Here is a 253022-nt window from a genome sequence, read left to right on the forward strand (position 1 = left end):
CTCCATCACACAAGATTTTCCAGTTGCATATTCTTTTATACATTCCTCACGGATAAAGAAACACTTCAAAAATGGATCTTGTAAGTAGCTTAAGAAAATAATCCAAACATTAGAAAATCACTATGCAGGGAAATCTGTCTGTGATGGTAAAAATCTGGAAACAACCTAAATGTCCCCAGATAGAAGAATGGTCCAACAAATTACTATATAGCCATTTGAAAGAATATTTTGAAGCTAATTTAAATGTTGATTATGAGGGATGATGACCCAGAAAATGCATATCAAATAACATTTTTAAAGAACAACATACAGGGGCGCCTGGGTGGCTCAGTCGGTGAAGCGTCTGCCTTCGGCTCAGGTCATGATCCCAGGGTCCTGGGATGGAGCCCACATGTGGCTCCCTGCTCAGCGGGGAGCCTGTTTCTCCCTTTCCCTCTCCCGCTCCCCCCACTCATGTTCTCTCTCTCTCAAATAAATAAAATCTTTAAAAAAAAAAAAAGGCAACTGGCAGACACACAGTAGGTCTGCACGAAATATTAGTCGAGCAGATATTTCTTGGGTTATATTCTGATCCCCTTCTCTCTCCTCCCTACACCCTCCCTCACAGTTTCATTGTGACCTACAACCTTGACTCTTCTGTAGTAATGATTCCCCAGTCTATTTACGGTGCAGAGCTCTTTGCTGAGTTTGACTCCTGTAGCTATCTACCTCTTACTAATAATAACTATAAAGTTTATTACTAAACTGTGTTCATTGGCATTAACCCTCTTCTCTTAAAATCAGCACTTGCAATAATACCTTTGACTTTTTTTTTTTTTTGACCCAATACAAGCTTGTTTATTTGGACACTCCACAACACTAGTGTCAAGCTAGTGGTAAGGTGGCAGAGGAACGTGAAAGGTGGTGGGGGGAAGGAATCTAACAGTCCTCTATAGGCTTGTCACCTCTGAATATCCACTTGGAGTCCAAAGCGGGTGCCTGTTTGAAGCAGCTCCACCCTGCAACCCCTTTTCCCTTCCTACCACCAAAGTATGAAATATTAATGCTGAGGTTGTCAAGAGTAGGGTCAAGCAAATGATCTCAAGGACCCTGACAAGAAGGCACGAATGCCTCAAAATAGAAAGAGACATATTTCAGGGATAATTAGCTACTTGGCATTATGTTAATGCTCCACCTGCATTAGCCCATTTAAACCTCATGTCAATTCCAAGGTGAGTGCTGGTAATGTTTACATTTTTAGATGGATTTGGGCAGGAATAATAAGGTGCTAAAGGTTTCACAGCTAGGCAGTGGAGGAACAAGAATTTGAATACAGGCAGTTGGACTCCAGAGCCTCACTCGGCAGATGAGGGTTCCTTTACCTCAGCACTAGAGACCTTGGGGGCCAGATAATACTGAGCCCTGAAGTCTGTCATTTACACTGGCCTCTACCCACTAGATGTCAGGAGCAGCCCCCTAGTTCTGACAATCAAAAATGTCTCCAACGTTGCCAAATGTCTCCTGGGGGGGTAAAATTACTGCCAGTTGAGAACCACTGCTATAGATGGTGGGGGGCTGAGGGCAGGGACTAGCTTAGAGATTGAATAGATTGCCAATATGGTAACTAGTAAATAGCCCAACCTGTATTCAAACCTAGGATGACCTGGCGCCAGATGCTATTTTGCTATATTGATCTATACAGCAGAAAAACCAAGAGCAGAGAAAAAGAGGAAGAAACGAAAACAAATACACTTATTCTTTTGGACTGATTCACCTTTGTTTAAAGCAAAATAAACAGAAACAGTCCCTAAAGGCTAATAAGAGACTGGTGAATGTTGGTAAAGAAAGAGTCTTTAATGTGCATAAGCTTTACCTAAGAGTAAACACAGATATTCTATAAACCAGTGTTTCCCAAACTACATATTAGAATCACCTACTGAGCTTAAAAAATACTGATGTCTGAGTTCCAGCCCCAAGAGATTCTAATTTAATTGGTCTGGGATGTGGCCTGGGTTTAGGGTTTCTAAAAGTTCTCCAAGTGCTGCTAGTATGAATCCAAAGCTAAGAACCACTGCTATAAATTATTCAACTAGTACTTTATTTCTATGCGTCTTATCAATTATGTATATTAAACTGATTGCATTTGTTTAGCTTAATAGAAAACCAAATGGTTACCTGATACATTGAGTACATATATTATTATCAACATTCAGTGATCATCAAAATTGTGGACGTTTATAGAGTTCCCTATAGCCAGAAGGGAAAATATTCTCTACCCTCTAATTTTTGGGCCCTCTTGTTTCCGATCATCATTTCCAGTAGAAAATGAACAAAAAAGATGGAAATGATATTAGTTATTTCATAGTTGTTCACAACATTGTAAAATTGTTATGGAAGAAATTTTTTAAATTATTGGATAAAATGTGGTTTGGAATGGTTTCAGGGCTCTAAACACTTTCTTTTGGATTATTCCAGTATTTTTGATTAGGTGATTTTTCTACAAGTTCACCTTGCCCCTACCATCAGTAACAATCCAGAATTCAATAGATGCATCAAATGCAACAAATACATTTCTAATATGGGATTTATTCAGATAACAACAGGACACTATAGATTTTCATAACGTAGCCTTCAAACTATGGAAAAGATGACCATTTTCTCAACTTGCTTCCTAATACAATGACCAACAAATCTTGTCTAATGGAGATACAGCACTGCTGTTCACTCCAAGCATCCTCCCTTTCACTCCCTGGACAGTCTACACCTTCTGATCATTTCTCTGGTATTGATGATCATTTCTAATCACACTGAACAAAAATGTGTCCAGCAATTTGCATCAATTCTTCGAAGGTGGTCACTTCTCATACATTGATCTAACTGTAGTTCACTCCCTACACATTGATCCATGGAATCCATCAGCTTCATCAGAATTAAGCAAAAGAAACCAAAAATTACGTTCAATTACAAGTTCTCTTCCAACCAGTACTCTGAAGATCAGGGAATGGGTTTGCTTATTTTGCTTTGTGGTTATTGCCAATTTTGTTGGGTATAAAAATAGATTAAATAATGGAATTAAATGGAATAAAGAGAAGGCTTAGGAGTGTCATGAGTTTTCCCAGGCCCTGGAAGTACATAACTACTTTTAAGAGCAGGGTGGAGTTGAATAAATTGTGGTCAAAACTCACTTCAAAAGAGTGTCTACGCATCCATTGTAGCTAACACTGAATTGGAGTCTTACTTTAGCTTCCAGAACCAAAAGAAAATAGCATTGACCCTGGAAAGCAGAAATATGTGAATTCATATGACTCAAACATTCCCAGAGAGTTATGTGTCATTTGATGTAATGTCATTTAATTCAATTTTAATCGCACAAATGGTCCACTCCTACAGTTAACTCTTTGCAAACCAACAAAGCATAGGGAGCATAAATGCCTACTTTTTTTGAGTCTTCATGGCACCTGGCAACCTGTCTTTTGCGTTAAAAATATGCCTTTTAAGGGGCACCTGGATGGCTCAGTCGGTTAAGCGTCTACCTTTGGCTCAGGTCATGATCCCAGTGTCCTGGGATCAAGTCCCATGTCAGGCTCCCTGATCAGCGGGGAGTCTGCTTCTTCCTCTCCCTCTGTGCCTCCCCTGCTTGTGCTCTCTCTCCTTCTGTCTCTCAAATAAATAAATATAATCTTTTTTAAAAATATGCCTTTTATGTTAAAAATGCATGCTATTTATTGGTTGGCTAGGGAAAAGATCCTTGAATCACATAAATTATTATTCTCCACGTTATTCTGTCTAACTTCTGCTTTTTCTCATTCCATTGCTCCTTTCTAAAATGTAGGTGAATATGGCCCAGGGTGAAGGCTGTGAATGGAAGGATGAAGAGACATGGAAGAAGTATAGAACAGATGCAAGTGTGGGGTTTGTGATGACTATTGATTGCTTGGCTCTGCTTTCAGTTTGCATCGATTTGTTGGTGTTGACTGGATCTACGACTGCGATGCTTTGTTTCTGAGGGCCAGTATTTTTTTTTTCTTCGAGAGCCAGTATTTTATTTTCCCTGCAGCAGCTTGTCCCTGGTGCATCGGTCATTTCCTAGAGACCTCGATGTAGCCAGGAAACAGCCAAGAGTTAAGAAATAAGCCAAAACACCAAAATAGATATGGCCATGTCTCCATTGTCCAAACACTTCAAAAATAGGAAAGCCCTTTGGAGCTCTCTGCACATAGTTCTAGTAAACTCTACTGTGTGATTTTCTAGCAAAGCACATTAAAAACAGCAAGTTTGTGTAGAGGTTAGGAAGGGAAGGTTGCCAAAGGCTGGGACACTGGCAACCATGAAAATGACACCTGATAGACTTTAAGAGAGAAAAACACCAAAGAACAAAACAAGAAAACCTGTAAAAACAAGAATCAAGGAGGAGGCGCCTGGGTGGCTCAGTGGGTTGTGTCTGCCTTTGGCTCAGGTCATGATCCCGGGGTCCTGGGATTGAGTCCCACATTGGGCTCCCTGCTCAGTGGGGAGTCTGCTTGTCCTCTGCCCCCTGCTCGTGCTCTCTCTCTCTCTCTCTCTCTCTCAAATAAATAAATAAAATCTTTAAGGAAAAAAAAAACAAGAATCAAGGAATCAAACAAAATTCAGAGGAGATGCTGTGTCAAGGCAAATAACCCCATACTTGACCTGCATGTGAGAACATCATTGTATTCCAGCGTGGGAGAGAAACTGACATTGATCATGGTAAGCCTGAGATAAGAAGACAAGAACAAAGTATGCTCAGGAAACTGTTGGAGAAGGCAGCAAGTACGCAATACATTTTAGAAAGACTTCTAGCCAAAATGGTTTTGCTGTTGTTGTTTTTGTGTTTAAATGAGTAAAGATCAAGGGCGGGGGGAGTCTTTTTTTTTTTAAGATTTATTTATTTATTTTAGAAAGAGGGAGAGAACGTGTGAGGGCAGAAGGGGAGTGAGGAGGAGAAAGAGAGGAAGTGAGAGAATCTTCAAGAAGACTCCGCACTGAGCTCAGAGCCCGACGCGGGGCTCCATCCCACGACTCTGAGATCATGACCTGAGCCAAAATCAAGAGCCGGCGCTTAACTGACTGAGCCACCCAGGCGCCCCCCGCCCCCAGAAAGAGCTTTTACTTTTTAATCCGTTAAAAAAAATGTAACAGAAAAAAAAATCAGATAAAAAAGTCATTTAAATATTCCACTTCTTCTGGAACATGCTGGATACATTAGGCATTACTGTATTTCAAACAAAGCATAAAAATCTCTTTAGAAGTGTCGTGTTCTGCAAATACCACTATAACGGCAATAATGTGATTCCCGAAGGAGAGAGAGACACAGAGACAGAGAGATACAGAAAGAGCAAGACTAGTAACTCTGACATGTCAGGGGTTATTCTGTCTTTCTTTCCTTTTGTTTCCCAGCCACATATGTTCTCAGTGTCACCCTAGTTATTAACATGACACATAATTCATTCTGCTTTCATTTTACTTATTCACCAGACTTACTTTCCATGCACCTAGATAATATTCCTAATTTTCATTCTGATGGCTGCCTAACATTCCATGTTCCTAAACTGCTTCCAATTTTACTAATTATCCGTAAACAATTGTTTTTAAAAAAAGAAGAAGAAGAAGAAGAGGAGGAGAAGCGCCTGGGTGGCTCAGTCGTTAAGCGTCTGCCTTCAGCTCAGGTCATGGTCCCAGGATTGAGCCCCGCATCGGGCTCCCTGCTCCGCGGGAAGCCTGCTTCTCCCTCTCCCACTCCCCCTGCTTGTGTTCCCTCTCTCTCTCTCTCTCTCTCTCTCTCTCTCTCTCTCTCTCTCTCGCGGTGTCTCTCTCTCTGTCAAATAAATAAATAAAATCTTAAAAAAAAAGAAGAAGAAGAAGAAGAAGAAAGAAAGAAAGAAACAAGAAGTTCTTTCGCCGTGTGGCCTCCAAGATGGCAAGATGGGTCACCAGCAGCTCTACTGGAGCCATCCAAGGAGATTTGGCCTTGGCAGGGGTTCTACCCAAACCGGCTGGTCTGATCCGGAAATATGGCCTCAATATGCATCACCAGGGTCAGGATGCGGAGGATATGAGTAAACTGGATTCAGAGAACTTTCTTGAATGGGTCATCCAGGATACCCACCTCAACCGCAAATATTCAAGATACTGACCCTAATGCTAACTCTTGGCGCATAAAATAAAAATACTTCAAGTATGAGTGTTTTAGAAAGGAAGGAAGGAAGGCAGGAAGGCAGGAAGGCAGGAAGGAAAAGAAAGGAAAGAAAGAAGAAAGAAAGAAAGAAAGAAGAAAGAAAGAAAGAAAGAAAGAAAGAAAGAAAGAAAGAAAGAAAGAAAGAAAGAAAGAAAGAAAGAAAGAAAGAAGAAAGAAAGAAAGAAAGAAAGAAAGAAAGAAAGAAAGAAAGAAAGAAAGAAAGAAAGAAAGAAAGAAAAAGAAAGAAACAAGAAGCTCCAAACGGAGTCATTTGCCACCCCACCCCCACCAAAAGCAAACACATACTTAGTTTCAACCTCTCCCAGGAATGAGATCTTTTAACAGTCTGAAATGTCCAGATTAGCACTAGTGAGGTTATCTGCATGATAAAAGCACTCCTGTTCCCTTCCCTCCAAAACAGGAAGTAAAAATCCTTTCTTTTCTTTTGCTAATAACTGTATGCCCCACTCTCCTTCCTATAGGAACCTTCCATTCTGTACAACTCCTCCAGTATCTCTCTACAAGTACTTGTTAGCTGGGGTACTGTTCCTTTCGTGAATCATTTAATAAAGCTAATTAGATTTTTTTTTTAAATGTAAACTCTATGCCCAACGTGGGGCTTGAATTCACAACCCAAGATCAAGAGTCTCATCCTCTACTGACCGAGTCGACCAGGCGCCCCAAGATCTTTAAATTTACTCAGTTTTATTTTTTTCAACACAATACTGCAATAAACATCTATACCTCTATAAGTATAGATACATAGCTATTATGTTCTTTTATAGTTCTCAATTACCAACACAGGATAAATTCCCCAAAATGGAATTAGCAATCTAAAGTGAGAAATGTATCTGAGCACGACTTGCTTTACAGGTGGTCTTAACACTGATCAAAGCCTTCCTCCCCGGATTAGCTTCAGCCTAACCCGGCGGTTGGATCCTGCTTCCTCCCACTGCTCTAAATGGCCCGAGAACCCGGAGATTTGTTCAAGTGCTTTGCAGAGAAAGCCAGAAACTTTTGCCGCCATCTGGTGGACACTCGGCGACGGCTGCGTATTACGGCGCAGTGACCCCCTGCGTGCGCCGAGCGCCTGTGCTCGGCTCCCACACCGTGAGCACACAACGTCCATCTGTGAAGAGGGCCCAGTGGGCATTCTTGTTCCTCCAGTAACAGATGAAGATAGGCTCTGACAAGTCGTCACTTGACCCAGGCCACACAACCAGGAAGGGACAAAGCCAGATCTTCCATCCCCTAGAGCAGTTCTGTCCATTTTGCCCCATGGGCTCATGGCGTACAATATCCAGGCCAAGCAAAATCGGAAAATACCGGGGGTGGGGAACTATGAACCTGATTTTTCCCCCCGTAATCTATAAAGAGAATACTGCACAGTACATGTAGGTGTGCTTTACTTCTGTGTCATAACCCGTAAAGTATCTGGTGAGAAGAGAAAACATGCCATAAGTGAAATTATGCTAAAAAAAAAAAAAAAACAACAACACACCTTACACGTTGCTGGGCTCAAATGCTCTTAGCCAGTTGAAATGAACAGTATTATTTAGAGATTGACCTAATCCTGAACTGGTGGATGATATAATTTTTTAAAAATGTGAAAGAGTGGAGGTGGGAATGCAGTCTACAAACAACGCATTGTTGGACTTTAGACGTTTAGTGCCACTCATTTACATGGGATGGCAGATGCCACTGAAGTGAATGGCTGTGAAATGAACGCACTTCCCCGGTACTTTTAAAGTGTTTCTCCATCGCTAACTCTATACAGCTGTGCCCTCTGCTGGATGAAGAGGGTACTGTTTTGCGGAGCTCTACATAGACCTAATACAGTGCTTTATAATCCTATCTAAGCAAAAATTTTCATCACTCGAATTCTGAGTAATATTTCACAATTAGTTGGCTCTATCCCACACCAATCCCCTAATCCTCTTTATAAATTACTATTAAGGAATCTCATCTACAGAAGATTCAAAACACTGTTAAAGATTAGCTCAGAACTGTTAATATTGTCAGCTGATACTGACTCTTGTTACTTCTCCAAAAACGTACACTTAATTAAACATCATAAGGTAAATATGAGTTAATCTTTTTGGAGTTCCCCACATCTCAAGAAAATGCATAATGAATCCTTTCATCATAGTTTATCAGTTTGCAAAGATCCACATAACCACAATTATTGTCCCATTTCATTTATTTCATTTAACCAGGATTTATTCCCATACTAGGTTTGGGTGACACAGAACCAAGTAAGGCATGGCCCCAGTTCTCAGGAGGTTTGTCATTGAGTGGAAGATGCCGAGAAGTAAACTGATAATTGTAGAGTAACACATGTCATGAACTCTGGGATGACCCTGCTCCCCCCTTCAGCAAAGGACTTGTTGCTCCAGCCACAGGAAGCCAAGTTACCCAATGCCAGGCCCCCTTCTAGGAGCCGTGGCCGGTGACTGCTCCAGATGGGAGAATAATGGCCGACCCATCTCTGCCCCGCTGGTGACAACTGAGAAGGGCCGTTCTAGCTCCTGAGATGCCTGGGGGTCCGTGAATATGGCTGTTAGGCTGCTTCCTAGTTCAACTCTTCTCTCTACCCCAGTGGCTCTCAACTGGGGGTGATTTTGCCCCCCCCTTCACCCCCACCAGGGGTGGCAATGTCTGGAGACACTTTTGGTCATCACAACTGGGGGAGAAGGAGGGAGGAGAGGTGTGTGTACACACACATGAGCACGGTACTGGCATCTAGAAGGTAGAGACCAGAGATGCTGCTAAACATCCCACAATGCACAGGACAGCCCCAACAACAAAATATCGCCTGGTCCGGAATACCAATATACTCTGCTGAGAAACCCTGTTCTACCCAATCCTACTGACTCCATTTTCCTTTCGTGGGTGTTCATGCCAAGCTCATTTCTTCATAAGCACCGTCCACCCTAAGCCCCGTCACAGAGCCAGCTTCCTGGGGAAGAGTTGCCCGATAGGAATCTACGACAGGAAGCCATCTGGCTTTATATGTGCATGTATAAAAAAAAAAAAAGAGTAGTATGTGTGTGTTTAAAAGTATTAGCCTAAAACAAAAGTGGGAGGATGTACAATAATTATAAGGAGTGGTTCTTTTAAAGTCATGGTGTCGGGAAGGATTCTTGTTGTTGTCCTTCGTGCTTAAGTACACGCGTCTTCCAAGACTCGTGGTTTTCTTCTTGCGTTTTGTTCTTTTTTTTTTTTTCCTTGTGTTTTGTTCTGTGCACTAACCACATATTACTTTGCAGTTTGGGGAGGGAGAACGTGGTGATTGCAAAAAGAAAAAAAGAGGACTTGGCTAAGAGTATCAGATACTGCAGAGGCCAAATAATGGCAGACAGGAGAGGCAGAAGTCGGCAGAGAGCCTCAGGGACACAAGGGTGATGTGCTGGAAGAGAAATGGCAGCGGGTCGAGTGGAAGGAAGGTGAGGACACTGAGGTAGCGCACTTTGTACAGAAGTGGGACCGCGAAGGGAAGGAGAAAGAACAGTAAGGAGCACGACATGAAAAGCCCGCCAAAACTACTGTAAGGATCGGAGAGCCCGAGCAAGGTGGGTGCTGAGGGGGAAGGGGCTGGGGAAGGAGGAGGCACGGATATGAGAAGAGGGACATAACTGAAGGAGCGAGGTGCCCCTGAGGACATGGGCCTGGCTCCAGAGAACATGAGGATGGATGGGCGTAGGCAGAAGCCAAGATACCTCTTCCTCTGAAACAAGACGCGCTGCCTTCCCAAGTGATGAGACCTGCACCTGGGCATTTTCATTTTTGTCAGGAGAAAGGTCTCCGTGGAGAGGGAGGGTCGGGATGGCGGGGCAAAGCTGACAAGGAGGTGACATCAGGTGGAGAGTGTAGGAGAGGCCCTCAGGGGGGCCAGAAGCTGCCACTAGGCAATGCCCCTGGGAAGCTCGATGTGGAGAACCAGGGCAAAAAAAAAAATGTAGAAAAAATTAAATGTCCTTACAACTTGCAGCCCATTGACAAGTACTCAAGACAGTCCGAGCGACCTTCCTCCAGGAACTCAGCTGCCTCAATGTGACTACTTGGCTAGAGGCGAAAGGCAACCTTAGCTTGACATTAGCCCAACCTCCAGGATCCTGTAAAAATCTCTCTGGAAACTTCCTTTATCTCTACCCACCCCCCCACCCTGCACCGCCACCCCCATGATATGTGTTAGCCATCATCCTCCAAACCTGTGGTCCACTGATATACATCTGAAAGGTCTCATGACTAACGTTTTACTACACAGTCATAAATGACCTTATCTTAATAGCAACTAGCCCCTCAAGGTCCTTAAAAAAACCCTGCTCCCAAATTCCTTAGAGACTGACTTACGCTCTCCCTAACCCCCTCCCAACTTAAGAGTATATAATCGGTCACTCCTCACAACCCTGGTGCAGCTCCTTCTGCCCACAGGTCCCGTCCCCAGGCTTTAATAAAACCACCTTTGTTTGCCAAGAATTCCTTCTTGACCATTCGCTCCTGGACCCCAACATTTCACATCAAAACTGACCTTCCTTCATAAAGCTCCCGGGTAAGAACTCAGGACCGTTTGCAGGGGCTTTAGCACCACTCGCTTGACCCAGGCAAGGGGACTGGCTCCTAACCAGCTCCTCGAGAACACTCGGGCAGCAGAGAGGTAACAGGCGTGGGGAGATCCAAAAAGCTCCCAGGAGATGAACCATGGCAGGACTTTGCCACCTCCCCCCCCCCCCAACACATACACACACACCACCACAGTCTGGGACTACTCTGTGCGCCTTCGTGCTTTAGGCAATGACCTCTATAGATTCCCTTGCCCCGGGGGATTTAAAGACATTTTACATCCGCCTTCCGGACCTTCGGGCAGCCCTCAGTCAATCTCATCTCCAGATGAGATTCCTGGGACAAGCAGGAACAGAGTTCTGCAGAGTATTACAAAGAGGACATGTCATGCTGCATCTGGACCCTGGTTTTCGCCCAGTCGCGTCTTCCCGTTTCTCCCAGACATGCCCCTCCCATTCCCAGGGTACACAGACACGAAGCGGTGTGGCAGATGGCCTTAATAGTCCGGGGACTCTTAGATACTCTGTTTGAAGGAATGGCCCTCAGCAGGGAGCAATTTGGCCCCCAAGGGAGATTTGGTAATTTGGGGTTGTCGCCAGCGGAGAGGGGAGGGATGGGGGGGTGCGACTGGCATCCAGTGGGTAGAGGCCAGGGAGGCTGCTCAACCTCCTCCGGTGCATAGGACAGCGCCCACAATGAAGAATTATCTGGCCCCAAACGTCAATAGTTCCAGGGGTGAGGAACCCTGTTTTAAAAAGTTCCTCATCTTAAAAAGGAGGACCTTCAAGGGTTTGCTAAAATCCACGTAAGGGTTATTTATAATTTGAGGTTTACACCTGACCCGAGTGAAAGCCCATCCCAGGCAAGCGGGTGAAGAACGGTAGGACTTATAAATTTCCACCAGATGGCGCTACAACACAAGAGAAAAAGCCAACATTCTGCCGCTTCCGTTTCTGAATCCAGTTTCTCTCCCTGGTCAGCCCTCTGGAGTAGCAACGCCCATCCTTTTCAAATGGGATCCTCACTTTTTAGGCACTTAGTGTTTCCCACCACCAATATTTTAATGCAAATGAATCGAAATGAATAATGACTAAAACTCATTCTGGAAGATGAACAGGGCCACCTCCTCAATCGGCTGCGTGGTTTCCATTCCCTGTGGCAACAAGGGGGCCAAAGAATCTGCTAGCGTCTTGCGGCCTCCTTTAGCGACCTTTTAGCTGGGCACCTGGACAGCAGACAATTCCAGGACTCCTTCGCCCTTAGGATGGCTGAATGATGAATTTCTGGCCATTCGTGGGATATGAGCAGAAGTGTGGTGAGTACCTTCTAGGTAGTAGTGCACTTAAAGCACTAGGATTCTCATCCAATGGTGCCTTCGCCCTCCAGAGGACATTTGGCAACTTCTGGAGACATTCTTGGTTGTCATACTGGGGGATGCTACTGTAACCTAGTCGGTAAGGGCCAAGGACGCTGCTGAAATCCTACAATGCTCAAGAGAGCCCCCCCCCCCCAAAAGAACACAGAATTATCCGTCCCGAATATGAATACTGCCCAGGCGGAAAACCCTGCCTTAGAGGGAAGGGGTATGCCCCAGCTTCCCCTCTCCCCCTTGCCACTGGCTGGAAGGAAGGTACAGTGGTGCATCATCTTTGGCCATGTCTTTGACCACGTGGGCCACGGCAACAAACTGGGGAGTGTGGAGCTCCGAGATAGGTGAAATTTGAGTCCCTGGCCCCATACATCTACCTTACTACTCTGGACACTTGACACCCAGAGAGATAGAAATACATTTTCAACAGTTTGAGCCACTCTCCTTCTGAGTCTCTGTGAGAGCAGTCAAAGTAATATGCTATCTAATACCATAGTATACTCGTTATGTATATATACGTACACCCACGGGACTACGACATACATATGCTATTACTCCAGTAACTGCTCTACCTGAAACTTACCCACTGCAAGCCTGCTTTGTTCTGTGTTTGCCAGAGGCTCCCTGAGCTCTTTCCCCCGGTATCTCTCCTTCCTCTCCTGATGGGGTTTCTTCCCTAAGGCAGAGATTCCACCAGGCCCAAATGATTTATCAGCCTCAGTCCATAGCTGACTGCCCAGAAGACACCACATTCCTACCATCCCCTTCCCATTCTACCCATAGAGATCTCATCCTTCCCACATCCATTTTCTGAACAGGGGAGGAAGAATCTCATCTAAAATAACCGCCCTCAATATATACACCTTTTCTGGCCCTTACCTTCGCTTTATGTTCTTCATATAACCAAGATATACAATGACATTATTTAGCTGTTCCTTGTCCATGCTATACTCAACAGAGTGTTACTTTTATGAGGACAAAAACGGTCTTGCTCACCACTGTGTATCTGGTAAATAGAATACCAATATCCGATAGAAATATATAATGATGCATGGGACCTATGCCATTTCAAATGTTCTAGCAGTCACATTAAGAAAGTAAAAAGAGAAAGGTGAAATTAATTTTAATCTCATCTTATTTAACCTAAACAGTCCTTCCCTAACATGTTATCACTAGCAAAATGAAGTATTTTACATTCTTTGTCTCATACTAATTCTTCAAAATCCACTGTGTGATCTACCCTTCCAGTACACCTCCGTTCAGACTCTGCAAGCTCTCAACAGCCTCATGCGTCTAGTGGCTGCAATGGACAGTGCAGACACCGAGTAATACCTGACACATAGTAGGCAGCCAGTACATCTTTGTTAATTTCCTATACAGTTTGATTTTTCTGTAATATAGGAATAGGTAGTAATATTCACGCCACGGGTAGAGCGTGAACTAATTGACTTAGCCACTTGCTCTTACTAAGCACTTGTTTTTTCGTTTTCACTTTAAAAATAATTCTGCAATGAACATCCGGTTTAACGTCTGTTTTTCCTCGGAATGAATTCCCTGAAGTGAAAATTCTAAGACAAAAGTATACCCTTTTTAGGGCTCTTGCCGCGGTTTGCCAAACTATTACCGCAGAAAGGATATGCCACTTAGACTTCGGTGGATTTTGCTTGGTTATTCACGAATCCTCTGTGATGCTAGCAATGCAAGTGGTGCTGATAATGCCTGCACTACAAATAACGTTAATAAGGTACTAACTTCGGTCGGCTATATCGCACCAGGCACTGCACGAGGGATTATTCACATCTTACGGGCCAGAACCCGAAGCATGCGAGGTTAATAAGCTAAACGCTATTTCCAGAGCCTGGGCGTGTCCTCCTGGGCCACGATCTCTAGCCTTGCCAGTTTAAAAAAAAAAAGAAAGAAAGAAAGCAAAGGCTAACCAAAGAAAAGAGGAGGAAGATAAGAGAGCTGAGATCAGGGTGAAAAGTCGACAGTCAAGGAACTGGCCCAGGGACGAGGGCGGTGCAGAAACAACCCTCGTCTTCCCGCCGCGCCAGACCCGTCACCCGAGCTACAGGTGCTAGACCCGGCGCCGCCAGGCCGGAGCCGCGCCCAGACCCTTGTCCCATCACCCTTCTCCGGACATTCCCTACGCTCCGCCCCGGAAGGCGGAGCTTCATCTCACGGCAGTTTCCACCCCCACACACACGTGGCGCAGAACGCGCAGCGGACGTGGCGTCAGCGGCGCCGTGCGCGGGCTTCCGGCGCGCGTGTCACGTGATCCTCGCCGGAAGTGCATTTCTGGTCTCCCGGGCAACAGCCCCTCCCTCCCGCGCCCCTTCTGTCTCCTCACAGGAAATAGGCCCCTGCTCGCCCACCGCCCGAGATCCGCCAGCAACGAGCCCACGAGGTGACTCCGGGGACGGCTGGGTTTCCTTTGGGGAGTGAGGGAGGAGCCTGGAGGCCCCGGAGCCTGGCTTCCGCAGATGCCGGGAGAGCAGAGGGCTTGCCTGTCACGTTGTCGTAATTAGCCTCATCTCGCGGAGCCCGTGAGATTCCTACATCATTGCTGGTTAATTGTGGTAGGGGACTGGTTCCAGAGACTCTCAGCCGCCGTGCTTCGGAATCACTGGATGACTTTTAAGAATTTTGATGCCCGGGGGCCCATCCCAGACCAATTAAATTCGAATTTCTAGAAGTGGGACCCAGGCATCGGTATTTTTTATTAAACTCCCCCCTCCCGCACGTGATTCTGAGGTGCTGAGTAACAGTGTGTTAAGCTAAGTCTGGATGAATTCTGACTTAGGCCATACAGCCCAGTACCTGAACCAGAACGTCGCCCAGAGCAGCCTCATCCTTGGAGGGATGTCTGGAATATTGGCCCGTCTACTCAAAACTTGGGGTTTTCATTATTTTCCCCTCACACTTTGACCTCTGTGGGAGGTCAAAAATTTGGGTGGAAATTATCTAGAGAACATTCGGCACCTGTGGTCTTTTATGCGCCTTACCTGTGGAGGTGGAGAAGGTCTTTGCCCACTTCCTCAATAATTAAGTGGGGTTGAACCAGGGACCAACGAAGTACCTTTTAGCTCTGAAATCTTGGGAGTTCCCTTAGTACAGATCAAATGGTTCTGAACAATCTTATCTTTTTCAAGAATGATTTTTAAGGTTGTGTCGTAGGCTAGGTTTTGTATTCAGCTGTTTTGCACCTTAAGTCAGAACATTACTAGAAAGTCCAGACCAAAGATTAGTAACACTTCTGGGCTTAGTTACTCTCAGGATTTCCATGAATTGTGGGGTGGAGATAACATTTGCAAATACAGTTTATAACAGCCCCTTTGGGATGGCAATGACAAGAGATAACCATGTATTTTCAAAGATCATTGGTTAGTGACTTGGGATAGTAACTTGGTTACTATCATTGTTTAGTGACTTGGGATAGTAACTGAAGACAGGTTCACAGTAAGGTATGCAGATCTCCTCTGTGTCCATTGCTGTGCTGGGAAAGTATATAAACTAAAGCTCCAGAGAGACATTTTCATTCTAAAACTGTTTTACAGATGGTGAAGGATTATTTTGGGTTTTAGGATCCAGCATTTAAGGGTGGGGTGAGATAAGGATGGGGGAACATTGAACAATTAAGGCCAGGGTGGAGGCTGGAGAGATTACAAACTAGGTACAGAACTCTTGGACCCCTTCTCTCCAATAGGAAATTAAAACAGTTGGACAAGTGAAAAAAGAGCTTAACTGTGGTTGACCAAAGAGCAGATGAATTAAAAATAGTTTTGAAAACATATTAATGTATTTAAACGTCTGCTTTCCAAAAAGATCTGGAGCTTTACCGTTACTTGAGTGACTAGCTACTCAGTTTATTTAGGGAGGGCGGAAGGAGGAGGAGGGACTATTATCAGGAAACAGCAATCTCACCAGCATCCAAAGGCAGGAAAATATAGCTATGGTTTTTATGCTGGAAGGAAAATAGGAAATTTAAAAGAAATAGATTGCAGAATCCATGCCTACAAGTAATTGATTAAATGAGTGGGATGTAGTGAGTGCCATATAAATTCAGAAAACAGCGATTAAATGGAATTACCATGTATGTGTTTACAGAGGTAAACTTGAAATAAAGCTCCTAAAATCTGGTGGCCTTAACCACTTTAAACTAGTCGTGGTTTTTGCTAATAGGCTCTGAGCTTGCATAACCTGCCTGTTTAACCCTTAGTCCTTTACAGTCACACTAGGTTTTGCTTTGTGAGAGAGTAACTTGCAGTGAATTGAACTTAACTGTTTCCTCGTTTGAGCTGGATTACTATTATGTCCTTCTTTGTCATCCCCGTTTTCAACTCTCCCATTGCCTGTTGTGTTCATGAGTCAGAGGGTCCACTTTGTTTTTGAGTGGCCTCATAATTCACTTAAGATTTTGACTTTAGCCACATGGGGATTTGGTGAACTTGCAAATAAATCCACGCACAAATCCATCACCCTGCTGACAAATTAAACAATGCCGTTCTGTGGGTGGAAAGTTATTTGTATTTAAAAAAAAAAAAAAAAAGGGAGGAACACTTAACTACGTCCTATCGGTCTTCCTCCTTCCCCATGCTGGGCCTTCCTTTGTGACACCCTAACTGCAACATCCAGAAGAGAGTTTGGGGTTGAAGGAATGAGAAGGAAATAAAACTTTTTTGGCTCCCTCGCCCATCAGTTTTAACGATGGTTGTTAGAGACGTGTGGGCTCTCTGAACTGGGTAGTATGTGCCCTTGGGGGAGGCCTGTGTCTGGCCATAAGACAAGAGCCCGGACTCCTGAGGGTGGGAGGACGGACGTTCAGGCTTGAGCCATCTTTGTCCGCATTACCCAGCAGGGGCCGTGCTAAGCCACGGGAGGGAGCCCATGAGGGCATCAAGCCAATTGAAACTGCCATCAGGCAGCTGGGGGTGGTGGGCAGGAAGCAATGCTGTCAGAAAACCTTTTATTATCTTAGTTGAGGAAATTCCTGTTGGTGTATGCATTATTGGAAGACATCTTCTCTGATAGGGTTCTTACTACATATTCAGAAATTCCTTAGAACCCCAAATGACTCAATTCTTGTCATTTCCATTTCTCATTGTACCTTCATTTATTTTGAGCAATTGCCAGCATACCCCCTTCTACCCTGAAATATGTACCGAAGGCCTAAATTAGATCCTCCAAATTATGTGTTTGGTTCAGAGAACTAAATCACTGGGAGCCTTATCAGAAAGGTTTGACTTCAGGGGCTTTAGCCAGCATAACTCAGTGACTGACCTCCAGTGTGTTTCTATGCAAAAATCAAAGCAGGTGAGTTTTTATGTATTTAATTTTCAGGATTCTGCTGGAAAAGGAGGATAGAGAGGGAAATCCAGTTGCGGAGCGTACACTATGGTTTGAGGGGAATTTGTGTTTTTATTTTATTTATTGGTTGCGATGACACATCCTAGATCCTATATTTACAGGAATAGAAATACGCAGTAAAAAGAATACGTACACCGTCACTACCTTTCAACAAAGCCACATTAGTTACTTGTGGAATTTTTTAATAACTTGATGGAAGTAGTTGGGTTTTTTCCATTGAAAATGACAAAGCTCTTGTCTGTTATTCCTCATGTATATTTATGCATTTAAAAATACATCTCCAGGATAAGCAGGTTCATTGAAGAATGCGTGTGTTTTTTAAAAAAGGCTACGTGGGAAACTCTATGGTTCAAGACCCAGAGCACTGTCTTGCCTCTGGGCCCCGGGCCTCGGCAGTGTTTCCTGAATGACCTCAGCGCTGTTTTTTTCCTTCCTTCTCTGGTGGTTGAGGACAGACAATGAATTCGGCCTCTGTGCCCGCCCGGGCTCAGCTGGGTAGTGACTATTATGCCATTGTGCTCGCTGGGGAGGGCTGCCGGTTTGGTGGCACTGCAGGTCCCAGCCTGCCCTGACATTGCCATCCTCTTTTCTTTCAGCTCTGCCATCCCGTTAGGAGGGAAGCTGCTGTTCAGTCCATGAAGACGTGTGCCGGAAGAGTAGGAGGCACTCCCAAAGAGGTGGCAAACGAAAGATAAAATTAAAGACCTTTGAAAGGCATCTAAATCTGCTGTAACCATAAGCTTGCTTCTCTTTGAACTGGTGGCTGAAAGTGTTGCTTTAATGTCTAGAATTAGTTTCCTGTTGGCTTTTCAGAAACCCAGGCATTTTTCTTAGGTCCTAAAGTTCTCTGTGTGGAAAGAGTAGCCAGTTTGAAAAAGTTCACAGGACCCATTCTTAGAGGAGGCTCTCACTTTCCCTTAGGAGCTAACTGATGCACTTAGCAGGAAGGGATTTGTATTCCTTCTTCCAGGGAAGAGACTCTAGGAGCTCTCTCCCGCTTCGCATCCTTGTTGGGTTGCTGTCCAGCCCATGGCAGCTAGTAGGGTCTCCGTCAGAAATCATGGCACTACGTGTGCATTCTAAGCCCAGTTGATTGCAGGAGTTTGGTTTTTTTCTAAATTAAGTCTTTAAATATCTATGTAGATCTTTAAGAAATGGTCCAATTTCCTTATTTAGTCATGGAGACAATTCTTTTGTCCCAGATACTAGGAACTGGTCACCCACATTGCTGGTGGTCATCACCACAGTTGTCTTGCTTCCACTAGGCTTACTCCGAGCCTAATCATTTATGAGACGAGTGAGAAGCACAGAGTTCCTCCACGGTTTGCCAAGTGGAGAGTGAGCAACAATGAGAACCCCCTGTGTACTGAAAGCAGAGTCAGTGCAGCTGAATAATGTATTCACACGAAATAGGGGCTGGCCAAGGATGGCCCACAGCTTGTTTTTGTTACTGCCTACTGGAGCTAAGAATGGTGTTTACATCATCAAAAGGTTGTTTTTAAATTTATTTCTTTGTAAAGATTTTATTTATTTATTTGAGAGAGAGCACGAGCCAGGGAGCGACAGGCAGAGGGAGAGGGAGAAGCAGACTCCCCACTGAGCAGGGAGCCCGATGCGGGGCTCGATCCAAGCACCCTGAGATCATGATCTGATCCAAATGCAGTCACTTAACCGACTAAGCCACCCACCAGCAAAAAATTTTGCTGGCATAAAATATGAAGAGTAATGCTGGAAAGAGAAGCCAGTAATTATAAAGCTGCGTGCAAGCTGCTACTCCTTTAGACATATTTTTCTAGGGCTTCTTTCATTTGATTTCTGAGAGCTTGCTTAATTTGTCGTTCATTCTCGGGAATTACTTTTAATTGAATCTGTAGGATTTTAGGAATCTTCCAGTACTTAAAATGTAAAAGAATATGATACATAGGTTTTGGAATTTGGGGAGGAAGGATAATAAAGCCAGGGGTGAATGAGCATATGTGGCACACAGCTCCGGGACTCTTAACTTGCCGGAGAATGGCAGCAGATTTGATCGTAACTGTCCCAGCGGCCAAAACAGGAAAGCACTATCAGAATAAAATCGATGTCAAAGATGCCCGTATTCCATCGTTAAGATAAATTCAGCTTTCCTTAATGGCCTGGGTCCTGAAAGAGTCCAGTGCCTTAGCTGACTAGTTGGTCTACTTCATAGGGCACTGGCGCACCAGGCTAAATCAGAGCTGGTTGTGCTGCAAACCCTAGAATTGGCTTTCTTCAGCCATCTCAGCCCACTGTCCTGGCTTCCTCTTGCAGAAGCGCTTAAGGCATTGCCTGGTGTGATCTCTGAGACAGTGTAACATGGCAGCCCTTCTAGCAAATTATTTGTCGAAATCAAAGGCATAAATAAGTAGCCTCTCCTCAAATTAACTCTCCATGCCCCCTTTTAATCACAGCCATTTATATTCGAGCAGCCTGGTGAACGTGATGAATTACGCTGGAGCCTCTTAAACAGTTACCTACTTGATCGCGCATGCCTACACTTCTAGCTCTGCAAAGTGGAACCTCTCATAAGCCATCTTGTACATTTTCACAATACTGGTACTATTACTTTTAAAGCCAGGCTGGATTTTCCCAGTTATAAATAAAAACGGGATTTCCGAAGGTCTGCAGTAGTGTTCAGTTACAATAGTGTTTATGGCATATTTGAGGCTGAATCCAGACTTCCCAGTTCAGGACACTTAATATTTACCTTGATCTGGTTCTAAGTACGTTTTATGAGGCATCAAAGTCTGGATTCAAAACTCTTAATTTCCAGAACACATGCAGATGCCTCCTAGACTTTTCAAATTTAATTCTTATGCTACTTGTTAATCTCTAAAACAAATTTGATTAATAAGACACACATGGTGTTCACTTTAATGGCATTACGTGCTGCAGGCTCTCAGAAAAATATTCAGATTTTGGTGATGCAAATACGAAACTGGGCTGGAATGAATTAGCCACTTACAGGCTGCACCTTACAGTTTGGCACTCAAGTATGTACTGATTTCTACTGTAATTTCATTTGTGTTAGTGTTACTTCTCTGGGTGGTTAACCCCTTAATTGTATTGACTTTTATATTTCTTCAGTAGCTTGTAAAGCACATAGGCAGTTAGCCAGGCTTTCAGATAATTGCTCACATTTTAAACCTTTAAATTATAGTTTTAAAGTAATGTGAACTTAATTTACACTTATATTTTCACTGTGTTGGTTGGCTTTTTTCCAGTTTATTCACTGCATGTGTGTGTATTCCTGAATTTAGAACAGGGAACAGGAAGTGTGGGCTGTGTTTAAAATAAATTTACAGAAGATCGGGTCAAACCTCTTAGAAATAGTCTATTGGAAAGCCTATTATATTTTAAAGAAAGTGAACGGTTCTCTTCAGGCTAAATCTTAAAAGATGTGGTCAGTTTAACATCTGAGTTTTCCACATTAACCATAGCAAAACATCTGATAGAGATTACAAAATAAGTTTATTTCTTAAGGCTTAGAGATTTTTAAATTCTGCCCTCTAATTAAGTGAAGGAGGAAAAATAGGCCTCCTTCAGTATCTGAGTCCCCAGAGTTTCAAAACCCAAGTAGCTGTTTGCTCAGTATCACATTGTGTTAGTGGTTTCATCTCACAGATGCTTCATTTCTCGTGCATTTTAGGATACTACTTTTGGTTTTTTGGTTTTTTGGGGGGTTTTTTTAGTTTCAATTTAATTTTTTTTTTTTTTTTTAAGTAATCTCTACACCGAGTGTGGAGTTTGAACCCATGACCCTGAGATCAAGAGTTGCATGCTCTACCGACTGAGCCAGCCAGATGCCTCAGGATATTTTGTTAAACTTTTTTTTTTTTTAAGTATATTCTGATGTATGCTGGCATTTTAGTAGCTCTGAAGTCCTGAACAGGAAGGAGAAAAAATCGTTTTAAATAGTTCATAGAAGGTACAGCTGCGGATGAAACTTTACCTTTAGGTATCTTCTGCCATATCAATACATCACAAGCAGGTAGATAGGGGAGAAAGGGGTAAATCCTGGCCGAGCAAGGCTCTTGAGCGAGGGCGTTCTATGCAGGCACTTGGTGGAGAGTCTCCATGAAAGTTTCTCCTGCAAAGACGCAGAGTGGTTAGGCAGGGAGAGTGTGGTGTCACACACTGGCTGAGAGATGCTTACTACAGTCCAAACCAAAACAAGGCTCATCTGGGGGCTTAAAGCCCAGAGCACAACCCAGGCTGGAGAGAAATCTCATTTGGAGAGGTTTCTCCAAGTCCCAGATCTGAGGCAAGACCCAACAATGATTTCCAGTGAGTCGGCAAGATGTATTCTGTTCAAGCCGTGGGGACATCTAGGGTTAATTTAAATAGGCATCAGCATGAGTTAAGGATTAATAAATTAAGTAATAGTTGTATGTTCTTAGTTCATGTTCTATATTAATATTTTTTATACAGGTACTAGCTGCTAACTGTGGTTCTTTCCAGTCTACTTTCAATAGGTAAACAAATATTTGAAAAATGCAGTGTCCTTTGAGCCACTTAATCATACCTAAGGGGATCCCTCCCCAGGTGCCAGGGCCCTATAGTGTATGTTGCGTGAAGATCAGGCATGGTACTCGGAAGAGGCAACCTCTGAGGAGCTGCTCTGTAAACCGTGAAGTAGCCACAAATATCACCCACGTGTACTGACCCAGATGTTTGAACTGTGGTTGTTCTTTCCTAGTTTCAGTGCCCATTTGGACATCCACAATCAGAGATGGCAGCAGAGGTAAGATTTTCTTTTTTAACTCATGAGAAAAGGGTAAATTTTAGCCTTTAGAGTCTTGGTATTCTCATTCCATGATGGAGAAGACCAAAGAAACAAATACATCCAAAAGCTAAAAGTAAAAGCACCATTGGGTAGGTTGCTAGACAGCTTTTGTCCAGGCACTGGGGAGTGGGCCAGACCAGCAGATGTTAAGGGGGTAGCAAGGGAGGGACCAGAAAACATTAGTTCATGTGGTTCGTGGAACTAGCCGTTTACTTACAGTGGGTAGAGAGGGCCAAGATGGTTGACGTCAGTATCTCTCCCTACATCTTATCTGAAAATGATAATTACTAGCCTCTGTCCCCACTTTACTGTGGCCATAACCTTAAACTAAGTCCTGTGCGTACCTCACGCACATGTACTTGGTGTCCGTTGTGGGCATGGACCTGTCCTGTGTCCTCTTTGGCCCAGTAGTAGCATCCTGATGTAGTCGGTGTTTAGAAGATACTCAGTAGATACCTGTTGTTTAGTCAAATATTTGAGGATTCTCTTGAGGAAGAACTGTGTGGTATCTAGCCTCCACCTCCCTTTATTCTGTAGGTGGCATCCTGGAAAGCTACAGAGCCTTGGTCTTTTCATCCAGTATATGCAAGATACTGGCGACATTATCATCAGGCGATGGCCTGGATGCGAAGCCACCACAGTGCCTACAGGAAGGCCGTGGAATCGTATTTCAGTTGCCCGTGGTCCTTCCCTCCTGCAGCTCTTCCCCAGAGCTCTTACGCTAACATGGCCAAATCTCCTCGGCCCTCTCGTGACCATCTCCCGGCTTCCACGGACTCGCACTGCGGTTCTGCGCATTCCAGAAGGTCTGGGCAGCATCCACCCGCCCGCCCAAGAGAACGGCGAGCTTGGCCCACCCCAGAGGAGGCGGAGTCCGAGTCAGATGGGGGCGTGGAGTGCGACCTGAGCAACATGGAGATCACGGAGGAGCTGCGCCAGTACTTTGCCGAGACCGAGAGGCACAGGGAAGAGCGCCGTAAGTGTGCCCCCGGCCCTGCGCGTTTCCTTTACTTGCCCTGCCTTGTGCATTGTCTTCTTCCCTCAAGTTACTTTATAACTTCCTCACATTCCACATCCGGTCCCACCTCAGCTCTGTCAGTTTCCGGAGGCATTTTAATACAGGACTTTTTTTTAGCTTTAGAACAAAGCTTGCGCCAGTGGTACCTCTGCCATCTACTGAGTATCAGACAGCAGGTGGGGGGTGGGGGGAGTGGGCACAGGGGTGCGCCTGTGTTCCCTAATCTATGCCCCCGCCCCTCAAGGGCATTCCACCCGTTTCACAAATGAGTCAGGCGACCCTTCAGAAGGTTGATTGACTTAATTCCATGGCACACGACTAGTAATTAGCTGGTGGGATTCAAATCAAGGTCTGTCTGACTCCCAGTTCCTGTGCTGCTTCCTCTAGCACAAACTTAGGGATTAGGTTTTGTCCCTGAGACTGCTAGGTTTTTAACACACTGCTGTCACCTCACTGGTACACGGCTCTGAGACTTCCCTGGTGCTGGTGAGCTACCAGGTCTTAATTATTCAGCACCATTCAGAGTAGAGGTCAGCGTGAACCTAAACAGTCAGAAAATGTCTAGGACTCGAACCTTTCTGGTTTGATCCCATGCCGAAGCAGTCTGCTCTTAGGGTTAGAGAAGCAAAGCAGGAATTTCCTTTTTTTGATTTCTTACCAAGTTGCTACAAAGAACTAGAACTGCTTGTTGTGCTCTCCTTACTATGAAAATTCACCAGACTGTTTACATTTGAAGTGTCTCGAATAGATACACAAATGCTTTTCTCCTTGTAACCCCTATGTAGTCTCAATATTGTTTTTATTGAGTTCTAATTATATGATATTTTACTTAGGATTTTTTTAATAGAAACAAACAAGATAAATAAAAAGAAACATAGAAGTCTGGGGATGGGCAAGTTTTGGTTTCATCTTTGATTGATCTGTGTTTTCCTGATGATGGGCTTATCGATCCCCACGGGGTACCAGGAACTGAGCGGTGGGCTGTGTATGAAGTATCGTGCCCTTTAGTGTCTTAAAAGTTTACAGCGATGAAGGAGAGGAGGTGTTCAAGCATGTCCACATTTGGTTGGAATGCCATTTTTTATAGCTTTTGAAAAAATCTGATGGATGTGGGGTTTCTTTCTTTTGTCCTTACCATAGGGTAGAATGACGTGTTTTTCCCACCAGAGAGTGATAACTTTTATGAGAGCAGCTCTAATTAGGGATGGAAGCAAACCCCCGTCATCCAAAAGGCCATTTTGAATTATCTGCTAATGTAAAATAACTTGATAGATAGTTACTCAAAAAGTAGATGTGATGATAATGAAAGTAAAGTAACAAAATGTGTCTTTCCAGCGTCAGCAATTCAGTTAGATATGGCTAAGAACCATCCCTGTTCCTCCTCTTGCTTTGGTCAGGTAGAATTCTAGGTAAGTTTAAAAAAAATATAATCATAAAAATTACCTGCTAAGTCATGCCTGGCACTTAATACTGTTTTGAATGAGTGAATGATTTCAGTATTAATTATGAGCCTTAAATCAGAGGTTTTCAAATATCCCAGAAAGTGCTAAATGTCCTTGTGTGGGGCATTTTACAAAGTGAGTTAGGTTTTGAAAGCTTTATAAACTTTATGAACTTCATATTTTGTTTTATATTATTCCCAAATCTGCTCAGTTGACTTCAGGGCTCCAGATTGCACTGTTATCATCACTGTTGTGGGTTGAATTTTCTTCCCTAAAAAAAAAAAAAAGATTTGTTGGAGTCCTAACCTTCCCCACCTCCAACCTCAGGATGTGACCTTATATGGACATAGATAGAGTCTTTACAGAGGTAATCAAGTTAAAATGAGGTCCTTAGGGTGGGCCCTGATCCAGTATGACTAGTGTCCTTATAAAAGGAAACATTTGCGCACAAAGGTAGACATGCACCCAAGGAGAAGGCCATGTGAAGACGGGAGTTCTGCCACGGGAAACCAGGAGAGAGGCCTGGACCTGATCTTCCCTAGGGCTTTGAGAGGGGGCACGGCCCTGCCCACACCTTGGTCTCAGACTTCTGGCCTCCAGACCTGTAAGACGAGAAATTTCTGTTATGCTAAGCCACCCAGTTTGTGGTGCTTTGTTACAGCAGCCCTAGGAAACTAATAACAATCCCCCTGTGAGAATTTTCTTTGTCCCAGATGCAGTCTGTGAGTGGGACATGAAGTGAACTCCACAGATCTTGCCATCCCTTTGAAGAAACTGGTGCATACTTGTTTTACCATGATCTAGACAGCAAACCAATAAAAAAGGGAGTTTTGTGAAAACCCATACAGCCTTCATCTTTAACCTCATTCTTTAATATACACATCATTATTTGTAACATTATACCAAGCAGGCTGTGGCAGAACGGCTCCCGTTACAGAGTCCCGCCTGCCTCCACCACTTATCAGCCAGAGGTTCTTAGCTTGTGGGTCCCCTACCCTAATCAGTCTGTGCCTCAGTCACCTCACCTGGGACTCACAAGGTCCGAATTAATGGAGTGGTAATTATGAAGACTCGATGAGATAATAAAAGATAAGTTAGAGAACCATGCTTGGTACGAAGTCAGTGCCCAAGAAATGTTAGTTGTTACGGTGAGTTGCTAATTATTCATCCTTTAGTGTGGATTATTAACCATATACTGATTTTACTCGGATGCTGTCAGTGTTCATTAGTGCTTGATTGAGATTCTGCACTATCTTTAATAAAGATGTTATGTGGCTTCAAAAAAAAAAGTCATCTCTGCTCTGCACTTTTCAAATTCTTAAATTAACTTAGAATATTTAAAAAGCAAAAGAATTAAAGTTTTGGTGTCGATCCAATTTAGTCGTTAACACAGTTTCATCAAAGTAGTCATTAACACAACTTTTAATCCATTTCAAGGACATTCTTGCCTGAGATGACAATATAGTAAAATACATGGAAAAATGAACCCACTTCCATATTACTAATAACAGCACTAAACACATTGAGCTTCTGCTTCTTTGTGCTTTGTAAATGTATAATTGTAGCATAGTTGAAAACTGCTTGTCACAGGGTCTCCGTGATGCTTTTGTGTCGTGCAGTCTGCCCTGAAAATATTATCAGGTCTTTGGGAGATGTGGACATTGTCTGGCAAGGGCGAGAACTTGCTGTGGTGTCAGAGTCTAATCTGACTGCTAAAGATTTAGAAGCTGCTGGGGCCTGACACTGCACCACCAAAAACAATTATTTTTTTCACCAGCACTTTTGGTGGTGGCCTATAGGATGAATACTGCTCCATACTGTTCCTTCGAGCAGTACTGAGGGATGGAACTCAGATGTAAGCAGTGGGAATGCCCATTGTGCTCTCCAACCCATTACCTTGACTAGTAATGTTCATGGAAGTTTAGCTACATACACAGTTGGGATATATTTTAGTAGTGATTAGGGACCTAAGTAATGTGAATACTTGGCTAAAGTTGTTTTGTTTTGCTCTTTGAACCACTAGAAGCTACTTATTCAATAAAGGCAAATTCAGCTTTGAGTATGGATCATCTAGAGAACACAGAATTTTATGAAATATCACTTAGCGGGGAAAAATATAGCTAAACTTGATTTTATTTTTTGGTATTATTCACTTCCACGGGAATATATATATATGTTACATAATTCATCATCTGAGTGTTATTTAATATTTTCTTAGAATAAAATCCTTCATACTGGACAGCATGTTCTTGTTTGTGATTACTGCTCTTCCAGATAATCTCTAACATATTTTAATGATAGCAAAAAAATTAAGTAGGATAAATAACCCCTGTGTGGTGGGAACAGACATGCTTTTGATTATGTTATATGTCATTTCCTAATGAGATATTTCCATTATTCAAAACTTCACTGGTAACATTACTTCTGGGAAAGTAGACAGTTATGGGGTTTTAAAGGTCAGCTGTGTTTTCAGTTATTTCTTAGGAAAAAATGTTTATTGTTAGGTTAAGAAAAGTATCATGTTTTAGTCATAAATGACAATCAATTGAGACTGCAAGGTTATAGTCCTAGTACTTAGAAGGGAAATGAGTGAAAGTTATCATTCCCAGTGGAGAAGAAGACCCTCCGAAATGAACGCCACCACTGTTGTTTCAGGCTTGAGCCAATCAGATTTTATCCCCTGTGTTTTGGGGGTAACCGTTGGGTCAAAAGAGAGACATATTCACAAAGAGCTTAAACCCAGTCGGGAAGAGGAAACAAAATCAAATTAAAACTGATACCTAGAAGAGCCGTCTATGGCCTGGTCCATGGGTACTTTTGCAGTGATGAGTAGAGCCAGTGAACTCAGCCATCAGAGAAGTTTCACGGGGTATTGGTGGAAAATGGAGTGTGCTCTAGGCTTTGAGGGAGGGGGTTAATTGGGATCAAGAGAGAAAGAAAGGGGATAAGTCCACTCCCCCACTTAGCACTCAAAGTGCTTATCACAGGGCCCGGATGTGCTTTTAAGAGTCTCATGCTCTACCGACTGAGCTAGCCGGGCGCCTCCGGATGTGCTTTTAGACATTTGATGGGAGACATCTGCTCCATCATGTTGTATCCACCGAAGCTGGAAGGTTTAGACCAGTTTTCATGACCGAACCTTCGGTCAGTCAGCTGCAACCCCATCCAGTTCGCCCTCAGTCCACCCTCTGTGGAAAACCTGGAGGATACAGTGCAACGCATGGCTCAGTATTGAGTGAGCCGCTGTGGTTTAGTGGGTGGGATTAAAGCGTGGCATCCTGTGACTGAGCACAGTTCCACCGTGTGTGTGTGTCTCGTTTAGTTCAGATGCTCGAAGTCCGGAAGACCAGTCGGTGGGAAGATGCATATAAAAGGCTGTGGAAAAGTGGAAGGGCAGGATGGAAATGCACTTTTATTCTAAAAGTAAAAACAGTAATTATCCACTGACTTCATTTGTCAGGGAGAGAGGGATGGGAGGTGAGGACGAAGGCCCAGCAGAAATGGCTCCAGGCCGGCTGGCGAGCACCTGTGTTCCGGGTGTGTTGCTGACAAGCCAGAAATGAGTCACTCGTGATATAAATCCAGACTCTGCTTGTGCTCGGTTGTGCTAAAATCATTAATTCTGGCAACATAGCAGAGAATACAATCAGAAAGACATGCTAATCCTAGAAAAATAATGTTCTTCAGCACTCATTTGTCTTAGTGCTTTGTCTTCCAAAATGTTCTGCCTTTGGGCTAATTATCTGTGGAATACTGAATGAATGTTTTCCTGCTATGTCAGGTCTTCTAAAAACCAAGTCACTCCTCATGATTTTGTTTTCCTTTGGAGAGCGTAAGTCCACAGTGGTAGTAGCATCATGTAAATTTATAGATTGCGGGGGAAAATATCAAGGTTATATGCCCTGAACCCAGACGGGATCCAGTAGCGTTTCTCCTTCATAGGATGTTACTGTTTTCTTGTTTTAGCCCTATATGCATATTAACCTTTATCTTAGTTTCCTAGGGCTGCTGTAGCAAATGACCATAAATTGGTGGCTCAAAACAACAGAAATTTATTCTCCCGGTTCTGGACGCCAGAAGTCTGAAATCAAGGTGTTAGCAGGACCCACTCCCTCCAAAGGTTCTGGGGCTTTGCCTCTTCCAGCCTCTGGTGGCTCCTGGCGTTCACTGGCTTGTGGGGACATAGTTCTAATTCTGCCTCCTTGTTTACACGGTTTCCCCCCTGTGTCTCCGTGTGTCCTTTTCTGTCTGTCATAAGAACACGCTCATTGGGTTTGGGGTCCACACTAATCCAGTGTGATCCCGTCTTGATCCTTAATTACATCTGCAAAGACCCTGTTTCTAAAAAGGTCTATTCTGAGGTTGCGTGTAGATGTGAATTGGTGGGGGGCGGCACACTGTTCAACCCGCTCCAGCCCTGTATTAAATCTGGAATCTAAAAATATATTCTGATTTGTATTAAAACAAGTTTCCATGACTGAATAGCCCATAAGAAAAAAAGCCCTGGGTAACATTGAGTCCCACAGCTGTTTCCAGTAAAAAACGATCGACTTCTCCATGACGTGGCACCTGTTCTGTCTGAAGTGCGATGTTCTCTTCTCCGTCTGGTTGAGCCCTCACCCTGTTTTGACAGGAAGAAAAACTGCTAGTGATTGAGAATCCTTTCCTTCATTGGGAGGAAGGAAACAATAAATAGAAAACAGTAAGTGATGCCTTCAAACGAGTATATTCTGTTCTAAGGTTTGCTTGGTCCCCTAAGTCAGTATAAGCTAAAGTACTTTCAGATGCTAGCTGTAGCTTCCAATGTCCAGCCAGTCTGAGGGCATTTGGTTTTAAGCTGACTGGTTTTCAAATTTGTAGTCTAGCCTTAGGTCTTTTTGTTTTTTTTTTAAGTGTTTAGGTAAGTAGAGGCACAGTGACTCAGATGTAAAGGAACAAGATCAGACCCCATCTCATTGGTGCCCCCATCTCCCGCAGCCTCTCTGCTATGGAGGCTCTGAGTAACCCATGGGAGGGGAGCTCTGCCCAGTACCTTTTGAGACTTGAACGTCTGTTTCTCTGTCCCTGAGTTGTCATCATTTTTCTTTAACAGCATCTGGAAGAAACAGCTGTTTACAAAAAATAAGGTATGGCCTCTGTCCAGGCTTTCTCTCAACAGTCCTTTCCTGAGCACCTGCTTAGCGCCAGGCATTGTGGCCTCCCGGGGCTGGGGACGGTGGGGGGTGATGGAGGCAACCGTGCCCTTTCCCCACGCATGACTTCCACAGGCAGGTTTTAGCACTAGCCGGTCAGTGCGGGGGACAGGCTTCCCGCCCCTTACGTCCGTGTTTTAGGGCAACTACCCACCATGCTGGAAACCAGGAAAGCTCCAAGCCTCTTGAGGGGCAGGGAGAGGACAAGGGTTGAGTCTTAAATTTTCATAAGGAAACCTGAACAGGAAGGAGAGACAAGAAGACGATTGAGAGCAGAGGCCTGTGCCTTTTATTCTGTTATTCTTACACAAAATGAGCTTCATTAGCTGAAACCCTGTGATGGTAACCCATGAGCATATGCCAAGTGTGAACTTGGAAAGTTGCGCTGGCTGTGTTGACCAGCGGCTACAGTTGGCTCGTATGAACAGTGTTTCGTTGACAGATGTCAACCGTAAGAGAAAACATCTCAGTGTAGGATTGTTATACTGATTTCCTACCTGTTAAGGTAGTTTTGGTCAGAAGAGTAGCAGAACCATGTTAAATTATCAGGAAAAGAAAGAGAAAGATGCAGAAGTAAGAAGGTTAAATTCACATATCCCAGTGGTAGAGAGCAACACTTGCTAAGATAGCACGGATCCGGTGTTTATTAAAACTTGTAAACGCAAGGACTCCAATTTAGACAGGAAGTTGAATATCCGCTGTGTCACTGGATCTGTCGGTGAGGCTGATTATAGTCTTGGGACAAATGTGAGAGGAAAAAGGACTGTGGTCTGGGAACCTCTGTCATCTGGATGCACAGGCTCTGCCCACCCACCCACCCCCACGGGATGGTTTCCTCCGGGCCTATGACGAAACGAGCCCAAGGACTGGTAACTGCCCAAGGCTCCCATAGGAGGCAGAGGGAACTGCTGTCCCTGGCTAATGTGGAAAGGCCACACTTTCAGAGGAGTGGTCTTTGGAGGGTGGGGGTACACAATCTAAACACCTGTGAGAACTGAACAACTTACATCCTGATGTTTCAGACTAGGCAAAAAGACCAAAACCGAGAAACGAATGCTTATTGACCTCCCGTTCATTTGCACATCATGCCAGTATTTTGGTTCAGTTCTGCCATTTCACGGGAAGTCAGCTACATCTCTCTTCTGTGCATAAGGGAACAGTTACATTGCACTTACTTGCTTGGCAGTCATTTGGCCTATCTGTAGGTGACCTCCCGGTGTAAGAAAGAAGCTGCAGATGTGCTAACTCAGAAATGGCCATCCACGTTTATCGTGTTCCCAAGTGTCCAAAACTCCTTCCTTCCATCTCCAAGGGGATATGTGCGAAGAACGAACTTAGGAGCGTGACCGCCTAGCCACAGACATATCTTGCTGCTCACTTTTGGGTTCCCTTCTACACTAAGCTATCATTCTGCTACTTTAACAAACAAACAAACAAGGAAAGAATGATGTATGTCATTGTTTCATCCCCTATAACCACCTTCGCTCCTTATTCAGCAGCATTTCTCTCAGTCGTAGTAGCAGCTACAGATGCGTGCATTCTGTTTCTCTGTTCCCGACAGAGTCACTTACAAAAATCTGTCAGTTGGCTAAATTTTACCTTATGCAGTGTTCTTTTATTGATAATGTTATTTCTATATGCATAAAAGTAGGACTTGTTTTAGTAAAAACTATACAGGGGAGAATATACTGAATTTCTTCCTTTACAAGAATCCATTTAAATTAGTAGGTTTAAAATCCGGTAACTATCACTTGAAATTTGGCCGAAGCTAAGCTGTGAAGGGGAAAGATAAATCCCATCGTGAGGAAGCCGGCGCACTGGCAGTTCTGTTAATACAGCAGGAAGCTTAGAAGTCAGGTCTTCCATTGGCAGAATTGCCCTGGCTTGGCCCCGTTTCCTCGGGCAGGTGTTGAATTACGTGACTCCATTTCCTGGCGTGCTCTGTGCTTTGGCTGTGTGGAAGGATTGGGGATCAGGGCTGCAATTATATAGACACCGGCACTTGCTCTTTTCCAGGTGACTATAAAATCGGCACCTCTAACACGGGGCCGACTCCCCCCCCGCCCCCAGCACCTCATTTGTGGGCGGAAGTACTACTTCTTGCAGCCCTGGACTTTGCAGGAAGCATTTCATGTCCCTGCTGGCCTGGTACAACGTGAAACCAGGCGGCCCTTCCAGCTGGGCGGCTTGTGGGCAGGCCGCATAGATGAAAGGGACAGAACTGTATTCGAGGCTCAGTGCGGAGGTTTGATGGTGCTGGGTGACATGTTTCCTGGCGGCTTTTCACCGTGTCTAGCGGGGCAGCCTTAGCCTCCCGGATAAGCGATTGGTGCATTTCCTAGGCATGCGGGTACTGGTGTGCGGCCGATGCCTTAGAACCTAGTGAGTGCCTCGGCGGGCGCAGCCGGGCCCAACAGCTAGCAGCCGCACCCCGGGCTCACCTCCCCACCCCCCATGTCGGTTCGTTCTCAGGGCGGCAGCAGCAGCTGGACGCCCAGCGCCTGGATGACTACGTGAACGCCGACCACGACCTGTACTACAGCACCCGCCGCTCGGTGGAGCCCCCGTCCGAGAGGCCTGGTGAGCGGCGCAAGGCCGAGATGAAGCGCTTGTATGGGGACAGTGCCGCAAAGATCCAGGCCATGGAGGCCGCCGTGCAGCTGAGCTTCGACAAGCACTGTGACAGGAAGCGGCCCAAGTACTGGCCGGTCATTCCGCTCAAGTTCTGAGCCCGCGGTGCAGGGTACCCAGCCATCACCCCCTTCCTCTCGGATTCACTCAATCTCTCCTTCTGTGCATTTTCTCAGGGAAATTTCTCTTATACTGAGAAACAAGCATGTCACCAAAGTCCCAGGGGGCCCATCTCAGGGCTGGGTATAATACGTTGGCCACTTGAAGTCAGCAAGACATGTACTGTTGCCAACATGAAAGATTTTCTTTTGACCTAAAATGATAATTTCATATATATTATGCTTGGTTTTGATGTCACTAAGAATGTTCAGTTCATTAAAGTCCTCACTTAGAGAAACTGCCTCGTTTTTTGCCTTTTTCTATTTTCTTCTGTCCTGTCCTTAACCCAACTGAACTTCAACGCACATGCCTTAAATGAGTCAGATGTCCTCTCCTGCTCGAACTCCTTTAGCCCCCACTGAAAATGACCCAGTGGGACAAACACCACTTCTCTCCGATGTAGCGGTCAGTGTGCATGTCCTGTAAAGGAGCAGAGAGTCAATATTTTTGGCTTTGCAGGCCACACAGTCTTTGTTGCAACTACTCTCTTCCGCCCTTGCAGCTGAAAGCAGCTGTAGATGGTGAGTAAACAAATGGGGGTGGGTGTGTTCCAACAAAACTTTATTTATAAAAACAGGCCTTGGGCCAGATTTGGCCTAAGGGCAGTAGCTTGCGAACCCGCTGCTCTAATGGAATGAGAATAACCGTCTTGACATTTTTCTTGTTATCTCATTATCTCTACAGAGCTTGAATGTCACACAGAATTGAGAGTGAAAAACAGTAATTCCCAAACCTGCTCACCTCTGCAGTATCCTCTGTTGTAGAAAAGGTATAATTGAGCTCTTACTATGTATAGCGAATGTTGCTTTGAGAAGGGAATACATTTCTGAGGATGAAAATCTAAAAATTGACAGAACAGTCCATTTATAAAAGCCAGCTGCCTTTTAAATAAGTTATCACAGTATGTTGCCAGGGTGAGCCCATGTTGACCTGAGAAGATTAGCACATCCATCAAAGGTTGGTGAAAAGATTGAGTATTGACATGTTTCTCCCGAAGAACACTTAGCTCCACATTTCAGCCCCTGCCCTGAGACAAATGCATTACTTTCACCAGCCCCAGGTGCTTCTTTCTCCAAGCTCTCATTGTATTCCTGGAGTTGTGATTTGTGCTTGGGTATTGCGGACAAAAATCAGAATTAACTTCCCTTGAGGTGACACATGACTAAAATTTCAAATCCTTGGTAGCTCTTTGTTTTTTTCTGTGAAACTCCTACACCGAAATAGAAAATAAGTATGGCTCAGGCACAGATACAAACCAGAGCCTGCAATTGCAGCAGCTTCTTAGCCATTTGAGAGTGAAACGTTCTCTTGACAAAGGACTCTCATACCTTCCCCCAGAGAAACCAGCATGCGGGCCCGGGCCTGCTGGCTTTGTTAGCGCAGGTGCGGGCCCGCTACTTCGCGCTCCTCATGCAGGTGGGGGTTCGTGATGCCCCCACGTGGGGTCCTTGTGAAGACCGCGCTGGAATTAGTGCCTGTGAATCACACAGTGCTGGCCACATGCTGAAGACTCAGGAAACGTTGACATGTAGTCCCTGCCTTTTAAAAATGGCCAGAGTGCCAGTGGAAGTCCTGGGTCTATATGAAACTTCTTCCAGATACGGAGAGGTGTTTTCCCCTGGCAGCTCTTCAAATGGATGCTTTGGCTTTTCGGCATCTGGGAGGGACCCATGATTTGATGGTGGATTTATTCAGCAAATTTTTGAGTCCTTTCTGTTGCAGTTAGCTAAGGCCTAGTCTCTTCCCTCGGGGGAACTTGTCTTCTAGGAGGAGAGGCATATGGGTGTGCAGTGCTGGTAATCGCGGTCTGTGCTCCGCTGGGGGCATGCGCAGGAGCTTCGGGAGCGGGGAAGCAAGGCGGGACAGGGCAGGGCTTCTCAGCCTCCGCGCTGCTGCCATTCGGGGCTGGATCATTCTTTGTTCTAAACAAAAATACGTGCTATGGATGCCTATGCATGTATGAAAATCAGGAGGCTTGCATGGACAAGGTTCACACCGGTTTCAGAATCGTGGTTACTTCTGAGCATTGGCATGAGGATTGGCGGGCCATTCAAAAGGGGTTTTCTTGTCTCTCTGGTATTTCATCCCTTTCTAACAGAAAAGCTATGATAGGAACCCCACTTTTATGGAGGCCCCCAAATTCATCAGACTCTATTCTGTTATAAACTAGTTTACCTTTCACTGCATTCATAGGGTTAACTGTTACCTGAAATGTTAAACGCTTCTGTAGGGCTTACTGTGGGCACACACTTTTGTAATTGCTTTAAGAATACTAATTTCTTCAGCAATCAGCCTGTGTGACAAACCTGTAAAGGAGCTGTTTCAGCTATACACCCTGTTTCCCAAAACCCTGCGGTCAAGTGTGTTGCAGAATACAGACATTGTTGTACTTTTGAAAAGTGCAACAGCGTATTCTAGAACTTGTCCCAATGCGCTGGGCCAGCAGCCTGTCATCAAAGACAGCTGTGCAGTACAATGGAAGGCTATCCTAACTGGGATAAGTAAAAACCATAAAGAGCCTCCGTTTCATTCAGGTCAGGTTTTGTCATCAAATCCTTACCGTCCAAGTCAGGTTTGGCTGCCAAACAAATTATTTAAAACACACACACATACCTTCCAGTGTCCCAGAGCTTTGGGGATTTCAGAGAAGTGGTGAAGGAATGTGATCCCTGTTTTGCAGATGAGGAAATAGTACAGACAAATTAACCAACTTAACCGAGTGCACTTTCAGTGGTGGAAGTGGATGTGGAACCCAGATAGAATCTGACTCCTGAACTCCTCACTTTGGGCTGCTTCACCCCGCTGAAGTCAACTTCTACAACCATATTCACAGTATGTGTAAAGCACAATATATCCAAAGCATAGCAAAGAATCTGGAGCCAATCACAGCCCTCAGCAAGATTCCAGTGGATCCTGTGCTGGAGCATGGAGTTAGGTACTAGTCCTAGCTCTGCTTGAGAATGTGCGACCTTGGGCAGTGCACTTGTACTCTTTGAATTGTAGAACTGAGGCTAGAGCAGCCCGAAGAAAAGGGGACACCCTTGAGATAGTGAGGATCTAAGTGTTCTGTGGCTCGGCGATTTGGACAGGTGAGGAAAAGGCTGGGATGGCTCGGGTTTCTGTCTCGGGTGGTGGTTCTAGTCATTGAGGTAAAGAAAACAATGAGGAACAGGTTTGGGACAAATTCCATATGGGACAGGGTTTGAAGAGCTCACGACATCCAGGGACGTCCTGCCAGTCACTGGATACTGGGCTTTGGAATTCAGTGGAGAGGGTCTGCATCAAAAATACAGACTTTTGAGTCCGCAGCCTTAGGAATATGGAAAAAGGGACCATATAGAGACCATATATATATAGGCCAGTGACAGTGGGGCCCTGAAGAACAATAACTTGAAAACATAGGAGTCTGTGAAGGGAACTGAGAAGAAATGGCAGATATAAAGAGGACAGCCGGGTGTCTCAAAGGGGAAAATTGTAAGCGGGACAACCAGATAATAGGGCTTTTACTGTGATGCACTGGGAAGCGGACTTCACCACCAATCAAGTATTTTTTGCAAAGATACAGATAGATATAAAGAGATGTCGGGTATATCGCGGATACATACAGGTACACATGCAGAATCTAAGACTCTAAGTACCAATTTACAGGAAGTTCAAAGAGTAGACTAACATGTTAAAAGACACTATGAAGATACAATCATGCAAATCCAGAATGTAGGAAATTTGATAGGACAAAAAAAACCTAGTTTCTTCAACAACTGGGTTTTTAAAAAGTCTGTTGCAGAAGGGGTAGTGGCAAGAGGGGGAGACTGTTACAAGATGTAACGTGTGCACTTTGTAGGGATACCGATTTGAACAAATTGAATTATTGAAATTTGGGGGAAATTTGAATATGGACTGTTAGAGGATATTAAAGAATTATTAATTTTGTTAGGTGCAATAGATTTTTGGTGGTTATGGTTTGTTTTGTTCGTTTGTTTAAAAGTTCTCACTTGTTAAAGACACTACTCTTTACAGCTGAATTCATAGAATGTCTGGGATTCTCGGATTTCCTTTTTTCTTTTTTTAAGATTTTATTTATTTATTTGAAAGAGAGAGAGTGAGAGAGAGAGAACAGGAGCAGGGGAAGGGAGAGAAGCAGACTCCCCCGCTGAGCAAGGAGCCCAGTGCAGGACTCGATCCCAAGACCCTGCGATCATGACCTGAGCTGAAGGCGATCGCTTAACTGACTGAGCCACTCAGGCGCCCCCCCCCTTTTTTTTTTTATTCATTTAATCTCTACACCCAGCATGGGGCTCAAACACATGACCCCAAGATCAAGAGTCACACACTCCTCCAACTAAGCCAGCCAGGTACCCCTGCCTAGGATTTCCTTTAAAGTATTCTAGTGGCGGGGCGCCTGGGTGGCTCAGTCGGTTGAGCGTCCAACTCTTGATTTCGGCTCAGGTCATGATCTCACGGTCGTGCGATTGAGCCCAGCGTCAGGCTCCACACCCAGGAGCCTGCTTACGATTCTCTCTCTCCCTCTCCCCTTCCTCCCCTCTCTAATAAAAATAAAGTATTCCAGTGGCAGAACATGTGAGAGGTGACCTGTGAAACAAGATGAGCAAAATGTTGAGAAGTGTTGAAGCTGGGAGATGGACACATGGAGATTTATTATGTTCTTTTCTCTATCTAGCTTGGTCTGTGTTTGAAAATGCCATAGTAAGTTTTTTGAAATGCAATTTGAAAGAAAGAGATGAATTGTATTGTCACAGAAAGGTCTGGTAAACTAAGAAAAGAAACTTAGACTTTGGCCTGACAATCTAGAAACCATTGTAATCTAAAGGACCTTAAAGCAATTTCAGTGCACAGCTGGGGAAGAAAACCAAATTTTACATCAAAAGCTAACATCCTGGGGTGGGGGCGGGGAAGGACTGCCCTGTGTCAAAGGGATACGGGGGCCAGTCTGAAAGGGCTCCCAGTGGGCAAACTGGAACAATTTGAGCAACAAATATATAACATAGTGCTGGACTATGAAGAAATGCACAAATGATTGAATAATAAATGAGAAGAGACAAGTCTTCTTACAGAAGTATTTCAAATATCTGTAGATACTGCCCCTTCAAGGAGGCAGACCTTATTCTCCCTCCCCTACTGAGTCAGGGCTACATGGTGACTGGCTTCCAAAGAACCAAGGATAGAAAGGGGAAAATGACAACTTGCAGTGGACGAACCTGACAGACACCACGTTCTCCTAGCGCTCAAGGTTAACATCACCAGTAATAAGTTCTGTGGATGCCTTGTGCTACCTGATGTGATTTGATGTGACAAGAGGGGCGCCTCCCCTCTATGGTCGGTCTCAAAACCCGTAAGCCCAGTCTCATCGTGAGGAACACATCAGATAAGCCCAAACTGATGGGACGCCTGGGGGGCTCAGTCAGTTAAGCATCTGCCCTCAGCTCAGGTCATGGTCCCGGGGTCCTGGGATCGAGCCCCGCATCGGGCTCCTTGCCCTGCAGGGAGCCTGCTTCTCCCTCTCCCTCTGCCCCTGCTTGTGCTCTTTCTCTCTCTCTCTCCCTCTCTCTGACAAATAAATAAAAAATATCTTTAAAAAATAATAAATAAACAAACCCAAATTGAGGGACATTCTGCAAAATGCCTAACTAGCTCTCCTCAAAACCCTCAGTTATGAAAAACAAGCAAGGACAGAAATTGTCACAGAAGAGAGTAAGGAGACGTGACAACTAATTGCCATGTGGGATCCTGGATTGGATCCTGGTACAGAAAAAGGGTATTAATGGGAAAACTGGTGAAATCCATGTAAGGTCGGTAGTTTTATTTAATAAGAATGTGCCAGTGTTGATTTTGTAGTTTTGACAAATGTACCAGAGTTGCATAAAATGTTAATACATTAACATTTAATAAATGTTAATACATTAACATTTATAATAACATTAACATTAATAACATTAACATACATAATACATTAACATTTATAAATGTTAATAAACTGGGCGAAGAAGTGTAGGAACTCTGTATGATCTTTACAACCTTTCTGTAAATCTAAAATCATTTCCAAAAAAGAGCTTTAAAATAAAAATAGAAATGTAATATTGGATTGTCGTCGTTGTATTTATACCAGTTACTTTAGTGCCACCTTTCAGAGGGGAAGATATATTTTTATTTCGCTAAGGGAAGAATTTACAAAGCTTTTTTCTTCTTTTGAGCGCTGTGGAATCTGACACCTTAAACACTAGAATGACAAGACTGGGGGCGCCCGGGAGGCTCAGTTGGTTAGGGGACTGCCTTCGGCTCAGGTCATGATCCCAGAGCCCTGGGATCGAGTCCCGCGTCAGGCTCCCTGCTCAGCGGGGAGGCTGCTTCTCCCTCTGACCCTCTCCCCTGTCATGCTGTTTCCCTCTCTCTCTCAAATAAATAAAATCTTTAAAAAAAAAAAAAAAAAAAGAATGACAAGACGGAAGGGAAAATGAAGTAAGGATCCAACCTTTGTTAGGTACCCAACGTGTATAGTGCTGGACAACTTAAACAAATTACCTGCCTCGTTTCTTCTAACAACCCGGTGACGGATGATCCCCAGTTTTCTGATGAGCAAATAGATTCAAAGTAAAAAAGAAAGAACATGCCTAATGACTGGAGGTGGGATAGAAATGGGGAGTGCCTGCGAGTGGGTGCGGGCTTTCCCTTCGACGTGATGAAAATCTAATTCTGGAACTGCATAGACAGAGGTGGCGACACAACACTGTGAACGTACTAAATGCCATGGAACTTGTTCACTTCAAAAATGGCTGTTCTCGTGTTATATGAATTCCAGCTCCATGAAAGAAAATGCAGTAACAAAGCAAAAAGAAACAGTAGTCTAGGGATGGGAGAAAAACCCAGAGTGATGTGCAGAAATCACGTGGTGTGCAATATTTCTCAGTTTTTATTTTTTTAAGTACTGGAGCCCAACGTAGGGCTTGAACTCACGACCCTGAGATCAAGACCTGAGCTGACATCAAGAGTCGGCCGCTTAACGGACTGAGCCACCCAGGCGCCCCTCAGTGTTTATGTTTTGACCAAAGAACAGTTGTTCCACAAAACGGGCATCAGTATATGACAGAACACGAATACTCCATAGGGCACAGTTTGAGAAACACTATTTCTTTGGATGAGGCTGCATTTTAACAGAACAATGTAGGAGTCTTACTTGGCTACAAGTGCCATAGAAGCCACCTGCGGGGCTTCAGGAAATTGAAAGAGGGTCAGAGACCAGTCTGAGGGGAAGCTTTATTTGGGTTCCGTCTGTTCCTAGAATGGATAGTTTGGGCAGTATGGAAATGGCACGGACACACAGTCCAGGTAGAGCGCCCAGCAAGAGGCAGAAAAGATGGCGGCTGTGTGTGGGAAACAATATAGGCCCGTCTGCCAAACTCCCAAGATTCTCAGTCCTGGCCGCACGTCGGAGATGAACCTGATGTGCAGCCAGGGTTGAGCCCAGTGGTCTAGATCAGCTCTCTCAGTACGGTGTAGGGACCTACTGATGTTCAATCTGAAGTACGGTGGTATTCACTAGTTCTTAAGCTCGAGCGTGTGTAAGAATCACCTGCGGAGCTCTCTATAACACGGATTCCTGGGCCCTGCTGTCCGATTCCAAATCAGTAGTCTGGGGTGAGGCCCATGAACTTGTTTTCCTATCAAGCTCCCAGGTGATGTTGATGCCGCTGGTCCCTGGACTCCATATTGAGTAGCACTGATAGAAGCAATGGCATACAACAATAAAGGAACGGTGGAGAACACGGGCTGAAAGTGTTTGAACGGGAGGCGACGGGGCGGTGTTAGGACTTGCGAGTATCCCGCAGCTGTCCCTCCTCCACGGCATGTGCTGGGGAGAGGGTCGTGAAGCCCCGGGCCAGAGTAATGGGTTCACGAAAGGGAGACCCACAAGTGTGGGAAAGGGCCAGTGTCCGAAGGCTCTTCCGGCTAGGCTGTGGACTCTCTAAGCAACTGCAAGGTCTTTACAAGGGCCTGGACTGAACCAAGCATTTCTCGAGAAGGTGTTTGCGGTATCTGTTCGCAGACAATTACAGTAATGAGAATTAATGGGGGAATTCACTGGAATTAACTAGAAGAGCGGCAGTGGAACAGGAGAGAAGATGGGTGTGAGGGCTGGGGCAGAAATGGCAACTCTGTTCCAAGCAACTCTCCTTCCCCTCCTGCGACCGATCCGTCACACATCCGCCCGCTGCTACCTCCTCTCCCATTCCAACGGCCGCCTCCAGCTCGGAAGGGCCGCCCTTGCTCATCCGGGTTCCTGCAGCGGCCGCCCAGCCGCCTTTGCCCTCCCGCCGTCGCTTCTCAGCACAGCCCCTACGGAGATGCTTCTAAAAGAGAAGCCAGATTGCATCTCTTCTCTGCTCCCATCTCGTTTACAACAGTAGCTCAACTTCTGACAGTGGCCCCCTAAGGCATGGCAAGATCTGGTCCCCTCTGGGCTTTGTGACATTGGTTCTGCCTACTGGCCCCTCTGTCAGTCCGCTCTAAGGTCCTCTCTAGGATCTTGCTACTCCAAGTGTGCTTCCTGGACCAGCGGCATCAGCACCTACTGTGAATTCTTTAGAAATGCCGTGTCTCGGGGTCCGCCCCAGACCTACTGAATGGGAATCTGCATTTTACCAAGCCCCCCGCACGCCTCCCCACCCCGGTACTCCTCCACACATCATCGTGGGAAGCGGTGATCCGGAACAGCCTGGCACACTCCTGCCCCCAGGATTTTGTGTTCATTTCTCTTCCCGGACAGCTTACCCTCTAAGTACCCCCTTAAATCCCTCCCTCCCTCCTTTATCCATATGTCACCTTCCGAATGTCCTCTTGAAAATTGCAGCCCCTCCCCCAGGAGGGCACCCCTCAACCCCCTCTCTTGCCTTGATCGCCTCCTCAGCACTTCTGACCACCTGCAGATGGTGGCCTCTGAGCAGTGCAGTCCGGAATGATGTGGATACGCGACTAGGGCTTTGCTGAGCAAGTGCTGCAGGATTATTTGACTTTCAAATTATGGGCATGTATCCCTTTCATTCACTTGTTTGTGGAGATTTAAAACTGGCAGAGGCTGGTTCCACAGGCCAGGAGCTTAGGGGTCACCACTCTGTCCTAATAACAAGTACGAAGCCGAACAGACTGAAAACTCAGAAGTCATCTAGGATCCGTAAGAGAGGGGAAGACAGTGCAAACTGCTGTGGCCAAGATTGGAGAGACCGGGGAACACAAGTTGTGGCCTTTACCACAGCAGAGACGCCCAGGCCGAAGGAAGCATCCGTGATCCAGCGTTAGGGAAGGGGAAACACGAACTGTCCTTGACAAATTGCTGGAGGCCTCGTGTGGACAACTCCCGGGGGGAGGGGGGTGTCCCATGGCGGGGAGCGCCACAGTATTGTGAGGTTGGTTTCCGGCAGCTTGACCAGATTCCAGCAGTAAATATTGGAGGAAAATCCCCTCAGGTTTCCAGCAGGGGACGAGGAAAAGGAACCATTTTGGAAATAAGCCAGAGCACGGTGTTTTTCTCACCCAGGGCCTGCCCTCAGGGGAAGCTGGCTAACCAGAGCCTAACCGGCTGGGCTTTTATCAAAACCCAAGGGACCTGAGGATGGAAGATAATCCCACCCCGGCCATCCTCTCCCGCCTCAGAGGGGAGAGCAAATACTGAGAAACACTTGTTAAGTTTACAGTCCGGAGGCCCGGGCCCACTGACAGACAGGGACCTAATCATGGGACGATCGCATGCTTTCCTCCACGCTCTCCTCACCACCACAGGCCTAAAGGCCTATTACGGCAGCTCCTTTCACCTGGTACATCAGCTCCAGCTAGCAAGAAAAGCTTACAAAATATCCAGGGACGGTGGAGCAACTACAAAAGGTGTAGATGGCAGATGCACATGATGGCAATACCAGAAGGAGAAGAAAGAAAGGAACGGAAGAAACACTTGAAACAATAATGACTGAGAATCTCTCCAAATTAACGTCAGACACCAAACCTCAGACCCAGAAAGCTCAGAGAACACCAAGCAGGATAAATGCCAAAAGCAAAGCAAAACTACACCTTGACATACCATTTTCAAATTACAGAAAATCAAAGATAAAGGGAAAACTCTGGAAAGAAGTCAGGGAAGGAACACCTAGAGAGTTCTATCCAACTTCTCCTCGGAAAGCGTGCCAGCAAGAAGAGAGTAGACTGAAATATTGAAAGTGTTGAGAGAAAAATCCCACCAACTGAGAATTCTGTACCTGGTGAAATTATATACTTCAAACACGGAGGAGGAATAAAGACTTGCTCAAACAAAAACAGGAAATTTGTTGCCTCGCAGGAAATGCTAACAGGAGTTCGGAAAGAAGGAACGTGATACAGGTCAGAAACTCGGATCCACACGGGGAAAGGAAGAGCATCAAAGAAGGAGTCAGTCAAGGTAAAATAAAAACATTTTTTGTATTCTTTTTTTATTTCAAAGTCCGCTTATTTATTTATTTTTAGTAATCTCTCCTCCCACTGTGGGGCTCAAACTCACAACCCCAAGATCAAGAGCCACACATGCTCTACCAACCGAGCCTGCCGGGGCCCCCCAAACTACCTACCTATCTACCTATTTTTTAAAGTAAAATTTGGTTATTTTAATGCAATTTCATTGTTCAAGTTAGTGTGGATATGTGAAATGGCTCATTTCCTTCCTGAAGAAAACACTAATAGCTTCTATCTTACATGATTTCGTCAAATTCAGACATGACCAGCAATGTGTTTGTTGTTGTTTTTAAATATTTTCTTTGCATATCTTGATAAGATTGTTTTATTCTGGAACTTTTTTTTTTTTTTTTAAACACTCAAGTAGTTGGGAAACATTGCCTCTTTGCTCATTCCTCTGGGCACAGCCTTTCAGAACATTTATCTCAGCTGAATTAGAAAATCTCTGTTCCCTCAGCTGGTGGTAGGGCTGCTTGACGGAGGCGATCACGGGAAAATGAGCGAGCAAGCTTTGCCAACTACTTCTAGTTCTCTTAATTAGCATGCTGCGATCCGCCCCAGGCTCTGCAAGGTCCCGACGTGCAAGGCAAGTGCTTGGCCAAAGAGCAGGATTCTGACTAGTGTAAAAATAGAGTTTAAATAAATAGAATCTCTCTAGGAAAGAGAATTAGGTTATGCTTTACGTTCCCACTCTTGCTTTAAAATATTTGTAATATATTAGTCCAAGAGGGACTTAGAAAGTTGGTCAGCCCCAAGGAAAAATTCAGAATGTCTGAGTACATTCATTTTGCCAAGTTAGAAGTCAGGTTCTTTGGGAAATGCTGCAGTCCCTCCGACCAAAATGGCTATGGGTGTGCTAATGAGTCACATGTGAGACATGGGTTAAGAAACAGTTCTGCAATGTGATCATTTGAAAACAAAGCCCAGCATTTCACAGGATATCTTTTTATTTCTTTTTTTTTTTAAGATTTTATTTATTTGACAGAGAGAGACGCAGCGAGAGAGGGAACACAAGCAGGGGGCGTGGGAGAGGGAGAAGCAGGCTTCCCGCCGAGAGCAGGGAGCCCGATGCGGGGCTCGATCCCAGGACCCCGGGACCGTGACCCGAGCCGAAGGCAGACGCTTAACGACTGAGCCACCAGGCGCCCTTTATTTCCAGTATAGTTAACATACAGTGCTATATTACTTCCAAGTGTACCATATAGTGATTCAACAGTATATATATAAAAGCTAACCTATCCAGCTACCTCTTTTGGAATCTAAATTCTAACAGGAGACTCTCTTTTTCTTTTTACTTTTACTTTTTTTTATTAAAAAAATTGTTGAGATATAATTGACATATAACACTGTATTCGTTTTAGGTGTACAGCACAGTAATTTGGTATATATGGAGGAAAATGATCACCACAGTTAGTTTACTGTAACATCCGTCCACCACACGTAGTTACAGTTTTTTTTCTTGTGATGAGAACTTTTAATATTTACTCGGCCACTTTTCAAATATAGCATACAGTGTCGTTGAGTGTCGTCAGCATGCTGTACATGAGATCCTCAGGACTCATTAGCTTATAACTAGCTCATTATCAATATCCTTTTAACCCCCTTCACCCATTTCACCCCCCACCCCCACCCCCTGCTTCCCGCAACCACCAGTCTGTTTTCTGGATCTGTGAGTTTATAGGGGTTTCGGGTTTTGTTTTGTTTTTTTTAAGTCCACGTATAAGTAAGATCATGTGGTATTTGTCTTTCTCTGTCTGACTTATTTCACTTAGCATACTGCCCTCAAGATTTATCCATGTTGTTGCAAATGGCAGGGTTTCCTTCTTTTTTGGACTGAATAATATTCCATTGTATATTCATCTGTCAATGGACCCGTAGGTTGTTTCTGTGTTCTGGCTATGATGAATAATGCTGCAGTGAACATTAGTGTACAGATCTCCAAAATAGTGATTTCATTTCCTTTGCATATATCCCCAGAAGTGAGGTTGCTGGATTATAGGGTAGTTCTATTTTTAATTTTTTGAGGTTTTCCATAGTAGATGTGCCAGTTTACATTCCCACCCCCACAGTGCCCTAGGGCTCCCTTTTCTCCACATCCTCGCCAACACGTGTTATTTATTTATTTATTTTTTTAAAGATTTTATTTATTTATTTGAGAGAGAGAGAATGAGAGATAGAGAGCACGAGAAGGAAGAGGGTCAGAGGGAGAAGCAGACTCCCCGCCGAGCAGGGAGCCCGATGCGGGACTCAATCCCGGGACTCCAGGATCATGACCTGAGCTGAAGGCAGTCGCTTAACCAACTGAGCCACCCAGGCGCCCTATTTATTTATTTTTGATACTAGCCATTCTAAACGATGTGAGATGATCTCTCACAATGATATCTTGTTGTGGCTTTGATTTGTATTTCCCTGATTGATGAGTGATGTCGAGCACTTTTTCCTGTACCTGTTGGCCACTTGTATGCCTTCTTTGGAAGAATGGCTATTCACATCTTCTGCCCATTTTTAATCAGATTGGGTTTTTTTCTCTTGAGCTGTATGAATTATTGATATATTTTGGATATTAACTCTTTATCAGATATATGACTTGTAAATATTTTCTCTTACCCCACAGGTTGTCTTTTCATTTTATTGATGGTTTCCTTTGCTGTAAGAAGCTTTTCAGTTTTATGTAGTCACATTTGTTGATTTTTACTCTTGTTACCTTTGCTTTTGGTGTCAAATCCAAAAAATCAATGCCAAGACTGATATCAAGGAGCATGCCCTTTATGTTTTCTTCTAGGAGTTTTGTGGTTTTAAGTCTTACATCCAGGCCTTTAATACACTCTCAGTTGATTTTTGTGTATGGTGTCAGATTATTTTACTTTTTTATGTTTTACGTTTACTTCTTCTTCATCTAACAGATGACAGTTTGCTCAAAATAACAGCGACAGCGTATTCAATTCTGTATACATGTGTATATATCTTGAGTGTACATGCCTATGTGTGCTTATGTGTGACAGTAGTAAAAGAAGAGATGAAAGGGAGGAATTAGGATTATTTTGTTATTTTAAGGTACTCATGCTACACGTGAAGTGGTATAGTGTTATTTGAACGTGGACTTGGATTCATTGTAAATATATCATTGTAAACTCTAGGACAACCACTAAAAAAAAAAAAAGTCTAACTGATATTCTAAGAAAGGAGAGGAAATGGACTCATATAAAATGCTTAGTTAAAACTACAAAAGGCAGAGAATGAGTAGATTAAAATGGAAGAAAAAATGCAACACAAATTACTACTATCAGAAATAATGTTCACTACAGATCCCATGGAAATTAAAAAGATAATAAAGGAATACTCTGAACAACTCTATGCCTACTACTTTGATAACCTAGATGCAATGGATCAATTCCTTAAAAGATACAATCTTCCAAAACTCACACAAGAAGAAATAGATTATCTGAATAGGCCTATATCGATTCAAGAAATTGAATCAATGATTATAATCTTCCAAAACAGAAAGCACCAGGCTCAGATGGGTTCACTGGTGTATTCTAGCAAACATTTAAGGAAGAAATCATACCAAGTCTTCACAATCTCTTTCAAAGGACAGAAGCGGTGGGAATATTTTCTAACTCAGCCTATGAGGCCAGCATTACTCTAATAACAAAACTAGACAAAGGCAGCACAAGAAAACTACAGACCAATATCTCTCATGAACATAGATGTGAAAATCTTCAACAAAGAAGATATACAAATGGCAAATAAGCATATGAAAAGATGCACCACATCACATACCACTAGGGAAATGCAAATTAAAACAATAATGCAATGGCACTACACATCTATTAGAGAATGGCCAAAATCCAGAACACCAACACCACCAAATGTTGGCAAGGACGTGGAGCAACAGGAACTCTCATACATTGCTGGTGGGACTGCAAAAATGCTCCAGCCACTTTGAAACACAGTTTGGCAGCTTCTCACTAAACTAAATATACTCTTACCATATAATACAATAATCATGCTTCTTGGTATTTACCCAAAGGAGTTGAAAACTTAGGTCCACACAAAAATCTATACATGGATGTTTATAGCAGCTTTATTCATAATTGTCAAAACTTGGAAGCAACTAAGGTGTCCTTCAGTAGGTGAGTGGATAAATAAACTGTGGTGCATCCAGACAACGGAATATTATTCAGTGCTGGAAAAAAAAAAAAAAGTGCTATCAAGCCATGAAAAGACACGGAGGAACCTTAAATGCATATTACCAAGTGAAAGAAGCCAATCTGAAAAGGTACATCCTGTACGATTCCAATTATCTGACACTCCGAAAAAGACAAAACTACGGAGACCATGGAAAGATCAGTGGTTGGGGTTAGGGTTGGGGGAGATGAATAGACTGAGCAGAGAGGATTTTAAGGGCAGTGAAAATATTCTGTAGGGCACGATAATGATGGATACATGTCATTATCCATTTGTCCAAAGCCACCGAATGTACACCACAGAGAGTGAAGCCTAAGGTAAACTGTGGACTCTGGGTGGTGATGATGTGTCCTCAGTATGGCCATAATGAGTGGCGTGGACAGTCGGGGAGGCTGTGCACATGTGGTAGCAGATCATGGGAAACTGTCTCTCAATTTTAATGTAAACCTAAAACGGCTCTAAAAACAAAAAGTCTGGGGAAAAAAGCTGCCAGGGAATGGACCCCAAGTGGAGGACCCCCGGTTCTAGCAGAAGCCGGAAGTGCCACCACTCTGGCGCTGCTCCGGCTAGCATGAGCTCAGGCGTCGAGTGCCATGGCAACGAAGAAGAAGAAACGTCCTGGAGACTCCATAAATGTCACCCTGGATGTTTACAAAACTGAGAAGAAAGAACTGAGCCAGATGAGGAATGGCCTTATCCAATAACCTGTAGAAATAGAAGAAGGGAATGCACACATTCGGCTGGATGTCTGAAGGGGCACGTGCGCATCAGTGCTGCACACAGATTGTTCCAGTTCTTCCTGACAGGACCAGGTCTAGCCGGGGAAACCCAAGCGGCAGCCTTCAGGAGCCCGGGCACAAGTTTCTGTTCCTTTTCCCAGCACCACCCCCCGTCAGTGTGGCCACTGTGAGGCCCTGGCCGGTGAGCCCCGTGAGGCTGCACGAGGAGGCTATGGAGTCAGCCTCCAGCTGTGCACATGCTAGTGTCGTGCCTCAAGGGACACGTAGAGGGACCAGGAAGTAAACCTTTGCTGTTTAAAGGCACTCACATTTTAGAGTCATTCCCACGCCCGACCTCGCTCCTCATGACTGGTGCAGTGAGGAACCGCCTAGTGGGAGGGGCAGTCACACCAGGGCCACCTCCTCTGGGCACAGACCACAACTCCAATGTGTAGGGTGTGCCCTCTCGCCGAGGGGCTGCACGCAGCCCACGGATAGGCTTTGTTTGGCCAAGATCAAGATTCGTTTAGATTTCAACCTTTGGGGCAGGGGGCAGCACCTGGGTGGCTCAGTCGTTAAGCGTCTGGCTTCGGCTCAGGTCATGATCCCAGGGTCCTGGGATCGAGCCCCACATCGGGCTCCCTGCTCCACGGGGAGCCTGCTTCTCCCTCTCCCACGCCCCCTGCTTGTGCTCCCTCTCTCGCTGTGTCTCTCTCTGTCAAAATAAATAAATAAAATCTTAAAAAAAAAAAAAAGATTTCAGCCTGGGAGATGGGCTGTGGGTGATTTATTCCCCTCTCAGCTATAGTCCCCACTCCTCCCTGTTGCTGGCAGCAGTCTCACGGGACTCCTGGGCTTGCCTGTGAGCCCCCGAAGGCATTTGAGTTTGCAACCCCTGGTGGTCCATGCCTCCAAGCCATCGAGAGAGGGTAACATAAGCATTACTGTTCTCACCGAACAGAAGAGAAAACAGAGGCCCTGGGAGGTCAGGAGGCCTCCACGGTGACAGAGCAGGACAGTGGCAGGGCTGGGGCAGGCTGCGGATGCTGTGTCCCAGAGACAGCTGCCTTTGGCTTGTGGCATCAGCGTAGGAGGTTCATCTATTGATCGCAAACTCTATTGTCTACTCAGCCCGCACGCCGCCAGAATTTATCACTGAGCAAATTCCCATTTGTTTTTAACAGGAAAATCACACCATCCTGAAATGCCGTGAACCAAACTCTGCAGTCTCAACAAACAGCTTCCTTTTAAATACATAAGCTGAACACAAATCTCTTTGCATTCTTTCAGCCAAGCCACTGCAGTTCTTTTTCTAAGTCTGACCTCTTTTGTGATAAAGACAGCCAAGCACCGGAAATTAAAGCAACAGCTACGAGGAAATAGCTCCAGGATATACCATTAAGTGCAAAAAGCAAAGTGCAGGAGAGGATGTATGGAATGATCCCATCCCATTTGTATAAATGGAAAGAACAAAATATTTACAGGTATTATGTGTATTCATATTTATATATGGAAAACTGTCTCTAAGGATATGCATGAAACATTATGATCCTATCTGGAGAGCAGGTGGGGGCCCTGCTGGTGCCCCAAGCCCTCAGGCCCTGACCCAACCACTGCCCTCTGTGACTTGGCCTGAAGGCTCCCTCTGCCCCCAGAGCCTTCTCGGGCCGTGCTCTGGACAGGTGAAAGTGCTCGAGAATTAACGCCCCCGAGGGCCACCCTCAATCAATGACTGATGGGACCTGGTGGAGAAATACATCGAGTCCTGCACCTCTCGAGGGGGATGATTCTGAGATCATTGGCCTGTGCTCCACACTGATTGCCCGAGTTCCCTGCATGCCCCCCGCTCTAGGTGCTCCCAGCACGGACGTGTCCTTTTCTGGCTGCCTTCCCTTCCTGCCTCGTCTCTCCCCTCCCTGACCCTTCCAGACAAATTCCAAACCCTGTCTCAGGGCTGGTCTCCGAAGGCTGTCTAACAGAAACGTCTTCAATGATGGAAATGTTCAATGTCTGCACCGTCTAGCACAGTAGCTACTAGCCCCATGTGGCACTTCAATTTGAATTACTTTAAAATGCACTTCCTCAGTCACCCTGGCCATGCATCAGGTGCTCAGCAGCCACGTGGGTGGCACAGCATGGAACATTTCCATCATCACGCGAAGTTCTCTCGGGCAGTCCTGGTTTTGCAGTGGGCATTGGAAGAAACGAGTATAGATTTGTACCATATGCATCAAGAAGCAAGCAGATGTTTTTAAAGGGGGAGAGGATATGACCTCACCTCTGTGAGTCCCTCTGACATCTGTGTGTGGGGTCTGTACGTGAAACCTGATTCTGACTCGGGTATTCTCCTACATCTGTGGCCAAATCTGAACGCCTTCTGTTCTCAGCTGAGGAGAAGGCTGCTGTTAGCCCATAGGGCATCTTGGCGCACGTTAAGACCAAAGCTCCCCTCCCTCCCCCCCGGGGGGAGAGGGCGGGACACAGCCCCTTTCCTGCACACCCTGGGTCTCAGCGGTGCCAGGGAACACGGCCCACCTGACAGCTCTGCACAAATCTGGCCCAAGGGCTAGGCTTTTGAAATTTCGAAGTCAAGAAAAGGTTCTTCATTACTCTACTTTCTGCCTTTCAACACTTCCCTTGAAAATGAGCAGATAGAATGGCAGGGCTCAGATTTGTAAGTTTGCAGGAGAGCCAAAGGGTAAAAGAAATACCAGGAACAACATGTTTTGTAAAAACAACACTCATAATACTCTAAGTCAAAAACATAGCCTTACCATGTTAGTATTAATTTTCAAATAGCACAGATATTTTAAGGGAATTAATGATCATCCCATCTCTTTTTTTATATATGACTGGACAATGGCCTGCTTATGCGATCATGCCCATTTAATGATAAATATGGGTTTCTTCAGTCTGTGGCAATACTGCTTATGAGGATGATGAAATTCATGGCCACATACAGTATCTGAATATTGGATAAATCCATCTATACGAAATCTCCACAATAGGCAAATCCATAGAGACAGAATTGTAGACTGGTGGTTGCCAGGGGCTGAGGAGATTGAGGGCAAGGGAATGTTAATGAGTATGGGATTTCTTTTCAGGGTGAGGAAAATGTTCAAAAATTGATTGTGGTGATGGTTGCACAACTCTGTGAATATACTAAAAGTCATTGAAGTGTACATTTTAGGTGGGTAAATTGTTCGGTATGTGGAATATATCTCAATAAAGCTGTTATCAAAAAGACTGAGAAATACAAAGAAGGTCTTACAAAATGGATGGGCCTAGAGGGCATTATGCTAAGTGAAATAAGTCAGAGAAAGACGGGTACCACACAGCTTTACTTATATGTGGAATCTAAAAAACAAAACAGGGCGCCTGGGTGGCTCAGTCAGTTAAGCGTCTGCCTTCGGCTCAGGTCATGGTCCCAGGGTCCTGGGATCGAGTCCCGCATCGGGCTCCCTGCTCAGCGGGGAGCCTGCTTCTCCCTCTGCCCCTTCCACTTGTGCTCACTCTTCTCTCCGTCTCTCTCTCCCCCTGCGAAATAAATAAAATCTTTAAAAACATAAAAATAAAACAAATGAATAAACAAACAAAAAGCAGAATCAGATCCATAAATACAGAGAATGAACTGATGGTTGCCAGAGGGGGGTGGGGTGAGGGGAGGGGCAAAATGGGTGAAGGGGAGAGGGAGACACAGGCTCCCAGTTACGGAATGAATAAGTCACAGGAATGAAAGGTACAACATGGAGAAAGTAGTCAATGGTACTGTAATCGCTTTGCATGGTGACAGATGGGAGGGACACTTGTGGTGAGCGCAGCGTAACGTACAGAGTCGTCGAATCACTATGTTGCACGCTTGAAATTAATGTAATGTGTTTCTCGGTTTCTACCGAATATAGACAATGGCTTCCTAATCCTCTGTGTTAAGAAAGCTCTTCCTAGGTAAGCTTTAACTCTCAAGCTGCTCTTCCTCAGAGCGGAACAATTTGCATGAATTCCAAGGATTCTGTAACCAAGTTCTACCATGTTTCTGTTGGCATCATAGCACTAGAGACAATCCCTCCTATCTTGAACACTTTCCACCCTTTACAGCCTCTATCCATGCCCTTTCTGTGAAACAGACATGATTGATCAGTCCTGTAGTGACTCAGATAAATTCTAATGAGCTCGGCTTCAGCTAGTGTGCCTCATCTTCCCGATCCGGATCCTCCCTTTCAGGAAAATCAGAAACTTTGGGGAGCTGAAATGTCATCTCTCTTGACTTGTGAGTGTTCGAACCCGCTGACTTATTTGACAGCTTCCTTTCTTGCCCCTGGCAGAGGTCTTTTCTCCTTTCCATCTGGACCGCTTGAGCGCTCGCTGTCAGGTGCTGGGGATACCAAAGCAAGCTTCTGCCCCCAAGGAGCTGCTGTCTACCTGGGGATACAGGTGAATGCGACAAGAAAGGATTCTCCCCTGTAACGGTCACTCATTAACTCTGGTCAGTCATTCATTAACTCTGGGAAGAGATGAGATCCAGAAATGGAGAAAATAAGAGTCATCTTTGGGCTTTTGAGTTCCGAACGCCTCACACTCAAGGGGGATAAGTGGAACTCATATGTGCAAATACCATAAGTATTGGAGAATATGAGAGCAGTTTCAACAATGCATTGTCACGCTCTCTTGGCTGTTCCTCCCGACCAGGTCGTGAGTCCCTGGGAGGAGCAGTTGTTGTCAGAGGGCCAGTTATATATGCAGATACACTGTGGCGTTTTATAACCCCTCCTGCAGAAAAGCCCGAGGCAAAAGAGAACAGAAAGAAGCTGCGGCAGACACCGTTGGTTGTCCTGAACGCTGACACTGTTCAGATATTGGATGACAAGGTGCTGAGCTCCAGGGAACGAATCGTGGTTGTTCGAAACCAGCCACGGTAATCCTGCCCTTTGCCAGTGGGTGGCTTAGGGGGTGCCATGTGACCCAGTTCTGCCCAAGGAGCTGTTGAGGAGAAGAGTTCCGGAAAGATTTTTCCTCCTTGAGAGAAAGCAAAGGACTACTCCTTCCTGCTTTGGATGTGGTCATGAGAGAATGTGATAGCGCCACGGCAAAGTATTTTATGACTAAGGGCGGGAAGCCAAGAGAATGGCAAAGAAGTAGCCTGTCTACTTCCAACCTTCTAGTCATATGAGATGATTCAGTCCATACTTTTAAGCCACTGGACTTGCAGCCAAAGGCTTTCTAATTAATGCAGACCCCACCCAGGGATCCTGGAGGAGGCTGTGTCTCGCCTCCTGGGTGGAATCCCATGGCAGGAGCAAGAACCTAGAAAAAATATGGCCCCCTGGTCTGTGGCAGAGGGGTCTCGGGCAGCCAGGCATGGGCATAAAAGGATGTTCCCCATGTGTCCTAGGGTGGCAGAAGTGGACAGTGTCTTAGGGAGCTCCACAGACATTCCCATGAACAATCCCTTAAAAAATAACTATTAAGAAATCAACCACATTGCACAAATTTGTTTACATTTCAACAGAGCCCAGTGAATACTTTTTTGGAGGTTGCCACTGGTCCTAAGGACCAGCACTTGGGAACAGCACATGGAGGACACATCCTGGTGATTGATTTCCAGCTCACTGTGGCAGAGACTGTCGATTGTCCCCCAGTATCCAAAGTCCCTTCTTCCGTAGTAATAGAACCCCTGATCTTGAACTGGACATATGGAAAGACTACATTTCCCAGCCTCCCTTGCAGTTAGGTGCGGCAATGTGACTACATTCTGGCTAATGAGGTGTGAACAAAATCCTTCCATGGCTGCAGCCAGGCACCTCCTTTAAAAGACAGCTGGCACATACCATAGTGAAGGTTTTCTTCTTCATGCCTGTCTCCTCCTGCGGCCCAGAATTCTCACGTGGTGGCTAGAGTCCTGATCATCTTGTACCACAGATTGAAGGCCACACCCTGGGCATTGGGGAGCAGTGAGATGAAAGGAGCCTGGGTCGTTGAGGACTTCATGAAGCACAACAGCCACACCAGCTCCAGGCCACCCTATCCTGACTATTACATGAGAGAAGTAAATTTCTATCTTCTCGAACTACTGTGATTTAGAGTCTTTTTTACCTACAGCTGTACCTAATCCTCTGCAATACATGTAACCAGCAGCCATACTGTAAGAAAACCCCACGTCAGGACAGTCGGGCTCTGGGCTATTCAAGATGGAGGACAGCCATGGCGGCTTCCTCCCATTATTGACTCACATCCTCCACCCACCATAAATCACATTTATAATAACTCACTTTGTCTGACTTTTCTCTTTCCCTGCATGTATCATTTTTCTTTCTATTTCCTGTTAGGACCCCATTTCATGAGATGTTTCCAGCTTTATTAAAAAATGTATCCTGGAAACAGAAGTTGTTACCAAATAGACACAGCACAAGTAGCAGAGACTCTCATTACAACCCTACACGAAGTGGAAAGCAAAGGGGTCTAAGAATCAAGTTTCTAAAAAGAACCCATAAAAGGCATTACTGTTCTTTCATCCGTGGCCCCTTCCGCTTTCTCTGGGGTAAATGGCCATCCCTGTGCAAGTCTCTCTCTGTGGTGGACATGCACATCTGCTATTTCTGTTCTAGAATATAGTGTGTCTCTTCAGGTCACAAAAGTCCATTGTTGCCCAAATTATGAGGAAGAGTGTGAAGCTATCATGAGCATTTTCCACTACACAGCACTTTTCTGTCATCTTTCCAGTAAAACAGTTTTGTGTACTAGTTCAGAAAGCAGATTTCTGATACAACATTCTATCCTCTGTACTTAGACCTGTTTCATATAAGGAAACAAATCCACCGAATAAATATAACTGCAAGACACCCGTTCCACAAATTGGGCATTGTTTGAGATTTTCACAGTAAATTCTTAGATTATGTTAAGAACCTAAGTATGTCAGTCCATAGAAATAATAATTATCTGTGGGGTTTAAGAGCGTAATAAATCGCAACCCTCCCCCCAGGGCACCTGGCTGGCTGTCCATAGAGCATGTGGCTCTTGATCTCAGGGTTGTAGGTTCGAGCCCCATGTTGGGTGTAGAGATTACTTATCTTTAAAAACAAATTGCAACCCTCCTTCCACCCAAGTTTAAGATCAACTGAGAAATAAATTCAGGAGTCCAACAAACGGAGATAGAAATATTCAAGTTTGTTACTGATGAGATGATTAAAGAATGTGGCCTTAAATCCAGGGGCCAATGGACTTTCCAGTACACTCTCACTGACTTGAACTTAACTGTGGGCTCTGCTATTTCTGGGGCAGTACCCACCCCACAAGCTTCTCTCATGGTAGAGAGCAAACCAAAATGGACCCACTGTGGGCAGACAAATCTGGAAGAGAAGCAACTAAAGAAACCCCGAGCCGAGCATGCGCACCTCCTTCTTCCAAGCTCACCAATGAGATGTGCCATTCCTCCCCCGGAGAGAGGTGATTAGTGGGGTGGGGGCATGGAGAGAAGCTGGACTCGTACACAGGTCCTTTTCCCTCTTGTAGCAGACCCTGTTCGTGCCCCGCCTCTACCTGCTGGGACTTCGCACTTAAGGCTGACTTCCAACTGCCTGTATTAACAACTTTTTGCCCAAGGGCTTTCTCCCAAGCTAGAGAAGCGACAGCCAGCAACCAATGACGGATGGGAGTTGGTAAACACCCCAGCTCCCTTGACTATCACCTGGATAACCGAGGTGCCTGTTCTGTGCCGCTTCCCAGAGCTTTCTGGTGGGATTAAGCCTCGGTCACCCACAGTGATAGCCGGCTCCATAACGCGCTCTTTAGTGGCTTCCTTCCTTCTGTGTCTCACCTCCCCCACTTCCCTGGTGCTTCCCAGGGATCAACACCCGAGCAAACCGCTGCTTCTCAAGTGGTTATCTCAAGATCTCCTTCGAGAGCGGGGCGGGGGGGTGGGGGGGGGTGGTCAGCACACCTTTTCCATAAAGAACCAGAGGGTAAATATCTTAGGCATGGCAACTACTCAACTCTAGCCCTGCGGCACAAAAGCAGACAGGGGTACAAAGACTCTACATCAAACAGTAGGCATGGCTGTGTGCCAGTAAAACCTTTCACTTACGAAATGCGGCAGTGGGCTGGACTTGGCTTGTGGGCCAGGCCATAGTTTGCTGACCCCCGATCTAGAGGAATCAAGCTCTACCATGCTCTGTATTAGTTCTCGAGAGCTGTGTAACAAACTGCTGCAAACTGATTTAGCGGCTTCAAGGCAAATTTGTTATCTCACCGTTTCCATGGAGTGCACAACTCGAATTACCTTTTGCCAGAGAGAACAAACACCTCTGTCTCTTTTAAGCCACTGTTGTTTGGGATTTGCTTTATATACAACTTAGTAACTGATGCAGAGGGATTCAATAACTCTTCCTGGGTCACCTTGTAGTCCGAGGTAGGGATTGCAAACCTGGCTCCCTCAGGCGACAGCATGCTTGGGGCGAGCCATCCGCGTGTTTGGATTGGAAAGTGGGACTGGTACTGTGATTGGGAGATGAAGATGCCCTCTGACCTCACGGACTTAAGTCACGGACTCTTCTGGTTTCAGCTTCCAGCCTCTGCAAAGCTTGTTATGGCTGACAGAGATCAGAGGAGTGAGGAGGAAGCTACCTTCCATAGGTGAACCTCAGTCCTTAGAATTAGACCATTTTTAGAGTAAAATTTAACGTTGTTGGGTTTTTTTACTGTTATAATACATGTAACACATGCACATTGCAAGAAATGAGGACCAGAAAGGGGCTACAAAATGAGAGGTAAAATTTTCTCTCCCCCAACATAAACCTAAGTCCCACTACCCGCTACTTTATGGATCTCTCCAGAATGCTTTTTATACAGACACAATAATATGGATACCCATTCTATCACAAATAAGAATACACTACACGTGTTGTTTGCATTTATTATATCTTGCATCACATAATCACATATAAAATCCCAAGTCATTTATTAAATGGATGCAGAATAGTTTATTTAACCGGTGTTTCAGGGGCTCCTGAAACAGTGCCTCAGTCCGCTAAGCACCCCACTCGATTTGGGCTCAGGTCATGATCTCAGGGTCATAAGATCCAGCCCCTCAAGATTCTCTCCCACTGTCCCGCCCCCTGCTCGCGCGCATGTGCGCTCTCTCTCTAAAATAAAAAACAAATTTATATATTGAACCAGTGTTTCCTTATTATTGGACAATCACGTTTTTATTTTTTAACTTTCTTTGCTTTTATTTCTTTTTTTTTTTGAGAGAGAGAGAGAGCACGTGCAGTGGGGGGAGCAGCAGGGGGAGAGGGAGAGGGAGAAAGAATCCCAAGCCGGCTCCATACCCAGCCCAGAGCCCAACGCAAGGCTCTCGATCTCACCCCCTGAGATCATGACCTGAGCTACAATCAAGAGTCGGAAGCTCAACTGACTAAGCCACCCGGGCACCTGGGGTTCTTATTTTTTAATGCAAACAATGCTACAGTGTACATCCTTGATCTTTTTTCAATTGTCTCTGTAGTACAGGTTCCTAGATGTGGACTTGCTGGGTCAGAGAGCACTGTCCAGCTTTCATTTTGAGAGATACTCTCAAAGTGCTCTGCAGAGAGATTACCCGAAACTGCCCTCCCCCAGCAGTAGGTGAGAATGCCTATTTCTCTTCTTTGCCAGTAGAGCTGTTAACAAATTGTTGGATCATTGCCAATCTGATATTGAAAAAAAAATGTATTTTCTTGATATTTTAATCTGCCTTTTTAAAGGGATAAATGAAAGTAAGCCCTTTGTCACTATTTATTGGCCACTGGGATTTCTTGTTCTGAGAACTACTTATTCATGTCGTCTTCCATTTTTCTGTCAGGTTCTTCATCTTTTTCTCATTGATTTATAAGAGCTTTTTGCAACTTTAGGAAATTAGTCATCAGTCATATATCTTGAAAAGCTTTCACTAGTATGTGTTATCTTTTAACACTGCTTGTGGTAATTTTCCCTGCAGGAGCTTTTTTGGTTTTTGTGAAATTTATTAATCTTTTCCTACATCTCTTCTTAGTTTTGTGTCCTGCATAGAAGGGTTGTCCCATGATTACAAATTAATTCCCCCAAATTTTAGTGTTGGACTCTTTTGTGATTTATTTTTTCCGTGTATATCTTTGATCCTCTGGTATGAAAGGAGACATAGAATTTTCATCTTATTTTCTCCGAGTGACTAGACAGGCATTCCAAACCCATTTATTGAATAATCCATCTTTTCTTGTTTTGATTTCATATGTGACTTTCTTCAAATTTCCAGTTCTCGTATGGATTTGGGTCTATTTTTGAACTCTCTGTTCTGTTCTTCTGTTCAATTTATTCTTGGTCCAGGAACCAAACTGTTTTAATTATTTCTGCTTTATAACAAATTTTACAATTTAGTAAAGCTAATAACTGCCCCTTACCCATTAATCATTTCCCCCCAGAGTTCTTGCTCTTCTCCCATGCTTATTTAAATCAATAAATGTTGACTGGGCAACTACTAAGCCCCAGACAGTGGTCTAGGCACTAGGGCGACAGCAGCGAACAGAACAGGGAAAATCTCTGCCCACGTGGTGCTTACGTCCTAGCTGCATGAGAAAGAAAGGCAAATCAAATCACTCCAATACATACAGTGTCAAGGGGTGATACGTGTGATGGAGAAAGACAAACTAGGGAAGGACGATAGGAGGTGGGGGAGTACTAAACCGGGTGATCAAGACAGGCCTCATTGAGAACATGGCAGGTGAGGTGAGAAAACCAACGGCGCAGACAAGCAGGAGCAACATGTTGCAAAGGCCCTGAGGTAGGAGGCCAGTGTGCTTGGAGCAAAGCGAGTGCAAGAGAGAGAGAAGCAAATGAGGTGAGAGAAGTAACAGGAGTAATCAGAGAGGGCCTTGTGGGCAAACGGAGATTCGGGCTCTTCCTCTGGGCAAGGTGGGGAGCCACTAGACCATACGGAGCAAAGGTGCGTCATAAGCTGACTGACCGTTCCAAAAACTGATTCTATACGTATTTTGATTAGAATGACATTGAAATCTCACATTACTTTCTAGAGGATGACATCTCTCTCTCTCTCTCTCTTTTTTTTTAAGTAATCTCCACACCCAACGTGGGGCTCGAACTCACAACCCCAAGATCAAGAGTCGCACGCTCTACCGACCAAGCCAGCCAGGTGCCCCAGAGGATGACATCTTGTTAATCCTGTGTCCTCATATCTAAAAATAAGATATGCAGTAATATTATAAAAGCACAAAGTGACACACTGATCTACTTCTAGATACAGATAAAGTTGTATATATGCAAAATTACTTATATGCAAGCATTGTTTACAATGCCAAAAGATTGGAAACGATGTAGGGATCCAGACATCCACCGGCATGGGACTGGTTAAGTGAATTTTGACACACGCAAGGGGTGCCTGGCTGGCTCAGCACGTGACTCTCAGTCTCGGAGTTGTAAGTTGGAGCCCCGTGTTGGGTACAGAGATGACTTAAAAATAAAATCTTTAAAAATAAGTAAATAATGATAAATAAAATCTTTACAGAACGTTTTGATGCTTGCACACAATGGAATAACGTGCCACTACAAAAGAATAAGGAGAATCTTTACTGATGCAGAATGATCTCCTAGATACAGCAAGAATAAAAGCAAAGTAGAGAATGGTGTGTATAGTGGGCTGCTATTGGGTAGTAAATGGAGCTATATATTAGGTATGAATTTACTTTGGTAGGGATAAAATATCTCTATAGGAATACACAAGAAACTGCTAACAGTTTCTAGCGAGCTGCACTGAAGAACTAGAAGACAGGGATACAAATGAAAGTTTTCACTGTCTACCTTTTTCTATCTTTGGACTGTTGAGCCATGTGCATATACTATCCTTTCAAAAAAACAAATACAGATAAATTTTCATGAAATCCAGTATGTCCTTAGATTAAGGCCATTTTGGAAACGTACTTGACAATGACTCAAAGAGACCTAACTCCTCTCCAATGGCCTACGTGATGTACCTTTGCATGTCCGGTTGGAATACACAAATAGAGAAAGGTAAGGCTAAACGGACAAGGTGCTGATTTCTCTGCCAAAACAAAACAAAACAAAACAAACCTTTTTTTGGAAGAGTTAAAGGAAGGCACAAAAGGCAAATTTGCACAGCATCACAGTGCAAGTGAGCTAGGAGGGCTCCACCTCTTGGCCTGCCTATTACAGATTAAAGCCTGTGATGAGTAAGTGAGCTGTGTAGTGTATTAAAAGATGATGTGTCGGGCGCCTGGGTGGCTCAGTTGGTTAAGCGTCTGCCTTCGGCTCAGGTCATGATCCCGGGGTCCTGGGATCGAGTCCCGCATCGGGCTCCCTGCTCGGCGGGGAGTCTGCTTCTCCCTCTGACCCTCCCCCCTCTCATGCTCTCTCTATCTCATTCTCTCTCTCAAATAAATAAAATCTTTAAAAATAAATAAATAGAAGATGGTGTGTCCTACAGACAAAAGAAAAATGAACCCGGTAAGAGGGATCAGGAGCGTAGGATGGCTATCTAGGATGCCAGTGGGGTGTGTCGATCTGAAATGAGTGATTAGGAAGGCTCACTGAGAAGGTGACATTTGAGGAAGGTGTGCAGACTGGGGGGCGGGAACGGGAGCAGCCATGCTGGTGTTTGAGAGAGGAGCCTTCCAGGCAGAGGGAACATTCCTGAGGCAGGAGTTTTCCTGGCCTCTTGAGAGGACAGACAGCAAGGAAGCCAGTGTGGTTGGAGTAGATGGAGGTGGGGAGCACGGGCGGTGGGGAGGAGGCAGCGGATGCCGCAGGGCTTTGTCAGCTCTGCTAAAGACACCGCCTTAATGAGATGGGAAACCACTAGAGAATACTGAGTGAAGGAGTGAAATTTGTTCTTACATTTTAAGAGCATCCCTCTGGCTGCTGTGTGGAGAAGGAAGATGCAGGGTAGAAGCAGGGAGGCCGGTGCCAGAATGATTCTGTTATTCCTCACTTGACTCCCTGGAGCATATTCTTAGACCTCTCCAAAGCACATGCATGTGAAGACCCTACACACAACGCAGGAGCACAGTCTTTAAAAGCTCATTATTCCCCCCTGATTATAAGAATAGCACACACTCACTGCAGAAAACTTGAGAAAAACAGAAAAATACACACGAGAGAGAAAATTTACCAATATGGTACCTCCCAGATACAACCATTGTTGACATTTTGGTGCACTTCTCTCTCATCCACGTGCTTTCATGCAGCTAGGTTCATAATCTGCACGTATACATATTCCAGTTGATCTCTTAACTAATATAATAAGCATTTTGCCACGAAAAGAATTGATTCTAATGAAAGTATAATATTCTATTTTATGACTGTATAAAATTGAACTCAACCAGTCCTCTAAATAATGCATCGATGACGATGTATATGCATCAATTTTGGTCTGCATTTTAGATTTGCTTTCCAAAGGACAGACTCCAGAGGTGGAAACTGACAAATCAAACAGAGGATGTATTTTAGGTTCTTGATCCTCCCAGACTGCTCCCCCAAAAGTTTGCACCTAGATAAATTCCCCTAAATTTACTGAAGTCATAAACCGCCTTGAAGGGGAAAAAATATCCTTCATTAGCATCATCCTCTTAAAGAAAATTTCTTTTTAAAATGGGAAAGTGTCAGAATTTCATCCATCATATGCATAGCAAAGAGGGTGAAAAATAAGATTCTGAGCATGAAAGAGTCACTGGGGTTTTTAGACCAAAGCTGTAGTTAAATTATGATCCAGCTCAAGGAATGCATATGAAACCAAGCGCACGTTGGCTATGCTTTATGGGCATGGAAGTAGTCACCACTAAATATAAGTGGTTGCTAAGAGACTAAACCGGAGACTAAGACAGTCTCCTCAAATTGAGTTATTCCAGGAGTAGCTTTCTCTGCTTTCTAAACGGTACGGCATGGAGACATTTGTGACAAATTGGCGTTCAGCCAGAAGGAAAGAAATACGTAGAAAGATGAAATAAGGAGTAGGAAGATGTGGGTTCTAGAGCAATTCATTACTTCCTCACTCCAGGTCAGTCACTTGACCCTTTGAATCAAGTAAAGTGGGAATAATATTGCCTGTCTTCTCTCGTCTACCTCACAAAGCTTTTATGAAGATCAACTACACTAATAAATGGCAAAGTGATCTACAGCCGTCGGATGTTATTGTCAGCTTGAAGTCTCAGGCGCGCTGCCCTGGTTACTCACATAGAATGAGATGCTTTCATTCCTCTCCCTGGGTTCGTCCTGTGTTCGGTTATAGCAGATTCAACAATCCGCTTTGGGAAAACTCCATTCAAAAAGGAAAGCATGGTAATGCAGGTCCATTCTGCGCCCCCAGTGAGACGGAAATTTCCTAAAGGGCCAGGCTTCTATCTCGTTCGCCTGTGTGAAGAAGTGCCTCAAACCCCCCGTGTTAGCAGGAAATAGGCCTATAACCCCCCGTTTTGTCGTGTTTCTCAGTGGCGTGTTACAGAGGAGGGCAAGATGGAGGCCCGTGTAGGAATTTCTTTCTTTCCTGCCTCTGAGCCTACCCTACCCCCATCCTGCTATTCCATCCCCACCCTGAGCTGCCAGGCAAGTCTCAGAAAAGTCATCTCTTCTAGCTCGTCCCCTAAAGCCACCCTCTGGTCCCAAACATCCGTTAGCACCCAGTACAACACCGCCTCGTTGGATGTGGCTTCACGCTTCCCGACCTCAGACTAGCCAGGCTCTGATCGCCTTTGTACCTGCTGTAGCTCGCAGCACAGGCTCAGCACATGTTCTTCGAATAAAGGAATGGATGAATTTTCAAGGGCCCAGGTTGCAAAAGGAGGTGAGTGCCTCCCTGATAAGAATAAAGCCGTTATGTACTCAGATTCCAGAAACACAGTGATGAACCAACCTCTGTATAGCTGCATCAGCGAATACTTACATGTGTTTATGCGTACATATAAGCAGTATTCTCTGGGTAACATTCTCAAAATGTTGGCAATAACAACAAGTCGAGGTCACTGAGGCCTGATCCTAATGACGCCGCAGTCTTCTATCGAAGGAGAATTGCAATGTACTCAGAAGAGCAGGGGCTTTTGAAAATCTGGTCCTCCTAAAGCCTCTACCAGGAATCTAATTCAGCGATCCTCAGTCGCCTGATGACTGTTTAGCAGTGGAAATGCTAATAAATACTGATGTCTGTGAACCACCCCCAGAGATTCGGATTTAATTTCTCTGCGGTGGGACTTGGGCATCTGCACGTTTTCCAAGCTGCCCAGGGGATTCTCGTGGGCAGCCGGGCTGAGAACCACTGCTCTAAGGAGTCTGGCGTTGAGATGACAGATCTCACTCGTTAAACCTCAAGGCTGAACACCCTGGACTCTCTGGACATCTGCTTAAGGGCTCTCGCTCACGCTCTTACTCCCTCGCTCCCTCGCTCTCTCACTCTTTCTTCTATGTATTCAAGAAATTGCTTTGCAATGACTCTGCTGTGTTCCAGCCAACCCGGTAAGAACACAGATCCCGATGGTTCAAATTGAGGCAAGCCAGGATCTTTCAACCCCGGGACACGGTGGTGGTGCAAACCATGGACGAAACAAAGCCATCGGGTTCCCTTTCCTACCTCAGCTTGTGTTCTGTGGGTGGCCCTATTAATGGGAGGGGACCGGAGAAGCCTAGAGCAAGCACTGACATACTGACATTTGCCAACCCGCGTGCACTTTCACTCCCGGCGGCGACGGGCAGGGACCAGGTGGGGTACCATCTGACTTTCATGGGGTGGCCACCACGGGGCCAAAAAGTATCCTGAGAGTCTCTGACCAGGCAGTTCCTGCCTTCTTACCACGAATCCCAGGATCCTAAGGAGCCGTGGCTCTTGGGGTAGGGCGACGTGTGGACCGAGGTGTCTCGGGGTCAGTGACACAAAAGTGCTCTTTACGATCACCCTTGAATGCAATGAGTCAGCTGTGGTACTTCTTCAAAAGCCAGCCTCTGCCTGTAACTTCCCGGAGGGCTGGGTTCCCATTTCCTGCCCCTCACAGCCTCTCACACAGAGCTGGTCGTCCAACAGATGCTCCGTGAGTACTTATAGAACAAATGCCCTCCAGCTCCTCAGTATCTCAATGAACCCCTGAAGCCCCACGATTTGCTTATTTGCAACATCAGAAATGGTTAACCTAGAGACACACAAGCCCTGTGGTTTCTACCATTGGTCTTCTTAGAGCTGCAAGATAGGAAAACCGCAGGAGACAGGATTGAATGGGTGCCCTGTCATTCTGGGGAGGGGCCGTGCCCTCCTGGAGTGTACTGATGAGCCAGGAGGTTCCAGAAGACTTTGGGCCGCAGGCCCCCAGGATCCCCACACTGGCCACCTCCCTGACAGCCGGCATGTCACATGATTCCAAAGAACATTCCTTCTAAAGCTCTGGGCTCGACGATTCTCCCAGAGTTGCACTGTCCTGGGAGCGGCTTCAGCTGGTACCCCTCTCGACTTTGATTGCTGCAATCAGGGCCTCGGCCAGCATGCGGATGAAAGAAGTAAAAATCTAGTCAGATCATGGTACTTCTCGGAACACATCAAACCGCAACATTGTGCTGTGCCTTTTAACTCCATGTCTTGGTTCCGTTTTTTTTTTTTTTTTCCTGTTATTTCTTCTAGCATTGCTGCATCACATAACCAGGATTTTTATGCTACAAGAAAGGGTTCTCAGAGAATGCTGTTTCCACTCTCTATGAAAGTGAAAGAAGCTAATCCTAGGGCTTCTGTTGGAAGGAAGCCCTATCTATGTCTGTTTTCATTGGAAGGTTCTCAAAGCAAGATGATGAGAATTTCTCAGGGCCACGATATTCCCCTTCCTCCCCTCCATAAAATCAGTGGATTCTCACACAGATACATTTCATGTAATCCCATGACATGGATCCATTTCATGGAGACTTTTTTTTTAAAGATTTTATTTATTTATTTATTTGAGAGAGAGAGAGAGAGCATGAGAGGAGGGAGGGTCAGAGGGAGAAGCAGACTCCCCGCCGAGCAGGGAGCCCGAGGCAGGACTCGATCCCGGGACTCCAGGATCATGACCTGAGCCGAAGGCAGTTGCTCAACCAACTGAGCCACCCAGGCGCCCTCATGGAGACTTTTCCTACAGCATCATTTCTTGCTAATTCTGGAACATGCCACTCTTCCGATGGAGAACGTGACTTTTAGTTGCCCTGGACAGCCTGACCCAGAGCATGAGGGTGCCAGGAGAAGCCTCTTGACATCCATGCATATTTCTGAATTTTCAGCTCCTAAGGTCTGGTTTTGCGTTGCATTGGGCGTTTAATCATCTGCCAGGAATAAGTCAACACTTTTACAGGCTGGGAGGCTATAGGGCTTTAGGAAACTCTGCCGTGATGAGTTTTAGGAAAACTGTCAGAGCAATGCATTACTTTCTTTCTGTCCGATGCTGAATTTGACTCCAAGATTTTTAGACTTCCAAATCGGCCCAAATTCAACAGAGACCTATGTAGGTTTGAAGATATTGCTAATTGTGGTAATGATAATGATATTTATCAAACATCCTTTCCTTATGAACCAGGCATCATATGCATAAAAATCCCAGCCCAGGGACAGGGGCAAGAGCCTGGACAAAGGAAGTCCAGAGATCCAGGTGCTAACCTTGACCCTGCCACTCACTAGCTGTGCTATTTGGGGCATTTTTTTGAACCTCCATTTCTTCATCGTACAGGTGTCTATTGAGCTGCATGATCTCTCTTGAGTTTCTTCCACCGTCTACAATTCTAAATAGACACAAATTTCCAAAACTCACGTGGCCACGTTGGACAAAAAGCAAACAAGAAAAGAAAGATGAAAACAAACCAAACAAATCATTCCAGGCTTCCCTCCTTCCCATTCCGGGACCATCATTTTTCTTCTTGTCATTTGGTGGGAAGGACAGAAAGTCCAAACAAATAAAAAAAAAAAATTAAAGGGCACAAGCAGAAAGCAGAGGCACAGGAAGGGGAGAGGCAAAGAGGGAGAGCCCAATAGCGCCTTGACAGAAGCAGCAGCCCCCAGGCCTGCTGGTCCCCTCTTAGGCCAGGAGCCCCGCGAACCGCGGAGAAGCCCAGCCACATGAGGTGGTGCGAGCTGGCCCAGCAGTATTTCCCACTCTTTCTAGGCCAGAGTGTCACAGTCTCAGGAGGTAGAGAAGCAAGTCCAAAGTTGGGGGGGGGGCAGGGAACAGAAGGCCCCAGGGGCAGTCAGAGAGCAAGGTGACCTGTGTGGGCTGCTGGGGTCTCAGGAGGATGCAGGAGAGAGGTGGGACTTGATTGAACTTGAGGGTTGGGTTGGGTGGTAGGCATGTGTGCGGTCAGGAAAGAAAGGGAACGATCTTCTAGATCCATCTTCTCCTGATATTACTCCATTACGTGGCAGGGGCCTCTGGAAGACAGGGTCCCCACTTTTCTTTTCTTTTTTTTTTTAAGATTTTATTTATTTATTTGACAGAGAGAGACACAGCGAGAGAGGGAACACAAGCAGGGGGAGTGGGAGGGGGAGAAGCAGGCTTCCCGCGGAGCGGGGAGCCCAATGTGGGGCCCGATCCCAGGACCCTGGGATCGTGACCTGAGCCAAAGGCAGACGTTTAACCACTGAGCCACCCAGGCGCCCCAGGGTCCCCACTTTTCTAAAGATGCTCAGCTATTGCTTTAAGTCAACCTGCCTCTGAGCGTCATTAGTGAAAGAATCAGCACTTTTCTTCAGAAAGGACCATTTGTCCAACACATGGAATAGTCCTATTTCCTGTCAACGTGGGGCTAATTTTCTGAAAATGGCTATTATTTTTTTCCATTAAGACATTCTGCGGTGGATTTCACAAGTTCAACCGATAGACTCAGCTTCTCAGTTGAAGTATTACATTGTTATTTGCAAGATGAGCCTGCCAAAATGTAGATAATTTATTGCCTCCTCTTTCCATTCCTCCATCTCTGGAGATCTCTGTTTAGGTAGGAAGGCTGGGGGCACAGGAGAGAGAAAAGAAACTGCCATTTTTGGTGTTGGTTCAATTTCACTTACTGTAAGAATCAGATCGGCAAACGAATGGTCTGCTTCTGCTCTGGCACTCCATGTTTGTTATAAGAATTTCTTTTCTTAAAAAAAAAATAAAAAATAAAATAAAATGCTGCTGAAGGACGCCTGGGTGGCTCAGTCAGTTAACCGGCTGACTTGGGCTCAGGTCATGATCTCAGGGTCCTGGGTTGAGCCCTGCATTAGGCTCCGTGCTCATTAGGGAGTCTGCATCTCTCTTTCTCTCTGCCCCTCCCCCCAGCTCGTGCTTGCTGGGTCTCTCTCTCTCTCTCAAATAAATAAGAAATCTTTTTTAAAAATGCTGCTGAATGTTTGGATTTAATGCGCACGCGCGCGCGCGCACGCACATGCACACACACACACACACACACACACACACACACACACACACACACCAGAAAACTATGGCTGGAAAAAGACCAAAGAAATTTTCCAAATGCTACAGCTTCTTTTATGTGGAGACTGAAAAAGGGGTACCGGTGAAGACAACCCACAAACTAGGCGGAGATATTTGTAAATCATTTATCTGTTAAGAGACTTTGAACCAGGATGTGCAAAGAATTCTTACAACTCACTAATAAGAAGACAAACAGACCAATTAAAAAAATGGGCAAAGGATTTGAGTAAGACATTTCTTCAAAGAAGATACACAGATGGCCAATAAACAACGAAAGATGTTCAACACCATTAAGAGTGAGAGAAATGCAAATGAAAACGACAGTGAGACACCACCCCACACCCACTAGGCTGGTTAGAATAAGGACAGACAAGTGTTGGTGAAGAGGTGGAAAAAAATGGAATCTTCATACACTGCAGGCGGGGATGTAAGATGGTGCAGCCTCTTTGGAAAACAGTCTGGCAGTTCCTCAAAAAATGAAAAACAGACTTCCCATACCACCCAGCAACTATACTCCTAGGTACTTGAGATATGCAAACGTTTCCACACATAAACTTGCACACAAATGTTCATAGCAGGATTTAGTCATAATAGCCAAAAACTGGAAACAACCCAAATGTCCATCAGCAGATGAATGAGTAAACGAAAGACGGTCTAGCCACACATCCACGCAACAGAATGCTGTTCCGCCGTAAAAGAATGAAATACGGACATGCCACAGCGCGGATGAACCTTGAAGACGTGATCCTGAGTGAAAGAGGCCAGTCGCAACAGGTCACACACCAAATGATTCCACTTATATAAAATGCCCAGGATGGGCAAATCTCTAGACGCTCATCTCTAGATTGGTGATCTGGGGGGCAGGGCAGAGGGAGAAGCTTGTGGACAATTGGAGGTGACTGCTCTTTGGTCTAGGGTTTTTTACAGGTGATGAAGATGTTATAAAATCGATTGTGGTGATAGTTGTGTTTAAAACCACTGAAATTGTACACTTAGGAAAAAAGTACACGGGGGGGGGGGGCGTGCCTGGCTGCCTCAGTCGCAAGAGCATGCGACTTTTTTTTTTTTAAGATTTATTTATTTTATTTGAGAGAGAGAGAGAGAGAGAGCGTGTGCACACACATGTGCAGAAGTGAGGGGAGGAGCAGAGGGAGAGGGAGGGAGAGAATCCTCAAGCAGACTCTGTGCTCAGCATGGAGCCTGACTCGGGGCTCGATCCAACCACCCCAACACCACTGACCTGAGCCAAAACCAAGAGTCCAACGCCCAACCGACTGAGCCACCCCAGTGCCCCTAGGGCATGCGACTCTTGGTCTTGGGGACATGACTTCGAGCCCCACACTGGGGGTAGAGATTACTTAAACAAATAAAACTTACCCAAAAAGGTGCACCTTGGGGTGTATGGGTGGCACAGTTGGTTGAGCTTCTGACTCTTGCTTCTGGCTCAGGTCGTGATCTGAGGGTCTTGAGATCAAGCCCTGCATTGGGCTCTGCGCTCAGTGCAGAGTCTGCTTAAGACTTTCTCTCCCTCTGCCCCTCCCACTCGTTCTCCCTCTCTAAAAATAAATAAATAAATAAATTTTTTAAAGAGGTGCACCAAAAAAAAAACACCCAAATCTTTGCCCCACTTTTGCTTTCTGACTGGTGTGAAGAATGAAGAGACAGAAATCAAATGACAGCGACTCAGTCACTGTTACTTTCTTACTGCACAACGTGGATATGTGGAGATGTTTGCATGTAATCTACCCCACTGAGAAACAGCTAAAATCGGCACCGTTCTATTTCCATAAACCAGCCCCATTGGCATAAATGACCACAGGGGTGAGCACGTGCCATGACCCACTTTGTCAGGGATGATGCTGATGACCAAGCCTTCTTAGAAGGACAGAAATCCCAGGTTGGGAGCGGGTGCTTCCTCACAGCAATGTCGCCAGGCATCTCCTAGAGCTAGACTCATTGTCACAGACTGAACCCAGGCCCAGTTGTTCAAGAGGCAGGAGTGAGACATTATCACTCTGTCGTGGAATCCAGATGCAAAAGGTTAGATTTATGTGCTCCCAAAACAAGTTCCCAGCTTACACCAAAACACACACACACACGCAGTGTGCCATTGATATCTTAAAATGTGCTTTTTTGAGTTTTTATTACCAAGGACTCAGTAATTCCACTCTTAGAAATCCAATTCTAAAGACATAGTCTTCAATGGAGACCAACTGCTATGTGCACCAAAGATGTTTATCACAAAATTGCTTAGATTAGGGAAAAATTGCCCCAAATTGGAGGATGGTGAAATAAACCATTCCACTGCCATAAAGCTATTGACATAATGGCGGTACAACTATGTTTAGACCAGGTTCAGTGAAAAAGCCTTCTAACAGAATGAAGAGTGTGATGTGGATGCACAGCGTAGATATGTGGAAATGTACACATATAAAAATAGTGCTTACATTAGGGTGTTGAGAGGGCAGGTGGTATTTTTCATTTCTTTTCAGCATTTTTCTATAATGAGCTTTATTACTTTTTTTTAAAGATTTTATTTATTTGTTAGAGAGACAAAGAGCATGAGCAGGGGGAGGGGCAGGCAGAGGGAGAAGCAGGCTCCCCACTGAGCAGGGAGCCCGATGCAGGACCCAATCCCAGGACCCCGGGATCGTGACCCGCGCCGAAGGCAGACGCTTCACTGACTGAGCCACCCAGGCATCCTGAGCTTCATTACTTTTAGGATAGAATAATTTGACACATTTTAACCATCGTAAGAATTAAGATGGTGCTTTTTCGTTATAGAAAAGAATTAAGACAATGTAGCACTGCTTGTGTTTGCTGATTGTCTGAAGTAGTAGTTCTTGTTAAAATGTGCGTTCTGAGTCAGCAGGTCTGGGGATGATCTAACCACCCTTACTGCTCACCGGATTGTCCTGAGAAATCATCAAGACAATCTCTGTGAAGTGTTCAGAACACCCAAGCACTCATTCCGAGAGACTCTCAGGGATTCCTTTCACTTACCTTTGAACTTTGGAACTGCAGACATTAATAAGATGGGCACAGTTCAGACCCTCGATAAACACTGGCCCATTGGCTTTCGGGTAACACAGTTACATATTGATGAGGACCCTTTGGGATACCGCCTGTGGAAGGCTGAAGAATGTCCCCCTTCCAAACATGTCCACGTCCCATCCCAGGAACCATGTGAATGGTACCTTATATGGCAAAAAGGACCCTGCAGATGTGATTAGGTGAAGGATCTTGAGATGGGAGATTATCCTGGTGGGTTCAGTGTCATCACAAACATCCTTCTAAGAGGGAGGCAGGAGAGTCAGAGTCAGAGAAGGAAATACAGGGTCAGAAGCGGAGACACGCTTGGAAGATGGAGGAATGAGCCCCAAGCCCAGAAATATACAAGCAGCCATGAAAAGTTGAAACAGGCTAAGAAACGGATCCTCTCCTGGAGCCTCTAGAAGGAACACAGCGCTGCTGAATCCATGACTTTATCTCAACGAAACTGATTTCAGACTTTTGGACTCCAGAACTGTAGGAGAATACATTTGTGTTGTCTTAAGCCACTAAGCTGGTGGTAATTTGTCACAGTAGCAAGAAGAAACTACCACACTGCTTTAACCCAGAACCTGGTGGGAGTGGGGGGGGGGTGCCTCTAGAGCAGCTGATTCAGGAGGTGGGATGAGGCTGTGGATTTGCATTTCTAACAAGCTCCCAAGAGAGGTTGATCCTGCAGGTACGGGTCCACACTTGGGGTAGCAGTGGCCCAAAAAAACTCATTACAATCCGTACTCCCTGACAGGTTAACCTCTGATTCAAGAGGTCAAGAGCCCGTCTTTTCACGACCGTCCCCAGCTGATTGTACCAAATGGCTTCCGGTCACATTCAGAGACACAAACAACCTGAGAGGCTCCCAGAGGAGGAGCTCCTTGTCGGGCAGGCCAGGGGCAGAGAGAGACTGAGACCCTCTCCCACCAAGGCATTCATCAGCTTATCGCACAGAGGGCTCACTCGCTGGGCTTGAGTCCATCAACCCGAGTGACCATGAAACAGGTGGTGGGGCCACCAGGGAGACACGCGCAGAGAGCACCGACTGCTGTTCCTCGGGACCAACAGGCACACGACATGGCTCAGCCTCATGCAGCGGAAAGGCTGGGAAGAGTCCACCCAAAGAAATGCTCCCTCCTGGCCCTGGGCCTGGGAAGAGCCTGGGAAGGATGCCCCGGCGCTCTCAGCTGCCGGGCCGGCGTGGAGAATGGCCTAAGAGGGGAAAACCTGCCACACCATGCGCGCTGTCAGCCTGAGGCTGCTGGGAATCCGAGGAGGAAATGGAAGCAACTCCCCCCCCCCAAAAAAAAACACATTGAGGAGGCAGGGGAATAAGAAGAAGGAGATCAGGAAGAGCCAGAATGAGAACAGTCCGTGATCATGAGTAAGATGCGGGAGCAGCGGGGGAGACAAGTCCGGGCGGCCACGCCAAGGCTGGGCAGGGATGCGAGTGGGAGAGCCGGGCCAAGCCACTCTGCACAGTGGCAGCTTGGAAGCCACCATCCAGTTGGAAGGTGTTTCTGGGCCACACACAAACTACAAGGAATCACTCAACAATGCCTTCTGAAGAAGCCAAGCACAAGGAGTGAAGATGAAGATGGTCGGCCACACCGGGTCCTCCCAGGAGGACCCTGCCCTGCCAGCAGGGTAACTGTCGTTCCCGATGACCGAGCTCTTTTGGAAAGCGAGGCCCTGCATGATGCTTTTTAAGTGTATTAACTCATGGACTCTTCAGAACAATTCCTTTAACAGGGGCTCACTCTCGGTCTTGGGGTCTGAGTTCAAGCCCCACATTGGGCACGGAGCCGACTTAAAAAAAAAATCAATCAATAAGACAGGCGTGATTCCTCTCCCATTCTGCAAGGGGAGGAAGGCTGCTCAAACAGATTCGGGTCCCCACAGCTTCTATGAAGCCAGGGCCGGAGTTGAATCCAGTCTGCTTGACTTCAAAGCCCATTCTTAGGGCAAATCACTGGGTTACACCTCTCTGCTGCACGTGTTTTGCTGGGGCAGACAGAGTGCCCCCCCAAGGGGCACCCCATCACCATTTGCCCTTCCTACTAGAATGTGACAGTTGTCCGAGGAGGGAGCCAGGCTCAAGTGGGCCCATGGAGAGGTGAGACACAATGCAACAGGCATCGGGAAGAGGTGGGGGGGCAGCACCTGGCCCTGAAGATGGACCCATGATGCCGAGTCATACCCAGAGCAGGCGAAAGGACCCCCTCCCCCCTCCCGCTGCGCACAGCTGCTGCGAGGGGGCCTCTGTTCCACAGAGAAAAGGAGCCTGGCTTTTTATGATGGCCAATCTGCTCCCACCACCCACACAAAACTCCGCAGGAAAATGGAAACCAAACCCAGAGAGGATTAACCGTACCTCCACCGCCGCATGCCCACGTGTTTTTTCCGGGCCCTGCGCTGTGATACAAAGACACACACTCAAAGGTCAGTTGACAAATCAGCTTCCCAAATGGCACTTTGCTTGATTAAGTTTAAATCACGAAAGCACTGTTTTCAAATGCCTACATGGCAGGGAAACAAGGAACCGTGAAGGATAATGGGCGTGCTATTCAGCGGTGAAAAATAATGCAGGGCTTTATAATTGCTTCAGAATCAGTCATTCGACAGTACAAAGAAAAAAATTAATGGAGATAAAATTCCCTTTTGGGGATGTAATTATGATTATTCTAAAGCAATCATTATTCATTTTACATATTGGGAAATTGCTCCCAAAACATGACCTGTTTGGAGATAGAAGGCGACTTCAATGTAATTCTCTTGAAGGATTTTGATTCTTCATCTCAAATTCAATTGCATTCTAAGAAATCAAAAGTGCCATTTCTTAGAATTAGAATTACGGTTTTTGATTGCCTTATGAAAAAAAAAAAGGACACCGTGTAGGCGGGCTGATTTGCCAGTATTTTATCCTTGTGTGTGTTGTGCTTTTATTTGTGACCCACAAAGCACAGAGGACATTTTCTAATTCATGACCAGACAAAGGAGGGACAAAGACTGGAGAGAAGTAAGGTTTGGGGCAGATGGGATGACAGGGAGAAGGCAGAACTATCCACTTCCTAGTCTGCTTCTGCCTTTCAAAGGGAGCAAAAATGGAAAAGAATAAAAGGTAAAGCAGATAACCATTATGAAAGGGGCACTGAGGGTAAATTTAACGTGGGAAAGAGAAAAATACTGAGTAGCTATTATTTAAATCTTCTTACCAACCCTGTGAGGAGTCTGTTGTCTTCGGTTTGTGGAGTGGGAAACTGAGGCTCAGCTAGTAAGGGCTCAAGCTGAGGTTTGATCCCAGGTCTGTCTGCTCTTTATATTCATTCATTCATTCATTCATTCATTCAACAAACATCAGTGAGGGACTGAGGACACAGAGGAGCACAGGGAGAAGAGTCCAGCTGGTCCTTAGTGTGTCTCCAGGTAAGCTGGGAATGAACACCTCCTGCTCCCCCTTTAACGTCAGTCCGGGATTTCAAGCCTATCACTTTCCATCCCTGGACTTGAGCCAGGGCTTTGCAGATACGATCACAGACCCTTCGTATCATGTCAAGATACACCAGGAAACTGGATTGAAGCAGGAATCTCCATCTTAAATAAAGGGAAGGAGAGAGAAAGAGACCTCGGTTTGACAGATCTTGGCAATAACAACAAAAAGAGTAAGCCTGAAGGCAGGGTTTTCCCTTAAACCACGTGTCTTCAAATACTCTGAAGAGCCTCCTCAGAAACTAACGAGGTAACACGGGCCAGTAGTATTCTCTGCCTCTCAAGCAGAAGGAAACAGGTTCAAAGGACTTAGGTCACTTGGCCAAAAATAAAAAATAAAAAAACAGCAGGTGGCCTTGTGAGAGAAACGCACTTCTAACTGGATGCTGATAATCAGGCAGGTGGGAAGGGAAATTGACAAGGAGTCACTGGGGTGCCAGTCAACAAGTTCTAGTTCTAATCATCCACGGGTCTCACAACCACGCTCCGGCACTACACCACTCCTGGTCTGAATGATCTCTTCTGCAAAAGTTTGATAATGCTAACCCTGCCTACCTCTATTTCATTAGTCCACTGGGGAAAAGATTCAGTATGTAGCTGCATCTACAGATGTAAGGTAGAGTGACAAGGAGGCTCTCTGAGCATTTTTTTTTTTTGCATTTTTATTTTTTTAAAAAAATTTTTTAAGATTTTATTTATTTGATATAGAGAGACATAGTGAGGGAGGGACTACAAGCAGGGGGAGCGGGAGAGGGAGAAGCAGGCTTCCCGCCAAACAGGATGCAGGGCTCGATCCCAGCACCCTGGGATCATGACCTGAGCCGAAGACAGACGCCCAACGACTGAGCCACCCAGGCGCCCCTCTGAGCGTTTTTAAAGGAAAGAGATGATCATAGGGAACAGCATATATTAAGGTATAGCAGTCCCCTGCCCTCCCTGCCCCTCCCCACACACCCCTCCAACTTCACTGCTTCCCTGGATAAAGTTTCTAGATGGAAGAACAGGGATGTGCTCAATATCTTCTCTGGACTTCTGGAAGAGTTGAAGCAGAGGGATAGCTGTTTATGGGCGAGGAGGGAAGGAGGGTCCTGAAACCATATCACATGGCCTCGTTATAGCAGCAGAAACTGGGGCACTGGGAGTGCTCCTTGACCTTGGTTTCAATCTGGTATGAGAACTGGTTCCTTCTCCATGAGGCAGTTTCTGGGCTTGGAAATATGCAGGCGCTGCATAATTGTTACATCTGTTCCTCATTCTGAGTTTTAAATGGACCTTGCTCACAGTGCATTTTGGAAATCACCCAGTTAACAGGTGCCTGTCCCAGCCGAACAGCTGAATCCACCTAGAGTTCTGTGTGTGCTAAACAGACAATGGCCTTTTTCCACAACAAAAGTTGTTATTTCCTTGTGGACACCGTAGAGAAATGTGTGCTGGGTGTCAACACAACCAGGGATTACCTAGCTGACTGAAAACAATCATGCTTGAAAAATGCTGATCAATACGTTGAGGTCAACCAGAAGGAAGAGAGATTGTCAGAATCAGTATTTTTATCCACAAGATGGATGAAAATTCAGAAGGCGTGTTCACCAAAAGTAGGAGGGGTAGCTAGTATTTTGGGTAGAAGAACCAAAGCTCAGAATGCTACTTATAAGATGTCATGATACTTTGTATACAAACAAGAATCGTAAAGAGTCTTAGTTTCAAAATTATGTAAGCTCAAATGGAGATACTCATTTATTTAATAAAAACATGAGCATCTGATACATTCTGGGCATGGAGGTTACAGCAATGAAGATAAACAGGGTTCCTGCCCACCTGGAGCATCCAATCTAGGGGTGAAGTTGACAATGAGAAAGAAACAGTCACGACAAGATAATTTTAAGTAGTAGCCGAGAAGACTCAGAAGTTGCATCCAGTGAAGTAAAAGGAAAACCAGAAATGTGTGGCTTCATAGAAGCTGAGATAAGAACGTGTTTCTAGAACACGTTTCTTCCACTGCAAGAGTCCCATCTTGCCACGTGGCAATCATTTGTGTCCCCGAAAGAGCAGTTTCGGCAGAATGATGATGCAGGAGAGACAGAAGACTAGTATCGTAGGACTAGAGTCCCGGGAAGGAGGAGGTGAGACGTGAATTGAGAAACTTTATGTTCAAAAGACATCCAGATTTTAGTTAGGCCCAAGTTCAGAATCTCACAAGGTTCCTCAAATATCAGTTCCTCCTTCATCAGCGCATTTTAAGCTACTCCCACTATAGTTATGGCTCAACAGAGGGGAAAAACATACATTATCTATTCACGTAATCCGAAGTAAAATTCCAACTGTGGCAGGTCCTAGGAAGGGGAGGTAGTTGGTGCCAGGAGACTGTCAGTTGGGGTATTCGACTTAGTAGGGAGGCCAGAGAAGGCTTCCCTGGGGAAATGATGCTCTGGTTTGGGGCCAAAGGACGTGTGGGCTCTAGCCAGGCAAAGAGGCAGCAGGAAGGGCATGTGCAAAGGCCCTGCACTGGGCGGGAGGGCCTGTGAGAGCAGTAAGGCAGGAACATGGAGAATGGGGACAGGCAGAGGGAGGTTAAGGAGGGTCTAGGCAGTGCCTCAGAGGCCATGTCAAGGGGGTCTTAAAAAAATAGATTAATGGGGGGGGGGCTCCTGGGTGGCTCAGTCAGTTAAGCGTCTGACTTCGGCTCAGGTCCTGATCCCTCCAGCCCGCGTGGGGCTCTGCACTCAGTGGGGAGTCTGCTTCTCCCTCTCCTTCTTTCCCTGTCCCCGCTTGTGCTCTTTCTCAAATAAATACAAAAATCTTTTAAAAAAATAGATTACAGGGCACCTGGGTGGCTCAGTCGGTTGAGCGTCCGACTCTTGATCTCAGCTCAGGTCTTGATCTCGGGGTCTTGGGTTCGAGCCCCACATTGGGCTCTGCACTGGGTGTGGAGCCTACTTAAAAAACAATATAGATTACCCCACACCCACTAGGACAATAAGTATTGGCGGGAATGTGGCGAAATTGGAACCCTCAGACACGGGTGTAGGAAATGTAAAATGGTGTAGCCTCTGTGGAAGACACTTCAGAAAGTTAAACAGAGACTTGCCACATGACCCACCAATTCCACTAGGTGTATACACCCAAGAGGATTAAAGCAAGGACTAGAACAGATACTTTTACACCAATGTTCATAGAAGTGTAATTCACAGTAGCCAAAAGGTGGAAACAACTCAGATGACCCATGGATGAATGGATAAACAAACTGTAGTCTAGCCACACAATGGAATAATTCCTTAGAAAAAGGGAACCAAGTGCTGGTACATGCTACGTTATGCTTAAGCAAAAGAAGCCAAGACACAAAGGTCACCTATTGTACGATTCCATTTATAACGAAACATCCAGAATGGGAAAATCCACAGAGACAGAAAGTAGCTGAGTGGTTGCCTGGGGCTGGGGGAGGGGAAATGGGGAGAGGCTCCTTAACGTGCTAGCTTCCCTGTGGGCTGGTGACAATGTTTTGGAACTAAACAGGGTTGATGTCTGCCCCACGCTGCCAATGTACTAAATGTCACTGAATTCTACACTTTAAAACGGTTAATTTTATGTTGTATGTATTCTACCTCAATAAAAACAAACAAAAACAATACTTACTACTTAGAGTGCTTCCAACTCAAGGGAAGAAAGAGTTCCAACCTAACCAGCTAGAGATTTACATCTTAATCAGAGCCCCCCTACTTGAAGAAGAACTTTGCAAAATGAGAGAATGTCAGCAATAGAACAACCAGGAGGCTGGGAGAATTTGAACACTTTCAGAATGAAGGCCAAAGGAGCTTGACCTAGCTTGTAATAAAGGGAGCCTCCCTCAGGGATTGGCAGTGGAGGTTGGGAGGCACACAGTAGTTTGGGATGGAAAACGTTTTAATAACATTTGTTGAGAAATGACAGTAGTGAGCTCCCTGTCCTGAGAGGTAGTCAAATATACCTGAATGGCGGACAGCCACAGGCAGGACAGGAGGGATTCCTGAATGTGGAGGGTTAGTCAGACTGAGTTACAAAATTCCCTTTAACTCAGAGATTCTGTGAAACATTTTCAAGTATCACTTGGGAGGGGACAGAGGAAAAATCTAGCCCGTAGTAAAGTAACACTATTTTTTTCTAAGAGGCTACCAAATTCACTGTTACCAGGCAGGTGGGAAGTGTGGGAGGAAGTAAGAGAAATCATTGTTAGCAAGTGTAAATTAAGGGCTAATGAAATAATTTTGAGCTCTGCACATGGTTCCATTTTAAATCTCATCTGCAAAACCAAGGACACACTGTCAGATAAGCTATATTCTTTGGTATTCTTGTGAGTTCCCGTGCCCCGCTGTGAACTCTGATCTAGATTCCCCGATGTGGCTAACTCAGCCACAGTCCGAAAGCAGAGTGTCCCGGGAAAGACACGAACATTAGAGGTGGACAGAACCCAGACTTACGGATTGAAATGCTCAGTACAAGCCAAGGGAAAATCACCTGCTGATTGCTCTGCCTCACAAAAAGGCAGCAAGAAGTGAGCTGTGTTTTCAAGGCAGGATGGGCTTTCAGCCAGCTTTCAAATCCCGGGCCCCCTGGGATGCTGCCGAGTCAGGGTTGTCTCTTACCTGTGTCCTCCTCACAGGCAGCCTGCCACCCTGGGGCATCCCCACGGCCGGATGTGGCCATTTCTCCTTTCTCGAAGCCACGGCTGAACTGGAGACAGACGCTGGAAGAGGCCCCAGGACTGGGCCCTGGGGTTTGCCCTTGTTCCTGGTGCCCAGACCCGCAATCTTATGATCCGGAAACACTTTCTATGGCTGGTGCCGTGGTGGAGTGGACAGAGCTTGGATTTGGATAGCGCTGGGCTCAAAGCTAAATCCGGATTTGCCATGTGCTCGGGGGTGCGACCTGGGCCACGTGACCTCACATCTCCAGACCCAGTTTCCTACAACAACTATATGAGGTGCGGACTGTGAGTGTGCCCATTTTACAGATGGGATATGCCTGGAAATAAGGTCTCAGGAGCCCCAGAAGGCATAGAGCTAACCACCCGACAGGCACGGGTGGTTTATTTAAATACATATCGCTGTCATAGCACACACATGTGAAAACAATTATGTAGAATAGTAGTGCTTGATGAAAAAGTCTCCTAGACCTCCTCTCCCAACTGGAGGCGATCTCTTCTAACTATTCCTTGCTTGCGTTTCTCTGGAAGTACTTTCACAATCCAGACTCCCGGAGGTGAGGCATTTTGGCTACTGGCACGGGCAGTTTGGGTTTTCACCGGGAGGGGGAGGGAGCGCCATTGCATTTAGTGGGCCCAGGACGGGGTGACGGGCCCCCTGCAGTGCACAGGAGAGTCTCGCACAATGAAGACACGTCCCCATTTCTTGGCCAATTTTTTAACGTCTTCTGGACATTTATATAGATGAAAAATCTGCTTCTAGGGCCTGGCACCTAAAAAAAATAAGTCCGTCTTACATATAAATTCACACAGTATATTTTGCAGTGGTTTTAAGCAATGTGGATTTTTTTTTTCAGGAGTGCAATTACTGTAGAAATCGAGGGAAGACTGCACTTTGTTTTGCTTGGAACTTTACCAAGTTGTTCACCATTTTGGTGACATCACGACACTGAAGGCAAGGCCACTCTTGGAATTCAAATGCCCAGTAGAACACATCTCAGTCAGTTGGCCTCTTAGTAGTTATATTGATCTGTTCTTTAATTTGGACTTCATTTGTGGCGAGCCAAAGGGGCATCCTAAAGGTTTGTTTATAAATGACTTAGATCTGATAAGTCGCAACCGTGGCTCTAGTCTTGGTAATATGCTTAATTCTCTCTTCACCAACTTCAGATAATGTCTACTGGCTCCTTGACATGTAAGATGAAGATTTATGTCCCTTACATCATCCCTCCTCTCAAAGCTTTATTTCTTCTTCCATCAAACTTTGACAGTATCTTCTGACCCCCGCTTGAGCACCTGGGAGCATTAGTGGTGGTGTTCTTTCATTCATATCTTTCATGTTCCACTTTGTGTCGGCTGTGCATTTATTGGTATAGTCAAACATGTCAAGGTTTGCTAACATTTTCATTTAGTTCTGCAAACAGAGCTCAGTGTCTTGTTTTGTCCGTAAGGTGACTGTAAAGTTGAAGACCAACTCGTGGACTTCCCACTGGTTCGAGAAAGCAGCCACCTTTCTGAGGAACAGGAGAGAGGGTGGTACAGTATAGAAATTGTGCCTGATGGGGCGCCTGGGTGGCTCAGTTGGTTACGCGTCTGCCTCTGGCTCAGGTCATGATCCCAGGGTCCTGGGATCCTCCCCACTCATGCTCTCCCTTTTTCTCAAATAAATAAATAAAATCTTTTTAAAAACTTAGAAATTGTGCCTGAAGTGTCAGGAAAGTAACTCCAGTAAGCAAGAAGCAGAGAGATTTTAAGAGTCAAACATCAAGCCAAGATTCTGCCCAAAAGGAGATTTTTGCCCTGGAGACAAGACTCATAAGTAATTATGAAACAGAAAGGAGTGTTTATAATTAAATACCCCCCTCCAAAAATTGGAGCAGACAAATTATGTCCTTACATTTTATAATGAATTTGTACTCCTTGATGAGGCATTGAGTGTAAGATCTCAAATTGTATAAAATCAGTTGGAAATATGATTTCATTTATAGTTTAAGTAATTAGGAGACCCTCTGTACTGTCGAGTAAGGTACAATTATGTATTTTGTCCTGATTATAAAAGTAATTCTTGGGGCGCCTGGGTGGCTCAGTCGTTAAGCCTCTGCCTTCAGCTCAGGTCATGATCCCAGGGTCCTGAGATCAAGCTCCACATCGGGCTCCCTGCTCAGCGGGGAGCCTGCTTCTCCCTCTCCCTCTCCCCCTGCTTGTGTTCCCTCTCTCACTGTGTCTCTCTCTGTCAAATAAATAAAATCTTAAAAAAAAAAAAGTAATTATTGCTCGCTGTAGAAGTTTGGGAAAACACAAAAGGGTATAAAAATAAAACTAAAAACTCCACTAATCCCAGGGATAAACCCTGTTAATATTTTGATATATGTTAATATATTGATACATTAATAAGGGTAGGACCTCGGCTATAACAAATAAGCCCCAAAATACATAATGGCTCAAACATAACAGCAGTTTATTTTTGGCTCCTGTGAGTGCCCAAGTCAGCTCCAGGCTGTCAGTGGGGCAGGGAGGAGGGAGCCTCTGCTCCACAAAGCCATTCAGTTACCCAGGCTGACAGAGGCAATTCCAGCTTCAACATGGGTTTTCCAAAGGCACTTGGGTGTCAACATCACATTCCAGCTGAGAGAAGAGGAGAGCAAGTACAAGCATTCATGTTGGAGGTTTTATGGGTAAGGCCTGGGAGTGGTGGACGTTACTTCTGACCTCATTGGCTAGAACTCAATCACGTAGCCCCACCTAATTGCTAAGAAGTCTGGGAAATGTAGTCCAGCTGTGTGGGCGGATAGATGATATGTTTGGTGAATAAGTAGTAGTCTCTACCAGTGCATTTTCTTTCCTATTTTATTTTTTAAAAGATTATTTACTGGGGCGCCTGGGTGGCTCAGATGGTTAAGCATCTGCCTTTGGCTCAGGTCATGATCTCGGGGTCCTGGGATCGAGCCGAATGGGGCTCCCTGCTCAGTGGAGAGTCGGCTTCTCCCTCTCCCCCTGCTCGTGCTCACTCTCTCTGTCTGTCTCAAATGAATAAATATATTTTTAAAGATTTTATTTATTTATTTGACAGAGAGACAGCGAGAGAGGGAACACAAGCAGGGGGAGTGGGAGAGGGAGAAGCAGACTTCCTACTGAGCAGGGAGCCAGATGCGAGGCTCGATCCCAGGACCCTGGGATCATGACCTGAGCCGAAGGCAGACGTTCAACGACTGAGCCACCCAGGCGCCCCAAATAAAATCTTTAAAAGAAAGATTTATTATTTTTTATTTTTTAAAAAGATTTTATTTATTTATTTGACACAGAGAGAGCGCACAAGCAAGAAGAGCAGCAGGCAGAGGGAGAGGGAGAAGCGGACTCCCCCTCTGAGCAGGGAGCCTGATGTGGAACTCTATCCTAGGACCCTGGGATCATGACCTGAACTGAAGGCAGTTGCTCAACTGACTGAGCCACCCAGGTGCCCCTATTTATTTATTTCTGAGAGAGAGAGAAGGGGCAGAGGGAGAGAATCATCAAGCGGACTCCGCACTGAGCTTGGAGCCCAGCACAGGGCTCAACCCCATGACTCACGAAATCACGACCTGAGCTGAAACCCAGTCGGTCGCTCAACCAACTGAGCCACCCAGGCGCCCCGTCTAATAGTGCATTTTCTTTCAGTCTTCTAAAATACATATATGTGCATATGAACACGACTAGGATTATATTGTACATGTAGCTTTTTATTCTGCTTAAAAACAACAACAACAACAAAATATCCGAGCTTTTTCCCACATAAGTCTTTGCAAACAAGGCTGTGTGATGTGTGATCATACAGATCAGGGTTTCTCAACCTCAGCACTATTGACATTTGGGGCTGGATGGTTCTTTATTTTTTTAATTGTATTTATTTATTTGACAGACAGAGACACAGCGAGAGAGGAAACACAAGCAGGGGGAGTGGGAGAGGGAGGTGCAGGCTTCCTGCGGAGCAGGGAGCCCGATGCGGGGCTCGATCCCAGGACCCTGGGATCATGATGGGAGCCGAAGGCAGACGCTTAACCGACTGAGCCACCCAGGTGTCCCTGGATGGTTCTTTATTGTGGTGGAGGTTGTCCTGTGCTTTGTACGATGTTCAGCAGCGTCCCTGACCTTCAGCAACCAGAAACCAGGGAGACCCCCTCCCCAGACGTGACAACTAAAACTGTCTCCAGGGATTGCCAGATGTCTCCTGAGGGAGGAAAATCATCCACGGCGGAGAGTCACTAGACTAGATCAACAATAATTTATGTAACTACTCCCCTTTTATTGAATAGGTGTTGCTCCCTTTCTTGGTTTATGTTTCCTCTCACATCTTGCTCTGAGATAAACATCTTTTTACATTAATTTTGACTGAAACAGTCATTATTTACTTAGGAGAAAGTCCCAGAAGCGGGATTATTAGGTCAGAGGCTATGAATATTTTTGTCTCTTGATAGATACTGCCAAATAGCTTTCCAGAAAGGCTCTACCAATTTACTTGCCCACCTGCAAAGTTGTCTTGTTTTTAAAATTTTTTTTAAAGATCTTATTTTTAACTCACCTCTACACCCAACGGGAGGCTTGAACTTACAACCCCCGAGATCGAGTCGCGTGCTTTACTGACTGAGCCAGCCAGGCGCCCCAAATCTTGCTTTATTTTTTTAAAGGTTTTAGTTACTTGAGAAAATTGATTTATTATTTTAAAATAGCATTTGAGTAATAATCAAATATGCTTATTAGCCATTTTCTGTACCCTGTCTGTAGTAGCCTTGCTAATTTCCCAACTGCTGGGTTTTTTTTTTTTTTCCTTCTTCTTCGTAAGGGTGTTAGGGACAATCACTTGTTGAAATAAGTCTGTGACATTTCCAAAGCGAGTAAAAATTTCTATTAAAATGTGGCTTTCCTTGGACATTGTGTACACAATTGCTATAACTTGGTTTTTATCATAGCATCCCAATGTGGCTCGCTCTAATATTTGGACAGCTGGTATTTCTTTTCTTTGGTTAAAAAAAAAAAAAAAAAAAACCCAAGACTTCTAGGGAATGACCGAAAGTGGACCAAAGGGTTTACTTTCATCTCAGTGCACAAAACCTTAGAATTTTTGGTCTCAGAGTGGTGGAGTAAGGTCATAGCTTGCCAAAATGATTTCAGAGTGTCATGCCCGAGTCTCATTCTGTTGCTTTCACTGTCTCCTAGGAGTCTCCCAAGACGCAGGAACCAACGAAACCCAAGGTTCTTCCCTAAACCAGGACTTAGAATGAATTCCTTTTTGCCCTCCTTCACTTCCACCTTTGTCTCGGGCCTTTGCAGGCCATCTCCGTCCCTGTCATCTGCAGTTGGATTCTTACATCTACGCGACGACTTTCCTGTCACAGGGGGACAAAAAGGTAGACCTATGAGCTCCCTGTTTTATTAGTGTGTAAAGATTGGTTAGGACTAACTCTTCCCCCCTGGGATTGTGAAAATGAGCCCTTGATCCGCTTGGCACAGATCTCTGCCTTTTTATGCAAAATATTATTAGGTTTTCTAGACCTCTGCCTTGATGAAATCTTTCCTAATCCAATAAATTTCAGTAGATGACATGTTTGCTCCCTCTACCCTTTCTCAATCCTAAAGGTTCTCTCTTTGCGGTTAAATGTCCCTTAAGTGTACTAGCTACAGTTACGGTTTATGTGACCCTTTGTTCAAGTAAATACGATGTATTTTTCAAAACGACGAAGCACAACATAAACTGTGTGTGTGTGGTGGGGGGAAATATCGGGTTCACAAGTGTCTCAAAAAGTATGCGCTGTAGAAAAATGGCTAAGGGTCTCAGAGCTTTTCTAACACCTTTGGAGACAGGAAAATTACTCGCTAAGGAGACAGAAGGAATTTAAGCCCCCGACACTGCTAAACCATTAATTCACTTCCAGGCTCCCGTGCAAGGCCTGAGCGGTGGGAGAAGCGGGGACTGGGTAGAATCTGCAAAGTCTCCCAGAGCCTGACAGGGGTGGCCTTCCAGGGATCAAGATGGCCGATTAAGGGCACCACGAAATCTCTCACCACCGCAGACTGGAGGGTGCCGCCGGTGCCTTTCCACATCATTGTTACCCGCCAAGTAGCTCAAGTCAGTGCTGGCCGCCTTGCATGCGCACTGGAATCACCTGGGGAGCTTTTGCGGCCGGATGCCTCGGTCCCGCCCGCAGAGGCCCAGATGCAATCAGGTTTTCAAAGCTCCCCAGCTGGTTCTAATGTGCAAACAGGGCTGAGCCCCACTGAATTAAATAATCACCCGCAGCTCATACATGAACATAAGGTTCCAGGAGTGTGGATGGGGGCAATTGCCGATCACCGGCTGTCCTTGGTTCGTTGTCCCGGGCCTCAGTTTCTTCATCTGCACAATGGGTGAAGACTGGGACCGCAAAGCCCCCTCCAGCTGTGTAACAGTTCGTTTCTGGGACGCGGATCCGCGCCCCCCCAGGCTCCCCCCCCGACTCCCCGGCTTCTCGAGTTCCCGCGCCCCTCGGCGCCCGCTTGGGGTGGGGGCAGTGTCCCAGAGGAAGCCGCGAGCAGTGCCGGCCACCCTGGCGCGCCCGCTGCCGGGGTCGGGCTCTCGCTGCGGGCGCACAAAGCCCCCGGCGCTGACGTCAGGGCCCCTCTCGGCGCGGCCGGCCCCCAGTGCAGGCGGAGCCGCGCCGCGCTCCCACCCCGGCCCCGGAGCCAGGAGCGAGCCGCCAGCCGCCAGCCGCCAGCCCAGCAGCGCAGCCCGCCCGGAGCCCGGCCGGCGCACGTGCCCGCCAGCCCTGCAAACTTGTACCACCGGCTCTGCCCGTCCCCGGGGAGCCCGAGCGCCCGGAGCCCGCGCCGCTCCCGCCCGTCTCCAGCCATGGGTAAGCGAGCGCGTTGGCCCCGCGCCCCCGCCCCACCCCCGCTCAGGTGGGGCTCCCCGGGCACCTTCGCGCCCGGAGGCCGGAGGTGGGAGGGGCGCGGCGCAGGTGTCCCGAACGCCCAGGTGCGCGTCCGGGCCCCGCGGCGGGGACGTCCCCGTCCCGGCTGCGCTCTGGCCGCCCCCCCACCCCCGGCGTGCGGCCCGCGGGAGGGCAAGAGCCGGTGTCCCGGGAGGGGGTGCGGAGCGAGCAGACGGGGCGTCCCGGGCGACCCTATTTTAAGGGTTGGTAGAGAGGAGTCTCTTGCTCATTTCCCGGAACGCTCTCCTGTCGCCCGAGCTCTCAGCTCCCAGTCCGGTCCTGTCCCACCCTGCCGTAGTCTTCTTGCCCTTCAACCCAACCCGAAACAATCGCCCGGTTCCCCAAGGCTGGGGTCTTCCGAGAGCTCATCTGGGAACCATGACCCTTGATACCAGGAAGGGGGGAGGGGAGAGGGACAGGCTGGGTCAGAGGGTGAGTCTCTTTTCTTTGTCCCCCGTTCCAACTATCAAAATGCGGACCTGGGCGCAGGTGGACACGGTTTGCCAAGCGGATTCGAGTGCAGCTGGGGGAATCGACTAGTGACGGTGAAAGCCCAGTTCTGGAGACTGAAAATCTCCAACCTGGCCCGGGGCGAATGTTAGGCGGCTGTGGGAGTCTTTCCGTCCCCTCCTAACACCCCGAAATGCTGCCGTCAGCAGCATGTCGTTAAATGGGGACTCCATCGGAAGGGAAACTCGGGAATGCTGTGGAAAACGACCTAATTCCGCCGCACCCCGGGAAATGTCTGAGGGCTGTGATTGGGAAAGGGCTTCTCTCCCTGCTCTGTTATCCTTCTCTGCAGCCAGACTGCGGCCACAAGCGCCACAAAAGCCACAGACTGAGGAGCCACGCTGAAGCATTCCTAATGAGGAGCGCCGTGGGTTTAACCGTTGCGGGTTAATGGTCGGGGCTTGGGAATCCCTGCCCGTCCCCCATCCCCACCCGTGTCCTCTTACCCAGTCTGCATCCCTCTGCTATTGAGAGAGCAAGCGAGAGCGAGCGCTAGAGAGAGCGCGCGCGCGCGCGCTCGCGCAAGTGTGTGTGTGTGTGTGTGTGTGTGTGTGTGTGTGTGTGTGTTTAAGTGAGGGGGTGTAATTTTGTGCCGATTGTAATTTTGGTCAGGGACCGTAGGGAGAGCTTATTATTTAGAATTTAAAGGGAAGAGCAAAGAATTGTATAGTTGAATCTTTTTTAATTGACTAGGTGGTCAAAATATGGAAGGAAACAAGGCTCCCGAATCCAACAAGAAAATTTCTTACCAAAAAGTTAGGGGAGAGCTAGGATAAAATTCTTCTAGAAAGGGCAGAATTGAGTGACCTGTAACTCTGGTTCCTACTTCTCTTAATGCCCCCACGTGAGTAGTCCCATCACTCAATGTTCCCTTTTATTTTAGTTATTTTTTTAAAAAAATATTTTAAAGTAATCTCTACACCCAAGGTGGGGCTCGAACTCACAACCCGGAGATCAAGAGTCCCCTGCTCCACCAACTGAGCCAGCCAGGTGACCCTCAGGCCTCCCCCCGCCCCTTTTAATGCTTCCCTTTAAATGAGGGTCATACACAAAAATCAGATGGCTGCTGCTGAGCCTGGAACTATTTTGGCAATGCTTGGCGCAGAGATGTTGAAGTTAGAGAAGTCCGGTGCTGAGGGAAGCATTAACTGGTTTTCCTGAAATAAAGTTACTTCTGGTTCATTAACGCTAGGTGTTAGAATTTGTACTAGTTCGAAATGGAGCATCCAGCTACCACCCGGGGAACCTTCTTGAGCATGCCTTTCACAGGACCCTGGGCTTCATTGGGGGCAGGCTTTAGTGTTTAAATAGGTGTGGAGGTTAGATGGCAGTTCTCATGAGGCAAATGCCCAAACCAGAGGCCTGGTCTCAAGGAAGTACTTTGTGTCTGGGACAATTGTTGGTTCTACACTTCAGTTGCCAATTTATGTTAATTTGTGCATACCTCACTGGTTCTGGCAGTATCCTTGGTTTCAGTTTTTAGTTTTTACATTAAAAAAAAAAGGGGCCCTTCATGCCAAAAGGAAACATAGTGATTTCCTTTGGTAGATTCTTAGTAAATACACCACAAGGCCATGAACTGGTTTTATTTTTCCAGATGTATTTAATTACCCAACATAACCTTATGAATGTTTTAATGGAAATGATTTAATGTTGGGAAAATTCTCGCCATTGGTGCATTGAGTTGGGACTTGAGTTCTTACGCAAATCACTTCCTTAACCCAGTATTAGTTCATTTACTGGTAAAATGGGTGAGGTTTATGGAAATAAAAGCCCCTTTGGACTCAAATTGTAAGGTATTCAACATCTTTAAGTTGAAAAAATACTGAGCAGGAGTGGTGCCTGAAGTTTTATCTCTCAGTGTATCTTAAAACCTGTTCTTGTTGAAGGAGTTGTGGGTTTTTTAGGGCTTTGTTGAGATATAATTTACAAACCACACAATTTGCACATTTGAGCGCACAGAGTTCGTGATTTTGTGTGTATTCCAAGTTGTGCGGCCACCACCATTAACGGTGTCATCACCCTAAAAGGAAACCCTGTGCCCCTTGGAAGTCACTCCCCATCCCACCCCCGTCTCCCCTGGCGACCGCTAATCTACTTTCTGTGTCTAGGGATTTGCCTATTCTGGACCGTTCATGTAAATGCAACGAGCCAATTGATGTTTGAAGTGTGTTTGACTAGTCAGTAACTTTGGTGGTTTTGCCCAATGGGAAGATGTTGATGTTTTGTTCGTACGCAGTACATCACCTAAGTGAACGCGTCGAAACGAATTACTTCACTGGCTGAAGGGTTCCACGTTTGGCCAGTGTCCACCTGTGTGCATGTGCACACACATTCCCGGTTTTACTCTGGTTTTCTCTGTTGGGAACTCATGTTGCCTAACAGAATTGTTTTTTTAAGTAATCTCTGTGCGCAAGGTGGGGCTCAAACTCCGGACCCTGAGATCAAGAGTTCCACGCTCTAGGGACTGAGCCAGCCAGGCGCCCCCAGAATCGTTACTGTGTTACCTGATTCACAGGCCTGAAGACCTTAGCAACTACTCGGATTCAGTGTAATAAGCTCTGATAAAGGCATTTGTGGAATATCCACCCTGCTTTGACATGCCTCATGTATCCAGAGAGAACCGCTGATTTTGTTTCATTAGTTGCCTATCGTTTTTAAGTGCAAATTCTGTGTGAAATGACCGGAGACCGCAAAATAACTAATTGTTTTCATCCACTCTGTGGCAAGGAAATTTTTTATGAGGATTATGAATTTAAACGGTCATTTCACAAAAGAGCAGTACAAACAACTGGCTCGGAGCAGTTTTTCTTTAACTGTAACGTGCATACGAACCCTCTTTGATTTTGTTTAAAAAAGCAGTTTTTCACTCAGTGGGCCTGGATGGGAGCGGGGTTTCTGCGGGTCTGGCAAGCTCCCTGGTGGTGCTGGTGCTGTGGGTCCCCAGGGTGAGGAAACTGAGGAAAAGCAGGGCAAGCCAGAGGCGGTGTGTCTGCCCCAGCAACCCCACCAGCTTGCTCTGTGGTCTTAGCTAAATCATTTTCTCTTCTTGATCTCCCTTTACTACAGAATACAAGGATTTGACGAAGTTATTTCTTTAGGCTCTTACAGATCTAAAGGGGTATAATTTAGAAAAAAGGAAAGGAGAGGGTAATGTGATGCTTGGAAAATATGAGAAAACCGCTCCCTAATTGTTTAAACACCATTGGTTTCCGTGAAGCCAGCGTTTGTAGTCGGGCTGAATGCTGGCATCTTGACGTGCCCGCCAGTGGGCATAGTGGCCCTGCTCCGGGGAACATGGTGGAGGAAGCTGTGCGCGGTGCTTCCAGCTTTGGCGTCCCCTGCCCTCTTCCTCCGAGAGCTGGCGGCTCCGGAGAACTTTTTGCTCTCCCCACACACCGGGCCCAGATCACCTTCCGAGGCAAGGCTCAGAAGGAAGCCCCCTGAGGAACCAGACAGGCACACCTACGTGTCTGGTTCGGGAGGTTTGCTCAGAAATTCAGATGCAACTGCAGACAAAGGAGTGGTCTGATGAATAGCTGGGCAGGAAGTATTTCCAGAATGCGCTAGCCTCCCTCGCTGTGAGCGTAAAGATCTTACATCGGGCCCACCCTCAGGTCTTGGAGAGAGCTCCCTTTAAGTCTCTGGAGGCAAACTGAAATTTTAAGTAACCCTCACAGTCCAGTAGCACAGAGTTATGTTTGTGACCAACAGGAAATAATTAATTAGTAGATTTTTGCTCCAGCAAAAGCTGTTGCCCAAACCACTTGACCCCTGCAAGGGTTTTAGAGCCGATCCTTAGCTGCTGCCCCCAGGGTCAGGCAGTTAGATGGTTTATTGAAAATGCCAAAGTGGTTAATCATCAAAAGTGCCACATGTGTGTCTTAAACATTCAATTAACTCTAAACATTAATTTGCCAGTATTTTGTTGTAGAGTTGAGGCCTTTGCTTTCAGTGTGAGCCCTGGCTGGGATTCCTTGAAGTCTCGCTCGGCATGTCACTCACAGCCCAAATTCATTGGCTTCTGATTTTCAGTTTCAGATTCTTCTAAAGTAAAATGAGAGCTTAAGGGCATCGGGAGCCAGTCTCTGTGCAGAATGCTCTTCTATCATCTACCCCACTCCCCTTAAACTTCTACAATTGTCCTGTCCATGGTTTTAGGCAACTATTTTTCCAAGTGACTCATTTTTAAGACTTGCCAAAGCAATGAGCTTGGGTTTCGAAGAAATAAAAGCTCTTTCTTTTGCACACGTTTTCTTAGTCTGTGTAGTATGGAATTAAATTTCATAATTACAGTAACAAATACAACTGACATAAATAGGTTGGGGAGCAAACACGACTGACTCTTAGGTACACAATTCAGCTCATGGCAGAAAGCGTATACAGATGTCCTGCAGAATAACCTCGAAGCCAAGTTCTGTGGACAGTGGTCAATATGGCTTACAAAAGGAGTAGAGAATAATGGAGTAATTGGGTGGGTCTGTGGAGTAGATGCTTTGTTAAGGTCTATCTACGTTATAAAAGTACAGATTACAAGGTATGTAAAATTATATTTATGTATTACAAAACTGTGATAAACCACCGTGAATGAAATAGGGCGAATGACTTTAAGTACTGTTCCTTAATAACATGAATACTTTCAGCACAGATTTGCACAGAATAACAGAATTCAGAGCTTGAAGATGCTTCAGAAGTAATTTGATGGCTGGAGGTAGACAGACACAAAAGCAATTTACAGAGCAGTTGTTTTGCCTTTAGCTTTTTTTTTTCTTTTGATGTATTAAAATATTTTCCTGTCCTTGGTGAAAAGTACTTCCCTCTTGTCGGATTTTTGAAGTTGAGGGCAGCTTGGAGTGAAACACCATTGCGGGGAAATTCCTCCTTGCGGCCAGGACTGTAAGGGTCACTTGGTCGGAGTGTTTCCCTGCTCCTCCGCGGTTGGGTTCAGCACGCGCCGCTGCGAGGCCCTGCGACTCTGGATCCCGGGGTCGTGAGTTCTAGTTCGAGCCTTGCCTTAGGTGTAGCGATAACTTAAAAAAAAAATAAATAAATAAATAAATAAAAAATAAAAAAAAAATTAAACGCCCAAACTGCGTTCTGTCCTCAGATCAGCACAGCTGCCTCAGAGAGACCAATGAAGAATTGTAATAGAAGTAATTATAGCTCCTGTAGAATAATTTCCTCTGTCCAAGGAAAATGAGGTGGGGGGGGCATTGGTGTTGGTATTTCAGAGTGGGGTTCCCTGGGGAGACAGTTACCCTTGATGCAAGACTTGAAGGATGAGCAGGAGGACAGGGGTGGCAGTGGCCAGGAGCGGCTGTACCCAGGCCCTGGATACAGATGTGCAGGAGTGGGCAGTGGGGGAGGCTGCGGGATGCGGGGCCGCGGAGGTGGGCATGGCCTGGATGTGGGGGTGCTGAGGCCTGCGGCGGGGCCGGGCCACAGGTAAGAGCTGCAAAGAACTTCATGTTACCCTCTTGCTTGGGGAGAATTGCCAAGGGATTTCAAGCAGGGAAGTGATGGATGGAACTGCCAATCGGAGGAGATAAAAGAAACCACCGAGACAGAGAATCGTTAGTGTCTAATTGTAAAATTCCAAATGGAAGTCTAGAAGGAGTTCTGAGAAGGGTGAGATCTTGTAGCTTATCTGAAGCTTCTGGTGGAGACTTGGATTTGAGGTGTTTTGAGAAGAGTGGAAAGGCTTAGTTAGGGTGCCGTGGAAGAGAGGTAGGAGTGAGCAGAGGTCCTGGTGGAATCCTGAAGAGACTGGTTGGGCCTGAGCAGAGAATGAGGGGTGGGGAACAGTAGGAAATAAGACGGGGGAGGGACGAGTTTTAATTACAAATAGACGTGAATCTTACAAAAAAAGTTTTTAATATTGTCTATTGCCTCCTCCCTTTCAAAGGATAAAGTGGAGAAGGAAGGAAGCGTGAGCCTTTCTGGGTTGGAAAAGGCCATGTTTGGTGTGACTCCAGAGGGGGTGGGCATTGAAATGGAACCTGGTCTTGTCTATTTGTTTATTTGATGAGTAATCTTAAAAGTGGCACTTTTCTTCCTTAAATATTTGAAACATTTTGCCAGTGAAGTGATCCGGGTCTGGAGTTTTCTTTGTAGAAATATTTAAAGTTCTATTTTTTTTTTTTCCACAGAGACAGTACTATTCAAATTTACTCTTTCTCTTTGTTTCATTTTTGCCGAGTTGTGTTTTTAAAGGACTTTCCATTTTGTCTAAGTTATCAACTTTATGGACGTAAAGTTGTTCATAATATTCTTGTATTAACTGTTTAATCCTGTCGTCTGCAGGCTCTGTAGTGATAAGTCCCCTATTAATTCCTTGTGATGTAGGCAATTTGTATTCTCTTGTTCTCGATCAATCTTGGGCAATTATTTTAAAATTTATCTTGATAGGTTAATGCTTACATTTGATGATTACATCTGCTGGATGAACTGACCACTTAATAAAAAAGGAGTACATTTTCTAGTAATCAGAAGATAGGATTTTAATGTCTAGGAATAAAAACTGCTTACTTTGTTAGAAAACAAAATCTGCCAAAGGAAAAGTTATTCAAACCCGATCTTTTGCATTTTACTCTTAATGGCTGTGTATAACTCAGTATATTTGAACTCGGTGTGACAAGATGTACTGTAAAGGATGTTGAGTTAGAGTTAGTGCGTAGTATTTGGTTGCCTGTTTGTTTTCTGTAGGACTGTTAAATTCTACTTTCTTCTCGGACAGCTGGAGACAGATACTGAAGTAAAAGAAGGTTGGTTTTTTTCCTTTCCTTTCCTTCCCTTTCTTTTTTTTAATTAAATATTTTATTTTTAAGTAATCTCTAGAACCAATGTGGGGCTCAAACTCACAACCCGGACATCAAGAGTCACATGCTGTACCATCTGAGCCTCCAGGCGCCCCTCCTTCCCTCTTGAGCGAGTTTTCTCAGCCTCAGCACTATTGACATTTTGGGCTGGATCATTCTTTGTCATGAGGGGCTGTTCTGTGCATTGGGGGGTATTTAGTAGCATCCCTGGTTTCCACCCACTACGTGCGAGTAACACTCTCCTAGTTGTGACAACCAGAAATGTCTCCAGACGGGGCCATCTAACAATCGTTGAGGGCCAAAAACCGCCCATGTTGAGAACCCCTGCTTTAGAGTAAGAGGGACTGAAAACCTTTTGTGCTTCACAGTATTCTAAAAATCTCAGTAGGGGCATCATTGAGGTCTTACTTGAGCACATTTGCTGAATAGGAAGATCTCTGGGTAAAAGGGTGTTTGCCTTCCAAAAGGGATGCTCGATATTTCTAGCTGAAGGAAGTTGGTTTTGTTTTTTTTTTTTTTTAACCTGTTTTTCAAGATCATCAGAGAATCTGTAGATACAATGGGGGCCCTTGCAGACCACCTAGTTCACTCTTTCTTTGGAGTAAAAGGGTAACTAAACAATCTCCTTAATGAGACCAGACCCCCTTGGGAATAGAGCGTGCCCGGCTTTCCTTGGTAACTTGTTCTGCTGTTCAGTGCACGTAGCTCTGAAAGGCCTGAAATCTATATGAAATTGGCCTTGCTTAACTAAAATCGCTTTCATCATCTTTTGTGCTCTTCATTAAGTAGAAAGACATCAAGGATCTAGTCCCATTTTTTTTTTAATATCCTTAATTACCTTGATGGCCTTTCCATATTTAGAATTCATCTCCTTAGCTTATCATCAAATCTACCCGGATTAAGCCTTTAAGGCAACCTTCCCGCACGTTCCATTCTGTTCTGTTCTGTCCTTGGGGACCTGTAGTCATGACTTCATTACATTTTTTCTTGGGTTTGAGAGATGCAGGAGTTGCAGGAGGAAGGACTGATGTCCCCCTTGTTGCTCACAGAGATCCTTTCCCACAGCCGGAGATCTCCCCGCACCCCCTCCGTGCCCCCCCTCCTTCTGTGTCCCCCCTCCCCGCCCCCAACCCCACCGGAGACCTTAAATTGGCCTGTTCAGAGAGGTTTGAGCACACTTGGAAACTAGTTCTGGTGTAAAAAGCACGAAAAGTTTGGAAGTGACGGTTAGAAGGAGCCTAGGAAATTGGCTGTTCTGTATGTGCGTCGGGTCCCTGTGTTAGGTTTGGGAATGTGATGTTTCACAACTCCCTGAAAAGAATGTTTAAACGGAGGGTTTTAAAATGGCAGCTTGAATTCAGGCATCTGTTCTTCACACAAGGAGCAAAGAATGGAGATGTAATTAGCAAAGAAATTCAAACCCTTAAGATAACTTTATTGGATGCAGCACTTTATTTTATATTTTCCTTTTAGTTTTCTCATGTGGCATATTCTGACAGTTTCCATGGTAAGTGAAACAGAATTCAGAACATTAAAGAGATGAATTTCCATTTCATGAGTTATTACCGTTTTGCCAAGCCAATGTCCTGGATTACCAAAAACTGGTTTGAACTCTATTATATAATGGTATCGTCACAAATACTTTTAGATGTTTTGTTAAGAGGCACGGATATTATAAAAATCACTTAAAAATTTGCTCTTGAAGTATAATATATACACAGAAAGTGGGCAAACCGTTTTAGCATACAGCTTAGTAAGTTTTTACCAACTTAGCCAGTACGTAGATTAAGAAGTGAAACATTACCAGCGCTGCAGAAATTCCCCACAAGCTCCCTTGGAGGCACCCTGACCAAGGGTAATCACTCCTAATTTCTGCCAACATAGTTTTGCCTGTTTTTCCACTTTATAGAGATGGAACCATACAGGATAAACCCTTAGGTCTGATCACCACTAATAACATTATTTTAAAATTTGGTGATGTTTTCTGTCTGAAAAATACACCTGCTTCTAAATCACTATGGTTAAAAGCACTTATTAAATGCCTTCATATGTAGAGGTGTTCTAGGGAGTCCATGAACCACTGATTCCTACCCTCTATTTCTTTTTTTAAGATTTTATTTATTTATATGACAGAGAGATAGCGCAAGTAGGCAGAGCGGCAGGCAGAGGGAGAGGGAGAAGCAGACTCCCCGCGGAGCCGGGAGCCCGACGCGGGCCTCGATCCCAGGACCCCGGGATCATGACCTGAGCCGAAGGCAGCCGCTCAACCATCTGAGCCACCCAGGCGCCCCTATAAGCATTTTTTTTTAAAGATTTTATTTATTTATTTGACAGACACAGCGAGAGCGGGAACACCAGCAGGGGGAGCGGGAGAGGGAGAAGCGGGCTCCTCCTCCCCGCGGAGCAGGGAGCCCGATGCGGGGCTCGATCCCAGGACCCCGGGCTCATGACCTGAGCCGAAGGCAGACGCCTCACCGACTGAGCCACCCAGGCGCCCCTCCTGCCCTCTATTTTAAGTGGAAAACATTGACACAGCAGGTGTGAGAAGGGCTTTTGAAAATAATCGATGAGCAATGAGACAGGTACTGGAAAAACATGCATATGGCTGAAGAGATTACAGAGCTAAGGTAGCCTTAGCCCCATTATGCCCCTGGGAAACGGAAAGTACGTGATGGCAGGGGTGTAAATAAAGGGGCGGTGGTAGACGTAGCACATTTATTCAGGATCTGAAAAAAGGATCAATAGAACTATTTTATGGCTTCCAGCTGTAAGGATATAACAGATGTTGAGACCCCCCTCCCAACTAGTTTCTGGAAGAAGATGGTGTTTTAAGAGTTCTGAATTAGGGGCACCTGGGTAGTGCAGTCGGTTGGCATCCAACTCCTGGTTTCGGCTCAGGTCATGATCTCGGGGATCGTGAGATTGTGAGATCAAACCCTGCGTCGGGCTCCACGCTCAGTGTGGAGTCTGCTGAAGATTCTCTCTCCCTCTCCCCCTCCCACTCATGCCCTCTTTCTCCCTCACTCTCTCTAAAATAAATAAATAAATCTTTAAAAGAAAATTGTCTGAATTAATAGTAGCTAGTGAACTGGCGGCTGGCTGTTCCCAGCACAAAGCAAGGTGGGCAAACGGCTGGAGGCCTGGGATGATTTCTGGTTTTCAACCTGACAAATTTTAGAAATAGATATAAAAATGTTTTTGCTTAAATGAACTTCCTGTGTTGTTTGGACTTAGACGAGTAATAAATAATCTGCCTTCATTCCTTCAGTGAGGAGCTTTGTCCCCTTTTTGACTGGGGTAATGGTGTCGTCAGCAGAATGAATGCCTTGTCACCACACAGAGCGTGGTGTTATTGCTGCTTCCTGGGTACTGGTATCGATTTGCCCTGACGCCAACCATGCATGGACTCACGTTTCTCTGTATCTTCACCAGCGTTTGGTATCGCCAACAGTGGGATTTTTCAAAAATCTGATAGGTATGAAGTGGTATTTCATTGTTTTTTATGTTGGAGGTCCCTAGACAGGTTGAAAGTTTTTGGCAGGTTATTGGCCACTTGAGTTTTCTCTTTCCATTCATATCCTTGTTTTTTCTTTTTTTTATTTTAAGTAGGCTCCATGCCCAACATGGGGCTTGAACTCATGACCCTGAGATCAAGAGTCGTATGCTCTCCTGACCCGGCCAGCCAGACACCCCTATATCCTTGTTTTTTCTTTTTTCTTTTTTCTTTCTTTCTTTTCTTTCTTGATTCTATTTATTTGAGAGAGGGAACACAAGCAGGGGGAGTGGGAGAGGGAGAAGCGGGCCTCCCGCCGAGCAGGGAACCCGATGCGGGGCTCGATCCCAGGACCCTGGGACCATGACCTGAGCCGAAGGCAGATGCTTAATGACTGAGCCACCCAGGCGCCCCATCCTTGTTTTTTCTTACTGGTTTGTAGTGATTCTTTATACATTATGGATATACTAGTCCTTGGTTAAACGTGTCCTCCATGTCTTCTTCCTCTCTGTGGGTTATCTTTTAACTTTGTGGAATGTATCTTTTGTTGTACTGAATTTTTTTTGTTGTCATAAACCCTAATGGATCTTTTCCTTTATTTTATGATTTGCGCTCCTAATTTTTGCCTTATTTTAAAATTGTTCCTAAAAAGGAGGGGTGGGGCGCCCGGGTGGCTCAGTCAGTTAGGCGTCAGCCTTCAGCTCAGGTCATGATCCCAGGGTCCTGGGATCGAGCCCCACATCAGAGTCTTTGCTCAGCAGGGAGCCTGCTTCTCCCTTTCCCTCTGTCTACCACTCTGCCTACTTGTGCTCTCTGTCAAATAAGTAAAATCTTAAAATGAAATAAAATAAAATTGTTCTTATCTCCAAAGTCGTGAAGATGTTCTTCTGTTCTTCTGTATTTTCTTGTAAAGTTTTTTTAAAGGTGTGCTTTTCATTTTTCAGTCTTTATTCCATTGGGATTTTAGTTTTTTGGTATGAGATAGAAATCTATTTTTATTTTCTATTTTCTATGCAGAAACCACCATGTACTTAATGGCTCGTCCTTTCTCCACTGGTTTTTATATAACTTCTCTCATGTTTTCAATTTCCCTACTGTAAGTGTGTGTACCTCTCTGGACTCTATTCTGTTTCTTGGCCCTGTGTTTGCCATCTGTGTGCTAAGAGTACACTGTCTTGATTGTTGTAGATGTATAATAAGCCTGGGTATCTCCTAGGAGAATTTTTCTCCTCTTGCTCTTCTTTAAAAGTGCCTGAGACAGACTCAGTTTTTTGTTTTTTGTTTTTGTTTTTTTCTTTTTGGTGTACTTTTGGAATCTGCTTCTCATGTTCCACAAACATCCCTGTTAGGATTCTGAGTGGGATTACAGTGAACTTACAGCATAATTTCTGTGATAGTGTATTTACCATGTCGAAACTTCCATTTGTATACATGACACAGCTCTTCATACAATTAGATCTTCTTTTATATCGGCAATAATGTTTTTGTGCACCCTTAAAAAAAGATCTAGGGGTGCCTGGGTGGCTCAGTCGGTTAAGCGTCTGCCTTCGGCTCAGGTCATGATCCCAGGGTCTTGGGATCGAGTCCCGCATTGGGCTCTCTGCTCAGCAGGGAGCCTGCTTCTCCCTCTCTCTCTGCCTGCCGCTCTGCCTACTTGTGCTCTCTCTCTATCTCTCTGTCAAATAAATAATAAAAATCTTTAAAAAAAAAAAGATCTATTAAAGGTCCCTCCTAATTTTTGTGGCTTTTTTTTTTTTTTTTAAGGGAGACAGTAAATCAGTTGGTGTCAAATCTAATTCCATGGGATGTCATGGTTTCCTTCCACTGACCTGTGGCTTCTGAAAGTACAAGTAATATATACACTTGTTCAGATGAACATAGAGGCTGTAGGGGAAAGCGGGTTCTCAGTTATCACGTACCAGCCTGGTCATAGGAACACAAGTGAAGTGAGGTATTTCTACTAAAATGGACCCTTGACATAATAAGATTAGATAAGAAAGCCCCTGATATGTTAAGATGTGGATTTCTTCTTCTTCTTTTTTTAAAGATTTTATTTATTTGAGAGAGAGAGTGAGTGAGAGAGAGAGAGAGAGAGAGAGCACACAAGCCAGGGAGAGAGGCAGAGGGAGAAGCAGGCTCCCCATTGAGCAGGGAGCCCAATGTGGGGCTCGATCCCAGGACCCTGGGACCACGACCTGAGCCAAAGGCGGACGTTTAACCCAACTGAGCCACCCAGGTGCCCCAGATGTGGATTTCTTCTTAAAGAAAAATATGACCCAGTTGGCTCCATTACAAAGACCAAGTTTATATTCAGGATGTAAATTCGTTGTTGAAAGAGAAGAAAAGCCAATTTTCCACTCATCTGTTACAGCGATGAAGCTCAGGTAATCCTAGAGTGGTTTAAACATTGCTTTTCTGGTAGAGTGTTACTTCCACATTTGGTGATCTTACTTGAGAAAAGGAACTTTTCATGGCCGACTCAAGATTACCTAGTTCCCCTAAGTAGTTTAATGGAAAACTTTTCCTGGAATATTTTCACATAGCTATTCACCCAGTGAAGAAGAGGCCAGCATTGGGTTGGCGCGCGAGCTTGATTTATTCCAGAAAGTGGTTTATTCAGCCGTCAAATGAGATTACATGTACGGCTGTTACCCATCACTTCACAGAAATATTCCTCCACAAGGCCTCAAACTTTTGTTTATTTATTTGGAGGCAACAGAAATCACAAATTTGAATTCTCCTAGGACGTTTTTGGAAATGCAATTTTTAATAGAGGGTTGTCACTCCCTTACTGTTGATGATAGCCAGAACCAAACTGGACTGTTGGACAGTTTCTACACACTGACTGCCATCCCTGGGCACCATCCCCCAGCAATCAATGCACACATATACCTGCATATATTTATTTTTATTTTATTTTATTATTAAAAAAATTTTTTTTAAGATTTTATTTATTTGACAGAGAGAGACACAGCGAGAGAGGGAACACAAGCAGGGGGAGTGGGAGAGGGAGAAGCAGGCTTCCCGCGGAGCGGGGAGCCCGATGCGGGCCTCGATCCCAGGACCCTGGGATGCGGAAACTCTAGAATTTAAAATTGAAATCTAAATTTGGATGTGAAATTGTTTGTTATCCTAGTTTAGCGTTTAGGGATTTGAAAAAAAATGGGGGTATTTCTACTTTGTGAATGCGTTCCGATTTCCTCAGCCTAACATGACAAATGACATACCATTAAAAGGAAGAATTGAACTTCTGATCCAAGTAACCATGACCTAGAGTGGGTTGCCGGTTAGAAAGCACTACTTGGCTGGTGGCTTGAAGATGTTTGACTTGCTGCCTGGGCAGGCTCTTTCCTCAGTGCTCAGAGGGAGTGTTTGGAAAGCAGAGCTTCCCTCATTCAGCGACTGGTGAGCAGTGGAGGCCTCGGGATCTTTAAGAAGCGACAAGTTATGTTTTGTTCGAAGAGTTTGTCGCTTAGTCGGATGGTTCTGCTCTAGGGTCAGTTTTGCCCCCCCAGGGGACAGTTGGCAATGTCTGGAGACGTTTTTGGTTACTACCCCCCAGGGGACGGAGGTGCTGCTGGCATCTGCTGGGTGGAGGCCAGAGATGCTGCGAAGCCTTCTGCCGGGCGCAGGGCCTGCCCCTCCCCAAACAGAGAATCATGTGGACCCCAGGGTGAAGGTGCCAAGGTGGGGACACAGACCCAGACTGAACTTTTGAAGTCCTGAAAGACACTCACTGCAAACCTTTAAAACGATAGTCTGTGGGAAGGTTTGGGTTTGGGGCTGAAATAGAGCAAGCAGGGACTGTAGACACCAAAGAAAGGGGCCCAGGCGCAGGAGTTGCCGGCTTCAGAAGGTGCCTTTCTGAAGGGGAGCCTGCAGGACAAGCCTCTGTGATGCAGACAGACCTAGGTCCTGGAAGTTACTAACTCCTGGTGCTGATGCGGACGTAGTTGTTTAATTCAGTTGATGTCCAGTGAATTCATACCACAATCAAGGCTTTCTTCATGATGACAATAATGAGACAAATGATGACATGTCTGATATGAAATGCATCATAATTAATTTGATTCAGAAAATTCTTTTTACCGAGAGGTTTTATTTATTTATTACACCGGCCTCTTCCTAGCAAAAAAAAAAAAAGCATAGAACATTGAAGTGAACCAGTTATTTTTTTCATTCACCATTTAATTTCAAGCAATAAGTTGAACCTTTTTATTTTGTTCTAAGAGCTGCGGATGACCAGTACAAGGGTTGATTTAAGTATCTCATTTCCCTGACTTCTCCAATTCCTGGTGAAGGTCTTGGGTTGAGGCGCATGAAAGAGACAATATTGGACCATTCTGGCATCCAGTATGGCATGTTTATATGGTTCAGTCTGCTACAGCCCAGCTGTCCAACAAGCTAGAAGGAAGGTAGTGGCCTGAATATTCCCTCCCGAGGCCCATTTCCTGCCTGGTGCTGTGGGGGAGACAAAAGAAATCCCCATTCATTTCTTCCCTTCTTTCTTCTTTCATTTGTGAAACTTTGCAGATGGTGGCCATGGCCTCCTTCTGATTAGTCTTCAGAGGAGTCTGGCTTTAGGTTTCTCTGTCCCCAAACCTAGGGTTTCCCTCATAGATACTTAAGAAGAAAAGACTACTGCCCTTTGGCAGCTCCTTTGGTGAAGCATTCAACCATAGGGATGAATCATGCCCCAATTTATCTGCTCAGTAAATGTGGGTTTGTGTGTGCTACATTCTCTTCAAGTGTGTGGTACCCCCTTGTGGGTAATAGGTAAGTATGACATGGGGGAAGCTGTGTCTAGTTGTCTGGCCGTGTTCAATGTGTTCGTTTGCTTAAATGTAATAAGTGCTTCTCAGTGGTTTAATATTGGCATTTAACAGTTACTGTAGTGAATCTTGGCAAGAAAAGTTTTTCCTCCATATTTCTAGTCGAACTTGGTAAAAACGGCCTTTCTAGGTAAGCGTCAAGTTTTTATGTCCATGCACTTTTTAATTATTCCTAAACGTATTTCTCTCTCTCTTCCTATGAATGTTCAATTGGTGCATCTTTACCATCTTTGTGAGAAAAAGCCAATATAATTTCACTTACTGAGGCTTCTACACAGCTTATTTGAAAGTCTTGTTCTTTTGTGTTATTTCTATAAAGCTGCTAAACATTCATGAACATTACTTGAACTGAATAAATTGCTCTTTGAGGATGACATTAAGAATGGTGAGACCCATCTTGGTTTCCTAGAATTGAGAGTTCATCCTCTTGTGAAACAGCAAGTAATCAGAACGCTGTTTATGATAGCACTTATCCTTATATTTGAAAGCAGGTGTTTATTCACAAAAGTCTTATCACACGGAAATCCTAGAGCCGGATGTTGGCCAGGCAAGAAAACGCTCCCTGGGCCACCACCCCCACCCGCAGTCCACTTGCCCCCATCCTCTCCGGGACGTCCGCCGTCCTGGCATACTGATATTGGAAATCTCGGCGATGAAAGGTTTGGCCTCTTGACCCCTCCGTGAGATTGAAGAGTGTGGATGGCTTCTCCAAGGAAGTAAATAAAGGGAGTGGAGAAGTTCAGGAAGGAAGAGACTGTGAAGGAAAGAAAGATTTATCCCTCTGTAGATCGTCTGCCCAGGCAATCAAGAGTGGTGTGCGCTTCCTTTCCCCTGATGAGAGGTCTCTCTCATGCTACAAGGGAGGGCTAACGTTTTGTCATTGTCCCAGAGGCTAAGCGCTGCCTGGGCAGAAAGCAGAGCTACGGCTGATGCCCACGCTCTGAATGTCCGCTGTAGATCTTTGCATCCTCTTGCTGCTTTCATTGATTTCATCAGCGGCATCGAGACCTAGCTCGTTTCACCAGCCTGCTTCTGAATTTTCATGGTGCACACTCCTGGCCCAAGGGCGGTTGTGAGTACGAGAACTACAGTGGTGAGTGAGAGAGTCCTTGGCCTCGAGGAAGAGCCCACAGACCGGTGGGTCAGATACACCTGTGAGCAGAGAAATTCTGATAGGGATGAAAATCAGAACAACAGAAATGTGTTTTTCAAAAAGGCCTTTTTTTTTTTTTTTTTAAGATTTTATTTATTTGACAGAGAGAGACACAGCGAGAGAGGGAACACAAGCCGGGGGAGCGGGAGAGGGAGAAGCGGGCTCCCCACCGAGCAGGGAGCCCGATGTAGGGCTCCATCCCAGGACCCTGGGATCATGACCTGAGCCGAAGGCAGACGCTTAACGCACTGAGCCACCCAGGCGCCCCAAGGCCTTTTCTTCTAGTGATAGAATGGTACCGAAGCTGGTCTGCATTTCTGTGACCTACGTTACCGCCAGGAGTGGTTTCTCTCCTTGGCCCAGTAGTTGGGTATTTTAAGGATGGTATTAACAAGGTTCAGATTTTGTTACATCTGACTGTTGTTACTTTCGCCAGCGAACATCGCCCTGGAACATGCCCAGCTGGGGAGGATCAGACCTTTGCAAAAGGGCATTTTCGGAATGTGGCAAATTATCATTCATAGTTTAATGCAATTAGGAAAATAGAGATGGTTGGTAATAAAACTGATCAGAACCACAAGTTAGGTCACAGAATAAACCACAAATGATGCCAGTAACTGTCACAACATAATGAAACGACATCATTATGGGCTGCTTCTTTCCTTAGAAGGCTGGCGACACCCTCCTGGGAAACCGAACATTAAGATGTTGCTTGAATGCCTGACAAATTCTAGTCGTAGTTGAGTCTTAAATGGAAAGCTTTAATTATTTCTGTGATTGTACTACCTATGAATACTTATCTTTAGGGTGCAGGAGATAAGGTGTATATTATTGTTGCCATGGTAACTTTGTACTTAAAATGGCAGGCTGTTGCTTACTTGATTTAAAAATAAGTACAGTTGTATTGCCATAAAAAATCCCTACACATAATTTTCTCAGGTCCGGTGAGTCACTCCTCCTGTAACTGGCATTTCAGCAAATGACTTGATCACATAGTTTTTTTGAGAAATACCAGAGGTTATTACTATGAAGCACTGGAGTTCTTTTAAATGTCTATCATTTAAAAATGGCGATATTTACACATAGCGTGTTTGTGTCCTTGCCATTGTTTAAGTGAGTGAAACAACCTTAACGGACTGTTTCTAGATCCCTGAGGGACCCGGGGATAAATCGTACCTGAGCACATGATGGGGTAGCTTCAGTCCACAGCTCTTGAAGCAGATGTGCACACTTTCCACCAGAGGCCCCCCCCCCACCCCCAACACTGACCTTGAATGTTTCAGTATGTTTCCATCTCTCCTCTGCTGTCCTGGAGGTCCCATTATAGCCAGCCTGCCACCTAATTCATTTATTTTTTGAAGGTGGAAACTCCTTAAAGCTGCCCCCACACACAAGTGAATACATGAATACATGTTCTTTGTAAACAAACTTAAGCAGTGCCCAACTGGGCCTTCCTTCCGTGCAGTAGCCTGGAGTGGGTGCCCAAGGGCTTTGTTTCCTCCTTTGTGGAGCAAGCTTTGGAGCATCTGTTGGCCACTCGGTCTTTTTATACTTGACTATTTTGCAAATGATTGAGGCTTCCAAAACATTTCAAATGCTGCCTAAGTGGGGAATAGCAATTTGTGTAGATCTGTGCATGCACAAATTGCATGCTGTATCCACATCGGTGTTACAAACATGTCCCGTTTTGGAGACAAAGGCAGTGACCGTGCTGCCCCCTTTTTATATCCATTCCAAAAACTTGGGGTGCCGTGTGAGCTTCAGTTGTGAGCTGCTCTTTTATCCATTTCTGCCTTTCTGGAAATCTCTCATTAGCAGAGTGTTTGTATTTCTATGTTAGCATCCTTTTTGGCTGGCTCAAATAAGCTCCCTTGGTCATTGAGAAGATAAAATTATAGTTCAGAGCCTCATGAGGCAGGTCCAGAGACTGCTGCCTTAGGTACCCTTCCTGCTCTGTCCCCGCTTGTCACATCCCTCTCTCGGGGTTGCGCCAGAGCAGCTGAAAATCCCACTGGGCCTCTCAGAGCCTCTTAGGGGGTGTTTAAGCAGCAGAAGCCCTTAATCATTAGGTATATTACACATGCAGGAGAATACGCTTTAACAACGTTTTGAACTTGGGACAGAGGGGCACTTTATTTTTAGGAGTCAACTTGGTTTTCACAGAAATCTGAATATATGTGTGTGTAGTCAAGAAATGGAGACCCCCCCCGCACAGTACATATATACATACATCACCACTATATATACAAATGGGTATGTTCTATATAACATAGGTGTGTGCGGACAGACATGCACACCTGTCTGTGTTGTGTGTATAACCTACACATCTGTTGTACACATATGTACATATGTGGTATACACTCATATGATACACCTATAAGCGTATTGCACTTTGGGGGAGGAAAAATTTCCTACCCTTCAAGGTTCTTCAGGCTGCTTTAAGAATTAAATTGACACGAAGCAGATTAACAGAACATCAAACAAAAATTTAATATCATGTACACCTCCTGTATACAAGAGAGAGACCTGGGAAAACGGAGTAACTCCCCCAGATGGCTGAAGCCACCACCTTAAATACCATCTTCAGCCAAAGACAAAAGAGCTGGGGGTGGAGGACCAGTTAGGGGGGGTCACCAGGCAAAGCAGCATAAGTTTCTAGAGATTTGTTAGAGTCCTCCCCCTCTTCTGGGTACACTGAGGGAGACACTCTTACCGATGGAGAGTTCCCTAATACGTGTAAATGTCCCTTACAAAAGGGCAAATCCTTGCTTTTTCAGAGCTTCTTCAGTGTTGACCGTTTCTTAACAATAAGCCGCCTGAAACGACAAGTCGAAGGGGCGTATCTTGGGTGGGCAGAGTTTACTCCCCTACAGCATACACACACACAGGGAGCCTTGCTGTGTGTAGGCACCATTCGAAGTGCTTTACCTGCATCAACCAGTGTAACCCCCACCATTTCACAGATCCCAACCACTGAGGTCACAGAGCCAGGAAGTAGCAAGGCCCGTGTTTGAACCTAAGCACTCTGGCTCCATCTCTGTATTCCTCACCTCTTCTTGGTGCGGGCGGTGCAGTCAATGTCGGTTAATGGTATGGTTGATTTTGTTTGTTGGGTGTCGGAGCTTATAACCACAGGGGACCTTCAGCTGGGGTGGAGGGGGGGTTGGATCTAGAGAATGCCATTTCTCCTACTTATTTTCTTCTGCCAGTCCAGGAGAGGGAATAGGGAAACCTGTTGCTCATTTGTTATAATGATCTCAATGGGGACACACCTTCGATGATGGGTTAGGTTTTTGAAAAGTGGTCACAGTTGATTGGGCCATTTCCAATTGGTAGGGTGAGTGACCATTCAGAGGACTGCCATTTTGGGGACCCCATAAAAATAATGTAAATCTCTGATCCTCTCTGAAGATACTTTGGGAGCACCATTGGATGCCAGATGACTTGGAAGAACAATTCTTTGTATACTTCTGTAATTATTTTTTTACTAGAGCAAAACATAATTTCATTACTTTATCATACTACTTAGCTGGGATATAGGTTTATCTACTATAATGAACCCCCCCCCCCCAAATGTGAATAATAACTTCTGCATGCCAGAAGTTTTCATCCTTCTGATGTAAAAGTGCCAGCTGGTATGGTCGCTCTCCTCCAAAAAGGATTCAGAGGTCTAGGCCCTGTGTGTTTGTTCTGTCTTACTTAAGAACTGGCTTCCTTTTCCTGGTCCAAGATGGCTGCTGCAGCTCCTGCCGTCACCTTCAGATTCCTGCTAATAGGAGGAGCAAAAGGTTGGGCAGACTTTCTAAGGCCATTCTGTGGAAGGTGTATGTGTCACTTCTGTTCATATCCCAATGACTGGAATTTGGTCATATGACCACACCTCACTGCAAGTGATTCTGGGAAAGGTAATCTTTTGCTGGGCAGCCAGCTAAAAATACTATTACTGTAGAAGAGGAGGGCAATAGATATTGGGGAAACAGGAAATAGTGTCTGCCATACTTATATATTGAAAAGAGAAGTAAAATTGGTGAGAAACATGTAATATAAACTTACAGATTTTTAAAAATCTCAAGTGTAATAATTTGATTTTTTTTTCCAGATTAATGACACACTTGCAATCCAGGTTTCATATTAACATTATAAATATAAAATTTAGGGGCACCCGGGTGGCTCAGTCATTAAGCGTCGGCCTTCGGCTCGGGTCATGGTCCCGGGGTCCTGGGATCGAGCCCAGCATCGGGCTCCCTGCTCGGCGGGAAGCCTGCTTCTCCCTCTCCCACTCCCCCTGCTTGTGTTCCCTCTCTCGCTGTGTCTCTCTCTGTGAAATAAATAAAATCTTTTAAAAAAAAAAAAAAACAACAGAACATTATAAATAAAAAATTCAAAAACTCCATGTAGCTGATGTTATCACTGTTATTACATCCATACTGGAGAAAAGGAAGAGCTTTTTGAGTGCTTGATAGGGTTAACACATTTTGAATAGAAATTCTCTTGTTTTGTGAAATGCTCCAACGTTTAAGACTGTAAACAAGATAGAACAAGAAGAGACTGAAATGTTTGTTACCATTTGAACAATATGGTAGAGGGTTGGCTCGCCCCCTGCCTTTGGTTCACATTCTGGCCAGTGTAAATTGAGGAAGAACACCCTTCATAATGTAAAATTATGCTATTTTGAAGTTTCATGCCACATTGAGTCGACCCTACCACAAGATCAGGTGTGGTGGTCTAGAGAGAACGGAAGGACTGGCCTGTCCTGGGACTATTTAGCATCTCCCTAATATTATAAGCATCTAGCTTTCAGTGCTTCAGCTTTGGATTATAAATATTTAATATCTTCCATCTAAAAAATAACTAAGATACTATATTTCCCCTCACACTAGTGGAATAGGATGGATTCAGTAATTTTGCTGATCCCATATGGAGTTTTCTTCAGGCCAAGATGTAGCATCAAAATAAATAGATGAAAGTGGGAAGTTTCCATCGTTAGGGTAACCATATAGGGAGCCATTTTTAAATCACCCAAGCAGGACCAAGCATCGAAAGCAATGGCTGTGTCAGAGGCGCACATGAGGTGAAATGACCATGCTCCCTCCTTCTTGTGACCACAGAATTCTTTCTTTGATCGTTTGTCTTCAGTCTTCTCTTTTGCCTTCACGTTATTGGCTTCCCCATTTAGATGATCGTTCTAATTAATTTTTTTTTCCGAATATGAAAGAATACTGACCTCCTTCCAGTTGGGTCTATCAAAAGGATTTGCTTCAGAGGCATCTTATTTAATCGTTCATATAAACTTCCTATAAGCATCCATCATAAGGAACGCAAGTAATGGAGGAGGTCAGGCGATTTGGGGGGCTAAAGTCAGTCTCTGCAATTGGATTTTAGATGCTAATAAAGCATTCTGTGTAAAAACTGTTTTAAAACACTGACAACAGTGAAATCTTTTGTTGATTCAGTATTACTTTGCTGTTTGAACAAACTGCAGAGGAATTGGCCTGTTTTCTTTAATGGAAGCAGTGCATTCCAGAATTCAATTTTAGAAGTAGGGAGCCAAAATTTTGGATTTTATTCTTGGATTTAATATTGATTAAGCCTATGACTCTCTGGTAAGTTTGTTCACCTTTGTCTCGGCCTCAGCCTTCACAGCTAGGGAAGGAAAATGGTGGAAGACAAAGGAAGTCCTGAGGACCCAATGTGGTTGGCTCCTGGCAAAGGGCCTGGGGTGATAATGTCTTCAGTTTCACAATTTGGGGCGGTGTTACAGGCAGGCCAGGTGACTGGCTACTGGTCAGCGAGTTCACGTTCACCTTATCTGGAAACCTTTTCCAGCTCTTGCAAACAAGCTACGTCCTCAACGTGCAAAGAAATGGGTAATGGCTTCTCTTCAGCAAATATTTTCCTTGACTTTACTCCATTTTGTGAGTCACACATTCCAATTTATAGCCAAGCCTGCTGTGGTGATTTTGCCAGGCAAATACCCGGTGAGATCACGGAGCTCATGCTTGTATAAATCCCTTGGTGGCCTTTTATTTCACTAGAGCTTGAGCCGGGCTGATGAGCTGTTAAATGAGCGTGGAAGCAGAGCCTGGAAGTGAATTTGGTTTGCAAAGTAATTGTAAAAGGCGAAAATGAGAGACCTTTCATGGCCCCTCTTGCAGTGTTTCCAATATGATAGTCACTAGCTATTTCAATTTGAATTAGTTTAAATTAAATTAAATTCAGTTCTTTAGACACATTAGCCACATTTAAAATGCTCAGCAGTCACACGTGGCGAGAGGCTACTTACATTGGACAACACAAATCTAGTATGTTCCCATCATTGCAGAAAACTCTATTGGACAGACCTAGTAGTCTACAGAGAGGCACCTAAGAAAGACTAAATATGGTATAGCAAGCAGGAAGCTTGGAACAGAAGTCAAGAGAAGATTCTGTTCTGATTTGAGCCCTTAGAAGCTGTGTGATCTCGTCTCTGGACCATGCCGATCTGATGTCATAGCATCATTTTATGGTTTAGAGAGTGGACTTCGGAATCCAACTGCTGGATTTAAATGCCAGTTACCTACCGGAGCACTTCTCTGGGCCTTGATGTTCTACTCTGAAACACAGGGACAATGACGTTTCTGTACGATTGAGTGGCAATTACAATTGAGTTTGTGTGTGTGTGTGTGTGTGTGTATAAATTGCGTAGAACAATGCTCGGCCCACAGAAAATACTCAGTGTTTAAACTATTATTATTATTTTTAAAGATTTTATTTATTTAAGAGAGTGCGAGAGAACATGAGCAGGGGAAGGGGCAGAGTGAAGAGGGAGAAGCAGGCTCCTGCTAAGCAGGGAGCCCAGCGTGGGGCTTGATCCCAGGACCCTGAGATCATGACCTCAGCCGAAGGCAGATGCTTAACAAACTGAGCCACCCAGGCGCCCCTGTTGTTGTTGTTATTTATTATTATTATCACCACCAATAACATAAACAGTCGATTAACACATATTTTGTATATGTATTATATACTTAAAGTCAGCTAGAGAAAAGAACATGTTACTAAGAAAATCATAAGAGAATACATTTATAGTACTGTATTTATACAAATAAAATCTGCATATAAGTGGGCTCCTGCAGTTCAAACTCATGTTGTTCAAGGATCCACTATATTACTGTTTCATATACGAAGAGTATAAGGTGCCATCACATGTTTTTTGTTACAAATGATGTTTTCAGTTTGCTGGTATTTTCTTTGTTTTTTTAACCTCTTTGCAACACCTTGCTGTACCCGAATATAAATATTCCACATTGTCGCTTCTTAATGCTTCTGTTGTCCTGCATAAATTAAGCCCATTTGGAGAATAAATTACTTAGCATTGCATTCTCAAGGTTGGTTCTTTGATATTTTAGCTGTATAATTGGTTCTTCCTAAAAGAAATTAATGAGCTTGATGTCAATACTGAGAAATTCTAAGAGCAGCCTCTCTTTCAGTGATAGCTACGTTCGAATCCCTCCGGTTCTGTAGATTGTGAAGTAAATCACAGGCACCAGTATTCTGTTCATAACGGTTTTGTCCTACCCCACAGGTGGTTAGTATCCTTTGTCAGTGGGCAGTTTGACTGAGGGAGGAGGGTAATGTCAAGAACCAGAGCTCAGAGTGCCACGCTGTGTCGGGCCAGGGTTGAATCCCTGGTTTCCTTGTGGATGAAGGGAAATGTACACTAGCTCAGTGGTGCTCAAACCCAGCCGCACCCTGGAACCACCTAGGGAGCTTTAAAAATGCGGATGCCTACGTCCTACCCCCAGAGATTCTGATGTAATGGACTTTTTAAAGCTCCATCGGTGATTCTGACGAGCAGCCAGGGTTGAAAACCACTGGGCCAGCCTCTACCTGGTGAGATGCAGTGGACGCTTTGTGAAGTGTGGCCCAAATGTTGCTGGTTCATGAACCACACCACCCTGGATGGAGGTAACTGCTGGATTTTCACGGGGTCCTGTCTAGGTCCTCATTTTTATCAGTGATCTGGGTCAGATGCGTGGACGATGCAGTTAGGCTGGAAGGAGAGGGTAAATGTTACGTGACAGATGCCAAAGACATTACTGACAAGTTAGAGGGAAGGATGGGTGAATCTAAGGCGAAGTCAAAGAGGAAGGCATTTGAAGCTTTTTAGTTACTGTAAATCAAGCCACGTGAACAGGTATAGGACATGGGAAGCTTAGACTAACAGCTGGGCATAGGTTTCGGTTGGCTGACAGCTGCAGTGATTGGAGGTATGTACTTGGAAACCCTTCCCATGTCTGAATCCTGCTCCACATGTGATCTGGAACATGTCCCTTAGCTTCGCCGGGCTTCAGTCTTCACCATGTCAAAGGACAGATAAAAGGCACCTACCTAATTCCATTATCGTGACAATTAACTGCATTGATCTATGTGTACTATGAGCGCAGCTCCTCGCCCATAGTAAGTGCTCAGTAAGTACACGATGGGCACCAAATTGATCTTCGTTGTCATCCGCATGATGAGTCTGCCCAAAGAGCCAGCAGGGTTGGCCGCTAAGTACCTGGACATAAGTATCTGGGCTGGGACTTGTTATTAATCTTGACAAATACACCATACTAATATAAGACATTAATTAATACCAGTGGAAACTGGGTGTGGGGTATATGGGAGCTCTGTACTATTTTCACGATAGCTCTGTATATTTAAAACTGTTCTAAAGTAAAAAGTTGGTTTAAAAAAGGTATTGCCACAGTGGTATTGCCTTGTTAAATGGGAATGAGATTTGTTTATTTTTCAACACACATTTGTGTACCAGCTCTGTGCTCACTAAATCGGAAGTTTATCCCTTTCATAAAGAACCAGGATGTTTTTGTTTTAAATATTTCTGGAGCAGAGATTTCGAAGATCTCTTTTCTATATGTATGGGGAACCAAATTTGGTCCATTTAAAATTTTTGTTTGTTTTGAAATAATTTTGGAGAAACGTAAAAATAGCACAGAGATCCTGTATATCATTCCCCAAGCTTCCCCCTGCATTAGTAGCCTGCACAGCCCGAGGACGATGATCAAAACCAGGAAATGAACATTGGCACGCTGCTGTTAACTTAAACCACGGCGTCCGTTTGGGCTCCACGAGTTTCTCCTCTGATGCCATTTTTCTGTTGCAGATCCGGTTCGGGGTCCGATGTGGCAGTGAGTCATGACATCTCCTTGGTCTCCTCTAATTGGTGCCAGTGCCATCTCCCCACTTCACAGAGTTGTTGAAAGGATAAATTCTTCTTCTTTTATTTTTTTTAAGATTTTATTTATTTATTTGACAGAGAGCGACACCCCGAGAGAGGGAACACAAGCAGGGGGAGTGGGAGAGGGAGAAGCAGGCTTCCCACCGAGCGGGGAGCCCGATGCGGGGCTCGATCCCAGGACCCTGGGATCATGACCCGAGCCAAAGGCAGACGCTTAACGACTGAGCCACCCAGGCGCCCCATCAACTCGGGTTTGTCTGATGTTCTCTCCCGATTAGCTTGAGGTTGCACACTTGGGGAAAAATAGCACGGATGTCTGAGGCCGTTGCCCTTTTGGTGTGTTCGGTCCGAGGACGTGTGTTATCAGTATGGCTCATTGTTGCTGATAGTAACTCTCATCATTTGGTTAAAGGGGCTTCTGTGGATCATGATCGATTTTTATAAGCATCTTTGATAATGGCCACCACTCATGTGCCATGTTACAATATAAGAATGAGCCAGGAGGATTTATGCCCGAGCATGAAAGTGGTTTCAAATAGCTGGGCTTTCTCGGTGTGATTTTCATAATTTTCTCTCTTTAATCTCATTTGTACTCTCAATGATGCCTTCTCACCATTTTCAGAGTTCTGCTACTAATCATGGTTGATAAAGCAGATAATCAAGTTGTTAAAATTGTATGTAAAGTAAAAATGAATAGGGTATACATCGAAACTTGAGAGGGTTCCCTGAAAATGAAGTACACGAAAGTTGATAGGTATTCTTTGAAGCCATCCCCCCGCCCCCGCTAGCTTTAAAAAAAGGAAGCACAGTGTTTAAATAGTCCATTTTAAAGTTAGACAAACCTGGACTTGAATCTAACTTTCCATGGTTCGGAGTCATTTTGAAAGTCCGGCAAACCTGGGTTTAAATCCTGGTATTGCCCTTCACTAACGAGCTATTCAGCTTCTCCAGGCCACAGTCCCCATACCCAAAAACGTCCCCTGGGTTGTCGTGAAGCGTCAAATGAGAAGATGTAAGGCACGTGCCAAGCACTGTGTCTGGACATGGCAGGTGCCCAGTAAACACCAGCTGCCACTTTGATATTATCAGGGCTCTTGTGACCTCTCAAGAGTTGACAGAACATGGAAAGGTAAACAGCTAGCTTTATGTCCTAATTAATCAGCAAGTGGGTTGTAGAACTAAAGGAGACATAGAAGCAGACCGGAAAAAAAAAAAAAAAAAAACAAACAAAAACAGCTCTTTGGTACATTTGTGCCCTCCAATTTAAGTGCAGTTAGATTATTTTCAAGTTAGCAGTCTTACTGTTATGACCATTGTTCCAGAATCTTCCCGGGAATGACTATAAAACCCAAAAGAGCATCATGTCCAGAACTACCACCGAACTTACTAATAAAAGGTTGACCTATTGAGATTAGCTTATTAAAATTGTTCTGTGGCATCAGTTTGGGGACTAAGGTGGTCATAGAAAAAAAATTTTTTTTTAAAGATTTTACTTATTCATTTGAGAGAGACAGAAAGAGCACAAGCAGGGGGGAGCTGCAGGCAGAGGGAGAGGGAGAAGCAGGCTCCCCGCTGAGCAGGGAGCCCGACGTGGGGCTCAATCCCAGGACTCCAGGATCATGACCCCAGCTGAAGGCAGATGCTCAACCATCTGAGCCACCGAGATGCCCCCAGAGAAAATAATTTATGAACTTGGGTGGTGATTTTCTGTCCCAACAGCTGCTCTGTTCTTAGAAGTACTAGATATTTCTAATGGATTTAATCCTAAAATGTGAACAACAGTAGGTTGCACGTTGCTTCAAAGAAAAAAAAAAATCCCATAAAAATGCTGGATTTGCTCTATTTCTAAGAAGGTGAGGTCTAGTTAGTTGGAAAATATAAGAATTCTATAACGGTGCGGTACAGCCATTGAGTTTAAAATTTCCTGTAATCATAAAGCGTTATTTCAAACAAAAAATCTTTAGCTTAGCTCTATGAAAAATGGTTTATTTTTTAATACTTATCAAATCTTCAAAACATGGTGGCCCACAGAATCAAATTAAGCTCTTGCCCCGCTCTCCTACCCCCCCCCCCCGCCCCCGCAATAGGGACATGGTGTCCTAGAAACGGCCAGGCCTCTACTAGGTTCCATTTTAGGCCTGAGCCTCCAAAATGGGCCTTTAGAATTAAATTTGGCTATTAGCCCAGATTTACTCAAATTTTTAACAAGCGCTGCTTTGTCTTTCAGCACCCCCCCCACCAAGTCCCCAACTTCGTAACAAGTTAGGAGGCCCTCAAACAAAAAACAAAAGCAGCTGCTAGAGAGAAAACCCAGTGAAAGGGGGGTGAGGAAAAATAGTTCTGCCGCAGCAGCTGCTTGAATGCTCCAAAGAGGAAGCCCTCGCTTTGCATGTGCTCGCTCTAAAGGTTTTGAGGGTTGGTAGATGTTCTGTATCGGGGGAGCGGTGAAGTGAAGGGTGCGCGTACGAAGCTGGTGGAAGAACGCAGCAGGGAGCCCATGCGCGCGCGGGGAGACTCGTGACTCTCAAATCAACCCGGCCCTTGCTTCCCTTCAGAATTTCCACCTGTTGTGTGGGGAGTCCGCGTCAGGATGAATTCAGAGGTTTGCTTTGTTCTCTCTGGTCCTGTCTCCTGGCCTCCCGAATGGAGGACAGAGCTGGCTCAGGCCTGGTCTTCTTCCATCCAAGATTTATTAGAGGTCTTTAAGCTGAGAACAGCGGAGCAACGCAGACACGTGGTACAGAGCCGGGCAAACTGGGAGGGGGGCCCCGCAGGCTAGAACCTTGATCGGCTTCGTAGGACACTCTTGGCGTAGCAAGTTGCACATAGGGCAGGGCTGAAAAATCCGAATTCCCTGGGGCTGGGGCAGCACGGAAGAGGCAGAGCGGATAGCTGGCCTAGACCACTCTTTCTAGGAGAGGCTTGTTTCCATGCTGCACGGGTGGTGTCTGTGTGTGCGCTCTTTATACCATGGCATTTCTTAGCCCCGTGAATGGGTTCGGCATTTCACGAGAGAGCCCGGCCTGACAGGTAATTTTATCATAGTATTTAGGAAGTATTCCACTGGCAGCCACCGAGTCTAAAAAGCTCGAAAGAGCCAAGACAGATTCTTAGTAGAGCCACATTTGAGTCCAGGGTGATGTGGTCTTCTAAAGGCCATCGCACGCCCTTGCAGCAACACACAGTTGGACTTTTCTTGAAGGCAGAAGCGAGCCCGGCCTGCACGAAGCCGATTCCGGCCTCAGGCTCTCTCAGGCCCAGAGGCAAGCTTCTTGTGCAGGGAGCTCCTGCTGTCTTAAGTCGCAGGGAGATCCGCAGGCCTTGAGGATGGATGAGGCATTAGGTGCTTGCCTGGTCAAGCCTGAAGGATCTGCTTGGAATCTTCGGTCCCCTCTGCCACCCCCAGAAACTCAAGCCTGAGTGGTGGCTGGTCCCAGACAGAGAATTCCCGGCTCACTGAGTCTGTCTAACACAGGGATCAGCCAACTGTTTCTGCAAAGAGCCGGATAGTAAATGACTGTCACAACTACTCAACTGTGCCATCGTGGTGCAAAAGCAGCACCAGCCAATATGGAAACGAATGGGTGTGGCCGTGTGCCAATAAAACTTTATTTACAAGAACAGGCGGCAGGCGGGATGTGGCCTTCCTGCTAGAGCTTGCTGACTCCCCCCCCCCCCCCCGGCCCCCGCCCCGGTCCAAAGCAGGGGCTTCTAAAGGGCTCCACGTGCCTCCAAGGGGTCCCTGGGGACGGAACTCAGAAGGAATTGGAATGGGAAGAAAAATACATCCTTATTTTCACTAACCTCCAGTGAAAACTTAGCATTTGTGTTCTTAACGAGTGTGGGCAACAAATCGTGGTGACTTTAGCAGTTCCTGTGACTTGGTCATTAATAGAAACCCCGGATCTATTCCTATTTCATTATAGTTGTGGCAGAGACCACAAAATACTGTTACAGCCATCACGCCTTTGAAGTCGTATATTCTGCCCTCCCCAGCATTAATAAAAGACATGCTTACTACAGAAGACCACATCACCCTGGACTCAAGCATAATTGTCATAACAGTTATGTTATGTGAATGAGTATATTTTATATGTATTTCAAAATTTTAAATTTTGATAGATGCACTTCAGTTCGTTTTCTTCCAAATCCTCTGTGTTTTATTTCATGCAGTCAGCACATTATTCTGCGAAGGGTGTCCAGAGGGTCGAGTCGAGGGCCAAGGGGACAGCGGCTGGGTCCCGCTGCTGTGCTGTCTCAGAACCCCGCTTGTCAGCTGACGTCGTCCCTCTGCTCCCAGCCACTGCGGGGCGCTCGTCTCCTGCTCTGCCCCGGGTGCTCCGTTCTTCCCACTTCCGTGGCCCGCCCAGCCTTCAGACGCAGGCACAGGCACTCACGTCCGGCTCCGCCTCGTGGTTGGGCTGTATTCATTTGTTTGTTTATGGCCTGGCCCTAGCGAGACAGTCCCCTCGGAGATCCAATGGGTCCATGATGCGCTTTGGGAGGGAACCACTTCTCCCAGCCCTTGGAGAACCCTACACAGAGTAACGTGCAGTTAAATGATGGTGACCTTGTTCCTTCCTGACCACGCCAGAGACTCCCTGCCCGGAGCCTGGCCCTGTGCTGGGGAAGACCCAAGGGCCTGCATGGCAAAATGATAATGCACACAAGCCTAGGGGTCAGAGGCTCACATTTCTCTTCTGCTAACTGCCTGCTTTGGGCAAATGCTTGTATTTGGTCTCACTGAGCTTCGATTTCCTCATCGTAATTGGGCAGTGTACCTTCCTGACTCTAAGAAAAGTGCCTGGCAGGGTGTCTGGTGCCTGGTAAATGTTCAGTAACCGGCAGGTAGGATTTGCCTTGGCTGGTTGGTAGCTGGGTACTTGGAGTTAGTCTGGCCCTATGAACCACAGAGATGCCTTGCAATCCTAGGTGGAAGACCAAGGGATGGAGTTGTCTGGGGCCTGGGTTCAAGGGGCTTTCACCTTGCAGAGTACCATGGGCAGTGATGGTCCAGAAGAGGACTCCTTGGACAGAGTGGCCATGACAAAGAACATGAAAGCAAATCTGTCCCATCCATGATTCCTTAATGAGGTCCCCTTTGGTGACCTTTGACCCTGACACCCATAACAGGTTGTCGGTTGTCATTTCTGGGAAATACCGTCCAGCCCCAGAGAGCCCTGGGATGGTTCTAGCATCATCATCTGATGTGGAGCCAAACTATGGGCATAACCAGTAGCACCCAACTGGGTGCCCTCACTTGAGCCTCCTTCCATCTCCGTGCAGCCTGATCCTTCGTATTTTGTCCATGTGACTGGGTCATGTGAGCCTTCTGTACGTCACCGTGTTGTGCTGCAGCTCATTTGCTTAGGGTGGGGAGGGGGGCACCAGTAACTGTCTTTGGGATCGTCAAGCCTGTCTGGATAAAGAGATTGGCTTGGCATTTGGGTGTGAGTGTGGATCATGAACCCTGACTAGGGTGGGTGACAGAAGCCTGAGGTTCCTTACGAGTTTCAGCTAGCTTTTGGGCAGCTCTTTCAGGTGGGAGCTTTTGGGGCCGAGCGGAAGGAGTGCTGGACTAAGGGTCGAAGACCTAGGTTGTAGCCCCATGACTTCTCCTGAGTACCTCATGATCTTGGGCAAGCCATTTACCTCTGTGTGCGTAAGTGACCTCATCAAAAGTGGAGTCGTACCCTCCCTGAGGAGGGAATGAAGCAATGCTTAGATGTCATTCTGTGGGCAAGCCTTTGTATTACAATGGGGGAGGCGTTCTGTCTCTAGCTTAGAGTGGCTGAAACAGTGGAGCGAGATAATCATCGTAAATGCTAAAATTAATTAAATGCACATTGATGGAATCGCATGTAGTCATCAACTGAGGGGAAATATTTATGTATTTAGACGTGGAGTATTTCTGACTTGTTTTCTGAGGGTACCTGTTGTCAGAAAGGAATAATTATTAGACAGGATCCTATTCCTATTTCTACGATGAAGGGTACGCATTACGGAAGACTCTGCTGCAGTTTGGTGGACCAGGGAAAACACGCCCTTGGATGCCTGTCCCATAGTCAACTAGTTTTCTGTCCCCACTCATAGCCTAATGATCGTAGAGGAACTGTGAACTCAGACCAACAAATGGTAAGTCTTGATACTAGAAGTTTATACTTTGTCACCTTTTGCTTCTATGTGACACTTAGCAATTCTTTTTTAAATAATAAAACTTAAAATCAGAGGTCACTTAATTTTTAATGGGAAATAAAATCAGTAGGCAGACTTTGGCCTTCAAAGCATCTCTTCATTAGTTGGGAAAGCTTTCTGGGGTCTGAAGTTCAGTAATCAGTTGAATGGAGGGTAGTGGTAAGGAGAATTTGTTGAGGTCACAGCCGAGTTCTTGTGCTCTGTGTCCATTTTCAGGAACAAGTGCATGTTCTCTGCTCCAGAGACAGATTTGAATGTGGAATCCCCAAAACGAGCAAGCCAAATTCTTTGGATTTTGCAGCGCTGACCCTGTGTGTCTGGCAGGACGTCGGGAACAAGAGGTCCCTATTCCTGGCAGGACTAGGGCAGAGTGAAGCCATGTCAGATGCTCTGAAACTCCCTCAAACGCCAAAAACGCCATGGCAGGAGGAATGATTGAGCAAGAAGAATTTTTATGGACTCAGGAAGTGGGACATTCTAGACTGTAACCCAAGAAACAAGGGAGAGACGAACACTAGTAAAATCTTGAGGGAGGAAATGAAATTCTCTCCGGGTCGCTAGAAGCTGCCGCTTTCCCCCACGCCTTACTGTGTCTATAAACCACCTTAGTGTTTGGGGTGTTTATTTTCTGTTTCCTCTTTATGTTTTTTAAAAGACTTTATTTATTTGAGAGAGAGAGAGAGACAGAGAGCAGGGGGAGGGGCGGAGGGAGAGGGACAATTGCACTCCCTGCTGAGTGTGGAGCTTGATGCGGGCCTCCATCCCACTCGATCCCACCACCCTGAGATCACAACCCGAGCCAAAACCAAGAGTTGGATGCTCAACTGACTGAGCCACCCAGGTGCCCCTCCCCTGCATTTTTATAGCCATCTCAATGACCACTGTATGCCAAGTCAGTAGAATAAAGGATGTTTTCCATATGGTGCCCCTTAACCCTTGGAAAGATGAGGATTATGCTTCCTTCATGATTGCGTGTCAGTCTGTAACCAGATTTACATCCAACTGATATTTTTCAAGCACTGGCATAGGTAATTTCCAGATCTGTTGATCTCATCTGCTCCTCAAAGCAACCTTAGCTTCGAGGTAGGATAATGGGGCCCAGAGCGGTGAAGGGTCACGGAAGGGTTTGCATACAGACTCCTCTCTGTGAATCTAGAGCCGTCTTCACAGCTGCCTCCCATGTTCAGCACATGGTGTTACTCTTGTGAGTTCTTGAACTCTGGAAACTCCAGAATGATATGAAACGCTATTACTTGGAAGCATTGTCAGACCAAAAACGGGCTAGACATCTCTGGAGGCTTCCGACTGTAATTGACGGGTCTGAATTAAAATCTTTCAGAAGAAGGATCCCTTATTTTTCACACATCGAAGATTAAGGAGTTAAGCAGCCTCAAATATGGTCCGATCAGCTGTCTCCTGTTGGAAACCGCAAATGTGTTCCCATGAGATTGATCTGTTAGGGAACAACAATGATCGGAATTGCATATTTGCTTATGTGCCACTTTCTCCTGGTGAAACACGAGGTAAAAGCAGAAAACCATCCCTTTCTGACCCGAGCAGAGTTAAAATGCACGGAACACGCACAAGCGCACAGCTCCTTGTTCGAGCTCCCTTGGCTCACTCTGCCCGTTAGGAGCCACACCCACCCACACCCACCCATCCCTGAGGTTACAACCCCCCCCCCCTCCCATTTCAGGTCCCCTCCCTCCACCCCTGTACTGCAACCCTCGGAGGCCTGCTCCATCAGCAAACTTCAGGTTTTTATTCAAAGTGAAGTAAAATACTCATGGTTGTATTTCTTTTTTTTTTTCTTTCTTTTTTTGGGGGGTGGGGTGGGGGGTGGAGAGAGGGAGGCAGGGAGGGGCAGAGAGAAAATCCCCGGCAGGCTCCATGTGGAGCCTGAGGTGGGGATTGATCTCACGACCCTGAGATCACAACCTGAGCTGAAATCAAGGGTCAGCCACTTAGCTGACTGAGCCACCCAGGTGCCCCATACTTAGAGTTGTATTTCTTAATCCTTCAATGTGTGTAACATGATACTACCATTTTTTTTTTAAAGATTTTATTTATTTATTTGACAGAGACACAACGAGAGAGGGAACACAAGCAGGGGGAGCGGGAGAAGGAGAGGCAGGCTCACCGCCGAGCAGGGAGCCCGATGCGGGGCTCGACCCCAGGACCCTGGGACCATGACCTGAGCTGAAGGCAGACGCTTAACTGAGCCACCCGGACGCCCCGATACTACCATTTTTATTAGGTTTCTATCTTTTTTTAATATGTGTCACTGATGATGTTTTTGAGTGTTGCATCCCTAACCACATTTGCCCCATAAGCTCTGTGTCACTTAGGAAAAACGTGATGTTTTTTTGGCCTGCCTCTGTGGTACTGTAGCACCAGGGATGCACGAACCTTTTGTATTTAACCTTCTATGTGACTTGACCCTTTCGAATAAGTTGTTTTGGAGCTGAAAATATAATACTATATCCTAAAGTTCTATTATTATTTGGAATCCAGATAAGGGATAGGTTTCTTTGCCCCAAACACCCAAATTAACAACATTTAAAAATCTTACAGCTGGAGAGGAGGATTAAACAGGAAAATGTTTATTAATGCCAGGTCACGTTGGACATCTGACGATAATCTCTGCATGTCGTCCTCATGGCAACCTGCTCAGGTGGTCAGGAACTGAGGCTTGGAGGCAGAGAGATTGCCCAAGGTCCCTACAGCCTGGCAGTCACCGCTGAGGGCAGGCCGTGTGGTCCCCACGCTGTTCCCTGTCCCTGAGCCTCATGCTTCCCGCCAGGTCTCATGCTTCTCCGGCTTCTGCCACAGGAAGTACTAGCAAGTTCCTGCGTGTTTTCCGACAGTCTCTTTACCCAAGACAACTACATTGGGGTCTTAGAAAACTTTGACTTTTAAGAGATCATTTTTTTTTTTAAAGATTTTATTTATTTATTTGACAGAGAGAGAGCGCGAGAGAGGGAACACAAGCAGGGGGAGGGGCAGAGGGGGAGGGAGAAGCAGACCCCCCGTGGAGCAGGGAGCCCGATGCGGGGCTCGATCCCAGGACCCTGGGATCATGACCTGAGCCAAAGGCAGACACTTAACGACTGAGCCACCCAGGCGCCCCAAGAGATCATTTTTTTAATCAGTGTTTCTCAGTCTTTTTATTTATCTCCTCCCTCCCCCCCACCCCTGCAAGAAGACATTTGAGACTTCTTTTCCTAATGGTCTACCCATGAAATCTTTGTACCACGGGTACACTGTATAAGTACGGTGCGTGTATTTGTACTTTATACAGAAAAAGAGTGAGGTTGTATTTTGCCCCTCGACCCATTTTCATCTATATTGGAGGTGATAGTGATCTTGCCCCAGTTGAAAATGCACATTCTGTATCTTCAATTATTTTCAATAAAGAGATCTGCTTTTGAAATTAATAACAGACTACCTTAGAACAACATACTTGAGTTTGTGGGGAATGAGTACTGTTACTGTTGTTGGGTTGTGTTTCCTTTTATCTTGTGAGTAAGCCTGGTGGGGAAGTATACCGTTAGTGACCAAGACACCAAGCTAATCCCCATGCAAGAGCGGGGCCGAAGGGCCAGGGCATGATTCCCACCTGCTCGGTTTCTTCCCCCCCGCCCTTTCTCCCTCTCTCTCTTTCTCCCTCTCTCACATCTAGCCAAAAACAAATGGAAAGAAATCAACCATTGAGTAATAAGTGACTCTGGTATGTCAGCCATATTTGGCACCTTTAGTTATACGTCGTTGTCTTTATAAGATCCTGCACGATAGAGTTCAAGCTAGGGTAATAAATGAGTGCTCTTGAGACTTGAATGTGCATCAGCATCAGCCATGGATCTTGTTAAAATACAGATTCTGAATCAGCAGAGCAGAGGCAGGGCCTGGGAATCTGCATTTCTGACACTCCCAGGTGCTACTGGTCCTGGGGCCATGCTTTGAGCAGCACTATCCTAAGGGAACACAAAGGCAGTTATAACGGGTCTTCAAACTATTCTCAGAATTCCAGAAAGTCTAAATCCGTGGTTCTCAGCTGGGGATGATTTGTTCCGCAGGGGCCATTTGGGAGTGTCACATCTCGGGGTGGTGGGTAGAACCCAGGGAGATCTGCTAAACCCCTTGCAGCGCACAGGACCACCCCCACCACGAAGAATGATCTGGCCCCAGGGGTCCGCAGTGCCTAAATAGGAAACCCTTGCCTAAAGGAAACTACACACTCCCCTCCAGTAAGGTAGCACAGTCTCCTACAAATCCCCCCTCTCCTTCCTGACAAGAGTGAGATGAACGTGGCATGGTAGCACCAAATAGTTTGTGGTGGTCAAGCGCTGCAGTTGGCATTAATAGATACGTCTCATAGGTTAACATGGGGAAGGACATTCCAACGGTGGTCGGATCTGAAGAAATGCAGTTAAGTAGATTAAAGAAAGCCACTTGGAACGATGAGCTCTCCAGGTCCGTGTGGCAGGAGACCCCGCCGGTGGAAGGATGTGATGATGGTCTGCACCTGGTGAAGTGTGACTGTGGTGGGCTGCCGCCACTGTTTATTGGAGTATGATGCGAGGCAGCCCATCTGGACGTTTTTGGGACAGACTTGGGACATTCCTTTGGATTCTTGAATATGACTTGCAGCTGGGTAGGAAAGTGGTGCAGTGTTATGATCCACAGAAAGACGACTCTTTAACAGTAGACATAATTCACGGTGGAAGATTTTCCTCTTGAGAGAGAAGCAAGTACATATTGATGCCTGGATGGGATGTGCATGTGGCAGCATCTGGACTTTTATTTTGTTGAAGATTTATTTATTCATTTGAGAGAGAGCACACATGAGCAGGGGGAGAGGGAGAGAGAATCTCGAGCAGACTCCATGCTGAGCGTGGAGCCTGACGCGGGGCTCAGTCTCAGGACCCTGAGCCCACGACCAGAGCCGAAACGAAGAGTAGGATGCTTCAGTGACTGTGCCAACCAGGTGCCCCTGGATTTTTAAATGGAGTAATATAATCAGGTTGTATTTGAGTCATTTAAAACAACAGGAGCAAGAGATAAAGGTAGCTCATGTGAGAATGGATTATCTGAAAGTTCTTTTCTGTCACGTGTAATTTTCCATTTGGGTTCAAAGAATTTTAATATATGCAGTTTCCTCCTGCAAGGTGTTCGTAAGTTTACTCTAGCTAGAGTCTTTCTTGGACGATGACATGCTAGTCAGCTCATGTGAACTGAATAATGCCGATCCACTCCGAGGAGGGAGGCAAGGTTTGTTGGGTCATTTAAGATGATTTTAAAACTTGTTGACCCTGAAGAAGGGAATCATGTCTGAAAAATACAATGTGTACAAATCCTAAAGCCCGTGGAATTTTATAGACTGAGCTCAGCTGTTGGGCAAGAATGGTTGAGCCTCCGTGTTGTATATACTTAAGAAAATGCAGACATTTCCCTGCAAGTAAAAACATGTCTGCTGAACAGTTGACTTTGTCATCTGGAATGAATGTTCCTTATTTTTTGTTCCCACTCGTAGAATCAAGTTAATCAGCTGAACCATCACAATTTCTCTTGTTTAATTTTTAAAATGCTAGACTACCCTACTGTCTGCCTGTCTCTGTATAATTCCTTTGTTAGACTGAACCATATGAAATTGCCAACACGTAATCACTTTTTTTTTGCGTGCAGAATCGGCAGTCGCGTATGGTTCAGTCTAATATTTAGTAATGTATTTTAAGTCTGGTGTTAAAAATAGCTTATAGAAGCACAAGGAGCACTAATATGTAGGTATAATGTGTGTTATTCTGAATAGCTGGCTCAGCCTGTTGTGTGTTTCATCTCTCTTTGGGGTACGGTTTCACACTAGTAACACCTTTTGCTTTGGGGTGGCACTTGAAACTTCACGATCCGTGAGTCACCGTGCTTCATTCTGTTATTTTCCGGGCATATAGAGGTCTCATTTCTCTTAACTTTTAAAGTGATGGACTCCTTATCTTCTAGCTATAGATGCATTTTTTTTTAATTCTTGTTCATAAGCACTATGTTTAAGATTAAAAAAAAAAAAACCACCCTAATTGTATCTCAGCATTGCTGTTCCATCAACTGGACACTAATATCTCAAGATATTGACAGCTATTCCTGAAGGGAAAATGGGGATTTTTGAGGTCACAGAACTTTCTGGAACACTGAGATTTAAAAAAACAGTTAGTTTGCTGCTAGTCTTCTAAAGTCCATTACTAATTTCCATGATAGGGATATAAATTGTATCATTTTTTGAAGATAATTGTGGAATACCTATTACCAGCTCTTGGAACTTGCAGTCCTCAATATACAGTCTGGAAAATCCTGTGCCATGCTAGTCACTTTCCAGAAAAGTTTGTTACTAAGTGGCTACAATTTTGTCCCCCCAGATGATATGTTTTTTTTTTTTTTGGTTTTATTTTTTTCCTGCTTTTGCTCTGTTCCAAAATACACATGGGCTTGACCTAAGAATTTTGCTAAAGGAGTATTATTCTCCTCTTGGGAAATGAAAGCAGCATGTTTCAACACAAGTTTAGAAATCTTAAAACAACTAAAAATGAAAAAAAAAAGTACCAGATTATATGAGGTTCTGCAGAAATTCGATTTGCAAGTTCGACAGTGGCCATTGTCCGTGCTTTTACTGCGGGGCGGGGTCAGAGCAGCAGGGAGATGCTAAGGAGCTTACCGGCCCCTCCGGGCTGTTGCGATTATGTGGTATATTTAGAAGCTCAAAGAAAGCAGAGAGCATCAGCCAAGATACCCCAAGTGCGCACTCTCAAATTAAGATCTCCCATTACGAGAAAAATCCCCCAAAAGAAAATATTTGCATGGCAAGTAACAATGAGCTCTTTTCTCACCCAAATGATGTTGTAACATTTCAGGGAAAGCAGTGACTGCAACTTTCTCACTGTTACCCTTTATGTCTCCGAGGGCTGAGAGGTTGTCAGAGAGGATGGGGTGGGCGGGGGGTGGGGGGTGTATGGGAGGCCGGCTTTGGCTCTCTGCTTATATAAACCTCCACATTTTAGCAAATTTGTATGTTATTTCTTTCAAAGAGGTTAAAAGCAGCAGACTTCTTTCGCTGCAGAAGCTATAAAATATAAAATGGTCCCATAGCAAATCACCTTCCAGAAAAGAACCCAACATTGTATTTCTGACCAGCTGTTTGATCTGCTGTTATTTATTCTCATGAGGTTTTATGAATTTTTTTGTTGGACGTAAATAATTGGTGGCAAATGGATGTACGAAGCTATGATTTAGTTTGTAGCAGAAAGTTACGGTAAGATAGCTCAGTCTATGTTTCAGCTATTTCGGACGAGTATGCTAAATTAGGAATATTAATTCTAACCATAAGACAAACGAAATAGGCGCTTAAGATCCGTGGATGAAAAGAACCACCTTCTACAAACTCACATAGATCACGTTTGGGTGGCAATTGCATGAAACCACCTTTCGCCATCTAGGTTGTCTGATACGCCAGATTTCACAGTATTTTGTCTAAATTTACCACAGTAGCACAGCATAGTTTTTTTCCCCCCAAGTCTTTTGGTGCTGGAGTTGGGGGTTAGCTTGGAGAGGAAGGGTTCTGTGTCATTCATGCAGTGACTGTGATGCACACTCATTTAATCTGTGGGCTTGCGTAAAGGCTTAGTGGGCAGAGATGTTTTTGGGTCACCTGGAGGGGATCAGAGTGGCCAGGCTTTGCTTCTTTGTCTCCACTAGGCACTGTGGAAACGGTGTCCCCTGAGATGTCCCAGAGTGAGAACCCTTCCCCAAGCGACAGTGAGTTTCAGTCTTGGAACCAGCTTTGCTTACCCCTGGGGAGGATCCAGGCCCTGCGCCAGCAAATTCTCCCCTGAGGACTGGAGAGACGGAATGCCCTGCAGGGTAGCAGCCCGTTACTCTAGATCTCCGGGCGTGTTTAAGACCCCAGGGAGAGGAGGAGAGAGACCTCCGGCAGAGTACCGCCTCCCCGCTCGGAAGGCAAACGTCCCTCTTGTGCAGCGTCCTAATGACAGAGGCATGTGTGCGCTGTGCTCCGTCACCCTCGGCAGGGGCAGTAAAGCAGCTTTGGGCAACATGGCCGTGTGCAGACTTGGGGGATTCCGGTTCGTGGGTGAAAGTAAAGACACCAGCTAGTAGGTGGCTTCTGGGGTCTAAGCCTTTACTTGCAGAGTATTAAAAACCTTTGGCTCTCCAGGGACCACTAACCAAAGCGCACAGCGCTTGGTGGTCCTGGGTTTCCTTCTGTCTGCCTGCCTCTTTGGCCATTAGGTCAAATGTGACCATTGCTTTTCATTTGGATCGGCCCTCAGATACAGAGCAGAGCAAAGAAGGGAAATTGAGGCTAGTATACTCTGTAAATCGTGATTAACTCCAGTTATGTGTTGGTCAGAGAGAAGGGGGAAGACAGTATTTGGCAAAAAGAATGTTATTTTGTTGTAGATTCAGTCCTTGTGGCCACCATGGGGTCCCACACTAGCTGGTAACTCAGTTTCAGCTAGGAGGGAAATCTGGTTATTTGAGAAACTCAGATAATGATAAATAAGCCTTTCAGATGGAATTCTTAGGTACGAGATCCCAAGGATCTTTGAGACCATGTTTAAGAAATGCTACATTTAGAGTGAAAATCTGTAACTTGGTAGAAGTTATGATACACACACCTGCCAACTCAGGTATGTAATTTGGGGATCAAATCTGGTTAGAAAATGGCCATCTGGATCAGCAGTTGGCAAACTCCGGCCCGTGGACCAAATCCGGCCTGCCACCTGGTTTTGAATGGCTCGCAGGTTGAGAATGGTTTTTATATTTTTAGGTGGTTGAAAGAAAAAAAGAATACTATTTCATGATCTGTGCAAACTGTATGAAATTCACATTTTAGTAACCAAAGTTTCATTGTTGCAATGGGTTGCGGGGGCCCATTCGTTTTCATAACGTCTGTGGCTGTTTTGTGCTCCGGTTGGGGCAAGCCGCATGTGGCCTGCGAAACCTCGAGGATTTACTGTCTGGCTCTTTACCAAAGGAGTTCACTGACCCCTGATTTAAGCGATCCAGATTACGCTTGCGTGAAGTTTGGTTAGATAACCTTCCGAATGAAATCTCGGTAGTTCCAGTTGTTTGTGGATAAGTCTACTAAACACCTGCTCAGGACAAGACTTCGTGAAGGCACGAGTGTTGCGTCAGCGTCGCGTTGTTCAGGGCCCCTGTCCTCCACAATGAAACCCTCAGGGGACCCCACATTGGCCATCATGCATCAGCTGCACTTGCGCTCCCCCCGCCCCCACCCCCCCCTGCAAAACCTTCCCGGGCCTCTGAATAAGTAGAAAGAGTGACTCAGTAAAACTGGGCTTCTGCTTTTGAAACCTCACCGGCGAGGCCCTCTACCTGCAAGTGTCTGTCAGGAGTTTGGACACAGGAGGTAATGGGGACCTCCAGGCAAAAACTCCCACAGAGGTTCGGTTCTGGCCGCCAAAGGGAAAAGTCCTCTCTTCATCCTTCCCTCGGCCCACGAGGCCTTTCATTCTCCTCTTGGGCAGTGTTCAGCCTTAAAGTGGTGATTGGAGGCATGATTTCATGTTCCTCCGCATGCTGGGAATTTTGTTAAAGATCTCAGAAATCGATTTGATCATTGATGAAAGGGACATAGATACATTTTTTTACAAGTCTTCGTTGGCTTATCCCTGTATTTCCAGCCTAGCTACCTCCCACCGTTCCTGTCTCCTTTGCCATGATCTTTCATCATGCTACGCCTTCGCGTAATCTGTTCGTGTTCCCTTCCTCACCTTGTCTGCCTAACTAACCCCTACACTCTTCTTCAGTATTCATCTGAGTTCCCCGCCCATAGGCAATTTCATATTCTCTTCTTTGTGGCACCATTCTGCTGAGGATGTGCCTCGCCTACCCGTCGGATCACGTGGTTTTACAATTGCTCCGGTCCATGTCTAGTTCCTTCATGAGCCGGGAAGCACTTTGAGGGCAGTGGTTGCAACCTGTTAAATTTGGCACCAAGCCTGACCCATGATAAGGTGCTTAATTAACTTGGGTCTAATGGACAAATGGTCACACGTGCATTAAACTGGTTGTTTCGTTCAGTACTTAGGATGGAAGAAGAAACATGTTTCGTATTTGTAGAAAATCATTCTTGGAACTCCTGTCTCTGGAATAGGAAAAGTTAGTATTCTTTTGAGCTCCTAAGTTGTTGTTGTTGTTGTTGTTTTAAAGATTTATTTATTTGACAGAGAGAGACACAGCGAGAGAGGGAACACAAGCAGGGGGAGTGGGAGAGGGAGAAGCAGGCTTCCCGCCGAGCAGGGAGTCCGAGGTGGGGCTCGATCCCAGGACCCTGGGCTCATGACCTGAGCCGAAGGCAGACGTTTAATGACTGAGCCACCCAGGTGCCCCTTGAGCTCCTAAGTTTTATCCTTAAGCCTATCCTTGCCTTTCTGCCTTAGTGGTAAGGACCAGACTTTGGAGTGATGTGTTGAGAGCATGAACATCTTCTCCTCTTGGTAATTTTTTTTAAAGATTTTATTTATTTATTTGAGAGAGAGAGAGAGAGAGAGAGAGCATGAGTGAGGGGGAGGGGCAGAGGCAGACGCAGAGGGAGAAGCTGGCGCCCCCCTGAGCAGGACCCTGGGATCATGACCTGAGCTGAAGGCAGCGCCTAACCGACTGAGCCACCCAGGTGCCCCTCTTACCCTCTTGTTAATGAGTTACCACAGTGCACAGCAAAGTGCTGTAAGGAAAATGGAATTGGAATTCTGAAAATGGAATTGGAATTCTACACCAGAACATTCTGTAAAGGAAAGGAAACGCCCCAAAATGCATTTAAGGTTAAAACTAAATTTTCATGACACAAATCAGAGAAGAGATTCGTATTTTATTTGTCTTTCATTGCCTCAAATTATCTTCACCCAGGGGGACACACACTTGAGTAGAATGTGGGAGAATAGAGTCATGGTCACCAAAGTGGGGTACACAAGGCGGTTCATGGGGCACAAGAAGGACATACTGACACCCCTGTATTTATTTAAAAATAAATGAAACGTTACTTATATTTAATATACATTTTTCTGGTACTTTACATATATGATATATACCTCAATTTACAGGTTTTTGGAATATATGAACTTTTATTCTCAAGTAATAGAGGCATAGAAATAAAAAAATCGGGGGGTGGCACCTGGCTGGCTCAGTCAGTAGAGTATATGACTCTTGATCTTGGGGTCATGAGTTTGAGCCCCACATTGGGAATAGAGATTACTTTAAAAATTAAAAAAAATTGGGGAGACTGTTGGAAAAAAGGGTGAAAATGTATACTTCCTGACCCTTGTGCACTGCATATAAGACCATTTATTTTGGACAGAAGCCTCAGGAAGGAGTCCCCAAGTTCTTTGTGGAACAAACTGGTACCACATGGAACTTGCTGGAGCCTCAAAGGGAGGGAGGGAGGGAGGAGGGAGACAGGTTACCATAGATGATTTTAAGAAAATTGAATGGACGGGCGCCTGGGTGGCTCAGTCGTTAAGCGTCTGCCTTCGGCTCAGGTCATGAGCCCGGGGTCCTGGGATCGAGCCCCGCCTCGGACTCCCTGCTCAGCGGGAGGCCTGCTTCTCCCTCTCCCACTCCCTCTGCTTGTGTTCCCTCTCTCGCTGTGTCTCTCTCTGTCAAATAAATAAAATCTTTAAAAAAGAAAAGAATGGTGGGTGCCTGCTCAGCGGGGAGTCTGCCTCTCCCTCTGCTCCTCCCCCTGCTCATGCTCTCTCTCTTTCTCTCAAATAAATAAATAAAATCTTAAAAAAAAAAAAAAAAAAAAAAACCTGAATGGAGCAAAGCTCTTCTGTATTTGACCTGGGAAAGGAAAGGGTACAGGAGGGTATATAAATGTTGCCGTTGTGTGTTTTCCCGAGGACTTCCCTCATCGCAGCCGAGCATCACAGGTATCTGTCGAGCTTGTCTCCTCAGAAATCACATCATGTTCGTCACCATCCAGCAACCCAACCTGCACAAGAGGAAACTGAACTGAGGATAGGCAAAGTAATATGGCCAGTCTTCGACTCAGGCATGTGTGAGTCTGTAATTGAAGAAGGAACGATTTTGTTGTTTGGAAGGAGCTCTACAGAGGAGACACTAAAATGAAAATTCCTCATGTGTTCACCTGGTCGGTATTAATCAAGACCCCAGTTTTCGTGTGAAGGCGTGAGTACTCGCAGACTTCTCAACATGCTAGTTGGGGGACAATTTGGGTAGGCCACCTGCTGCCTCATCGTACACAGAAACTGATAGTGTGGGTTGTCTTATCACCATCTAGTTTGTGGTTTGTCAGAGCTTATTCATGGAAGGTACCGACGGCTTGTCAAATTAGTTGAGAAATAATGGCCGAGTCCTCGAAGGCAGCGCTCGATGACGCATCGGCTCTGCCTAGGAGATGCTTTAGTTGACAAGGAGAGTCTTGAAGTCCTTCTCATATGTCAGAATTGAGCTCGCTAGCAGTGGTCGCTGCCGTTGGGAACGCTTGCTTTTACTGACGCAAATGTGTCCAGAAAAATCCTGTCTCCTACCCGGGGACTCTGCTGGACAGGAGGTTCAAAGGTTCATTTTCCTAGCTCCGTAATGAATTGTCTCTTAGGTACACAATTTGCTGCCTAGGTCTAGAGCACAGCCCAGAAAGAAAAATGCCCAGTGCATGGTAGGCACAATTTTCTGCCTGTGGACATTCACAAGGCTGCATTGTGGAAACAGAAGCTGCTCAAATTGTTCATTGTTCCGTGGCTCCTACTTTGGCAGCCAGAAGCGAATTCATTATGCAGTGATTGGCATGCTTTTCTTCTGTGCGTTTCATGCCACGAGTACTGTAATGCATTCCGCGCTCTCTGCAGCCTCTTGCTTTGCGTCTGGCTCTTCTGGTCTTCCCCTCAACGTCCGCTCCTCCAGCCCCGCTGCCTTCCACAACCTAGGGACCAGGGGACGCGGGACTGCTCGCCTCCAACCACAGCACGTGGTTAGGTGGACAAATTTGCCCCGACTCCGAGACAGACACACTTCATTCTCACCTCTGGGCTGGTCAGTCAGCCAACAAGTATTTGTTAGGCGCCCACGGAGCGCATAGCAGTGTGCCCGCCCCCTTTGGGGGACCGCAAGCTCAGACAAATGTCCACAATGGCAAACACGACACATTTCTCCCTTGCTGTTCCCATCCCCGAAAGTATGGCCTCTTGGGCTTAGAGGGGGGAACTTGAGAAGCAGCTCTTTAAAAATGACCCTTTGCAAGGTTGGTTTTGGTTTTTGTTTTAATTTGAATTGCTTTGTGCGGCGGGAAAACAAGACCGGCATGACTACTCACGGGCGAAGGTACTACTTTTTATGCATTCCGGAGCAGTGTTTCTCCCACTTGCACGTGTGCCCCAGTCACCTGGGGATCTAGCTGAACCGCAGATTCTGAGTCCGTAGGTCCGCAGGGGGCCCCGAGGTGACCTTCCAGGTGATGCCCATGCTGCTGCGCCGTGGACCACCCACGCGTGAGTAGTACGTGCTAGGTCGCTGGTTCTGATCGCCTGCAGAGCTTGGAAAACCACTGATGCCCAAGCCCCGTTCCCCAGAGCGTCCGGTTTGACTGGTCTGGGGGTACGCGCCCCCCCCTCCCTCCCGGGCAGAGAGATTTTTTTTTATAATCACCCCAGGTGGTTTTAATATGCACCGTGGTGGAGACACGGCAGCTTTGCACGTGTAAGTGAACTTGTCCTCTTGGAAGGGAGGATAGGGCTTCCTTTCGGGCCCTGAGTCAGACTGAGCTGTGTTCTTCAGCCCTTGAATTGAAGAAAGCATCCTTCTAACTGACAGGTTCTCGACCGGGGTGATTGTGCCCGTCAGGCTCAGGAGACTTGGGGCAGTGTCTGGAGGTGCGTTTGCTTGTCACCCCTGGAGAGGGGGCCTACTGGCGCCGAGTGAGCAGAGGCCAGGGCTGCGGCCTTGCCTCACTGAACTGTCAGCCTTATGAGGGTAGGGGACCATCTCCTTTGTTGCCCGTGGTATCCCCAACGCAGAGCACGGTTTGCCTGGGATTTTGTAGGCGTTCCACAAGTATTCGTTGGATGGATGGATAGATCTGCGACTAGCATAAATGTTAACCTCGCTGGGGAAGGGAAATGGTTGTTAACCACACATTCAGATTTAAGAAGATAGAGAGGAGAGTTTGCGGCCAGGCACTGTTTTTCTGATGTGATTCTGCGGGAATTGGCTTCACTTAGAATCACCTGCAGTAGTTGAACTATTAAGGCCTGGGCCACACCCCACGGATTCAGGTTCCATTGCTCTGCGGTGGGGCTGGGCGTCAGTATTTAAAGCTCTCCGGGTAACTCCACGGTGCCCCGAGGTCGAGAACCACCGTCTGGGTCCTCGCGTCTCAAACTGCGGTCCTGAGACTAGCAGCGTCACCGAACCCTGGGAGTTTGTTGGAAATCTGTGGTCTCAGGCCCCCACCCCAGACCTGCGGAATCAGGATCTGCCTTTTAACAAAGCCTCCAGGTAATGTGTTTGCATATCCAGGTCTGAGAAGGCAGTTAAGTTCCTTTCTGGTTAATGTCCCGGTCTAGTTGGCCGGGAGAGCTGTGGACCGCCCCATGAAGGAAAGTGTTGTATATATCTGGAGGCTGGAGGGCGGTCTGCCATGCGAAAATATTTTACAGAGAAAGAGGTATTGATACCATCAGAATCAGTTGTGATTCTGTTGTAGATAACTGGCTTGGGAGACAGAAGGCAAAAAAAAAAAAAAAAAAAAAAAAACCACTCCTTCTCGACTTGGTTTCTATTCTTGGTCTCTTAAAACCATCACCAGGCAAAACGGGGTGGGGGGAGGCGCGGGGGGAGTTGTAGGAACCTAATGGATGGAATGAAATAATCTGGCCCTGTGTAGTAGAAAAATAGAAGGCAGAAAGCTACATCTTTCTCTTGCAGAAAAAAGAATGTGTTTCCTGTTTGCTCTTGCTGAGAGCCAGAGCATAATGCCTCAGTGTGTGCAGGGCCGCTGAACAAAGGACATAGACGTGGCTGACGGGGCAGAGTGGGAACTGCCAAATATTGGCCCGGTTGGAAACCATGTGACAGTCGCAACTCCTGATTGCATTGACCGGGGTGAGAGGGAGAGAAATGTGCATTGCTCTATATCCTTTGCGGCTTCCCCTGAAAGACCGTCGAAGGTAATTAATGTTACTGTCCAGAGTTTTGTGGGAGCATCGGAAGATCCCCTATGATTGAAAGCTTTTTTTTTTTCCCCAGTACCGAGTTTATAACCAAATGGCTTTCTGCAAGAAAGTGGACTCTCCAGTAATCCCATGGCTGCCTGCAGAAAGGTTCCAAAACTGGGACATTTTCCATTCATGTTTATCACGTTCCATATGTCCTGTGAGACGCCCCTGGAATCATAGAAAAATGGACCCTGAGTGCTGAACAGGGGGCCCTGGGGATTCTCTAACTCAGTGGTTCTCAGTCTTTTTCTGGAGTCAAGTTCACCCATACATAGAGTATCAAACTCTGCGGTTAGGAGCATCGGTTCTATAAAGCGTGAATTTCGAGGGGAGAGGGGTGTTCACGTTGAAATAAAAAAATCCTTACTGCTGATATGCCCTGTACACTGCGGGTTCTCAAACTCTGCTGTCCATTGGAATCAGCTGAGGAGCTTCACAATCTTCTGCTCTCTGGTTTCCACCCCCCAGGCAGGGATTCGGATTTAATTGTTCTGGGGTGCAACCTGGCTGGGGATGGTGGACGCCTCCCCACCCCAGGTGATTCTCAGGCGCAGCCAACATGAAGACTCACTGCCTCACCACACCACCCTTCTCTCCCAGCATTGCGAATCACGGTTTCCGCCCTTGGCTTCAACAAGGAGGGGAGTAAGGCTGAGGGGTCATGTTGATGGCAGGTCTGATGGAAAGGGACCAGTGGACTCCTAGGAGGACTTCGCTGCGGAGAGAAGGGCTGTCCTCTCGCTGCCCTTGTTTCTGGTGTAGTCAGGCCAGTATGAGGAAGTTCGTGCTGTTCACCCTTCCCCGTATCTTCCCCCAAGGTGGCTCCAGAGCCCTCCCCGAACCAGGAAACCCAAGGTAATGAACTGAACTAACTCCACTTTGCTCATCGTCATTTGAGCTTGACTTACCTGTTTGTTACCAGCAGTAGAAACACTCCGCATTCATCGGTAGACACACTAGACACGGACCGGACTGCAGTTAATGTAGTTGGAAGACCAAGGCCACTGTTAGAGGGGGCATCTGCAGCTTAGTACCGTACTTCGTGCGCCAACCATTGAGAATAAGGGCTTCTATATTTCACTGTCATTATCTTGGATTCAGCAGTGACTCACGGTGGAGAGAAATGGGACCCAGAGGAAGTCATTCTCTAGTTCTATGTTAGTCAGTCATGTTGAGAGCTGGGGAAGTGACAATGTCAGCAGAAGGGTGAGTGCTTAAGGTTTGATGGCCTCCCTTCATGGAGGCCGAGAGGCGAAAGGTCTTGAAATTTGAGTACAGAGGGCTGGCTCATATAGGGATTCTTCCAGGCCCTGTAATGTCAACAGTGCTGGGAACTTATAAATACTGTGGATGTATAATAGAAGCATTTTTCACATGCTCAAGTAAAGCAGCTGTATCCTGATACATACAGTACTATAAACATACAGATGAAGGAATGTGGTATTTATGGGGAATGTTCTAAGATTTTGCCAGAGAAAAATGTGGTAGCCTACAAAGAGATCAGTTGAGTTCCTAAAGGCATTGGGTTAAATTAATCATTGATTAAATATGAAAATTCAGGATGAGATTTTGTTTTCTAATTCATTAGTTTAAATTTGAATAAATTTGCATTGATGCATACGAAGAATGCTAATCTTTGCAGCACTTAATGGGAAAAACAATAAGCATTTTATGCCTGTGAGTTGTAGAATCAGGAGAAGGGGGTAGATAGCAAGGTCAACATTGCATTTCTGTTGCTCATTTAACCAGTTACAAGTATATCACCGAAGTGTGCAGTGTTAAGTTTTTATGCTTTTCAGATGTGTTTTTCCTGTGTGTTTTAGCCTAAAAAAAAAAAAAAAAAGTGTCCGTTTTTCACTAGGGCCCATTATGGTAACAGTTGGAAGCAATGGGGGTGAAAAACTAAAACTTCTCAAAATCCAGCATTTTATGAAATGCTGTATGGTTTTCCCATATAAGGCGAGCCTTGTATTCCTGCCATGCGTACTTTCCTTCTCTGCTCATTCCCTGCTGTTGAACATCTGCCTGCACTTCCTCGCTCTGTCGCTCTTCCTCACTCTCGTCTGTGGCAGTGACGCAAGGTGGAAGGACCTGGCACCAGAGGAGGTCGTCCCCGCACGGCAGTTTGTTTTCACACGCAGAGGGTGATGAGCACCTTTGTGTCCTTAGGAGGGTGACCACGCCCCACTCCCGTTCACGCAAGCCCTCCCCCTGCCTCTGGAGATTGTGCAGCGGAGGAGGCAGAAATAGCCGAGGGCAGGATGGGGAGTAGGTTCACTTCTGGAGGTCCTTGCCTTCTCCCTTCCTGAACAAACCTTCGTGATGTCTCGACCATTGCGAAACTCTAACCGATATTTTGGGAGGTTGCCTCTGTTCGTCCCAGGGGTAACTTACTGGAGGAGAAAGAAAGGTATTGAGCTTACACTTCCTGGACATGTATTTGAATAGCAAAGAATTCTCCTTTTTCAGGTGGGAAGCAAGATGATTAATGGAGTATTTAGTCGCTCGTGTTAGCTAATAGGTTTGGGATGAAATAAAGTCCCAGAAACTTTTTTCTATAGTGTCTGTATACTTTATAATAACCCAGTTCTCCATGTATAATTATAGCTTACTTATGCACAGTTTATATAGCCTTTGTTAGAAAAAAATGGCACAGAATGGTTAAAAAAAGATGCCCTCTTCTGGGAATGCAGAGTGGGGAACAAGACTCCCACGCTAACACGTTACTTGACTTTTCCTTAAGTAAGGTTATAAGCACGCAGGTTCATGAGCACCTTTGTGCCTTTAGGAGGGGGTGAGGCCCCGATCAAGTGCTCAGGGGCAGCATACGCAAACTAGATGTAGATGCTCAACAAATGTTAGTTTCCAGTCCCTTCCTCTGAGTCTCCGTCTCCCCTCAGAATTTCGGGGTGGGCCAAACCCTCTATGGGGTCGCGTCCTCCGGGCCCATCACTCCATGGATCCTCTCAGTATTTGGAATACTTCTGCAGGCTGGAGATTGTATATTTCCTTCTGTCTTTTATTTATGTCTTTGTCTCTTTGATCTGGAGTCCTTGGTCAGGAACTCGGGCTCAATTACCCTAATGTCTGTGGGAAAGCTCAGCCCACTTAATGACATGCTGCATTATTTTGTAGCTCTCAAGGGAAAAAATGTGGCAAGAAAACGTAGATTGCTTGTTATTTCTTCTTACACCAGGGTCCCAGCATCTTTTAATAGAAGTAAATAAAAACGAGGTAAGAGCTGCAGAATCTGTAGATTAGGGAGTTTGCGTTATCAGTTGATATGTCCTTAAAACCATTCTTTCTTTGTTTCAGGACAATGTAGAATTGCTTTATGGCCACTGAATGTACTACTCTTGAAACAGATAAAGTGTAGGGGCCCCTGGGTGGCTCAGTCATTAAGCGTCTGCCTTCGGCCCAGGTCATGAGCCCAGGGTCCTGGGATCGAGCCCCGCATCGGGCTCCCTGCTCGGCAGGAAGCCTGCTTCTCCCTCTCCCACTCCCCTGCTTGTGTTCCCTCTCTCACTGTCTATGAAGTAAATAAAAATTTTTCTTAAAAAAAGAAAGTGTAGAACATGAGTCAGCCCCGTGCATTTGGCTAGGTTGAAGGAGGCTTGATGAATTTACTTGACGTGCAGACTCTAGACGAATCAGATACTTGTTTCTAGATTAAAAACCTGATTAAGAGGGGTGCCTGGCTGGCTCCGTCAGTAGAGCATGTGACTCTTGATCTCAGGGTCATGGTGTTCAAGCCCCGTGTTGGGTGTGGAGCCTACTTAAAAAAAAAAAAACTATTAAGAAAATATGCATTACCAACATGGAAAACTATTTCAGATATTTTATTCACTATGAACTATTCTAGAATATTCGGGATCCACACTGTCTAGTAGAAATACAGCATGAGCCACATAGTAATTTTTAAAAGGTTATTAAAATTATTTAAATGATTAAAGAGCAGGTAGGATTAATGATATAACTTAACCCAATATATCTAAAACGTTTCAACATGTAACCTGAAAATTGAGATATTTCACACTGTTTTTCTTTTTTTTTTTTTTTTAAGCTTTTATTTATTTGTCAGAGAGTGAGAAAGAGCACAAGCAGGGGGAGCGGCAGGCAGAGGGAGAAGCAGGCTGAGCAGGGAGCCCGACGTGGGGCTCCATCCCAGGACCCCGGGATCATGACCCAAGCCAAAGGCAGATGCTTAACTGGCTGAGCCACCCCAGGCACCCCTCACACTGTTTTTCATATGAGATCTTTTTTTTTTATTAAAGATTGCTTTATTTTTAGAGTGTGTGCATGTGTGTGAGTGGGGGAGGGGTAGAAGGAGAGGAGGGGAGTCTCAAAGAGACTCCCTGCTAAGGATGGTGCCCCTATATGAGATCTTTTTGAGGTCCAGTGTGAATTTTACCCTTAAAATACTTCTCTGTGGGCCTAGCCCCATTCAAGTGCTCAATGATGATATGGGGCTAGTAGTTGCCATATTGGATAACAAAGCTCTAGATCTTTATTCTCTTAAACCCAGGTAGTGAGAAATTAATCAAGACTCTTGCCATGATTTAGAAAGAGGACGTGAACATTGAGAAAAGGAGTTCTTTGAGAAGACATGCGCTAGAAACCTCCAACAGTTGGTAGTAGGAACTAAACCACTTTGCATATAAAATCTTTGTTTTTCATCCAAGGGCCACAGTGGAAGACCACAGACTAAAGTGTTGGCATGTGAATTGGAAGGGCACCCTCTTTCATGTGCGCTTGTGAAAAACCAGATCCCAGTGATACTGGGAGCAGATGTACTGTACTCTAGTACATAAGTTTTGTAGCTATAGTGCCTGGGTTCAAATCCTGGCTCGACTACTATCTAGCTTTACCGTCTTGGGCAGATTACTCCTCATGCCTAAGTTTCTTCACCCACATGCTTGGGCTACAGATAGTAACCGTGTCCTAGGCTGTGAATGTTAAATGAGCTAATAGACAAAAAAAGGACTTAAATTAGCACTGAGCAGTGAGTGACTGCATGATAGCATTAGCTCTTAAATGATCATTCTCATTGAAAATTCAGTCAGTTGCCTTATGTCTACACTGTTTTTTTTTTTTTTGAAGATTTCATTTATTTATTTGACACACAGAGAGGTAGTGACAACAGGAACACAAGCAGGGGGAGCGGGAGAGGGAGAAGAATGCTTCCTGCGGAGCAGGGAACCCGATGCGGGGCTCAATCCCAGGACCCTGGGATCGTGACCTGAGCCGGAGGCAGACACCCAATGACTGAGCCACCCAGGTGTCCCCTGTTTTGTTTCTTTTTAAAGATTTATTCATTTATTTTAGAGCAGAGTGGGAGGGGCAGAGGGAGAGGGAGAGAGAATCTCAAGCAATGGGGCTTGATCCCACCACACTGAGATACGACCTGAGCCGAAACCAAGAGTTGGGCACCCAACTGACTGCACCACCGAGGCACCCCTATGTCTCACTTTTGACTGGCTTACTTATTCACTCAATAACAGTTTGCGTAGTTGCTACATTGCAGTTGGTGTTTTGGTTGCTGGGGCCGGAGTGGGGAATGCGATGAACGAGATTCCTGCTCTCACGTCTTAAATTTTAGTGAAGGGAAATGGGCAATAAGCAAGCAAGTGGGTAAATGAACTCATCTCTAGAACAGGTTAGCGTGACTGTGAGGAGCTGGGGTGGAGGTTCAATAAGCAATCAAGGCAGACCTCACAGCAGAGGTGACAAGGTGCTGAGCCGGAGCAGCAGGCCCAGGTGTGGCAGGTTATAAAGGCCCTGGGTAGAAACTGATGCATTTGAAGACTCGAAAGCTGACTTGTGTGTTTGGGATGTAGACCAAGTGTAGGTTGGAGACAAAGTCAAGTGGTGGACAGGGGCTGGATCTCAAAGACCTCACAGAGCTTGGTAGAAAGTTTGGAATCTTATTCTAAGAGCAAAGAGGGATGTGGGACAGGGAAGTGGCGGGATCCAGTTTGCCTTTGAAAATGGCGCTCTGGCTTCCTTGCATTTTATGGGAATGGGAAAGGGGGGCCTCCACTGTCGGTTTTCCACAAGAACGGGAGATGAGGCACGACTCCGCATTCTCTGCAGCCCCCTCATCCGCCTACGCTCGGTTCCACGAGCCATCATTTTCTGCTTGTACCGGTGTGTAGTGAGGCCTCGACCCTAATCTGGTCTGCTATTTCAGACGATGCCATAAGCATGCATGTGCTTGCGCATTTCTAGGACTGTCGGTGGGTGTGTAAGCAAAGGGTCTTTTGTGTTCTTTGCAAAAAAAAAAAAAGGGAAAAGAGATCCTCCCAGAAGCCAAAAGTCGTAACGATCCACATGGCCAGGCTCCACTCTTCATACACGAAAAACTGGTTCTGACACCCCCCCCCCCAGCTTGGTTTTCAGGTAAGGATAATAGATTCATACGGGTGGTTCTCAAAAAGCGAGAGGTAACACCAGCATCATGTGGGAATCTGCTAGAAATGCAAATTCTTGGGCCCCTTCTCGGCAGATGTACTGAATCGGAAACTCTGGAGGTGGGCTCAGCACTGTTTTTAACGAGCCCTCCAGGTGATGCACTGCGGAATTTGGGGAACCCTTGGTTTCGGCTGGTAGAGATGGTTGCTCGGAGTACAAAGTGCTTCAGTGGCCAAGGAGCAGGGCAGCGACCCTTTCCCTGCAGCCCGTTCAAGCCAGTGCTGAACATTTGGGTCGCTTGCAGAATTAAGCGTTTGAATCCAGCGCTTTGTGACTGAGGCTATTCATGCTTTATTTTGGTTTTTCCTCTCAGATGCTACTGTATGATGTCATGTTTACAAGGTTCCTGGGCTGGTTGCTTATCAGAATTTTCAGAGTTGTAGGACTAAAGTAATTATGTCCTTCCTGAGTGGAATTTTATGGTCTAAATTGGAAGAAGCCTCTGGTTGTCCTGATTAAAAAAAAAAAAAAAAGTTCTCCCTGAGAACGACCAGCAGCATTGCCTTTGACTTTTTAAAACCCATGTTTTCAGTTGCCCATGGGTGACGGTCTGCGGCTGCCCTCTCGTCAGGTTGTAACCCCCTGGGTGGCTCATGCCGCCCGCCAACCCTTTTAGTCGGGCTTTTCCTTGGTTCTAAATGATCTGCTTGTCTTAGGCCTTTCCGGGACTCTGACGAAACCCCACAGACTGGGTGGCTTATAGATCACAGAAATGGATTTCTTACGGTTCTGGAGGCCGGGAGGACCCAGATCAGGGTGCCAGCAGATTCTCTGTCTAGGGAGAGGCCTCTCCCTGGCACATAAGCAGCGCCTTCAGGCTCAGTCCTCACACGGTGGAAGGGGCTAGGGAGTTTTCTGGAACCTTTTTGCTAAGGGCACTAATTCCACTCACGAGGGTCCAGCCTCATGACCTAAGCACCTCCCAAAGGCCCCACCTCCTAATACTTATCACAATGGGGCTTAGGATTTCGGCATCTAAATTTGGGGGGGGGGACCACAAACATTCAGACCCTAGCACCGCTTGAGGAAAGCAGGCTGGAAAAAAAATTTTTTTTTTTAAGCTTAAAATACATTGTAAAAAGTACATCTACTGGCGGGGGAGAGTGGCAGATAAACATTCCAAATAATACTGTGAAAGCAAAGGTGGTTCTATTCCTGCTCTGAGTTTTCTGTGGCTGCTCCAAGAAATTACCACAAACAGTGGCTTAAAACACAAATTCGTTAGTTTATGTTCTGGGGGGTCGGAGTCTGACCAGGGTCTCGCGGGGCTAGAAATGAGGTGTTAGCAAGGCCGCGTTCCCTTCTACAGGCTCTAGGGAAGAAGCCCTTTCCTTGCTCTTCCCGGCTTCTAGAAGCCGCCCCCATTCCTTGGCTTGCAGCCATCTTCCTCCAGTTTCCAAGGCAGGGCGAGAGTTTTCCTCCAGCGCCATCACCCTGCCTCTTCGGCCTCCCTCTTCCACATTTAAGGACCTCGTGACTACAGTGGGCCCCCGGGATGATCCAGGTTGATCTCCCTATTTTAAGGTCAGCTGATAAGCCACCTTAATTCCACCCGAACCCTAGCAACCCTAATCCCCCTTCGCTGTATAATGTAAAGTATTTACAGGTTTCCGGGATTAGGATGGGGACATCTTTGGAGGGGGAGGGGCCCGTGCTTCTGCCCACACAGCAGGCCCCCGAACTTCCTGCCAGTCTGTTTCTTTGCCTGTATAATGGGGTAGTAAGTGGTCATGAAGGAGCTCTTTGAGGATGAAATGAGATGCATATGGAACTAGCTGGCACGGGGCTCTTCCTCTGTAAATGCTGGTGGCCTCTGTGAGGGTCTCAGTTTGCCAACGTTTTTGTGTTCCCAAATCTCAGCAGCGGTTCCTTCTTGTCCCTCCCCTCCTCTGCTCTGTTCCTGGGCACCCCCACGGGCGGGTGGTCCCCTGCCCCAGCCGGATGGGGAGGTGGAGAGAGAACCAGCGCATCGGCACGTGGGAGGGGAGGGAAACACCCTTCTTGCCCCAAATCATCTGTTCCTATTTTCCCCTCTACACCCTAAATAGGAAAAAAAAAAAAAAATCCACAGAAGTTTGGGTGCTTCAATGTTTCTTTAAATCCGCTTTATTAAGTTGCAATTTTTGATGTTTATTTCTCTGCTTTCTAGATTTGCCTCTATCTCCTGTCCAGGCCCTTGTGAAGTCCTGGTTCAATCAACCAACTGTCACTGACATTTTAGGGGGATAATGAGTAAAATTTGAATACAGATGGGTGTTGGATGATATTAAGAAGTTGTTAACTCTTGTAGGAGTGATGAGAATAGTATTGTGGTTACACTGGAAAATGTGCCTTGTGCTTTTGTGTTTTTTAGATGCGTGCTGAAATACTTAGCTGTGAAATGTCTTTAGAAAAAAGAGATGTAGCAAATATGGTGAAATGAAAATGAAAATATATACCATCAAGTGAATAAAGCACCCAGATAACCAGAGATATTATTTGAGACATTTTTAAAAGATTTTATTTATTTGAGAGAGAGTGAGAGGGAGAGCGTGCCCGAAACTAAGCTATCCGGGTGCCCCTCTATTTTTAACGTTTTGGGGACCCTCCATACTGTGTTGCACACTGGCTGCACCAGTTTGCATTCCCCCCAGTGCATGAAGGTTCCTTTTTTCTTCACGTCCTCACCAGCACTTGTTTCTTGTGCTGTTGATTTTAGCCATTCTGACAGGTGTGCGGTGATACACCTCATTATGGTTTTGATTTGCATCTCTCTGATGAGTGGTGTCGAGCGTCTTGTCATGTGTTGAGATTTTTTTTTTTTTTTTTTTTTTTTTTTTTTTTTTTTTTTACTATGGCTGGGGAAAGAACTCTCACGCTTGATCGGGTGCCCCACGGAAACCCTCTACCTCCGCATCCCTGTCAAGTTTACATGCTCCCAGTGCTCTTTGGTGGGCCGTAATTTTACAGTTTAGAGACTGTTGAGATCTTGTTACGTTGTTTTTGTCCCATATCACAATCCCCTCCTCAACTTCCGAAGGCCCCGTCTCCCTTCCAGATGGCGAGCATTCCTTATTTGGAAGGAAGGCGATATAATCCTCTATAGTTCTCACTGCTATGCATTTGCCACTTGATCTGCAGCCGTGTGGGTGCGGCAAGGAGCTCCTTTGTGGGAGTGTACGGTCAGGGAAGTGTCCTCGCCTGCCCCATGACCCAGGCCTTGCAGTGACACTGCAACACAGCTGGAAATTGTGTCACCCCCAAAATCGTCTTGCCTACGTACTCCTATGAACCCCAGGCTCGCCACCCCCCAGCTTGGGAGTTGAGATGGTGCTCCCAAATTACCCCAGTGGTTTGTCCATTATTCCGGGGACTAGACAGGGGGGTGACACAGCATCATGGTATGTGCATGATGCCACCTCAGACGTTGTCAGACAACGGGCCCGCTCAAGTCGCGCCTATGGAACTCTATAACGGAGGCCGGGTCCCACTGGGAAACGGCCGCTCTCTTGTCCACTGTCCCCAGGGATCATAGGTTAGATGTGCTGTGCCTGAGTTTGCACAGGCTTGCAGAAGGTTCGTTATGCCTTCAGAGTCAGCAGCAGGCCATCTTCACAACGGTAGATTGTTCCAGACCACCTAGGACCATCTGGCTGGATCCATCCCACCATCTGCCTTGCCCACTGGCATCTTGTTCTCTGATACTTCTCATAAACAGCTTGAAGTTCCACATGACATTATCTCCTCAGGGCTTTGGGTGTACCGCGCCTGGGTGACCAGTGGGCGTTCATTAGAGAACATTGGCATGTAGAAATTTTTAACAAGCGAGACTTAAAATTTTTGAAGGCGAAGATGTAGATACCTTGCGTGTCCACCTGTGTGTCTCCCTTGATGGATTACCAATGAACAGCTTATCAGTGACCTTCTAAAGATCTATGAAGACTTGTGAGTGACCCAAAGGTAGCGTAGGACCCAGTCTGTAGTCTGAGGCTGTGTAGAGGCTGGAGGACGGCCATCATTTGTTGTGTATGGATCTGCCCTTGATCTTTTATTCAAAAAGGATTGCCTTAGGTGCTATATCAAGTTAATCTCATCTCTGTGACAAATGAATTGCCATTAGTTCCTTTCCACATAACATATCACTCTGTCTCACTCACTGTGGCTTGTGTTCTTGTGGAATTTTCCCTTGCTTGTATTCCCTTCATTTAGTGTATTTTATAGTAAAATACTTAGAAAGCTTACCAACTAACCATTTTAAAGCATACAATTCGGTGGCATTTAGTGCATCCACGATGTCGTACACACATCACCACCATCTGGTTCTAGAATATTTTTATCACCCCAGAACGAAGCCCCATAACTGTGCCTCATCGTCCCCTCCCCACAGCCCCTAGCAACCACTAATCTGATTTCTGTGTCTATGAATTTGCCTAGTTTGGATATTTCATATAAGTGGAACCATATAACACGTGGCCTTCTGTGTCTGGCTCTTTTCACTTAGCATCACGTTTTCAACGTTCGTCTGCATTGTAGCATATCGGTACTTCATTGCTTTCTGTGGCTGAATGCCTGTCCATTGTAAGACTAGACCATATTGTTTATCTGTACATTGGTGGTGAACGATACAGATACTGTCATGGACACTATCCACGTCGCGAACATGTGAGTACAAGTTTTTGTTTACACACCTGTTTTAAATTCTGGGTATATCCTAGGAGTGAAATTGCCGGGTCATAGGGTAATTCGGTGTTTAGCTCACTGAGCAACCACCTCCGGTGGTTCTTTTGCTCCTGCCCTTCCTCCTTTACCACATTATGTCCATTCTATTTCAAACCCATGTTAGGACTCACTCTGTCATGCTGCTTTTCCTGATCATTCCCTGTGGCTTCCCATGACTTGTGTGTCCTTGACCGTCCTATGTGAGTGAATGCCTCTTGTTCAGCTCAGCCTAGAGAAACTTGACTTTTGCCTTCTCACATCTTCAGCTGCGTCTGCCCTGTTTCTTTTGGTTTTGAGGATGTTTGTCCCTCTACCTGCACCCAACTGCAGCCTCTCAAGGATGGAGGTGGATAGGTGTTCTTTGTGCTCAGGGGTACTTGGTACTATTCTTGCCTTTCTATTGTTGGGCTATTCTAGTAACAATCGGAGCTTACAAAAATAGATTTTGATTCTGTTGCTCACGAAACTCAGGTTTTCATGGAAATTTAGGCATCATAGATAGGTTCTACCATATTTGAAATGCTAAAACGTCAGAGAGTTAAAAGTAGGCCAAAGAGGGAAAGGGAGTTTGAGGGGAGGGATTGTGATGCGTATTAGGGCAAAAACAAAGATTGGCAGAATGATGATAATAGCATTAATGCTACCTTCTTGACTTCGGTCTCACTGAATCTCCATGACAACCAGGTGAGGTGGGTTCTATTATTCCCACTTAACAAGGAAACTGAGGCACGGGGAGATGTAGCACCTGGCTCGAGGCCACACAGCTCTTGGATGGCAAGGTCAAACTGACTTCACAGCATCTGCCTTTGACCCCTTTTCTCTTCAACCACTCGGGGTCCTTGAAGAGGGTATGCCCAAGATGGCGTGTGTATCCATTTCCCAGGGCTGCCCTAACAAAGTCCCACCAACAGGGTGGCTTAAACAGCAGAAATTTATTCTCTCACAGTTCCAGAGGCTAGAAGTCCAAAACAAGGTACCAGCAGGGTTAGCTCCTTCTGAAGCTTCTGAGGGACAATCAATCCGTTCCATGCCTCTCTCCTGGCTTCTCATGTTGTCTACAATCCTTGGCGTTTCGTGTGGCCCGTAGAAGCATTTCTGACCCAAGTTCTGCCTCTACCTTCACATTTTCCCCTGTGTCTCTTCTCTAGGTCTGAATTTCCCTCTTCTTGTAAAGACTTCAGTCACGGGGTTAGGGTCCACTCTAACCAAGTATGACCTCCTCTTGACTGGATTTCATCTGCGAAGTCCCTATTTCCAAATAAGGCCACATTCACAGGTCCTGGAGGTTAGGATCTGAACATAGATTTTTGTTGGGACGCAACCCAGCCTGCAGCAGTCTGGAAGTGTTCCAGCATCGCAGGCCTAACTGATGAGCCTCCAGCCCTTTTGTCCTCCAGCACCTTGCGGAATCATCGAGTATACTCATGCCTTAGAGCATATTTGTTGAATCTAATGACTGAAGAATATGCCATCGATGGTATTAATTTTCCCCCACATACTTTTTGTCAGTTTTTCTCCTTAAGCCTCAGAAAAGTGTAGGCTTTTCTTTATGAAATTGTTCCGATTTATTCGTAGATAAGAGCGTCAATCTTCACTTGCATGTGTTTACAAACTGTTGAAACAAAGCCTTTGACTGCCTCATAATGTCTTCCTTAATCCCATTCTTTTTGGATAAAAATAGTATTAATATATCCATTGTAAATCGCTGGCAGCTCGATTTGAAATGTGTCTTTTTGCACAATATGTACTATTAAGTATTCTCCTGTGTTGTTGCTCAGGGTAAGAAAAGATGACACAGTGGTTTTTGTCATTTAAAGAAGCCCAGTTTTTTTTTTTTTTAATGCTCTATTTAATTTTTAAAAGACAAAGTACAGCTTAATGAAATGGGAACTTGCCATTTCAATGATGGAAAATGTGGAGGACAGGATCCTTAGATACATTTTAAAAGGAAATGCGTATTTAAATATAAATGCTTGTTTTAAAATCATCCATTAGGCAAAAATGGAGACACTTGAATGGTCTAGATTCCTTGAGCACATTTTCATGGCACTTAAATGGAATGAGGCAGCTGGACTGCGTTATAATCACAGTCGGTATCATCAGAGGGCTTACTGTGCATCCGACTTTGTTCTAATTGCTTAATGTGGGTTGCCCCATTTAATCTCAAGACCACCCAATGAAGCACATAGTCACCCCTCTTTTTTTAAAAGATTTCTTTGAGAGGAGAGAGAGAGAGAGAGAGAGAGAGAAAGAAACAGGCTCCCTGCTGAGCAGGGAGCTCCATGTGGGGCTCGATCCCAGAACTCTGGGATCATGACCCGAGTCAAAGGCAGGTGCCCAAGTGACTGAGCCACCCAGGCATCCCAGTGAATTTTAATTTAAATAACCACGTGTCCCTGGTGGCCACTGTGTAGGTTGAGAGCAGCACTACCTTAAGACATCTCGAACTGAAACATGCCTACAGCTTACCTGGGAATCTTGTCAAAAGGCAGAGTCTGCTTCAGTAGGTCCGTGATAAGACCTCAGAGTCTGCGTTTCTAACAGCCTCTCAGGTGAGCCCCACGGGGCTGATCCGAGGACCGCACTTGGGCGAGCGAGGCCCTGGCTCACGTTCGCCACACCTGGGAAGATTTAAAAACCTGCCAGATGCCCAGGCCTTGCCCCAAACCAGTTAAATCAGGAGCTCAGGGAGTAATCTGGTCATGTGTATGTTTTTGAAACTCCTCAGGTGGTTGGAACGTAACTAACATGAGCCCAGACAGAGCTGCTCAAACAAGACTTCGCCGAAGGTTTCACGTTAACGAAATGGAACGAGCCAGTGAGGACAAGTCGGGGAGCCGCTGGGGTTTCTGTGTGGTACCTACTCCTCTTCAGCCCGAAGTCCCTGTTGGGGACCCCTCCCTGCCTTTTCCCCCAAATCTCCTGCCACTGCCAGAGGCTGGACCAGCTCTGACTTCTTTAAACAGCTTTCAAAGCTGCCGAGCAGACTTGGCCTTGCGGTGGTAAAGGATTTCCCTTGTTGCTGGGACTGTTCTAGGCAATGTGGCTCTTCGGACAAAATGCATGCAAACACCGTGCGTTACTCTTTGCTTTGCACACGTAGATTCATCATAGAGTTGGAAGGATGGAAGTACAGAGAGCAGGGCTGTTGAAGAGTTGGGTGCCCCCCGAGGCCGGGCCTGGGGTGCCAGCCACCCCCCCGTAGCAGCGTCGGGGCTCTGCTGCTCCTACAGCTCTGAGTTCGTACCTCACTAGAAAGGTTATCATCGGGGCGCCTGGGGGCTCAGTCGGTGAAGCGTCTGCCTACGGCTCGGGTCATGATCTCAGGGTCCTGGGATCGAGGCCTGCATCGGGCTCTCTGCTCGGCAGGGAGTCTGCCTCTCCCTCTCACTCTCCCTCTGTGCTTTCCCTCTCCCTCTCTCCAATAAATAAAATATATAAAAAAAGGTTATCACTTGGGACTTGTCTCTGTGCCCGTCTTCCTTCTAGACGGGGTGCTCCTCCAGAGGAGGGCCACCATCCTCTTTCTGTCTGCCACTCCATCTGGGCCACTATCAGAATCTCCTGGGAAGCCTCCCTCCAACCTACGTGTTCAGAATCCCCAGAGGCTGAGCCAGGAATGTGTGTGTTTAAGAGGCTTCGCAGACCACCTTGACTTGTAGACAGGAATGAGCATCATTGCCCTAGAGCCTCATGTTCTCTCTGGCACGTGGCAAACCATGAATATGTATTTTTTTAGTGTATGGAAATACGGTTTAAATGTTAACTCCGTGGAGAGTCTTGGCAGAGTCCACCCTAGCCAAGGGAGATCGAGGGTGACATCTCAACACCGTTTGCCCCCCGATGCAATGCATTGCCCCGGACACGGCCTCGCTTCTCCACTTTCCTTCCCTGTAATGCACAACCTGAAGCAAATCGCGAGGAATCATCAGACAAATTCGCACCAAAGGACATTGCACAAAACACGTGACAGGTGGTCTTCGGAAGACTCAAGGTCGTGAAAATCAAAGACTGAGGCGCTGTCACAGATGGAAGGAAGCTAAGGAGATGAGACAACAGAATGCAGTGTCAGGCCTTGGATCGGATCCTGGAATAGAAGGCAAACGTTAGCGGGAAAAACTAGCAAAATGCAAAGAAGTTCCATGCTTTAGTTAATAACACTGTATCGAGGTTAATTGTTCAGCCTTGATAAATGGTCTGTAGTTACGTAAGATGTTAACCTAAGGAGAAGCTGCGTGAAGGATACTTGGAAACTCTCTAATATTTTTGTCACACTTCTGGGGTAGCCTGAAGTTCTGTTATAACCCCTCTCTCCCCAAAGTGTGGTCAAAAACAAATTCTGTATAAAGGAGTGGGAAGTAATTGAAATGTCACTGAGCAGGGGGTCCTGGAAGGAGAAGAAAGAGGTCCGAGAAGAGACCATTGGTTCAACAGAGAAACTACACTGGATAACTTGATGACAATTGGAGGGCCCCACATGGTCATCACAAATCCCTAATGATTTTTTAAAATCCCTCATGTTCTTTAACAGCTTGTTTGATCTGTAATTCATATGGCATACCATTCACCCGTCTAAAGTGTACAACTCACCGGTTTAGAACATTTGTAGGGCTGTGCACCCCATCACCATCATCTAACTTTAGAACATAATCCTACCTCCCTCAAAAACACCTATACCCGTTCCGTCACTTGACCTTTCCCCCAACTCGCTCCCCTGGCTCTAAGCCACCGCTCATCTACTTCCTGTCTCTCGAGGTCATCTTCTGTTCATGTTCTATTCTGGACATTTATTTTAAATGGACTCCCCTGTGATCTTTTGGGTCTGACGTCTTTCACATAGCATGATGTTTTTGAGATTCGTCCATGTTGTAGCTTCTGTCGCTATTTCTTTCCTTTTTATGGCCCCGTAGGAATCCGTTGTATGGATATGTGCCACATCTAGTGGATCCGTGCATCAGCTGATGGACACCTAGCGTCTTTTGGACGTTACTCTGATGGCTTTTGGTCACATCCTAGGGTAGAATACTCCCCCAGCCTCCCATGGTCTACGCATGTGTTGTTCCAGAAGATAGACTTGGCATAAAGTGGATAAAGTACACCATCTCCAGGCATCCCACGCAGTGCCTTTTACTTATGTACACCATCAGCCGCTTCGGAACATCTTTAGAATTGAGGCAAGGAATAACCCCAGGGTCCCAGAAAGGGACAGAAAAATGTGGGTTATGTTAGGTCCAAATCAATAATCACCACTTCAGGGAGCTGCCCAGTGAATTACTTTATTGAATAAGTGTGAGAAAGGAAGGATATTAGTTGTCCAAGAATGCTATTGCCAAACTTGGTGGAAACAGAATCTGTTCTGTGGGAACAGCATACATTTTATTCTGTGCCATGGAATTTCCCCTCATTTGACCCAAGGGGTAAAGGGAAACTCTTATGCAACCATCTCATTTCAGAAGTTATTCTTTCTTATGTAGGCTGGTTAATAACCAACAGTAGACAATTTTATCTAAGAAAAGATGACTAAGATCCTGTATTCCATTTTTAGTGAGAGCTGATTTACATATCTAATTCATGTTCTATTAGCAAAAGTTATGGGAAATAAGGAAATGTGAGAAAAATCCAACACTGGTTTTAGGTCTGAATTTAAAATCCTGTAGTTACAGTCAGTTGTGAAGATTACCTTCAAAACTCAGAAACCAAGTAAGCTGTCAACTTACTTTGCTGAGGTGTTGACCTTTTTTGAAACCTAGCGGTTGTCAGTTAATGCTCTGTAAAAGTTATTTTTAATACAAAGCATTTTTTCCATCATTTAAAGAACTCTTTTTCCAGGAGTACCTTTATACACACGCGTGTGTACGCGTACACACACATTCTATTTTATTTATTTTTTTAAAAAGATTTCTATTTTTAAGTAATCTTCTACACCCAACATGGGGCTCGAACTCACGACCCCAATATCAAGAGTCACATGTTCTTCTGACTGAACCAGCTAGATGCCTCCACACGCTCTATTTTTTTTATCTTTAGATTTTTTTATTGTTATGTTAATCACCATACATTACACCATTAGTTTTTGATGTAGTGTTCCGTGATTCATTGTTTTCCACACTATTTTAACGTCTATGAAGAGCTTTTCACTTTCTGGAAAATCCTTTGCCCGACTTGAATCTTCCTCAGGATTCGGCTGTCCTACAGATGTGAAATGGAGACCTCCCACCAAATCTAAGTGTACCTGGCTGTGTGAGGTATGTGGGCACATAATTTCTAATCTTGCCTCCAGCCCTTCCGCCCAGTAACTGGACTCCTTCTAGTTACGCTAGAAGTGTGGCATCCAGAACTGAACACCGAACAAAAGATGTCTTGGTTCCATGTTTTTGTTCAGTCAGTGTAAAACTTGAATTGACCTTTTGGGGCCAACATATTTTTGGGCTCAAGTTGGTGTTCCTGTCAACTCGGCCCCTCAGACTTTTTCTGTGTGTTGCTCATGAGCCCGTCCTACTACTGCCTTCTCCCACCCCCGCTCTGGAAAGCCTGCATTTGGTTTCTAATAGCTAAATTAGGATATGACCTTTGTTCTCGTGACTTTTAACCTTTCCGGGTAGAGTTTCCTCATTTTATCAAGTTCCTTTTGGCCTCTGATGATTTTGTCATCAAGGGGTTGGCCTTACTGCCTAGTTCCATGTCACCTGTAGATGTAAAGTGTCAGTACCTTTGTGTGAGCCACCGATGAGCATGGTTCAGTAGGGAAAGGGCCAGCCCGAGGCTGCCTGGCAGCTTCAGACTTGCTCACCACTCCTGGCACAGCCTGGACATCTGTTGGGGATCGACATCACTAAAGGTTGGTTCTTCCACGCTCTCTTGTAAACAAGGGCCGTTTGAAAGACCTTTACAGGTACCTTGCCATATCCAGATAATCTGTGTCTGGAAAATTCCCTCAGCCTTGTAGTTGAATTACCTTCTTTGGAAGAAAAGCAAGAGAGGCTAATCTCCTTACATCTAATAATCACCGCATCTTCTCCTAAGTGCTCGCAAGATATTCTTTAATAATCTATCGTAGACTCTTGACTAGGATGTATATCAAGTTCAGTACTCCATAGTTTTTGAGGCATAGATCTTCTTTTTCACATTTGAAAATTGCAAATGCATTTCCCAGACTCCACTGGTATCACAGGGGAGGATTTAAGTATTTTCTCTTCCAGTTCTGCAAGTACCTGGAGTGTGATCGGTCTTAACTGCAATGCCTAAGTCCCTTTAGAATACCTTCTAATCAATTTGGGGCCTTAGTGCTCTGAGTATTTTTTTTTTCCTACTCTTTCTTGGCTGAAGGTCCTTATTCTTGTCCACGTGTCAGAAGCAAAACGAAGTTGAAGAGATTGACGGGTTGCCTTTTACCTGTTCGAATTAAAACAGCCCACAGATTTAGCCCATGACCTCTTGGCCATTTTTGATCATGATGCCCTGAACTACTTTAGCGTTTACAAAGTGCTCTCAAGTACATGTGATCTTGACAACCACCGGTAAGCCGGTGACTTTACTACCTGATTTTAGAAATGAGGAAGCAGAATGGAACTTACAGTAAGTGACACGTAGGGGTGAGTGATTTTTCTTTTTTTTTTTCTCTGAAGTCTCCATGACACCAGCCCATAATAGAGCTGTGCGCCTCCCGGTCTTCTCACTGCACAGCCTTTGTCCCGCTCTGCAGGCTCCTCGTTCTGCCTTTATCCCCTGGGATTCTTGTTTGTCCTTCGACACGTGCCTGTCCCTGCCTTTTACATGCGCTTCATGGGAAGGGCGGTTTCCATAAACCGTTCCGTCTTCCCTCCCCTTCACCACTTCTGGGGCTCGTTGATGAGTAGATTATCTGCCAGAATATCCTTTCGGAGATCATCCCAGTCCTCTAAAGCGGTCGTCGTCGTTGTCTTTTTTTGGTGGTGGTGTTTTAAGATTTATTTATTTGAGAGGGAGAGAGCGTGAGCGAGCACGGGCAGCAAGGAGGAGCAGAGGGAGAGGGAGAAGCAAGCTCTCCGCCGAGCAGGGAGCCCGATGCGGGGCTCGATCCCAGGACCCCGGGATCACGACCTGAGCCGAAGGCACACATTTCACCGACTGAGCCCCCCCCCCCCCCCGGCACCCGTCTTTTAAAAACGCTGACCCTGGACTCAAGTTTGCCATTTTTCGGAAGCTCCGGAAGCCCCAAGGCCGGCAGCCCTCGCCGCGCTGTGCCCCCGCGAGCCGGGGGCCGGACGACCCAGCTGCTTCCTCCCGGGGCTCCCTTCACTTCCCCAGCCTCGTCCCCGGGGGTCGGCGTTTGGTCTGGGAGAGCAGGGGGGCCCCCCTTGGCTGCTTTCTGTAGGAGGCAACCGGCTGCAGGGCCAGGCCAGGCGATTCAGAATTTACCAGCTCTTCTTCTTTTGCTGAATTAAGGTGCTCGGCGGATTTGCTTCGGTGATTTATTTACGTGGCCACGTGTGTCCTTGGAGAGCTGGGTAGGAGGTTAAGGGTCCGATCATCGATTTCTTTCAGATGTGTCAAGAGTCCCTGGCTGATTTCCAGTCCTTTGTACCACAAGGTGGAGCAGCAGAGAACAGATGCCCTTTTTAATATAACTTTATTGATACAACGTATGGCAACCTTTTCTCTTGCCTTCCCTGACCTGTTGATGCTTCCCCGAAGCAAATGGGCCACATCCTGCTGTCGTTTGTTATCCGTTCGGGCCGCAATAAAGCGAGGTCCCATCAAGAGTTGCTTTCCGAAAAATACCAATTTGGTGATCACACGCCATACGAATAGGAAAGCGTGCCGGGCGCATTTCTGGTGCCTTTCACAGCTTGGCCACGAGCTAAAGAAAACGGACAAGGATGGACCAAAGGGAAAGTCTTTCTCTGTTGTTTTGCCAAAGACTTCATCTCTTTCCTTTCAGACTGCCACAGATCCTGGAGTTTTGGAAACGGCTAGCATTATCACAAGGCCACTGTTTCTCTCTCAAAAGAGAGTGAGTTGCCCATTAGGAGATGATGTTTAAAATAATCCATCGGCGCTGGGACCAAATGTTACTAGATAGACAAGGGTTCAAAAGCTGCATTCATTCAGGGGAGAGAGAGAAAGAACAACTTTTCTCATAATGAGCCCTGGGAGGTGGCCAGCATGGAAAGAGGTGGCCCCAATTGACAGTTTGACCGCTGAGTAACTACTACCAGCTTATTTTCGCCTGTGGTGTTTTAGCTTTTGTGGTTTTCTCTGAGGCTGAATCCCTGGTGTCTTCAAACAACATGTCCACTGAGTCTGTCTTCTTTTAAACCCCTCTGCATCGTGAAATTGTAATCCTCCGTTTCCATAGGAAACAGCCACTGTGACATCAATGAACAAAATGGGGTTCAGTGAATTTTTATCTCGAATGGATGTAGCACGTGGGTAGGGCGTTCGTTCCTATCCAGAAATAAGATGTACTGAGACTGTGCTGTTCATTTCTCAGATTGCCCGTGGAGGATGGTTTAGTTGAAATTATTTATATAATATGTAAAAATGTGCAGAATCTCTTATCTGAGCAGAACTGGGAAGGATAGTGTTCCTGAAGGTTCTGCTTGCTGCCTATCCAAGATGCAAAACTGGTGGGTGCGATGGGGGGGGGGGGGGTGTTACTTTACTTGAAGGCTATATGGCTTCTATGGTTATACCAGTTTTTAAACTATTTTTCTACAAATGAAGTCAGAAGTGAAAGAGCTCTTTGGGGGGTAGTATTCACAATACTTTTTCTCATGAGTATTTTCCAAAAGCTCTAAAATGTGCTTTTATTTATTACTGTTGCTTCCTATCCTCTAAAATGTACCTACCTGCCATGTTGCACAGTTAACTCACAAACTCAGGCACGTGACCTCGGCAGGACAGCGAGACCCGCCAGGCTCCCCGCCCCCCCCCCCCCCCCGTCTCTCCCCTATTTCCACGTGGATCTTGACTACTCTGTCCCTGGAAGGAGAGGCCACAGCTGAAGGCAAACAAATGTTTCCTTTTGGTTTTGAGCTTCCAAGGACCTAAATCCACTTGATAGACTCTGTGGTTTTAACTTGGTGACATTTTTGCCGTATCTACGGACTCGAGAACTTAATCCATGACTGCCATTCTGCCTATCACACACACACACACACACACACACACACACACACTCTCACACACGCATACATGCGTGTGCGCACACACACACACCACACCCCTTTGCCCTAAAACTTGACCCACTGAGCTGTACTAAGAACCAGACTATTGGTTCTCACCATTTTGGGGTCATAGACCACTTGAAGAATGTGCTGGAGACTTCTAAACTGCCCACCCTGAAAAGTGGCAATATAAATGTGTGTAGATTTTGCCTGTAGTTCTGTAAGGGTTCATAGCTTCCATGAAGCCCATGCTGAGGGACTTACTTTTACTATATGTTCTTTCTTTCCATTTTGTTTCCATCTACATATATTTTGTTAATTGAATCTGTCTAGGTTACTTTTTCAATTAACAAATTAATTAGAAGACTAAGAGCCTAAAATGGATTTTTCTTATTTGATTAAGTACAATATCGAGTGCTGAGAGTCCATTTGAAAGCAGAGTGTTCATTATTAACCTTTTCAGTACCAAAATCTATCCTTGGGGTTGCCAGAAAGCCAGTGTTGAGAGTCAAAATTGCATTAGAGGAAAATGATCGACAGTCGAATTCTTACCTGAATTATTTTTAACAAAGAAGATGAAAGAAATCCCTTATTTAAAGGCAGTTAGAAATATGTTCAGGGTTTGACTGTGTTAATGTTCTCACTCACATGGGGAGAATCTTACAGTTGCCAAAATGTCTACTTGAAAGCCTCAAAAGGGTAACAGTAGATAATTACCACGTCAGGAGCAGAGCTACTCAGACACCTCACTACAGGGTTTTCACCAGAGCTTATCTTATGTGACTATCTTTTTTATTTAAAAAGCATCTTCTGGAATCGTAGTGTGGGCTTTGCCTGGGTTGGGCTCCACGTGGGAGCCATCTTTTATACTAAACCTCTCACTATACCAGAGTGTCGTACGGTTGCCTGTATATTTTAAATGGCAGTCATGTTTTACTCTTCCCAACAGGGTATATGTGACGTTGTGGCGCTCTATTCTTACGGCCCTTAAGACGGAAATAACTAGAGGGAGGAAAGAGGCTGATGGCAAAACGACCTCGTGAGGGTTCTCTTGCCGTCTAACGTTCCTTCCTGTGCGCAAACCACGTGGGCAACTAATAGACTTTTTCTTTCAGCTCACCAAAGTATTTGTCTTCGCATGTGTGTCAGCACGGAGTGATGTTTCGGTCGTTGCTGTGATGTGGTATCAGTTGCCGAGGTGACGAAACACTGATTTCTTTTTCAACCTGAGCCTGGTGTGGAGGCTGGGTAAGAAGAGAGGGGAGCCAGGAACAAGGCACGAATGCAACGGACAGGCCTACGTGAAGGGCCTCGGTCAGCTCCTTCGGGAGCCGTCCGGCCTCTGTTTCAGATGTGAAAACTCTGTGGGTGGTAGGAGGGTGTGTGGGGCGGGGGAAAGCGTAGTCACTAGAACTAACCTCTGTTGAACCTTATTGTCCCAAGCACTTCATATGTATGAACTGCTCTGATCTCCATGACAACCACACGGGAGAGCGGGCTTCCAACCTGACTCTTCCACTTCCTAGCTGTGTAAACATGGGCTAACTTCACTTTTTTTTTTTTTTTTTAAACGATGAACTGAAAGTACGCATCCCTGGGAGATGATGTTAACATTAGAGGAGACGATAGGGATAATCCATTCGTAACTGTGCCTGAAACATAAAAAGATCAATAAAGATGTAAAAAAAAAAACGCAATAAAAATACAGTCCGTGTACACAAAGACTTACAAGCATTATTCACAGTGAGCCCCAAACTGGAAACAACTCCAATGTCTTTTAACGGATTTGAAAAACAGATTTAAAAAACTGGGGTCTCGGGGCACCTGGGGTGGCTCAGCGGGTTAAGCGACTGCCTTCGGCTCAGGTCATGATCCTGGAGTCCCGGGATCGAGTCCCGCATCGGGCTCCCTGCTCGGCAGAGAGTCTGCTTCTCCTCCTCACCCTCCTCCCTCTCATGCTCTCTGTCTCTCATTCTCTCTCTCAAATAAATAAGTAAAATCTTTAAAAAACATAAAAATAAAAAACTGGGGTCTCTCCCTACTGTGGAATACTACTCAGCAGTGGAAAGGAAGACCTAGGGGTACACACAGCAACATGGAAGAATCAGAAACATTATGCAAAGTGCAAAAGGGTAAATGCAAATACACTGTATGATTTCATTTATATGATAGTCTGGAAAAGCCAGACTCTAGCAACAAAAAAGACATAAGTAGTTGCCATGGTCCGAGCAGAAGATCAGCTGCAGAAAGTTGCTAAGATACATTGCCAAGTAGGGGAACTGTTCTGGGCCTCCACTGTGGTGGTTACACAGCTGTATACAGTTGCTAAATTTCCTCACACTGTGCACTTAAAAAAAATAGGAGAAGTTGAGGGCGCCCAGGTGCTCAATTAAGCATCTGCCTTTGGCTCAGGTCGTGATCGCAGGGTCCCGGGATCGAGCCCCGCATCAGGCTCCCTGCTCAGCAAGGAGTCTACTTCTCCCTCTCCCTCTGCCCCTCCCTACGCTCGTGCTCTGTCTCTCTCTCTCTCTCTCTCTCTCTCTCTCTCTCTCTCTCAAAATAAATAAAATCTTTTTAAAAAGTGGCAAAGTTTAATGTATATAAATTGTACCCCAAAGCTAAAAAAGCACCCTTGCTGCAAAGTGTAAGGCTGTATGATTCTAGGTTCTTTTGTATTTTAGAACAGAGTTTTTACACAGATCAGTTCTTGGGACTATTTAGATTATTTCAAAGGAGAAATTAAGCAGGCGCTACTGAGCGCGCCCCGTCCGCCTGTCCGCTGTGGAAGATCCAAAGGGTGATAGCAAAGGGACGTACGCTGCGAGTCTCTTCTTTATCCTTAGAGAAGTTGTCGGGACGTTGCAGACCGTTCACTTACACTAAGCCATCGAGAAATCCCATGAGCGAGTCGAATTCCAGGTGGGTGCCGCTGAGTACTGGATGGATCAAAAAGAAGGGAGAGAATTCAGTGGGGTTGGGAGTAGCCAGGGAAGGGCCCTGACAGAGAAGACTGGGGAAGGAAGGGCTGGCTGGGTTAGCCTGGAAATCACACGAACAGTGGCATAGGGGTCACAGTGACGCGGGCCACCTGGAGCCTGTTGGGAAGGCCTCTCCTTCCGACTCTGACTTCGGGGATGTCACATGGGTAGCCCTTCAATGTCAAGATTTCGCCAGAGTCTAAGATGCTAGGATTCTAAGAAGGGAGGAAAGCTCAAACTCTGGGCTGAAAACCACGGGTCCTTTATTGCTGCACATCACAGTGCCAAGCGATAACACCTTATAGAAATCTTCTATACTTTTGTTTGATTTCTTTGCATCAGATTCTTCTGCCTATTGAAGTGATCATTGATAAGGGGTGCTGGCTAATCATTATTGCCTTATCATCTCCTATTTCTGGTCCTCTTCATCTGGGGTCAGCGGAATAGTGCCTCCCCTCGCCCGCCCCTTGCCCAGCCCCCATGCCCCAGGGTCCGGGCCGTCATCCCTGGCACAAGAGGCTTGGCAGACCAAAGTGAGGAGCTCGAGATGCGGAGCTTCTCCGGGTGAACCCAGTGTAATCACAGTGGTCCTTGTAAGAGGAGGCAGAAGAGTCCAAAGGAGGTGTGCAGGGATGGAAGCCGAGAGGGCTGGGACAGAAGGTGACGGGCTCGGGAGGTGCAGGAAGGGGCCACAACCTACAGAATACAGGCGGCCACTGGAAGCCGATAAAGGTCCGGAAATTCCCTCCTAGGGCCTCCAGAAGGAAGCAGCCCTCCTGACCCCTTGATGTTAGCCCATAAAAATGATTCTGGATTTTGGGCCCCCAGAACTGTCAGAGAGTCCACGTGCATTGTCTTAAGCCATTATGAAGTCTGTGGTCATTTGTTACAGCAGCGGTTGAAACCATCTCTTTTCAGGGGTCACTTTTAAATGTACATCCTTTGCTTTCCCCAGTTCAGTGTGCATAGGACCTGGGTGTACGTGAATGCAGACTCGGATTCGGGGGCTCTGGGGAGGAGCGTGAGCATCTGCAGTTGTCCCCAGAGCCGCTCCCACTTTGAGCAGGAAGGTTCTGGAGGCGGCGTTCATTGCCTGGCCTTCTCTCTCTCCATCCGCCTTTGGTCAGCTTTATGAAAACACTGTATCCTGTTGAGGCTCCTTAGTTACTAGAGGCATGTAGAGAATTAGAGAACGTTCTGGAGTGAGCCACAAAGACTTGGAGCAGAGCCAACGTGGGAAGCATGAAAGACCTGCAGTTATTCAACCCGAGGAAAAGAAAGGCTGAGGGATGATTTAATAATGACACATAAGAAACTCGAGAGTTCGCAAGTGGGAAGTGGTGGTTAACTGCTCCTCGTCTTTACTGAGCCAACCGCGGTGTAAAACAGCAGAAAGAATTTGGGATTGGGAACTACGGACTGGCCCGGAAGGGCCATGGTGTTGACGCGTGTGCTCGGCAGCTGCAGGGGGCCCCAGGACCTGGCTAGCCCCACCTCCTCGTTCCCAGGTGGGAAATGGGCCGAGTGAGACCTTTGTGGGGTCCTAAGCAGGTGGCAGAGCCTGGAGTAGCACTCGTGGCCTGACCCGATTCACCGTGCTGCCCAAATGGAAGATGTGCCGTGGGTCTAAAGATGGGTCGTTGCTTTTCTCTTTTTTTTTTTAAGATTTTATTTATTTATTTATTTGACAGAGAGAGAGAGAGAGAGAGAGAGAGAGCACAAGCAAGGGGAGCAGCAGGCAGAGGGAGAGGGAGAAGCAGGCTTCCCGCCAAGCAGGGAGTTCCGTGTGGGGCTCGATCCCAGGACCCTGGGATCGTGACCTGAGCTGAAGGCAGACGCTTAACGACTGGGCCACCCAGGCGCCCCTGTTGCTTTTCTCTTTGAAGTGATATAAAATTGAGTCCATCTCTGGGGTGACGGAAGTATTCTGTATCTTGCTCCTGCATTTGGTTCCACACAGGTGTGTGCCCGTGTGTGTAAAATTCATCCCCTCGTAGGCTTCGGGTTTGTGTACTCGGCTCTATGTCTGTTGTTGGTCAATTAAAAAAATTTTTATTAGCCTTTTGAAAATGACCATGCAAACCCTTCATAATAGCCCCAAACTGGCAGCAATTCAAGTTTACTTCAACAGTAAACTGAATAAAGAAACTGGGCCATATTCATCGAGTGGATTTCTATGCAGCGGCGAGAGTAAATCAACCACTGTCACACACAGCAACGTAGACGAGTCTCACAAGCAAGTTGTTGATGAAAGAAACCAGGCACAAAAGCGACCTATGCCACGTGATCTGTTTATATAAAAGTCAGAACTGAGTAAGCCTATCAGTGGTATTTAAAAGTCAGAGTAGTGGCTAGGGTTGAGGGGGTGGTGGGGCACAGGGAGACGGGGTCCTGGGTGACGGGGACATTTTTTTTTTTTTTAAATCTGGGCTCTGGTTACACGGGTATATCTGTTTTGTGAAAATGAAGTGCGGTGTGCACTTGTTTGTGCATTTATGTATATGTCAGTTAAAAATTAACTTGACAGTGGGAGGCCCTCTCACAAGCCTTCCTACTCTTAAGCTCTGAAGAATTCAGTGTTCCGGTTTATTTTAAAGGTACAAGGGTAGATTGCGTGAGAAAAATGTGTACTTTCACAGAACCCTTAGAAAACGCACTGCTGGAGAGAGAAGTCTCCCGTTTGGGAATTTGGGTATTTGTTTATTTAAATAAAGTTTTAAAACCTTTAAGAAATCATCTCTCCACCCAACACAGGGACTTGAACTTGTAACCCCGAGATGGAGAGTCGCACGCTCCTCTGAGCCAGCCAGGCGCCCTGGAACGTGGATATTTAAATCCCAGTTGTAACCCAAAAGCCATCTGTTCGATAGTCGGCTTTCTCCCTGAGTCTTTCTTGCGGGGAAATCTATGAAATCTGTGAAGCTGGCCCCAGCCCTCAATGCCTCTTTGGCTCTTTGTAGTTCTATAGAATGAAAGAATGGGGTCATTCCCCACCCCACCCCCCGAAGCAGCAGCTTGAAATCACTAGTAATGCTGTTGGGAGACAGTTCCGTCCCACCGGGCATGGATGCCGACGAGAGTCATCGGGGCAGGCCTGAGGCTGTTCTCACTAAAGGGGCCCGCTCCCACCCAGATCTGGAACTTTCCCTTGCTGATAAGGCTGGTTCGGGGTTGGGGGGGGGGGGGCGCTCGACTATGCAAATGGTATGGTCGGATCACCTGCTTTCCCTCCTGGAGGCTGGGATTTGGATCTGTGGAGGCAGAGGGCGCCTACGTGACCAGCCAGAGCCTTTTTGATGGCTTCCCTGGGCAGAAACCTCTCGTACGTGTTGCCGAGAGCAGAGCGCGCTCTGAGTGATCCTTCCTGGGAGGGAGAGAGCATGGGGCAGCTGCACGTGGATTCCTGCAGGCTCCACGTGTGCCTTCTTCCCCCCCCGAGGTCCAGCTGTGTGGCTGTCATAAATCTTAGCCGTGAGCGCAGCTGTGTGCGGAGCCCCAGCCGCCCCTCTAGCGGATCTCTGCGCCTAGGTGGGGTCTTGGGGACGCAGATACATCAGTGGATATTTAAAGGAGGGTTTTTTTTTCTGCTTTTCTTCCAATGAAAATAAGGTTAGAGGATACTCTTGTGTGCGGCTGTTGGCCCTGCAGACGTGAACAGCCCTTGTTGCAGACAGGTGGTCAGTCTCGAGACCAGAAAGCAGTGTCTGTCCGTGGGTCCTAGCTCAGTCTGCACGGGTACCCTCAGAGGGTACATTCGCGCTAGGAATTCCTATGCAGCTGGGAAAAAAAAAAAATGGATGAGGAAGTTGTGCATTGCTATATAGAAAGATTTCCTGTGTCTATTAAATAAAGTGCAGTAGTGTTTTTTGTTTTTTGTATAGGAAAGGTGGGAAGGATACTTTAACTATTAAAAGTGGTGACCTTTGGTGGGGGGGGCAAGTAAGACAGAGGCCAGAGAAGTGAGAATTTTCAAAGGACAGTTCCTTATATTGTTTTGCTTTTCTAATCATGTCCTTGGACTAGCTATTAATTTTTTTTAAATTAATTAAAAATGAAAAGGGCTGAGAAGAGGCAGTATCAGTTGAGGTGTATCAAAGTCATGCTATTACAAGTGAAAATAAGAAAAATTGTATTTGTTTTTTTTTTTTTTTTTTATAGAGGGGGATGAAGGGGCAGGGGGAGAGGGAGAGAGAAGCTTAAGCAGGCTCGATGCCCAGCGCATCAACCTGAGATCATGACCTGAGCTGAAAGCAAGAGTTGGATGCATAACCCACTGAGCCACCTAGGCGCCCCCCAAATTTCACAATCTTTGAACTCACTTTTCCCTTTCCTTACAAAAACTATGGCCTACGAGCTAGCCACCTGTTTTTGTAAATACCTATGGCTGTGTAGGTGGGACGGAGACCATATGGCTGACAAAGCCTAGACTATGTATTCTCTGGCCCTCTACAAAACAAGTTTGTTGACCCTGAACCCATAGTGTTGTTTAGTTGTGGCTCAGATCATAATATACTTGATAAAAAGCAAATAAGAAAATACTGCATTTATATGAAAAGCACTAGATGACCAGATAAAAAATCTGATCCCTACTCTGTAGATTCATATCAGAGTCATTTTCCGTAGTCTAGCTCACTTTTGAGCAGGGACTGGCATTCTAGCCCTTATCTTGGTGTATGTTGTGGGATTTCCTTTTACCTAGCCTAAGTAACGTATCTGTAGCAGATGCCGTGGGGTCCTGCCCCTCTCCCCTTCCCTTACCACTTCAGTGACCAATGGTCTGAATGCCACGTGCCAGCACCCACATTTCCTTGACCGAGGGTTTTGGCCACCAGATTCTGCCTTGCTCATCTGTTGGCAGGTCAGAAGTGTCAAGAAAATGAACGCCCTGCAGGAGCAGCCCCCAACCGGTGATTGGTGGTGGGAGTTGTGTATAAATACCCCAGCTCCCCCGCCCCCTGGTGGGATAACTCTGAAGCCCATCTTCTTCACTGTCTCTCAGAGTTCTGTGGTGGGACGAAGACTCAGGCACCCATAGCAATAACTTCCTTGTTAACGAATCTTTATTGCCTACCTTCCCTTCCCTTCTCTCACTACCCCTGCCCACATTTCCTGGGATCAGCTCCCCAGTGAACTACTTGCAAGCAGGCTCTGTTTCAGGCTCAGTTCCTGGAGGAACTCAAACTAAGACGGGCTCCTTATGAACCATCTTTCTGTTATCTTTAGGCCCACATATGGAATATTTAGAGTGCTCCTATTCTTTCTGTATTTTATTAATGAATACGCAGAGGATTTTTCAATGTACTTGGTTATCTTTCCAAAAAACTAGATATTCTTTCTATAGACCAAAATACATAGGCTGGATAAAGGGAATGCTCTTATTCTCATTGACCATATCCTAGACTGGGTTCACAATAACTTTAAAAAAGTGGTTTCCATTTCTTGATGGAAGTTGTTGCCCTAAAGACATCAGGATGCATCTTTATTTGATTTGGTCACTCATTTGTAATAGGTAAAGCCAATGGCAATCTTTTCGAAGAGGCCATTTTTGGTAAACTTTGAACATGTCTCTCTGGAATTTGGTATGTGCTGTGTTGGGCATGTGACTGCTTAGGGTTAGGTTGGTGACACCTGTCACAAGAAATTTTAAGAAGCAAAGTAACAAGTGATCTCTCTTCTAAAAATACGTGTGCCTCTAAGACAAGGAATAGTGGGAACTGTGCTTCTCCAGGGGAACTGAAGTCTGGGATGGGATGATCATTTTCCGTCGTCTAGTCCACATTCCTGGCAGTGGTGCCCTGGCTGGATGCTGTCTTCGAAGCTTCATGTCCTGCCCTGCCCCTCTCGCCTTCCCTTCCCACTTCAGTGAACAGGGCTTCTAATGATGGTGATTTTATGTGACTAGCCCTTATCTCGGTGTATGTTGTGGGATTTCCTCTTACTAACCTAAGTAATGTATCTGTAGCAGATGCCGTGGGGTCCTAATAATGACGTTAGCTACTGGTCCTCCAGGACCTGCTGTGTCGCAGGCAGCGGATGAGGTGCTCTGTATGTCCTAGATCTGTTTAACCTCCCATCGACCTGACGGGCCTGTTCCCATCCTCGCTTTACAGGTGAGGAAGTCGAGGCTGAGAGGGTTTAAGTTACTGCCCGAGGTCATGCAGCCAGTAAGTGGCAGAGCTGAAATTAGAACCCAGCTCAGACTCAAAAATCTCTCTTCCGTTCCCTGTACCTCAGGGACATGGGACAGAAATTAGTTACTAGGTAGAACTCTCCTCAAATAAACCTTGAAGTTTTGTCCAAGAAGTGAGTACAGTATAGCTTTAGTTCATTTGTAAAATGGATCACTGCTAATGTTTGAAATAATCATTGCAAGAGAAGCAGTAAGACTTTTCTTGGGTGGGGGGGGAATACATTATCTTGTTTTTTTCAAATACGAGTCTAATCACACATGGTCCAAGAACACTCAGATAAGGAGCCAAATATAAACCGATGTCAGAGATCGGTCTCCAACCATCCTAGCCAGTGATGGCTTGCCTGCCTCTGATCTCGCAGACCTAAATCCACCCCTCAGGGGCCACCAGACCGTTCAGCGGAGCTTCCTTCACTGTGTGCTGTTGGAAGCTACCAGTTTGAGCCCTCTTGGCTATTGTTTTTCGAGCTCTGAGTCGAAGGAACCAGCACCACCTTGGCATAGGTGCCAAAATGTGGCCAATCGAGGCTGCGGTCGCCAGTGCTGGGGCCTTCTCTGGACAAACTGGGCCGTGGTTCCGGGAAGGTCCGTCACCCCGGATGGCCACTGAATGTCACCACCGCAATAAAAGCGGTGATACTTTTATTCACTGCCTGTCCTAAGGGCTGCACATAATTTCACTGATGTCTTCATGGACCTTGTGAACGATGTCTTTAGTGTTCTCCCTGGTTTTAAGGAAGCTGGCTGTTACAGAGCTTAAGCCTGTTTTTCGTCCACGCTCACATGCGTGCTACACCCAAGATCCAGACTCTTATCCGCTGGACCCTCTTCTCTCTCCTGCTCTCCATGGGCTTAAGACTTGAATCAGTAAAGGGACCGACTCTCAGGAAGACAAACCTGTCCTTCAAAGTATTCCGGTGTTTTAAATTTTCCCTCGGGATCCATATATTGCCAATGTTGTTTTTGGCCGACTCCCTGATTGTGTTTTCTTTTTCCTTTTTTGCTCTCAATTATGGTGGTTATTCTCTGACAAATTGATTTTGACTCTGTTATTGTGGTGACAACTTTAGCAAACTCGTCTGTGAAGGTAATTGCTAGTTTTATTGTCTTCGCATTATGATGACTGTTAATATAATCCAGAATAATCAATGATACTCAGCCTGGGGCTGATTATGTTCCATTGTTCCACCAGTCATGTGTTCGTGCATGTTTATGGTGCACCCACGGACACATCCGGCCTCCAGGCAAAGACAGTGTTGCACAACGCAGTCGACCGATAATGGAAGGCAGGGTGTGATTATGTCAAAATGAATGGGACTCAGTGTCGGCGCCCTGAGAGTTCACGCGATGCTAAAGCGGGTAAGGAAAGACGTTATGGAAATCCCAACAGTTCTGTCTTCTCAGCTTCTCTGAATGAGTTCCCCTTTCTCTGACTTCATTCCTCCCTGGCCCAGGCCATCCCCATCTCTGACCCAAATGACTGTACCTGCTTCCTGACGATTTCTCTGACATACATTTTTTTCCAAGCTATTGTATTGAGGTATAACTTACATACCAGAACGTTCACCGGTTTTAAAGTCAATTAAATGACTTTCAGTAAGTTTGCCAAGTTGTACAGCCACCAGCACCACAATCCCAGTTTAGAACATTTCCGTCACCCAGTAAGATGCCTTGCGTTTATTTACCGTTCAGCCCGGTTCCCATCCCCAGTCCCAGGTTCCCTGGGGAACCACGAATCAACTTTCCACTGTTTGCCTTTTCTGAACATGTCATATTTTTTTAAATTTATTTTTAAAAGATTTATTTATTTATTTATTTATTTGAGAGAGCAGGGGGGACGGGCAGAGGCAGAGGGAGGAGCAGGCTCCCCGCTGAGCAAGGAGCCCGATGCAGGACTCGATGCCAGGACCCCGGGATCATGACCTGAGCTGAAGGCACACGCTTAACCGACTGAGCCACCCAGGTGCCCCGTGAGCATTTTATATAAACGGACTTCTGTATGTTCTTTTATGTGCGGCTGTTTTCACAGAACATAATGTTTCAGAGGTTCATATGTGTCGAAGCGTGTATCAGCATTTTGTTTTTATTGCCAGATAGTATTCCACTGTGTGGATGGACCACATTTTGTTTATCCATTTACCAGCTGACGGGCTCTTGGGTTGTTTGTACTCTCTGGCTATCACAATTAACGCTGCTCTAAACTTTCACATTTAAGTTTTTGTGTAGACCTGTGTTTTCATTTCCTTTGGGTACATACCTCGGAGTGGAGTTGCCATGTGGTAACTCTCTTTAACTTTCTGAGGCACTTCCATATTGTTTCCCAAAGTGACGGCCCTATTTTATGTTCTTGCCAACAGGCAGGGTCTGAGGGGTCTAAGTTTCTCCATGTCCTCACCAACACTTGTTACTATCTTTTTGATGATGGCCATTCTAGTTTGTGTGAAGTAGTATCTCATCCTCACATTTAGTTTTGCCAGGGGAAGGGCATTTGTGATGTGGGGCAGTGGCCTGACTAAACAGGAAAAGTGTTTGAAGTTCTTAGGTTATTTTTTTGGTGGGTAGCTCTCCTAATATCTTGGCCATTGAAGGTTCATGTAGTTCTAGGCTGAGACTATAGAAAGAAAATTTGGTGTTTACTCTGTACTTTACCTTTTATATCTTGAAACAAAATTAAAGAAATAACAGAATTTTCAAAAATCAGTTAATATTTAAATCACAGTCTTCATAAAGTTGCTTGAAAAAGAAGGCTGCTACTAAGCAAGTGTTAAAGCTATAATTTGGAGGGCCTTTTGGGCTTGATTATAAAGTCCAAAATTGAAATTATTCATTTGACGTGATCTATAGGAGCCATTTTCTAGTTTGCCAGCATTAATCCACTTAGAGCTGAGTGACTAATGGATTAGCAAGCCCTTCCATTTTCCATAAAGAAATGGATGTCGTGAGGGCCAGAGTGGCAAAAAGAAGGCCGAATAGAATCATAATTCATGTATTCAAACTATGCAAAAATATAGGTGGAATTAATGTTGCAGTAGAGTTTAGATGGGGTGTTTATGCATTGCATCTAGAAATAATATTCTGAAATCCATAAAGAACAGGAATCCTTACGTGTTTAAAGTCGACTCTGAGAGAGAAGCTTATCGGTAAATGTTAAATTTTGGTCTTGGAATACTTAATTACATTAAAAATTGTTCGGACTTTTGCAAAAATTGCCTTATTGCTCTCTCCACTGATTTTCTGCCAAATTTTTCTGTTCAGCATGCAGAACTTTGGCAGCAACTCGTGTATAAGGATGTTTGCAGACACACAAGGTGATATTTTTGCTTATCTTAAATAGTTTCGTCAGGTTTCATCTTTATGTTATTACTGATTTGAGGATTTGGGATTTATAGGACCTTGTCGATAAATTTGACAGACCAAAACATGACAAGTGCTGGGGGATAGATCTCAGACAAATAGACATATTGACAGACCATCCAAGCCATCTACTTGTCTTGTCCACTAGTAGTTGTCTTGTTGGTGTAGTTGAGAAAATACACTCACCCTTACTATACGTGCCTGTGATGGGAGCAGAAAGTGAGCAACGGTTGTGTGTGTTGGCGGCCCACTACAGAATTGGTGTTTGCTATAAAAGTATGAGTCAGTTCTTGGAATGATGATTAGTCAAAGAAGAAGAAAAATGAGTGTACCAAAAAAAAAAAAAAAAAAAGTGTTGGGGAGAGAGAAGTCCATATTTGTTCCAGTTGATCAGTGTCAGTTTCTTTATGCTTGACTATATGGAACAAGAAAACAGAAATATGAGCCTCCAGTGAGTATAAGGCAGCCTTTTTGTAAGTAGTGGGTGTCGAAAGAGTCTTTTTTTGGTTCAAGGAAGGCTTGGGATAATAGTGCCCAGGAATGCAGAGCAGAACTAGACAGATGAGTCTAGAAATTCTGGGGGGGATGGGGAGCTGCAGTAGATAGGTGTGTGGAAATTCTGAATCCCATAGAGGAAATGCAAGTATGGAAAAGGAACAGCGCTCAGGTGGAAAAACCAGAGATTTAGATGTTGCAGGGAGGCAGCCAAATGGCAGAGGGAGGGACAGACAGAAGATGAGGAAGGAAGAAAGGAATGGAGGGTGGAGAGCAGGGGTTTTGGCATTCTTTCCTGTGCCGTAGGACTCCCCACTCAAAGAACCCACCAGCTGGGACACAGTGCCCCTTCTTGGCTTGGGGAGAATCCTCAGAAGGACACCACTTCCTGTACGGAGAGGGGGAAGTTTCTGAGAAAAGGTATGATAAGGGTCCTTGATTTGGAGGTTGCGCTGGGTTCTCTGTGACTATGTACCCCTTACGGAACCCGGCACTGAAAATTTAACACCTGCCTTCCAAAGTTGCTGGCTGTCCTTGTGGACAGGCAAAGCATTCCATGGAAGTGGTAGAATGCTGAAGATTTAAACAAAACCCTAAAAACTGATTTGTAAATATATAACTAGCGGTAAGCTGAAAGCTAAAGAACTTTTTAGTTGAACAGAAACACCAAAGTGCATATGAGAGGAGAGAGAATTGTCGCTTTTAACTTACTCCTGCATGGAAAAAAATAGAATCTATCTTCTTTGTAATAAGAAACCTTTTGTTTTGGGAATGGTTGCTGGAATGGGTTGGAAAGAAGGCCATTTCATACAAATGAACACAAATTCTGTGAGATGGAAAATGGCAGTCTATCCTAAGCAAATACTGAAAGAGCTGGAAGCCCTTCAGGTGCTTAAATTTCTGCTGTAGAAAAGAAAAACATTCTGGCAACGGTTAGCAGATCCCCAAGTAAGCGAGGCAAGGTCTCTCCCAGCTTTCTTGGTCTCACTCCCCTTAAAGACAATGAGTTGTCTCTTTTGTTTTCTTACTTTTGGTCAGTATAGTCAGTGGTAGAGAACAGCTCGAGAACTCCAAGCCCCAGACAGCTCCGACACTAGGAAATGCGTGGGTAGGTTCCGAGGGGAGAACCACCTGTAGCAGTAGACAACTGGAAAATGCTGTGGACCACACCATGAAATTATTTTGTCTTGCTTCAGTCTCAAGATCCTTCTAGATCTCAACACTGACCTGTAGAATGACATTCTCCAGTTCCTTGGGCTCCGAGTCTATCTGTCCGAGGCTTGGCAATCATCTTACTGTATCCAGCTGAAAACATAATTTTGATGTTATTTGCTCCAATAATTTTGAATATACTAGGGTGGGGGAATTGTCAAATGGGATGCTTGATTTTCATAGGATATGTATGTGATTAAAACACCTTTTAACAATCGGAAGATGAAGGCACTAAAAGGTTTTGCCATCTAATAGTCAGATGTGAGATTAAGTTTTTCCAGTCAGTTCTAATATAACCAATGTTTGAGGTAAAATAGGATTCTACCAAAATGGAATTTGGGAGCCCCCAAACAGCCTAATAACCCCCAACCTACAAAGCTACAGTAATCGAGGCATTTTGGAACTGGCATAAAAATAGACCTATAGATCAAGAGAATAAAATTGAAAGTCAGGAAATAATCCTTACGTTTCTGTGGTCAGTTGCTTTGCAACAAGGGTACTGCTCTAGAATAAATGCGTGCCTGCCCCCCCCCCCCCACTGCCGCCATTCATATGTTGAAACCTAATTCCCAATGTGACAGTATTAGGAGGTGGGCCTTTGGATGGGGATTAGGTCATAAGGGTAGAGCCCTTATGAATGGAATTAGTGTCCTTATCAAAGAGGCTCCAGAGAGCTCCCTCACCCCTTTGGCCATATGAGTATGCAGGGAGAAGGACCATCTGTGAACCAAGAAGTGGAACTCACCAGATAGGGAATCTGCTGGCATCTTGATGTTGGACTTCCCATTGTCCAGAACTGTGAAAAATAAATGTGTGTTGTTTAAGCCCCGCTAGTCTATGATAGTTGTTAAAGCAGCCCTAATAGACCAACAGATACCAAGACAATTAAAAATGGGGTAAGAATACTCTTTTCAACAAATGATACTGGGACAGCTTGATATCCACATGCAAAAAAAAAAAAGTTGGACCCCTACCTCACACCATTCACAAAAAATAACTCCTAATGGATCACAGATCTAAATGTAAAAGCTAAAACCAAAACCGTTGGAAGAAAACAAGGAAGTAAATCTTCATGACTTCAGGATAGACAGTGGTTTCTTAGATGTAACACTGGAAGTATAAGTAACAACAACAACAAAAATAGATAAATTGGACTTTATCAAAACTAAAAAGTTTTGTACTGCAAAGGACACCATCAAGAAAGTAAAAAAACACCTGGCAGACTGGGAAAAATTATTTGAAAATCCTACATCTAAGAGACTTGTATCCAGTGTGTGTGTGTGTGTGTGTGTGTGTGTGTGTGTGTGTGTGTGTGTGTGTGTGTGTGTATATGTATTTTCCAAGTCTTACAACTCAATAATAAAAAGACAACCTCAAAAGAAAAATAGAAAAGGATTTAATAATCATTTCTTTTAAAAAGATATGGGTACCTGGGTGGCTCAGTCGGTTAAGCGTCTGCCTTCGGCTCAGGTCATGATCCCAGGGTCCTGGGATCGAGCTCCACATCGGGCTCTCTGCTCGGTGGGAAGCCTGCTTCTTAATTTCCCACCCCCTCTGCTTGTTTCTGCTCTCGCTAACTCTCTCTGTCAAATAAATAAATAAAATCTTTAAAAAAAAAAGATATGCAAATAGATACCACATGAAAAGATGTCTTTGGGGAAATGCCAATTAAAGCCACAATGAAATTACCACTTCGCACACACACACTAGGATGGCTAGAATCAGAAAGACACAATAGCAAGTATTAGTCAGGATATGGAAAACGTGAAACCCTCACACACTGCAGGTGGAAATATAAAATGGTGCAGCTCCTTTGGAAAACAGTCTGGCAGTTCCTCAGGTGGTTAAATACAGAGTTACCACATGACCCAGCCATCCCGCCCTTGTGTATAGACCCAAGAGAAAGGAAAACTTATGTCCACACACAAATTTGTACGTGAATGTTCATAGCAGCATGATTCATAATAGCCAAAAGGTGGGAACAGCCCACATGCCCACACGCTGAAGAATGGATAAGCAAAATGTGGTCTATTGTCCCATAGGATATTATTTATCAGTTGAAAAAAGGAATTTCGGATACTTGCTACAGCATGACTGACCCCTGAAAACATTGTGCTAAGGGAAAGAAGCCACTTAAAAGGACGACATAGTCTAAGTCCAGAACAGGCAAGTTTTATAGAGAGAGTAGATTAGTGGTTGTGCAGGACCAGCGTTGGGGGATGGGGTAGGGTAGGGAGGAAGGGTGAGCGACTGCTAATAGAATCAGAGTTTCTTTTAGGGGCAACCAAAATGTTCGCAATTAGATTGCTGCACAAGTGGAAAGGAAGAAAAAAACTAAAAACTATTGAATTGTACACGTTAAATGGCTGAATTATATGGTGTGTCAATAATCGCTCAAAGCTTTTTAAAAATGGTTTTTGGCTTAATCATACACCGTAACCAGTGAGAGAAATATGCTGAGTAAATGTTAATACATTATTTTGTGTTCTGCCCACTGACTCATATTTTAATTAGGGAAATATGCATTTCTAATTACTGCCATTGTGTGCCTAAGGCTGATGTGTTTGGATAGATCTTTTTGACCATGGAAATAGTTGTTCTTTAATCAGGTCAATAAAATAATTACTGCTGGCAGATGGATGTGCCTCCTGTTCAACATTGAGGTCATTCAGGGCCCATGGGCTTCACAAACTGTAGGTGGAAAATTAAAACCACTTAGTGTTTCTACACATTGAGCCCTACCAACGTAATATAGTCAATATGTAAGTTTGCACTCCATAATATACTTTGCCAAATTTTCCCTCTCTGGTAACAGAGTACTGTTGACTTAACCAGTTTCTTAAAAGAGATGGTACCGTGTGGTCCATTTTTATGTTTTTAAGATAGAAAAATTATGCTCCGATTTTAGAGGCCAGGGGACCGAAGCATTTACAAATATTCTAGTAACTGTTATTTGAAAAATCAGTGAGTTCTCATTGAATGTGAGCACATTCTTCTAAACCTAAGCTAGGTGTTTTGGTATAGCACCGGCGAAGTACCCTGTATGGTCCCTGTGCCACCAGAGGTCAAAGTCATATTGGAATGGAAGACTTAAACACAAGGCTGCTTTGTATGGAAAGCTAGGATGTCATCATGCGGTGAATTGGCAGGGTATAGACCTAAGATGGGCTGAGAACCGAATCCTTGGGAGGGTTTCCCACAAGCTGTAGCCTTGGAGTTATGCCACGAAAATGAATAGAATTAGGACAAGTGAAAGAGAGGGAAGAGGGAGGAGGAAACTGGTCCAAGAAGTAGAGGCGAGCGGCTCCGTGCGGGTAACCAAGAGGAGCCCTACAGGTGAGTGTGGACGACTTGCTTCGGGGGAGGGTGACCCCCGTGGGTCTGTTGAGAGCCAACTTGCGCTAGTAGGGCAGGGATTCCACTGGAGGCAGAGCGAACAACTCCATGGGAGTGTGAAGATTGGACAGATGAGCTTTGGTTTGGGCTTTGAGATAGGGAAGACCACAGGGGTTAGTAACCAGCTACACAGCCCTTGCCGCCATCCAAGCCTCAGGCCAGGAGAGGTTGGAGAAAGGAGCAAGGATGGATTTGAACTCCTGAAACACACACAAGCCAGTAACCAATCCAGTGTGCAGCAGTCCTAGCCAACTGCTAGGTGTTTTAGAAAGAGAGCATGTATGGTGCATAGAGAGATTTTGTAGAATTTGAAGGACTCTTCCAAACAACACGTTGATGTGGGGATTTATTATAAGCACTGTACAGATGTGGACGTGGATGGCCAGAGAGGTAGAAGTTAAATGCCTTCCTAAAGGGCCTTAGCAGGGAAATGCAGACCTGGAACTCTGAATGTCTAAAAACTGGAAGTTGTTCAGATGATGGTGATGCTTTTGACAGCAAGGGAGAGCTCTGGGAAGGATGAGGGAGGCATCAGGTGGGGGTGGAGAAGAGGAATTAGCACACTCTGAGTTTAGAAGGATGTGAAATGCTTAGCAGAAAGTACGTGTATATATGAATATGATTATGTGCAAGTGTGCATATGTGCACGTGTGTGAATGGGTCCATTTGCACACGCACGTGTTTATATGCACATACACAGGCACACATCCCTGTGTGTGTATGTCTTTGAGGGGTTTGTGCGTGTACATATATGTACGTTCAAATATGTGTACACATGTGTTGTGGTATGACACACATGTACACACAGGCATATGTACATCCACATACTTTTTTTAGATTTTATTTATTTGAAAGAGAGAGTGTGAGAGCATTAGCAGGGGGAGGGGCAGAGGGAGAGGGAGAAGCAGGCTCCCTGCTGAGCAGAGAGTTGGATGCAAGGCTGGCTCGATCCCAGGACCCCAGGACAGTGACCTGAGCCGAAGGCAGACGCTTAGCCCACTGAGCCGCCCAGGCGCCGCCATCCACATACTTTCACTTAAATATTTTACATCCTTCAGAATTCAAATTATTCTAAGCCAAATTCATTTTCCTCGTCCCCATCAAAACCTCCTTCATCCTTCCCTTCATGTATGTATATATGTACACATGTGTGGACGTGTGTCGAAGCGCACATGCGTGTGTGTTGTAAATGAGCCACGGGAGCTTGGAAAAGGAATCATTGCCTCCAATTTCGTATGGAGGGGTTTTGAGGAGCCATCTTACTCTATTAGAAGTGGAGACTTCATGAGGGAGACTGGACCCTTACCTGAGCCTCTTACACGGTCACAGATGGGTCATGAGGAGAATAGGGGGGTCGCCAAAACAGTGGAAGACTGGGGAGAAGGAATTCCTTCTGGTGTGGACAAGTGTTCTAGGCGGCGCTTGAGTGGAAATGGGAGCCCGACAAAGGTCTGAATGTCGGTTAGTGTTTTGGCTTGCAATATTTACTGCACACCCGTGCGCCGGGCCCTGGGGGAGTGCAGGCCCTGTGGACCCTAGGAGTCTCAGACACAGAGCCAGGCCTCACAGAGTCCTCAGGCAGCCGGGGAGGTCCTGCTGAAACCACTAGCAGAACGCGGGTGGTGAGCGAGAGGACACGCGTGGCTTGAGAGAGTGGACCGGCTCATGTGGCTGTGGCGGTCCCCAAGGAAGAACATCAGCCCTGAGTCTGGGGGGTGGGGGTGGGGGCGATGCGCAACCAGCTGTTTGTCCTGGACACAGGGCTCCGACCCTGCTGTGGCGGTGTGCAGAAGGAGGTATTTCACATAAATTCATCCGCTGGGTGAAGCAGATGTCATTAAAAACATTGAAACCAATTATTACATGCCTCCTTAAGCTATCATTTTGATAGAAGTGTACCTTGGCAAGTTTTTTGTTTGTCGATCTTGCTTCCAGTGTTGTATGTAAATACCTGTCATCCAAGCCCAAGATCCTGAAGATTTCCCCATGTATTTTCCTCCGGGAGTTTGATAGGTTAACATTGTGGTCTCTGAGCCGTTTTGAGTTAATTTTTGTGTGAGGTGTATGTGTCTAACTTCATATTTTGCATATGGACGTCCAAATGTTCCAGCGCCATTTGTTGAAAAGAATATTCTTTCCCCATAAAATTACCCTCTTCAGAAGTGAGTTTATTTGTGTGCATCTATTTCTAGGCTCTCTCTTCTGTTCCACTCATCTATGTGTCTGGCCTCTCATCAAAACCACACTGCCTCGGTTGATGTACCTTTGTAGTAAGTCTTGAAATTGGGTAATGTGAGTCCTCTGACTTTGTTCTTTTTCAGAATGATTTGGGCTGTTCTAGTTCCTTTACCTTTCTAGAAGAACTTGAGAAGTAGCTTGTTGGTAGCCACCAAAAGTCTTGTCAGGATTTTGACTTGATTGCATTCGATCTATAGATCAGATTGGAGAGAATTAAGCTATGGTTCTGAGCATCAGTTGTTTTTTTTTTCTTTTCTTTTTAAAAATACTGTACTTTTTTCCTTCTAAGGTTTTAAGCTTTTATTTTAATTCCAGTTAGTTAACATGCAGTATTATATTAGTTCCAGGTGTACAATCTAGTGATTCCTGAACATCAGTTTTTTTGTTTTTGGGTTTTTTTTTTTTTTTTGAGATTTTATTTATTTATTTGACAGAGACAGACACAGCGAGACAGGGAACACAAGCAGGGGGAGTGGGAGAGGGAGAAGCAGGCTTCCCGCGGAGCAGGGAGCCCGATGCGGGGCTTGATCCCAGGACCCTGGGATCATGACCTGAGCCGAAGGCAGACGCTTAACGACTGAGCCACCCAGGCGCCCCAATGTCAGTTTTTAAATTGGGCTCTCATCCTTAGGAGAGCTGGATTTGGGGGAGGCCCCCACTGACAGGCGATGCAGGCCAGTGAGACAGCAGTAAATAGAGACAAGGGGGCGTGTGTGTGCTGTAGAGGAGACTGAGATGGAGGTGGGAGCCAAGGGTTTGGGGGTCCATTGGAGAAAATGGAGAGGCTGAGGCAGGATCGGCAACCGGAGTCCGGACCACACACACAGGTGCACTTTGGGTTCCATGTGGGGACGCGGGCCTGGGGGAAGGGGCAGTGTGTAGGCATCTATTAAAGGCAAGAGGCTATGCCAGCACTGCGGGGGCATGGTTGGGAGGCAGAGCAGATGGCCCCACCATCGTTTTCAGTCGCCTCCTTCTCCCTTCCAGAATGGAGAGAAGGCAGGAGCGCATGGGCCGCCTTCCGGAGCCAAGCTTAGCCTGAGCCGGCGCCTGGCTCCATCTTAGCCCTTGCGGGAGCTCTAACTCACCCAGCCTCCCGGGCCTTCCTTCCCCGAGGGCCTTGAAGGTAGGCCTGAGCCATGACGATGGAACTGGAGCTTGTGTGAAGTAGGGCATCATTTTAATTATCTCTGATGGTTCAGAGTTCTTGTTAAGGCGCAGAGCCCTTTCAAAGCATTCATTCTGAGCCAGAGAAATCTTCATTCCTTCCCCTCGAGTTGAGATTCCATCTTTTGGAGAATTAATATCTGGTGGAGTGAAACACAGATCATTTCTTTGGCTGGCCTCTTAGAGGTTTACTGGGTTGATACAGTTTTTATGACCTTTCAGCCGTTCCGGTCTGCTCTGCCAGGGGCCTCAACAGGGGCCTGTTGCAGCTTTAGGGCTCCCCTTTAGCAAAGACGAAGGTGACGTCTTTGGCCAACACAGGGACACAGCCTGTGAGGCAAGGTACCGTGAAGTCATTGCTTCCAGCCCACGGTCCTGGCTCAGGGTAATCAGAGCGTTCCTGGTGCCTTTCAGCACCGCCCTACCCACCCCCCACCCCACCCCCACCCCCCGCCCCGCCACCGCCTTTTTATTACTGAAGATCAAAAACGTATAAATAAGCATGGCAAGGGCGTCCCCTCCCGAGCCTCCCCCCTGAGTAAGTATTACAATAACTGGATTTCTTCATTTTGTCAATTTCTCCAGGAGCAAGGGAGATGCCCTGCTCCATACCGGAATTGGAGGAAGAGTTTAGGGTTTATAATTAATTTTTTTAAATCAGTTTAATTGCAATTTAATAACGAGAGGGAGGATGTTTCTTACCTAGTGGCCCAATAAATATTTTCTACTAAGTTTGGGGGTCATTTGAGAGGCCTGCTTTAAGAAAATTGCAAAACTCCCAAGTCCCTTGGAGGGAGGCAAATCATTACATGCAGACACTGTTGCTAAGAGCAGCCCAGCTTTATCCCCTCCTCCTCTCTCTCTCCCCTGGTTTTAAAAAACAGAAGCTTAAAAGCCTCCTTTGTGTGGAGGGGAGCAATATGCTAATTTGAGGCCCATTTCCCCTCCCGAGTCTTCCCTCGGCCTGTCATCGCTGCGATATGAATGATGATCAGGGGAGGCCCCGGCTCCGTATTGTGCAGGGACAAAGGGGATGAATAGGGCGGCAACTCCTCTCACCCGTGACACCCCCCCGGGGCTGCGGGCTGCCCGGAATTGAGTGGGTTCTCAGGGGTTTGCTCTGTCCTTCCCCCCCGCCCCCACCCCCAGGCACAGCCTCTTGTCGTTGCCAGACAGCCCCCTTCCCTAGGGCACTGGAGGCCGCCGCCTTGCAGGAAGGCCGTGTGCTTCGCACTCAGGGCGGGGCGGCGGGTGGGGAAGTTATGGAAGGCCCTCGGGGGCCTTCCACCTCCTAGACAAGGCAGAGCCAAGAAAAAAAGAAATCCGCGATTTGAAATGGCAAAAACTTGAATAAGCCAAGTCGGTGATTGAAGGGTTATCTGGATCCCTGTGCTCGCAAAGGCAGCCTTATCGCGGTTTGATACCGTTTGGAGTTGTGTTTTGTCATGTCTTCAGCTTATTCATTTGGCGCTCTCCTTGGATGTGTAGCCAGATTTTTCCGTGTTAAACTTTGATTTTTATGTGGCAGAGTTAGCCAGGATTTCTGTACAATGAGATGACAGTATCGGATGTGGAATCCCACGTTCAACAATAGGAAAAATATGTTTTCCTTCCTGCTCTGACTGGCTGATTTTTATGCAGGGAAGTGCATTGATTTAATTCCTGTGGGCACGTTTTAGCTCAGTTAGTTCTTTAAATGTGCGAATTTTATAACTGAAGAATAATGCATGCGTTGCCAAATAGCCATTAAGACCAACAAAAGTGCTTCCAAATTGAAATTTCACATGACTCATTGGAGGCAATTTGTATATTTGTCATGTATACTTGCGGCGGAGTCTATATGGTGCATGATCGTTTTATACCAGCGTTTGAAGCTAGAAAATGAACGTTAATTGAATTCTAGGTTTGTGCTGAGTGCTTAGTAGATACTGATAGGAGTATGCTTTCAGTGTGAAACAAAATTACAGGATGTCTTTATTTCGGTGTTATTTAATGTGCTTTCTAAAAAAGTTAAACATTGCATCTTGGTTTCTCTTGACCATAAATTCTGAAAAGCTGGTTAATCTTCGCACTATAACAAGGGGATGTTATTTACACCCACGGAACTTCATTGGATAGAAACTGCAGTTAGGGCTCATTCGTTCACCTCTACAGGGAAGTAGCTCACATACTGGGTGCAAGCGGGTATTAAATGACAGACTCTGTGGATTTGTTTCTTTAAGTTAAGGTCCAGGTTTTGTTCATTGGTTTGGTAAGCACGGTTTAGCATTAAATCACAGCCATGGGCGCCTGGGTGGCTCAGATGGTTAAGCGTCTTCCCTCGGCTCAGGTCATGATCCCCGGGTCCTGGGATCGAGTCCCGCATCGGGCTCCCTGCTCCTTGGGAGCCTGCTTCTCCCTCTGCCTCTCTCTCTCTCATGAATAAATAAATAAAATCTTTAAAAAAAATAAAAAAAATAAAATCACAGCCGCTCAGCAGCTACCATTAATCTCTTTTTCTGATTAAAATCAACAGGTCAAGGAAGTCATAGTGAAGAAGCCGACCGCCACCTAGTTTTAGTGACTTAAAGTACCAACTGGTAATGGTGGCAAGCCCAAGACTTGTCTTACTCATACTCACATCACAAAGCAGTGGTTTAACACGTGTTTTGTTTGTTCATTTGTTTAACCTCTACAGGTAGCATAAGATCAGCATTCAAGAGCCGCCTTCTTCTGAGTAGCATCTTGTGTGTGTGTGACTTAATACAGAATCTTGTTGAGTGTTTTTTTTTTTTAAGATATTGTTTATTGTAGAGAGGGAGGGGAGGGGCAGAGAGAGTCTTAAGCAGACTCTGTGCTGAGTGCAGAGCCCGATGTGGGGCTCGATCTCATGACCCTGAGATCACAACCTGAGCGGAAACCAAGAGTTGGATGCTCAACCGAATGAGCCACCCACATGCCCCGTGTTGAGCATTCTTTTACATCTAGCAGTGATCGTCCACTTACACGTTTCACCATAAAAATGCAAAAGTTGAGGGGCACCTGGGTGGCTCAGTCAGAGCATCTGACTCTTGGTTTTGGCTCACGTCATGATCTAATGGGTTGTGAGATCGGGCCCCACTTTAGGTTCCACATTTAGCATGGAGTCTACTTCGGATTCTTTCTTCCTCTCCCTCCCCCTCTGCGCCCCGCCTCCCCAGGCTCATGAACTCTTTCTCTAAAAATAAATAAATAAATCTTTTTTAAAAATGTAAAAGTTGAATGAAACTGGGAGTTAAGCCAACCCCTGCAAGGAAGACTTCTTGCCCCTGTTTTGAAACTCAGAGTTGCACAAAACCCTCGTAGAGTTCTTAATGGTTCAGGTAGGCGCTGGTAATAGTGGCAACTTGGAAAAAGTCTTACATAATGATGGCTTTGAGAAAGGCACATGTAAATGACTGATTTTTATCTACGCTAACCTATAGTTTTAGTAGCCAGGCGCTGTTCTCCCCACTTTGCTATGTTCTTATTTATTCTTTTCGGCCACTTTAAGGTGTGAGGACTGAATATTACCGGGCTCTGCAGGTGAGGATCTGAGACCTAATTAGAGGTGTGGAGGAACTTGCTTCCCAGGTGGATTTGGGGAAAATGGTGATCTCCCAGTTTCTGCAGTAGGGTCTGGGACTCGTGAAGACAGTGTGAAATCCCTAAAAGCACCACTGGGTGAGGACTGCTGCTCCATATCCCTCAGATACCCATCCAGGTAGTCTTTCCCCCAGAAGGCCTCCTTGGCACTCACGCCTCCCTGCCTCTATCTGCCATTCTCCCGTGAGCTGAGCTTTGCTCCATCACTGCCCTGTGCCCACCCGCCCCCCAATTCCTCCCGTCCTCCCGTGGTGGGTTGTGTGTGTTCTAGGATGCTGAGAACCAAGTCCCGCTGGTTGGCCCGTCAGCGACACCCATAGCAGTTGCCCTGGGCCAGATGCTGGGCCTCTGCTGGGGAACGAGTTGGACGTGGCGCCCGGGCTTGTGGACTGCCCATTCTGGTGAGGGAGATCCCCTGTGATTGCAGCCGCCGCGACGGTGCCCCCACACGAGGGGGTAGGCTGATATTTGCTAATCATAAGGGAATGTTTGTGTCCCTCTGCACCCGAGATCCCCTTAGCTGCTCGAAGGGCAAACCACCCACACTCTCTTCTTCTTCGCTTCGTGGGGCCTGGCACAATCCCTGGCACGTGGCTGGAGCTTGAGAAATGTGTGTCAAGCAAACCAATGAGTTATGAAGAGTTAAAAGGCTTAGAACTGATTTTCCGTGTTGCTAGCAGTAAATTACAAGTATTTAAAAAGGGACGAATTGGCTTTCGTCACCTGTGCACTTCCGACTGTAAGCCTTAGTACACTTGTAACTGAGAAATAATGAGGTATCTGGATTTTTGTCTCAGTGAGAAACAAAGAGAAAGAAATGCAAATGTTCTGGCTGAGAAGTTCGGAAGGTAAAATTTTAGGCAGAGGTTTCAGAGCGAGAACTATTAGGGCAGCCCAAGTGAGACAGAGTAAAGCAAATACATGAACTGACCGCTTTTTATTCGTGGTAATAGTTTAAACTGTGAAAAAATTTTTCTCTTTACCCCGCTGAATGTATTAAAACAAGTATGGGGTTAACAGGTTTGAAATTGAGATCTCCTTTCTTTTTGAATATTACCAAATTAGCAGTCATTAGTGAAAAATAAATAACTTTTTTTAAAAGGAATAAATCCACCAGGTGATTAACATATTGACTGATCAGCTATTGGGTGTGAATGTGACAAATTGCCTGTCACTTTCACCCATAAAGCTGTTCTGTGAGCAGCAGAAAAGGTTACACAGCAAATCCCTCGAATAGGATTTGTGACATTTTAAACAAGCTAATTATCAGGGTGGCCAATTAGAAATAAAAATGTCCATGGGCCACCTGGGTGGTTCATTCGGTTAAGCCTCTGACTCTTGGTCTGTGGTCAGGTCGTGCTCTCAAGGGTGGTGGGATCGAGCCCTGCATGGGCTCCAAGCTCAGCAGGAAGTCAGCTTGAGGTTCTCTTCCTCTGCCTGCCCGCGCTCCCCCCGCTGCCCCGCCATGTGTGCGTTCTCTCTCAAATCTTAAAAAAAAATTAGATTTTCTAAATATGCATGAGTTTCACAGTACTGTGTTCAATTTATCCTTTCTCTGCCAACCCTCAGAAGCAGGCACTTAAAAAAAAAGGCTACAAACTCATTGAGTTTTGGGACTTGAGGAATTGGCCTAAATCAAGAATTCGCTTATTTTTCTCTGTTATCGCAAACATCAGGGAGCATTTCTTCTTCGGTGATACAACAACAGTGGCAGCTTGGATTCTTTTACAACTTGCTCATTTTAAGTGCTGAGAGGCATTCCGTGTCCCCCCAAAGCAGCCATTCTCAGCTGTGGAACGTATCACCCTCATGCCACAGTCCTTGGTGAGAAGTTCCAATTTGTTGCTAATAAGAAAGCATGGAGGTGCGCGTGGATTTCCTTTTTACTTGGATAAGTGTGTGCATCTATTCTTACCACACGCTGCCGTCACTCCCTTGCTTTTTTTTTTATATTTTCATTTATTTATTTATTTATATAACTTTTATTGTTATGTTAATCACCATACATTACATCATTAGTTTTTGATCTCCCTTGCGCTTTGACCTACTTTCCTGAGTGGGCAAGAATGAGTGAGATCTCAGTTTGGGAGCTGGGAATTTCCCACAATCCTTGGTTCTCCCCTGAGAGCGGGTGGAGCAGGTGACCGTTATCCATCCATTATCCTGTGGCTGGGGCTGGTTGACAAGCTCCATCCTGGAGCTTTATTGCCTTCGTGAAAAAAGCATTTTCAACCCCACTCTGGTCTTGCCTATTAATCATAACAGCTACTTTATATTGAGTGTTTCCAGCTCTTGTGCAAAGCCCGTGGCATGCATTAGCTCACTTAATCCAATGGCATGGTTTATCAGGGGCTTTTCATTAAGGAGATAAATTGATGTTAACAAGCATTGATTTCCAAGGATTTATGTTTTCTTTTCCGTTACACCGTCTTGGCCCAATACGATTTTACTTTTAGAAGGTATTTTGTAAAATTCATGCATGTGTTTTTGCAAAGATGTAATGTGTATTTCGGGAAGGATTATCTCTGTCGAGTGCGTGCATTGCAGATTTGGTGTTTGGGCTTTATCCTAACAGAATATTTACTTTGATAATTATGCATCAGGCAGAAACAAGAGCATGTTTGGCTGTGAGTCAAGAGACCTGAATCTTTAGTCCTGTCTTTCCCAATTACAGACTAGAAAAGGAGAGAAGAACTAGACGGTTTTAAAATTTTCCTCCTGCTTTAGAATTCTTTGTGTGCGTGACATTTATTTTAAGCTGGACCAGAAAATCGAGGAAGAACTGAACAAAACTCCTCTCGTGGTAGCTTCTGTGAAGAAATTCTAGATTGACTCCAGTGACTTCATCTTAAATGCCTAGGTGGTAAGATGAAGGTAAATGGCTTGCGCTCTCAGGGCCCTAGGTAACATTGCCACCTTCGTGGCACAGATGGAGGGCAAAGCCCAGTGGCATAGTACTTGGTTTCCTTCCTCTGAATTGACCCCATCATTTAGCGGCCACTTTGAAATCACATTAGTCCGTTCTGATTCCACTTGAGTATATGATTAAGTGACCTCAAATTGTTTGTTGGTTGAGAACATAAAATGAACATTTTTTTTTTTTTTAAGATGTATTTATTTATTTGAGAGAGAGAGCATGAGCTGGAGGGGCAGAGGCGGGGGGAAAAGGCGGAAAGGAAGAGAGAAACTCAAGCAGATGCCGTGCTCAGTGCGAAGCCCGACGCGGGGCTCGATCCCACCACCCTGAGATCAGGACCTGAGCCGAAACCAAGAGTTGGTCACTTGACCAACTGCGCCACCCAGGTGCCCCTAGAATGGATGCATTTTAAAGTATACTGGCATGTTGCCAACATTACACACTCTCTTACTCCCCCAAACAGGGGAAGGGTTTTCTCCATTGGCTTGTGGGGTCAGTGTGGAAGTTGGCATTCGCCTGATCTGCTAATCAGCGAGGTTGAGCACATTGACTCTCTATTGGTGGCCCTTCCTACACACTTGGATGGCTTCTGTCTGACCTGGTAGGGATGGTTATTTCAAGTTGTCTCAGTGGTTTCCAACTTTGAGGGCCCACTATGTTAGTGGAGTGAAGGACCTACCTGAGTTCCTCCTGCTTCTAATTCCATCCCAGAAAATAAACAGAAGAGGCAGTTTAATAAAATATTGCATCTGAAAAAAATGTGACTGTATTTGAAAAGTATGTGGTTGGGAGGTCTTTATTTTTTTATTTCTTAATTTGGGGGTGTCTTTTTTAGTGTAGATTCTCAGCAGCAGTAGACTAAATGGAACAGCTCACGTTTTTGTGCAATTCCTATGTTATACAAACTCCGGACCAGCCAGTGGCTGACCCACCAGGGCACTGGTTTTCTGTGGACGTCGATCTGAGGGCTCTTGAATGACGTATCTACAGGTCCGGGGTGTTTCCCTGAACTAGCAAGAGCAGGCATTCTAATAGCAGAAAGTAAATTTCAAAGATTCCGTCAAGCTACGTACTGGCAAATCTCAAAGATGTTGTCAGGTTCTATGTTGGATAATCATGCTCTGCTGTACACGAGTGGTTTTCAGACTTTGGTGTGTTGATCAGCATCACTTGGGGTGAGAATGCTTGTCTGGGTCGTTCATCGTCCATCCGAGTAGGCAGTCTCAGGAAGGTCACGTCTAGGGGAGAAGAGGGGAAGGTGATAGCCATGTGCTCACCCGGACCCCCTCAGTCTCTCTCGCTGTTAGTTCCAGGGCTGACAAATAGCATAGTCTTCCTAGCCTAGCCTACCAGTAGCCTATTTTTTTGTTGTTAAAAAGTACATAGATTGTTTTGGTTGTACAAGAAATTACAATCCCTGATCCATGAAAAGATCTTAACCAATTTTAAACTAAAACCACCAGATTTGTGTTTGGGGGGAAAAAAACAAAACCTATTAGAATGTCAAGTTCGGTTTTTGTGTTAGTCTACTGAATAGCACTAAGTTTTATCCATTTTGTTTCTAAAATATATTTTTAAGTGGGTGATAAGGGTCTAAATTTTATCAGAAAAATGTCTTTGTGTAATCGTTTGACTGGTTTCTGTTTTCTTTTTGCTCTTAGCATATGAAGAAAATCCTTTCGAGCCGGTGAAAGATCATTTGCCCTGAACGCTTCCATGACTTAGGTGGACAGGAACAGTGATGGAGAACGGGGCGGGGGGTGGGGGGCTGCAGGATTCCTTATGTGATCCTTTATTTCTTACAACTGTCCTGCTGAACTGGTTGGTCACTTAAGGCCCAGTGGACCTTAGAGCCGGGATAGGCTTCACGAAGCATCTTGTCCTGCCTCTGCCCGGCGAGAAAGCAGAGGCTCAGGTGTGAGCAGCCCAAGTCCTCAGGATGGCAAGTGACAGAGCCGGTGCTTACTCAGTGGTAAACACGGCACACCTCCCTTGTCCTGCCTTGGAATCTCACAGAACTTTCCGTGCCTTGTGGGCCCACTGGCATTCTGTGCTCAAGGGCCATCGCGCATGTCATGTGCAAGGAAGATGGCGAGGAGCTCGGAGCTCCTCTGCTCACGCACCTGCTCCAGTAGCCGATCAGGCTTCACTTGCAAAATACAGATTTAAAGATGAAATTATTAGGAATTCTGAGACTGTGACCTCAGAGCATTAAACCAAGCTGGAGGCCCTTCTTGAGGGCGGGGCTCTCTGTGCCTTTTTTTTCTTTTTTTAAATAAAAATCAGAGGCGAATCTAATTTGGTTCTGAGTACCCAGGTGTTAACAACATCCTCCAGATTCCAGAAACCAATTTTGACAATTTGTTGAAGAGTGCCCTCAGAGACACATCTTTTTTAATCTCATTGCCTTATTCTTCTTAGCTCCGTTTATTTATTTGCAGCCTAATCACAGACATTGCATCCCAGCTGAACCTCCTCAGGGAGGTCTGGGGGAGATATGGGAGTCAGGGGTGCCCTGAAAAATCCAGTCAAGCCAGACAAGGGCTCAGAAGTGACCCCCCATTCTGGGACAGGGAAAGATCTGGAAGGATGTAGCCTCACCAGCGATTCCTTGCTCTCCCTGCCTCCTCCTTGGACCTGTATGGTGGTGGTGGTGGGAGCATAGAACTTACAAGATAGAAATAATAGCCCTTCCGAAGCACCACGTAGGAGGCGTTGTGTGGAGGCTTTATGTGCCGCAGTTCGCTCATGACGAAGGGGGTTCTCTGGGAGCCTGTTGAATGGGCGGCAGAGCTGAGGCTCAGGAAGGCCACGTGGCCTCGGGAGGTTGGTAAATGGTAGAGCTGGGCTGCAGGGGATGGTGGGCCACTCCCTGGGGAGGGATGCCGCCGCCCTGCGTATTACCAGAGGCTTGTTGACTTGGGCCTCCGGTGGCCTGAGCCCAGGTTCAACTCAGCCCCTGACCTGCCGTGTGACCGTGGCCAAGACCCTCTGGCTCGCTTTGGTCTCGGTTTCTCCTTCCGTACGAGGGGGATGGTCAGGCCCACCGCTCGCCACCGTCGTGAAGGCCAAGGTGAGAAAAGGTGGGTTTAAGCTCGGGCAGCAGCGTTGGTACAAGGGTGTTGGCCTCACGCAGCAACCCCCGAACCGTGGTCACGGCTCGTGGGGGTGCAGCCGTCCCTCTGGAGGCTGCGCTGAGCCCGCTCGCTGGGCTCCACGTCCAGCCAGCTCTGGTACCTGTGGCAAGTGGAAACAGCTCTTGAGGGACCTGGCCGAGTGTCCCTCGTGGCTGGCCCTGCCAGTTTTGTGTGAGGACTCGGACACAGCCACGGGAGAAGAGAGGCGGGCCCCAGGGCTCTCCATGCTCCTGTTGCTCGGATCAGTAGGAAGTGAGCACTGTTGAGGATTGGGGTTGGAGGGGTCCACTTCCCCAAGAGGTACGTGGGGGTGTGCGTGCCTGCCTTTACCCAGCAGCCCGACGGATGGAAACCCATTAATCCGCACGCTGACCCCGTTTTAGGGGAAGGGGATCGTGAGTCCAGCATCTGGACCAGAATAAGGCCTCCTTAACTCACCTGGATTTCTCAGAGTTTAAAGGGGTCCCATCATCTTTATCCCCACCCTGCCAGGCCCGTCCCAGAACTTTCCAGCTTCTGGTGTGCCAGTTTTCACAGCCGACGTGTCTTGTGAGTTCACCTTGAGTTGGAAAATGTCTGGCTTCCTGCAGCAAAACGGGCCAAAGATTGTGAGCCCTGCCTTCCGTGGGGGTACAACAGTGGGGTGGGGGGTAGGCTTGGTCCGGGTTGGCATGAGTCTCTGTCTCCCAGTGTCTTTCCAGTATAATTAGCTGCCTTTCCGAGAGGCTTGTATTCCGAACTGGGACAGGGGTAGGCAGACGGCAAAGAGGAAAGTGAGCGGGGGGACCCAAGGAGGCCTCCTGAAGGAGCCGGGTTTTGGGGCTGTGCCTTTCAGGAAGGGAAGAGGAGCTGGGGAGGCGGTGTGGGCCAGGGTTTTGGCAGATGATGTCAGGAAACTCCCCCGCAGAGCTCCCCGGGTTCACCCAGCTTTGAGGTTGAGCCACCAACTCTCTCTGGGTAAGAGAATACTCCAGCCCCCGTGGTTTCCGGCAAGCCGAGCAGGAGCCGTCCTGGAGACGTGACTAGGATCGCAGTAGCTGCCGTGGGACGGTTCAAGGGGCTTGGGAGCCCTGTCCCTGGTCCACGGTGGCTGCTACACGCGGGGTGGGTGCGTTAATTGGGAGCCGTGGCGGGGAGCGCTCGGGGACGGTGCGCCACTCCCAGGAAGGAATCGGGGCTCCCCAGGGATGTGATAATTAGTCAGGAAGCACATCCTCAGTAGATCAGCTGTCTGTCTCCGGATGTGTGCCTTGTGTGCCCAAGAAGAAGTAGAAACTTTGCTTTTTTAATCAAAACCACCTCCTCATATCGGCTCCTTGTTGCTGTTTGGGCTTTAGGTGTGGTTCCATCGCGATGGGGTCCACTTCCCTCCAGTGTGAGGAGGCACACAGCGGTGTCGCTTAACCCCCACCTCCTCTCTCTGATCCCCTGGGGTTTCCTGGGGTCCCTGATCCCCTAAGGACTCAGCCCCGCTCAAGTTTCCAAGCAATCTGGACTCGGGGCAAGCTGCCTGAGACCAACCAATGGGGCTGGTGGGCCCTCCCTCTTCGGGCTCCGACGTGGGTTGAATCCAGGAACAAATGCACCCTTCACAGCTCCGCCTGATCCCTTCTAACCTCCCCGTCACCACCACCACCACCACCACCACCACCGCCGCCGCCGCCGCCGCCGCCTCTTCCAAGATGGAATTCCTCACATCTTGGACGGGCTTTTTCTTTTCATTCCCTTTCATGCTTCCTCACTCCCACTTCAGAGGGGAAGTGTTCCAGCCTCCCACAGCTGGCCCCCGCCTCTCCTGGGATCTCGAGTCCTCATTTATCCACCTCCACTGGCACCTTAAATCTCTTTCCCCCGCCGCTGCTGCCTTTTCAGCACGAAACATTTGGGGACTCTCTTCCTGTGTTCCCCCTTCATCTGCCTGCGTTTTTCTCTTGCTTTCCTGTCACTACCCAATTTCCTTTAGAAAGCCGGCTGCCCTTGCTTCTCCTCTCCGCTTCCCAGTCCTTCAGTAGCCCCTCTGTAAGCTGGGTTCCATTCTAATCTTTCTCTTGACGCTGGTAAGGAAATTGGAATTTTCTGCGTCTGTGGCCTTTGCCGAGTTGGCCCCTTCTGGCTACCTTGACTGTGGACCACCTCTTCCTTCTCAAACTCCCCTGCTCTGGGACAGGTCCCTGCCCGGGACCACCTCCGACCTCTGCATCCTTTGAATGTACTTCCACTAGATTCCGTCCACGCACCACCCCCCGACACTGGTTGCCCCTCCCCCCACCCCCCCCCCCCCCGTAGGCTCTCCCCTCTGGACCATCTCCCGGCTGTGTCCCTTAGAAAAAAATGTTGAAGCCCTAACTTCTGGTACCTGTGAATATGCCCTTATTTGGAAATAGGGTCTTTGTGGATGCTGTCCCGTTAAGACGAGGCCATCCTCGATTAGGGAGGGCCTGGTCCAACGTGACTGGTGTCCTTAGAAGAAGAGATGCAGACACACATGCAACGTGATGTTGAAGGCCAAGGTCCACATGCTGAATCTACAAGCCAGGGATTGCGGGGAGCCACCAGAAGTGACAAGAGGCAAGGAAGGATGCTCCCCTAGAGCCTTCAGAGGAAGTGTGGCCCTACCGACTCCTTGATTTGGGCGCCTCCAGAACTGTGAGGGAATAACTTCCGTTGTTTCAAGCCCCCCCAGTCGGCAGTACTTTGTTAGGGCAGCCCTAGGAAGCGAATACAGACCCTCTTCTCTCCGTCCCGGAGGGATCCAAGCCGAGCCTCCGAATCAACCCTGAATCCCTCTCCCTCGTCGTGATGCCTGCCCAGTTTCTCATTTCTGCCTCACCTGGGTGTACGCTCTCCACCTGTTCCCCAGTTGAGTGTGGCCACCCTGACCACATCCCAGCTGTCTGTCCAGCTGCCTTCTGTAGAATATTCCCGACGTGGCTCTGATGGGCCACCTTCCCTGTAGTGCACATTTAGTGCGTCCCCGTGGCCTACAGCGGTTGGCTGCCTAGTGGCATCACCTGGAAAGATGCTGAAGCTCCTCTGCCCACCGCACACGTGGGGCTATCGGAGCAGGATCCGTGGGCGTGGGGCCTTGGCCTGCGGATTTCAGAGCCCCCCTCCGCCCCTCCGTGACCGTGGTAGGAACCCACTGGCCGACAGTGTACCCCCACAGCCAGGGAAGAAAAGATCGATGTGAGGCCATGGTTCTCAACCGGGGGTGACTTTACCCTCCAGGAACTACACGGCCCCGTCCGGAGACCTTCGTGGCTGTCGGAATTAGGGCGGAGCTGTGGGCCTCTCGTGACTGGAGCCCAGGGATGCCGTCGAATAGCCCGCAGTGCCCAGGGCAGCCCCAATTGAGAAGCAGCAGTGCCGACCTTGACTTTGGGACGAACATGCGGTCCACAGCAGCACTGCCTGTGCTGGGGGCCTGCCGTCCAGCCCCCCCCGTTGCAGCTCCTCGTGCCACACCTGTTTCCACCATGGGAAGCCTCAGCCCGCTCCTGCCAAACTCCCTCTCTTGCTCGCCTTTTGAAAATGACGTTCAGGGTTTTTGCCAGAAGAGCGAGAGAGGGGTTCATCAGCCCTCCAGTTGCTTCTGCTAAACTCAGCCATCGCTGTGCGGGCGCCTCTTGCAGCTTTATGAGGACACTCCTGTCGTTAAACCGCTGATGAGACTGGGAAGGGATTGGGCTGGCGGGGGGCGCTCCCGTGGGCTTGCTCCTCGTGACCGGTATTAGCCAGTTTGGGAGGTAGTGGCCGGCCTGGGAGCCACCTCCACCATTAAGGAGCAACACCAAGCGTGCTGGCCTGCGCTTATGGAGCTTTGTAAGGGTTTTTATCTCCATCATCCAAGTTGACTTGTCATCCTGGCTCTCAGCTTTATGTGGCATCGTTCCCTGTAAAGGAGAGTACACCAAATATTGAAGAGGGACAGGAGGGACTGAGGAAATCAGGAAAGAGCACAAGAAATCAAAAGGCATTATAAACCTACACCGGATGTGAAATTAGAAACTTCATTCTGGTAGAGCAAGGCAAAAGCTTTGCCAAATCGATAAAGCTTTGGGAAGGTCCAGTTGCGGAAAAGACCCAGTTCTACACAATCCTATTTCACATTTCTGGCTCTCTGTTTCTAGTTCTTGTGGTTTTTAATTTATGCAACATTTTGAACACAGCACAGAAGCTTTCATATTTTGAATATTATTGCTACGTTATACTAAAAGCATCTTTTCTGCTTTAAAGGTAAGCTTTCAGAATTCTTGTGCTAGGGGAGCCTGGGTGGCTCAGTCGGTTGGGCCACTGCCTTCGGCTCGGGTCATGATCCCGGGGTCCCGGGATCGAGCCCCGCATCGGGCTCCCTGCTCGGCGGGGGCCGTGCTTCTCCCTCTGCCTCTGCAGCTCCCAGTGCTTGTGCTCTCTTGTTCTCTCTGCCAAATAAATAAATAAAATCTTAAAGAAAGAAAGAAAGAAAGAAACCTTACAACCTACATAAAAAAAAAAAAAAAAAATTCTTGTGCTACTTGTAATTCTTTTCCCTCCAAGGCTCAGATACTTGCTACTGGAACACATCTGTCATTTTCTCATGGGCAATAATGTGAAATAGGAGTCACTTCACCAAAATTTCTTTTAAAACACAGTTGATTTAAAATCCATCCATTCAAGCACACTAGAATGTGAAGTGAGGCTGTCTTTGGATCTCACGTTGCTGCTCTGGGGATCGATTTCCTTTGGGGGGCACAGGAAGGCTTATGCCCGGGCATGTGAATTATGTGAGGCATGTGGAGGCCTTCTAGGCCCCCAGAAACTATGTGGAAAGAATAGGTCTTAGAGAAACTCACGGGCTGTGAGTTGCTTGTCTTGGTTTGGCGCTGGTCAGCATGATGTCTTCCACAAATGCAGTCTTCTTAGCTCCTTACTCAGGAGTGAAAAGAAGGGGCTTGGGGAATCGGGAGGGTGTGCTGGCTCCTTAGAAAGGAGGGAGCATCCGTCCACCGGGAGAAGAGAGATGATCTGTAAAGAAAACTGTCCTTGGGGCGCCTGAGTGGCACAGTTGGTTAAGTGACTGACTCTTAGTTTTGGCTCAGGTCGTGATCTCAGGGCTGTGAAGTTGAGCCCCACGTCGGGGCTCCGTGCTCAGTGGGGGTCCTACTTGAGATTTTCTCTCTCTCCCTTTCCCTCTCCCCCCTCCACCGCGCCCACCCCCACCCCCCGCTCGCTCTCTCTGTGTCTCAAAAAAAAAAAAAAAAACCCAGTGACAAGAATAGGAAGGAGAGGAGGGAGGCTCTTCCCTCTGGAGCTGCGGGGCCACCAGGAGGCTGCGTCTCAGGTACTAAGGGGCCAGACTTTGGGGGAAAAACCATTGATTGAAATGTGCAAATTTCAGAGGAATTAGTAGTGTGAATAAATACGGAAATATTCCTCTTGGTGATTGAATGACTCCCCACCAAGGAGTCATTCTGAGGCCAGAAGAAACCTATAATATAATTTCAGGAAAGTGGAAGTGATGTAGAAATGTTGGGGTCCAGGAAGGAATGGTCAAGAAAGAGTTCTTGACCATCTTTGGTGCAACAAGGTGGTTTTATTAAAGCCTGGGGACGGGCCCCGGGGGCAGAAGGAGCTGCAGTGGGGTGGTGATGGGTGGACTGATTATGTACTTTCAAGTTGGGAGGGGGTTAGGGAGAGCGTAAGGCTCCAAGGTATTTTGGAAACAAGGTTTTCAGGACCTTGACAGGGCTAGCTGTTGTTAGGAGGTATTTTATTACTGTTTGGTATAAAAACTCAGTCACGAGACCCTTCAGATGTGTGTCAGTGGGCCGTATGCTTGGAGGATGATTGCTAACACGTATGGGGGTGGTAGAGATAAAGGCAGTTTCCAAAGGAATTTCTGTATGTTAAAGTAGACTCACAGGATCCTGGTGGTCAGGCTAAGATTGCCTTTGCCCTTAGCAAAGTGTCAATATTGAGGCAGCAGAGTCCCTATAGGAAGGTCCCTCTGCCTGTTTCAAGGACTTGTCAATGGGCTGTAGGCAGTAAGGAAACTTTTTTTTTTTTTTATTTGCCAGAGAGAGAGAAAGCGCGCGCGCAAGCAGCAGGCACGGCAGGGAGGGGGAGAAGCAGGCTCCCCGCCGAGCAGGGAGCCTGATGCGGGACTCGATCCCAGGACCCTGGGACCATGACCTGAGCCGAAGGCAGATGCTTAACCGACTGAGCCACCCAGGCATCCCTATTTTTTCTCTTGCCTCTGTTTTCCACATCAGAAGGAGTAGACGTTTGACAAACTTGATTGATAGCCTCGTGACCTTGATAAGGATATGTATGTAGATTATCATGCATGCTCATGTGTTCATCCCATTCTTGATGAATTCCCAGTTGACTGAACAATCACAGCCATGTAACATAGAGTAGTGACTTAATTTCTGGCATGTGGTAGGTGCTTAATGAACCTTGGTTGAATGGATGAATGAATGAACGAATGAATGAACAAACCAGTCAGCTGACGAGGATGATGTCCATAGTGGCCTACACAAGAATCTCTCACCGTGGTCTTGTTATGTTTAACACTTCCATCAATTATTTGGATCACAGGCATATGAGAAACGTAAGGCGAATTTACTAGAAGCCTGTGAAATTGTGATTTATTATAAGAAATATATATTTGGTCTTCACTTCTGGCACAGAGCTCCGGAAGCCCTTGGAATTTCCTGTAATGGAGAGCCACGCAGGTGTCTTGTTTTATGTTAATGAGGTGACTGACTGCTCCAAGCTGAGGTTGGGCGTTTGCTACCAGTAGAGCGAACTTGAACTTTCAGTCCCAGTCCCACTGCCTGCCCCCCATCTCCACCTCTGCCCAATGATTCAATCAGTTGTGCCCCTGTCATGAAGCTTCCATAAAACCCCAAAAGGACAGGGTTCAGTGAACACATGGAGATTTGGGGACAGTCCCGTGCTGGGAGAGGGCTTGGAAGCTTTGCGCCTTTCCCCATACCTTGTCCTGTGCATCTCTTCATTTAGCTTTTGATTCGTGTCCTTTTGTATTGTTTAAAATAAACCCATAATCTAGTAGGTAAAATGTCCCTCTAAGTTCCAGAAGCTGGTCTAGCAAATTAATTGAATCCAAGAAGGAAGCGGGTCGTTGGAGCCTCTGATCTATAGCTGGTCAGTGGGAAGCACAGGTGACAACCAGACTTGGAATTGGCATCTGAATTTTCCGGGGGGGAGGGGGGCGGACGGCGGGGCGGGGGGGGGGCAGTCTCTGGGACCGAGCCCTTAACATGTGGGACCCGATGCTGCCCCTGGGTAGCGAGTGTCGGAATTGAGCTGAATTGTAGGACGTCCCGCTGGTGGGGGAGAGCTGCTTCCTGGTGCGGGAACCCCACACCCGAGTGCGCACGTGGTGGAACTGCCGGCCGGAACTGTTCGTAACAGAATAAACCTGGGAAGATAGTCACGGACTGGATCGTAGGAGAAAAATGAAAATTCTCTCGACTGGTTGGAAACCGGACCAAGAGGGGTAAGCACAGGCCTGAGCCCCAGGTATGAGACGGCAGTGTCCCCCGGGCCCCCGGAGCATCCTATTCGGAGAGCAAGGACGGTGGAGAAGCCGCAGGTGCCTTGCTCCTCCCCTGCCATCACTCGACCCAGACTCTTCTGGGAGTTCCAGTGACTGTTCGGTGGTAAAGATACTTTCTGCTGGTCGGCCCTCAGCCTCTTTGCCCCTTGTGCGGTACTGGATGACATCTGACACCCTGTGCCCTTCGTGGGCTCTCTTCTACTTCTCTCCTTCCACTTGGGCCTCGTTCCTCTGCTTCTCTCATTTTTCCTCCGTAGCCTCTTTGACCCTCCCTCTCACGGTTTCCCTTTCCCTTTATATTTAAGAGACCGTGTTCCTCAAATTCTAATCTGTGTGTTTTGAGTCCGTGTCTCTCCCCAGTCATTTAAAATGTACTCGTGGAGGACCGGCGGGGGCGGGGGGGGGGGGGGGGCATGACCATGTCCTCACCCATCCACGCCGGAAAGCCCAGACTGCCTTTCGTGCCTCTCCTTTTCCAGCCCCAGGTGCACGTACCCAGTGGGAGGCCACCGGGGATGCCCCCCCCCCCCCCCCCCCCCCCCCGCCACCGCCCGGGGCCAGAGCTCAGCCCTCACGGTGGCTTGTCTGCCAGCCTCATGACCAACACAATGACCTTTGTAAAGCACAGACCAGATCCGTTCTAGTGCCTTCCCTCTGCCGCTCCCCTGCCTCTGGGATCCGCAAGGCGTTCACCCGACCTGATTCCCAGCCTACGGCCCCCGGCCACCTGCCTTCCTTTCCCTCCCCAACTCCCCTCCCCCAACACACACACACCCTGTGCTCTGGGCCCTCTGTCGGAAAAATCGCCTCCCCAACACCCTGACAGTACCGTTTTCCTGTCCGTGTGCTTTCTGATGTTGCCAGGGATGCTCTCTCCCTTCCCTGTTCTACCTTTCCCTTGTCTTCCGTTCCCTGCGCTGATCCACCCTGCTCTGCCCCGTCCCTTCCTACTCTTGTCCTTCTCCCCCGTTCTCTACCCTCTCCTCCCGGGCGGGTCCCAACCAAACAGCAGCAGCCCGCTCAGCTCAGCTCTGAGCTGTCCGCACATTCTCTTTCTCTCCTCTCACCTTCTTTGTCGTGATACTAGAGGGCTTGCAGCCGGTAGGGTCGCCCTGGTTTAGGAGGGTTCTCTGGGGCCCATCAGTCTACGGGTGACTCGGAGACGGGCACCGTCTCTCGTGAAGTCTTGTGCCTCTTGTCGATGTTAGCACTTGGAAGGTGATTCCATGCATGCTTATGGAACTGGCTGGAATTCTGCAGAAGACTTGCAAATGGTGAACCCTGTGAAACTACTGTTCTTCTTAGTCAGTGTTAGCAGTTTTGTGTGGTTTGATCTAATATGCCCATTTTGTGTGTTTGCTATTCCTGTTTTGGCTTGCAGAAGTATTCTTCAGTCAGACTGACTTAACTCAGGGGGCTCAAAGAATATTTTTCACCTTTATGAGCCATCTCCCATCCTGCTCATTATACGTATCTGATTGTTCTGGTCAAACATGGAGGCATACCCCAGAAATGTTATAAATGTATACTCTTCTTTCTCGCTGTTAACAATTTTTCCATCATGCTTTTTCCAACTCAGATGGTTTTTCATAAACATCAGTGAGATTTTGAGGCTGTTGGTAAAGGTAACTTTAAGAATTGTCCTATGTTATCAGCCTCATGAAAAGAACATGGTGAAGTTATGAACAAGGCAGAAATGGTGACTTGCTCATTTGCATACAGTTCTTCAAGGGGAACGTAGGTCAAGGTATCACCTGGAGAATTTGTGAATATTTTGTCCAATGGTTTTGATTTCTAAGACTGTGATACAGAACCAGAGTTGTCCTTAAATTGAAAATGTCTTCCATATTAAATGTAGAACCTGTTCCGTATTCTGCCTTCCCACTTTAACATCTAACAGTCATATTAGGTAAAAGCCAAAAAAGTGTTCTGCCGGGTGTATAATTGAGTGGTTTTGCTAGACACTTTTAAAACAAAACCAATAGCATAGCTAGTCATGATTGTCCCTTTTGGTGCTGGATTGAATTTTTTTTTTAATTTTGTTCTGGACACATCATCAGGTTTTCCCATGGATGTAGTTAGATCACAAATGAATCTCTTTCTGACTGTCTGAAGTTTTAAGCTGCCATGCTCCTCACTGATCTCGCCAGGAGACAGTAAAATTGGCCAGGACCATCAGTTAAAGGAATAGTTGATTGTGGGTGTGGACTTCTAGGAGGCTGGCTCCAGTGAAAAATGAGAAGCAAAATCAGAAGAAAATGTTGGACAGGCTAAACGAGTTTTCAAAGTCTTTTCTGGCTTACCAGGAGCCAGAGGTATTGAATGTAGAAGGTTTGGGGGATTATCTCAAACTAAGGCATTAAAAGATCAGGTTGTTGGAGGATTTTGATTCAAGGTCTTGCACTTTTTTTTTTTGGAAGGCTTGAGCAACAAAGCGTCAGATTTTTTGGAAGAGATTTTGTAGGAGAGGGTGGTCTCTAACTTGTCTTAATTAATGTTTGCTTCTGAGGTGGGTGCTCAACCCAACCAACTGGAAGGCTGTTACCTGTCAGAGAACCCTTCACCCTGTGGTTTTCAGTATTCATCCCTGTAGTTGACTTGAATTTCTATAAATATCTTTAGTAGAGACAGTGAAGGTAAGTGGGTCAACCAAATGCTTAAACCATGGTACAGAAACCAGTGATGCTTGGAAACATATGGCTCATGACCAAGATAAAGGCTTTTCTATGCTTGGATGTGTTGAGAACTGTGGTCCCATAGTCTCTGGGTATGCACGAAGGCTCGTGAAACCAGCAGTCAGTCATTATCGGTACAATAATAGCCTTTATGCTGAACATTTAGACTGCTCTTGAAAACACCCTTTTGACTTTGAGGGAGAGGTTCTAATGAATAAAAGCTCTATATAGAAATAATCATGTCCAGTAAGAAAAACCATTCTATTTTCATTTTCATTCCAAGAAGTCACCAAAATGTCAGCTAGATATACTTGCCGCATGTTATGCTTACTTTTAAATATGGAGGGATACCTTTTTATGAATTGGGCTTGAGCTCAAGAGTTTCTCTTTCTGTCACATGTGTTAGTTGTAGACAGGGAATGGGTTATAATTCTACTGCCAAATTTCATACAGCTATTGTTAAATCTGTGCTGTGGGTTTTCTTCCCTCTTAGGTATTTTTTTCTCCCCTCTTTAATATATATCTTATGATACATATATAATATATAATTATATGCCAATATTATATATATATTTTATATATATATTTTAAATCTAGCTAGCTACTAGAGATTGCGTGAAAGTCAAATACTAAAGAAAGTGAACAAAGCAGAGACCATGGGCTGGTCCTCTGCCTATATTCTGCCAGGGTCAGGTAAATGAACTTCAGTCAGCCTGTGATGCCCCATGAGAAGGGGTCCCCCGTGGAAGGAAGGAGTTTGCAGGGGTGGAAGCCCAGCGTTCAGCGGAGAGAACCGACATCCTGACCAGCTGAGTCACGTGGTGGGAGGGGGCTCTCTGTCTCTGTCTCTTTCTCTCTCTCTCTCTCTCTCTCTCTCTCTTCTCCCCCCCCCCCCCCCCCGCCTTCTCCTCCACATCCCGTCCTCTGATGTCACAAGTCTGTTCTTCCCTGGGAGAGCTGATTAGCATTCAGTGGGTGCTGTTGGCCGGGAGTGAGCGGCGCGGGGGCTGGCGGGCGGGGGCGCGGCTGTCCCCCGGGAGCCGCAGTGGGACGGGGCGCAGGATGGCCGTGTTCTAACTGGGATCCTCGCTGACGTGTGGCCGCCGGCTCCTTGGCAGCTGTCTTTTTGGACCAGTAGGCAGAGGGGAAACTGACGCTGACGAGCCTTTTGCATCTTGGAAGGGACTGCAATCTACTGTAGTGAAGAACAGAACCTCTCAATCACACGGTGTAAATAAGAGACGGAGGGGAGTCCAAAAGAAAAGGAAGAGGAGGGGAAAAGTGTGTGTTGGGGGAGCGGGGAAAAGCATTTTTGGTGGATGGTATGAAGCCAGCCATGGAAACTGCAGCCGAGGAACATACTGAACAAAGCCAAGAGAGAAAAGGTACCCGGCACTCTGACAATAGCCTGTTTCAAGCTTTTCACTGGGGGGTGCTTTCAAAGGGGGAGCCCGGTTTTGTGTCTCTCGTAAAATAGCTCTGAAACAATCCCTCTGGCATGGTCTTGCTTTCAGGGTGGTTTTTGCCTGTAGGCTGATGTTCGATTAATAGAGCAGCCTTTCTTCAGCCCATTCCTGTTCCAAATCTTCCCACCGAACGTGGGATTTCCCAGGATGTCCACAGTTTGTCACCTTGGGTAGCTGAATTGGGGAAACGGTCTTTTTTTTTTTTTCTTGTTAATATAATGAGTCATAACTTGGGTCCCCACGTTCTGCATGTTATACTCCAGGGGCATGGAATGCATTGTTTTCTGCTAATGCTGGGGAGGATCTGGAGGGGGCCGCAAACTAAATATGCTTTGGTTCCGCTAATGCCGTAGTGATGTTGGATGTTTTCTAGTTCTCTTATTGAATACGATAGTAGTCTTTCCCTGTATAAAGCCCTGACTGTGACATGTAATAACCATTTACAGCAGGAGCTTCAGAGAGGGGACGTCAGCTCTGTCACCCTGGTGCTGATGGAGAGGGGTGGAGGGTCCCCTGCCATTTATGACTTGGAGATTTGGAGGAGGAGAATTGGTAAAGGTCCTGTCCCTAAAGGGGAATCTTACCACAATGTTGACATAAGGAATGGCCTTTTTAGAGAAATACGTGTTTAGCAGGAAGAAGATGACCGAAAGTAGAAGCTAAAATTCATCTGTCTTTTCCTAGATAAAAACCGGTCTCGAGTGCGATAGCGCGTAGAATCCGCTCAGCCACTGTTAAATTACAATGTGAGACGCCGCTCACCTGTCTCCCGCGCCCAAAGCTACAGACTGTCCTAAAGGCGCAGGAACGCAGTCTAACACCTGCAGTGGTTCTAAGACCACTGGCCTCCATGCAGAGGGTGTCTCCCCGGCCCCGGGACCGGCTGACAGGCACTAAGCAACAGTGATTTTTCCAGGGCGGGAGCACAACTCCGTTTTACTTAGGAAGATGTGGGTTGAACGGTCTGAAATTGCTGAAGTAGTCAACCATTTTACACCTACAAACATGGCAATTTCATGTATTTGAGCCTAGCAGGCTTGGGTAGAAGCTGCTTGTTTTTTATACGGAATTTCTTCTGTACACAGCGCTTTAATAACATTGTATCCTAAGCAGCGCAATCTCGTTTTTCCAGTTAATTAAATTTCAAAGTCTGATAAAATCTGCGTAACAAATTTGCCATTTTAACCATTTTGCCATTTTGAAGTGTGTATTTCGGTGGCCTTAAGTATTGGAATTTTAAAATTGGCAGTTTAATTCAATCCCCGCATGAAACCTACCTCGCCCCCCCAAACAAAACAAAACAGAAACCTTGCCTTTTCTTGTATGTATATATTTTTAATTTTACTTTATTTTTATTTTATTTTTTTAAGATTTTATTTATTTATTTGACACAGAGAGAGAGAGACAGCGAGAGAGGGAACACAAGCAGGGCGGGCAGCAGAGGGAGAGGGAGAAGCAGGCTTCCTGAGGAGCAGGGAGCCCGACGCGGGGCTCGATCTCAGGACCCTTGGACCATGACCTGAGCACAAGGCAGACACTTAATGACTGAGCCACCCAGTCACCCCTATATTTTTAATTTGATATGAGTGACCAGATAGCAATAAGAGAAGCTCTGGGGGAGTATTTATGAAGCCGAGGATTGGAGATAAAAGTAAAGATTGATTTCTGCAATGATTAGAGATCAAGTTTGTGGGGCGTAATCATGTAATAGCATTGTTGGGGGGATGCCTCTCACAGTTCACCGCAATGTTTTCCCAAAACAGATGATTTCATTTAGTGCCCACTTTAATACCATATTAATACCAAACATGTTAATGGTATTATGGCAAATACCATATTAATAAACCAGAGTAACCATTGATAAACCATTAATAAAACCATCTTGGTCTCTGCAAAAAACATACCTTTTTTTTTTTTTCCCCTCTCCAAAAGCAAGTGAGGGGCATAAAGCCAATATGAAATCCTTAGTGCACAGCTCTGTATCTCATCCTCGTTTAGTCTTATGGACTGCTATGATTTTACATCAACTAAATACTCTTTAACACCGAATCCACAGGCGGTATGTACTACATCTATTGACCATCTGTAGGCAAAAACTCATTAGTGAGTTAGCCATGGTTTCAGAGACAAAATTAGAAGCAAGAGATGATGCCTGGAGGAACTTTAAAAATTGCCAACATTGATAGACACTAGCTGTTGAGGTAATTCAGACATGCCAGGTGAACGCAAGCTGTTGTCAGGTGTAGAGTTCAGGCGTGAGTCAGCATCCGGGCCTGGGCGTATGTGTCCGCCACCGCCCCGGCGGCTGTGGTCACTATGGGACCCGTCACCAATGCTGATTTGGAGGATGACTTATCTGCTAATCTTCGTGTAGCCGAACAAGTTCACGGGCCGGCTGCACCCAAGTCAAAACCCACACAAGTATCACCTTTGTCATTTCCCCCGGTTTGCTTGCCCATTGTCATTCTAGGTGCGCGCACGCGCGTGCGCGCACACACACACACACACACACACACACACACACACACTCTCACACACACACGTTTCTGCCTGCTTGTCACTCCAGTATTCCTTCCAATTTCATTTGAAATTTATAAGTGTTGATTTCCTTGAAATGTACGTTTAAAATTTTGACATCATTGGAGAAGGCATGATATAATTCTAGAGCTGGTGGATGTGTGTGTGTGTGTGTGTGTGTGTGTGTGTGTGTGTGTGTGTGTGTGTTTCTTTTAAGCCTTTCAGCAAGGGATTTAATTTCCGAAATTTAATCCTATACATTTTGTCACTTCCCAAAGAGTTTTTCATGCACGTCTATTTTTTCCCCCTTTCCCATTAGTTTTTAGTACTTGGTGCTAGGGGCCATACCTGCCTCTTAATTTGGGGTATTATTGCCCAATGGGAATTCTAGCTTTGGATAATTACTACTTTGGAGAATTGTTTGGATTAATATTAAGAATAGAAATTACACTTAGCTGTATAAATTGACTTCAACTCTTTTAGTTGGCCTCACTTCCTTCGGCAGGACAAAGAGAGCTATTTCTTTAAATCAGGAGGACTTTGTTCCTAATCTAAACAAAAATAATCCAAATCCTAAAAATATATATATATATATATGTATATGTGCGTGTGTGTGTTTGAAACTGCCTCATGGCTTTTGCCCCAGAACACTACTAGATGATCAAAATTCCCCAGAAGTATTCAGTTGCTACCCAGAAATGTTTAAGGAAAGCAAGCTGGTCTACTCAGATGGCTGTAAGAAATGTCAGGTTATTACAAATAACGGTTTTTACGTTAGAAGCATTAAATTGAATCAAAGTGTAAGGATTGAGGAAACAGATTCACTGAAATGGAATAAGTGGAAGGAATGAATAAGACAGAGTCAAAGGACCATGGGCCTCACTAATCAAGAGACGGAGAGCTAGGCTTCTGCTCATCTCTGTGGAGTCTCACTTGATGTCAATTCATTTGTGAAAACCAGTGCATCGGGAAGTGCTGGGAGTGCTCAGTCAAGGGGGAGAAAACAACTGAATCAATTGCTGTATTGTGTGAAAAAAATCTGTGATGCAAATTGTTTTTATTACATGTAGGAAATTGGAATCTACTGAAACAATTATTGCGGAGCTAGTTAAGTGCCTAGAGTTACTGCTGAAATAATTTTGAGAGTTCCAGGCATCAAACCACATAGGAAGAAAAATGTAGTAAACTGGAAATAATGTGTAATTGGAAATAAATTCTAGGACGTAAGCACCGTAAGAAATGAATTCAGATTGTTGACTTGTGTAAAAAAATTAACACATTCATTTAAATTTTTTGATCAAATATAATGTCTTACATGTTTAGGTTTGGTTTGGTTTGTTTGTTTTAATTTAAATGCGTGCACCTTGGGCCCTATCTGATTTTCTTTTTAGGAAGAAAACTCTTCTAGAATATATGGCCTGTGAGCTAAGAACCCTGAGGGACACATTTAACATGTTATGCTCTTCCTGGTGATGTAGAAATGATTTGATTTTGAGATTTTTATTGACAATTTCTAACTTGATTATGTGAATATGGTACAGAGAAAGTTTTAGATGCAGTTTTTCCCTCTAAGAGTCTGCCAAGGAGGACATTTGGAGAGAGGGTGTCTGGGGAATAGGCTGTAGAGAAAGGCATGGCGGACCAGATGGTGCTGGACGTATGTGGTAGGTCTGATACAGCTTGTTTTTACCTTGTTTTATTTTATTTTTTAGAAAGTTAAGGGTGGAGAAGATCTCAATGAGTCATTTAGTGCATCTCCTACTTTTATATTGTTTCCGTTAGCGTATTTTTCAAGACTTGGCCTGGCTGTTTCATTAGACAAAGAATTCCGACCCATTTCTGGAAATTTAGAATTGCCTTCCATGAAACTGGGTGGAAACCTCGAGTTCAGATTGTCATGTTACAAATCGCATTTTTCTGTGACTTGCAACTACAAGTCGATTTAGAGTAAGTCATCTTAATGACATGACTTGGGAGCCTTGTTGTATCTGATAACGTGTGAAATAGCCAGTGAGTGTCCCCCCCCGAAGTAAATTTCCCCTCACTGGGACTTGGTGATGAATTGGATTGTTCCAGAGACATGCTCTTGCTTTTTTCTCCTTGGGGCCAAATGTACAGCCCTGTGAGAATGGCCGACCAGGAATAGGGGTGGCCGTGGGACGGAGGAACATGGCGACACACGCTCGCTTGTGAGAAAGGGAGGCTCCGGTCTCAGCTGCACGAATGGACCTGGTTGTTCATTCATTCGTTCCTTTAATAATCCTCTCCTTTGAAACATCGTCCATCCTCTCTCCTCCCAGCACACGGGAGAGGAGTACAGGGGCACTTAACTCATCTTAGGGACCACTATGTATATAGCAGGATCTTGGTTTTAAGCGTAATTTTGCTGTCTCGGTGGCAGATTAAATAGCAGGACGACAGTAGCAGAGGGGAGAACTTTCCTCCTCAGCCAGTCCGGGGACCTGTCTCTTCCAGACACGTGTAAAAAGAGAAAATAAACTAGCTTTCTCTTTTGGAGGCTGATTTGATTAATTGCGTTGACTTCTTTCTGTATCCAAGCCTTCCTCGCCACGCTCGGTAGCCAGGGTCAGCCCGCTTCATCCAGGAAGGGCCAGAGAGTAAATATTTTAGGCTTTGTAGGCCACGCAGTCTCTGTTGTAACTACTCAAATCTACGGTTGTAGCATGAAACAGCCGTGGCTAGTACATAAACCAATAAAATGTGGCCAAGTGCCGATAAAACTTTATTGACAAAAACAGGTGGCCATCGCTTGCTGACCTCTGCCTGGTGTTGTTAGAGCTTTCCCTTAATATTTGAAATAATACCTCAGAACGAAGGATGATAGACCCAGCTTTCAAAGACCTTGCCTAGGGAGTATGGTCTTTCGAAGGAAGCTCAGTCTTTGTCACTTAGTTGCCTCCGGTGATAATTCTGTAGATGCCAGAAAGTATACCGGTCTGCAGTTCAGTTACTCCACAGCCTTGTCACAGAAAGACATCACACTGTCTAAGTAACCAGACAAAAAAGGTACAAAGAAGGTACATTGTTTTGTTTTCCTTTCCTCAATTCCCCGTTGTTTGTTTCATACCCACCTTTGGTGATGACCACCCACGGTTGTGACTGTCACCATCAGCCACCACCGCACCCCTCAGCCCCAGCTCTACGTAGTAGCTCAGATGTCATAGACTTTTGTGCTGCTTCCAGAATATAGGGCGGTCTCCTGCCCATCCCTGGCTTCCGCTCCCCTAAGGGGAACATTTGCAGTCTTCCCTCGGTCGGGCCTCAGCCAGGACCTTCCTGGCTGTGTGTGTCCATTTTCCCCTTTTTTGCCAGTTGCCCAGCATCGTGACAGTGTTTTAATTAGACCATTCAAGCTGAGGCTTCTCCGTGCAATCCTGTGACTCCGTCCTAAGTGTTGGGACCCCGTCCTTTTTAAACAAAGATGATACCGCAGTGCTCTTTGAAATTTTGGCATTAGTTTTATATTTCATGTCTCCAAGATTTGGGTCCAAAATAGAAAATAGACATGGCTTTCTTTTCTTTCATGTCTAAAGATTTACTGTTGTAAAAAGGCCTTCCCAGAAGTATTGGACAACAGCCATCCCCTTGCTGACCCCATCTCCACATCTGCTGGAGTAGGAGTATTTTTACGCTGAACTAAGCATGTCTGGCATGGCCGCCATGTTTTGGTCAGAAAATACAGAAGCTTTGGGCAGTCCATGGTTTTTTATTGTCCTTGCCTAACAGCCTGTGCCTGATTGCCTGACTGTCTGGAGACTTCCCCATGCATGAGGAGATGAGAACAGAGAATGGATGTATCCTGTGCAGAGATGCAGGGAATTGCATGGCCTGCCTTGGGTGAGGTCAGTGTGGTGGGGGACCTGGAGGTTCGTTTCTTGGTCCACAGGGTCCCTGGGTGCTACCTTGCCTTCAACCAGATATTCTTCCAGCAGACATTTATGGGGCACCTGCTGTGCTTTGGGCATGGAGAGAGAAATGTTTCTTTAGAGGACGATGAGAAATTTCCAGATCAAAAGTGCTCGAGCTCCTTGCAGTGCTCTTGCCGGAGGTTGATGTGGAGGGCTCACAGCCACTTACCCTGCTTCTGGTTCTTTCCACCAGCCCCACTGGGTGTCTTGGCTCTCAGACAACGTAGCACAACCCACATCTGAGAGAGCATCTCCTGAGCAGTGAAGCAAAAATCTAAATCCCGGGAAAGTTGAGAGTTAAGGCCTTTCCAGAACCCCGAAATAACCTCAAGAGCTTGGGACCCGAGACCTTTCTTGAGGAGGCACAGAGGTACAGCTCACCTCCCCACTGACCTCAGCAAAGCTCTTGTCGGGCGAACCACTGCCTCAGCAAAAGAGGAGAAACTGGTAGCAAATGCGCGGGCTGCAGTGGGCTGGTCTGGGGGTTTCGGAGGCCCGCCCTCTGGAGTCACATGGCCCAGGTTCGTACCCAGGCTCATCCTCCCCTGGCTGCATGATGTCGTGGGCAGGCGACCTCCCTTCTCCTTGCCCTTGCTCTCTCCATCTGGAAAGCTAGAACACTGAGAGCACCGATTTCCCAGGATGGCTGTGGCCGACACCGTGACCTTGCGTTCTCGAGGTAGCAGGTGCAGCGTGCTTTGCGTGGCGCCTGCGCGGCCCGGGCGCTCGGTAATCGGGGCTGCCCTCAGCACCACTGACGACGAGGCGGCTGCAAGTAGTGTCCTTGGGCAGGTCCGATCTGGCCCTAGCCCCTTTTTCTCCCCTTTTAAACATCTTTAAACGTGTTTACATTGTTTACACGTCTTTTAAGAGGCAGTTTTGCTTTCCCTTGACGCCATAAAGGCTTTCTCTGAAACACCACCTAGAAAAGTCTCCCACTCGCCAGTGGGGGAGAACCTCGGGAGTTTTTGGGGACCGTGCGCGCTGCCGGTGGGGTTCCGTGGAGGCTTTGTGAGGTTCTCCGCGGCCCTGGTCGGGCATTCGCTCTGTCGCCCCGCAGCGTGGCTGTCGGCTCAAGCCTCCCCCTCAGCGGTCCCAGGCGCCCCGTGGAGCATGCTGCCCTGATCTGCCGATGGAGTCATGGCCCACACCAACGTCAGAATCGCTTTTTCTCCTGAAATATTTGTGGCCGCCCCACAGGGCCTAACCCCTTGTGAGGTTCTGTGTGATTCGCAGACACACACTGGCCGTAGTTGACCTTTTGAGCTCTTGGGGATTTTAAGATCGTGGCTGCACTCAGTTCCCAGCAGCCGTCTCCGGGTCAGGCACGCCGCTAGAGAAGTGTCTTTCCCACCAGTCCCTTAAGAAGTGGGAAAGAGAGTCCTGCTGTCAGCTAGGGACCCAAGTCCCCAGGAGGCCACTCGTCACCATGTGTGTGAGGAGGCAGTGGTTGGAGCCCAAGCCCGGCAGCCCTTACTCTCTCAGACACCGGGAGGTCATTGGAACAGGATTTAATCCAGAACATTCTAGACTCCGAAGTACTGAGCTTAAGAAGAGCTGACAGAGAATACTGCAGATGTCAGTGGCAGGACAGGAGTTTGATCCAAGATTCAGCAGGCCATGGGGTCACTGGCCAGATTTTCAAGGCTGCAGCTGGGTACCATCACGGAGGGTGAGCCTGTAGTCACCCTTGTTCGTGTGGCCGCAGTGAATGTGGCGCTCTGTTGGTCCGAAAGGGAAATACCCAGAAAGAGCAGCAGTCTTGGGAGAAGCCGGACTTCCACTATAAATAGTGTCTGCCCAAAGTGAGCGTTCTGAGGGGCGGGGTGGGGGCACATCATGGTGACAGTGAGGAAGGAGAAGGCGATTTGGGTGAGTTTCGTCAACGTCAAGAACGGAGGAGACTCCAGCGTTCTCGATTCATCCTGCCTCGGTCATCAGCCGGTACGGAAAGGTTGTGGTTTCAGTCGCGTGTTTTTTAAACTCCTCATTTCCTTTAACTATATGGTAAAAGAATAAATGCTGATATAGAATCTTTGCTGGAGATAGAGACACTGACTCTTTGCCACCTGAAATTGGCAGTGAACAGCAGAGCTGAAATGGAAATTGGCAGGTACCACTGGATGTACCCAGGCTCAAAGAACCACCAGTACCATCCCGTGCCAACCCTGGGGGACAGGGCTAGCCCCTTGAGCAGTCCAGGTAAATACAGCCTCGGGCTGAATTCTAATAGCAAGTCAACTGTTATCTTTAATATTATTTGTAATGGCTCTTTCAGTGTGGTGCTATTTTATGTTTTGTTTGATGCATTAATTTGTTCGCAGGGGCGTGGGTGGAATTGGCCCTTGACGATTTTTTTAATCATCTTTTGTTTTTCTCTCCTCCTCTCCATTCCACCCCATCTTTGGCCTCTTTCTTCTCCCTCTTTCCCCTTTCCTTGCCCTCACCTCTTCTTCTCAAAGGGAGCAGTGTGCAATGACATAAAGCTTTGGGGTAACTCTGAAATTTCCAATGTCTGAACCAGTGACAGGGGGTGGTGGTGGGTGTCACGTGTGTCCTCTATGGCACTAAGAACGGGGCCGGGGCGCTCAAGGAGCCTTGGCCCCAAGAGGCCCGGGAGTGTCCCCCAATGGCTTCCTGGCCCCACTGCTTTGCAGCGCTCTGTTTGAACATCTTTGTCTTTGAGAAGGATAAAACCCAAGCCCATGACATGAGGATCGGATAACTGTGTACTCGATCCCATCAGGTAGGTCTGTTGGGTCTGGTTTCTGGTTTCCTTGCTCACAAGGAACACTGGTCTCTCAGAACTGCTAGGTGCTAGGTTGGAGTGAGATATGGGGGGGCCCAGAAGCGGGGAGAACGCCCACCGTCCCCATTCCCCAAGTCTACACCTGTCTTAGGACCTGGCTCAGTTAGCTAAAACTCAAATGACTTCAAAGTTATTTAAAACGTGGAGAGAAGGGGATGGTGGTGGATCAGAGAAACACAACAGGCTTCAAGTATTGCTATGGTTTTTCGTGATTCCTTAGTGTTACTCTTCCCAAATAGTTGCATTGCCTACTTTTTCAGGAATCAGTCAGAAATGATCGTGTAGAATCTACAACTCAAGAAAGAGCAACCCTGAGGTACAATGTAGGTTGAGGTACAAAGTCCAACACTTATCATTAATTCAATAAAACTTTTTCTTTTAAGACCCAAATTGTGGCTTCAGGTTAATTAACATGAAGTCCGACTTTGGATTTCTACATCTTGAAGTACGCGTTTCTTCTTTTGACACATGGCTGTCAGGCACCAGCTGTGTGTGTTCGCACGCGCACGCGCAGTCCAGTTAGAAAACATGAACAAGAAGTCACGTAGACATTTGTTCTCATAGATCCTTTAAGGAATGGAGAGGGTTCTGGAATCTCGATTGAAAAACTGCTGTTGGACATGGTCTGTTCATACAGTGGAATACTCTTCAGCAATAAAGTGGAACGAGATGTTGATACATATTACAACATGGATGAATCTCAAAAACATGCTGAGTAAAAGAAGCCAGACATAAGAGACCAACTATTCTCTGGTTCCGTTTATATTACATTTCCAGAATTAGCAAATGCACAGAGACACAACATGGATTCCTGTTTGTCAGAGGCTGGAGGAAAGGGAGGGTGGGCGGTGACTGCTGACGGGTACAAGGGACCCTTTTTGGAGCGATGGGAAGGTTTTAAAGTTACACTGTGGTGATGGTTACACAACTCAGAGCCATCGAACTGCACACTTAACACAGGTGAATTGTATAGGTAAACTATCTCATGCTGTTTTTAAAAAATCTCCGCGCCCGCCCCCCCTCCCCAGCACCATTAGATACGCACAGTTCTTGGGGGAGGGGGAGGTATTTGATAACGGGACAGGAAGGCCTCGAAGTTACCAGAAACTGCTTGAAAGAGAATGGTGTTTGTTTTAAGAATGTGTTGGAAGACACCAAGCCGGTTGGAAGTGGAGAAAAAACCTGAGTGTCTTTCCTGGTGGGAAAGAGTAAACATCAGTATCTTCTCGGGGCGTAAACCCTCTGTTGGTTGCTACTTGTTGAGCAGCTGCTGTAAGAGCGTCCCAGTGTCGCTCACGAGCTCCTGACCCCACGGCCAGACACCAGAATACGGGCCATCTAAGCGGCAGTGACAGCTGAGAGGAAAAACACAGGCTTCATTTTTTTCCTCCCCCGAAACTTTTGGGGGCTAAATTCGTTTCAGAATTCAGAAGAGTTCGGGTTTTGGGAAAGTAACGTGGGGCACGCTCCGTGTGCCTCCCGATAGCCCCAGGCAGGCCTGGGCGCTCCCCACAGATCCCACTCCTTCTGGGGAGCACCCAGGCCTGGTAAATGGAGCCCGGAAACAGCGTCTTGTGCATTCGGGTCAGGTTTGGGAACCAAGTAAGCTCCGGTCAGTACCGGTTTTGTTCCCAGATGAGCTAGACAAAACCCCCAAATCCTACATTTTCGGAGTTTTGGGGATTCTGGAACGGTATGAGGAGAAATGTAGTAACCCCACTGCTGGTGAGACCTCATGTGAACGAGCAGGGTCTTGTCTGAGGGGGAGAAAACAAAAGCATGCAACCTGCTTTCCAGAATCCTTTTCAAACATCCGGCAATGGCCTTTACGCGCACACAGTTTGCCCTTCCTGCATGTATTGACTGCAGGCATGGGAACACACGCACCTCTGGGGCACACACGCTGGGGATGGTTTGTGGCTGGAGCCAGGGGACCAGACCCAGCCCTGTGAGCGCCTTCCCAGTTGCTTGGAGATTTTGTTGGCTCTTAAATCAACGCAGTTGCCATTCTGTACTTAGATCCCAAACCAGATGGTGTGAGGGAAAAAATAGAGAATTCCATATGGCTCTGGTGTGTTCCCCCCCCCACTCCCCCCAGAGTTCTCAGTTTCTTTCCAGAGTTGGGGGGTGGGGGCAGTGGGAAGAGGTTTCAAGAGAGGCCAAGCAGATCTTTGCCGAAGGAAAATGCCTCTCCCACCTATGCAGCCGTGACAGCAGTGACCACCCCCCGCCCCCTCTCCCCCGACTTGCAGGGAATGCGAGGCTGGTGGCCTCGGCCTGAGATGGTGGCGGAGGAAGGAATCGTTGATGCTGCACCTGTCCTCGTCGGAATGTCGTGCTTAAGGTGTAGGCACTGCCCGAGGTCGCGGTACATCGTGTGGCGCAGGCCTCCGAGTGGAGTCTACAGGAGGCTGGACCCTCCGCACCAAGGGTGATCTCTGGACCAGCAGAATTGGCCTCACCTGGAAGCTTGTGACAAATGCAGAGTCTCAGGCTCCAACCCAAACCTGCTGACTCACAGTTTACGTCTCAAGATTTCCAGATGGGTCCAACGCACAATAAGTTGAGAACCACTAACTTAGAGGGAGGCCCGAGAGTAGGAAGGGAGGACTGGAAAGGACTTGAAGAAGCAATTTTTATCCTCCAGAGATCTAGAAGTCTCTTTCTCTTTGGAAAAGGCTGAGGATTGCTCCAGGGATTCACTGCCCCCACCCCACCCCACCCCCCGCACCCCGCACCGCTGTCTGGGGAGAGGCCTATGCAGGAGTTGTGTGTCACTGAGGCACTGAGTCCTGGTTAGTTTGAAGGACAGTGACCTTGGGGTCTCTCTCTGACTCGTCTGAGCCCATGCCTCCTCTGGTTCCGGAGAGTGGGGGAGGGGCAGCGCAAGGGGGAAAAGGTTTGTTTCCTTGTGGCAAAGAGAGAGTGAGGAGAACGTTAGCGCAAGCTTGGGCGAAACTCTCAAATGTCCCTCGTCTTGTTTTTTAATATAATCCAATGACTTGCTAGATGCTGTTAGTTAATCTAGGCTCTAAGCAAATGGACCAAGGATCGGACCCTTCATGCACCGGTCCATCCTTGGTTCAGTGTTCAGTGTGATAGCTCAGAAGCAGCAAAACCATCCCCTTTGCCAATCACCAGTCCCCCCTCTGCCCATCTGCCAAATCCGAATTGTTCCGATGCTTGCTTTGAGATGGCCGTAGATCGTTCCAGAAATCCAAAGAGCGCACCCGCTCACACATGGACTACCCTGGCTGGTGTGGGGCACGCATGTGTGGGTTGAGCTGAGAGTCGAGAGTAGGAAGCCCGTGTGTTCACTGCTGTGATCAGGTCGCGACCGGGTTCTGGGTGGCTGCCCTGGTGTGACCCGGGAAGGCGAGCCCCCTCACATCTCCAGCTTGTACCCCTCCCGTGTTCTGGCTTAAACCAGGCTTCACAGTGGACGAGGTGCCAGCGAATCACGGCCCAGGTTCACGTGGTAACGTTTCTGAGCGTTTTTGGATGGTGGTGGGGGTGGCTGTTTGAGTTCTTTGCCGTTCGTTTTCTGCCATGGATCAATCATTTCATTTTCAAATCACCTGCAGTCTTCACAAAACATGCACCATAGACAGCAGTTCACGATTTTATAGCTCATTTGCCAAAGACTATTATTATGGCAGCCAAATATATATAATTTCTTGTTTATGAATGTTCATTTTGTATCAGCCACATTGCTAGCATGTGATTAGCGCTTGATTATGTAAGAGTGGCTGCCATACTCAGAACTCCCTTTGCCTTTTGGTCTCATGGCTGATCCTCTCAGCTCAGAGTAGGCAAACAGAGGAAGCAGAGGTGAAAAGCACATCGATCAGTATTGACGATCTGGAGCTTTCTATCAGACACAACATCTGGTTTTAGGGACACCAACTTGGATTATCCAAAGCAGCGATTCTCAGTCTTTTAGAAATAGTGACATCTGGTCTTCACTTCCTTTATGGTACCCCTTGTGTGCTGTGTTTTCTGTTAGAGCTCATTAAAATGAAATGTGTTTCAAGACCTTGCCACCCTTAAGAGCTAACTGGAGACACTGTGAAGTAGGAGGCTCGAGTCTGCCCACCTCCCCAGGCTGTGTCCTTTCGGGCATCCCTCCTGTTCACTCACAAATAAGCCACACACACCCACGTGTTTCCATGTCTGTCAAAAGCTTATATAAAATGGCTTTTGTGCTAAGCAGAAAGCTCTGTGTGTCGGAGAGCCATTTAGGTGGGATGAGGCTTTCTCTGAAGATTGTCATGCTTGCATTTTATCTGGAAAGTTCTGGGGACAGTGCTTTCCCCCCCAAGGAATAACTCTAGTGGTAAACCGTCAGGCTGGGGCAAGTAATGGGATCTGAATGAGCCTTTCTATGCTCTTAAAACAACCCTGTTTACGTTCATGTACTCTTTCCCAGTGGTAATAAACGGAGGTTATGGACATTCCTGGGAGGACTTGACTTAGCCCAAGCTGGTGATGCCACCCACCGCATTTTCTCTAAATAAAATGTTATCAGAACCCACCCCGCCCATTCACATACAGCTCGTCAGTGGCGGCTTTCCTGCCACAGCAAAGAATCGAGTGGTTGCAACCGCATGCCCTGCAAAGCCAGAAATATTTGCTATCTGGCCCTTTACAGGGGAAGAAAAGCCTGCCAACCCTTGACTTGAAGTACTTGCATTCTTAGCCCGCGTCGCAAATTTAATCTACTTACGGAAGGCAACACCCGAAGACTTTGCTAGTCACTCACTTTCCTGAGATCATCATCCAAGATACCCCCTTTCTTCTCTCCAGGCTCCAGAATCCTTGCTCCCCGAGGGGACCCGCTGTTCACAGGCTTTAAGGCTAAAGCTCAGCCCTTCTTCAGAGAGTACCTTGGCTCTTTCCGGAAGCTCAGCCCGTCTGGTCTCTTCCAGGTCCTTCTCTGGGTGTCCCCATGATAAAGCAAGTCCTGTGAAATGATATCAGAGGGCTGTTTTCATCAGCTGTGCCCTCCGGTGTACTTCAGGTTTTCTGTTCTGTGACCTGTAAAGACTGTTTCTATTTTATTAAGTGTAACATTGGGGGTCATTAAAAAAAAAAAAAGCTTTATTTGAGAGAGCGAGCGAAAGCGTGTGTGGGGCACAGGGGGAGAGAGAGAGTGTTAGGCACTTGACTCAGTCCTGAGTACGGGGCCTGAGCGGGGCTCGGTCTCATGACCCTGAGATCACGATCAGAGCCGAAACCAAGAGTCGTCTGCACAGCTGACCGCACCCCCAAGCGGTGCAGGGACCTTTGTGAGCACCTTAGAAGGCTGCCTGCCACAAGCCGTATAAACATTTCAGGGTGCAAGTGCGTCCTTCACCGCCCCCCCCCCCCCGCCCCCCAGAGCATGGTCTTCTCTCCCTGATGACAATGGCCCCTTCACTTTCCTGTCGCTGAGTGGAGGAGCCTGTGAGTTCTGCAGCCCCAGGATATGTCCCCCCAGCCCACCCCACCCAGGTGGGGGGTGGCTCCTGCCTTTTGCTGCCAATCCTTTGTTCCCCAGAGGGATTCACAACCTCTTAAAATTACTAGTGTCTTTTGTAAACCTCAAACTTAAGAAATGGGTCTTTTTTTTTTTTTTTAACTTTTCTGAAGGTATAATTGACATGCATAAGGTGCATATATTTAAAGTGGCCTATCTGATTAGTTTGACGTACGAATGTGCCCGTGAAACCAGCACAGGCCAGATGGTGACCGGGCCATCGATCCGCAAGTGTCCCGGGCCCCTTCGTAAGCCCTCCCTCTCCCAGCAACCGCGGATGTGCTTTCTGTCTCCTGGGATTCGTTGCCATTTTCTGGAATGGCTCTTCTGATGATTCGTTCACATAAATTCCTTCACCGTTTCTCACCCAGCCATTCCTATAAAATGTGGTGTGACCTGGACTGTGTTAAGTAGTAAAAATCCAACTGAATAAATTGTAAAGATCCAGTTGGTTTTGTTAAATGATTGATGAATCCACTGGCATCCCACCTGGCAAGTAGAGGGGGCTCTGAATATTTGTTCAAAATGGAAGGTTTTTGGAGAAGGAGGGTGAGGCGAGAAAGTTGTAGCAGAAAGAAAGCATTGTTCCGGGCAGGGCCCCTCTTCCCTTTGAGGGAAAGCAAGGGGTCTTATCATGCAGATGACCTCATCTTTCTTCAGGGGATGGAGAAGACCCCTGTGGGCAGACTCCTTGGTGCTGGCTGATTGAAAAAATTCCTGACTGACTGGTTATGACTGCATTTCTGGGAGAGGTTGACACAGCAAATAGATTAGGTGTTAAGCTCCTGGTCTGGGGACTTGGCCTAAGTGACGCCATTTTGGGCCTGCGGTTTTCTTAACAGCTGCTTAATGGCGCCAACCCTTGTCTGATTTTCATCGTTCCTGCCTCTGTGGGACACGCCCTGGGCCCTTTGACTAAAACTCTGAAAGGCCCGTTCTGCTCGCACCCACTGCAGTCCCGCCTACACGGCCAGGCCAGATGGATTTCTTACAAGCACCCCTCGGGCCACGTCCCTCGCCCGATCACAGACCTGCCTCTGTGTCCCCGCTGCCTGCCAAGGGAAGCACACAAGCCTTCGGGCTGGGCGGGAGGCCTCCCACAGGAGGGCCCCCCCCCCCCCCCCCCCCCGCCTTCCCAGCCTCTCCCCCGACGCTGCCCCGGTGCCTCCATAAACTCGGCCACATCCTGAACTCTCCCATATGCCCCTCGCCCTGCTGGGCCTGCTCTCCTCCCTACACGCTTGTCCGTCCGTCCGTCCTAACTGCCAGGGTAGGGACATCTGTCCCTACCTCACTCGCCATGTCCCTGAGTCTAGTCCCTTCTCTCTTGTACTCAAATGATTTCTTGTGTGCTTACATCCCTCGCCCCACTCCCAAGTGGGGCCCCCTGCGGCCCCCCGGCACGGTGCCTTACAGCAGAATTCGCCAGCAACGCGCAGATGCCGTTGCCCAGATGGTCAAGGAGGTTGAGTGCTGCTAAAGCTTAAGCTTGCACGTAGTTCTCAAGGTTCTTGAATACCCTGCTGATGTCCGTGCTTTTAAAATCTGTCACCTGAACTTAGAGCTAGCTTCCCCTACTCTCTGTCAGCCTCCCCGACTCGCCACTCCCCGGCTTGACCAGGCAAAGAGCGCATGCAGTGATCTTTAGGAAAACCAGAGCCAGTGCCCACAAAAGGCAAAGACACCAGCGAGTGTGTTTCTTGAATTTGTTCATTCTTAATTTGTGAATATAGCATTACTTTGATAATAATCTTGTACCGCTCATGCCATATTGCAAATGTTAGAGGCTAATCTATTTTTAAGATTTTCACAACGTGCCGCAAATATGAACATTCCTTATTTAATAAATTTTAGGACAAGAATTTAAAAGGATCTGTTGAAAAGCCATTCCCTTCGCATCGTTAAAAATAGTTTCAGCATTCTTAGCGTTATACCGTTGAACTTTTAGGTCAGTGACTCTAAAGAAGGTCGAGAGAGAATGGAGAAGCAAACTGTCATTCAAGTGATTTCTCATTTAGCGCTTTATCGGGAAGTCCCCCCATCCATTGGACTTCACGATACCTTCTTAATGTCTTTCTTGTACCAGCGGTTCCCAGGCTTTTGGGTGTTAGGTCCCCCTCACACTCTGAAAAGTAACTGAAGACTCCAAAAAGCTTTTGCTGTTGTGGGTTATATCTGTAAATATTTTCTGCACTAGAAATTATAACATATTTATTATTAAATAATGCACTTATTTAAAATGCCAATAACAAATCCATTACATGTTAACATTGTGTTTAGGAAAGATAACTACTTTTTTTTTTTTAAGATTTTATTTATTTATTTGACAAAGAGAGACGCAGAGAGAGGGAACACAAGCAGGGGGAATGGGGGAGGGAGAAGCAGGCTTCCCGCGGAGCAGGGAGCCTGATGCGCGGTTGGATCCCAGGACCCTGGGACCATGACCTGAGCCGAAGGCAGATGCTTAACGACTGAGCCACCCAGGTGCCCCAAGATAACTACTTTTCAAAACAAAATAAAACTTCAGTGGGAAGAATAGTACTGTTTTAGATTTTTGTAAATGCCCTTGATATCTAACTCACTATTAGACAGCTGGGTTCTCTAACTGCCTCTCCACTCATCCACAGGCACCTTGGATAACTAGTTTTGGTTGAGGTACGTGATAAAAACTTGGTCTCTCACAGATATGTAGTAGGAGAACAGAGGAATGGTTTAATGACTTTTCCATATATTTGTGGTACTCCTGCTTGATAATACATCAAAATTCAACAAGTGGTGGTTGCCTCAAGATTATTTGTAACGTGGCCTCTGAAGCCGTATCCATGACCTCTTTTGGACTCTGTTCCGTTCACATCTGTCGCTCTCTATTGCACTTTGATTGGCTCTGTATGCAAGAATGATTTTGCAACTTTACACATCGGTCATGTGGAAAATATTGGTTCTCTGAGTCGCGCAGATCTTCCAAATACTGACACGTTTCATTATACCTTATCAAAAAAGTCCCGGTTGTTAATATCGCCACCAATTTCATCCAGAAGTCTTTTAAGTGTTGGGAAGCTGGCACTTCCACTGTGGCAGGTAAGAATTTTCCAGAATCGATGGGCAACCAATGCCGTCAATGGTTTTCCAGCTCCCTTGGATCATTTTTGAGAAAATTTCTACCAGCCACCCAAGTCTTACTGGCTATAGTTTGTCACTAATTCAAGAAAAAAAAAAAATGATGTTCCAAAACAACAACAAAAAAGGCACTAGTTCCAGCTCGCGACTCAATCACACTAGAACTTTCCGTTAGGACAGCCATTGCACTTGGGTGTGCAGCAGATGTGCTTTCTGCCTCCCTCCAGTTTCATCACACACAATATTTGAAAGGTGTATACTGGGGGGTTTGAGATTTGATAAAATTTTTTTTTTTTTTACTGAGTCAAGGACCTTTTAAAGTAAAACTATTTTTAAATCTATTTTTAAGATTTATTTAGAGAGAGAGTGCGAGCAGGGAGAGGGGTAGAGAGAGAGAGAATCTCAGACTCCCTGCTGAGCGTGGAGCCCAACGTGGGGCTCGATCTCACAATTCTGAGATCGTGACCTGAAATCAAGCTGGAAGCTCAACCGGCTGAGCCACCCCGGCGCCCTCCCATCTATTTGATTTGTACCCCCCCCCCCCCCCCCGTGAGTGCGTGCTGGAGAAGAATGCACGGCTGCGGAGTACACTTTCCCTGCAGCTGCCTGATTTGTGCTACTCTGGAGCCAGGTTTACTGTGCAAATGTCAGCACAGTAGAAACAGTTAACATCGTAGGGACACCTGGTGGCTCAGTCAGTTAAGCATCTGACTTTTGATTTCGGCTCAGGTCGTGATCTCAGAGTTGTGAGATCGAGCCCCGTGTCAGGCTCTGTGCTCAGTGCGGAGTCCGCTTGAGATTCTCTCTCTTGCTCTCCCTCTGCCTCTCCTTCCTGCCCCCCTCTCTGAAAAAATAAAATGAATCTTTGAAAAAAAAAAAACAAACCCAGTAATATCTTAGTGGTATTTATAAAAAGAGTTTTAACCTCGCAGACCTCCTGGAAGAGTCCCCGGTCTCCCAGGACTACCCAGGCCATGGCCCCCGCCCGGGTTCCCTCTTCTGCCCCGCAGGGCCGGCAGGATAGAACGACCTGGGGGTGGGTGAGAAACTGCAGAAGCACGTTCTCTCCCCACACCTACCTAAACAGAACCTGCATTTTAACGAGATCCCCAGGGACTTTCTAGGCACATTAAAGTTTGAGAAGCACTGCTGTTTAACAGGGCTCTGCAAACTTTTCCTGTAAGGGGCCAGATGGCAAATATTGGTGGCAACTACTGGGCTCTGCCTTTGCAGCTTGAAAATAGCCACACACAGTACAGAAACTAATGAGCGTGGCTGTGTTCCAATCAAACTTTATTTATGGACACAGAGAGTGGAATCTCATGCACTCACATCATGCAAGAATGAAGTAATATGAAAGAATATTCTTCTTTGACATTAAAAACCCTTTAGAAATGTAGAAAAGCATTATGAGTTCACAGGCCATAGGAAGAGCGGAGCATGGCCCACGGGCCACAGTTTGCTGCCCCCCTTCTGTGTAACGATTGTTCTCCAACTTGGATGCTCCTTGTCTTTGGTCCTTAAAAAAGGCAGAACCTCTAATTCCCGAGTCCCAGCCCCCGAAATTCTGATTTAATGGGTCTGTGGTGAAATCTGGGCATCAGGGCTTGAAAATGCTCTTCGGATAATTCTAATGTGCAGCAGAATTGGGAGAACTTCTGTGCTATAATGTTTTTAAAACAAAGTAAAGTTTAAGGTTGTTTGTTCGTTTGTTTTAATTGTAGAATTTGACGCAGACCAGGACCGCCCTTGCAACCTTAGGGTGGAGGTTCTCACAATTGGCCCCCTTGACGTTTTGTGCCCTGGCTTCCCTCGTGTGGCTGTGCGCATGCGCGCGGTGGGAGGGTGGCGCGGTTCCCCGTAGGGTGTCCGGCGCCAGCCCTGGTAGCTTCTCCCTACAGCGCGGCGGTAGCGTACTCCCAGCTGTGATGACTAAAAGTGTCTTCACTCGCTGCCATCAGCCCCCCGGGGGACAGAAGCATCCCTATGTGAAAACCACTGATCTAAACCACGTATCCTTTTTGGCTTAGGCTATCTGCGTTTTTCCACCTCGGTACCACTGATGATTGTGCGGCCTCGCTCCCGAGAGCCGGCAGCAGCCCCTCCCGATGCTGTAACAACAGAAAATCTCTCCAGACAGGGCCGAATGGCCCCTGGGCGGCACGGTCACCCCCCGGGGTGAACCGCTGCTCAGTGTCCTTCAGAATCTGGGAGGCCTCCGTTGGCTGACATTCACTTTTGTTTCTTTTAAGTGGGATTCTGTCTGCCTCTATTTTCCTGGCATCTGTTGTTTCAAAGTTGCAAACCTCGGTTACTTCATTCCTTTTTAATTTTTTGGCTCATTGGAAATCAGTAAAATAGCAAGGACGGCCGTGTTTAGAGGGCATGGGTGTGTGTGCGCGAGTGTGTACGCGTGCGCGAGCCAGAGTTCCTGCGTGTGCTGCTCTCTCTCACTCTTTCCCTGGGGAAGAATCTGAGCCCTTGTTCCTGCCGTCCCTCCTCCTGAGCCAGCATTAAATCTGCAGCCAGGATCACAGACAACTCGGGGCAAATCACTGGGCTGTTATGAACTCAGCCATGGCAACGGCCATCCGCAAGCCCGAGGACAAAACGTGTTTTATTCTGTTGTTCTGCACAGAAGGTTCTAGAGATGCTGGAGACAAAATGGCCATTGAGAGTCAGAGGCATTGATGTGTATTTCTTCTCCCTACTATGTGGTTTATATTTAAACTGTCTTAGGCTAATGCACACTGGAGTTTTTGTGTGAATCAAAATCTAAAAATCTCTTTAGCCAGAGACTGGCTAAGTGAAGGCTTAAGACATTCTTAACCTCACAGAGGTTTTTGGGATTTGGTGAGAGGTACTGACAATTACTCGTAAAATGTGCTAGAAAGCCTAGCGTTGATTTTTTTTTTTCCCCCTCTCTGTTGACATGAGTAGATCACAGGCGTCAAAACCTGCTTTCTGTGCCTTTTCAGCTTCATGTTACCCAGCGTCATTGCTGGTGTGACGCTTGGGAACACTCAGTCTGTGGATTTCCAGGAGTACCCAAGAAAAGCACTGATGTCCCTTGGCGAGCATCAGCTTTTACCCGTGGGCTGCTCGGCTGACCCTTGGCACCACCTCCACATTTGAAAACATCAGCGCCGCCTGCGACGCTTCATACTGGGGACAACCCCAGTCCCAGATGCGGTCCCTTTGTCGAGGCGCCCTTCGCGGCACGGGGGAGGGGACCGCGAGGTGGGCTTTCTCAGGCCCGACTCCACTGCACCACATGAGCCTCTCTGCCAGACTTCTGAGGTGAGCGGTACTCGCTTGGCTCAGAGAAAGCACCCCAGTTGCACTCTTTTCGGGACAGCCGAACAACTTGGAACCTTTTGTTCTTCTTCACCGCAGACCCTGGGACTTGCCATGCATTTGATTGGCAAGTGGCTAGAGTGTTCGGCCAAGCCCAGTGGGCTGCCTCTTAGGGAGAAAACCCCAAACACGGGGTGAGCACAAAAGCGGGCCCTTCAGATGGAGTCAGGGCACAACCCCCCACCCCAGGACCGGGAAGATGGCACATGGGACTGTTGACTAGAAATGGGCCTCTCCAACTCTGTTGCGCACATATCACCTAGGGGCTTGTGAAAATGCCGACTTTGATTCAGCCGATCCGGGGCAGGGCCCAGGAGTCTGCATTTCTCCCCAGTTCCCTGACGGAGTTGCTGTTGCTCGTCCAAGGAACATGCTTTGCGAAGCAAGGGGTCTAAGTTGTAAAAACTGATAGATGGTCCACTCGTGTCTTTTCTTGGTCTCTGAACGTTCTTGTTGCTGTCCAACTTTAACTCTTCGGAGCTATAGAGCCAGGAATCCAGTTGCCCACTGGAAAGCTTCCCTTGAGATGACCTGCAGTCTCCTCAAACTTAACATGTCTAAAACTGAACTTGTCATCTTTGTTCTCCAAGCCTAGCCCTCTTCCGCTCAACCCTAGTTCAAGGAACAGCACAACACCCATCCAGTTACACATGCCAGACGTTTAGGAGTCCTCCTTGGTACTCACCCATCCATCCCCAGCCTCACCAGCAAATCCATACCAAGTTGTGCCCATGTGACATCTTAAACATCTCTCGGACCCATCCATTTCTTTGGCTTCCACTGCCTTTGCCCGGGTCCCGGCCCCTGTCATCTTTGACCTGAATGATTACGCTGGGCTCTTAGTCCTCTCCACATCCACTCTGTTCCTGTCACAGCCGCCAGACCGCTCTTGTACAACCCCAGTCTGTTCCCTGTGGACAGAAATGCTCCGTGGCATCACCTGGTTCTGAGGATAAAGTCCAGGATCCTTAACTCAGCCTCGAAAGCCCTCAGTGGCCCAGCTTCCAGTAGACCCCCCGTGCCTTCCTTGTCCTGCTCTCCCTCTGCTCTGTGTTCTGGCTTCTTCCGTGCCTGGGAAAGCACCCTGCTCTTTTCCACCACAGAACTTCCGTTCGTGCTCTTCCTCCTTCCTGGAACCCCTCCCTCGGCCACCCTTCTCTCCCTTTACCAAATGAATTCAAATCCATCCTTCATGTTTAAGTTCTGGAAGCCGCCCCTGCACCCCACCGCAAGCCTCCATAAATCTCCATTGTTTGCTCTTCTAGCACTTGGGAAGTGAAGCCATTTGGTTAATGTCCCTCTCCCCCCATAGACTAAACTCCATTAGACTGGGTATCGTGCCTCCCTTAGCCCACCATGGAGTCCCCAGCACCCAGCCCGGTGCTTGGGACCTGCGAGACACTTGGCGAGCACTGAACATGCACTGATGGAATGAAGTAGAACGAAAGAACGGACAGCCCTTCCCTCCCTCCCCATGCTGTCATCCACACCTGTGTCTGTGTCTGTGACTCCGCTTAGCCGACAGTCTCAGTGAGAGCAGGCCTTCAAGAGACCCCGGTCCCGGAGATGATGATGGGAACGGGGTTATGGGGAGGAGTTTCTCTTGCCTGAGCGGGGCCTTCACATGGACCGGTGTTCACTGCTGCCGTGCAATGCGTTTTGGGTCATCTAAGGGGGGGTTCTTTGGTTCCGGTGAGTGTTCGTTTTAGTAACTGACTCGGAAGCCACGGGCGGTTCTTCCTGGCCGGACGTCTAATATCTTAAAGACCATTGTTTCCTATTGTCCAGTTTTTTAGTTGTTTCAGGCAGGAGAACAAATCAGGTCCCCGTTATTCTGTCTTGGCCACAAGCCAGGAATCCCTTTGTGGAGTTAGGTTTTTATTGTGCTGGAGTTTGGCTGCTCATCAAAGAAAACGGCTAGAGCTGACAGAGTAAAGAGCTGGTGTGATTCTTTCGGGTCGGGGTGCTCCAGTTTGAGCCTCCGTGAGGAGCTCCCCCCCCAGAGGCTTGTTCAGCACAGATTACTGGGTCCGCCCCCCGAGTTTCTGAAGCAGTTGCCCGGGAGGGGGGAGGGGCCGCAAGGGTCTGCATGTTGAGTACGCACAGAGGTGCTGCTGGGCCCGGGCCCACGCTCAGCGCCACGGCTGCTGCCCTCCGCTCCCCGTTCTGTCCCGGCTACTCCACGCACCCCTGCAGGCCACAGGTGGCCACGGCCTGTGAACGAAGAGGTACACCTCTGTCCCAGTAGGACTTTATTTGCAAAAACACGGGCTGTGTTTAGGAGAACCTGGAGCCTTGACAGTGATGGTTGTAAGAGCGGGTGGGGGGGGGGGGGTCGCTCGTCCCTTCCAGAGGGAAGGGAGAAGTCCTTCTTTCCGGCCCATGGCTGGTCTCCCTCTAGAGCCGGGCCGCTGTGCTCGGCATGGCGTGGCACGCAAGGCGAAGGCCGCCTTTCTCGGCCGTACCGCTGACACTGGGAAATGACCCCGAATGCTCCTGTGGCCGTGTCAGGGAAAAAGCACCCCTCTTGCCGCCTCCCACATGCTTATACTCAAAACTGGCTGCAGAGGCCGCAGGCCCAGTGCAAAAGGAAAATTCACACCCCCTGTTCAAAAAGGATTACGACTGTCAACACGGCAGTAACAGAGCATTCAGCCAAGCACGGGGCCCCGCGAGCGCACAGGTCGCCGGCCTGGGAGGCTGGCCTGAGCACACGTCACCGTCCTGGCCTCCAGCACCACCTCTGCCACATACGTACCTGCCTGTATTTCCAACGAGAAACGCTGTTAACGTGACCAGTATTGGTATCCGTAGTTAGAAAGCCCATTCTGGCCCGCTTGGGTTTCTCTGGGATAAGAGTGTGGCGTAGGCTCAAACTGCCCAGTGTTGAAAGATACCTTACACACTTGGCTGGAGAGAGCCTCTAGACTGACCTAGAAGGTCCAGCGGGGGTGATCCATTCATAGAAGGTCAGGTAGCCACCACACATGCAATTTTAGCCCCGCAGATCGCTGACCAGGCAAGGTAGAATATAGCTGCGTCCAGCTATATCATTTCCTACATATTCTTCCCATGTTGTGTTCCAGAAGCTTCTACTCACACTGGCCGGCAGGGTCCATAAGAGTTTTGTCTGGGGGCGCCTGGGTGGCGCAGTCGGTGAAGCGCCTGCCTTCGGCTCAGGTCGTGATCCCGGGGTCCTGGGATCGAGCCCCGCGTCGGGCTCCCTGCTCAGCGGGGAGCCTGCTTCTCCCTCTCCCTCTGCTGCTCCCCCTGCTCGTGCTCGCGCGCTCTCTCTCTTTCTCTGTCAAATCTTTTTTTTTTTTTTTTAAGTTTTGTCTGTGTGGAACAACAGTGACCAATGTGGTGACTTCTGTTTTGTGTGGGAACCAGTTCCTACAGCTGCAAATAAAATCATTTGCTGCAAACATAGGAGTGCTGGCGTGTGCTGAGAGTGTGATTCATTGACGTGATCCCCCAAATTCTCCAGTCCCTGGCTTTCCGTGCTGTTATAAAACTCGACCTCTGCATGGGGTATCTGGAGTCCTTGAGAGCGAGAAATCGGAGGGAAACTTGAGCCTTCCTCTGCTGGTAAATCAGGGACTGGATGGCACCCTTCTTCTAACCCCACTTGTCTTTCTGAGCCAGGGAGCAGCTGTGATCGTTGCTTTGAAAGGAGCGGAATGCTCTAACCCTTTGGATGAAAGACTCTTTGGAAGTGGCAGCTGTGGATTTGGAAGGCTGAGTTCTGTCGTTGAAGGGCAGGTGCACCGCGCCACCCCAGCGCACCCTCACTCGCGTTGAGGAAGGATGTGGGCTTTCTGAAACGCGTACGCAGGAAGTAATGAACACTGGATCAGCTGATGTGCCCGTGGCAGCCGTGTACGTAGCCTGCACGCTAGGTCTTTCTGCAGAAGGCCCTCCCCGACTCCTCTCTAATAGGAATTTATTCCCTCCTGCCCTCCTCTCTCCCCTGCCCCTGGCCCACCATCCTCTGGGTCTCCTGCCGTCTAGAACTTGGCCCTTGTCACACAATAGCGATGTTACTTGACTGCCTACAGCTTCAAATGATCTCCTGGAAGGCAAAGAAGAGGTCTTCTTTTGTATTTGTATCCCCCGTGCCAAGCACGGTGCTTAGCACCCTGTAGGGCTTCAAAAAGTACCGGGATTCCTGAAATCTGAAGTAAGACTCCCAAGAACCCAGCTCACTTTTCAGAAAGTAGAAGAGGTGGCAAGTCAGAAATGTATCTTCCGAAGCCGGGTTCTGTGAGAATAGAACGTTCCCTGTTTACTGTCCAGTACGGTGGGCCCTAGCACGTGTGGCTGTTGAGCATGTGAAATACGGCTGGTGCAACTGAGGAACTGAATTTTTTTTATGGGCTACTCTCTCGGACAGCACAGTCCCAAGGCCACACGTCTTCTCTGTCCAGTGGGAACCAGCGGCGACCTCGTTAGCCAGGGAAGCAGGCATTCATCTGGGGCTTCACACCATCCTACGGGCTGAGAATGGGGGAAGGCGTGAACGACACCTCACACGCGGGTCCGCTTGCTCTTTACGTAGCGGGGCACGAGGCTGAGGGTTGTAGTTTCTCGTGCTTTGGGAGTCTGGAGAGAACTTGGACTCTCAGTGGCCTGCTTCTCCCCGGTCCTCTCCCCCCCCCCCCCAACCCACCCCCCTTTCTGCCCCATTCCTCAGAAAGCTGTATGACACATGGAACTCCATCGTCCTTGCTCCCAAATCTCAAGTATCCAAAGCTCTTGAAGGTACTGACTTGCTAGTGAACTTGAACTGTTCTGTGCACTGGTTCCCGTGGTACGTAGTTTCATAAATCCGTTTCACAGAGGTTGGTCTCCATGATGACAGCCAGCCATCTTTTGGAATGAAAGAAAGCACACTTACTTATGAAGCCTTGACCTTTTTTATTTTCCGGTGAACTGAAGAGAAATCTGGTAATGAGAGGTTATAGTCCTCTCGTGTGGGTTTAGACAAATGCAACTTTTGAATGGGATGCTCCTCAAAATGGCGAAGCCCGTCTCCAGTGGTTTATGCTGGGTAGTCATTCCCTGTCTACTGTAAACGATTTCCCTGACAAGCCATTTACTTAGAGGGCCTGGATGATATAAACATGGACGGGAGGTCAGGAGAGGTACCGACATCATCCCGAGGCCACCACTGCTTTGGATGAAACCCAAATGTCTCCAAACTGAAAATGTCACCTGGCTCTGTCCCTCGGGGAAAGCTTTATGGACCCCTCCAGTAAAAGTTTATTTTAAAAATGAAGAAAAATCTTCTTCTTAAGATGAACAGTAAATTGTGGCTCTTTCTTCATTTCACTTCATGGACGCTCATTTTGTCTTTGTTTTTTTTTTTTTTTTTTTTTCTTCTGTTCCTTTTCCTTCAAGTACCTAAGTGTCACCCACCAGTTCTGGATTCTTACTCTGAACGCATATCGGGGAAGGAGGCAGGTGGAAGCGTGGGGGGGTGGGGGGGGGGAGGAGGAGGAGGAGGAGGGATAATGCACAGCTGGTGTTGCCTGGGCTGGGGAGACATTTTTGTGAAAAGATGAGGGGATTTGATGTTGACATGAATGAAACTTGAGTGGACCCACTTGAGTGGATGTTGGTGACTTTGTACTTGTAGGGACCAAAAAGACCCATCACCTTTCCAAAATGACCATGTTGATATTTTTCTGAACCCAGCAACAGTGTAATTACTGTATCTGCTTCTTCTGGTTGCCCAGGAGGTCAAAGGCTGGGAGAAAGCCATTGGCTGCTACAGAAATAGAGGTACTTGAAACCCCCCAAGGTTGAGGTTGGGGGGGGTCGCTATTACGTGTGGAACCGCAGCTTCACTGCTGTCCTCTCTGTTGACTTTGTTAGCGGACTGACGGCCCCCCCCAGACACTCGAGCAGCCCCCCCCCCCCCGCCCCCGGCCAGCCCCAGGTCACTGAGGAAGCCCTAGAATTGTGACTTGCTCCCTGACTGTCCGCTGCTTGCTCTGCTCCTCACCCCGAGTAAATTAAGCTATGTCCCCTCTTGGAGCCCCGGGGTCCTCCCCCACAGAATGTGAGCCGAGGACAGCCACCCCACTGGCCCTCGGCATGTCGAGCTTAACCACAGAGCATGAGGGGGGACATGGCAAGAGAGACCCTCTCTGCAAAGGTGTGGTGTTGATGAAGACACAGACCTCTTGCCCGTAACCACTGCGTTTTCTCTCCTTTGGGTCCAGGCTGCTTTGAATGCTGCATCAAGTGTCTGGGCGGAGTCCCCTACGCCTCTCTGGTGGCCACCATCCTCTGCTTCTCTGGGGTGGCCCTGTTCTGTGGCTGTGGGCATGTGGCCCTCGCGGGCACCGTGGCGATCCTTGAGCAACACTTCTCCACCAACACCAGTGACCACGCCTTGCTGAGTGAGGTGTAAGTACCTGCTTCCCCGTCGAAATGTATTTGAGATGCGACTACCCCGTGATGTTTTCAGAAAGATGAGCGAGCTCTCCTGGCAGAAAAGGGATGCTTTTCGTTAAAGCTTATTTGGATGCAGGTAGAGAAAAAGCCCACGAGAGAAGGGAAAGGGCCAAGAAGACAGTGAGTGTTTGGCCCCGGGGGCGTCTGGGGGTCTGAGGTGGGGTCTCCCGTGGGGACGGCGAGGTGCACACAGGGGACACCACGCCCAGTAGCCGTGCACGTGGGGGCTGTGGCCAGGCGATGGACAGACGCTGCCCACGATCACTCCGGGAGCGGGTTTGCGTAGCTCCCAGGCAGCAGACCCCCCCCCCCCCCGGGCCCTCGCAGGAAAGGGGACCAGCCCTGGCATGATGGGGACCCTGGTGAGGACTTGCCCCAGCTCTAAGTCTGCACGAGCAGTGTTCTTACTCCTGCAGAAGAACAAATCCCAGGGCGTACCCCACCGCAGGGCTTTAGGCCCGAGTCCCTGCCTTCCCATCCTGGAATCCTCAGCAGCCACGCGTTCGTTTCCTTTCCTCCAGCTGTCTTTCTCTTTCCCTCACTCCCCGCATCTCACAGCTTGTAGGTGTCTTGTGCTGGTACGAAACTTCTCTACCAGACGGAGAAAGGCCTGAATGAATTCGCCTTGAACAGTACTGGAACGATGATGCAAGTCCTTAGGGAATTTTATTCTTCTTTTATCTGTTCGAAAGACATCCAAAGAACTGCGCAGGGGTGGGGGAGGTTGTAAGGAAGATCAGCCAGGGCGAGGGCCTTGCTGCGGGCCAACTGTGGGCAGGGAAGACCAAGAGCTAGCTACCCAAAGCGAACCTGGGCGCGGTACACTGATCTACCTAGCTAGGGACCTTGATCACTTCCAGGCGCAGGCAGCCTCCCGAAATGCCCGTGCCCACGCTTCCCGGGCGTAACGAGAGTGGCCGTGCAGAGCTTAGCTCCTTACCGAAGCCCTGCGTGCTTACCTAGGGGGTCCCGTCAGAGTAACATGGATCTCTGGGCCCGCTTGGGAGGTGTCCCGCTGTGGCGGGAAGAACGTGCGTCCTTAGAGCAGAGCTCCCACGCCGGCTCTGCCCCCGACTGCGTGCCCTCGGAGGGGAAACTTAGCGTGTCCGTGCCTGTGGTTGCCCGCATGCAGAATGAGCATTTCTCCCCCTCAGGCCCCAGGACGCGGGTGCGTGCGGAAAGATGGCAACCGGCCCTCCGCCCCTGACCAAGCAGCCTTCTCCCCGGCCCCAGAATGTTGTCCATCTCAACCCTGGGCCTGCCTCGGAAGAAGGGCCCAGGTTGCTGTAGGGTGGCCAGGGGTGCCTGCCCGGGACGCCCCGTGAGCCCACCGCAGCCATCAGCGGGCTGGGAGGGGTCACGGGACGTGGCTTGGTCTCATGCCCTCCCTCCAGAGGCCCCAAACGTCTTCTCTTCGCCATGTGGTGACTGTCACCTTTCCGGATCTCGTCCTCCTTCCCGCAGAATACAGCTGATGCAGTATGTCATCTACGGGATCGCGTCCTTCTTCTTCCTGTACGGGATCATTCTGTTGGCCGAGGGCTTCTACACCACAAGTGCGGTGAAGGAGCTGCACGGCGAGTTTAAAACCACTGCCTGCGGCCGCTGCATCAGTGGGATGGTGAGTCCGAACCCCTGAGTGTCTGGCTCGCACCCGGAGCCACGCCTCGGGCTAGTTCTTTGTGTTTGGTGAAAGCCAGGAGACCATCGAGCACGGATGGAGAGTCCGTGACACAAATGTCCCCACAGTGTTGGAGGTGGGAGTATCAAAAGAACCTCCAGCTTATTAGCGATAATAAGTTAAAACATCTGGCTGCAGTAGTAAGCATTTCCCTTGGGAATTGACAGGCAGGAAGGGCGCCGAAGGGTTTTCAAGTAGGAAGTTGTCCCTGTGAGAGGACGTAACTTCCGTGTTGTCTCGGCAGCCCCTCGCGTTTGTCTTTGACTGTGGACTGTGGCCCTGAAGACGATGTACTGTGATAAGTTGTCGCAATCCTCCTGGAAGTACCAAGCACTTTTATCTACTGAGCACCCGGCTGGGGATTTTGCTGGTCGCTGTCCGGGGGGGGGGGGGCTCTCGTCCCCAGGAAGCTCGTGGCCACCTCCAGCCCTTGGGCCCAATCCGGCCTGCCATCTGTTTCCGTGCGGCCCACGAGCCGAGAATGGCTTTGTGTCCTGAGATTGTTGGGGAAGGTTATACACGGAAATGAAAGGAAACTCGCGTCTGGGCGCCCATGGTTTCGTTGGCAGCCGGCCCCCTCCGTGGGCCGATGCGCCGTGGGCATGTGGCCGCAGGGCCTGCGCCGGCCCCCGGCTGGCCCCGTGCGGACCCGCGCTGACCTCGGCGAGCCCCGCCTGTCGGGCGCCGCGTCACACGCACAGAGCGGGCGGCGGGCTGGGAGGCCGGGAGAGAAGAGGCGCGGCTGGCGGGGGCCACGCCGAACCGGGGCTCCTAGCGGTGCGTTCGCGTCCCAGCGAGCGGCCGGCGGCGTGGGTGCGGCGCGGGACGGAGTAGTCAGATGTAAGGAAAGCCGTCGGCGAGCCCAGGGAGCGGCACTAGCACCGGGGAGGACAGCCCTGGCTGGCTGCAGGAGGCCCTGGGCCCGGGGGGGGGGGGGGGGGGGGGGGGGGGCCCTGGGCGCCCGGGCCGCGGGCGTGCCGGGCGCCACCCATGCAGCTCTCTGCTCCCGCTGAAGGGAGGGCGCACGGGCTGGCCTGCGACGCCAGGAGAGCCCAGCATCCGTGACGGTCCTCCTTAAAGGGGGCATGCAGCTTGCAGTGTTTGTGACCAGCTGCGGCCCTGGGACATGGCGCCCAGCAGGCTGCTCAAGGTCGGCCCTGTCTAGCCGGGGTGGGGTCGTGGGTCGTGGCAGCCGCTCATCCCTGGAGGGACCCTGGGTCCTGAGGAAACTGCTGCTTCCCCGTCTGGCCCTTGGTTCAGAGTCCTTCGCTAATCGCCTGGGAACAGAAATGCAGACGGCTGCCAAGGGCAGAGAAGCACCGATGCCGCACGCTCAGGAAGCGGGGGGGGGGGGGGGCCTTGGTGGCAGCCTCGGGGGAAGAGGAACCAGCAGGAGCAGGGTGGAGGCCCGGGGTGCGGGGGTGCTCCCGCGAGCCAGCGGTGTGCCCCAGCTGGAACAGAAGGGTCTAGTGACGAGGGATGGAAGTGACGCTGCTCGGGAGGGGGAGAGAGACCAGATCAGGAAAGGCCTCGAGTGCCAGGCTAGGAAGCCAAGCACCAACACCGAACAGGGCGTGCTCGCATCCCGTACACGAAGGACCGGGGGGCGGGCGCAAGGCTCCTGTCGCAGAGCGCAGAGCGGGACCACGGGCCGAGCGGGGCTGAGCTGGTGAGCTGGCCGCTGGCACGGCCGTGGCACTGATGAGCGCGAGAGGACGGGATGAGCGGCCCGTCTCCAGCTGGGCCGTGGGCCGAGGCGGCTGTGTGCGCGTCCAGTGTTTCACCATCGCTAGTGGCTCTCGGCGGGGGGGGGGCGGGGGGGGGGCGGTGATACAAAGAGCGTCACCGAGAAACCTGAGCTGGGGTTTCTGGGAACACTCGGGCTGGAAATGACAGAGACTTGTGGTGGGTACAGACAAGGTGACACAGAGCTTTGTGGAGGAAGGAGCCCTGGGGCACAGCACGGTCTCCCAGGAAGACCCAAGAAAAGGAGGCCTCATGGGGGAACTAAGGAGAAACAGCCAGAGATGGAAGGACTGTCCTAGGGTTCAAGGAAGGGGCCAGGGACATGCCCCCCCCCCCCAAGGGTGCAAATAATTTGATACAGCCTTGGTTACCTATCTCCATGTCACTCTTGGTATGAATGCCCACCTCCCTGTCATCTGAACCTCCAGGCGACAGCAAGTGGCACCTCTGGGGCTGGCATCTCTGACTTGGTGAGCTCTGGAAATTTCTCTGGCAAGCCCCTCTCCTTCTGCCTGGGCTCCGCCCTCCGGCAGGCTCCCACACTGCCCATCCTGTGCTCCATCAGGGACAGGGCCAGTGCTTAGTTCCCACAGCACGACTACAACCAGCCTGTAACTGTGACAGTCATCCTGAGGGCAGGGCCGCCAGCTGGATGCCCGCGTGGACAACGCTCCTCCGGGAGGCCGGGGCCTAGGAGCGCCCCCCCCCCCCCCCCCCCCCGCCCAGGCTCCGGAGCCGCTCTGTGCCCTGTGACTCTTTCACATCAGTGAGGTCTTGCACCATGACCAGGCGCTGCTCTGTGTCGCAGTCCCGGTTGGCATCAGCCAGGGGACACGGCGCCATGTGGGGCCGGGCGGCACCATGTGAGCTCACCTGAATGACAGCACGTGGGACTTCAGAATGGTGCCATCGGGCTTTCGGCCTCGGCGGGGCCCCTGCAGGGTCCGTGCGTGCGTCCCCATACACGCGTGCTGTCCAGAGTGGCACTGGCGGGACGAACAGTGTGCTCCTAAAACTACCCACGGCAGTGAGGCCCCCGCTCACTTGTTTAACCATTTAGTTCTTGGGTGATGGGAACCCCTCCGATTCTACATCCCCTGTTGGATTATCATTTCCGTTTGGCTTTTTAAGGTGAAGTCCACAGAACAAGGGAGTAAATGAGTTTAAAACTCACAGTGCAAGCTCTACCTCGATAAAGCTGTTATTTAAAGAAAAAAGATGTGACTACTCTTCAACTTGGGGGAGTGCTTACTTTGGGGGAGGAAGCAACTGTAGGAGGAAAGAGAGAAGTCAGGAGCCTAGGGGAAAGAGCAGCAGAAAGTAGATGTGGGGGGGGGGGGACCTCGGGCCACTTCCCCCCTCACTCAAAGGGGCCCGTTTCTGCCCGGACTCAGGGCACACCTGCCTGGTGTTGAACATTTTGAGGATGGAGTCTTCGTGAAGTCACTCAACGAGGCGGCTGAAGGACTGAGGTGGCCCTGATCCCTTGGCAGCCTGTGTAAGCAAACCGAAACTGAAGCCAGAGCCGAGGCACTAGAATCCCAGAAAAGGAAACTTGAGACCCACGCATCCTAAACAGCCCAGTAGGCTTTCCCAAATAAGACGGCTGCTTCAGCTAGAGCCTGTTACATAGGGTCTGAGCTGGGCTTCCGGGTCTGCTAGCCGGCGTCCCTGGGGCCCCTCGCACTCCTTTCAAGCTGGTGCTGCCCCAGTGAAATGGATGTATGCCCAAATACATCTTCACAGTTTGTGAAACATTTTAACGTGCCTCAGTTTACCTTGTACCGGGTGTTAAATAGGGGGATGGGAGAGAGTGCCAGGAGCTTGTGCCAGGTGGCTAGGAGGGAGAGCACGTGGGCCTGTGCTTGGAGTGGTTCTTGTGGACGAGGCACGAGTGAGTGTGCGTGGGGGCTTCTGGCCCAACATGTCAGGCTCGAAGCCCCCCCCCCCCCACTCCCCGCCCCACCAACCAGCATAGCTCACTTTTACCTCTTTTACATGTTCAATTTTATTGAAGAAAAGCTCTGTTCCCAAAAAGTTGAGAAGCCACGCTGGGTACCTTGCACACGGGTTGACTTCATACAGGCATCCCTCGCTTTACTGTACTTCATTATGCACGGAAGGGCTGCAGCAATCCTGTGCCCAGCAGGTCTGTCGGCGCCATTTTCCCCAAAGTATTTGCCCGTTTCGTGTCTGTCACATTTTGGTAATTCTTACATTTCAGACTGTGCCGTTATTCTGTTTGTCGTGGTGATCTTTGAAGTTGCTACCGGCAGTGCTTTGGGGTGCCCCAAACCGCACGTATATAAGATGGCAAACTTAACTAATACATGTTGGATGTGGGCTTCCTGCTCTACGGACTGGCCATTCCCCCCACCCCCATCTTCCTCCCTCGGGCCTCCCTATTCCCTGAGACACCAAAGTATTGAAATCAGGCCAATTACTAACCCTACAGTGGCCTCTAAGTGTTCAAGGGGAAGGAAGAGTCACGCGTCTCTCACCTTCAACCAAAAGCTAGAAGTGACCAAGCTTAGTGAGGAAGGTAGGTCGAGAGCCCAGATAGGCCGAAAGCTAGGCCTCTTGTGCCAAACAGCCAAGGAGTGAATGCACAGGAAAGTTCTTAAAGGAAACGAAAGGTGTTAGTCCAGTGAACACACAAGTGATAAGTAAGAGACAGTTGTAGTACTCTGGACAGAAGGGCAAACCAGCTGGAACGTTCCTTTAAGTCAAAGCCTAATGCAGAGCAAGGCCCTAACTCTCTTCAGTTCTATGAAGGCTGAGAGAGGTGAGGAAGCTGCAGAAGGGAAGTCTGAAGCTAGCAGAGATTGGTTCGTGGGGTTTAAGGAAAGAAGCCGACTCCATAACATCAGAGTGCAAAGTGAAGCAGCACGTGCTGATGGAGAAGCTGCAGCAAGTGATCCAGAAGATCCGGCTCAGGTGACTGGCAGACAACAGGTTTCCCATGTAGAAGAAACAGCCTTCTACTGGAAGATGATGCCCCCTAGGACTTTCACAGCTAGAGATAAGTCAAGTGTCTGGTTTTAAAGTTGCAAAGGGCAGGCTGAGTCTCTTGTTAGCAGCTGGTGCCGAAAAGGGCTACTGATAAAGCAGTAGTACCAGTACTGGAGGGGATTAAGTCCATTTCTGAAAAAGTTCTGTGGGTAAAATGCCATCGACCAGCATGGCATGCTGCAGAGAAATCCTGAGTGAAAGGAAGAGTCACCAATGCAATGAAATTCATTGCTGATCAGCCAGCAGCCAGCATCAAGCATCAAGCCAAGACCCTCCACCAGCAGGAAGACTGACTCACTCAAAGCTCAGATGATGGTTAGCAGTTTTTAGCAATAAAGTATATTTTCTTGAAGGTCGGGACCTTGTCTTTTCTGGACCTAATGCTCTTGCACACTTAACAGACTACAGTATAAAGAGAACTTTGCACTGGGAAACCCCCAAAATTAATTTGACTCGCTTTCTTGTGATGGTTTGGAACCAAACCGCAGTATCTCGGAGGTATGACTGGACCTTCAAGGGGACCATGGAACAGACCTGCCTTGGAGCATGTTAGGAAGTCGGAGGTGACCGGGGATGCCTGACGACAGCTGGGGCAGATATGCTCCCAACAGAAAGTTCTGTGAGCTCTGCCCACCCGGGACAGCAGAGCTGCCCTTGGTTCACGAGCATGCCTGGTGCTCCCCGGTCCCTTATGGGAAGCTACTGCTGGGCAGTGCACTCAGGAAGCGCCTGTGAAGGCCTAAGGCTGACGGGCCAGGAATGGTCGGCAGGGGACGCTCTCCACAGGCCTGCCCTGCGGAGCCCTGACCACCACTGGAAGGCAATGTTCACGTCTTTGTGGAGTTATTAGAAGAAAGCATTCCTTTGAAGGGTGGGTAAGCAAACCCAGCCTGGTCTGGAGCAGCCCATCCATAAGCGCAAGGGCAACAGGGAGTGAGAAACGGCTGAAATCGGCTTCTTTGAATATCTTTAGAAATGCAAACGCTTCTGTAAGTGTGAATGCCCTTGCAATAAAAGCAAAAGCACTGACCGACTTGGGCCCGGGACGGCCTGTGTGAGCCAGCCCCCCAGGCGGACCTGAGGCCCTCCAGCTCTTCCTTGCAGGATGGAAAGTGAGACTGAGTCTGCAGGTCTTCAGCACCGCCTGAAAAAAAAAAACAAAAGCCAAATTAGATTTCCAGCATGTTGCCCACGAGCTCTGTGGGTGCATGTTCTGAAAATATGAATACCATGACATGCCGTTTTTGGAACAGCCTTTCCACGTTCTGTGCAAACTGGCCGTCAAGGCAGGTTAGGAAGTAAAGCGAAGCCAGAGGACGCCGTTCTTCCTGAGGCCGGCCATGGCCCTGTGTATGGAACAGGATGAAGAGCGGCCATGTGCGCAGAGCTGCTGTGAATCTTCCAGACGAGAAACTGGAGAGGGAGATGGGAGTTGTATCTGACACTGTGTTCAGGGCTATTTTGGACTGCTCCCGAGCGCGCTCAGTGATTTCTCGGGACTGGGAAACCAGGGAAGTTCCTTTTATTTTGAGAAAGGGCTTCCTGTTGCACTTGTAACCGTGCTACGCACACGTCGTATAGAGTAAAGGCCCGTGAAAGCAGCCCGACACCCGGCACGGCAAGTATGGGAAAGAGTGGCAGGGAGGCAACCACCACGAATTCGCTCCGCAACCTTGGACCAGGGAGATCACGGCTGGGGGAGCCGACTCCCGAGAGGGGGACCAGCACAAAGTCCCTGAGGTGGCTTTGGGCAGTCACATTCTCCATCGTGCAGTTCTAGAGAGCATGACGGCCCTGGCCCAGCCCTCGCTTCTCCTCTCCCTTGGCACTTTGCCAGTCGCTCTGGTGGCCCAGGCGGTGCTGGGAACGCAGGCCACGGGTTTGGTATCCAGCCAGAGCTGTGGAAGCATTTCGTCCCCGGGTGCTGCGCCCTGCCCCCCTCGGTGATGATTCTTTCTCCTTCTCCTTCTCGGCTTAGTTCGTGTTCCTCACCTACGTGCTGGGAGTGGCCTGGTTGGGCGTGTTTGGCTTCTCCGCCGTGCCCGTGTTTATGTTCTACAACATCTGGTCAACTTGTGAGGTCATCAAGTCACCCCAGACCAACGGCACGGCCGCTGTGGAGCAGATCTGCGTGGATATCCGACAATACGGTACTGTCTCCTTTCGTTGCCCCGCTGAACCTCTGCCCTCTTGTGCAGTGGTCTGCACCTTAGCCATTACATGGGTGGCTTTTTTAATCATAGTGATCGCTGTCATACGTTCTTCTGTTGGAATAGTACATACTCTTAACGTACGCTCTGTTTTCTGGAGGGAAGTATCACTTAGGCTCTTCCTTGTAATGCAAATTTTTGTTGCATTTTCATGTAGTAAAGGAAACTTAACTTTTTGAACTATATTATCAAGGAGCAGTGCATTATAACCAGACTTCTGGACATCAAAAGATTACACTTTTTTTTTCCAATTTCTTTTCAGTTTTGTACCATTCAACTCTTTATCCAAAATATTGTGTATACACTGTAGTCCAATTAATTTCCATGTCCCACTCTTCAAATCTGGTCTTTTAAAATGACCAACTGCTTAAACTTCATCTGTCCTGGAAACCACAACAAAATCCAGACATATTTTAAAGTCATCAGACTGAACGCTATAAAAGCCAGCTGTTGGAAACCCCTTCAAACCTATTTTCTAATGAATGGGATACTCGCAATGGGCAGCTAACGTTGGTTCATTTTGACAGGCCACAGAAGGGGGCCCTTGCTCCTCCTGTCAATTAAACGGAGAGGCAGCCTCCTAAGTAAGGAGTTTAATGAGTGCTTCTTGCCCAGATGCTAGGGAATCCTGTTCCTGGCAGAAACAGCGAGGTGGGGGTGGGGGGACTTTTCATTAAAATTAAAGACAAGATTTCTCGGGAGAGAGGACTATTTCATTTGTGATTCTTGTTTTTCCCATGTGGCTTGGCTTCAACATCTTCTCTTACAACCTAATGAGAAACTTGCCCAGGACTGCCCGTTGGAGTACTGTTTTCTCATAAAGAAAGAAAGAAAGCAAGGTTCAGCCTCACTGGTCTTCCTGGTGGTTTGAAAACAGAGCATAAAGATGATTTTTTAAAGTATTTGTAAATATCTAGATGTATATCATTTCCTTATTCTTAAATATTTTCACTAAACACTTTTGGCCATCAGTAATCCTAGTTTTAAGTCTTCTATATTTGAAATCGCGGGTTTCACTGACCCCATGAGGATTTGTCATTTCCCATCCTCCTAAAGCATCTCTTGGCCCATGGAAGGGATAAGGGACTTTTTTTTTTTTTTTTTAGATTTATTTATTTGTTTGACAGAGAGTGAGGGAGGCACAGTGAGAGAACACAAGCAGGGGGGAGTGGGAGAGGGAGAAACAGGCTTCCTGCCGATCAGGGAGTCCGATGCGGGGCTCGATCCCAGGACCCTGGGACCATGACCTGAGCTGAAGGCAGATGCCCAACACCTGAGCCACCCAGGTGCCCCAGGAATAAGGGACTTTTTAAAGAAACCCTTCCTTACCTCCTGGGAGAAGAGTAACTCAAGCTGTGTTTAATATTTAAAAGCACACACCTACTACATGGTGGCATGGAGAACAGCAACCCAGTGGGCCACGGCGTGGTAGAGAGGAGTCAGGGTTCCAGTGGGAGACACGGGGTAGAGGGGATGGACTCCACAGTGTTTCCCTTTTTAAATTTCCAATTGGATTTTCAATCCCAGTGAAAATGAATATAAAAGACCTACAAAATTCAAATTACCTATAGACTCTCAATTTCGGGACTGTAGTAGGAAGTCCATGGACTGGGAAATGCTGTAGGAGAGTGGTTGTTCTACAACTTTAATTTTTACAAATAGGAGGTCAACTAAAGCAAGCACAGTTGGTAGGGAAAACAAATCCAGTCTTAAGGCTCTTAAGTTGACTTTGCTCTCGTGCTGCTGTCTAAACAGCCTGGTCTGCAGAGGACAGAGCTGTCAAGTGTTGATGAGGACCAGCAAGAGCACGGGGCACTGTGGGGGCCACTAATAACTAACATTCTGTTGGGATTCACTTCACAGGTATCATTCCTTGGAATGCTTTCCCTGGGAAAATGTGTGGCTCTGCCCTTGAGAATATCTGCAACACCAATGAGGTAAATAAACCCTTCTCCTGTCAGGGCCTGGACATGGTCACTTGGCAAAGGAGGCTGAGGAAAGGGCCCTCTGAGGTAGAAAGAGCAGGAGATGGTGCAAATGCTAGTAAGGGAAGCTTTTCTTTGCAGATTTTTTAAGATCAAACAGTCTGTCTTTACCCACATTCATCCATTTTTTACCTAGAAAATGCCCCCTTTCCCATGGTCCAGCCGGTTCAGTGAGGATGCTTAGCACTCAGAGAGCTTTCTCCCTGGGCGATAATTGGAGAGTGAGCCTAGTCTCCTCCATCTGAAAATACATGTAGATTCTTTTTCACCTTCACATAGCTCTTCAAAGTGGGACATTTATCACAGAACAAATGCAAATTAATTTTCATAGAAAAGAGCCCCTTGAATTTGTATAGAAGCCCAGTTTCTCTAAATCTAATCACAGTTGATCACTGCTTCACTCTTAACTAGCAGTATATCCTAACCCACTTTGGTTTAAAATCAGACCTTAGAATATTCTTTAGGCATTGGTTTATAACTGTTCGTAAAAGAACATTTTTTTTTAAGGGCACTAGTGGGAGCTTGCATACTTAAGAGAATCCTAGCCTGCTTTGGGAAAGCAGTGAGTTACTGAAATGTTAGCCAGTTAGCGGATCCATACCAGGGCCTGGTTCCAAGCAGGGGTACCCAAAGGTGACGGCACAGAGCAGTCATCGAGGAGAATCATACTCACGGCGGAGGCCCGGCTACTGCCATTGACTTGGTCATGGGTACAGCCCGGGCATCAGAAAGCTTTAGAAGTCCCCCTATCAGGTGCTGGCGGTGGGCAGCCGGGGCGTGCACACAGGCACGCAGCCTGCCAGAAAGCAGCCCTGGAGGAGACAGAACAGGGGCAAGCCTGTTCCTTCCACAGCCAATGCTCACCTGGTGCCCTGTTCTTTCCTAGTTCTACATGTCCTATCACCTGTTCATTGTGGCCTGCGCCGGAGCTGGTGCCACCGTCGTTGCCCTGGTGAGTAACAATGGCTCCAGGCCCGGGCTGGCCCAGGTCCCCTCCCTCGAGGCTCTAATGCCAGATTTGCCTTCCAGCCATACCCCTCCGGAATGCAGCCCTGGTTCCATCTTACCTGTGTGTAAACTTACCCCAGGGCTGGAGTGCAGGCCGTCCTGGTTGCGTGTCTGGGCCCGGAGTACACGTAGTGGGATTTGGATTCTGTGGGAAGAAGAGAGGGTAGCTGAAGCTGGGCCGCCCGTTACCCAGGCCTGGCCTAGGCCAGGGGTGCATATTTCGCCCTGACTTGTAGGACTTTGGTCACTGACAGCTATTCCTGGGAGGCATTACCCATTTCTTTGCCAAGAAATCTTAATTTCCAAGTGGAAATATGTATTTATACACCTACCTACCTGTACGGTTGATCTTGTTCTATAAAGTCTCCTCCAACACTGAGCCACTGTTTCTAGAGGGGAAACACAGGGTTCATTTTCTGCCAGCGCCTGGTCACATCATTTTTTGTCAAACGGAACAACCCCTGACCTTGCTTTATGTGGTTCTGTTCAAAGACATCTTACTGAGTATAGACCACAGCTGTAATAACATTGAACTCCCGGTCTCAGCACTCTAGCAGCCCCGACCTGAGCCTTCTTGCTCTCTGGAGACCATCGAGAGCCCTTCATTCAGCACTACGGTTAGGAAACCTGTAAAGAGCAAAGTCACAAAACTGCAAAAACCCCCTAGCACTAACTAGCCTGCAACAAGGCTGCTTGGTTAGAGTCTGAGACAAGCAGGCAGCGTGGGGCCTTGGTTGACCGCAGCTGGGAGGCTAAACCTTTGCCCCACTCTGCGTGTCCACCAGTGACCATGGCCGTGCCATAAGCAGGGATGGTCGCACGGAGGGAAATGGGCGAATCGGGAATCCACAGCTAATGAGGAGCAACTATCAAGAGCCCCGGGTTTCTGTATGTGTGCTTCTGCATGTACAGCTCGAAGTCGGGAGGGCTCGGTTTGGGATTTCGAGAGATCTAGGACTGGTAGACCCAGAGGGAAATGGCATGAGCTTGGAAAGGAGTTCCTCCTTCCTAGGCCCTGCAAAGAACTGCCCGTTCCATGCCGGTGGCGACCTGTTCTCTTGCTGAGCTAGGGGCCGGCCGAAGAGGCAGGCTGAGGAAGACCAGGGGACACGGGGCCTGGAGCTTCGTGGCTCGGGCTGCTGCCCCGGCGCTCTGATTCTTTCAACACCTCCAAGTCTTTGTAATAAACGGCCTGAGTTTAAGAGTCCAGGACTAGCAGCGTGTATGTGAAGTGAGAGGAAGTTGGTGTGCTACGTAGGAACCCCTTCCGGGTGATTATAAACGGGAAAGCAGCCACGCGGGGGGTCCTGAGCGGGCACCCGCCCTGCCTGCCTGTATCTTACTGTCGTGTTCTGTTCTCTTCCACCAGCTGATCTACATGATGGCTACTACCTATAACTATGCCGTCTTGAAGTTTAAGAGTCGGGAAGATTGCTGCACTAAATTCTAAATTGCTTAAGGCCAACAAGGAGCTGTAGGGAGCTCTCCTCGGTAGCCTGAAATCTCCCTGACGCCCCAGACTAAAGCCGAGTCTAGGTTGCTGCAGTTTGGTGACAGTAATTTGTAAATAGCTTTAGTCCACTCATTTTGCATTGTAGCCTAATTAGATGCCTTACCCTGAGTGAATTACAAAATGATGAGGTCTGGCTATTTCCACGTTGTGAAAAGAATTCAGTTATGTACTGACCTTGGTGAGCATCCGTTAAAAAACAATTCTCTTGAACTTTGAGCAGTATCTCTAAATGAAGTGTTAAAACTTTGTAATACCTGCCTTGTCCGTTATTGTTGCTTGCTTGATAACCAATACCAGTGCTGGAGAGGAGATGGCAGCGAGATGCGTTTTCATCTGGACTTTTTTTTTGTTTGTTTTCTTAGACTCTGGAAAAAAGGCAAACATATTTTAAATTTGACTAAAACTTTTTTAAAACTTTTTTCTGATTACATGGCTCACTACCAAATACATGCCCCCCCCAATTAGCCTGCCAGCTAGAGGACAATGTGAAGAATAAAGGGCACCCTGTTACCTTCTGTGAGACCAGGATCTGTACATGGGGTGTGCTCTCTGCACCACCCAGTCACCCCTTACCTGGCGTTGTTGTGTTTCCGGTGCGGAGCCCCTGATTCCTCATAGCCAGGTCTCACACCACACATCAGATTCTGAGGGGAAGAGAAATTGTGCCTGGATCTGAAAGTCTCAAATATGTTGAAAAGGAAATAGGAGGAACCGGAGATGTAGATTTTGCAGGAAAGATGAGGAAAATGAGTGGGCAAGAAGTGTTGGCTGCCCCCACTGTAAAGAAGAAGGATTTGTACATTTGGGACCTGCACGCATGGCAGTCTTAGAACGAAAACTGGAGGTGCGCCCCTAAGCACGTGCTCACACAGACTGCAGGCTGTGCTTAGAGGTCTTAATTTTCCCATGTTAACTGTGTAGTCGATGAGTTACTCAAAATAAGCATCATTCACTTGTAGGCCTTTGGGAAACTGATTTTTATCCACAGAGAGGAAAGATCTTTGCCCCGCACTGATTTTAAAATAAGCACACCAGGTGTTTCCGAACGTCTGTGTTAGTTGTTAAAATTACTCCCAAAATGGAAAAAAACAAACAAACGAAAACCACCCTCTCCTATTTCATTTTTGCTTTTTCTTAACCATAACTTTGGCCATTTTTTTCAGTTCATCGTGTTTGTATACTAACTTTTCTTCAGCCTCTTACTCTTAAGCATACTAGTAGAGCATGCTTCCAGAATCTGATGGCTCTGACAGCAGAATGAGAATTAATACAGAATAACCCTCTCCCTTTTGACAGTAAAGACCGTCTAATCTGCCTAGCAGCTTGCTTTGCCTTCTGACATGCTCACTAGCCATCATGCTCACCCTTCTTTTCCAGATCCACTTCCTCATGATACTGTCTTCTAACTGGGCTTACTTAAAGGATGCAAGCAAAATGCAGGCTTACCAGGATATCAAAGCAAAGGAAGAACAGGAACTGCAAGATATTCAGTCTCGGTCAAAAGAACAACTCAATTCGTACACATAAATGTTTGCCAGAGTGTTACGGCCGACGAACCGACCGCTCTGCCCACTCCTGAGACCGCTGCCCTGCAGTACAGATGTGTACCCCACCAAACAACCTAAACACGTCCCTGTCCGGCTCGAGCTGCTGGGGTGTATTTCCAGGAACACCTTCCAGCAGGTCAAGCTTTTTCTTTAGAGCAGATATTGGAGGTTTCATGTTAGCCATTTTAAAAGGCAACACTTTGAGAAAAGGATAGTTGATCTTTCTGAAATTGGTGGCATGTTCAGGTTTATTGGTAGAGCGATCCTACCAGGAGAGGCGATGGAAATCTGGCCTATTCCCTGCAAGGGACCGAGGCTGTGCCGCCATCAAGGAACGTGACCATCAATTCACAGACGCCATCTGTCCTCCAGTCACTTTACCTATATAGGGCATAAAATGGAATTGGGGTGGGGGGCATTCCATTTCTGATAGCTGACATTTATTAAACTTTGGCTCAAAGATAATGTGATTCTTAACAATTGACTTTTTTTAAATTAGCTGCCTTCCCTACCCCTTGAGTCCAGGCCACATTAATTTCCTGATCCAATTAGAAATCTATTTTTCAATAATGCTAAAAGGAGCTACTATAATTCTGCTACACCTGCTACTGAAGAAGCTGAATTCGGACTCCTTGACAAGCTTTCCAAAATCGATTTCCTTTAAATAAAATGGCCCAGTTGTCATTCTTCCTGGGAAATAAATGTCAGCTCTGCCTTAATGAGTGTTCGTTTTAAATTTCTAAGAACTTATTTTACAACAGGAGACCCAAATCCTTCATAGACTTTTGTTCCACCAAGGTTTTTCTTAATTAAGAAGTGTTACCTTATTAAAATGACCACCATTCTAAACCATTTTTATGTGGTCTGAATAGCAAGTTTACAGTTTCATACCAACTATCTAAAACCTAATTACAAATAGACCACAGACCTCCTCCTACTTTTATAGACTTGAATACTTAAGTAATTAAATTAGGGTTGGTATTTATTTCATTTTTTTAAGTCTTTCCTGGAATAATAAAAGTTCGATGTTCAGCAAAAAAAAAAACACCTGCTTGAGTTTAAGCCATTTTCAAAAGAAACTTGCCTTCTAAACCATTGTGTTCCAGAACATTAAGTGATTATAGGTATTGGGTATTAGTGACGGTAAACTTTGTGTTGTTCTTTATGAAATGATACATATAACTGTTGGGTGCATCAGTGCTTTTTAAAAGGGGCTGCATAATATAGGGTTAACTATGTATATTCCTGTTAAGAATTAACTTGTGGTTTGGCTGTTTCCTGGATTTTAAAACATATACATGTGCAGAAATGTATTAAAATGAAAGGAAGCATACCTTTATCAAGATGCTATTAAAATTGAACTTCAAGTATAATATTTCATTTGGATTCTTTTTGTTGTTGTTGTTAATGCCTAAAAATGCCTATTTGGATCTTGACTTTTTTTTTTTTTTTTCAATTGGGAGAAGCTCTCTTTTGTGTAGAACAGTTGTTCCAGAGTAGCGTGTTTTGTTTTCCTGTTGCATGACAGACTTAAATTTTTTTTTCCAGCAGTGGAGGTGCTGTTAGAGTCCAGTGTTCTAGAACAGGCAGTGTCTCAAGCCTAATTTTACTTTTCTAATTCTGGTAGCTATTACCAGGAATTTTTGAAAGTTTTGTTTAAGTAGTCTAATATTTTTTATGTAAAGAGCATTAAATTTTGCTATGTATAAATTTTTGTAACCTAACAGTGAATCAATATTTTCTATCAGTGCCAAGGGCTTCCTGTAGTTCTATTCAAGTGTTACAATAAATATTTGTAGATAATAGTCAATACTTGTGTATGCTTATTTTAAAGATCTATTTAGGTGGAAATAGTTGTGGATGTACTAAGAGTAATGCAATAAAAGTATAGCTTCACTCACTTGCCTTTTTACCATACATAAATACTATCTTTCTCTGTCTCTAGTATGGTGTCATTTTTAAATAGTACGCATTATCAAGATTTCACATGTGTATGGAAATCGTGTTTATAGGTGGATGCTACCACCATCTTTATAGTTCTGTGAAGTATAGAAATTTTCTGACTAGCGTCCACAAATGAAAGCAATTATACATATGGGATTAACACAAAGCTTAAGTGTGGGGAAAGAAAAAACAATGTCGAAACTTCCGAAGGGTCCATGTACCCCTGGCTCCTTTACAAACCCAAGGTAGAAAAGATCTAGCTCCTAAAAACAAAACTCTAGATCTAACAGCTCTCTAAAGCAGCAGAGCTAAGTTTGTTACTTAGGATTTCATTTTACTATCAGTTTACTTACCTGTTAGCACGATTATGCACTGGGATTTTCGTCATCTGAACTTCCTGAGTAAGGACCAGCTCTTGTCACTTACTGAGACACTGCCATTTTCTCAATGAGGTGCCACCTTGGGATTCTCGACCTTCCTTCACCCTTGGCAGGAAAAGATCAGGACCCCAATTAGTATGCTCTTTGTCACACTACTTAATACCTTCTGTTTTTGTAGCATTTTGTGCAGTTAAGTTACATAACAAACTGTGTGTAAATCCTGTCTAGATGAGATCATAACCAACAGCCACCCAGGCGCCCCACATGCAGTCTCTTAATAATTGACAGTAATCCTGCCACAGGGTATAGGAACCTCTAGAGGGAGCAGCAGCAATTTTTCATTTCTCTAACTCGGCCTTGTGAAACTTGACTTTCAGATTGGTAAAGAGATGAAAATAAAGTCACAATTTAAGTCCATTAAAAAATGACAACTAAAGATTCCACAATAAAAAACTTGAAAAAAAATCCTTTCAGGGCTTTTTAATGCTAGGATAGTCCTACTTTTAGAAGATTTAAAAGAAACGATCCCTTTGTTAGTATCTTCTCCTAAAGCACGACCTCTTTCTCTAGTCCGTGTGGGGTTCATCTGTTCTCAGATGTTTGTGCAAAATTTCAAAGTGAGTGTTAGGATGAATAAAATTACAGAAAGTTTTGAGGAAACAAAAATACAATTAGAGTTAAGTCAGGCTGGCCCAAGAACATCCTTTTTCCAACCTGTCCCCCAGCCTTCCTCACTGTTTTGATATTTGAACTTGACCCACCTGGGGAAGATTTGAACAAAGATGCATTCAGGGGGTCTTGTCCAGGTGGGAGCGGGCAGGGGAGTTCTCACATGACACATCACGCATCCATAGCCCTTCTAGAGGATGCAGCCATCTGTAAAGGTATATAAGAAACGTCTTCTCTTTGAATGGGATCTGTCCTGATGTGGAATATTAAGAATGCTGCTTAGAATTTAAGTTGACTGAAAAATCAAGCTATAAAACAAGTATGCAATGAGTTACTTATACAAGGTCTTTGAAAATACAAGGTGGGGAAAAACTGAGTCACATTAAAACGTGTTAAGAAGTTAGCTGAGGGTTCTGGCCCAAGATGGTGACACAGGAGGCCCTTGAACTCCTACCCAGAATACAGCAAATGTGCCACTACACCCAGATTAATTTTTGATGAAAAAAATCCAACTAGCTGAGCTACTCTTACGCATTTGGCAATCAAAAAAATACACACACTGAAATAGGCAGGAAAAGCTGAGCCAAGCCCTCACCATAAACCCCAACCCCAACATGATGCCACACAATCAGCTGGAAGCTGCCAACTGCAAGGTTCTCCCTGAGCATTTAGACCCCACATTTAGCACCTCAACTTTTAAGACTGAGAGGTGGGCTCCTAAAACAGCTAACTTTTTTTTTTTAAAGATATTATTTATTTATTTGGGAGAGAGACAGAGACCGAGAGAGCACAAGCAGGGGGAGAGGCAGGAGGAGAGGCAGAGGGAGAGGGAGAAGCAGACTCCCTGCTGAGCTGGGAGCCAGACAGGGGCTCAATCCCAGGACCCGGAGATCATGACCTGAGCCAAAGGCAGACGCTTAACCATCTGAGCCATCCAGGTCCCTGAAAAAAACCTAATTCTTAAAGCCAATAGGGCTTGTATCCACGAGACCAGACCCAGAAAACTAACAAAGAAATAGTGCTTAACCAGCCCTAGAGGTCTAGCTCCTGATCTTTCCCTGAAAAGGATCTGGTTGCATATATTAAAAGCTGTTGCCTCAGAGTCCAGCTTCTACACTGAGCACACCTCTAAGGGCTGCCTCCTATTGCCAGCAGAGAACAGGGAAGCCAGTGGATGCCTCCTCCATCTGTTCCCCTCTAGCCCACTCCAAAGCACACGTATCTCCCTGGAAGGTTATGCACATTGTGCCTCAGTTTTAGTAGCTGCCACCCAACATATCCCTGGAATACCTGGCTCTGAGACCCAATGCTGCTTGCATTCAGGAGTTCCACGGGACTGCAGCAAAAAAAAAAAAAAAAAAAAGGAAGAAGCAGTTCTTAATGGGCGCAGGAGCAACACTCCCCCAACTCCCCCACCTCCCCGGCCATGGCTAAATACCTCAGCCAAGTGCAGAGGAACTTGGCCTAGGGAAGATGGGAAAAACACCCATCTCACTGTTTATCCCCAAAAGAGGTGTAACTTACATATTTTCCCAGCTGCTATCTGAGAATCTGGCTTCTAATCAAACTGCATCTATGTGCTGTGATCTTACCCACTGGAACGCTAAGCAGTCTTGACAAACACTCAACTAGTAGGAAGCACCAAGAACAAAAAAAGTTGTCTTAGACAATCACAAAAATTTAAGAAGCAACCAAGGGCTTGGGCCAGCCCAACTGAGGAGGTTCACCTCCACAAGACCACTCTAGACTGGGATAGGTGGCTGTTTAAAAGGGTAGAAACCAACACACAATGAAGGAAAATGAAGAGATGGTGGAGTGTGTTCTAAACAAAAGAACACAACTCCAGAAACAGACCTTAATGAAATAGAAATAAGTGACTTACCTAAGAGTTCAAATTAACAGTTATACAGATGCTCACGGGGGTCAGAACAACACATGAACAAACTGAAAATTTCAACAAAGAGAAAATAAGTATCAAATCATACAGCTGAAGAACACAATAACAACTGAAAAATTCAGTAGAGGGGTCAACAACAGACTAGATCAAACAGAAGAAAGCATCAGCAAACTTGGAAAACAGGCCAGTGGAATTCATCCTGTCAGAGAGCCCGGAAGCCTGAAGAGTTCCAAAAAGTATCAATCTAAAGAAATGCACACTGAGACACGGTATAATTGAAGTGTCCAAAGTTAAAGACTCTTAAAGCAGGAAAAGAAAACCTTGTAACATACAAAGGAAACCCCATAAGACTACGAACAGATTTGTTAGCAAAAACTTTGCAGGTCAGAAGGGAGTGGTATGGTCTATTTCAATTGGTAAGAAAAAACTGCCAACCAGGAATACCATCCCCACAAAGTTGTCCTTCAGAACTGAAGGAGAGATAGAGTTTACCAGACAGGCAAGAGCTAAAGGAGTTCATTACCACCAGACCAGCCTTACATGTTTTTTGGTTTTTTTGTTTTGGTTTTTTAAAGATTTTATTTATTTCACAGACAGCAAGAGCAGGAACACAAGCAGGGGGAGAGGGAGAGGGAGAAGCAGGCTTCCCGCCGAGCAGGGAACCTAATGTGGGGCTCGATCCCAGGACCCTGGGATCACAACCTGAACCGAAGGCAGACGCTTAACCATCTGAGCCACCCAGGCGCCCCAAATAAAAATCTTAAAAAAAAAAAAAGATTAAGAGACAAAAGTACTAAAAATAACTATATAGTTTGCAAATGAATATCAAAAACAAAATGTGGAGGCAATGTATAAATGTAGAGCTTCTGTATATATTGAAACATAAGTTGTTATGAGCTTAAAATAGACTACTATAGGGGCGCCTGGGTGGCTCAGTCAGTTAAAACATCTGACTATTTCAGCTCATGTCATGATCTCAGAGTTGTGGGTTTGAACCTCGCATTGGGCTCCATGTTCAGCAGGGAGTCTGCTTGAGATTCTCTCCCTCTCCCTCTGCCCACTGCCCTGCTTGCCCATTCTCTCTCAAATAAATAAGTTTAAAAAAAAAAATAGACTGTTATACATACCTTGTTTGTAAGCTCCATGGTAACCACAAAGCAAAAGCCTGCAGTAGATACACAAAAGATAAAACCCAGGGGCGCCTGGGTGGCTCAGTTGGTTAGGTGTCTGCCTTTAGCTCAGGTCATGATCCCAGGGTCCTCAGATCGAGCCCCACATTGGGCTCCCTGCTCAATGGGGAGCCTGCTTCTCCCTCTCCCTCTACCTGCCCCTCCCCCTGCTCATACTCTCTGTCAAATAAATAAAATCTTGAAAAAAAAAAGAAACCCAATGATACCACTACTGAAAATCATCAAAATACAAAGGAAGAGAGTAAGAGAAAGAAACAAAGGAATTGCAAAAACAACCAGAAAACAACATGGTGGAAGTAATTCTGTACCTATCAATAATTACTTTAAATATAAATGGACTCAATTCCCCCAATCAAAAGACACAGTGGCTGAATGGATGAAAAACCAAGATCCATAAATATGCTACCTACAAAACACTCACTTTAGCTTTAAGGACACACCAGACTGAAAGTGAAGGGATGGAAAAAGATATTCCATGCAAACAACCAAAACAAAGTAGGGGTAGCTATACATACATCAGACAAAATAGACTTTAAGCCAAAAACTAACAAGAGACAAAGAAGTTCATCATATGATACTAAAAAGTAAATTCATCAAAAAATAGAGCATTTGTAAATATTGATGCACCCAACATCAGAGCACATAAACGTATAAAGCAAATATTAACAGACCTCAAAAGGGAGAATTAGACAGCAGTACAATCACAACAGGGGACTTTAATACCCCATTTTCAAAAATGGAGATCATCCAGACAGAAAATCAATCAATAAGGAAACACTGGACTTCAACAACACATTGGACCAGATGGACTTAACCGACATTTACAGAACATTCCATCTGTTAATCTTAAAAATAAAACAGCCAGTTATTTTACCAGTAAAATGAGTTTATTCAGGAATAGCAGAGGAATTGCAATTTGAGTCATGCAAGCTATAGCAAACCCCAGGCAGAGTCTGGAGAACAAAGGAGAGGAAGCTTACAGAGGAAAAAGGAGGAAGAAAGGAGGGAATGCTTTGAACAAAAGTCTCTTGGAGGAAAGCCAGAGTTCAGGGTGGTGACAGGTTTCTCATTCGCTAGGCAACTGCTGGGCAAGGAGAAAACCTTCCTCCTGCTGAGGCAGTAAAGTGAACTTCTTCCTGCCTGGAAATATGAAGTAAGCTGTGATAGAAAGTTCGTGTGTGTGAGAGCTTCCCCTCCAGGGCTTTCGGATTCCATTCTAAATCAAGTTCCCCTTTATTTTCACATTTCCCCCTTTTGATCAAGATCTTTCTCCAAAAGCATAACTGATCAAGAGTTGAGTCCTCTGTATTAACTGTTTTTGTCCCTTGGTGCCATGAAGGACCTTTCCCGGTTATCACATCCCACATCGGAGGGAAAATACATAGCAGTTACAAACCAATAAGGCCCCATTGAGTAACAAGAAGGTTAGGAGGGAGAACTCTCAGGCATTTCCCATCCAAAGGCTATATCTTGTCAAGGCTGTACACACGAGATCAACTCGAAGCACTGAGCCAGTGTCACCTTATAGGGTACATCATTTCTACAAAGGTTTGACAGGCCACAAGTACAAAACTTAAAATTACAGAGTAGAATTAAAAGTAGCAGGACAGGGGCGCCTGGGTGGCTCAGTCAGTTAAGTGTCCAAGTCTTGATTTCGGCTCAGGTCATGATCTCAGGGGTGTGAGACTGAGCCCCATACTGGGCTCCACGTTCAGCACAGAGTCTGCTTGAGAATCTCTCTTTGTTCTTCTTTTTCAAGATTGCTTTGGCTATTTGGGTCTTTTGAAGTTCCATACAACAGGGAGTATCCGCAATTACACAAACACCTCCTTGTGTACCAAGTAGGTAATTAAGGGCATGTGACTGTCCAAAACTACTTCAGCCAATGAGTCAAGTGATCATTGCTGGACAGCTGCTGCTTTGGCTGTGGAGCAGACTAGCTCTTCCAATGGAGGCCTACCTGCAATAATCAGGCATGCATACCTCCTGGAAGTTCCCGTTTCAGGTGGCTATGGAGCTTTAATGGGGTAGACTACCGGGAGGCTTCTGATTTATTATGGATGTTGACAGGGACAGTTAAACATCCCATTAAGGACTGACCTCCAACTCGCCAGCTATCTAAACATTCATATGCCCATGGGAAATACCATCCACTGCAGACAAAAATGAAACCAGGTGGGGTGCAGAGGTCCCCAGCTAAGGTCTGCTTAGTAATAGATCCATTAGCTGGCATTCCCTGATTGACCTTTTTTCCTTTTAAAGATTTTATTTATTTATTTGAAAGAGAGAGCATGAGAGAGAGAGAGAGAGAGAGCGAACATGAGCAGGGTGGGGGGGGGGAGAGAGGCAGAGGGAGAGGGAGAAGTAGACTCCCCATTGAGCAGGGAGCCCAATATGGGACTCAATCCCAGGACCCTGGGATCATGACCTGAGCTGAAGGCAGACACTTAACTGACTGAGCTATCCAGGCACCCCCGATTGAGCTTTTCAAAGCAGGAATCAGAGTAATTGGCATGACATTCTGTGAGGTACCATCCCATCCTGAAAGGGTCTTTTCTGAAAGCCTTCCAAAGAGCAACTGGCCCATCTGTATCTCCCTTGCAGGGGAATGGTCTGTATTTAGATAGGGAAAAGAATGTGGGGGGTGCAAATGTCATACGATTGGCAGTGATGCAGGTGTCAGGCTGACCTAGTACGATTATGGCTGGAGGAAGTTTGAAACAAGGTGTGAGAACACCTGGCTGTAAATAGCCTAATCCGATAGGTAACACCCACAGACTTGGCAGGCAGAATCCACAGTGGCATTTGGGACTGAGACAACCGGTGACACACAAGACCAAGGGATCTCTGACGTAATGAACCTTTCAGTTTCTGGACAGATTCGACAGAGAGGTTTCCCCTTTTTGCAATAGATTGGGAAATATGGATCAGAACGCTGTCCTCCTGAACAAGAGAGGAAGAAATTAAATAAGCAGCAGCAAGAAAAAGGCATACAGGCCTGGTCTGGTCACCTTGGGAAAGCAGTCTCCTTTAGCGTCATCTGTTTCAACTTCCGGAATCTTTACTTTCAGGTCACCAGATGGTGTGTATCCAGTCAGGGTTTGGCACTTGCTTAGATGTGATACCTGGATCCAAGAGCATATTCCTTGAAGTCTGGCAGCACAAGGGTTGGTTAACAGTCCCTGATAGGGCCTTTCCATGGGGTTGAAGTGTCCTTCTGGAGATATCTTTCCCAATGGTAAAATCTCCAGGCTGCAGATTACGACGATGCTTTCATCTCCCAAAAGCACACTGTGGAAGACTGTCCTACCCAAGTGTGCTTATTCCCTACGGATTTGATGGGGCTTTTGCAAAACTGAAGTAGATCCCTTTTTACCAACTGTGGATCAAAGGACACAGGGGGCTAGGTGTACTGGACACCCTGATACAAAAAAGAACAGATTCTCACTGAACTTATGCAAATATATTGTCATGAAAAAGAAGACTAATAAGAGTCTCAGAATTCCGGGGGGATCAGGTAAAGAAAAAAAGATAAATGCTTCAATCATTGGTACCAAATTAAGTTACAGACAGCTTAAAAGGAGAAGGGGGAAAGGGGGGAGGGTCCTTTGAATCTGGAAAACAAAGCATTAAAGCAATCAGTTTTCCATTAGAGTTTGAGAAATTCTTACCCAGTTCAGTGTTATGATCTTAAAGTAATCGAAAACCTGTATTCTAGAGCACCTGTCAAATTCCCTTTTCATGAATCTCTTAGAAGAAGAAACACTTTTGTAGAAACATTTGTCGTAAAGGCATCAGAGTAAAACAATAACCGTAAAGGACAAACGACTTAAAAATGGCCACAATTAAAGACCTGATAAGAGTTCACAGACACTTACCAAAGAGACCAGTGATGCAATTGACAAGTAAATTTGCTTCATTTTGTGACATACATTTATTTTAACTAGTTATTAATGCATCTGAGAAATGAGTTACTATTAATGCTAGTATTAATGCATTTGACATACTAGTTATTAATGCATTTGACAAATTACTTTTTTTTAAATTCAATTAATTAACATACAGTGTATTAGTTTCAGAGGTAGAGGTCAGTGATTCATCAGTCATATAGAACACCCAGTGCTCATTACACCAAGTGTCCTCCTTAATGCCCACCCCCGTTACCCCATCTTCCCGCACCTCTCCCCTCCAGCAACCCTCAGTTTGCTTCCTATGGTTGAGAGTCTCTTATGATTTGTCTCCCTTGTCTGACTATGTCTTGTTTTATTTTTCCCTCCCTTCCTCTATGCTCCTCTGTTTTGTTTCTTGAATTCCACATGAGTGAAATCATATGATAATTGTCTTTCTCTGATTGACTTATTTCACTTAGCATAATACCCTCTTGTTTTATCCACGTCATTGTAAATGGCAAGATTTCATTTTTTGATGACTAATATTCCACTGTACATATACATATATATACACACACACATATATATACACATAACCACATCTTCTTTATCCGTGACATACATTTTAAAATTATGACTGATAACACTGTACCAGGACACATCAGAATTTTTTAAATTTTCGTGTAATTTTTAGAACACGCATATTAACATACACCTATAGAAACACAAAATAAAGAAGGCTTAGTATTCCTAATTGGACAATGCTTCCCATGCATTTATGATGATGAGCACTGGCTATGAATATATTAAGTGATGAATCACTGAATTGTACTCCTGAAACCAATATCACACTATATGTTAACTAACTAGAATTTAAATAAAAATTTGGGGGAAAAAATGCCAAAAATAATAAAAAATAAAAGTAAAAAACTCAAGTGACTTCCACAAAGAAAAAAAAACAAAAACACAGAATCTTTGTTTCCTAGGCAGATTACATTAAAAGTAAAGAAACTTTGTTTACAATTTCTTATTAAGAACAGACCAATAATGTATCACCGTTATTCAACATGGTACTGGAAGTCCTAGTCTCAGCAATCAGAAAACAAAAAGAAATAAAAGGCATCCAAATGGGCAAGGAAGAAGGCAAACTTTCACTCTTTGCAGATGACATGATATTCTATATAGAAAGCCCCAAAGACTCCACGAAAAAATAGAACTCATACATGAATTCAGCAAAGTCACAGGATATAAAATCAATGTACAGAAATCGATTGCATTTCTATACACTAATAATGAAGGAGCAGAAAGAGAAATCAAGGAATCGATCCCATTTATAATTGCACCAAAAACCGTGAGATACCTAGGAACAAACCTAACCAAAGAGGTGAAAGATCTGTACACTGAAAACTATAGAACACTGATGAAAGAAATTGAAGATGATACAAAGAGATGAAAAGCATTCCATGCTCATGGATTAGAAGAACAAATACTGCTAAAAAGTCTATACTACCCAAAGCAATCTACACATTCAATGCAATCCTGATAAAATAATACCAGTGTTTTTCACAGACCTACAACAAACAATCCTAAAATTTGTATGGAACCAGAACAGACCCTGAAGAGCCAACTAAGGTTGAAAAAGAAAAGCAAAGTGGGAGGCATCACGATCACAGACTTCAAGCTCTATTACAAAGCTGTAATCATCAAGACAGTATGGTACTGGCACAAAAGCAGACACAGATCCATGGAACAGAATAGAGAACCCAGAAACGGACCCACAACTATATGGTCAACTAATCTTTGACAAAGCAGGAAAGAATATCCAGTGGAAAAAAGCCAGCCTCTTCAGTAAACAGTGTTGGGAAAACTGGACAGCAACATGAAGAATGAAACTGGACCATTTTCTTACATCATACACAAACAAATTCAGAAAGACCTAAATGTGAGAAAGGAAATCATCAAAATCCTCGAGGAGAAAACAGGCAGCAACCTCTTTGACCTCGGCTGCAGCAACTTCTTAGTAGACACATCTCTGAAGGCAAGGGAAACAAAAGCAAAAATGAACTACTGGGACCTCATCAAGAGGTCATGGTGAAGAAAACAATCAACAACAATAAAAGGCAACTGAAAGAATGGGAGAAAGTATTTGCAAATGACATATTGGATAAAGGGCTAGTGTCCAGAATTATAAAGAACTCATCAGAATTAACACCCAAAAAATAATCCAGTTAAAAAATGGGCAGAAGACATGAACATTTCTCCAAAAAAGATATACAAATGGCTAAGACACATGAAAAGATGCTCAACATCACTCAGCATCAGGGAAATACAAATCAAAACCACAATGAGATACTACCTCACACCTGTCAGAATGTCTAAAATTAACAACTCAGGAAACAGATGTTAGCGGGGATGTGGAACACTTTTGCACTGTTGGTTGGAATGCAAACTGCTGTAGCCACTCTGGAAAACAGTATTGAGTGTCTTCAAAAAGTTAAAAGTAGAACTACCCTATGACTCAGCAATCACACCACAAGGTATTTATCCAAAGGATACAAAAATTCTGATTCGAAGGAGCACATGCACCCCAATGTTTATAACAGCACTATCAACAATAGCCAAATTACGGAAAGGGCCCAAATGTCCACTGACTGAAGAATGGACAAAAAAGATGTGGTATACGGGGGCACCGGGGTGGCTCAGCTGGCTAAGAGTCCAGCTCTTGATTTCCTCTTGATTTCGGCTCAGGTCATGATCTCAGGGTCATGAGATGGAGACCCGTGTTGGGCTCCATGCTGGGTATGGAGCCTGCTTAAGAGTCTCTCTCTTTCTTGCCCTTTGCCCCAATCCCACCCGCCTCTATCTTAAATAAATTGTGGTATATATACAATGGAATATTACTCAGCCATCAAAAAGAATGAAATCTTGCCATTTGCAAGTACAAGGATGGAACTAGAGTGTATTATGCTAAGTAAAATAAGTCAATCAGAGAAAGACAAATATCATATGATTTCACTCCTATGTGGAATTTAAGAAACAAAACAGATGAACATAGGGGAAAGGAAGGAAAAATAAGATAAAAACAGAGAAGGAGGCAAACCATAAGAGATTCTTAATTGTAGAGAACAAACTGAGGGTTGCTGGAGGGCAGGTGGGTGGGAGGGACAGGTTAAATGGGTAATGGGCATTAAGGAGGCACTGGCTGGGATGAGCACTGGGTGTTGTATGTAAGTGATGAATCACTAAATTCTACTCCTGAAACCAATACTATACTTTATGTTAACTAACTTGAATTAAAAAAAAAAAAAAGGAACAGACCAATAATGTAATAAACCTTTTCCTTTTAACAGAGACAAAAAACCACAAATTTTAGTTTTGTACCAGGATACTTTATTTTTTTTAAAGATTTATTTATTTATTTGAGAGAGAGAGAGAGAGAAATAGTGAGCAAGGGAAGGGGCAAAGGGAGAGAATATCCAAGCAGACTCCCAATGAGCGTGGAGCCCAACGTGGGGCTTGATCTCATGAGGCATGAGATCAGGACCTGAGCCAAAACCAAGAGTTGGACGCGTAACGGACTGGGCCACCAGGGCATCCCAGGATACTTTTGATTTATTAAAACTCATTTTTAAATGAATTCATTTTAATCTTAGCCAGCTTGACTACATATAAAATACCTTTCCCAAGATCCCGTTTCCACAAACCTTCTACAACTTTCTTTGTCCACTTCAGTTTGCCCTTTGCTCTTTCCCTTTC

The 253022-nt window shown here is 46.5% G+C and overlaps 2 protein-coding genes across 9 annotated transcripts; both read left to right on the forward strand.

Moving 5' to 3' along the window:
• Positions 1-14398: 14398 nt before the first annotated feature.
• On the forward strand, positions 14399-32952 carry GEMIN8 (gem nuclear organelle associated protein 8). 2 transcript variants are annotated; one of them, XM_027609284.2, is made up of 5 exons: positions 14399-14514; positions 18071-18151; positions 22192-22236; positions 22816-23254; positions 32403-32952. In XM_027609284.2, exons 2-5 carry the CDS (start codon positions 18110-18112, stop codon positions 32657-32659), a joined length of 783 nt encoding a protein of 260 aa, XP_027465085.1. In that variant the 5' UTR covers positions 14399-14514; positions 18071-18109; the 3' UTR covers positions 32660-32952. The 2 variants fall into 2 exon arrangements, with proteins under 2 accessions (XP_027465085.1, XP_027465086.1); XM_027609285.2 differs by having other exon boundaries at positions 22198-22236.
• Positions 32953-85144: 52192 nt separating this feature from the next.
• On the forward strand, positions 85145-241192 carry GPM6B (glycoprotein M6B). 7 transcript variants are annotated; one of them, XM_027609435.2, is made up of 8 exons: positions 85145-85620; positions 205414-205533; positions 224360-224546; positions 226059-226215; positions 233012-233183; positions 235107-235180; positions 236115-236180; positions 239127-241192. In XM_027609435.2, the coding sequence occupies exons 1-8, from the start codon at positions 85617-85619 to the stop codon at positions 239274-239276; spliced, it is 930 nt and encodes a 309-aa protein (XP_027465236.1). In that variant the 5' UTR covers positions 85145-85616; the 3' UTR covers positions 239277-241192. The 7 variants fall into 7 exon arrangements, with proteins under 7 accessions (XP_027465236.1, XP_027465240.1, XP_027465235.1 ...); XM_027609434.2 differs by lacking the exon at positions 85145-85620 and adding an exon at positions 196397-196804; XM_027609436.2 differs by lacking the exon at positions 85145-85620 and adding an exon at positions 196398-196804 and having other exon boundaries at positions 237606-241192.
• The last annotated feature ends 11830 nt before the right edge of the window (positions 241193-253022 follow it).

This window comes from Zalophus californianus, chromosome X (assembly GCF_009762305.2).
Source record: "Zalophus californianus isolate mZalCal1 chromosome X, mZalCal1.pri.v2, whole genome shotgun sequence".
NCBI classification, from domain to species: domain Eukaryota; kingdom Metazoa; phylum Chordata; class Mammalia; order Carnivora; family Otariidae; genus Zalophus; species Zalophus californianus.

Bases quoted from the DNA above. Each gene is read 5' to 3' on its own strand.
- GEMIN8 (XM_027609284.2), top strand. From the start codon at position 18,110: ATGAAGACGTGTGCCGGAAGAGTAGGAGGCACTCCCAAAGAG. The intron at 22,237-22,815 runs GTAAGATTTTCT...TTTATTCTGTAG, and splicing joins AATCAGAGATGGCAGCAGAG to GTGGCATCCTGGAAAGCTAC. The intron at 23,255-32,402 runs GTAAGTGTGCCC...GTTCGTTCTCAG, and splicing joins GAGGCACAGGGAAGAGCGCC to GGCGGCAGCAGCAGCTGGAC.
- GPM6B (XM_027609434.2), top strand. From the start codon at position 196,744: ATGAAGCCAGCCATGGAAACTGCAGCCGAGGAACATACTGAACAAAGC. The intron at 196,805-205,413 runs GTACCCGGCACT...TGAAATTGGCAG, and splicing joins ACAAAGCCAAGAGAGAAAAG to TGAACAGCAGAGCTGAAATG. The intron at 226,216-233,011 runs GTGAGTCCGAAC...TTCTCGGCTTAG, and splicing joins GCCGCTGCATCAGTGGGATG to TTCGTGTTCCTCACCTACGT.